Source organism: Lycorma delicatula, chromosome 10, assembly GCF_047948215.1.
Source record: "Lycorma delicatula isolate Av1 chromosome 10, ASM4794821v1, whole genome shotgun sequence".
NCBI lineage: Eukaryota > Metazoa > Arthropoda > Insecta > Hemiptera > Fulgoridae > Lycorma > Lycorma delicatula.
In genome coordinates this window covers 56964933-57253290 of record NC_134464.1, presented here as the reverse complement: position 1 = coordinate 57253290, position 288358 = coordinate 56964933, and the positions used below count along the sequence as shown (strand labels likewise).

The 288358-nt window shown below is 29.9% G+C and overlaps 1 protein-coding gene across 1 annotated transcript; it reads right to left on the bottom strand.

Annotated features, from left to right (window-relative positions):
* Window positions 1–72787: 72787 nt before the first annotated feature.
* Window positions 72788–255704, bottom strand: LOC142331334 (uncharacterized). Its single transcript, XM_075377163.1, has 6 exons — window positions 255257–255704; window positions 132486–132545; window positions 113875–113937; window positions 96343–96864; window positions 79608–80016; window positions 72788–73090 (listed from the first exon to the last, which is right to left on the bottom strand). The coding sequence occupies exons 1-6, from the start codon at window positions 255365–255367 to the stop codon at window positions 73005–73007; spliced, it is 1251 nt and encodes a 416-aa protein (XP_075233278.1). The 5' UTR covers window positions 255368–255704; the 3' UTR covers window positions 72788–73004.
* Between the last annotated feature and the right edge of the window lie 32654 nt (window positions 255705–288358).

Below are 288358 nucleotides of genomic sequence, written 5' to 3'. Positions count from 1 at the left end.
TTTATATTTAATGTTTTATCTTTAATATTATTTTACGTATTAAATGTAAAGAACTGATACGGAGTTTAATCACTGTTGTTTTTTGTCTTATAAAAAAGGCGGGCTTACGGCTCGCTGTAAAAATGTTACATGGTTTATGTTACATTATAAATGATTTTTTTAAATGATTTTCCCAAGTGTAACTAAATAACTTTCATGAATTTAGCGTACTAACCACAAAAAAAAACTTTTAGAACGAAAAGCTTCAAAATCCTGAACATTTTTAGGTGTTTCTTGAGTTGTGATTTTTTAACACAACTATAACCCCAATGTTTCCTTTTTCATCCCCAAAACACATATATAATTTTAGATAAATCGTTCGAACGAATGAATCGTTCAAGAAATATAAATCGTTCATGCGCTGCGGGGAACCGCCCATCGCACCACGTGGTCCGCTCAGCGCCAATGGTAGCTAAAATAAAAATGTGAGCCATACATAAAAAAAAAAAAAACAAATAAACCCACGCACCATCTTTTTTATTCTTTGGACAAAATAAAGGAACTATTTCTAATCGCGATTGATCGCGAAAGATTTCGGTTTTCAGATTTAAACGGGAATATCTATTTTAACTATCCCTGAATCCATTTTGACTAATTTCGGTGTGACGTCTACGTATCTCGCACAACTAAAAAATGATTCGTCGTAGGATTTTGAAATTTTGGATTTAGGACGTTGTAACATCTAGTTGTGCACCTTCTCTTTTGATTGCAATCGACTTGACCAAAAATGTCCAAAAAAGCCCAAAATTCAAAAAAATTGTATTTCCGATTTGTTTTTTAACTTCAGTAAAAAAACTCTCATTGAGAGCTTTTCAACGATATATCAAAAGTTTTACCTATTTTCTTTCATTTGTTCCAGAGTTATAGCTAAACAAAATTTTAATCAATATAATATTTGGAACTTACAAGGGGAAGGCACATCGGTTCGAATTCGACTTCATTTCCTTTTTTTTTTAATTTAAATATATGGTTTTATTAATAATTATTAACCTGTGATTATAAAAAACTTGCAATAAACAATAATTCAATAATAACAATAAAAAAAATATGAAAAATATCAGAAGTTATTAATGAAATAAAATTTTATCCTCTTTTCATTTAAAAAAATGTGCATATGTAATTTAATAAGCGTACAAGGAAGTCATGTGGTGTCCAAATCAGATATTTATGGAGAGAGATGATGATGATTATGTTTCCAAATTTACAGTTTGTCTTATAATAACGTGATCTATGTAACATATTTTTTACGAACCGATCGTAAGAAAATATTTATTTACGGCTCCATAAATGAAGCCGTAAAAATATTCGGTGATCGATAACAATGTCAATTTTACAAAAAAATTATTTTAAAAAAATGTATAATTACTCATGTATAATTACTTTTATAATTTATATATTTGAAATAACGTATCATTAAAATATATAAACAATAAATTTATCCACTGCAATAAATAGTTTTATCCCTGTAGACATTAAATACATTTGTGCACATTGAGTTATCAACAAAAAGACGTTTTATAAAACACGAAAAAGACTTTAGTTTCCACTGAAATGGTACTTTAATTTCATCGATGTAAAACTTAATTTGTTTAGTCCGTCAAATAAATAAACCAGACAGTAACAGATTGCAGAATATTAATGGAACGCTAACCTTTCAGTACTGATTTGTATAAACTGTACGATGACCTTCCAAAAATCCTACCAGTTAAGTACATTACGCATTATAATTTTATACAGAACATATGTTTGTGCACGCGTACACACGCACTTAAAATATTTTATACACTCGCTACTATCGTTAAATTTACATCCAACATTTTGAAAGTTTCAATGTGAAACAACAACTTTAAGGCAATTTCACAAACAAAGCCATTTATTTCATTCTACGTCTTTCGTTCAACTATAAAATACTGTTTTGTACTCTTTCATGGAAATATATCAACATCCGAATGTTCTACATTTCCTGTTACTGATTTATTCTTTTTATAATAAAAAAATAAAATAAAAATAGAGAAAGATTCACAAGAACTATTACGTATAATTTATGGTGCATTTCTATCTTATATAAATAACCTATATCGGTTATGTCCGAGTAACTTAATATATTAATATTGCAGAGTCTCAAAAAATATCAGTTTTCTTTTATACGCGTAGAAGATTGACTGCGGTACAATTTTACCCGGTTAAGAAACCAATCCGGCTTTAAATCTGCACTCTAATCCGTTTTTTTTCTTTTGCTGTAAATCAACATCATATTTCTTTTTAACATTTCGTTTTTTGTTGATTAGCTTCATAAAAGTATTAAGTAATCTTCACTGTTCTTTACCGTCTTCAACGATTTGCTTTTTTCCCTAATTTTAACATAAATCGGCATCAGTTATAGAAATTTTCGAGTATTTTATATAATTAAACGTAACCGATATAGATCGTAATTTTGTTAATTTAAAAGCTTACCAAAATAATGTATTAATAAAGCATTAATTTCAAAATTAAATTGTGTTATTTTATTATGAAAATTTATGAATTAAATCAACAAACATTTGAATACTTTCGTATTACGAACAGATAAAACATGTTATTAAATTAAATTAATTAAAACGACTTGAAAAAACAAAACTAAAAGTAAAAAAAGGATTTTTTTTAAATTATTCATTAGATTTGGGCGCCAAATTAAAAACAGAAAACGAATTATTAACTCGTATAAAAAATATCATTAATATTTATATGTATTACACAATGCACTCTAACAAAATTTAAAAGCATAACTATAAAATCGGTTCATTTGAAGATAAAAAATATTATTTAGGCTTGAAAATATATTTCAAAATTTACCTTCAATGAAGTAAGTAAAAATAATTTTGGTAAATTAAAAAAAAATTCAAAAGTTAGATATCCATACTTCCATACAGAAAAAATATTTCTATCCATACAGAAAAAATATTGAATATTTTGTACGGTGTATTTCCTACAACGCTTTAAAATGTTTATAAAATGTTTGCTCAAAATAGAGTCAAAAAGTTAAATATTGTTCATAACATGTGAAGATTATAATTTTTTTTACTTCTTTCCCTTCTGAGTTTATATTATAAATTTTTGTTGCGATGGACTATTAGATTATTAAAATCATATTTTAACCAAATTAATTTCTATTTAAAATATGTTTCAATACTGAGTTTCTTTTAGTTTATATTATGTTATAATTCAGCATAATATATTGAAATATTTTATTATACATAAAACACAAACAATTTATTTTTTATCAGGTTAATTGATATCAAACGTTTAAATTTTGGATATATTACCAAATCGGTTCGTTAGGTTTCTATAAACTTCTCATTTTATTTTCAAATTATAATTTTCAGCAATTTCAGAGAAATTTAATTTATTAACCTTCGTAAATATTAATTTATTTAAAAAAAATATATAAATGTAATATATTCTTTCAAAATTTCCAATAAATACCTACGGCAGAATGAATTTAGAAGTGGTGGAATTTATATATTTTTTGTAGATTTCTTTTTTCATAATTTTTAATACGTATAACAATTTTTATTGACACGGCAAACTAAACTTCTTTATTTACAAAAAAAAAGTAAATAAGTAAGACCGTAAAATAAATCTTAAAATAAAATATATTCGTGTTTCCAAACGAAAGACAAAGGTATATAAAAAAGTACATATTTTAAATTTTAAAAAAACAACATAAACTCAATACAGACATAAAATAATAATAAACCAATCGGGTTGGTCTAGTGTTGAACGCGTCTTCTCAAATCAGCTGATTTGGAAGTCGAGAGTTCCAGCGTTCAAGTCCTAGTAAAGCCAACTATTTTTACACGGATTTGAATACTAGATCGTGGATACCAGTGTTCTTTGGTGGTTGGGTTTCAATTAACCACACATCTCAGGAATAGTCGAACTGAGAATGTACAAGACTACACTTCATTCACACTCATACATATCATCCTCATTCATCCTCTGAAGTATTATCTAAACGGTAGTTACCGGAGGCTAAACAGGAAAAAAAAAGAAAAAGGTTGTAGATACTGGTGTTGTTTGGTGGTTGGATTTCAATTAATCACACGTCTCAGGAATGGTCAAACTGAACTGAGACTATACAAGACTACATTTCATTTACACTTATACATATCATTCTCTGAAGTAATACCTGAACAGTAATTCCCGGAGGCAAATCAGGAAAAAGAAAGAAAAGACATAAAATAATAAAAACCATATAAAAAATATGAATTTCAAATTGAAGGTAATTTTTTGTTAATTTTTCTGTTTCTTAGCATTCTGTAATTACACGACTGTTATTCATGAAGCATGGAAACACTTAATTAACGTTTTAGCAGTTAAACATAGAAAAACAAAATTTAACAAATGTTCCGACCGCTAAATGATCTAATTTTTAGTATGAGATTACCACACCCCAAATATCCGGAGACAAGGAGGGCAACTCAAAAATGTTAAATGGAAAGGGTAGTTTAGTGACAAATCATTTTTAAATAGCTTTTTTCCCCTAAATCCCCGAGCCGGACATCCAATTAAGTACACTCGACTCGGGGAAATGTCCTTTCCGGATCTTTTAATTGCCTGCCTCTAATCTCCAACGGAAGAACCAGGCCCGGCTATGCCGTTCCCAGCCACCCCCCCCCCCCCCCCGCCGGAGACCAGGTCTCGGTCTTTCCTTTTGCCAGCCTCAAACCGACGGCGCAGGAGCCGAAGCCGCCAATGCGTATCCGGGAACCCACACCGCCGGCCGGGTCTCGGTCTTTTCATTCATTCGCAGCTAATGGACCCCAGGAGTCCCCGCTCCATCATGGGAACCCACACACCAGGGCATGTGGGCCCTCAGGAACGGGGCTGTCCGCCCAGCCCTGCTATAAACTACACCCCTCGGTATCCCAGTCGTCTTGCCTCATCTTCTTTTATTCTGGTAACTGTTCTAGCAAATATTGCAAAATTATTCCAGTTTCCGGTCATAGCCAAGAGCCACTCCGAGAGCTGCTCCGGTCGGGTACGCATCAGTCCTACATTTATACGTTGTTCCTCCTATCGTCTGCACTCAAAAATAGTGTGTTCGGCATCGTCAACCGCATCGCATTAACATTTTAAATAGCATTGGAAAATAAAAATATATCCTAAAAGATTCTTGTTTACGACAACCCTAAACAAAAATGCATCACTTTAACATTTTTCACAGATATGGTCAAAAGCGTTTTAAAATACCTCTTGCTCAACAATGAAGGATAATTTAGCTAATACCCCTATCTCAAAGTGATATATTTCTCGCTTTGATACCATTGCTTGGGGTGTACTGTAGGCCACTTTTAAGACTAGAAGTGAAACAACATTGAATGGCCTCAAATTTGGTTAGGGTTATCGTAGCCCGAAGTAATTTTTAGGTAAAAATATATTTTTTATGTATATAAAAATTATGTGTCACGAATATATCTTTTCGTTAAATTTCTAATTTGTTAAGTTTCCTTTTTCTGTGTTTTTTAAAAGATTCTTGTTTACGACAACCCTAAACAAAAATGCATCAGTTTAACATTTTCCACAGACATGGCCAAAAGCGTTTTAAAATACCTCTTGCTCAACAATGAAGGAAAATTTAGCTAATACGCCTACCTCAAAGTGATATATTTCTCGCTTTGATACCATTGCTTGGGGTGTACTGTAGGCCACTTTTAAGACTAGAAGTGAAACAACATTGAATGGCCTCAAATTTGGTTAGGGTTATCGTAGCCCGAAGTATTTTTTAGGTAAAAATATATTTTTTAATGTATATAAAAATTATGTGTCATGAATATATCTTTTCGTTAAATTTCTAATTTGTTATGTTTCATTTTTCTGTGTTTTTTACAAGATTCTTGTTTACGACAACCCTAAACAAAAATGCATCAGTTTAACATTTTCCACAGACATGGCCAAAAGCGTTTTAAAATACCTCTTGCTCAACAATGAAGGAAAATTTAGCTAATACGCCTATCTCAAAGTGATATATTTCTCGCTTTGATACCACGGCTTGGGGTGTACTGTAGGCCACTTTTTAGACTAGAAGTGAAACAACATTGAATGGCCTCAAATTTGGTTAGGGTTATCGTAGCCCGAAGTATTTTTTACGTAAAAATATATTTTTTAATGTATATAAAAATTATGTGTCACGAATATATCTTTTCGTTAAATTTCTAATTTGTTCTTTCAATTTTTTTTTTTTTTTTACAGATTACTGCAACTCTACTTTACTTTATTTCAACACACACCATTTCTATCACTCTCGGTCTTTCCCTCTTTCCTTCTCTCTCTCTCTCTCTCTCTCTCTCTGTATATGTATATATATATATATATATATAATACTTAAAAAAGAAACATCGGCATTAACATCTGCTAATGCCTGTGAAATGCAACACCGGTCGCCAAGAGCGACTGAAATCATTTTGAAGCAAGTTTTTAGAAACGTTGCATTTATAAAATTTACTTCAGTTTAACCACACAAAAATTTATATTTTTTATTTAATTTATTTCTCGTATTTTTCACTCGTATTTATTTCTACAAAATTATTAATAATAATTTACGGCTACAACATACATACATATATTTTTACAATATAATTAACGTATAATATAAATTTTTACAGTGTGTTTGAAGAGGCTATAGTACTTAAGATTATGGATTATATCCAGGTGCAGAGTAATGTCATACAACAAGAAAATATACGACATGTACAAAGTAAAGATTATATCAAATCCGTCTATAACCGTACTGAAAAAAATAAATAAATAAAACTTACCCAACATAATGAATAAGATCACCAAGTAATTATTTTCTATTTTAAATATTTCTTTTGTATAACTTTAATGTTTTTACATTAATCCATAAAAAGCATCTGCCTCTAAAATACGTAAATATGTAAACGACATAAAGAAAATTAAGTCTCGCCTATATCATCTGCTTATAACAAAATTTACCTACCGTGCTTATATAGATAGTTTTAAATAAGGAAAAAAAGACCACACACAATATTTTAATGGTAAAATACCACTTTAGCTGTTTATTTAATGTTTTAAAGTTTTTAAAAGTACTTAGATTACCTGCATCTTGATTAAACTAAAGGTAGAAAGGAGAAAAAAGATAAATATAGAAAGAGAATCAGAAGAGGGCGTGAGAGATTATTTCAAATAAAACCACTCTGCTCGAAAACCTTTACTTTCCACCCGATGCAGTAAAAACGGCAGCCGGTTCCGTCGGTAGTAAACCCCAATTAGTATCTCTAATGACCAGTAAGTTAATAGATATTAAATAATATTAAACGTACTTATCTTTGTTTGTTTTTTGTATATAGAAAACTAATCTATAAATATGATGATTTTACTGACCTTTTCTCGGATAAATTGATTGAAGTTTACATTTAAAAATAAAATAAAAAAATCCGTTTAGATAGAAGAGCTTTTATTTTCGATTAAAAACTCGATACAAATAAATATTAAAAAAATATATTAAAATGCTTATTATCAACGACTAGTATTTTTAATGGAAATATTATATAAAAAGCTGGCAAGATTGTTGTTGGATTTTTCCGATATATATATTGAGGATGGAATTTCTTTCATCTCCTAGTAATAAATTTATAATTTATTAGAAACTTTTAAATACTACTTCTTTTATTTATTTATATATTTACGAATTTCCTTATCTAACGACAAAAAACTCCTGTAAATAATTTGTTAAACCGATTAATATTTAAAATAGTTTTTAGTAAATTGCTCCCCTCCCGATCATGGATACCAAAGATCTACGCTCCCGTTGCGATCAATACTTCTCTTTACGTGTATTTTTACTTTAAAAAAATTCAAAAATTTTCCGAAAGGGTCACCTTACTCATTTTTCGGGTTTTATTATTTTTTATCATTTATTAATTAGTTTTTTATCAGCCGTATAATTATTTTAAAATGATTTTTAGATTTTATCAAGATTGGACGATCGGAGTACCTATGAAGAAAATATTAGAAGCTTTTGAAATGTGGTGCTATAGGAGAATGTTAAAAATCAGATGGGTGGATAAAGTGACAAATGAAGAGGCATTGCGGCAAATCGATGAAGAAAGAAGCATTTGGAAAAATATAGTTAAAAGAAGAGACAGACTTATAGGCCACATATTAAGGGCATCCTGGAATAGTCGCTATGATATTGAAGAACAGGTAGATGGAAAACATTGTGCAGATAGGCAACGTTTTGAATATGTACAACAAATTGCTAAGGATGTAGGGTGTAGGGGGTATACCGAAATCAAACGACTAGCACTAGATCGGTGAGCCGGCCTCCGTGGCGCGAATGGTAGCGTCTCGGCCTTTCACCCGGAGATCGTGGGTTCAAATCCCGGTCAATCATGGCATTTTTCACACACGCTACAAAGCATTCATCTCATCCTCTCCGGAACAAATGTCTCAAATGTGGACCTGGAGGTTAAACAAAAAAAAAGGGAATCTTGGTGAGCTGCATCAAACCAGCCAAATGACCGAAGACAAAAAAATAATTAAGAAAGTATTTAAAAGTTCCTTCATGAAGTTTTTACCAAAATCAACCTATTCCGAAATACTAGTAATGAATTAAGAAGGTATTACGTTATCTGAAATCCATTTTAATAAAATTTTAATAACATCAATGACGCATACATAAAAAAATTACCGTATTGTTAAATTTCGTGATTTTTACTTTACCCTTTCTAAAGATAATAAATGAAATAACCCACAAATAAAAAGAGAGAGAGAAAAAAAGAAAATTTTGTTCTACTATTTTTTGTTGTTATATTTTTGCATTCAGGGACCTTCAAAAGTAAAGAAATAAAAAAACCGGGTTACAAAAATTTGAACTATTACATTCATTTATAAAATAACAGGTAAGAAGTCAAAAAATCTTTAAGTCAAAATAAAAAATAATAATAAGCAAAAAAAATAATGAAACGCAATAACGTAATTCCAAAATTTACCAAAAATAGATTCAATAGTAAATAGCAGAAATTAGGAAAAGTTTATTCGATGGCCTTACGTGTGTTACTAAATCAATTGTCATAAAAATATCAAAGTTAAGCACATCAATTATGATAAGGCAACCGATAGGTGAGATCGTTCATTTGCATCATTTGTTGCTGGCTTCCCTTGTACGAGTAGGTTGTAAAAATTTTATTAAATTTATTATAGTTTATGTTGTATTCAACCTTGGCGTATTCATTTACTGTGTTATGATTTATTCGTTTTATTTTGTCCTTTATGTATATTTCATATTTTATTTTGGTATATAATTTATTTATTAAGTTAGTATCATATCCATTATATAGGGCGCGATATGTTTAATGTTATTTATTTCATTATTTTAAGGTTGACTACAACATAAACTACGATAAATTTAATAAAATATTTAAATTAAAAACAACGTATACAACCAACAACAAAATAATAAAATATATGAATAACGAGGATCCTTCTATAAAATATGATAACAAATACAATTTAGAAAAACGAGTGTATAGTCTTAGTTGCAAAAACTGCGATCTTAAATATATTGGAATGACTAATCGATCATTTTAAATCTGAATTAAAGAACATATTAAATGAATTACTAAAAATAATAAAGAACAATCTAACTTCGCTAAACATATTCTAAAAAATAAACATAATTATAACCCAAACGAAATTTTTAAATATTAAAATACCCTAACAATTATCATAAAAATAGCACATTGGAGAAATTACATATATATTTGAGTAATAATAAATTAATGAACGAATAAATCAGATTTGATAATGATATTCAATAAACAAAATTATACAATAATTAATAGGTTGGTAATACTTCAATTCATATCTCATTAACAGTCGTAAACATCCTACTGACATGACGTTTTATTTTACTTAACGTATACCTATTTTAATTATAACGACCGACTGTTATGAAAATAACAATTTTAATTTTAATTATAATCATATATGTTACACTGCATACACGGATACAAATTCATAGTTTTAAATAATCGCTGATGATGAAGAAAACACTCTGAAAGCACTTGGATAATACATTAAAAAATTGTTGGTAAGTGGAAGTATATTGTTTATATAAAACAGTATATTTATCTAAATAATATATTTTGATGAATGAAAGAAATTTTCGCTATGTAATCCTTTCTAGGTTGAAATGGTAACGCTGAATTGAAGATTAAAAATATTCTGAGATGAGTTGTGTTCTCGTTTTAGATCATTTTAATATATGATGTTTTTCCAAAATCATCTGATTTAGTTGAGTTAAAGATGAATATAACTGGATAAAGTACAAAATGTATAGGGTATGTAGCTGTAGGATTGCTGACAGGGGTTGAGTGTCAACATTAGACACGTTAAATTTACAAAGTAATAAATTTTAATGTAATAAAATACATAAATAAGACGCTGCGTTAAAAGAATCTATACCATGTACCAAAGCACTTTGTAACTCCCGTATAAATATAAAATCATTATAAACATGCATCCACTTTTTCCTAATCTATAGGCACTATATTTGATGATCTACAGGCAATTAACGGACACACATGGTGAACGATCAAACTTCCTTCTTGTGTATCAACCCTGTCTTTATATTAATAACAATAATAATTTTAATAATATAAATAATAATATCTATTAAATACACACCACACGTAATGCACTACAATAAATAACACGATACCCATGGTGATTTGATCGTCTCAGAAAATTATTATTTTAATTATTAAAAAGTTAAGCTATTTTCCATGACGAAGTGGTAGCCTTTCATCCAATGATTACGGGTTAAGTCCCATCAGGCATCTTGTTTTTGTAAACCAAAAATCCATTATAAAATCCATCATAATAACTGATAATGGGCGTCAGCCTGTTGTTGCTGCATGAATGAATGAATTATTTATTGTTTTTCTTTTTTTTTTTTTAATAATATGTTATAGGGAACGCATATAGATATTCAAATAAAATCATTTTATTATTTCATTTTTTATTTCAAAATTTTAAGATTATATTGTCTTAATACAATAGATCAATTAAAATTTCAGTAATTTGATCATTTATAGGCATTTTACTTAATACAATCCTTCGCAGCAAGGAGGATCTGTGAAGTTTCAGACGTTTGGGTTTACTTACTTAACCTATCGGGTTGGTCTAGTGGTGAACGCGTCTTCCCAAATCAGCTGATTTGGAAGTCGAGAGTTCCAACGTTCAAGTTCTAGTAAAGTATTTCTAGTAAGTATTTTAGTATTTCTAGTATTATTAGTATTCTAGTATTTTTAGTAGTTCTAGTAAGTATTTTTACACGGATTTAAATACTGGATCGTGAATACCGGTGTTCTTTGGTGGTTGGGTTTCAATTAACCACACATCTCAGGATTGGTCAAACTGAGACTGTACAAGACTACACTTCATTTACACTCATACATATCACTCTGAAGTATTATTTGAAAGGCCGTTTTCCCGTTTACCGAAGGCTAAGCGGGAAAAGAAAGAAAGGGTATAGTTACTTGTTTGTGGTGATCGAGTAAAGCAAACAAAATTTTTACAATTTCTAAAAAATTGAAAAAAGGGTTGATCTGTTGTAAAATATTTTGTTCTACAATTGTAAAGTATTTTTTCATATAATTCTGGTATCTATTGTTCCCAGCAGGAACAAATTTCATTGCAGTTTCTTTTTTTTGAGATTAGATTTCATATAAAACCATTAAATTTATCCTTAATTTGGGTCCCAATAATTACATGCTGGCTTAGTTTTATCGAAACCGCAGAAATCAGTGTGAAATATTTAGCCATAAAAGTGACTGTGATGACAATCACTTTTTTAACATCGGGGACCACCGGTAGGTATTGCTTCAGAGGATGAGATGAATGATAATTTTTGTAGCGTAAAAAAATTACATGCCTGACCGGGATTCGAACCCGAGACTCCGGATAAAAGGCCAAGATGCTACCACTCGCGCCACGGAGGCCGGCGCTGACACTTGTTAACGAATATTTTGCGAAAGTATGTTTATATTAAACTTCTTCTTTATTTTATCAGTAGAACATGTCCTGAAAGTCTGGTACTCTGAAGACTGTTACTCAATCTCTCTCTCTCTCTCTCTCTCTCTCTCTCTCTCTCCCTCTCTCTTTCTCTCTCTCTCTCTCTCTCTCTCTCTCTCTCTCTCTCTCTCTCTCTCTCTCTGTGTGTGTGTGTGTGTGTGTGTGTATAATCAAAGTAAAAGATTTATAAAAAACTTTTGAAAATGCATATATATTTAACAATTCAGGAATTTATAGTATAGAATGATGGAATTGCAATTATATATATGTTTACATCAAATGTAAATTTTATTTAAAATAAAATCAAAACATAAAGCTTTGAAAAATAATAAACCAGATTTATCAAACACAACGAAACGTTTAATTAATAAAAAAAAAAAACAAATATTATATACGAGTAGATAACTAAATAAAAAGCTGTATGAATATATGTATAAATATATAAAGTAAATGACATGAATAGTTGAATAAAATTGTTTATCATACGTAAACCCGATAAAACATTAAAGAATTAATTGTTGAATTACTAAAATAATAGATTATTCAATGTTACATTTATATAATAAAATAAATTTTAACATTATATTCAATATAATTAATTTTTATAATTACAGTAAGTTGAACGTATTAAGTTAATCTTTCTCATTTAATTTTTGTAAATTTGTATCAATATATTACCACATAATCAATCAATATATTATTACATTTATAAAAATTGTTTGTTTTATTTATTTAAATTTTTCGTTTAAAACTCATGATACATGTAAACGGATATTTAACATAATAAACAAACACGCATGCATATACACACTAGCGCGCAGGGTGCACAAATTTGTTACTAGAGTACTGAAACCCTCAAATAACTTTACAACAGTAAAATACAGAAAAATAAAATTTAGTAAATGTTTCTACTTTCTTAAAAATATAAATTTTACAACGAAACCACCCACACCCTTGAACTCAGGGTGTACCTATTTAAGGACAACTCAATCATTTTAAATAAAAAGGGTAGAATTGCCGTATTTTTTTTTTAATTTGTCACAAAACTTCTGAGTACAATAAAATGGCGGCTATTTAGTGTTTAAGTTGTTCTGACCCCGGGGACTTCGTAATACCCCCCTGACGGGTCCTGAACCCCCCTGACGGGCCCCGTCAGGGGGCTTTTTCTTTTTATAATTTATTAAAACAACACAATATTTATTTTTACAACAATTAATAGTCATTTTCATTTTCAAAAACTTGAATTATTTTATTACAAATAAATAAAGTATACTAAACAACCTCATTAAACAAAAAATATATTTTAAAATACAGCAAATGTCTATAAATACTTATTCGAAAACATTGTTATAAAAACCGCGCCACGCTTTTATTTAATTAAATATTTACATTACTTTTAATTTAAAATGTAATAATTATTACATTCATTTATTTTTTATTTATTGATTATTTATTAGATATTTATAAAATTTATTTATTTGATTTAATCTTATTTTTTACTTTTTAGAGGGGTTTTCTAATTTGTTTCCTTTTTTTATTAATGTTAATATTAATATTAGTTAAATAAAAGCTTTTATAAAAAATAATTTTTTATATGTAATTGTGTACCAAATTTCAATACGTGTACCAAATTTCATTGATTTTCATACGATAGATAAAAAAATATAGCAGTTGCAAGATTCGATTATTCCTATAGCGAGTTAAATAAAATCTTTTAAAAACTGTTAAATAAATTATATATTTAAATACAATGCAATATGAATATAATATAAATAATGATTATCAATTATTAACAAAAATAATAATAATAATAATAATAAAGATCATTATGATGAAGGATAAACAAAGTAAAATTGCAGCTGAATTACGAACACCTGGTCTATGATACGGTTTTTAATTACCGGTTAGATGTAAATAATACAAATTTGATATTTAATATTAGTAAATAATAAATAATACACATATACGAAAAAAGTTTTTTTGCCGGGAAAACGTGTTTTTGGCTTTGAAGACAACGGTTCTGTTGTTGATATAGGTAGACAACGACGATCATTGCTGGGAGCGTAAGGAAATCGACAACTACAATAAAAAAGTAATTGTTATGTATTGTATTATTGATTGTTTTATTAAACTGATCTAAAAACATATTTTGGTATTTATTTTATGTCGCTTTAAATTAGCTCGCTACGGGCTGTTTTAGTTACAAAATAATAAATAGCAAAATAATGTTACTGTAAATAAATGTTGTTCTTAATAATTAAGTAGCTTGTTTGTTTTTTCCTGTCTTTTCTAAACCGCTTGTTTGTTATATTTTGAAACATCCCCGTAGCGAGTGAAGTTTTGTAATTTTTTTTCAAGTTTTTATCACGACTTAATTTCTTAAATATTTTTTCTCTGCGTTCGAAGCAAAGAATTGAGTTTTAGATAAGTTTGAGAGTAGAAAATAATATTCAGTTTCTTTGTCTTTTGGAATTTGTAAACATAATTTTTTTTATATCTTTGTGTTTTTATGATAAGGAAATTCACTAACACTTTTACACTGAGTTTTACAAGTATTTGTGACACTTTATTAACATTCTTAATATATTATCTTATATTAGTTATTATCTCACATCCGCCAACTCTCCTACCTTCTTAATAGCAAAACAACTGAAATTTGGCGTTGATTTTAAGATATCTTAAATTAAAATTATTAAAATTAATTTAACGATCACTTAAATGTTAAATGGTGAATTCCTTCCTATTTTTTTTAATTTACTTTTTTTACATGTGTAGAATGACAACTTTACAAATAAAAATAAGTGTTCGTTGCATTTTAATTAGAATAAAGAATGAAGTTTTCTTTTAGATATTTTTGAGTTTATTATAAAAATGAAGTTTATATTAATTTATTATAACGATTTATATATTTGTATATTTTTTGGCATTTATAAGAGAGAAATTAGTGAAAAAAAAAATTTCTTTAATTGTTTACCAATGAGTATTCAAAAATATATATTATCTAAAAAAGCAAAAAAGAAGAATTTCATGACAAATATTTTGAAAATTGTCTAACAGAAAAACAATATACGAAGAATTTTTCTTATCGAGGATGTAATTTTATTAAAAGATTTAAGAAAACAACAATTTCAGAAAGCGAATAAAAGCTCCAACCGATCAAGAAATTAAAATTTTAACGCTACGAGTTTCTCGCTTCTATTTTCTTGGTCATTACTTTCGTTGAAATTTGATCAAAGATACATTTTTGGCCTGATGAGTTCAGAGTAAAACATAATCTAAATGTATTCCTTCATTTTATAAAAATGTGGCACAACCAATTACAGGACCAATTAAAACTACAGCAAACGTTGTACAAAAACGTTAGATTATGTCGTACCAATTTAATTTTTATTTTTTTACATGTAATTGGGATTTTAATATAAAAATGTATATGAATTGTTAATTATGTCCTAAACCAAATTAAATAACTCATAATAAAAATGGGAATAATAAAGTACAATTAATTATACGATGAAAATAAAATATAATACACCATTTATTACTGTTATTATTACTATAAAGACTTTTTTTATATCTAATGAAATATGGGAAAAAGCATTCATAAACTTTCATAATAGCCCTCTTTTATATTACAAAACAGAACTTTAATACAAACTTCTTCTATGTAATTTAAAAGTTTCCTTTATTATAAAAGACGCTCCATTATACAATAATAAAAGGGGATTTTAAAATAAAGCACCATAACATAGGATATTATTAGTTATCAACTTTGTTAATTGGTTAGAGATTCAAGTTAGATAAAATGGATAAGCGTTCTAGTAATGTATGCTACGCAGAATTGGATATCGACCTTTATTTTATAAAATATGAAAAATATTTTAAGTAGAAAATAAAGTTACACGAATAAAAGGTTTTATTAAAATCCTCTAGGACTTCTACGGTTTCAGATGTTGGAGTTCTCCAGTTAACAGGGTTACCAATTTAGAATTTTTAATGAACTTTTTTACTCCTGCGACCACCGTTAGGTATTGCTTCAGAGGATGAGATGAATGAAAATTTTTTTAGCGTTTGAAAATGTTATGCCTGACCGGGATTCAAACCCGGGACCTCCGGATGAAAGGCCGAGACGCTACCACTCGCGCCACGGAGGCCATCTTAATGAACTAACTTAGAAAAAATTAATATTCCCGAGAAACATCAATGCTACTTACATGTTTATATCGGTATAAACATTAATCACTCGAGATATTCGGATAATGTCGAGTGATGTAGTCGATTAACGAGTGGAGGAGAAAAAAGTTACGCGCTAAGGGAGGGGTTGAGTCCAACAAATGATTTGGTATATCATCTAAAAAACGCTCATTATAATTCTATTAATGGTTTACCGCTTGCACGCTTAATCAGTTAATACATTTTTAATAAACAGACAAAAATGAATAAAAATCGCCTACTCATCCGATTTGTTCGCTATATGCGACCGGAAATTTTTATTTGTTTGATCTAGATATCATTTTAATTAATTTATTTATTTACTCATTAGTCATTCCAGACCAAAATTAAGTTCAGTTGTTGTAAATGTTAAAAATTACAGTGTATAATTTTCAATTAAATGACAAATTTATCAGAATTACAAAATAAAATACAAATAAAACGTTATTGCACGGCAAAGTAGGTACATAAATATACTATAGTACTTTATAAAAGATTTAAATAAAACGATAAAACAATTTACAAATAAATAAAGAAATAAATACCAAAAAAGAATCCGGCACTACAATATCCTCCCACGTCCAAGAAGGAAAAACATTCAAAATAAATTTACACACATAACAATATTAATCAATAAAACTTCAGTTAGCTATTTACACATATTATCTATATGAATCATTTTATTTATGATATTTTTTATGGTTATCAGGAATAAAATTATGATAAAAAACTACATTATTTGACGAATAATAAAAAAATAGTAGAAAAAAATTATTACCTTATGGATTACTACTTGAAAACCGGAATCTAAAAAGCCTGAATCTTCCTGAATTTTAGTTAAATTCCATAACTCTAACGTTTAAATAAGGAAGACTTGAAGAAATTACAAATCGTTCTCATAAACGACACAACCATTCTCGAATTATAACATACATCAATGTCATAATAAGATATGAATGGAGTGAATATTTTTCTATCGTCTTCATTACCTATCAAAAAATATTGATGCAAATCAATTCGCCAGGATTTCTGTTGATATTTAGATTTACAAGTGATACTTTCATTCAGTTTACTGGACGATCTGACAGTATAATAAATTATACCATTAATCTCAAAGAAACAACCTTGATTGTTAAAACGTGAGCCTTAGATGATTGATATATATCACATGCATAATAAAGATTCTATCAAATAACATAAAACCCTTTCTATTGTGAAAATAATTCTCTGACTATACTCATTATAGGAATCGGAATTTCTTTTATCTTTAAATATAGAATTAAGATAATAACTGAAAAAAAAAATAAAAATCGTTTCCTAAATGCAGATTTTTATCAGCTATACATTCATTCTAATCGGTAACGTGTTAAATAAAGTATAAATTACATTAAAAGAAATGTCCATTCTTATTTAAGTTAAAGCTTATTAATTTAATTAAGATGAGTTCAATAAATATCACATCGGTCAGAAGGATGAATATTTTTAAGTTTGTCGGTATCTCGTAAACTAGAAAGGCAGTGAAGAATTTTGGATGCAAAACTCTTCTTCGATTTATGAGCGTACTAAAAATATTCTATTGGCATATTTGAAATCTCCGTTATTTTTCCAATACGGGGATAAAATTTCAATTTTTTAAAATATATTTCCCCATTTTTATTTCGTTTTCAAAAACGGAACATAATTCTGAAACGTTTTTATTCTTTGACATTTTCCTGTAAATCTGTTATAATTTTTACACTTTTCTCATCGTTTTCAATGAAGTTGATTGTTTAATAATTTTGCAATATTTCATTGTTTCACTTAAAATTAACTTTTAAAAACTGTACACGGTTTTGTCTTAAGTGTTACAATGCATTTAATCATCGATTGGAATTCTGCACTAATCTCGTTATTCTAGTTAATAGTAAAAAAAAAACCACATTACAAAAAATAGTTGTGCTTATTTCAATTTATAGAAATAAATGATTAATTTAATAAAATTATTTTTAATTACAATTTATGAAAATAATTGTAATCACTGCAGACAAAATGAAAAATAATGATAAAAAAATAATTTCTGTATTATATTATAAAGAATTAATAAATAATATGGTATAAAATAATAAATATTAAAAAACACGACCAAAAAAAAAGTTGCTTTTTAATAATTAAAGAGCGCGCGGATGACAATTTTGTATATAGTATGACTTTTTTTCTAATTTTTTTAAATTTATTTAAATATATACTTATATATTCTATGACACTTACGGTAATGTAAGGATTACAACGCGGAGCCATACATCTAAATCGGTTCAGCTTCTACGATAGAACAAACATACATACACCCTAAATACATTACATTTCTTTTTTGGCAGTCGTGTAAATAAGGTCTAGTTTTGAGAATATCAGTTAATTTTTGTCGTTGTTTGATTCCATCGTGATATTTTGTATTACACTACCAAATATCCCGTCCGAATTTAGAAAATCAGAAGATTGGTTTGCGAAGATGTAACATTTCCGAATAACCGTGATCTGTTTGATCGAGTGTGTTCCTGATGCGCGCAAAAGTTAGCACTCAAACTACTAAAAAATACCCCGATTAAATTTTGAAAATCGGACGATATTTGCAGAGATAAAATAAGAGCACCCCATTGGACCTCCCAAAACAGCACCCCAGGGGCAACCCATTTGTTACCAGTTGATGATGATGATTGGTTTAGCCTCGTACGAAGTTCGCATCTCCTCACCATTCTAGTCTAACGCGCTCTCCATGGAAATTTGCGCGCACTCTTCGTTATTATTAAACAGAAATTTTTTAAATATATTTAATAATATTTTATTTTATTTAACCTAATTTTAATTCTATTATTTTTGTAATGTTATTCATTCAATCGATTCGTTTCAATCAGTTCACACAGTGATAGGCTCACAGTTCATTAAAGTTTGTGCTTCAATATAGAGTATGAGACTTCCGGTAATGTAAGGATTCCAATGCGGGAACATACATCTAAATGGGTTCAGCCGTTGAGATACTACGATGGAACAAACATACATAAACCTTAAATAAACCTATATTTAACACTTCATTTATCACTTAAGTCAGAGTCTAATGACGACATCGGAACAACATGTGATTTTACACTTTGGCATTTCTGAATAACTGCCAAATCATATTTGGCCGAAAGTAAATAATTTATAGCAGAAAGAATCATAAGAGTTAAGAATTTTATATTTAAAGAATTATCTCTGTAAACGGAACTGTACTTGAACTCGAACCGAAATTAAAAACGATGTTACTACATCGCTTGACCCTTCTCTTTATACATTACACGGCTAATATTTTCAGTAACGGAAATATCTACGTTATAAAATTTCTCGTGACATCATCTCACTTTTTCTTTTTTATCTATCTTTATTATTTCTTATTCTTTCTTTACATCTGTACACCTCTTTCTTTTCTTCCTTTCATTTGCAAGCGCGATTGCTTTTATTATTTCTATTTCTTTCTACTTTTATTCGACGTGACTTCTTGTTATGTCCCGTTTGGGAATAAAATGTGACCACGGGGCAGAGTGTCTAAGTTACTTATCACGAGAACGGTTTAATCTAACGTTACAATCATATTTATAATGCTTTTTATCAGTAGTTACCGCCTTATGTAGCTCAAAATGAAGTTATTCAATGCGCAAGAATAACTGCATTTTATATTCTTTTCTCTCTATACATAATTTCTCTTCTTTTTTTTATTTTATTTTCTTCTATTTCTTAAACGTTTTTTTTAATGTATAGATATTTTATTAAGCCTTCCGGACAAACGCTTAAGAAATGTAGTTCTTAAAATTTCAATTCTACTCTTTTATTAGCTTTTTTATTCCATTGTTTTAAGGTTAAATATATCTTCTCATTTTAACATTTATAGCCAAAATTGTCAGAACGTAAAACAGTTTGGATATTATCAGATTAATAAATTATTATTTTATGTTCCAATCATACATACTTTATTAATTCACTAACAAAGTAATAATAATACTAGAAATAATATAATAAATAAAATGAAAAAGATAATATCTTAATAGTAACATGAATAATAATCCAATTAAGATTATTTTATTAAAAATAAAATAATAAAACTAATAATAATAATTGTAACAATTATTATGTTTTTATTTTCCTAAACAATTACAGTATTTTAAAGTATAAGATACCTTAATTAATTAAGATACAACAAACTAATTTACATAGTGTTCCTCTAGTCAAAAATTCTTTTTTATCACTTAGAAAAAATCTCATGATCAAAATTCAAAATTTAGTACAAAATGTTTTACAAAGATAATTAAAAAATAAATTTTTTTTAGCTTTAAAGTTGAAATTTTTCATGGAAATATGATAATTGTTTGTTTGGAATTTCTCCCACTACCACCCAATTCGGTCGCCCTAAAGCATAAGACCGAATGTCCGTACCACAAACGGTTTCTGTTTCTCAAAACGGTTTAGCGACCAATATTAGCGGAATTAGCTCTTAGAGCTTACCTAACTGCGTGAGCGGAGTAAGCGTGGTGGTCTACACCACTCGCTTGTCATATATTACTAAAATAGGTAGGCGCACCCCGTCTGCATACTAAAATATATGACTTGTCAATAAATTAAAATTTATTCTGTCAAGGTCAGCAATTTGCTGCCACACCTAGGTCGCTGAATACCAGCAAGTACCTGTCTATAATATTATAGCGCTTGGAGCAATATTTGACCGATGGCCAGCCATTTCTCGAGGGTAGCTTTACCGGTAGGAGTTTTATATCCCTTAAACTACTGATGCCGGTTGAAAAAAGCAACGGCATCAAGGAACTCCCACACGATCTGGCAATGCGGCTCATGCCACACTGACTCGCCGCTTACGAGTGGCCAATTTTTCCCCTGAGCTCTAAGTTCCAGGGTGGCCTGAGTTCTGGCCCCCAAGAGCTGGACAATCGAACATCATGTGTTCGTTCGACTGGATCTCCCCGCAGACGCACAGCTCATCAGCTGCCAGGTAGAACCGAAATAAATATTGGTTCAAATTCGCGTGGTTGGAAAGCACTTGGGCTCCCGTTACCCTTAAAAAACGAACTAGAGGCGTGCCATTCCCCCAGTATGTAATTTTGTATCCCCCCAGTATTTTTGTGATTTATTTATTTGGTAAATAACAAAAAAACTTTTCAAAAAAGAAACTGAATAATCTGAAAAATAAATAAAACACATTCTTCAAAATCAAAACGACGCGTAAAGCAACATATATCTTCAACCATATCGGTTTCTGTGGCAGTGAAAAGGACCAAAAGGACTCAAAACTACCGTCATATTACATGAAAGTTCATCGCCACCCTTACAGCGATATCGAAAGAATGAGTAGGACACATTATTTCAAAACTAGGCCGTCATAAAATCTATTCTCAAAGGTGCAACGCAAACTCACAGAAAATATCAAACAATAACGAGTCGAATATTTTGAATAGCTTCTGAAGTGTTATCGTGGTAAGGGAACCTTTTCCGATATTTTGACGGGAGACGAAATTCGGGTGCACTATTACGATCCAGAAGAAAAAGTTTAGAGCATGAAACTCCGGCACAATGGTTCGTCACGATCAAAATATTTCAAAATACAACCCTCTGTAAAAAATAAATATTCATATATATTGTAGAATAATCGTTGTCTTAGTGTAGTGCCTTGATTAGATATAATTATTCTAAGTCATTATTAGTGCTGGTTCATGAATAAGTAAGCTTTTATAATTTATTTTTAATTAATTTATTTGAATATGTAATTTATATAATATTATTTTTTGTAAGTTTATATGTAATATCATTGAACCCTATATGTAATCACGTTGAGTAAATGAAGGCTATTGGAAGAAGACTGACTGAATCTAGTGCGGAGCCGAGTTATATAATGTGTACGGAGCCAGGAGCTGTGCGGTTTGGAGCCGAGTGAAGCCGACAGGAGCTGTGTAACTGATCAAAAGAGCTTTAAATTTTAAAGTCCTTCTTAAATAAATTTTTAATAACACGCAATGAAACTGAGTCTGAATACATATGTTTAGGATTCCAACATAAGTACTGGGCTGTCTACCTGAAACCACGACGACTTTTACCAGACTATAAATTTTTTACAATTTATATAGAAACGTTAAAACACCGTAGGAGACTGTATATCGACTATCCACACCCGATAACTCTGTAACACGATAATATTCGGTCACATATATCACCTTCACCCACCGAGGCTCTGGTGAAGTTGAAATTTGAACAACTACCTTATTTACCAGATTTGTGCCGTACGATTTAACTTACTTCCGTAAATAAAGAAGGATAATAAGGTTGTTCATTTTACCACGAATGATGAACTGAAGGACACAATTAGGTCGTGGATCAAGGAAAGACTGTCAGAATTTTTTACTGATAAAATTTGTCACCACTCCGGAAAAATGTGTAACTGTAAATGAGTTAATAACGTATAAAAATAAATGTAAATTTTTGTGGCAAATAAAAGATATTTTAATTCAATATTCGTTTAATTTAACTATCTCTTTTCATTTGCGAGTAATGAATGGTTGTGCATTACATTTTATCCACCCCTCTATATATTATTTTTATATAAATACGACATTGTTCTGATAAATTTTAATGTGTTTAAACAACTAAATGATTAAAAAAAATCATATTTTTATTTAAATAATAGAAAAAACAGTAAATTTTCTTGTAAAATTATTTTTACACCTTCGTAAATTGACGTATAATAATGAAATATTTATACCATATATATAAACACACAGAGAGAGAGAGAGAGAGAGAGAGAGAGAGAGAGTTTTCTTTTTATTCCTTTTGTCAATGAGTACGGAACTTATTTATTAACGTATGTTTGAACAGAATGGAATTGAGGTTGATTTTATAAATAGGTTTTCAAACTATTCACAGAAAAACTTTCGTACACGCAGAACTTTCCAAGCATTCTTTTTCGGATGTAACAACATTACTATGTTAGGCTATATTGAAAAGAAAAAAAAAACGTGAAGTCAATGTGAAGTAATGCATCTGGGGGTAGTCTTTATTCAGGGTCTATTTGGTCTATTTCAGATCATCATTCTTCTATCTCGGTTAGTTTCTCTCTCTCTCACTCTCTCCTTTTGTCCCTCCCTTTTATTTTTATTTTTTCTTTCCCCCTATTATTCTGTAACTCTCGTCTCATTCACCTGCGCTAATCTTGTTTGCTGCTTCTGGCTTAACTCCAGCTTTACAGAACGCGACTTCGATACATCCATCCGATATTTACAGTCTCTATCCAACGATTCACGTATTCTTTCTTTTCTTTCCCATATCTTATCGATGTAATCTCTAACCTCCATGAACCCTAAAAATCCTGTAGGATGTTTGTTATCCGTGTGCAGATGTACACATTTTACGAATTCCTCCGATTCATTCTGAACTGAACACAGTTTTACGTCTGCTGAACGATCAACTAACTCGCTTGTATCATTATAGAATTCCTTACCGAACAGAAATAAATAAACGTTTCTTAAATAGAAATAGTTCTTTAATAATTTATTGTGTTGCAGATCGCACAGAAATAATTTGTTAATTCTTGTTTGTTTCTTTTATTTTAAACTAATTATAAATTTTATTTAAATTTAATCCAAAACATGTTGTATTTAACAATAAAAAAAAAACCTATAATGAAAAAAAAATTATTTTATTTTCTCAAACCGTTTAAATAGCATAAATTAGCGATTAAAAAAAATAATAGATTTTTAGTTAATAGCCACGGTTTAAATGCTTATTTTGCATATTTTAGGTAATGGTTTGAACTGTTTAATAACCTATAATCACAAAAAAATAACACTGTAATTTAAAGTAGTCAAATTAAAAATCTGATGTAGACAACACGTGTGTAATTAAATTACATATACACATTTTTAAAAGTGGATAAATTTTTATTTCGCTAATAATTTCTGATATTTTTTTAATTATTATTGAATTACTATTAATTTTAATTTATTTATAATCACAGTTAGTAACTATTATTGATAGATAAATATATTTAAATTAAAAAAAAGTTTAAAAAAAAGGAAATTATGTCGAATTCGAACCGATGTGCCTTCCCCTTGTAAGATCAAAATATTTCATTAATTAAAATTTATTTGACTATAACTCTGGAACCAATGAAAATAAGCACCTCTAAAAAGCTCTCAATGAGGACTTATTACTGCACACAAGAAAAAGTCCAAAATCCAAATGATTATGGATTTTGAGCTTTTTTTGACATTTTTGGTCAAGTCGATTGCAATTAAAAGAAGAGATGCACAACTAGATGTTTATAATCTTTTCATCTTTGTAGTCAACTAAAACATGAGGTGCAAGAGAATAATTTTTTCCTGATAAAGAGGTCATGGAAACAGTACAAAAACAGGAATTTTCATTCTTTTTTGTTTTTTCAATAAATATTTTAAAATTTGTCAGTAATTTCTAAAAATATAGTAACGAATGTGTTATTAATGACAATCTCTTAATGACTTTAAACATAATAGATCACGAACTATTTAAAACTTATTTAAATAAAGTGGAATTTATAATTTCGACTGTACGTATTTATTTTTTACACAACTTCCCAAAAAGAATTGTAATGTATTTAGGGTGTATGTGTGTTTCTTCCACCGTAGCAGCTCAACGGCTGAACCGATTTAGATATGTGGTCCTGCAGTTACTTTTATACGGATTTGAATACTAGATCGTGGATACCGGTGTTCTTTGGTGGTTGGGTATAAATAACCACACATCTCAGTAATGGACGAACTGAGACTGTACAAGACTACACTTCATTTACACTCAAATATATCATCCTTATTTGCCCTCTAAATAATACCTGAACGGTAATTCCCGAAGGCTAAACAGGAAAAAGAAAGAAGTATTACGCTGTGTTGGAATCCTTACATCACCGGAAGTGCGTAGGCTATAAATTAGAGCTATATATATACATATATATATATATATATATATATATAAAGCAAAGTGTGTATGTATATATAAATACACACACACACACATACACAGTGCTAAACAATGGTGGAAAAATTCACTAAAATTGTCTATGTAGAAAGTACATACATGTGTGTGTGTGTGTATATATATGTATATGTATATATATATATATATATATATATATATATATATATATATATATATATATATATATATATATATACATACACATATATATACATACAAATAAAAAAAAAAAATTATATTTCATATAAATACTATACACATAATTGTTATCCGCACATTCTTTAATTATCCTATATTAGTAATTATCCAATATTAAAGAGCAATGTTTATCAGCAACGTTTTTCTCTGTATTTCCATTTTTTAGTTTTAATGTTTATTTTTGTATATGTTCTAGCCTTACACTTCGCTAAAAAGAACGATTTTGATGATCCTTTTTTATTTTATACAAGAAATTCTTGTACTGGTTCCGCTATACAAGTGAAAAATTGTTTAAGGGAAAATCGCATTATTTTCATTTATATAAGTATATTTTTCATTGTTTTGTTGATATCGTTGCTTAGATTTGTTGTTGCTAACGGTAGATTATATAATCTTACTTCATTCAGGCAGCCATATTTATGTTGTAATATTTTTGAGCCAAAATTAGTTAGAAAACCTAAGACAAAAACGATAAATTTTCTGTATTCCTGAGACTTAAGCTCACAGTTGAGAGAAATCTCTTATGTAACTTTTATACTTTTATTTCTTCCTTTTTACTTATTATCAAGATGTTTGTCTGTCAATTTTTAATTTTTTTTTTTTTTTTTGTATGAATGTGTCTTTTTATACTGACAAAATCTTTTAGACCTATTCATATATAAAATCATTAAAATGAAGTTTTTAAATAAAAAAATTATTTTTTAACAAAAGCATTGACTTAAAAAAAATAACAGTCTTCAATTCTTTAAATTTTGACATTTAGCTTTTTTAAATAGAAAAAAAAATTAACCCTTAATTAGATTCAGGCTTCAAAATGTTAGAATTTTTATAGCCCTCTTCGTGTTTTTACATCTTTTATGTTACTTTGCATACATCGAAATATTATATAAGCTATCCAGAAAATTAAAGCAACTGAACCTCTCACCTAATATCAAAAAAAAAAAATTAATTAATTTCAAAATGACGACATATCTGTTTGTTTTATATAATTTACTCACTACTTGTTATATACTACATCAACAGGAAAATATCGTAGTACAATAATGTAAAACAAAATATAATAAATTATATAGTAAAATATAAAAATAAATCGCTTCTTATAAAGCAAGAAGTAAGGAAAAAGCTTTCATTCTGTGTAAACAGAACCAAAAAAGAATTTCGTTAGAACGTGCTTAAGTTTTTAATAAATTTCAAAGTAATATATCTTATTTTACTTTCCCGTCTAGGGCTATAGCTGTAAAAGGGAAAGTATTCTAATAGGCTCATTTCGGGCATATGCGGTTTTCACTGGATCTTAACGTTTTAACTCCTAAGGAACCCAGAATAAAAAAATGAAAATTTTCCGGATGGTGGTTTGTACACGCGATTGTTCGGTGTTTCAAACCTAATATCCCTAGAACTACAGGAACGATTTTGATCAAAGTCGGTCAGATTACTTCTGAATACGGGGCTTTGATACCATTAAATTTTCAGCTTAAAAGGTCAAGGTGGTGAAGCCGTAGAGCAAGGTCACCCTTAGTATCTCGAGATTTCATCTAATTAAGGTCTCATTTTTTTTTTGACACATTTGTTAACAATTAAAAAATAATATTTGCAAAAAGGTTTTTCTCAAAATCGCACCTCACACCAAAAAATGCTCTAAACGAGTGGATAAGTGGGTATACTGAGTCAATAGTATCCCCTGTCACCACAAGGAGCGCTAGTGTAGAACTTATCTACAGCTGTACAAAAAATCATTTATTTAAATAAATTTATAAATATTTTTAATTAATTTGAAAAAAGCCGTGTGACGAGAAAGTCTTCCAACTCTGTTGTCAAATTTTATAAGCGTCTTGATTGACGTACATTACTAAAAACCTTTGGATTCGTTTTAAATTGACTTTATATCATTTTTTAACTGAATAACATATTTTCAATTTGTTTCCTATGTACGCGTATTTCTTTAAGCCTTAAGCTTCACCATAAGAACCGATTTCTGTAATTTTTTGATTACATCAAGTTTTACTGATATCGGGTTGCAATTTTTTTTCTAAATAACTAAACTAAGAAAATATTTAAATAAAAAATTAACTTTTTACGTAAGACAATCTGAATACATTTTTCCATTTTTTCACCATTGTTTAACACTGAATTTGATTACACGTAGTGATTTCACTACGTTATCTATTTTCATGCAGATTTATGGTATATTTGTTCATAAATTTAAAAAAAAATTAATAACTTATAACTAAAGTTAATAATTCACCAGAGTCTTAGCTGATGCTCATCGGCTAAGAGCCAATAGTTTTCATCGTTTTTATACGTTTGGTTTTATACTTTTATCAAGACAAAAAAAAAATCCTATTTTTACTTCTCTTGGTAAGCCGTTTTTAACAAGAATGTTTCCCTAAAAAAATTTCATAAGTGCATCGTTTAGGAAGGTTTAAAAATATGTTAATAAAAGTAAAAAAAAAAATAAACAAAAACAAATAATAAAAAATTAAAACAAAAATAATCAATTCTATATATCATATATAGAAGAGTTCGGTGCCAAATAAAGGAATAATAAATATATATTGTTAGCGGTTGTCTTTCATTTTTTTCAGACTTCAAGGTTAGAAATTTATAGTAAAATTGAAATAGTACAATATGCAGCAAGCCGAAAATGAAAGCCATTAATGCACGAGTACGATGTAAGTTATGACATGAGCCGTGGCGAGTATCGTAAACTTCGCAAGAGTGCATTAATGGTCATTATACAAAGATTCATATCGTATTTTTTCTACGGCTGAGAAAATATTGGCATTATTGATTTAAATCGATGATAAAATACACTGCTTACGGAATATTTTTTTCAAAAATTACATTAAATAATACATTTCTGTGGCATTAGTCATAAATTCTACCTTTTCTTTAATGTCGATCGGTGTTAAATAAATGTTTTCCTCAGCATCTGACGTATAAAATAGAAACTTAGTTACCTCTCGGTGTACTTTCAAATTAATCTCTGCTTACTAACTTCTAACTCGGATTAAATCAAAGTAAAAAAACAGCTGATACATTAAACATTACCCACTTCTAATCGGTTAGTGGTTGAAAAGAGTACGTTTTCGATCGGTTGAACACCTGTATCGCAATGAAAAACTGTTTCATAATGACCCTCATCATGATACAGATTCCAGCCGCGCAATTCAAACGTTATAATAAAGCCGTAAAAAAAACTTTTTTTTTCTTTTTTTTACTTTTTATAGCGGTTTTTTAATTTTGTTTTCTTATTATTTTAATAAAAAAAAACCTTTACGATACATTAATTCGTTATTCTTCAATTATTTTTTTTTAATTTACTACAGTCAATCGCAGTTTTAAATTTTGTAAAATACGTACACTATAAAATTTAGATTATTTAATAATTGTCATTACAAATCTGAAGAAAGAACAATTTAAACGATTGGCTATTACAATTTTTGTAATGTACCGTAAACTAACAGCTATAGAAACAATAAACTACTTGAAATAAATTATCAATCGATTCTATAAATGCTACATCAATTACTAAGAATACTTAGAGGTATTCTGGTAAGCTTACAAAGAGAAAAGAAGTGTTTTTAGTTGAATTGACGTGCCGTATGAGTAATATTTATTTAACAAGTGATATTTTCAACCTTCTTCCAACAGGAATTTTTAAAATAATGAACATAATTAATCTAAATAAAAGAAAAGGAAGTATCCTTTGTATCACAAATGATATTATTATAACTAGAAAAAACCTTTTGACAAAAATTAAATTTCATAACGGTATTATCTTTTATAAACCGTCTTTCTGTTATCGCCGTTAACATATGTATGAATATTAAACTAAAGTACAGATTTACATTTCATTGCAATTATATTAATTAATAACATAATTAATAAAAGACAGTAAAATTTACTAATATATTACAAAATAATAAATTACAAAAACAGAGGAAATGGAAACTCAATGGTTTGAAACATCAAACCGAGAAAGAACATTCTTATTTCTCTATTTAAATAATTATTTTTGATTCTACTTTTAAACATATTTAAAGAATAAAAATATAAATCTGAGTATAATTTCTGTAGCACAGATACATTATTTATGTATAAAAAGAAAATGTTTAAAAACGTAAAAAGAATCTTATACAGATTATAAATCCCAGTTAACATTTATTTAAAAAAACCAATTACGATGAAATTTCTGATTATTTTTCAAATTTAACCGATCAAAATAAAATCTTTCAAAGTTCCTTAGTTTTACAATAAAATTTAAATAAGTAAATTAATCATTAAATTAAAAATATTTAAGATAATAGGAAAAAAATATACGTTTTGAAAATTCTTAGTATTTATCATCGTTTAACAATCCATCCACATTTTTAAATAATTGCTATGGGATAACGACTATCCTCGTTTAATATTATTTTTATCTCGCTCCCACAGACATGTTTTCTCTCTCTTTGCGCACATATACACGAATATGTATGTACATATCTTTCGAGCAGAAAGAGTCATTCTTTACAAGACATATACATTATAAAAATTAATAACGGAGGAGGGGGGACTGCAAAACATAGAGCTTAAACGATTCATTTAGTTTTTTGTAATAAATTAATGGGAATCGTTTAAGTAACTTAACAAGGAGCAAGTCACGGCGTATGCGCGCATGACCGCTCACGGCCAGAGCAAACAAATTGGCCAATAGGATGTCGTAGGACTTGTAGTCCGGTAAAGGATAGAGAAGAGGTATATAAGAGAGAAAGAGAAAGAGAGAGATCGAGAAAAAGGGTTAAAACCTAAGAGAAGAGTAAAGAAGGGGGAGGGGGCAAACAACGTACCCCGATATTTATGTGACAGACCGACACGGGTCATTGTATCTTTTAGCCGTGACCTCTAAATCTACTTTATCCATTATTAGCTTATAATCTACTCTGCTGAACAGTAGAACATTGACTATCTGGTATCCAATTATCTGTAACAATATCTATAAAGATACATTTTTTATAATTTTCAATATGGTATCTATACAATCAAGTACACAACCCATTCCGTATTAAGTATCACATCAAATTAAAATATTGAATGTGTGTGTGTGTGTGTGTGTGTGTGTTTTAGTTGAGAGAGAGAGATAGAGAGATATCTGAGTACGTATATTTACGTCCGTATAAATATAACGTCTGTAAGAACGTGTAGGCTACCTACGTTAAATTATACAAAGTTAATGTTTGTACAAATTGCAAAAAAAAAAAAAATTAGAACTGTACCCTTTGTATACTACTTAAATCACGTAGTGTATTTATTATTCTTTTTATTGTATATATACATTCTATAAATGTATATGTTGCATTTCTTTTGTCTAGATTTTATTTCTAACAATAATTACCATTGTTTTAGTACTGGTAGCATATTCAATATTTATTAATAAATTGCAAAATAAAATTAATATCTTGCCCCAATATAATAACCATAATATATCATATGGTCTATTTATATATTTTTCTTATACTGTGTATTATTTCTAATTAATTATGTTCTTAAAACTATCTGTAATATCGCAGAACCTGCGATACTGCAAAAAATAATGTACTTTTAAAAGAATTTTACGTTTTGTTGGCAAATTTCGGTCGGTAGCGATCAAGCAACTATACTCTCTATAAAACAGAGCAGACTGAATCTAGACAAGGCTAATTGTCGAATAGTTAATAAGAATTAACTTCCATCTTTTATAAGGCAGAAACCTTTCGGGCTAAAAAAAAATTAAATAAATAAAATATTTGTTCAGTCTTCTTTATTTTCCTGTTTAGCCTCCGGGAATTACCGTTCAGATATTACTTCAAAGAATGAATGAGGATGATATGTATGAGTGTAAATGAAATGTTGTCTTGCACAGTTTCAATTCGACTATCCCTGAGATGTGTGGTTAACTGAAACCCAACCACCAAAGAACACCGGTATCCACGATCTAGTATTTGTTCAGTCTGCCGGAACAAAAGGAACTCAGTTGTGATACCAATTTTTATTCTATATTCATATCTTTCTTATTTATACTATAGTTTTTTATTTTATTTTCTTAATTGTTTTTCAAAGTACATTATAAATTAAAGTGAAAAATATACATATTTCATACGAAATAATGTTGAAATTGGCGGAAAAAAAATAAATATTGATAAAACGGCTTTATTTTCCATATTGAATAAATACTACCGTTTATTGCAGTATTTCTCAACCTACGGGGGGGCACCCCTCTAGGGAGGCGTGATAACACTAAATGGGGGGAACGAGTATATTGAAGAGAAAATATTTTTAAAAACATTTATCAATAAATAATCAAATGCACATTTACACTAATATAATTTAACACTTATAAACAGGACTGTATTAGTACTGCGCAATGTATTTAATAATTAACTTATCAGTATCAAATTAAAAACAAGTTTAATAATTATTAATGACTCCATAGAGCCTGTCTTTCACAGCAAAGTTTTTCGAAGGAAGGTTTAATATTAGAAATAGACATTTTTGAATTCTTTTTCTATATTTAGCTGACATCTATATATTGTCTTCAAAGCAGCCACCGCAAAATATCCGGTTTCGGAAAGGTAGGTTGTTGAAAACAGTAACAGTATACGAAATTCTCTTGTTTTCAGTGCAGAAAATTCATCATCCACCCCGGCCCAAAATTCAAAGAGCGATTTATTACAAAATTTCTTTAAATTATTACAAATTTAAAAAGATAAATAAATTCAGTCCCACTTACTTACCACCAGTACTTTTAAGGAATGAAATTTCGTATAAAATATTAAATATTATTCTGCACCTGAAGAAAACTTTCCCGTGTAAATGATTGTTCGAGAATCCTCTCAAAGAGTTATAGAAGTTTACATCAATAAGTAATAGTAAATAAAAAATGGTATTCGCAGTTAATCAAAGATTGATCGTGTTGTGGTCATTTTAGAGTACGGTACCTTTTATCGACACATGCTATTACGGTGATTGAAAAATTGTAATATTATTAAAATATCGTTAGTACAGAGCACAATACAGATAAACGATGAAAAAAGGCAAAAAAGTTCAGTTTAAAATTAAATAAAAGTTAAACAAAGACAAGAATATAAAAAGGAGGATAACGGGGAATTAATTATGAAGATAGGGATACACGTAAAGTTACAGACATTTGTGTGCAAGGTGCCACAGAAAGAAGATCTTTTGTAAAAATATCTTTAGTTGCTTGTATCAAATGTAGGTCTATGAAACTGAAAAAATTATTAAAACTACTTGTATGGGGTATAACAATAGTGAAACATCGAGAAAAAGGAAAAACAAAACTAATGAGGAGGAACTTTGAAACGTGATATTACATGAGGATGTTGAAAATTAGGTGGATCAATAAAATTCAAAATGAAATTATCATAAAGTGAAAACAACATGATAGACGTTTATGACAGAATTTTTAAAATAGATGAACTAAATCGGTGAGGCAAGTTATTAAGATATAAAATTTAGTTAATTTTTAGTAACGAAGGGACAAGTAGAGTGTCTGAAACTTTGAGAGGAATTAAAAGATTGGAACACGTGAAACATATAACTGATGACGTAGTAATCTTGATGAGGTTAAAAAAAGCACAAACCAAAAAAAAAGCTGGCAAAGAGTTGAATACCTTTCCTAGCTTCCCTGAAAAAATAATGGAACTGTGACTTTCGGGAACTTAACTCTCGAAAATTTAAGTGGAAATTAAAATATGCAAGTTAAAACCTATTTAAAAAAATGATTCACTCTTCAACTAAAATTTTGAGATACGGGACTCACGTCCATTTACCGACTGTAACCAAAATTAAATGGCATCAATGACCCGCGTTCAAAAGTCATCGAACAAAATTTTATAAAAAGTTGTAGGATTCTATATTATATTACTAATTCGTTATGTTTTCAGTTACACTTTTTCCCCGCTAATGTATACGTTGCAATCTCTTCAACAAGTGAACGATAAGCATCCCTTCACGGCTCAATGAGATGAGGATAATAAGCATGACATGTAAACGAGGTGTAGTCTTGTACATACACAGGCCAAAGATTCCTGAGACGTGTGGTTAATTGAATCCCAACCACCAAAGTACACCAGTATCCACTGTCTAGTATTCGAATCCTAAAAGCACCTAACGTTTTTCTAGTGTAAAAATTATTATTTTTTAGTAGGATTTGAACCTCACAACGTTTGACTTCAATAATCAAAACTAAAATAAAAAAAAATAAAACTGATTTGCGGCTGTTATATTTGCTGGTCGGCTGTTATATTTTAAGAGTATAACTTTTTATTCGTTGTTGTTTAACAATTTTTCTTTTAATCATTAATTTTTCATATCATATATTCAAAAATAGATCTAGAAAAAATGTATTTATTTTACTAAATTTTAAGTTATAATTTCTTTCTCAAACCCTGATAATCAAACGCCTGCAGTTGATAGCACTGTAACAAACACTTTTTAATTATTATAGTGATCTAAGTAATTCTTATAGTTTAATTCTTATCTGTCGACAGGAGGTCGGGTAATGTAATTACTAAATAATATATGACATCTGGGGAAAGAGTTTGCTATTATATAATGAAAAAGTCTTTAAATCAATTCAGTAGTTCGTAGGACTGCCCTGGGCATACAAATAAATAAATATTACCTCTGGTTATAAAAGTAAAGATAATAATAAAGAAAAAGCCTGTCCTTTTCCAATTTATTCAGTATAAATAAACAAATAGCCCTAAGAATAATATATTTTATAAAATCAATATAAATTGTACTATCTTTTCGTAAATATATAAGTTTTTTGATTGCATATAAAGGTATTTTTTTCTATTAAACATCAAATTACTGAAGCTAAAATTGAAGTCGGTTTAGTGTACAAAAAGATATTGCTCTTTTTACATGGAATTTTTATTCTATTTAAACGTATAAAGAGTGTTAAGAGGTATATATATATAGTGTTGCATTTTAATATCCCCAGACGAGTTTCTCGTAAACTACGCACAATAAAAAAAAAAAATGGTAACAAAAGGTACTCAGATTGGAGATAAATTTGACCTTGACCTTATTTCAAGGTTAACACGATTTTTTTTTTCAAATTGGATGCCTATTTTTGACCCCACCAATGAAAAGAGTAGAAAACATTACATTGAAATATGTGGTCACACACACGACCTTGGACTTTTTTTTAAAGGTCATACCTTGACCTTGAAATCTGATAACCCATCAGAGATAGTGTTATACGTTAGTGCAGTCAATTTTATGATCTTTCCAATAGTTTACGAGATAATTGGACTGGTATAATTCCAGGAATATTGTATGACAATAACTGTGTAACTCGTACAACACTATCACCCATATAACAAATAACAATTTTCTGCTCTTTTCATTGGTGGGGTCAAAAATAAGTCATTATATTTTTTTAAATTGTGTTAACCTTGAAGTAACATATAAGATCAAGTTCGATATCATATTCAATGTCACCATGTGGTTTCCCCTCCGATCTGAGTGATATTTGTTTTATGTATTTTTTTTTTTATTGTGCATAGTTTACGAGAAAATCGCCTGGAGTAATTAAAGTGAAACACCTATATAAGTTAAATATAACATTTATACATTTTTTACATAAAAAGAATACAGGTTTCATGGATGGGAAAGAGTAATAAAATGGACACCTTCACAAAAAAATACTGATCAAACTTTTGATTCGAGCACCATTTAACTTTATCGGCTAAAATTACGTATGACGTAATTACATTATCAAAATTTGCAAAACATAGCAAAAAAGTGATTTTTTTTTATCTAGGATTTATCTTTTTTGTTTTCATTTCTTTTTTGTTTTTTTTTAATTTTAGCATTTTTTTGCATTTTTTTTTATAACAGAAAGGTGGATACTTAATAATAAAATATAAGTAAAGTTTTAATATTGCTACACATCTGGAAGAGTTATGTGTTACTATTACTATTATTACTCGCATTATTCGCCATCTATTATTTGGATACTCTCATATTTAGGCCAAATAATATTTTTTACCTTACTAAAAAAACTACACCTATACTAACAAATTTTTATAGAATAATTTAACGTAAATTATTGATAAAATTTCCCGCAACGATTCCTTTTATAAATTCAGGTTATTGTGTTACTACAATTTTTATGAATATATAATAAAAATTTACGTCTAAACATACATAATTAATTTCCCTTATGTTACTTCAAAGCAAGCTTTCTGATGATCAATACATTTTCTGAACTGAAGATGATCGCCTTAAATCGTTTTCAATATCTAGTAGAACGTAGTCGAATGTCTTTATAACCACTGTCTAATACTCGTTATATATATTCGGAGTCTTTTTTAACTGTAAACTTGATTTGTTGCTCTTCGTTTTCTTTTGGCATTATACTTAATATTTCCGGAAGAAAGTCATCCGACACATCGGAAGATCTATACGCATTCAAACCTGAAGCGAACTAAAGTATTCGGAAATTATATCCGATAAAATGCTGTTATTGTCTGGTTTGCCGCGAGATTTGATCCATCTCCAGCAGATTATTTCAGCAGAACTTTACATCTGGGCTTGTCTACTTGTCCTTTTACAATGGAACCGTACCTAAAGATGCATTAAAAGAACATTTAAAAGCAAAAAATTACGAAGAACCGAAATTTTTAAATTTAACTATGAGAAATAATTTTAAACATTTCAAACGCGTGTAAACCTCACTTTTAGGTTAAATTATTCTCTTTTTTGTTATTTTTTCAAATTACTACCGACACTATTTCTCTATATAACGTTTCGATGACCGAGAATATTTTGGGTTAAAAAACTGTTTTTTTCTTAAGTTCGAAAACATTTTTCAAGATTTACTCGCAGTTTCTGTTTTGAGGAGTACATAAGAACAACGGACTCTGAAACGAATGTCGTGTAATTGAAGAAGTAGATTTTAAAAAATTGGATGCAGAGAACTTAAATGGAAGAATTATGAAAAGAAATGATACAACGTATAAAAGATATATTCAAATGTCAAAAATTTATTTGTTACGTCAAGCGGTTAATTATCATATAATTAATAAAATAAATCGACGCCAGTAGCAAGATAGTAAATTGCTGTTTATTTTAAACAGATTATTTGTTATTATAGTCAGAAAAAGAAAATATATATAATAAAATGGACAAGATAGTATGCAATTTGGTTATAAAATATTAGAATAATACGTCAACAAATATATAAACGGAACCCATAACTCATAATAGAATAAACTAAACATTTTGAAATCATAATTATTAAAAAGATGTTATTATACGAAACCAGTGGTAGTATAAAACACTCGATTAACTCGTTAATATATTCACATTCTACGTTTATTATTATTATTAGTATTTTTATAAACCAGCTGGCTAGTTTTATAAGAGATGTTTAAGTTATTTTCGTAAGACGTCGTTGAGTGTGCGCCTCCCACGACGCGGCGATGTCGACAATGATTTCGGATGGCGTCGCACGTCCAACTTCAGCATCTTGGTTCTGATGCCAAGTATCTGACAAGTTTTTTGTACCATAAAGTTGACATACTAAATGAGGTTTGAAGATTTAATTTTACCGCAATAAATTGTTTTCTTAAAATAATCTAATTTAACAAAAAAAAAAAAGAAGAAAACAGGAATTCTTCTTTCTTGTAAATGTATTTTTTTAATATCCTGACAAATTGTCACGATTTATTAATTAATAAAAAAATAGTCTACGTTCAAACATATTTAGCACGTTCATACTGATTATTCTCCAAGTAAGTCCGAAGTATCTATGTTCGCAAGTCTGGTTTTATTCGCGGATAAATTTTGGATTTAAGTAGTTTTTAATCTAACGTTACCAGCTGTTCTACTTCTAAAGAGACAATCAAACGTTTAAACCTCTTGTCTCATAGTTAAAAAAAAAAAATACTGGAGGTTTTGCTAAAATTCAAAAGTTATTAATTTCGTTTCTAGTAAAAAGCTGAAAAATATTATCGCTGTAACGATTTTGTTTTCTTAACCGAATAAAAATAATCCGTTATAGAAAGATTTGTGATAATGCTGAAAAAATAAGTACAATTCTACATTTTTTTAGGTGTTCTAAGATTAACAAAAATAAATAAAAATATTAAAAGTTATTTATCAAGTTAGCTTTTCTAAATATTTAAATTTATTTTTTGATAAAGGTTGAACTTCGTTATGTTTCTTTAAAAAAAAACCTCAAATAGAAGAAAATAATTATTTTAAATTTCAAGTTAAAATAATGGCGAAAAGTTCTCACCTGTTATGTAATTTTATAAAATCCATATTTTAGTGGGGAAATGTTTGTATAATTTTTTTTCTACATTAATATTCGGTTATAAAATTTCGTGGTACTTCTGATAAACTATAAATAAGCTATAAAAACGTTTAAAATAAAAACATTCATGGAGCTCAGTTACGTAACATTCCCGGTCATATTTTTACCCATCCATTCATTTAAAATTTTGTTAAAATTAATTTCCTTACACACAATTACCAATTTAATGATTGTAAATCGAAACGTTCCTTAGATGTGACCAAAAAAAAAAGCGTACGCGCCATACAAAATTTTGTAGTTTAAGGTAGAGTTTAATATTTTTGAATTCCGGTCATGTCGGCGACTATCTCAATCGTCTTGTACGTTGCACCAGCTTGGTGTGATGCGATGAGAATGGCGAGAAACGAGAAGAGGCTAGAAGCCGTACAGCGCAGGGTTGCGCTACGTATAACAACGGCGTACAGGACGGTTTCGTGGAAGGCGGTACGAGTACTGGCAGGATTACTTCCAGTGAGATTATTGATTGAAAAACGAAACCAGAGACGTTGAGGACTGGCACCAGGAGAAGCCAGGCCTGGCAAGAACAGTGGGACACGTCGGAGAAAGGGAGGTGGACCTGGAGGCTAATCGTACGGATTGAATCGTGGCAAAGCAGAAGGCATGAGGAGCTGAATTACTATCTACACAGCTCCTCACTGCCCACAGCGATTTTCTTACCTGCACAGATTCCGCTTACGTGCAGACCCTGGGTGTGTTTACTACGGGGAAGTAAAAAACCCCAGAGCACAGGTTCTTCAACTGTGGAAAGTGGATGCCGCTACGGAGAGGCCTCGGGGTCCTCCAACCGACACTAGACAATTTGCTGGAGTATATGCTCAGGGGAGATAGAAAGTGGCTTGCAATAGCAGAACTAGTTACAAAGATTCTGCGAGAGAAGGAGCAGGGTGGACACCTGAACAGATAGTGAGAAGAAACGAAGGGATGCAACTATGTCTAGGGTGCTATAGCCGACTCAACTCAAACGAGGAGGCGAGGCTCCCCGATAATAACATGCGGACCGTCCAGCAGAAAAAAACACAGAAGACCAGCGAAAACCTCAGAAGGTGAGGTCTAGAATACCTGACTGGAGAGCGAAGGGAGTACAGACAGCCCTCTGCAGAGCTGGCGTTCGTTTGTGCTTCCATGGTTGGGCGACAGTGATGATGCACAGGGACTCTGAACACACTGAGCTTGAAGGCACCTCCTGGGGTTGACTAATGCTTAAATGCAGTTTCCGGCCTCTGGAGGGGGAAGGTGAAATAGAGAACATCTATTAAATTGTATCTATACGCTATAAAATATAGTGTTGAACGGAAGCATTTAAATAATTATAATACCCCGTTTTGATTACGTAATATTTTACTAGATTACCAGATATTAAAACTGCTATAAATCCCGCTTTAAAATATAAAATTAACGTGTTCACATGCTTCTCATTATTGGAGATGTGTTAATAGGAGCAGACTAAGAGTAGCGCTGTGTACTACATAAATCCCAGACTAATTCGAGCAAAGGAAGTTTTCACGTAAAGAAAGACGAAATTATGATGTATTTGTTCATGAATAAGCAAGAAATCCTTAAAATCATTCGGTCTGATGAGACGTCAATATCTACAGACCTTTCTTTAGCTTATTATATGGTCGTTTCGTAATTGTAAGGTTGAAAAGTTGCAGTGAGGATGTTATATATAGGAGCATCGTAGTAGGAATATTTTATTTTGAATACAGATTCAGCTAGCTGTCCAACAAAATGATGTTTCCGCTTACCTGACCGAAGAGCATTTGACCGGACTTAATGTAGTAACTTTTCGATAAAATCTGTGCGAGCTTCGGACTTCAGATAGATGAAGTTGTAAGAACGATTGAATGGATGAAACCATCCGTATTTAACCGATTATTATATACGTCAACAGTCAATATTTATTGTGATATCGACGTGAATATGTTTCTCGATAATGTTAAGCAAAACCTCGATGCGTCGATTTAATACCGGCACCAAAAAATATTTTTTTGAATGGTGTTTCACATTTGATTCCTCCGAACACCCGTTAACTGAATCGTTCGTTCCCTAAAATACTTTGTTATACAAATTTTTGCGTCATCGATTTCAACTATTTGACCAGTGCTCTTCCAATTTTACATTATTTTTTACGGCTGTGGATGTATATTATGCACAGGTTTCGCCTTTAATTGTGCACTAGATTTTCTGATGCGCGAATGGTTTAAAATCAATCCAAAAAATATTCACATAGGATACAAAAGAGATAATTTAAATTGCCTAGGATTTGCCGACGACTTAGCTTTATTAGCTAATAGAATCGCAGAAGCCAGAATACAAATAACAAGTATAGAAGAACTTGCGAATAAAATTGGACTTAAAATTTCTTACGAAAATAGTAAAATGATGGCTTAGATCCTTTAGTTATTTATTCTGTGAATATTAATGGAAACAAAGTAGAACTTGTAGAAAAATTTAAATATCTTGGAGAGATCATTACTTGTAATTGTAACGAACAACAAAATTGGACTGAAAGACTTAATAAATTATTTAAAGTGCTAGAAGTAACCAAAAATAGTTACAACAAAAAATCGCTCTCGGTTAACTCTAAAATTAGACATTACAAAACTGTAGTTAAACCAGTAATTACTTACCTGAGCAAGACTTTATTTAGATTAAATCAGAAAAAATAGGTCTGAACCTTTGCTTAAAGTTGAACGCAGGATTTTTAGAATCTGCATAAAAAAAATGTAAACACGAAAATCAGTACAGATTATTACCTAATAGATTTCTGTACGAAAACTTGAATCCTTAATTGATACTATGACAAAGAAGCGAATTTCTTTCTGTGCACACTTCTTAAGATTACCGCAGGATAGGATTACTAAGAGAATTATCGATCAATTTTGGTCTTTAAAAAATCCGCCATTATGGATCAAAGAAATTAAAGAAGCCATGCAAGAATTAAATTTGACTTACGAAGAAGATTTACTTAATAAATCCGAAAAATTAAAATTTGTTATTAAAGATCTGAATACAAACTTTAAATTAAGAACCTTTAATTATACAAAAAGGGTTTATTCAGAAGAGGATCGTAAAGCAAGATCATTAAGAATAACTAAATATTGGAAGAAAGTAAAAGCTTAGAACTTAAAGGCCAAAAGATCGGCAAAAAAGACTTGCATTATTGTGACTAAAGTAGACCTTCGCGGCCTTAAAAGTAAATAAAAAAATAAAAAAAATTGATTTTTAGTATCTTATAAACTTCCTTCGCCGCTAGGTAATTAAGATTTGTTGAAACAATCAAAGAAAATTATCAAATTTTATTAATTTTTTATTTTTTGTGGGGGATAAAATGTTTTAGTTTTATTATATTTCCGATACATTTTGAAAAAACACAAAAATGCATAAATAAATATTTCATAAATTCTAATATCCTTTGAACTATAAACTGCCATTAATATTTCCCACAATTCCCCATTTAATTTTTCAAAAATATTATACAATCAATCCATTTTATACATAAGCATTATGAGCAAATCGAAACCAATTTCGGATTAAAAGGTATCAATTAATTTAACGATTAAATTAATCGATTTTTCAAATAATTTTCCCAATTAATGTATCGATTAAAAGGTACCAATTTCGGATAAAGGTATTAAAAGGTTAAGAGTATCGGATTAAAAAGCAAAACAAGGAAAACCCATGTTTTCGGGAAAACCCGAATTGCCCAGAATTACCCCCTAATTGATTCTTTTAAACAGGTTAACCCCGAGCCGTAATTCAGACAACAAATTCAACAATAATAATCAAGTAAAAATTTCAAAAATAAGTTTAAATTAGAAAATAAATACATATTAACAATAATGACTCCATATAAAAAATGGGAGTAATAATAAAATATATTTTTTTTAAAAATCACCTGTTAAAGCAGTATTCAAGAAACGGTACTTACGTATTAACGCCACCGCAGCTACAGCTTTATTTAAAATTGAGTATTTATTTTATTGAGTCTCTTCATTAATTTTAAGAAATGGTTATTTAAATTTATTTATTTTATAAATATAATTTAACCAAACATAACCTACGCTCGCTTCGCTCGCTAACCTTGACTAATTAACATCGTAATTTTTTGAGTATTTATTTAATAAATTCAGTAATTATTGCAATTATTTATTATTTAAATAACAATAATTACTGAATTTATTAAATAAATACTCAAAAAATTACGATGTTAATTAGTCAAGGTTAGCGAGCGAAGCGAGCGTAGGTCAAGTTTGGTTTAATTATATTAAAATTAATAAAGAGACTGTTTTGAATCTATGTTAAACTCTATATCGGCCCATTTTCCACCGAAATCTTTGTTTTTAAATAAAGCTGCAGCTGCGGTGGCGTTAATACGTAAGTACCCAAGAAACAAACTTATCTAATTAATTAATTAATAACTACAAAAATATTAATAATCATGAAATTCTCTTGACTTCTTTTTACCATTTTTACTTCCTTGTACAAATTAAAGGAAGTATCGCGAAAATGTTCAGTTTTCAGATTTCAACGGAAATATCCATTTTGACCATCCGTGAATCCATTTTGACTAGTTTTGGCGTACGTCTGTACGTCCGTATGTATCTCGTATAACTAAAAAACGATTAACCGTAGAATGTTGAAATTTTGGATTTAGGACTGTTGTAATATCTAGTTGTGCAGCTTCCCTTTTGATTACAATCGACTTAACCAAAAAAGCCTAAATTCCAAATTTTTTTGATTTTGGACGTTTTTGTTAACTGAAGTAATAAGCCGTCATTGAGAGATTTTCAGCGATATATCATAAGAGGTACTTAGTTTCATTTATTTCGGAGTTATAGCCAAATATAATTTTAATTAATGAAATATTTGGATCTTGCAAAAGGGAAAACACATCGGTTCGAATTCGACATTTCCTTTTTTTTAACTGTTTTGTTAATTTAAATATATTTATTTATTACTAATTATTAACCTGTGATTGTAAAAAAATTCGAATAAATTCAATATTAACAATAAAAAAAAAAACGAAGTAATTTGTGAAATAGAATTTTATGTACTTTTAAAAATGTACATATACTTTAATAGGCGTACAAAGAAGTCATATTGTGTCTTCATCAGATTTTTTTTGACAATATGATGATTTTTTTTAATTACACTGTTTTTGACGAAAATTTACGGCTTAAGTTATTGATTAAATTACAATGACTAAATTTAGTACGATTTTACTTTTCTATAAACCAGTAATGTGGTTTCTTTATTGATTTTTTTTAATTTTGTATAATTTTAATTAAGTGTTTGAATTACATTAAGACATCAATTAAGAAATATTACAATTTGTCGTGAGGAACTGTTTATTACAGAGAAAAAATGTGATGTGGGCTCGGTTTACCCGTTTACTGAAGCTCAATTCGACTGGTTTTTTTTGGGCTGGGCGCAGTTGCTCGAATCTGTACATAAACTTCTATACAAAAATTATTATAATAAATTAAAATGTTTGTGAGATATGAAGCCAATTAAAGGGCAAACATACGCACAAATTTATGTATAAATATAAAATTGTTATCTATTTTCGTGGTTTTGAATTCTGGAGTTTTCAGTGAAAATGAAATTAACTTTAAATAGATACATCTAGTAGATAATCATGAATTACTTTATAATTAATTTATAAAGATCTCGATCTGAATGTAATTTAGACGTTTTATTTATACAGAAAAATTAATATGTAACATGAGTTCATTTACCTAACAATTAAAAAAAATTAAATGCTTATCCCTATACTGTTATAAAATTTAATCATCAATTAATTTAAAAGCATTAAAATTAAGTATTTTACAGCGTATATAATTAAAAAATAGATACATAAAAAATTCCGTCTTTTACGTGTAAATTATGTTGCATAAAATATATATCCCTAAGGTTAATTAGCTAACATAAACTTGAGGTTATACAGTTAATTAAATACCCGGCAGTATGTGCAAAACCTAATGTGTACCATTAACAAATAAGAAAACAAAATCAAACACTATATCTACTTGTTTCATGTTATTTATATAAAATCATTATAAACTGATAAAAGCATTGACTTAACCGTACGAAAATGCACATACGCACATTCCGAATTAAACGGACAATTTTGTAATTTACCAGAAGATTTATATAAAAATATTCAATCACAGAATAAATTTGATTGATTAACTAATCTGTAAAAAATCATTAAATTAAATTACATAATTCAAAGTTATTTTTTAAAAAAATAATATAAATAAATAATTTCTTTAAAAGTAATTTAATATTCATACCTTTTTAAAAAGATTTAAGTAGACAATTTGAATTTTCCTTCACCGACCACGATATTAGCTCCACTCTTTTTAAACATATTTAATTCATTCGGTAAAATAAAACTATTTAAATTAAATATTAATTAACAAAAGAAAATTACACAAAACATGATAAAATTAAATCTGTTTTAAATGTCATTATTAAACTTACTACACAATTATTTTAAAACGATTCGTCCAACAGGTGAATGCGCATTCATGTTATCAACTGGACGATAACAGACAGTCCCCGTCTACATCGCTGACCACACGACTCACTCACTACGCATGCTCTGAATCTACCTATAATTCTTTGACTGTATTGTTATGATCTTGTTTACTATAAAACGATGCCATACGTTGTCGACTCGCTTTGTTATTTTCTATCCGTAAATACATGATTGTGTTTCTGATGAGGTGTAGACCAAGAGAGAATTTTAATAAAATAACATTTCTTTAAAATGTTATTTTATTAGATTAAAAATATATTTATTTTTTTATACGAATATTTGTATTTATATTTTTTACGCTATGCATATTCCATATTTATTATTATTATTTCAATTTTTTTTGTTTTTTTTTATTAACCACCGTTTGCTTCAGAGGATGAAATGAATGAACACACTGTAGCGTATGTGAAAATGCCATTGGTTGACCGGGATTCGAACCCGGGTCCTCAGGATGAAAGGCCGAGATGCTACCACTCGCGCCACGGAGGCCAGCATTTGTATGTAACCGTGTAGTAGTTTGTTTAGAATATTAAATTTTTATATACATCTTACCATAAAATTTGTATTTTTAGGCCAATTTTTTAATGAAAGAAAAGGTTCACAATTCGACGGAGTGTTTTTTGTTTAATTATGATGTATTCTTAACGTACTTATTTATATTATAAAGACATATTAATAGAGTATGCGAACACTTAAATAACTTTCAACCTTAAAACATGAAAAAACCCTGATGTGGGCACCACATAACTTCCTTGCACGCCTATTAAGTTATACATTTTTTTTAAATGAAAAATACATAAAATTTTATTTCATTAATAACTTCTGATATTTTTTCTTTTTTTTCTGATTGAATTATTATTTACTGTAATTTTTTTTTTAACCAGAGGTTAATAATTATTAATAATTCAATATATTTAAATTAAAAATAAAGTTAAAAAAAAGAAAGGAGATGAAGTCTGATTCCAACTGATGTGCCTTCTTCCCCTTGATCCAAATATTTCATTAATTAAAATTTTATTTGGCTATAACTCTGGAACCAATGAAAATAAGCACTACTTATGATACATTGTTGAAAAGCTCTCAATGAGGACTTATTACTGCAGACAAGAAAAAGTCCAAAATCCAATTTTTTTTTGGTTTTTGGGCTTTTTTCGATACTTTTGGTTTAGTCGAATGCAATCAAAAGGGGAGATGCACAATTAGATATTACAACAGTCCTAAATCCAAAATTTTAACATCCTACGGTTAACCGTTTTTGAATTATGCTAGATACATACGTACGTACAAACGTCATACTGAAACTGATCAAAATGGATTTAGGGATAGTCAAAGTGGATATTTCCGTTGAAAACTGAAATTTATCGCGATCACAATACTTTACTTTGTACAAGAAAGTAAAAATTAGAAAATCTTCCTCCATGGATCTATTTTAAGTATGAGACTACCGTATCCCTAAGCTTCTCGTGGGTGGGTGATGGCAAGTGAAAGATTGAAGGGTAAATATATGGATAACATTGTAACAAATTACTTTTAAAGACTAATAGAATATTTCTTTTAAAAAATCTTCGACAAATTAAATTTAGCAAACGATTTTACCTGAAAACGATATATTTATCAGTAAGGGACTACAACTTTGGATGTTTTGTAAGACATTTTATAAACTATCTGTGAAAAATATTAAATAGTCACCCATTTGCTTGGGTTGTGATAACTCGAGATACTTTACGTCAAAAGTTTTTTTCTATGATTTTAAAATAATTTTTTGTTATCCGATTCTTTTATTTCAGTTTTTGAATTTCCCATCCTCGTGAGGTTTTAGAGTGTGATGATTTCATTCTGAAAAAGGTAATTTCGAGGACAGAACATTAAATTTTAATATTTTGTATTCAGCGGCTGAAAAAAAAAATATATATATATACATTCAAAATCGTATATAGTCAGATTTTTTGTTAAAAACATGTAGAAATTGTAGAAGTAGATTTTTAAAAAAACAATATTAAAAACATCTCTATAATCCTTCTCAAGAAAGCTTTGCTTCTTGTCTTCCTGCTTGTACTTCTGGATCATCAGTGAAACAAATCCATTTTTACTTACCCAACTACAGCTCTGTACTTCCAGCAGTAGCCTAGTTAAAACAGGGAACGTATAGCGAGCGATCGGCCAAAATTTTGGCTATGAAGTTTTTGCAAATGTTGACGTATCAAATCTTCCTTAGTCCAAAAAAACTCCACACAAAAATTACAGAAATTTCCGGAAGAAATGTATGTACATACAGTACGTGTGTTGGCCTGAATTTTAATATCGCCAGTTTGGTACACATAAATTCTTTGACAATGGCTCAAAAGTTTCAGACACTTTTTCGGAATTTCAGACAAAAAGAATAATTATAATTCTTATTCATAACATTAATGAGGCGAGGTTAGCGAGCGAAGCGAGTTTAGGTTATGTTTGGTTAGGTCATATTTATATACGTCCGATTCGTCAGTACACGGAATCTTACAAGAATTATTCGCCTAACCAAACATAACCTACGCTCGCTAATCTCATCTAATTAACGTTGAATATACAAATTATATAAGGATAATACGGGAAGAGCAATACGGGAAGTCAGCGCGTATATACACTGTAATCCAACTTAGTTGGGATCTACTACTGTCAATTCTCATCGCTCAATGCTGGTGGAAAAGGTGGGGAGAATAAGCCTTGGTGGTGATCGCCCAGTGTGTTCATTCGTGGTGGAATGACTGTAGTCGAGTTTGTAACGATGACGGAAATGAGTCCGTTCACTGTGAAATAGTGTTTCTAGATTGTATGTGGGCCCACGGACATCCATATACTGGTAAAACATTGGAGAACACTATGAATGACTTCTTTGTGCGCTTTGGACATCGTCACCATCAGAGAAAACGTTACTGACGTGGCAGAAAAATGTTTTTGCAGCGGGATCTCTTCTTGATGTGCCCGCAATGGGAGGCCGAGCACTCGAACTGAGACGTGTGCTGCTGCATCGATTCAACACCACCGATGAAATCAACGCGCAAACGTTCTGCAGAATTAGGCATTCCAAGATCGACAATGCGAGACCACATGCCGAAGGACTTGAAAGTTAAAAGGTTTCGTCCTGCTACAGTTAATGGATCGAGTGACGATAACCTTGATCGACGGGTCCATCCACGTCAGTTGTTGCTTGAACGTTTTTCGAAAGCAAACGATAAAAAGAACGTCATGTTCTCAAACGAGAGTGCGATTTATCGAAGCTCTCGTAACCAAAATGTTTTTTCTGGGCGAAAGATATCCTCACTTTTTTGAGGAAATCGATCACCATCCGCTTCATGTTATGATTTGGTCTGGGATGACAGCTGAACATCTCTTTGGTCCTTATTTTTTCGATGGCGAAGTTAATCAACACAGTTATCTGAGAATGATCGACGACTGGTTACTTTTAGAATTAACGCAAAAGGTATCGCTGACACATTACGTTTCAGCATGACGTTGCTTCAGCGCATTTTGCTTTGAATATCCGCAGACGCCTCGATGAAATTATTCCGAATCGTTGGATCGGACGCTTAGAAGAGTTAACGGCTCCATCTAGCAAGACCCTGACCTGATCATCGCACCTGACAATGCACTCTGGGTTTTTTAAAAGAAGAAAACACATATGTCAAAAATGAGCAGCACCAAGACGCTGTTCGGTCAGCATATGAAATGATCACTCCTGATATGTTGTTGCAGATGAACAACAGGACATGGAGGCGCATACAGATGTTCTTTGAACGTGGTGAAACCCACACAGACGTTTTACATCCATATAAGGTAAGATGCACCGATCCTAATAATTTCATAATTATCGTAAAGGTACTTTCCGCCCGCCCCTACAATCAAATAACCTGTAAAGTATAATGATTTGTGAAAACGTTCAGCTGTGAAATTCCGAAAAAGTACCAAATTTTTGTATGCGAGACATTGATGTCATTACATTTTGGACAAAATTAAAAAAGGGAAGGGATAGTTTTCGTCATTTTTATTTTTTTTATTTTTGTATATTAGTCATAGAAAATTGAGCTTTAGTACGATAAAAATTAACTTATCCAATAAATCCAAATTTTTAAATCAATCGACTTTAGCGGTGGGGATATTAAAAATTATTTTTAAGCAGTTTTTGTCTCATATATGAAAACACGTTGACCAAAAAATTGAAATTTACCATAAATATTTTCTTTATATAGCTCAGTATTAACCTGATTTTCGACCCCATTGAACAAAGTGGCATCAAGGTCGATATCCATATTATTTTTTTCTAAGTATAATTTCTGTTAGTCTTGTTGAATAATAATGTCACCATTTCAGCCGACTTATTGAAGTAAATAATTTTCTAATAAATAAAATGTTAAGTCTCAAAAAACAATAAAAATGGGTCTTAAAATATCAATTTTTTTTTTTTTAATTTTCAAGACTGAAAATCCAGCTGTCTAATGTAAATGACGTTAACGTACTTTTTTTAAAAAGAGGTTTTCATAGAAGCCGAAATTAAGGATGTAAAAATTTTGTTGAATTTATTATAATTTTATACTTCAGTTTTCAAGTTACGGTTATTAAAATGATTATATGAACTGGATGAAGTAAAAGAAACCAAAATTTTTTACAAAAATTTTTACTTTTTATTTTTATAGCTATTCTCTAAAATGAAGTTTAAATTTAATGATAAAACATTCGATCAAGGAGATGAACTGGGCCCAAAATTACTGTAGATTATTTAATCATTTAATAATTTATGTCATTATATATATATATATATATATATATATATAACAATAATAATAATAATAATAATAATAATACGAGTAAACCCAGGAAAGTAAAATATCATAAGAAAATATCTTTTTTTAAATTTAAGAAAGGGGTTAAAATTGGAAACTAAGTTTCTATGTATCTTTGGGAGGGGAGTTGATGCTTAAGTGACAACCATCGACAAATAATGATGTTATCTACTACCGTAATCATATATATATATATATATATATATATATATATATATATATATATCTTACAATTATTTTCAAATTCAGTCATTTTTTTGATTAAATTTTTACTTTTCCGTCTAGCACTATAGCAGAGATATAGCTGTAGAAGAGAAAATATTGTAATCGGTCCGATTTAGGCATATGCTGTTTTCACCGAATTTTGACGTTTTGATACCTAAGGAACTCAAAAAACCGGATGGAAATTTTCCGGATGTTAATGTTCATACGTGTGTTTGTACGGTATCGCAGCCTAAATCACCTAATTACTTCTATATATTGAATCACATAGATGTCATTAAATGTTCAACTTAAAACGTCAAGAGGGTGAGGCTGTAGAGCAAGGTCACTCTCAGAATCTCAAAATTTTGCCTAATGTCTTATTTTTTTCAGACACGTTTGTTAATGATTAAAAAGAAATAATGCAAAAAAACATTTTTTACAAACTCGCACTCCCATTCCAAAAAATGCTCTAAACTAGCGGCTAAGTGGGCATACTGCGTCAATTACAACTTTTAACCACAAGGAGCGCTAATGTAGGACGACGTGCTAAATTTAGTTGTGTATGTATGCGTGTGTAAGCCGCGAGACGGGGAAGTCCTGTATTGTCAGCTTTTTTAGGTAGATTTCATATAAGCTACCTATTGTAATGGGTACCATGATTCGACTTCCGGAAAATTTCGACATCCCCTAGACTCCAAAACCATCTTCAGTTCAAAAGTTTATATATACTAAGTTTATTATATATTTCACTTTCTTGTGGACACGATAACTGCCGTAATTTTCCGCCAATCATTTTCAAATTGATACACACAATATAACGACCCAAAATCTCGGTCAACTTCTTTAATGGACAAAATCGGACCATGGAAGTGGAAATAGGGACGAGGTTTTTTCGAAAAAATAAAATATTGCTTTATCTTTCTTATCACTAAAATATTGAATTGGTTTAAAGTTCCTGCTATTCTTTGCATAAGGGCCTAAAACTTATCTAAGTAAAGTTTTTTGATATCACCAACCATTGGCTCACGAAGTGGAAAAAATGGGGTTTCGAAGACAAAAAGAATCATACATACCTTAACAGGCACAGTATCGAATCGGTTTAAGGTGTAGTCCTCTAAACATTACCTAAAACTTTTGTCTGAAACAAGTTTTGATGTGACCAACCCTTACGCCAAGGGATGAACAAATGTTTGCTGTAATTGTAAGAAAATGGGGCTTGTCGTATGCTAAACATGTGAAACTTGGTTTCATATGCAACCATTGTCGTATTGAGTAAATTTGAAGTTTTCCTTAAGGTGGAAATCTTTTTTCCCTTACTTAGACCGATGAAATCTATCTTCGCCTTCCAGCGTGCCGTAAGCGATATTTTTTTTTTTTAAAAAGATATGTAAAATATAATTCAGTCAAACCATTTTAACATGAAAAAATATTAATAATTTACAAAAATATTTCTTATTATGATTAAATGAATATTTTTCTTTCGATGTCAGAAGATTCTTCTGGGGCGGGCGATAAAAGCTTTCGCGTTTACATCGTCCGGGTCAAAACTATAACAAAGGGGCCCCTTCTCGGATATTAAAAATATTAATATAATAAGAGTTAATCTAATATGAAAACTAAGATAGTAATAAGATAAAAAGTAAAATAATAAAACAAACGTAATTATTAGTACAAAATATATAACACGAATAACAAATATCAAAATTTTTGTTTGGTCATCATTAAATTTTATGAAATGTATTGATACTTCTTAGAAGTAGCAATACCCGCTCTAGTACACTATCATAGCCTAAGATGCGGAATGTCCCACCGTAATTTAAATATGCGACGTAAGGCCGCATAACATATGCGGTCAACAGGAATGTGACACACAGTCAAAGGAAGTGTCTGAAGGCTAATTTTTTATATATTTATTAGTTTTGTTTTATAAGCTATGTACCTCGAGAATGCGCGCACCGATCTTTACAAATTGTATACCAAATGTGAAATTTGGAATTTAATAACGCACCTTATAATATTGGTAAAAATGATAGATAGTCTTCTGTCAATTTTTCTATTAATTTCAACAATTTAATTATATATTTTTTATTTAATTTTTTTTTATTTCCCGCCTTTTTAATTTATTCTAAATAGCTAGGGTTAATCAGATCAAATATTGCATGTCGTGATTTTAGAAGATTTCAACGTTTTAAGACCCTCCAACAAAAAAAAATCAATTTAACCATTGGAAAATTACGTACGTGTATCTAAATGTTTGTAGTTTTTTTTTATTTTATCATAATGGATGGAACGATTTGAATGAAATTAGGTGAATTCTGTATATCGAGTATAGATGCGATTTTATTTTGATCACAGTTTATATGAAGAAAAATTTCCCTTAAATTTTATCGATCCCCGGCTAATATATAACTAAATAAATAATAGCGAAAATAGGAAAATAATAGCGATATAATTTTTTCACATTTATCATTAGTGTTAAAGTGAGCTGCTCTGCATGTTTTTATTCATTATAATCTACGTTAAAAAATATAAGAACATTATAAACTCACATAAGTTTTTGTGGCCTAAATAACAACGTTGTACGTCGCATTACGAATCGAAATAAAGCGTAACGAACGAGATATTTTATAAACGATGTGTAACCCGTACTGTTAATTTAAGAAAATAGAATCTCTAACACAGATCGAGAGAAAAAATATAGAAAGAAAGAGATAAATAAAATGAAAAAGCATCGCATTTTAATCTGTTAATCCGGTTATTATTAATTCTGATATCTACATAACACGAGTGACGAAAACAAGTTAATTATATAAATATCAGGAGAGTTAACGAAATAACTTGAAAGAGAAGTTGTGTTGATGTAAGGGTATGGGGCGGCGAGAGAGTATGAAAAGGAAACGATGTCGAGATAGAAAGAGGAAAATGAATGGTATTAAGAAACGGATAGACCGTTTGATGTAGTCTTGGCAAGATTTTATAATTCCCGGGTGGCCCGAACTTATCTTTTGTGTAGTTTTGCGAGGAAAAATTAAATTAGTTCTGCTAAATGGGTTCTTCATCTAAATTTTTCTTTTTCTTTTTTTTTAATACTTCTTTTACGTTACTCTTGTATAAGTTATTACAACAACTTATCTCCTTCCTTTTGTAAAAGCCAAAATTATTTATCGTCTCTTTTCTTCTTTAATTCTACTGTATAAGAAATACAAAAAGCTACGGTATTTTAAACTTAAAATGAACTCAAATATTTGTTAATAAAATGTAACCGCGATGATATTTTATGTTTAATATTTATCTAACGAAGAATGATTTATTTTCATTTATTTCTTTGGGCAAAATTATATTTTAATCAAATAATTTCCTGTTTTAACCGAAGGCATTTCATCTCAACAGAAAAGATACATTTATCTGATACTTTACGCCGTATTGAAGTCTGTAATATAAAGGACCTGAGGTCCAAAAATCACCGATCGGAATATCTTTTCGGAGAGTAATGATGGGAATTCGACCGGCGGTTACGGTGAGAGTGAAGATGTCACTCCTCGAACAGAACGTCTTCCGCATTTTTGCGGGCTCAGTATGTCAATCTACAAAGTACATTTGGCTCATTGAAGAAGGCAAAGAGAAATCGATTTACTACTTTGTGATGAGACGGGCACTCGTTATTGAGCCGAACATGGAACGATTGTTATCTTGAAAATGGTTATGCTAACTTTAGGAAAATATTTGTTACATGTCAGATCAATTACAGTTTTTTTTTAGCTATGGAACCTAACACACGAACAAATAAAACTACTGAAAATTTAGTAAATAATAATAGATCCAAATTTTGTTACATTCTGGGATTAAAGTAGGCAATAACTTACATATAAATATTTCTCCGATATAAATCAACATACGGAGTGGCTGAAAAGTAATACATACAACCCTCTACTTTTTTTTATAATTCAGGTAAGTGGATGCGGTTTGCGGCATTCTTCTTTGTACCGAAGAGCTACTTCGATGAACGTATATTTCACTCTTTTTTATTTTTGGGTGGCGGGGTCGGGAGGAAACTCAAAAATCTAAAATGGGATCAATGGTCATATGGATATTTTAAAGAGAACGATGAGACGAGAAAAATGATACAATTAAAACAAAATTCTGATCGCCAAGTCCAAAATGGCGGCCAACAACCTGTTCAAATATATTATAATTTAATAACCCGTAATTTTTTTGAATAACTTAGGGTATTTATAATTTAATAACCCGAAGGCCTTTTATGGTTGCATGCTCCCTTTTAATTTTTTTGGTATTTGAAGTGTCCCTATTCTCTGCTTTAGAAATATCAGTGTTCATGCACACAAAAATTTTATCTATATCCTATTAACAAAACTTTTAACGGAAATTTTATATTTTTATTAGCTATAATAATATTAAAATATAAAAAATACTATAAATGTAAAATATATATAAAAAAATTAAAAGTTTATTTACTGCTATACGTTTTTACGACTACTTTATTTATTACAACGACAAATTTTAGTTTATGTAAAACTACGTATAAAATCACAAAAATTTTAATAAAAAACCCTTTTAAAATAATAGACTATAAAATTTTAGTAGTACAGTAATAAATACGGGAAATGGATCGAATATAAATTTTATTAACAAATTTTAACGACAAAGGAAGTTTATAATAATGAAACTTTAATTTATAAAATACATTTTATCCCATCGTTTTCAATACAATTTAAAATTTGCAACTTATGAACAATTAATTCTTTAATATTTTTAACACTGTTGTTAATATGTAAAATTATAATTGTAACCGAAAACGAGTTCGGACTATTTTTTTTATTATTATTAAAATCATAAAAATATTATGATTTACATTAACGATTCCGGATAACGCTTAATCCGTAAAATCTCGCCTATATAGATCTCAATTATCCGAATTGTATTTTTATTTTTGTAAACATTAACAAATTTTCATAAACAAAACATAACAAAGAATGATAAAGGTGTCGGATTTACTTTCGATTATCTGGACGACCGGTCGTCGCATCTTTGGACCGGGGAGCTCTAAGCGATACATCAAAATCTTAGATACTGTGACGAGTATTACGTTGTAAAATCATTCGTGATTTACTGCGACTCTTTTGAGAAAATGGAAGCGATTCGAGGTAGGTGCTTAGAAGTTCCTTTGATACGAACTACATTCATTTTTCTTTTTCTCTTTAGCCTCCGGGAATCACCGTCAGTTGTATTACTTCAAAGGAAGAATGAGGATGATATGCAAAAGTATAAGTGAAATGTAGTCTTGTACAGTCTCAGCTCGGCCTTCACCCACCGGCTTGTTCTAGTGGTGAACGCGTCTTTCCAAATCAGCTGATTTGGAAGTCGAGAGTTCCAGCGTTCAAGTCCTAGTAAAGACAGTTATTTTATACGGATTTGAATACTAGATCGTTGATGCCGGTGTCCTTTGGTGGTTGGGTTTCAATTAACCACACATCTCAGGAATGATCGAACTGAGACTGCACAAGACTTCATTTACACTCATACATATCATCCTCATTCATCCTCTGAAGTATTATCTGAATGGTAACTACCGGAGACTAAACAGGAAAAAGAAAGTCTCAGCTCGGCCATTTCTGAGATGTGTGGTTAATTGAAACCCAACCACCAAAGAATACTGGTATCCACCATCTAGTATTCAAATCCGTATAAAAGCTTATAGGATGCGTTTACTAGGATTTGAACGTTGGAACTCTCGGCTTCGGTATGAGCTGATTTACGCGTTGACCACTAGACCAACCCAGTGGGTTTATTCACATTACTATTATTTAATTAAGTAACTTGTAATTAAGGAAACCGGTTGGGTATGCCGATAACTCTTCCCGGGTACTTAGTCGTATATTTTGTTTGTATAAAGTAATTTTTTCTTTTACCTAGATGTTTTTAGAGAAACATTATTTGACGTTTTCGACGGGTTAGGTTCATTTTTTTCTGTTGTTTGTAAGTTTTTACTTTTCTCGGAAAAGACATCATTTTGAAATTTAAATTTATAATTTAATTCTTTATGATATCAAACCAAATTTAGTGCTAATTAGAGCGACTGCATTTACTGTTCTACACCTAATCCGTTTATTTTTCGATTCTATTTCATTCTAAATTCATCCTGCTCTTTTAATAATTTTGTAGACTTATCTTAAAAGTTTACTGACAAAAAATACATGTCTAGAAACGCTAGCGGTATGTAAAAGTAGCTGTTATGTGTTTCGTTCGGTGGTCATTTTCTTCAACAATTACTTCGTCCTTTATTAATTTGTTACTTTTATTAACATCGTTTTTAATTTGTTACAAGCATTATAAAAAATTATTTTATTTATTTTTTATACGTAAACTAAAATTAAAAAAATAAATAAAAATAGCGACTCATCAGTGTAATTTAACTGTACTGGTAAACGTGTAGCCTTAAACAAGCTCAGGCCGAGTATTTCTGAGACGTGTGGTTAATTGAAACCCAAGCTCCACCGGTGTTCTTTGGTGGTTGGGTTTCAATTAACCACACATCTCAGGAATGGTCGAACTGTGAATGTACAAGATTACACCTCATTTACACTCATACATGTCATCCTCTGAAGAATTATCTAAACGGTAGTTACCGGAGACTAAAAAGGAAAAAGAAAAAGGTCTGTCCCTGCGTGACTCGAGGGGGAGGTTTTTTTTGCGGGTGAGAGCGCCGCATTTGTCGTCAGAGCGGGCCTGGCAGAACCATTTCTTTCCCCTGTGGAAAAAAAACTAAAAAATGAAGTAAGGTGTTAATCTTTTTCCATCAAAATTTCAAATTCTTGGTTATTATGATGTAAACATCCTAAAAATATTATTAGTAAAAAACTGATATCCTCCAGAAATTTCAACGTTGAAAACCAGAAAGAAAAAAAAATATCTTGATTAAGAAAGTCTACATGTATGTATCAGAGTACTTTAAGCGTTATAGGGTTATTTTTTATTAGATGTCCACCTTCCTGCTTGTGTATATGTACGCAGATTCTTCAAATAATCATTTTACTGTGAATTTAAATTAAGATTTTATCTTTTTATCTTATCTTTATATATATATTTTAATATATAACAAGTCACGACGGCTGACAAATTAAATTTATATATACCGATATGTTACTTAATACAGAGTGTGTATGTGTGTGTGTGTGTATATATATATATATATATAAATCATCGTTTCATGTTTAATGGAATCTGAAAATCGGTAAAAATGTACAAAGAGAAAGAAAGAGAAATACAGAAATTTATATTTTGACGTAATCCGATCGATCGAGTGTAATTTTTAATTTATATTGTGGCAGATGGCCAGGGATGTCTTAATTCACGGAATATAATTATATACGTCGAGTAGGTTGTATGTTTAAATGTAACTGTGATGTTCCGGTATAAATTTTAAGTGGCACTGTCAAAAAGCATTGATAGTCGACCGAAAAATATAATATTTAATACCGAACTAACCGATAATTAATTCAAATTTAAAACACTATATTTTTATGCAAAAAGTTTTTTCTCGTTTTGGTATATTATTTTTGAAATATACATATACAAACAATACATTTATTCGATTCTAAAAATAATCTGACTAATTTTAACAAAATAAAGAAACCGAGCGTGACAACTGACCGGTCGAATACCGGTAATCGCAATCATTGATCGGCAATCGTTTAAATTTAACAGAACTCATACGCGCGGGATCACTTACGAATTCTGATAGGAAAATAATTTTATATGATTACTGAAAAAGCTCGTTCCAGAAATCGAACGGTAGATTAATATTATTATTACGTTGAATGCGGTCGACTAGCCAGCAAATCTCTGACATTATAGAACCGAATTCCGAGTTCAAGTAAATGTTGCTTCGATGTATAATTAGATTTAACACATTAGCGGCCACGCGTGTAATAGGCCCAGTTGTTATCGGATTTCCTGTAAATCCCAGTTTATTTAATCGATTTTTTTCATGCAAAATATACGTTTCCTGTAGTCTTGTAGGGTATGTGCATTCTGAATAACTAATCGAAAAGAGTTAGGTTTAAAGACTGTATTTTATTTAAAGGTAGAAATTATATCGGTTAAATCGATTAATCCTAGCTTCCTTAAAGGAAAATACAGGGCGCGTTGGTGAAGCGAGAAAATTTAAAAGCTTGGGCGAGGGGGTTGAACTTGATTATATATTGTCAATCATTTAGTGAACACGGAACTATGGTCAGATGCACATCGTGCTTCCTGTGTTAAATTATTTGATAAAGATTATGATTCTGCGGTAACTGTATAAAGATTATTTCCCAATCGGTTCAATATTTCGCGTCACGGACGGTTCATTCAATTATCATACGGATTAAACTTTGAAGAAACTGGGTCCGCATTAAATTTAAACTAGATTAGAAAGGATTTTAAATTAAATTAAAAAGGTTACTCCTTTTTAACTTTTTAAAGGAACATCTGACCCCCGTAGGAGAAGACAATCGCCTTGTGAAGATCACAATTGCCAAACAACCCCCTCCCACCGTTAATAGTCCTGATCGGTTTTACCGGAGCAAACGCTTCGGCAGACATTTCCATTAGTGTAAAAGAAGCAACAAAATGTGTTAGAAAGCCAGAAAACATAGACTTCAGACTACTGTAACACGTAGTCCAAAACGCTCTGTGATTAAACATGCATTACCAATGAATATCGGTTTACCGTCGAATCTTACATTAGTAAATTCAATCTTAGAAGTTCAAAAAATTATTCACCGGTTGGATTGTAACCGACTAACTTTAACCGTTGTATTGTGCTTCTGATGTAACATGCTGATCGCACGGATAAAATTCCAATTAATGATAATATCTATTGATAAAGCCAAGTTTCTTGTTTTATTAAATGAAAACTTCTCTTGGGATGATCAAATTGATTTATTTTGTAACGAAATCAAATACTGTGTTTTGAGGGGCCTTAATAAAACGTTAAGTTTATCATCATTATTTAATATCTGTTTTGCTTACATATTCTCATCTGAAATATATCATCTCTTGGAGCTTTCGATAACGTCAGAAGGAATTTTCAAGATACAAAATGGGCTGCCAGATCATTATTTGGCGTCCATAATTATGAATCATATAGACGAATATTTCTAATATGTTAACATTTCCTTCCTTAACATTTCCTGAAAATAATTTCAGAAAATTACAGCATTATTTAAAAGTACAACATTATTTCTTTTATTTACACTTTAAATAATATACACTGCAATCACATCTATTTTTAATATTATAATTAAGTCTATATTTTGCTTATGCTGCTCTGATCAAAATTTTATAGTGGTTTCCTCTGATCGATCCATGCAAATGCTGGGATGGTTCTTTTGTTTACATACATTTCTATTTATTCATGACGTAATCTACATGTATTGAAAAGAATAAAAGATTTAATTATCCATAAACCCATAACATTATTTTACAACTTTAGAATTGACACTCTTTTTTTTACCTCTGAAACCACCGTTAGGTATTACTTCAGAGAATGAGATGAATGATATTTTTTGTAGCGTATGAAAATGCCATGCCTGACCGTGATCTCCGGATGAAAGGTCGAGACGCTACCATTCGTGCCACGGCAGCCGGCAGATTTGACACCTAAACCAAGATTCAAGTACAAAATTTGTATTTCTATTCTTTCAATCCTTTGTTCTTCTATTTAGAGCGATTAGTTTCATTGACTAATGAGACTAATAGAATATTAAAAACGTTTTATTTTATTTAGTTAGGCTTGTTTTGTATTTGAAAATGTTAATAAAAAGCAAGAGGAAAGAAACTGCAGTCATAGAAACACAAAAAAATAATTTTTATAGATTAATTTAAGTCCATCTGCATTCATTTTGCTATAACTCTTGTACGAAGAAAACGTCAGTTCCTTCCAAATTATCGGAATGTGTGTAAACAGTTCTTATACTTCTTATCATGAAGTGATTAAGAGATTTTAATGGATATGTAGTACTCGAACATTTAAATTCACTAGAAATCAACGCAAGACATGATTGTTCTTAGCATGCCTTGTGGTATATCAGCGAAACTAGGGTGAAACGTATTGTTATAAAAATTGTATCATCTAATTAAAACTTTTAAAAAATTAATAAAAAATATAACTTAAGAACAGAAAGAAAATATCTCATACTTTTTCAATCATAAAATCTGAAAATTCCTGGCAATAATCAAAACGTTTAGGAAAATCAGTACGGTGTAACAGACGGACTACAGTTACTTTGTAATGTGAAGTTTTAAATGTTGTCTCTGATTTGTGAGACTTCTACTTGTGCCAATTTTCTGAAACATTTTTATGGACTTTGAGCCATGTGATCAGAAATATCCAAGATTTAAGCTGTTACCACAGATAGTCTTTCGGATTCTAGGCGCATCTTTGACAGAGAGTTTCTCGAAACTTTCGATCAAGTTTCCCACAGCAAAGCGATATTGAACATCGATATATGGAAATTTTTGACTAAATATTTCCTTCACATGTTTTATTTACTCACCGTCATTTATTCAATCAATAAATGCTTCAATATTAAAACCGTGGTCACATGCTGAAAAAAAAAATACTACTCAAAAGCTTCAACGATTATGAAAATAAAAAGTATTATCGATAATGAAACAAGGAAATCAGCTGTGAACAGGCAGCTGTTAGTTTCTCTGCTGACATAAAAAAACACGTTAAATCGTATTTTATTGTCTGATATCCAGATAACTGTTACATTTGAGACACTTCAAATATAATGGAAACTAACACCCATTAGTTTCGATTGGAAATATTAGATTTAGAAAATACTCTTACGTGTAAAGGATCTATTTTTCACAATCAGACCACACTACATACTGAAGGTCACTTTTAAAACTACCTGTGACAAATATTAAACTGTACCATTTTTGTTAGAGTGGTCAAAACCCGATGTTTTTTACGTCAAAATTTGATGTGAAAAACTGACCTTTTTTTTTAGAATTTCTGTGTTAAATTAAAGGAAAAAAAATTTACATACAAATTTTGTTAATCGACACCTAAATAAGCTTATGTCACAATAAATATTTTCACTTCTTGACATTTCTTTTCTTTTGTTCTAGGTACTTTTAACTTTTCTGGAGGGTTCTCATCTTTGCTAGGTCGATTCTGTTGTTGTTTTCTTTTGGACTCCTTAACATGTTTTTAATTTTTGTCTGCATGTGACAATATGTGATTTCATGTGCGTCTATCTTTGCTTCTTTTAGATCTTTTAGCCCTATACTTCTATACGTACTACTTTTTCTCGATATCAATTAAATCATAAGAATTAATGGATTTGAATTTACTGTTGATATCAATCAACAGTAAATTTACTGCTATCAATTAGTTTTCCTCCTTACAAGACAACAACATAATTTTTTTTAAGTTGTAACGCTAACGAGAAGTAGTTGTCTTTCTGTTTTTTCCTCGGTAAAAAGTTTCCTTAGTTAATACATTTTCGTCCATTATCAGGTGTTTGTAGAAGGCATAATTTCCTTTGCCAATCGCTTCTGATATTTAGTCTACGTCCAGCAAAGTTCATCGATTTCTTCCCAGTTAACAAACATCTACTTTTTCTAAGTCCTAGTATTTTTCTTTTTATATTTTCAAGTTTGTTTAAATCTCCGCGGTCTAAGGTGGTGTATTGGGCATTGTAAAACTCCGGAAGATTGTACGCTGCCGAGAACCATCATCGAGTGTTACCGCTGTGGTGAAACGCCTCGATTTTCCTATTCCATAGATTCGTTTCAACACTCTGTAAATGTATTTCTGTAAAAAATGAAGTAAAATAGAAGATTAAAGAAATTATACTACAAAACAGTGAATTGTATATAATTTTAAATCGTAATTTATTACAGTAAATGTTAAATTGTTATACAATAAATATTTTATAATACATAAAATTTCAACTGATAAAAATTACAAAGAAAAAAATTTAATAAGAATTACGCACAAGTAGCGATACTGACTACATATAAGCATATCTATTTTCATTGTTATTTATAAATAATTTAGCGTAAGTACAGATCGTGAAGCGAATAAAAAAAATTCGCACTCCTTTATACAAGTAGTGATATTTGAGCGTTAATACAATAATTCACCAAAGACTATACCGAGAATCAATCGAGAGAAAAAATTCTCGCATTCACTGTATGTGGCTACGGTACTATTCATATAACTACTTCATTTATCTTCACAACCGATAGCCTTTTTTTATAATATATATATTTAAATATAACTAATAACAATAATATCGAATACCAGCATTTTTTTTCCTTATACACAATACATTAAATACAGAATATAATAAACAGAAATACATGAGTATTTACAAACATTTATGTAGTTTATGAATAAATAATATACAACAGATACATATAAAACAAATTTTAAGTAGTATAATAATCTATATACATATCTAGTCATAAAATCATTTACTTATTCAAGTAAATACGCACCAGTAAAGGAAAATAGCCTAAAAATAAAAAAAAATGTATATATACAAATATATATTAAAAAAAATACAGCCATTAATTGTTTTACACAACTAAGTATATTTGTACATAAAAATATTTTTTAATTTTTTATTTACCCTATATATACATATACATTAAGATATACCCATAAAATAGGACATTTTTTATTAGGAAATTAGATTTATAGCACATTTAGTAAATGACTCTTGACTGTAACATTTTCTTTTCGGTAATTCTGTCTCTACTGCAATGAAATAATAAAATTAATACTTAAAAAAAATAAATTTTAAACTAGATTTAGATTTTGTTTGTCGGTGATCATCAAAAAAAGATACAGGGGGAAATTAAGCGAATAAAACTACTGCATTCGACTGGCCTTTCTTCTTTATTATTTTGTTTATTTCTATTCTGATTTTATTTCAATAATATTTTAATTTTTGACTAAAAGTACGAAGGTGAAGGTTATTTTATTCAATAAAAATCAAGTCAAATAATCTTTTGTTTCTATTAAAATTTTTAAACACTTTAAGTCCGGAACCGATCTTCAAAATTTTTAAAGAATTATCTCTTTCTTATAACTTTGTAGTATACACCCTTTCTGCAGTTAAATTTTTAAAAAATTGTCATTTTTTTTATTGGAGAGAAAAAAAAGATCTGAACTTCCCAATCAATAAATACGTTTCGATATACTAGTATAATTTAATATATTTTTTAATCCTTATCAAAAAAAAAATAAATCCTAATTAAAATTTTATTTTAATATTTATTAAAACTTTAATTCTAATACCTCACATTTTATCGTCTTTAGAATTTTCTGTAGATTACGTGGCGCACAAATGGAAGATTAAAATCAATCCGGCAAAATCTGCCCGCGTTACCTTTACAACTAGGAAAGGAGACTGTCCTTCTGTCTAGTAGAATCACGTTGAAATTCCTCATACAACTGATGTGAGATACCTAAGCTTGACACCTAGACTGACGTATTACTTGGAGAGGTCTTGTACTGCAGAAGAAGAAACAGATTGAACAAATATTCAACCGTTTGTATTGGCTAACGGATAGGGATTCACGGTAGTCTTTCTAATAAGGTCCTTTTGTATAAGACCTTTTTGAAGCCAAAACGGAGGAAAGGATTCAGCTCTGGAGGATGACAACGATATTAATGTGATAAGACCTTTTTGACGCTAAAATGAAGGTACGGGATTCAGCTGTAGGGGATGACTAGTAATAGTGATATTAAAGTGATCAAAAGGTCACAGAACAAGTTATTGAGGAAACCGACCTGACCGCCTCGGTTCGTCAGGAATGTTGGAGTACATGAATATCTGGGAATCCCGTACGTTCGGGATAAATTAGCAGTTTCAATTCTAAAAACATGGTTAGGGTAAATAGACATGAAAATACTCTTGTTTTTTTGAAAATCCCAGACAACGATGATGACATTAGAAACTGAATAGGGTTTATTGGCTGGACCTTAGTGATGGCCGTTGAAAATACTTTATTTTCATGTTTTTTTTTTCTGGAACTAATTCTTGTTACTATTTTTTATTATTGTTTTAATGCTATTACTGTTTTCATTCGACCGTTTATCTATCTCTGTTTATCGTCTATTTGATAAAAAACACCGCGTGCGAACTCAATTTGTTGGACTAGTACGGTCCATAGATTGGACAACCCAGTGATGATAGTGCTTTTAATGTAACGGCTGTTCATTGAATCTTAGTCGTCACTAAAATTATGCTTATCAATATGGACGATTCTTTTGTTAAAAATCTTTTCCTGGTAGTTTTCGTGAGGGGTCATCATTGAATGGCTCTCTCTTATGTGATATTTTAATATATTATTTACTTACGATTTCATCAAGAGAAACCGATTGTAAATTTATATTCTACAGAAAAAACAAATTAAATATAAATAATATTTAAGGCGTTAAGGTTAATACCAAAACCGTTGATTACAAGAGTATGTAGTCTGAATTTCTAAATCATCTATAAGAATTAAATGTTATTTATTATTATTATTATACATTATCATCGTCCTACGTCAAGGTATTAAATGATCCGAAATGAAAATTTTTTTATAAATTTATTTCTCACTTCTTCATGTTTATTCGATGTAAATTTTATTTAAAATAGGATAAATTCATTTTTAATATTTTCACTAATCCTTCAGTTTTCTGTGCCTTTGTCCAGCCAGTTTTTGACCCGGCCATCATGAATGGAAGTTAGGAAGTATATACTTCCTAACTTCTTGACAACTGAGGCTGTATAGCCTCAGTTGTCAAGAAGTCCTCCTTGCATTGTCATGCAAGGAGGTTCGTCAAGTTCGACCGTAGTTCGGCAATAACACCGTTCCAAAAGACTAAGGTCATATTAGTTAAAAATAAAGAAAAAAACTTGAAGGTTCAGATCCGAACGAGATAAATTATAAATTTTATTTTGTTGTAGATTTTATTATTCAAATCAAAATTTGTTCAAGTTTTATTTCATTGTTTTTTGGTAATCTGAATAAATTATTAAAAATTGTAATATTAATTATCAAAATTTATTTAAAAAAAAAATTAAATCGATGTTTTTTTAAATTTACCATCTAATCATCTCACAGTATCAGGAATCTTAGAGAAATACGAGCCTCACGTCATACTAAAATTTATGTAATCATTACAATATTTAAGGGTAAAAGTTGAAAAATTATGTTTTAAAAGAGAGTTAAAAGAATTAAAAACAACTTTAAAGTCAACGAGGTTTTTTTAATGGTAAAATAAACAAATAAACATGTTTTTTTTATTCCTTAATAAAAATGATGTACCGGACAGTCAAAATTAAAAATGAAAATTTAGTTTAAATATAACCTAAACCACGTAAAACTCCCGAATCAGAATCTCTCTCTAAGGTTGGGATAAGATAAAAACGTTTATCTCAAGAAATATAAATAGATTGAACTTTTAACTGCTATAGAAAAATATAAACGATTATATAATTTTTTTTATAAATCGACTAATGAAACTCTTTACTTTACGTACTTATCCCTCCATCATTAAAGAAAAATTAATTAATCAGGAAAAACTATATTAGTACTATTTATAAGGCTGATTAATATAACTTAAAGTAAATAGGACTGAGCGAACTTAATATCTATTACGGTTGATAATTATTATTTTAATAATAAATTATCTATTTAACCTAGTCATTTCAGTCTGAACTTTAAAAAAAAAATAAATATCAGGAAAACTTAGTTTTGGAAACAAAAAGTTTAACAAAACCATATTTAACATAGATAGATATGTGAATCACAATATAGTTCGACACTCTAATGTCTAACCAGAACGCTAGTCTACGTATATAATTCTGTCGCTTCTAGTATAATCACATTAAAAAAAAATCTCTTTTTACTTTATAATAAAAATTATTATTATTAAATAATTATGTTATGGCGTTTTAAATAGTATAATATTTTAGCGATCATAAGTGGTTCTGACTTCTTATTGCACAAAAAAAAAGGTACGGTAAAATAAATTTCCTTTGTGATAAGCAGCAGTCGAGAATACATAAAGTAAATGTAGTATATTATATAATGATAAAAAATTACAAACTAAGACTAGAATATTGTAATTATTATAATACAATTATAAGCGATATTAATATAATACAGTACTATAAAATAATATAATCCCAAAAATAGTTAACTTATATTCTTATTATAAATTTATACCGTACTCGTGGATATTTACCTCTATCGGTAAATTTACGTTTTAATAAAGTTAATGGATCTACTAATAGGATACTGATATTTGAAAGTATAGCAATTTCAGTTGAAATTTGTTAATTATCAACAAAAAATTCCGATACTGTAATGAAATTATATTTTTAAAAAATGAATAGATTACAACAGAATGACCTAATGAAATCGACTATAAGCAATCATACAATTCAAAGAGACTTCTAAAAACCCTATCGATGGTTATATACTGTTTTAAAAATAAATTGCAGTATTAAATCATCATATTAATAATTCTTCAGCAGAGAGGATTTGATCAAAGATATATCCTCTAGGTCGATTATCCTTTTTTTTTTCATTCCGGTTTAAAAGTATATCCTGAAGGTGACCCTATGGGTTTGACCTACATAGGTTTCATAGAGGGATTTTAATAGGGCTATGACTGCTATGTGACTTTTCCAGGGACTCGTAGATTTCCTGTGAATTAGATACAGCGACTGTGATTTTTTTATTTTTCATTAAATTAAAAAAAAATATTATCATTATATATCCTGAACCAAAGAAACATCGATACATAGATCGTAAAAATGATTTTATTATATTTTTGAAAAATTAAAAAATATTTCATTACTTAATTGTAAAACGTTGAATTTTACTACTTAAATAATAATTCTAGAGTATCATAATATATTATGTTAATTATAAAGAATAACATTTTTTGTAAATTTAAATCACCACAACAACCAATAATCTAACAATTATAGATAATTATTCTACACAGGACACAAGTTACTGTTGAAAATGGGCAAAAATGTCAAAGAATGACAAGAATATCATGCCGGGTTTAGTTTAAAATGTAAAGATGAAGAAGTTTATGCTGCTTCCTTCATTCGCTCGAATGTAGACGTGAACTATTACTACATAAAGGAATGCCACTTTTCCTCCATTCCTGTGACATAAACTTTTCTAGTTAAACCCCCAGACCGTTAGACCGGCCGTATAACGGATTATTATTACTCACAGAGAAAGCACTTCTGATCGGTATTACTTGTTCCTCACACGCTTTACATATGTTGAGTACAGATTTTAGAGAGGAAGACCAGAACAATTAAGGTATAGTAATAAATTAAGGACTCCTTTTCAGTGATAAATTTTTAAAAAATATTTTTAAATGTAACCCGTTAATCAATCGATTGTATAATCCTTTACGAGAAAATATTATAATGTACATATAACACAATCGTCATGGATTCTTCCAACAATCGTTAATTGTCACAAAACTGTTACAAATAATGCAAACCGCTTATCAGTCTAGTCAGAGCTCGACTCAATAATAAAATATTTATTTGTAAAATATCTACGTACAATCTTTTTCTTTAAACTGGAATGAAAAAAAAAAATATATATATATATATTTTTTTTGAGATGATGAATATCGACTGGTATGGTCATTTAGCCTCACTGGAAATTTGAAGCGTATGAAAAATGCCTAACCTAACCGGAATTCGAACCCGGGATTTCCGGATGAAAGGCTGAAAAGCTAACATTTCGCCACGGAGATCGGCATAAAAAATTAAAAATGTAAACTATTTAGTCTGAAATTACATAACTTAATCTGTAGAATTTATTTTTAAATTGTATGTTTAAAACCGATTCAATCTTGCAATTATTTATAATGTATCAAAAATGATTGCAAGAATTTTAAGCGTAACTTTAAATTTATGAAAAGTAAAAATAATATTTTTAAATTATTATATTATATAAAAACACAAATATTCTAAAGTAAAATAACTGCTAATCTATCCTATAAATATTATAAACATAAAATTAATAATAATAATAATAATTCATAATAAATCTTAAATTGCGGTATAATTTAAATCTATAATGCCCGTAAGAAAAACAAGCTACAAAATTAATTTTTTACGGCAAATAATGTCATTTACCTATTACCATATACCTATTACAAAAGATTCTATTAATAAATTTAAGAAACTTAATTTTAAAAAACAAACTAATCGATAGATCTAATACTCATAAATTTCTATAAATACGATTAAAATTCATTTAATAACTTTTTTATATGTTGTTTATCAAGTAAATATAATTAACTATTTTTATAACATTACCAATAAAATTATTGATTGTTTGCTTAGATGTATTTAAATGTCTTGGATAAAATTTATAAAAATATTTATTAAGAAATGTAAATGGATGGAAAAAATTAAAAATACGATTTAATTACAAACTAATTTTTTATTACTCGTCAAATTTTAGAAAGCGTAAACACATAGATGCGCAGTAATTACATGCGGGATGTATTCTACTAATAATACAACGGATGGGATAGTGTACCGCTGGAAGAAGTAGGAAACAAGAAACTAACCGTTCAACCGGCAATCTATCCTCAATACCAAGTCTTTTTGAAGACTCTATATCGAGCGATCGGAAATACGTAAGTTTAGTCAGATGTACAACTGTAAATTCCTTAATAAATTTTACAATTTTGGGAGTATATTATTATATATAAACATTATTCTTTGAATCTATAATTATCTAATACGATTAGCGTATACATACATAATCTGTAATGATATTTGCGGAAAGAGGAGGTACAGAAGGCTCGCAGTATCTACAATAACAGATGATAGCGTTCAGCTATCGGCAGATGTAATGAAACAAGCATCTCATTGTATTTCATTCTCTCTAAACTAAGCTAAATATATCCGTATATTCTACTATACCAGCTATTACCGTAATCGAGTATAGCATTATTTAATTATTATAATGTCTGACCCTACAGACTCGCTCAAAACTTTAATCCTAATAATGATCATCAGTAAGGTAACTGCAACAGATTTTGTTAATGACTCGGGATTATTTGTTCGCAACCTTGAGACATTTAATCGATGTGTTGTTGACACCATTACTCTTTCTTCCTTTTTCTGTTTAGCCTCCGGAACCACCGTAAAGTATTACTTCAGAGGAGATATGTATGAATGTAAATGAATTATATTCTGGTACACTCTCAGATCAACGATTCCTGAGAAGTGAGGCTAATTGAAACCCAACCACCAAAGAACACCGGTATCCACGATCTAATATTCAAATCCGTATAAAAGTAACTTTACTAGAATTTGACCCTTAGAACGCTCGACTTTGAAATCAACTGATTTGCGATGACGAGTTAACCAATAGAACAGTCCGGTGGGCTGACACCATTACTCAGATTTTGAGAAATTACGGTTACGTAATGAAATAGGTAACTATTCAAGAAAAACCAAAATGGTGATTATAAATTATGATTATTTCTACAGGTACGAAAAGACAGATTCAATCAGTTTTTTTTTTAGATCTTCATTACTGTACTAATATATATGTATTCAATCTTAAATCTTTTAAATCTCTATCTAATTAAATTAAAGATAGAATATTTTTAATCATAGTAACTCAGTGTATATACAAATAACATGAACATATACGAATATAAAATGTCAGGAATATAATTCAATTTCTACTAAATCAGTTATAGGGCGAACCATAGTTTTAAATTTTTCCGTATAAAAAATAATGAATCAAATTCCGTTTATCAAACCGTAGCAGTAACTTCTTTCATTTTCCTGTTTAGTCTCTGGTAATAACCTTTCAGATGAATGAGGATGATATGTAAGAGTGTAGTCTTGTACAGTCTCAGTTCGACCATTCCTGAGATGTGTGGTTAATTGAAACCCAACCACCAAAGAACACCGGTTTCTACGATCAAGTATTCAAAACCGTGTATAAATAACTGAGTTTAAGAGGACTTGAATGCTGGAACTCTCGGACTTCCAAATCAGCTGATTTGAGAAGACGCGTTCACTACTAGACCAACCACTAGGCCACTAGGCCAGTAATTACAATAACAAATGACACCGTTTATATTCAATTATAATTTAGTTTAAATCCGATACTTAAAACGGGTCGGAACGAGTTTAATAAGGCTAAAACAAAAAAAAAATATTTTTATATAATTAAGTTTTGACTCCGTGTATAAAGTTACTTTTGTTAGACAAGAAAACTCGATGGAAACAATGTCGGTTAGTTTTTCATATTATCTGTAAAACTCGGAAGAAGTATCTAGTGGTAATAATCGTAGAAATGAAGTGTAAAATAACTGTCCCGTAGTAAAAGAGCTTTAGAAATAGTTGTGAAATAAAGAGCGTCAAATGAGCTTTCTAAACTTTGACAAGTAATACTTCAATAAACAGCTTTACTCGAATATACGCCCGAGTAAAACACATAAAAAAGTCTTAATATTTTACTAATATTTTCTCATTATCCTCTCCAAATTTGGATTTTTAACGAGCAACGATTTCCTATCTATTCGTAATTTTTAAATAATATTTCATGTAAGAATGGTAATTAAAAATTAAATAAAAACACATTGGCAGGTTGGTATTAATTTTCTATTTAAGAAAATATGAATAATGAATAATTAAAAATAAAATTCCCTAATTAGGAAACCTATGATTGAAAAATGACGAAATTTAGCAAAAAAGGGGTAAAAAAGGCAATTAATAGGAACGTTATAAATTTTTTTATGGCGTTTCACACCAAAGTAAATTTATGTTAAGTTAAAAAGTAGAAAAAAAACCATTTACATTTGTTTAGTTTCTGAAAACTAATTTTAATTAAAAAATTAATTTTATAGATAACTGAAAAGCTATAGTGGAATAAAATAAAATTTAATATCTTGCCGTAATACTAAGAGGCGAGTTGCGTTATTAATTTATAAACTTATAGACAAACATACTAAATGTAATTATTGTAATGTCCACATAAATATAGTATGAATAAAAAAATGCTCAAGAAGAGAAATGTACATTGAAATTGAGAGAGAAAAATATGAATATCATAATATAACGGGTTATCCATTAAAAAGTTATCATTTAGAGTACTGCAGTATTTTTCAATAATCACGCATACAATTCTTATTTATTAACAGCTGTTAAGTAAAAACAATATAAAGTGAAAATGGAACGATTTACTCTCCCAAATATGCTAAAAAACTGTGAAAGTTCACCACTAAAAATATAGTAAAAATTTCGAGGGAACAATTCGTAAAGTTCGTTACGATTTCATCCGTAAAGATGCACCATTACGTACAGCAATTAATAAACAAATCGCTAAGTTTAAGAACAGCTGCCGAATTACAGATATGATGTTACAAATGTGACATAAGTTTATCAAAAAGGTTTCAGATCAGCTGAAAGTGTGAAAACCCAGGTAATAATTTTGAGACGATCACAACGATTAGTTGTCTCAAAGCCTACATCAGATTTTGGAAAACGATATTAAACAACACGCTTATGAGTACAGCTGATTCGACGATTACAACTTCGAGATCTCCGAGATCTGGAAGCCATGCAATCGTGGTTCGGGAATTGACCGATGCAGGATCCATTTTTTTTGTTTTTTAAAAAAATTATCCTTACTGAAATGGCTTAGTTCCAACCGAGCGAGTTTATAAATAAACAGAAATGACGCGAGTGTGGCTCCGAAAATTTTAGAATACAGTAATTGTCATTAGATGTTCTATACTCAACAAGTGATCGGCTTGGATTTTTGGCCGGCAGAATGATCGGACCAAACCTTTTTTAGAGAAATACCATCGATCAGGAAAGCTACAGCGTGATACTAGAACTAGGTGCAGGGTTCGTGTTTCCGCGAACTAAGTTAGTTAGTTCAGAGGGCAACGATGTAGGACATTCAAGATATCCGGATGACAGAAGCAACGAAGACAAAAGCTGAGTTTATAAATTACTGATGTAAATGTCTACCGAGACATTTACATCAGTGGCATCCTAACGAGGCCTGGCTTATTACTGAGATGTAAACAGTTAGAGAGCAAAAGATGACTCCCGTTAAAGTCTATCAGGGCTAAAAAAAGGGGGGGGGGGGTAGCGACCGGTTGCGTCACAAGACGGGTATCTTCCGTCTTCCGTTATGGGGTCGGGATGACTTCTTGCGGCTTACATCGGACGAAATGGATGTTTATTTTCGGCAGGCGACCCAAGATATAGTTAAACAACTGCATCGTTGCGGGACGATTCCCAGTATATCTCACCTAATCGAGAATTAATTGATCGCCAAAGTAGTGCGGTCTAACGCATATTGAATTTTTTATTTTGAGAATTGTAAAGGAAACAATTTACACAGCTAATCCAAAAACAGTTTACGGGGTTAAAATGAACATTCAAATATTGTTTACAAATATAGTGCAATTATGTGAAAACATAATGCAAAACTTTCTTTACGGGACAAACATTTGTAATAGGAACTGAAGAGGCCATTTATTAGATATTATGTTCCACATTTAATAGCAAATTTTTTTACTTCTTTAGATTGAAGTAAACATAATGCCAAATATTTACAAAAAATTGTATGATATCTCTAAATGAAAACCCTTTATAAATAAGTCGGATTTATTCTCCTCTCTCTAATTTTTATCCTAGTACACATTTACAGTCCAAATATATTTTCGTTCATGTATTATTTTTTTTTTCTTTTCTTAAAGAGCCATAAAATGAGACTAAGGAATACGGACCCTAATGAGTTCTGATGTAATTTAAGCAATTAAATTTAAACCTAACTCAACTTAATTTAATAGTTTAACAATAAATATAAAACATGAATAAAGATCCCTTTCATAATTATATATATATATATATATATATATATTTATTTAAAACAAACAAACAAACAAACACGCACACACATGCGCGAGAATACACACACACACACAAAGAGGAAAATAATAAAAGTGTATCAACGTTCAATTATTGTAACATAAAATGGAATTTGGCTATAAAACTTAATTATTATAGCAATTATGTACAACTAATAGCACTCTAGTCACACAATTACTATTATTTTATAATATTAGTTAATTGCATTTTATACTTCCAGACATCCATTTATACATAATACATATACATATATATATTTACGCAATAAAGTAATAAAACAATAATAATTAAAGTCTTACCCATTTTATTATAAAACACATCTCTTTACTTAAAATCAAATTGCTTGTTATATTCTATTATAAATAAATTTAAACAAAGATTATTCTTTCAGTCGTATTCTTTTCAATAGAATCAATGAATGATACATCTATTAAATAGCATAACAATAATTAAACAATTTTATGTTTAATTTTTTGTTACTTTTATTATTATTATTACGTATCATTTAAAAAAAAATTTTTGTTTTTGTAGTAAGTAAAATTTTATCACGTTACAGCTTCATGAGAAATACTTTGAAGATCATTTGGCGAATGATTTGATACCATTACCAATGATACAGTTGGAAACGATCCTGTAACAAATGAAAATAAAATATTACTATTATAAATTCAAAAAATCTTCCCATATGAAATTTAACAAGTACTAGTTTTTAAAAATTAAATTTAAAGTTTAAATTTTCTCTTTAATATTTATTCTTTTTATATTCTATCCATATAAAATTATATTTATTTTAAAGCAAACTGATCAAACATTTTTTTTGTACCATTTCTATGGTACATCTTTCATTGGTGAATGATTTCTATGGTGAATCTTTCATTGCATAGAAAATGCAATGAAAGATTCATTGCATTTGGCTTAATATGTTACTTTTTAACATATTAAGCCATCATATAGATAGTCTTACGTAGTAAATTCCTTTTTTTGTCTATCCGTAAGCATTTACACTCGTTACCGTAGGGGACCATAAATAAAATTGATTCTCATGATAATCACCCTGAAGAGAGATCCCCGAAGAAACCCCTACAATTAATTAACCCCCTACAATACAATTACAATTACCGTACAGTACAATTAACTACAATACAGTAAAATTAACCCTACAATTAATTAAAGCACACAAAGGTTCCAAACCTCATATACAGAACCCGCTTGAAAACTCCCAGAAAAGTTTAATACTTAAAACAGCACTAGAAATATGACAGGTGGAAAAGAATAAAAATAAAATAATAACAAAGTCATCAATACCTGTATATAAAAACGACACTATAGATAAGAACAATATTATTCGTCGGTAAATAGAAATAGCTGTAATTCGTAGATAGCGGCGTTCACTACGCAGTGAAAGTCATCCATCGTTCCCACGCTTAGGTTCATTCTCCAGGTCACTTCTCTGGTTACATCTCCCAGATCTACCACATGGAAATATTTTAGTAGCCTATTTTAGTAGCCTCATGTCATCGCCGCTATCCAATAGAATTACTGTAAGATCATTTACATGTTTATCTTATCTCTGTTTGTACCGCGAGGTAATTTTTTTTGATTTCTTCGTAAACAGAAGGTAATTCTCTAGATAGTCGTGAAATTCTCTATCCCTAACAACAAACCACGGCACTACGTAGTAAAATAAAAACCTTTCTGTCAACTGTTATAATTTAAAAACAAAAAATTTACGAAAAATTATATTACATTTTATTCTATTGTATGCTACATTATTATGTAGCATAGATTCATCCCAACAACAAGAATCTTTTTTTACTTATTATTTTTATTATCTATATAAATAAAAATGTAAATGTTCGTTTGTTCAAAATCTTAAATCTCGCAAAATTCTTCACCGATTGCTATGAAATTTTGACACAGAGTTGCACTCGAATACGTGTGTGTTTTTATATACCTAAGATGTCACACCTGTGACAGGTAAAAAATTCTTTTTTTGAAAAACAGCGCTATCTGTTGGACGTAAAAGCAACACACGTTATACTAAATATTTTACGATTCCATTTCAATGTTTCTGATATGTGATTCCGCTGTAGACTAAAAAAACTACTGGACCGATTTACGGGCGGGGGAAAAAGGGGAAAGGAAAAAAGTTCCGTAATAATCGTTTTATTAATGTTTTATCAAACTTTCAATTCTGTTCATTTAATCTATATATATATATATACGTATATGTGTGTGTATGTACTCAAATCTAGCAATAGCGAAGCATTGCCCGGTCTTCTAATATTACAATAAACAAAAAATTCTTCTATCGTGCATATATATTTATATAAAAACTTTATATTTCAACTGGTTTAAAAAAATACAACTTGGAAGAAATTATACGTAGATCTCTGCTTACATAATCTTTTTAATAACTTTATTCTATTTTTTTATTAATTTTAACTAGTTTCTTGTTAATTTTTCTGAGACTGTATTAGACAAGGACAAAACGAACAGATCGACCAGAGATCCACCACACAAAAATAACATAACACGTTGGTTCAAACGATTCGAAGAAACTGGATCAGTTAAGAAACAGAAATCAACCGGCAGACCAAGTGTACCAGACGAAACAGTTGAACTAATTAGACAATCGGCAATTAGAAGTCCTGGAAAGTCCATCCCCAGTCGAAGCGTCGAATTAGGTATTCCAAAATTAACAGTTCACAATGTTTTACATAAAAAAACTGAAATTACACGCTTATAAAATCCAGATACTGCAGGAATTGATACCCGATGATGGTGTAAAACGTTACAATTTCGCTATTGAAATGTTGGACAGAATAAGTGAAAACGAATCACTTTTAGACGATATAATTTTTACAGACGAAGCTACATTCCATGTGAATGGATGTGGTAACAGACACAATTCACGAATATGGGGCTCTGAAAACCCACACGCAATTATTGAGAAACAACGCGATTCGCCTAAAGTTAATGTTTGGTGTGGTGTGATGAAAAATCGTGTAATAGGGTCTTTCTTCTTTGCTGAAAAAACAATTAATGGAGTTGTGTATCTTGACATGTTAACCAATTATTGCTTTCCTCAGATGGATAAACTCGAAAACATTCATCAACTTCATTTCCAACAAGATGGTGCTCCCCGCACTTCAATGCATTGGTCACGGACGGTTTGAACGAAAAATTTGGAGATCGATGGATAGGCCGGCAAGGACCAACACTTTGGCCTCCAAGGAGTCCACCTTACGATTTTTTCTTGTGGGGGTACATCAAAAGCCTTGTTTATACACAAAAAATTCGCGACCTAAACCGCCTAAAAAACAGGATTAATGAAGCAATGACAACCATTAACGAAGAAATGTTAACTAATGTTTGGAGAAAAGTTGAGTATCGTTTGGACATTTGTCGAGCGACTAGGGACGCACATATTGAAATTTATTAATTATGTAAAAAAATTTTTGAGACGACAAATTTGAAAAATAAAAAACATAAATTGTAAGTAATTCTGTTTTAATTTAAACCATGTTCAAAATCGCACCATTCTTTTATGATAACCCTGTACTTTAAAATTCTCTCGTACTTCAAATCTGCTAGCGCTGTATATCTTGGGGAGTAATTTGGTCATGTTATTGTTTCGTCAAAACATTTACGCGAACGTAATCCGCCACGTAAATAGGTCCTAGGGAATTTTTTGTTACTGCTAAAAATATTCTGTGATGGTCTGTAGGAGCTTTAATATTAACGTAAACATAATTTTAATTGTAACAATAGATAATATAAATGTAACCTTATTAATTATTTCTAATTATAATTAGCAATAATTGTAATAGATCTAAAATAAATACTGTAATCATAAAAAAATTTAAGAAACTAGTGAAATTGTTTTTATTTTATCAAATGTGAGGTACTCATTTGATAAAACTTCTTTACGGATATATATTGTTCAATATAGATTAAATATGACAATAAATTTATAAATATAAATAAAATAAAACACAAAATATAGTAAATAGTAAATTCTGGAGGACCATAATGCTACATTAATGAAAGAAACAATTTTTTGCTATAAACTATCAAATAATTCAAAGTAAAAATAAATTTAAACAACGTTCAGCACTAAATTAAATTCGTTAAATATTTTTTTAGTATTCTGTTATAAAAATAAGTAAGGATTGTTTAATTAAACTGAAGTCAAAGCAGATCGATGCAAAACAATTTTCAATTCTCAATTTAAATTCAGCACACTAGATTGAAAAGGGACAAAAATTAAACGTTTCGTATGGTTTTTTTAAAAATTAGAGTATAAACAGTAATACAACCAATCGTGGATTTTATAAGACAACGTTAAAATAAAAAGTAGAATAATACTGGAAATAAAGAGAACGATAAATGAAAGGGGAAACCTTTTTTCTTTACTTTTATTATTATTATTCTTTTATTTAACAAAATACAATCAGCATTGCATACATATGGTATTGAAAGAATAATGAATATCGGTGTTATTTCTTGAATATTTTTTGTTTTAACCTATTTTTAGCTGTGCAAAAACTTAGTTATAAGAAAGAATTTTACACAAAAGGAATACGAATTTAAAAATCATTTTTACAATTATTTAATACTTTTTAATAATATTTTAAAGAGATAATGTAGGTTGTCGATTTCTTTTAGGTAAAACTTTTTTTTACTTTGAATGATGTCCAGTCTCGGTGAGTAAAACTCCAAACTGCTGCCGGTAATACGAGCTCAGTAAAATTTACTATTCCATGGTATTTCCGAACGAAATACTAGAAGTATTCACTGTATCAGTCAAAATATGATTAAAATTAGACCAGAATAAGGCGTAACTATTTATTTTAGAAGTGATAATGAGGACCTGGTTTACTCAATAAATAGTTAAGCTTAAATATTTATTAATTAATTAACAATTGAATACGTAAGCTTAGGATTACTGGTAGTTTTTGTTTTTATAATCCTTTTTTAATCACTCAAGACTAGCCGGTAACCGCCTATAAGACGTTGCCTCGACTCGCTCTAAGTGACGCGGCGGCGACTGCCACCCGCCCTGATTTGTCCGCTTTTCCTCCTTTTATTCGGACTTCCCGACGGGGTCCCTCCAGGTTCATTGAGGCAACAAGACCCTCCTCTAGGATTATTGTTACCACCCAACAAATAGGAAACAAGAATTGATTACCAATTTGATCCATAGGCAGCCCTCTTTTCACTAAATAACAAGTAAGATGAACTATATATGCAGAGGTGAATTTGATTCACCAGTATCAAATAAAAATTCATGACATCCTCCTATTTGATTTATAACGAAGGAATAAGGAACAAAGAGTTAAGGATAAGGGTGGATTAAAAAGAATGATGTATTCGGCAATGTAGGAACCGCAACAAGAGAAGAATCCGTAAAAGATGACATAAGGTTTCCAGATGTAGTAACCCATTTCACCCATATAGGATTCGGGGTATATTTATCTAAAACGGGAGAAGTAAATAACCGCTAAAAAATTTTCAATTTATCATTCTAAATATATACTGAAACAATTTAACTTTTCCTCCTATAGATAAAATATCTCCTTACTAAGATTTCCTGAAGAAAAGGTTTTGCTTATTTCGGATCCAGAAATACCGACCGTAGATTTTAGTAGGAAATTAATGATAAACAGTAAAAAAAACCAGTGAGATAAGAATACAGAATATGCTACAAATCTTTAGCATCAGATAGCATCATATCAAATTTTAACCCTCAGATAGATATTAATAAAAAATAAAAAAAAATTGAAAATCATTACATAAATTAATAAATAATAATAAAATGATGTACCTAGAAGAAATTTACTCGGAATCACTTGAAATTATTTTTAAAAAAACTCGTTATCAGTACTGGAAAGAAAAACCAGTGACTACAAATAATAAATTTAAAACTAGGGCTATTCTAGGAAAACAGTTCTAGTTATAAAAAAAATATATTGTATTTTAATACTTTAATGGATATCATGATAGCTTAGCAATTAACCCTTTTATTTTTTTATCAGGAAAATCAACATGTTAACGACTAGTTATATTTTAATTTTTCATTTCCTCCAGATTTTATTCTGAGCTCCAACGAGATATATAACGGTTCTAAACATATTTATTACATAATCTGCCACCTCTCTAACGATGAGATATTAACAATGGATTTCTATTATTGTAATATACTTCAAATATATGTGAGGGTCTGAATCGTTTTAAAACTCAAGCCAAACCATATTTTATTATAACTTTATTCGATGTAAGAATATGATCTCTTATGAACGATTAGGCTTTCGAACGGGGTGAATACGTATGGAACAGAATGATCGTATTACGAGTAGATAATAGAGTAATCGATTTAACTGTCTCGTCCGGTAAAAAACGAAAGAATTGTACCTCGACATTTACAGAATGACCGAGCGAGTTATATGTTTAGAAGAGAACGATGTATCGGTTGATCTACAAATTTAAACGGTTTGATGAACTAATAATAAACTAATAGTCAGTCAAACAAGAAGATTTCGTACTTCATACTTTCCAATTTAACTGTTACCGCATTTACAAACCGAAAGCAATTTAGTTTTTTCTGGACTATACTATTTGCTTCATTGTCAAGGTCAAGCGATCGCTACATAAAACGGTTTAGAATTATGTTATTTTATTAAACTATCATCTGATCGCGTATTATCTAGGTTTGCAAGCGAAAAAAAAAACAACAAAAAACTCTTTCGTAAAAAATAAGATAAAATTCTACACTGATAAGTATGTTTACTTTACAAATTAATGGAAAAAAACAAATTAAACAAAACTTATTATCATGATTATTGTTGATAAAAGTATACATAAGGAAAATAACAATAATTTAGAAGATCATTAATTTTTTCTTATTCATGCAAGTCGTAAGTATGCTTAAATAAAATATTTAAAGTTATAACCTACAACCGGTTGTAAAATGAAGCTAACTGTAAATAAATAACAGAAAATTTAAAGGAATTAAATTAAATTTTATGTATATCATTAAGCTTATTGATATAAACGGAACGGATTCGACGTTAAAATACAAAATATAGCTTGATACAGGAATAAATAGGTGCATAAATATACAAAATGATATAAAAATATTTTACCTTGTACGGGTGTGTTGAGTTGCAAATTTTTATCTAAGAATGAAAATCGTCTTCTAAGCCAGAATAAACATAATAATAGTAGTAAAAACAGAAAGAGAGCGCACACAGCACCGGCCATTAATTCTAAATCGACTCCGGCTTCATTCTCTCCACCACTTGTTTTTATACTAACAGCATACAAGGAGTCGCTGCTGGTGTTCACAGTTTCTTTTTCTTCTTCTTCTTCTTCTTCTACTTCTGGTTCTATTCCTCCACCTTTACCTTTTTCATCTTCTGTTACTTCTTCATCTTCATCTTTAGAATCCATCAAGACTTCCATCTCGGCCGACCGTCGCGTGTCTATAATCAGTTCTTTACTTTTCCTCTGGGTTGTTCTCAGTTCATCCAATTCTGGAGCCATTAATTCAACCTGTAAAATACCAATAAAATATAATTTTTTTTCTTTTTTTACTTCGCTGCATATATAATTATTTTACTTATATTATAACCTTTTTTTTTTTAAATCTATGTTTATAAAAATAAAAAAATAAAAAAACGATTAAGATTTCTTAACTTTTATTTTTATTTTTAAAATGTAAATTTAATAATAGACTGACTAATTTAAATTCAGAACACAATTTAGTTTATGATAAAAAATGTAATTGTATGCTAATGAAATTATTTAATAGCCGATGGATTATTCTTTATTACATATTTTTAATAAAAAGAAATGAAAAAAATGACAGCTCGAACTTAAGATGTAAACTACCAAAAGAACTTAATATATATATTAAATAAAATATTACTAAACCTTTTATCAATGGATAAAATTATTTTTATCTAATTTTTAATTAATTTCAATAAAATATTCAATTATTAATTTGATTTTAAAATAATATCGTTTACTAATTTGATGTAAATACAATTCAGACATACATTATGAGCCATATAACAGAATACAAGCTAGTTGTATTATCCGAATAGATAATAGTAATTAAAGCAAAACGTTGTTTACCTTTCTCACACTTGAGTGCAGGATAACACGTGTTATGTACATATTATAAGATATCCCCTTACTAATGTAGGTACACTGGAGGTTACCTTAGTGTACTTCGGGGAGTTAGTACATATCAGGATTGTTGAGAACACTATATTGAAATGTTTTGGTATTTTATAAATGAAAACTATTATCTATTTTAAGCTGCACAAAAAAAGCAAGTTTCAAAGATTCCTAAATATATAACTTCAAATGAAAGTAACTTTAATTTTATTTTGATTTTAAGATGTTCAAAATAGTCTGAGGCAGTTATTTTTTATTAATATTTTTTCGTTTACTCTACAAAACTTTCATTACTTGAAAAACATTAAATCGAGTAAATACTTACCGAAAGCCGAGTAAGTACTTATAATAATTGTTATACCTTTGAAAAACTTTCGAGTCACAACATTAAAAAGTAATATTTTTAATTTTTATTATCTCTGACTTTAATTCAGCATTGTTTTTCATAAAAAAACATTATTTTCTGTAATAAAAAAAAAAATTGATTTATTGAAGATGAAATAATATATAAATAACTTTTCAATTTAAAATATATTTTATAATAATTTATAATAAATAATCAAATAAATTGAGAAACCATATTTGAAACATTAAAAGAAAATCAAAAATACATAAATTTAATACAACTCGCTTTAACCAACACTGTAACTAAAGTCATGTTTCTAGGTAAAGTCGCCGAACGATTCCAAGTAAAAACAGCACTAAGAAAAGGAGATGGTCTTTCAACTTGGTTTTAGATAAAGTCATGAAAACTTTCTGAGAAAATAATGGCTCAAATACAAAAACGGGAACAAAGAACCAATTTTTTGTTGACGACTTAGCGCACTCTACAGAATCAGAACGAGAATCAATCAACCAAATTAATCGATTGAAAAATGTAGCACAAAAAACAGGCTTGCAGTTTCCTTTTCAAAAACAAAAAATAAGTTAAACTATCTGAATAAAACCATAGAAACAAACTATGACAAAATGAAGATCACGGATCATTTTAAATAACTTGGAAAAATAATTAGTAGAATTAGAACAGAAACTATTGATCAAGACCAAAAAAAACCCAGAAATTAGAGCTAGACCTTTACACAAAAAATATTAACAATAAAAAACCTTTCTATTAAGGCATTTTAGTACAGTTGTAAGACCAGTAATATTGTACGGCATGGAAACTACAGATATAATTGGAATAGAGAATCTACTTATATCATCTAAAGGGACTCTCTCAAAAAGATCAGATCATTCATTATTTGACATCCATAAGTATGAATCGTTTATATCGATTATCTATTAACTTATCTATATATCTATAATTATGAATGTGCAATTTTTTATGAAGAAAATAAAGTCGGTTATTCTTAAAAATATAACAATATTTAAATCTATCTAACCGGAAAACAAAACTGCATTTATATTACGCAATACTTCGGCTTACGAGAAAGGACCTTATATTTCCATAGCATTTCCATTTAAAATATTTTATACCATTCTATTTAAAATAAAATTGAAAGATTTTCTCTAACTGAAACAATATTACTGTCGATAAATTTTCAAATAATACTAATTAAAAAAATTATAAATATTGACTTTTGTGAATGTCTGTTCAAAGTGTATATAACTATGTTAAAATAATTTTTATTTACACCTTCTGAGTTGGATATTATTTTGTAATTACTTTTTGTACCTGACGGCTTATAAGTCACGACGGAGATGAAACAGTTATTTTTTTTCTAATATTTCCTTATTTATTTATGATTATAATAAAGAACACAACAAGGAGATTACATGTAGATAAACAGAAAATTATATCTTTTAATGTCTTCAATTTTTGACTTCGCACAGACGAGCTCTTTCAATAACAGCTGTTATTGTCTGCGGTTATAGTACCCTAAATTCTGCACTACTGTTTTCCTTTAGTCGTGGAATTGTCTGCGGTTTGCTCATAAACAACCTTTCTTTTAAGTATGCCCATAAAAAGAATACGGGGACTGTCAGATCTGGAGACTGTGATTGCCGATTCTCTGCTGATCTTCTAGAAATACTTCGTTCGCCGAAAATATTCCGCAAAATCTGTATTGTAGCTTTAGTCATGACTCCATCTAGATGAAACCAACTCCAGCTTGTTTTCCACTGGAAGTCTCATGAGATTTTGTAACGTTTCCTGACATCGTTCTACATTAACCATCACATATTACCGGTTTCATTTTCAAAGAATAAAGATCCGATGATGATCTGCGATGTTACTCCACACCAAACCGTGCACTTGAGAGGGTGCAATCCATGATGCTGTGTAACTACTGGATCACCTATGATCCGAGTTCTACAGTTCTGTCTACTTATAAGAACCGCCAAGGTGAAGTGAGCTCAACGGACGTAATCAGATGGTGAATAAACCCATTTTCTTCCCTTTACTTTTTAATTTTTGAAATCGGACTTCTTAATTCAGCCCTCGCGGAATATCTGCAGGTTTCATTTCATATCCAATTGATTTTTGTATGGAACAACGTGTAAACTGTGTAAAAATCGAATAGTCGAATAGTTCGTCTCCGAATTGACGTCTCTGGTTCTTCGACAATTTCTCGCTCACGTCCTGTATTCGCCTCTGCCCAGCTGACTTTGTTCTCCCGATATTTAAAAAGCCAGTTTACTGAAGCCTGTTGCTGGGAACGATCCATTAAGAGATGATAAATTGATTTCTACGGCGCAACTCCAACGTTAAAATTTTAACGATATTTTCCCTGCATTCCAACAATTGAATGTTTGTTTTCAAAGAAAAAGTGAACGATTTTGGTTTGTTGTAAAGTTTTGAATTTTTTCATCTTTAATTATCAGATTACTGACCGTAACTTTTAAAATAAAAGAAAAAATTATTAAACAAAAAGTAATTACCGGTCTAAAACCCTTAGTGATTTACGGGCCATTAAATATTTAATATTCTTATGTATAACTAATATTATTTCACGAAGTTTTACTTTAAATAATTAGTATATATTTTAATCGCACCATTTTTTATTTTTTAATTAATTGTATATTTTGTGATGCTGCTCTGATCAAGGTTTTATCACAGTTTTCCTTGATCCATCCAGACAAATACTGGGACAATTCAATTTTTTTTCTGCGAAATAGCATATCAATGATATGACCTATATAACATATTGTGAAGTAATCGTTAGAATAAAAAATCTATTTATTTGTTTTAAATAACGTAAAGTATTGGAGTCAGACATTTTTATTAAAAACAAATGTAAAGTAACGAATTATTTCATATATCTTGACAAAATAACGTTCCAGAAATGTTTTCATTAAACAAAAAAATAATAAATACGGAATAGTTTTTATAATAAATTACTATTTAAGTCGTAGATTATTAAAGAATACATAAGTTTAAGAAATGGGAGTACATTTGGAATACGCGAACGGAATAATTCTTTTTTAAGGATATGTACTGAAAGCTTACTGCGGGTCATATCTGAGCCAAATACGAGTAAAATAGAATAAAATAAAAAAAGAAAGGAAAGAAGACTGACTGGGGGAAAATAAAATAAAATAAACAGTATTCAGGCTTTGTCTTTTAATATCCACTGAAATTCTGGAAGAGGCTAAGACGTTATCGCACGACTTGTCGGGATTCAATTTTAAACAGGGTAGGAGGATGCCTTCTCTTTATATTTCTACATTTCAAGGAAAAACTTCTTTTTCTTCTTTATTCTATACTTTAAAAGCTATCCTTTGAAACAATGTGCTCTTTCTTTTGCTTCCATATACTATTAAGTCCACCGATGAATACTGTTCCAAATTACTCCCCGATCTACTATTAGAATACATAGTATCTATCTTTAAGCCCTTCCGGCTAAAATGTACTTCTACGTCTTACCTTCTAATATTACTGCCATTTTATAACATCAAAGAATCTTATTTAGATGGCAATGGAATAGCATTAGGCTTACGAAGAGAATTTCAATTTATTTTATAGCATATTATTTACGTAATATTCAAGTTTTTATCTTTAATTTTATTTTATTACATAATGTTATTTAATTATCAATAATACTCGTATTCTATAAAATTAATTTGTTTTCTTTTACCACAATTTTGAAAATAAATAATACAATTTTTAAAGCATTTTACTTTTATTACTGTTTCGCTGAAGTCTTGCGTTAATCCCTTCTCGATTAAGGACAATTGTTTTTAATCATTTCATACGAAAATTTATTGAAGTTTAAACAAAGGTCAGAGTGAGTAATAATACTCAAAAGTTTTTATATTACAGTAATTAGTTGTAATAGATGATTAATTCGAAGTCGACAAATATAAAAAAACATTTGTGTACAACAAACTAGTCATTAGTTAAGCTTATGTTGCCATGTACCAGCTGTTGAAGGGATTAGTAAACCATCTTAACAAACAATATTGTAGAGTTTATTCGTACAAGCTTTACGATAGCTGTAAATGTAAATATAATCTTTGCTTCTATTGTAAACAGTACAGCAAAAATACCGGTAAAATATTGTGTGAATATTTAATAATTTTTTTTGAAAACAAGATTAACATTTTATTACCAATAAATATAGTTTTTAGTAATAAATTATTGTTTCTGGAAGTTATTAAAAGCATAAATCTCTCCAAAATAATGAGAAAAAAAATCTATAAAAATATAGGTCTGAAAACATTTTGTTTTCGAGTTACGGTTAATGAAAGAGTTTTCTCAAAAAATCAAATAATATTATATTAAAACCCTACGAACAGGAATTATTGAACAAAATTACTTATATTATTGCAACGTTACAAAAAAAGGAAAAAATAAGTCTGAAGAAAATTTATCAGGTTAAATTACCAATAACAAGAAAAAAAAAATTGAGGCAAAATTTGTGAAAAATTTTATTTTATGAAAATTGACATGATAAAGTCAAGATTAGATTTTACAAATCAAATTTTAACCAATTAATTAATTATTACCGCTGTATTTTTAATTGTATAATAGTTTAGTTTTACTATAAAATTATTGTGAGAGAAGTAAGTCCTCCTTTTAATTTAACACTTGTAATACAACCTTTTAAGAATATTTACGTTTGTTATAGTGGTGTTATAATAAGAATAAATTTTGAAAATCTTGATGAATTTTTATTTGCTTTAATATCATACAAATTTAATTTTGATGTTCTGTGTGCGCGCGCGCGCATAAGTATATATATATATATTAACGCAGTGGTAATTATGATAATAAAATATTTGAATTTTCAGAATACATATATATATATTTATAATATGTTTGTACACATAAATTTTTGCTGAACAACTTTATTTTTTTATAATTTTTCAAAATAATTTTCAACACACGTTATACACTTTTCCACCTGCGAAATTAGTCTTCAAAGAAACCTGGCTATATTTCTTCGAAGATTTTTTTCTGTTTAGCCTCCGGGAATCACCGTCAGGTATTACTTCAGAAGATGAATGAGGATGATATGTATGAGTGTAAGTGTAGTCTTGTACAGTCTCCGGTCGACCATTTTTGAGATGTGTGGTTAATTGAAACCCAACCACCAAAGAACACCGGTATTCACGATCTAGTATTCAAATCCGTATAAAAGTAACTGCCTTTACTAGGATTTGAATGTTGGAACTAACGACTTCGAAATCAGCTGATTTGCAAAGACGTGTTCACCACTAGACCAACCCGGTGGTTTTTCTTCGAAGATCTGGGCACACTCATCATTTCACGGTGTCGTGAAACACGATGTACAATCTAATCGTCGGTCAAGTTATGCAGCACTAAAAAGGTACAAACCTTTCTAATATGAAGGTGATCTTACAGAATAGTACGAGCTGAATAGAAGGCCAAAATTTCCTCTTTCAAACTCTTTGTACCACCTAAATGTTGTTGTACAATGAAGACAATTCTCTCTAATCAAAGGAGTCATTTCCTTTAAACATTGATCAACACTTAACCCGCGTGCAAAATTTCCCGGTATTCAGTTTTCGATTACGATTACATCACTACCTCTTTTCACCAACACAGCAAAAAAGAAAGTGTCAATGATATAGTGATTGCAACTGCTACAGCACTGTTTGAGAACTGCCTAAATAAGGGGTATGAACTTATAACTGCATGTGAAGATCCATTCTGTCGTATTTCAGAACTTGTCTAATCTCCTTTGTATATACAGTTAAGCCCATCGCATCCTAATAGTAACAGAATAATCTTACCTAAAAGAAAATTCATTTAGTCTTTAAAAAAAACAACAAAAAATTTTAAAAAACAAATAAATGAATATTGTTTGTAAATAATTCAAGCTGTACGATACTGTTCTGAAGCGTCTTAATAAAAAACTAAGCTTGTCATCATAATTAAGCTTTATTATGTCTATTATATTCTTATTTTAAGAATTATATTATCCCTGGGGTTTCCTCATAAAGTCAGAACGAGTTTTTAAAATATAGAAATGGGCTGTCAGATCATTATCTAGCACTGATGTGTATGAATTGTGTAGAAAAATATAGTTAGAAAATTAAATGTATTAACTGATAACGTTAAGTTTATATTTATGAATGGGAATTTTTTGCTAAAAAACCGGTCACTTATGCTTAAAAATAACAATATCCAACTTTATCTAACCAGAAACGGAGCTGTTTTCGTATAACGCAATACTCCAATTTACCGAAAAATCAAGAAAACAAGATATTTTGACAGAAGCCCCGGGAGCATGACAACTCTGCTCGCCAGTTGGATCTTGCTTTTGTGCCCAGCCTCTAACCTACAGAGCGGGGTCGCCATGCCCAGCTACACCGTCTTTGGTTCTCCGAACCAAGAATACGAGACTCGGTCTTAACTGCCCGCCTCTAATCAGGCTCCGGAAGGGACCCAACCGGGTCTTCGTTTAATAGTACAGTAGGAGGGTAAGTCTCCGTGCCTCATCATCGTTAACCATCCAGGCAAGCCCGGACGAACAAATCCGCAGGAGGCTGTCCGTCACCCCCTTGCCTCCTGTTCTTTCTGTCTCAGAACTGATGTTACGAACCCCGAGACTGCACTATAGTTGTAGGTGTTCTTTGGTGGTTTGGTTTCAATTAACCACTCATCTCAGGAACGGTCGACCTGAGACTACGGTCTCAGGTCTACACTTCATTTACATTCGTACATATCATCCTCGCAAGTTAACCCCTACGGCGTTTCCGGAAGATAAACAGAAAAAAAGAGTTGGGGTCAACATTCAAATGACAGGTACGGATCAAGAAAACAATTAGGATCAAAAACTAACATAATCGATTCCAGTTTGAGTGAAAACTGACTTAATCCATTATTTAACATTAAATAACTTTTTAAAGTAACAATTTTGATGAAAAAAAAAATTAATCTAATGACCTTAGATTACAAAATCATGTATTGTAAATGAGCTTTATACAGCAGAAAATACCATAACAGTTTTTTTTGCGATTTTCCAAAAAAATAATCTTATTAATTATGTGAGTTTTGATTTTATATATATATATATAAACATAAACGTTTGTGATCCGTTCCGTGTGTGTGTGTGTGTGGGTACATATGTGCGTATGTATTCCGTTCCGTGTGTGTGTGTGGGTACATATGTGCGTATGTATAAGTATTTTATTTACCGTCTATCTGACAGAAACGTTTTACAGATGCCTAATAATATCAGAACCGTTTCTTTGTTGCATACAAAGTAAAAAGGCACTAAAAGATAAGAATCAATATTATTATTTTATTTTAAATTTTGGTTTTCTGAAGTGACAACTAACAAATAATAGTTCTAAGGTAATCAGTAATTGTTTATTTTTCATTCAGCGACTTCACAAGTCAAAATTTAAATCCTAATTGAATATTATTATTTTTAATTTTGTTTTACATTAATTCCTTTTTCGTAGTAATCGTATTTGGAATTAGCCTATAATCGATTCCGGATATAGTTTTAATCAACAGTCAAATTATATTTATATTTCTTTTCACTCAGTACTAGAACAATTAACCGCAAAATTCTTTTATTATAATTTAAAATATATGTTATTTCCTTCATTGTTTTTTACGATTTATTATTTTCAAATATTTTAACTCCAAATTCTATTCATTCTAATGCAGAATGCCCTTATTAACTACAATTTTTAACGGATTTCATTACGTAAAAAAAAGTTAATGATGGTGATTACGACACCAAGTCATATATAGTCACGCTATAAGTACCTTAACGTCTGTATGTGTGTGTTTTTATATATATATTTTTTTTATATATCTCTATTCACAATTAGTGTTTATACTTTATTTTTTATACCATAAAGATATATATACGTATTTGTACTGAAAACTCGGTATGTATTTTATCCCTTCTATAAATTTTATTTATATATTCCTTCTCTTTTTCAACACAAATAAAAATATTCTTTACGAAAATCTTTGAGAAAGGCAAAAAGAAAAAAAAAGGAAGGGAAAAGTAAAGTAAAAACAGAAGTTAAGATGCGAACCAAAATCTACGGAGCGAATAGGAAAAAGGGAATGGAAAAAAAACTGTATCGTTTGCTAGCTATATGTTGCAGGCCGATGTTTTCAGCTCACTTCTACAAAAATCTTCTTCTTGTTCTTCATTGTCGTCATAAATAAAATCCGATATCCAATCTCGGTACAGTGTTCTTCAAACATACAACGGTAGAAAATTGAAAAATTGTATTTTCTTATCCTTTTATAAAAGATCGTCCAACCCTTTCTCTATTTCTTTCTATCTTTATATTTTTCTCTTTCTACGTCATTTTTTTTCTATCTTCTTTTAGCTCGTCGCCGATCGATTGACCCCCGATTTCTTGCTTCTTTTCTTCAGCATCGTAAATTTTCATTTTATAAAAGTCATTCGTGTAAAGTGAATATATTAAAGATAGATATTCAACTTTTATTTAAAACATTTATCTTTTTCTCTCTTTATTAGAAAAGATAAATAAATAAAAAAATATTATAAATATTTTATTTACTTTCCCTAATAATAAAAATAAAAAATACAAAGTAATAAATATAATAAATTGATTGGAAAATTGATAGGATCGTAATTTTATTTCATTTATAAAATATATTGGAAAGTTTAAACGTACAAATATATAATTTTTTTCATTTTTAGTTGTATTAAAAACTTTTTATATTAATTGGAATAAACCAGTTTTTTTTTAAGATAAAGTATTCCTTTTAATATTTAAAATCAAACTATTTTCATAGTTTTTAATTAGATATAAAAAATACCCTGAATAAAAAGATCTTTTTAATCAATTTCCTAATCAGTTTTTAAGTAATTTTATTTGGAGTATATATTTTTTGAGTTAAATTATATAATTAAACAGATTTATTAAAACTGATAAGCAGTTCAAGTTTTTCCTAAAAGTCTCCACCGTTTTCGGATAAAAAAGATTCGTGTACTAGGCCTGTACCAGAAAGTTCCCTGTTACTTTTTGTGTCAAGATCCAAAGTACTGTTCTAAAATGAACATACCCCACTATCACTCCACCAACTAAAGACAGGTGATACTAAAAGTGACACTTCACTCTTTTCATTGTAATTTAAGAATGAAATCAGAAAGAAAGTATCATATATATATATATATATATTAAATCACATTACCCAAAATAGGATGAAAAGTTATCAACGAAAAATTTTCAAAAAAATTCGCTCGGAATAATGAAACAGCTAACTTTTTGAATAAAAGGATGTATGCCTATTTTTAAATTTTTTAGTCAATCGTCAGTTGGATTGTAGGTATTATTGATGTCAGTGTGGCAATATTAAAATATTTTGCTTATAGTTTGGGTATTTTTGAACATGAGAACCTTTCTTTTTCCTGTTTAGCCTCCGGTAACTACCGTTTAGATAATACTTCAGAGGATGAATGAGGATGATATGTATGAGTGTAAATGAAGTGTAGTCTTGTGCATTCTCAGTTCGACCATACCTGAGATGTGTGGTTAATTGAAACCCAACCACTAAAGAACACCGGTATCCACGATCTAGTATTCAAGTCCGTGTAAAAAATAGCTGGCTTTACTAGGACTTGAACGATGGAACTCTCGACTTCTAAATCAGCTGATTTGGGAAGACGCGTTCACCACTAGACCAACCCGGTGGGTTGAACATGAGAACCTGGAAAATGTTAGGGTGAGCAACTTAAAATCGAACCGCTGAAGACTAAACAATAGCGACATGTAACATTTTATGGATGAAATGAAAATGTATATTAAATTAATTTTTTATTTGTTTACAAAAATTTATATATTTAACAATTTATTACGAAGGAAAAAATAAAATATAAATGTAAATAGACAAATCTGGAGAACACGGAACCCACAGTTGACAGTTCGTACTTCGGTAAAAACCGCATGAACGCGAGCTAGTGAATCCTTTGATGTGTAACGACTGCTCAATTTTATTTTGTTGCAAGAACCCGTATTCTTTTTCACGATCTATTAACAAAACGTAAAATTCTTTGAAAACCGTTCGGTACACATCCGTACTGACAGTCCGGTCAAGCAGTACCGTCTCCGACCTCTGTGGCTGAGAAGGTAGCGTCTTGGCATTTCGTGCGAAGGTCCCGGGTTCGAATCCCGCCGGGCTAATGACCATAGCTGTTGATGGCCGTTCTTTCATTATAAACGATATCGGCCCCGCTATATCATTACAACAAACCGCAAACTATACATCGATTTTCTCATCGTGAAATGGATACCCAAACACTCGGTAAGAATTTTCATTCATCTGATATATGAAATTGTGTGATTTAACATGAGCAGATAAATGAAATCGTGCCTCGTCTGACATGGGACACACCTACCGCTCTATTTGTCCATCGAAAATGTGTTTGAAAAGCCGATCACAATAATTAATACTTTTGATTTGTCTGTTCTTTTAAGTTATCGGATATTTATTACCCGATATGGGTTTAAATTTAAATAATGAAAAATCATCCGGCAAGATCTGCTTTTGTGATAACTAACGCATAGAGTTTTTCGTACCTGCTAAAATTCTTCTTTGAATATCGACTGCAGTCAGTGTAATTTAACAGAAGATCACCTATTTTAGGTTTGCGTTTTTAACGAACGCGTTTTACGCCATTTTTCAACCAAATCATATTGGGATTCTGATATTCGGAAACTTTTTAACGAATATTTGACGTATTTCTTGAAAGGATCCAGAACTTACTTTAGATATCGTTAGTGAAACAGTTTCTTCGATTGAATAAGGCATTTTAGAAAAACACATAAGTAAAGAACGAAAGTGTACTGAACTTAAGAAGGAATAATTTACAAATGAAAACAATAGAGGAGAGTAGTAATAAACACAACCGATACTGGCAATACTAGCAACACTGTTTAACACAATAATCTCCATATAACTGGACAGAGGATCCCGTGTGTTGGAATTGGTAAAATTTAGCGCCACAAAATGAGTGGCTAGAACTAAATAAAATGAAACGGCGCATTCACAGAGGTAAGTCTAAGAGTAGGGATAAAAGTACGTTTTAAACTGATGCAGTAGAAGTGTTCTGATTTTGTGTTTAGAACACTGATCTCTATATAATTCTCTGGTCTCTATTTAAATCTTCTACAACTGTCTGTAAATTTGTGTTTGTGTTGCGAAAATGACAGTTTTTTCCTGTTTAGCATCTGGGAATCACTGTAAGGTATTACTTCAGAAGATGATATATGTGAGTGTAAGTGAAGTATACTCTTGTACAGTTTCAGGTTGACCATTTCTGAGATGTGTAGTTAATTGAAACCCAATCACAAAAAAAAAAACGGTATCCACGATCTAGTATTCAAATCCGTATAAAAATATCTGACTTTACTAGGACTTGGACCTCTCGACTTCCAAATCAGCTGATTTAGAAAGACGCGTTCACTACTAGACTAACCCGTTGGGTCAAACTCTTAACAATTAAAAAGTGCAGTTTTTCAGTTGTACCACTGTTGTTCTAAGTATAATATACAAGTCCTAATGATTAACGAGTCGTAAACTATGAAACATAATAATTTTTGGGTTGACACGGTAATTCGATTTCTTACTAATTTGGAAATAGAAAATTTCTATGAAGGTCTTTTTATGTTCAGTATTTAAATTTAAAAAAATATATACATATAGAACTTTTTCTTAATTTTTAATGAACTCCAAGAACGTTCTCGAAGAAGAACGTGAATAAATAGACAATGACGAAATTTTGTTGAAAAAAAGCAACAAAAATAAGTGAGAAAAAAGAAATAGATACAACAAGATTAAATTTAAAAGTAAGATGAGGCCTATATATTGCACAGAGGGACTGTTACTTCGGTTTGTAAATTGCTTTCCTTTTTTCTGACGTCACGTTAGGTATGAGCTTTATTTTGTTAAGGAGCTTGTATCACTCAAAGACTTGTAAATAAAACATTTACAAGACGAAATAGAAGTACAAATGCGTTTAGAGAAACGCGAAAAATAGAAGTAACGTAAAAGAGGACGAGAGAACAGACTCGGAATAGCAGAAATCCAACAAAATTTACAAGAAAGAAAGCGTACGCGAGAGATAGAGAAAGACAGAGTTCCTAAGTAAAGGAATCAACAGAATAACTAAGGGAATCAAGAAATGCAGTGGAAGAAACCTTTTGTCTCTTTTCGCTCGTTCACTCGCTCTCCGAAATCAAAAGAAAGGAACACCTAGAATATCCGCTTAACCGAGAGAACTCGGCTGTCAAGTTTTCTTCAACAAAATCCTGCGATTCCATCCGTAACAACTTTAAGAGGATTTCGTAAACTTTTTTTCGTTAAAATACTATGCAAGAAATTCTTTAGACGGATAAACAAGTTTCAATCGTTCCCTTTTGTCTGTCGGCCATGTAAAATATAAGAAATTGGCAGTATCAAACGAAGCAGTAAAATTTAGATAAAATTGAAATACGTTACGTTGAACGTTTTATTATTCTTTTTCCACCTTTAAATACATCAGTCAGAAAAAAAGAGACTTAATACTGACTTTATTTGAAAAGAAGAAACGGTCATATTTAAATACAAATGCACGGTTAAATATGATTAAATACCGACAGACTGAAGGAGAAAACCTTTTTACAAAATTTATTACTTTTTAAATGGAGTAAAGTTACGTAAATTCATTTAATAAGTGCACAAAATATAATATATTTTATTATTGAACGATTTCATCTCTTTTTAATTTCAATGTAAAATTACGCTTTCATACAGCGATTCATTTTTCATGAAAAAACCTTTCATCTGCTGAAAAACAAAAAGTTATTAGATGACATTTTAAAATTATTAAAAAGAAAGTTATCGAGAAATCATATGAATTCGACTTCCCGTTTTTTTTAAAGGCAATTTAAACTTTATTTTAATTTCTATCATATTTTATGAAATAAATTAAGGCTGAAAAGATTTATAATGTACACAAGTTATCAAGTAATTAATTCCTTATGTAATTCTAAATATTGAAATCAAACCGAGGGCTCGAAAATTTCTCGCATTTATCTAAAATTTAATAAGTAGTAAATTAATTATTTACCTTAATTAATTTTTGATTAAAATAACTAGTCGTTTGGTAACTGAAGAAAAAGCAGCATATTATCTCTTAAAAATAAATATTACATTATAAATTGCACGCTAATTTGATTTATACAATATCTGATTATTTAACATGGTTTGGCAATTATCTAATTTCGATGCGATATCCACTTCTTCAGCCCGATTACGTGTGATATATAATAAGTTAAATATCACTGTATATTAAAGATAAAAAAAATAACATAATATCCATAAAAAAATTAATAATTAAAGAACCCACTTACTAACAATTCTTTTATATATACGTTCAAGCGTTTTCAGAATTAAATTACATCATCAGGAACTTAAACATTTTATATTATAATTTTAATAAAACTAAAACTTCTTCGTCATGTAAATTTGTGTGTGTAACGTAATATAATATAACAGTGGTCGTCATATGTTTAAAATTATATTGACTTAACGACCTCTCATTAAGAATGTCTCCACCGTTAATAACGAAGGAGATATAATTTTAAAAAATATGACGGCTACTGTTATATTATATTATGTTACATAAACAAATTTACATGTCGAAGAAGTTTTAGTTTTATTATGATTATAACATAAACTTTTTAAGTGTCTGCTGATGTAATTTTATTCTGAAAGTGCTTGAACGTATATATAAAAAATTTATAGGTAAGTGAGTTGTTTAATTATTAATTATATAATATTACCAACGGGCTGTGTTTGATAAAATTATTATAAAAAAGATATTTGATAACAACATGAATGTAAACGTTTTTCATAGAAACAGTTCATATGTAAGGGATTATTGGTGTTTCATACAGATACAGATATTAACCTCTTCAAACCGATATATATGACGTAGTAAGTTTAATATCATTACATATGAAAAATAAATACGAATTATCTTAAAATAAGTAAAAATAGATTAGGTTTATATAAAAAGTTATTGAGTATTAATAACACGGCACAGATGAATACACGATTACCGAGGTTCGATATTGTACAATAACGAAAAATTCAGACTGAGAAGACGTAATTTAATGAACTAAATCTTATCGCATAAAAAAATGAACACGAATATTATTAAAATACTTAAAAACACATAATTTTTGTTGAATTAACAGATATAATGAAAAAATACATATTTAAATCTGTGGAGATGATTGGGGGATTACCGATGTTTAATTCATTTACCGTAGATGAGATTTTTTAATTTTAATGCCTATTAAATAAAAATTTGAATTACATTAAACTGTGTAAAAACAAATATGTTAATAAATTGAATAAAAGCTATGATTATTTTGATAATTAGCACGGCTTAGTTGGTTTAGCTATTATCAAATTCGATACCGATATGGACTTCTTCAGACCGATAACATGTAATTCACTAAATGTTATGTCATCGTCCATTAATGGGAAATACTACGTAGGATATGATACGTAAAAATGAATTAATCTGATAATAAAATGAATGAAAATTTTATAATTAACACAGCTTTGTTTGTTAAGGCATTATCGATGTTCGATAAGATATCGAACTCTTCCCACCGATGTGACCGTAGTAAGTTCAATGCCACTGGCTCTTACAGATAGATATTATATATATTGTTTCGTTTGTCCGTATAATGATGATATTTAAGCATGATGCTACGGGTATGAATTTTAGAAATCTTGTAACTCTAATCTATAAATGTTATATAAAGTGCATCATATGCGTCTAATTAATTTCGTAGAAGAAATTATTAAAAAGATTTTAAGGTAATCGTATTTTAAAAATTATAGTTATGACGTAGCTTTAGCAGGAAGTAGGAGAAAGGCTCTTAAATTAAAGGAAACTAAATATTTTTCCGTTCGTAACGCATGCACACGAAATAAGGCAGAGTAGACAATTTTAGTTTCAATGTGCTTTAGCTAACAAATAAGATCTCAAGATAATTAAATCTTCTCGTTAAAGCAGGGCGATAAAACAATAAGTAATTATAAAATATTCGTTACATAATCATAAAATTACGAATTGTTTTCATCTTTGTCGCCAAAAAGTAAAAGCGACTGCAATTTAGGCTGGAGAATCAGCTCCCGGGATTTTAATGATATGACAGTATCCTGGGGTAGTTACGAACGTTTTTTCTTAGTTTTTATAATCTAATAAAAAATAAATACATTAAATTTACCTGAACGTGAAACAATGTGTCCGGCCAAAGTGACAGTGCGACACACGTAGAAGACGTTAACAGATTTCCTCTTAATCCACCTCCAGCCACCTCCCATGTAACTAAATAAAGAGCGCGTGGACGCCTCGCTTCCCACGCGACTTCAGCGATAACGACCGCTTCCTGATGTATAACAGAAACTTCACGAAGATGCCACCCCTTATCTTCACCGAGTCCAATTTCTTCTGCCGGACCGTAAATCGTTACAAGTCCATCTTTACCCACAACGAGTACGCGTACCATACCGCCTTGTGGTATTTTAGCCGATAAATCCAAAGTCTGTGTTATTTGTCTCCAAGCGTTATTTAATCGTCTCATAACTAAATATACCCAAGGTCCTTCCAATTCTGGTGCCGGTGCGGGCCATTTTGTATTTTGCCCATCGATTTTTAATACTTCTTCACCGCGTCTGACAAGAACGGGTGCTCTTTGAGAACCCCTTCCGCTTTCCATAAATTTACAAGCCGCTTCACAACCGGGTCCCTGAAAAAGAATTACAAAAATTTAATATTTTTTAAAAATGAATACAGTCAATAAAACAAAATTATAATAAAGTATTTAAAATATAAATAAAAATGTAATAAATTCAATATGTAGGGAAAAATTAATTTTCTAAACTTTGTTTATTAACTTCTTCACCGGTATGTTCACTTATTTAATTTTTTTTTTTAAATTTACCTTTGGTGGTATACTCTTATGTTTACGGTTTTCATTTTTTCTTTGCTTAGCGTACTATTCATATTTGAATGACCGGTTTCGTAATTTTTGTAAAAAGATTTAAGTAACAGTTTAAGGTTTATAAACAGATAACAAAGGACATCGCTTCAGGGTAATCGCTACACTACGTTAGTGATATTTTATATGCACAGTTTGTTATACTTAGATCTGTCTTTTATTTTTTATGCCATTATTTCAGAAAATGACATTCAGAAATTATTTATCGATAAATTTGAACTCGGCTTATACAAGCCTAAGTTGATAGAGTAGGAAACTCTAAGACAACAGTAGAAACTCTTAGCTGAGGATACCTCTCTGATTCTCATATGATTATGCAGTAACTGTCATTGGCATTATCAGCCAATGATAGATGAAACCATCCATCAGACGGACTACAATACGCATAAACGTAATAACATTTAAAAAAAAGAGATAAACCTTGGAATCTACAGAAAACACAAAACTTGTATGTAAATAATTTAAAAGGGAATAGAGCTACACTAGTCTCGTTATTCATTTTTGGCTTTTCTTTTACATTAATAATATCAAACGTAGTCTACGTGAAATAATAATAATAAAAAAAGAAAAAAATTAACGATCGCATATCATATCATAAAAAATTGAAACTTTTCCCCACAGTAGTTTTCTGTTCAATAATAATGGATAAATCACGTCAGGAATGGATAGATATCCTACTCCATGGATCAGTATTTGGCTGGATGGATAGATCAAGAGAAATCGTGGTAAAACTTAATATTAAATAATAAACAATTAATTATAAAATAAAAAACTGATGTGGACACCACATGATTTCCTTGTACATCTATTAAATTACATGTACACATTTATTTAAAATGGCAAGTACATAAAATTTTATTTCCTTAATAACTTTTGATATTTTTTCATATTTTTTTTATTGTTATTATTGAATTACTATTTACTGTAAATTATTTTTTTACAATCAGAGGTTAATAATTATTAATAAATCAATATATTTAAATATAAAAAAAGGAGAAGTCGGATTCGAACCGATGAGCCAAATGGCCCTTATGAGCCAAATTTTCATCGATTACAATTTTTATTTGGCTATAACTCTTGAACCAATGAGAATAAGTACTACTTATGATATATCGTTGAAAAGCTCTCAATGAGGGCAGTTAAGAAAAACTCCAAAATGTTTTTGGATTTTGGGTTTTTTTTGGACACTTGGACCATTCGATTGCAATCAACAGGGGAGGTGCACAACTTGATGTTACAACAGTCCTAAATTCAAAATTTCAACAACCTACGGATAATCGTTTTTTGGTTATGCGAGATACATACGTACAGACGTCACGCCGAAACTGTTCAAAATGGATTCAGGGACGGGCAAAATGGATATTTCCGTTGAAATGAAATCCTAAATTTTTCGCAATCACAGTACTTCCTTTACTTCGTACAAAGAAGTAAAAATAGATATGGTTAAAGCCTACATTAATTATTTAAAATATAAACACATAAAATACTGTTAATATATTAAATATAATTATGTAATATGTATATTAGACGAGTATTATGTAATATATTATTATATATTAAATATAACAAATAACTAAAAAATAAATCACAGATCAGTAGTCATTAGTGAAAATGATTTGAATACATATTCATGCGCTTTCATAAATGCAGGTTTTAATTTTTGTTTTCGATAAGGTCTCTGTGGACCAACACACATAAAGTCAAACAGAATTATTCGTTTTGTTCTTCCAGTATTCTCTAATTCTAGTACTTAGTTCTAATTTTCTTTCTTCATTACATTTTATACCTGGTCTTTTGGCTTGCTCTAGGAGTCTACAATTTAAATTATTTATTACAGTTAGTATTTTTTATAAATTTATCAACAAAATAATATTATTATTTCTATAAAAAAAATCTTTTAATCGTATTTAAAATTAATTGTTTTGAATCTTTTTTAGATGGTTCAGTAATTTATTAATTTATAATGTAAACATAATACGACCCGTTTCATTAGACAAAAAATTGTGTTGTGTTATACAAAAAAAGTTATATTGTCCAGTTTGATGTCAGAAGATTTTGAAATTTTTTAAATATAATTAGTTATTTCTTTCTAACATAAATTGCAAAATGATAAATATAAAAACATGTAAAGTTAACGTTTTATATTCTCTAAACATAGGCTAATGATTAAAAATTATGACCTTCAATTTTACATTGAAAATTAGTTCTGTTTTCTGAGGGAGTCGAAAAGATGATACTGTATTTCACACGGAAATATACGTAAGCATAATAAAAAATCTTATACATATATATATATATATATATGTATAAAATGAGTGTTTGTTTGTTCCTTATGCGTTCTTATACCATTCATACGATTGCGCTGAAACTTTGGTAAGTTGTTGTGCGTACGCCCGCGAAGGTTTCTGAATTAGTCTGGACCCGCTAGGTGGCGCTGGAAACGAAATATTTCGGTAAATTGTATTTATGGTCCGATTTGGCTCATATTCGGAATATGTATTAGTTACGTGAAAATAAATATTTTTTTCGAAAAGTGGACCTGCTAGGTGGCGCTGGGTATAGAAATTTAGAAAAATTGTACTTATGGACCGATTTAGCTAATATTCAGAATACATTTTAGTTATGGGAAAAGAAAAATCTTTGCACTATACTCGCTAGACGGCGCCGGTGTCGAGTTATTTCTGAAACAAACAAATATACAAAGACTTTCTTCTTCTATAAATATAAAAGGCCATGTTCGTATGTGTGTCCGCTATTGACTAAAAAACTACTAGACTGCTTTACGCGCGGAATAAAGGGAAAAGGGAAGAAGAGTAGAAGGGAAAAAGGGAAGATGGGAAGAAGGGAAAAATGAAAATAAGGAAACGTTAAATTTTGTGAAGTTCCGTAATACTCATTTTGTTAATGTTTTATCAAACTTTCAATTGTGTTCATTTAATCTATATATATATATACTCAAATCTAGTAATGGCGAAGCAGTGCTGAGTCAGCTAATATTTAATAATTATGACAAGTTTAGTGTTTTATTAAGGCGCTTCAGTACAAAAGACTACAGTTAGATTGTTATAAACGAAATCAATTTGATTTGAACTGGAACTTGTCATCTTATAAATTAAACCTTTCTTTACAGACAACAAATATATTATGGTATCAATAATGGGAATTTCAATCACGCCATCGGTAATGTTACATCTACCTGCGAAACACAATACAATGGATTAAATTACAATAATCTCTTTACCGGATATATAACCTGGGCTATACAACAATTAAAATCGATTAAAAAAATTGTTAATATTATATTTTAATTAAAAAGTATATTGTAAAAATATTTCCAAAGACTTTTATGAAAAAGGAAATCTTGTTCTTTATAATTCACGTTTTCTTTATTCAATGTTATCCAAACTTGAAAAAACTTTTCTAAAGAATTTTGCATTAAAAACTAACAATAAAATATGTTGAAACAGATTGTAAAAAAAAATTAATACTTTCACTTTGTTCTTTGCATTATTTTATAACAAAAGAATGTAACAAAACTTAGAAGCGAAAAATTTAATTAATTTTTAGCTAACTTTACAATATTCTTGTTCGTAAAAAGTTAAAGACATGAAATTACAAAATAAAAGTTAAACTTTATTATATGTATTTCAATTTTCAAAGTTAAAAGTTTTGAGAACGTAAGTGCTTTACAATAGAAAAAGAAAATTAAGAAGAAAAGTGTAAAAAAAAAAAAACGTATAACAAGAAAGGTGTTAATTCAACAAGAAATTGCAGTTGAAATTGGATAGATTTTTACTTAAGAGTTTTTCTTTTTCATCATAATTCATTTTAACCTAAATGAAAAAGACTAAGTATAAGTATGGATACTATATATATGAAACACTCAAAAGAGTACTTCAAAACTCATTTTTTACATCATTTTAACTCTAAACTAACACTGAACTATAATCATAACTTTATTAAAAGTAAAGCTAAGCTAGTAAATGGCATTTTAAAAATGTATAAAAGATATTTAAAAAGAATAACTTTGATTTACGTTGAACAAAAATTATAAAAATGTATTTAACGTTTTAATACTTAATTTTATTCATTAAGAGAGAATTTACTGTTTTATAAATACATAATGAAACACTGAATTAATGAGAAAATCTGTAAATTGGATTTTATTTTTTTTAACCACTGAACAAATAACGTTTGTATACGACAAATATCGGAATATATATATTTTTTTAAATTCCTTCTTTTGCTTTCCCGTCCAGCGGTAGAGCAGAGCTATAGCTGTAGAAGGAAAAGTATTGCAATTGGTCCAGTTTGGGCACATTCGGTTTTCACCGGATCTTGATATTTTGACACCTAAGGAACCCAAAAAACAGGAGGGAAATTTTCCGGATCTTCCTATGTACGTGTGTGTGTTCACTGTCGCACTCTAAATCACCTTGTATTTCCATAACTACTAGACCGATTTTCACCAAACTTGTCCAGATTACTTCAGGTATATGGGGCATTGATGCCATAACATTTTCAAATTAAATTTTGAACTTTTTCTCAGTTTAATTTTTTTTAGACTTAGCAAGCTCACCCTCATTAACTGGAGATTTCGCCTAATTAATGTCTTAGAAACATTTGTTAACAATTGTGTCTATTTCCATAAACATTTTTGCAAAATCGCACTCCTGCCCGGAAAAGTTTCTAAAAAAATGGTTTTCTAAAATTTTCTTTTTTTGGGTCAATTGTACCCCCTGTCACCACAAGGAGCGCATATGTGGAAAATTAAATAGTAGTGAAAACATCTTCATAACATTCAAGGATATGTTTGTACTTAAATTTTTATATTCTTTTATTATTATTTATAAATCAATGGGTTTCATTTTTTCAAATCGTTTCATTCTTTTTTTTTTGTTACATTGTAACTTAAAGAGCCTTATACGAGAGCCTTATAAGAGCCTAGTGTGACAACACAGTTGTATTATATATTGTGCTTTTTGAAATACAAGTTGTGCATACTGGACAAGTATTTCAAGTCAGGGACAAAGAATTAAACTGTCTCAGTCTCTTTTCAATACATTGCGGTAAATAATGAAATATTTGTTTATCTGATCGCTGATTTACTCAACTAACCAGCCAAGTAATAATGAAGGGAGAGACGTCAACTGAAACAGAATTTCTTTTCCATGTTTGTTCTATCTTTGGGCCATCATGAAGAGTTAACATAAATTAAAAATTCAATCTTAAATTTATCAGCTTGATTCAGTGTTTTGGGACTAAAATGACGCAAACTATAAGAAAAGGAATAGAAAATCTGCAGTTTATTACGGACTTTTGGTAATTTTTCAAAAGACTAAATATCCAGATGCTTTATTGGTAAAAACAATTATTCTCTAAGGGTAAATTTTCGAAAACAACGGTTACAGTTATGGCATGCTGTAAAGCTCAGTCTGAACGAATGTTAATGTAATTCTCAATATGAATGGGTACATTATTTAAAATTCTACTTGACTGTCCCAGACCTTTTTTATAAATATAAAATATTCATATGAATCGTATGAGATGTAAGCGGCATGGATAAGAGTAACTCTTTTTGAATGTAATGATATCTACCATACAGTGAACGTAATTTCTTTGGTATATGTAATAGGAAAAGTATCAGGTATCTGTTTCAGTTCGGGTTAAAACGTTTGTTTACGGTTTTTAATATATAAATGAGTTACAGGATTTGTTGTATTTATTATTAGTCGGTTATGGATAGACATGGAGGCTATCTAAATTTGTTATTTTAAGGTTTTTTTCGCTAATTACTTTTTTCTTTTTATTATATCCTAATTAACTATCGGTGTGCATGAATATGTTTACGTTACGATTGAGACCATCCATGAAGAAATTTATACGGCGATGTAGACATTTATATTTATATCCTTAAGATTGTATAAATTTTATACAATATCCTTTGCAAAAGTCATAAATAATCGTAAAATTATGATTCTTTTTATGAAAGTACAGTATAGAATAACTTAAAAGATTCGCGCGAAAGACTTTAATTCATAATAAAATGCTCATTTCATGTCGTATGGTTTTCATTTTGTTTTATTTATCTTAACATATCATAAAGTTATTGTTATTTTATATTTGTTATTTTTAATAATATTCTATCGCTGGATATTGCTGAATGCTTCAGGCCCAATATCGCGTCCAACAGAATCGTTATGATTTTCATGGCGTATACATTTTATTTTATTTTTACATTTTATTACTTAATCTGGTTTTAGCTATACATATATATATATATATATATATATATATATATATATATATATATTATAAATTCCTTCTGTTTCTTTACCACTCTATCTTTTATATAATTCCAATTTCCTGTATCTCCTGTCCGTACAAAAAAATACCTTAACATTTTTACGACGGTAGATCAAATTTTCAATCTATTACTTACAGGGTGATACAATCTGGACAAAAATTCAAGCATGATGTCTTTTTCATCGGTTGCAATTTCATTTACATCGGACTATTCCCCAAAATGTTATCTTTATACTAAAATTAAAAAAAAGGAATTAAAAAAATAATTCTAGGAAAAAATAATTGTGAAACGATATGTTGCAAAGTAAAATTAAAAATAAAAATCTGATATAAAATTTAGAACATAAAAACACAAGAGTTATGTTGTAATAGTAATTTTAAGTTTGACGATCAAAAACAATGAAGTTTTTCAGTTGATATTTATTTCAATTATGCGCAATAATCATTTCTTTATATTGTTATTTTTAAAAAATCAAATATAATAACTTAGTTTTATTAAAGAAAAACCTCTTCAAAGTTTCGGTTAATTTTTTTGGCTGAAAAGTTGAATGATCACTTCACTGATTCGTACACAATTTTTTAAAGTTTAATAAAATATTTTACAAATTCGTTTCTACAGAGTGTTTCAAGAGGTTTGGCAAGAATTCAATTAGTTGCTACTGAATGCAGCAGTATTACTTCACATAAAAATTAAAAACCCGCTGTATGTTTAACTAATTAAAAAAATTTTAATTAAATTTTGCGAGTTAAAATAAAAGCTGTTTAATGATCTTAGAATAAAACTAATAAATGAGAAATCGGGTACTATTTTACCCGCTTTTCTATAGAGGGGTAATTGCTGCAGTCTGACAATTTGTATACCTGTTTTTTCTCTTCATTTTACTAATAACAAAAAAATTTTAACTTTAACAATTACAGTCATTTCGCAGCAGTTTATATAAATCGATTTGAATATATACGGTGTCATTTCGTTCACGCATTAAAACACTTAAATATTTATCTAATAAAAAGACTATTTAACAAAATTAATATTTCCTAAAATATTAACTATTAAAAAATCTAAATGGCCGCTAATTTGGAATTTTCAACGGTAAAATTTCAAATTAACTTCTTTCGTAAATATTTTTGGGTACATAATACCAAATTTCATTAAAATATCTCGATATGTACGTAACATATAAATTTTTATTGAAAAAACTAAATGGCGGAGGAAGTGAGAATATAGTAAGATGGGGCATTTATTTACATAAAACTTATTATTATAGAATTTTTTTTGAATTTTGATTACCTTTAAGTTTTTTTTAACATCTCTCGTGATATTCTTCGGGGAGGGAGGAACGTAAATGGGTTCCGTGATGCTTCCTTGTCTGATGGGGTTGAAAACCAAGCCAAAGCTGGTATAGTATAGCCAAAGCTAGTATATATATACTTAAGTATATATATCCAATTAAGTCCGGCGCGACTGTAAGAAGGCGTTATCTGTCAACGTGTAGTACTGCAGGGTGCAGGGTAGTTTTCGACGTGACGTCACAAGCATTGCAGTTAGACAGTGAAGTTGTTTGGTGAGTTACTGGTAGACTATTAACGAAAGAGATAAAATACTAAACTCATTCATAAATTGTTACAGTAGTTTTATCTATGTGCACTGAAAGAACTTTAGATTATTCTTATCTTCGTAGTAATACAATATTAGTTGTTAAAGGTGTAAATATTAGCGGTCATTATAATGTCTTTTTTCAATTGACCTGAATTCTGGTTTTTACGATTTACTACCTGAAAATAAATCCTGACTTTACTTTAAATTCTATTTTGCATGTAATCATTGATTATTATTATTGTGGTTATTATTTTTGTCGTTTTTATTACGATTATTATTATTATTATTATGGTTATTGTCGTTTTTTTATTGTTATTACTATTATTATCATTTACTTTATTTTATTTATGTTCTTGAACCAATAAATAATTATATAAAAATTTTTAAATTGTCAATCTCTCAATATCCAGATCGAGCCGCGACACGACAATATTAAGAACATACTGGTTGTTGACGAAGACCTACAATAAAATTAGCCTCAGCGAATATGCAGTCGATATTAAACTTGATCGGCGCACGGTTAACAAAATTGAGAATAAAGATGATTAGAATAAGTCGAAGTCATATCACTGCGATGAGAAGAGGTGCTGCCCTATGTCTACTTACTCGGCATTTTCATCCCATACTCTGACCGCGTTCGCTATCTTGGGCTCCACTTTGATCGCCATTTGACGTGGAAGTACCAAGTGAAAGAAAAAAGAGGAAACAATTAAACACGAGGTATAACAAGCTTTATCGGTTGTTAGGCAGGAATTCACACTTGTCATTGTCCAACAAATCTTTAATATACAAGGCGATTCTAAAACCGATCTGTACGTATGGCATAGAACTATCGGATATTACGAGCAAAAGTAACATTGAGATTATACAACGGTTCCAGAATGAGTTGGCGAGATCTAATGAAGAGGCACCGTGATTCGTACAGAACGAGGAAACACACGATTACTTAAATTTACCTTATGTTCGCGAAGAAATTAAACGGTTCGGTTCAAATTGTAGACAGCGATAATTACGTAAACTTTCCTCCAGCAATTAATCTCTTAGACAACAGCGACTTGGTAGAATCTGAGTGTCTTTTAAGATGATTCAATATCCCAAATGTGATGAGCATTTTTCTGTGTCTTGATGAGGAGCTTAATCTGTTTCCATTTACCTCCATGAGATTCTTATGTTACTATTTGCTTTTCTTTGTCATTGTTTAATGATAAATATTTTTTTGTTTCTTTTTCATTAGATCTTTGTGAACTCTTGTACCTAATTGATCTTATTCAGTTCCCATGTTTTTATGTATATAACTTTATGCATGTATTGTTGCCACATATATACCTAACTTAATATCGGCGGACGCAACGCTAGCAGCTCAGATGTCAGCGGGAGTACAGTATATGTACAAGCGTCACTCCCACCACGTAACTGACCGCGCAGCTCTCCACCACAGCGGTGCTGCGGCCCACCTCTCGCAGGCTCCTATAAAACAGCAAAACACAGAGCGAATTTTCAATCCGTCGTCGATCACCGCTTGGAAAAGAAGCAGGAAATGATGGAAGAAGACAGAAGATCCCTGGGCGGCTCAACGTGAGATATCCCGGCGGATACCAACATTCCCGCCGAAACAGTAGGCCTTGCCGGCACTGAAGGTGTTCGATGGAAATACTTCATCACGTGGTTCTTGTAATACGATTTACTTGTGGTTACTTGGAACAGATTCTAAATAAATATAGTGAAGTAAGAAAAAAAAAAAATATATATATATATATATAATAATTCGGGTAAAAGAAACCAGTTTTGGCTTTGGAATAACGTTATCCGTGAATGTTTACCCGTTATGGATCTGGAATAATAATGACAAGGTACATCGATTTTCTTTGAAGCTTAATTATTTAAATAAATGAAAAATAATCTTCTTCCGAGTATAATTGGGTTCTCATTTTTTATTTCTTATATAGCAATTTAGTTGAGATATTTTTTTCCACAAGATATTTAGCGAATGAAAACTTGAAATAGCGACCCTTTTGAAATTTTAAAAACGGTAAATAAAAAAGATATATATATTTTTTAATAAAATTTGGAATTAAATATAAACAGATTATTAAAAAATATATTTCAATACGTCTAGATGTAATAAGAAACGCATTTGAAAATATATTATAGTTTTACTTATTTTTTATTCTACGAATCACTCTAGGAATTATTCCATTTATATGTGTTGCATACTATGTAAATACATATATATCAACATAATATGTGTTTTTATTACAAGCTCGCACTTGTTTTACGGTAAAATATTCCGAGTATAACTATATTTGTTTTCTGAAGAATATAAGAGACAGCTACCGAATTAGAGCTGTCTGTCGTACAGACGATTTGTTGTTTTTAAACTAAAAGAAATAAGAAATCCTTAACCGAATGAAATATAGTTTGTTTCGTTCCGTTAAGAAAATTCTTTTCTTGAAATTTAAAGTTAGAAAAATGTTATTAAACTTTTAAGTATTTCACTATTCGTTAAGCCAACAGCTTTTTTAAATTTGTTTTTTTAATTTATAATAAAACACATTCTTTATAGGAAAGTACACTGTTATTTGTAAATTATTGCTTTTATCAATAATTATATACATATAAAAAAATAAAATTAATTATAATAATACTAATAGGTCAATTTTTTATCCATAAAATTAATTAGTTTTTAAGTATATTTATAAAATAAATTATTTACGCTATTAAATTTTTATTATTGATTTAAAAAAAAATACTTTTACATGTTTGATTTTCTTAAATCTTTGCTGATAAAAATAATCGGATGTAATTAATTATCTTTAAGATTAATATTTTATCTACGTTTTCATTATAAACAGAATTTTTTCACAGACTATTTTTCATTAATTTTTAGAGAAATAGTAATACTTTCCCAGCTACCCGTGTATTACTTCTGCAGAATCATAGCAGGAAAGAAAACGATTGGATAAAGTTTTGGATAACTGGTTTTTGATTTGCAAATTTCAATGTTTTAATAATATTTAAGTTCGCAACCTTAGTCCAAAGATAAAACTTTTTTTTTTAAATTTACGAAATACGTGTGTATGTATACATACGTGTGTTGGCCTGCATTTTGATTAATATCTCTTGCCCGGCTCAATATAGATTCTTGAAAAATTGCTTAAAAATTTCTATGATGGCATTAAATTTTGGATAAGATTAAATAAAAAGAGAGATTCTTTTTACTATTTTTTATTTCTGATTTTATATATAGTGGTCGTAGAAAATTGAGAAAAAAATTTCAACGTAAATTTTTATTTTTTTTGGTAGTAAATAAATTATTACTTCGATTAATTAATCGATATCTACTGTTGGAAAAATAAATACAATTGAACATTTAAGGTCTAATTTATGAAAAATAATAATTAAATTTATCTCTAATCTACATACGTGCAATCCAAAAAAATCTTTGTTAAATATGTAAATAAATTTTGTTTTCTTATCGTTACATAATACAGTTCATAGATCTATATAGGTTATGTCAGGGTTGAGTAGGTAAGCTATTCTTCCTTTTTACACGGATTTGAATATAGATCGTGGATACCGGAGTTCTTTGGTGGTTGGATTTCAATTAACCACACATCTCAGGAATGGTCGAACTGTGACTGTACAAGACTACACATCATTTACACTCATACATATCATACTCATTCATCCTCTGAAAGGTAATTACCGGAGGCTAAACAGGAAAAATGAAAGGTAACCTATTCCAGGCATAAAAAAACGGAACATCTCCAGTATTTTCCGATATGGGTCAAGAGAATTACGGTAAAATATATGTAAGTAAATTCCATTTCAATTATTTAAATATAAACATTTCATAGACTACTATAAAGAAATACACATGAGAATATTAAATATAAACAAGTAATTATTTAGAAAGCGTTAGTGAGAGTTATTTCAGGACATAGAATATGTTCACGTTAAACGGAAATGCAACAAAGGTTAGGTTGTCAGTATGCCTGTGCGTTTTTTTTTTGTTTTTAAAATTCTTATATATAAATATTCCACGATATAATACAATTTTCATCTGTAAAAGAATTTCTTTATTGAAAAAAATGAATTTTGTAGTAATTTTAATAACAATCTTAATTTAACTAAAATTGTATTTTAAATGGATCGGTGCGAAAAACTTCTATATAATTTGCTAATTTATTAAAAACGGCAACGGAACCTTTATGAGCCTCTTTCTCATAAGCCAAACCATTGCGTCGATTTACATAAAAATTTTTCTTTTATCTCGTTTATTTTTTACAGTTTGTTGTCTTTATTCAATAAAAAGATTTTACATTTCAATCAATTTTGCAATTTTGTTATTCTAAACTACTACTTCATGTATATTATAATATCAATACGTGTGATGTAGAAAAGATACGCTGTATAGTAGTAGAAGGTAAGGTACCACCATTTCAAACGGGATAATCTAACGAAAATTTTACTGGACCTATATTTTTCTTCTCTCATATAGAAAATAATATGATTGAATGAAACGGGGTATAACTCTTCAATAACAACTTCCTTTTAAAATGTTTGAATAATTAAACATTTAAGGGATAGATCCTGCGTAACCCTTTACAGAAGGGTATATCGGTTGCACTTATAAACAGTGCGAAATATATGATGCAAAAGTAAATCGGTCCTTTTTCTATAATGAAATTTTTAAAATTCACGAGTGTAGAACTATCACGAATAAGTTGAGATTTATGGAAATTTTAATGAATTCCTCTGGATTTATTACTCAGTTCATTCTATAAGACTAAATAAATACTAAAAATTTAACTTATAATTTGCTGGTAGAATAAGTTTATTCTTTACACGACAAAAGTTTTGTTTCATCGGGTGAGCGATAACTGACAGAAGAGAAAACCATTGAAATAATTTTTGGAGACTTTCAGTACTGTTGTAATGATAAACGTGAAGAAAAATTCCTGTGATTTATTTTTTTTATTTTTTCCTTAAACCGATCAAAGATTCAATCGTCTGCGTTAAATAAGTGGGATTGCATTTGATTTAAAATTATCATAAAGAGTTATATAGGATATAGATAAAAATTTAAATGTTTTGTATACTCTTACGTTTTAATAATTAAGCTTTTGTGTTTTTTTGAACGGTAATTATACCCATTAGTAAAGAATTATTTTTAAATTAAATGCCCAAACGGAGCACACATCCGGAAAAATAAGTAAAAGAACTAATCTTTTTTCTGTTCAAAATCTTTGATTACTATCAGGAACAAGTAGATATTAGTATATCTAATAACTATATCTACGTGGAGTAGTCTTTACCGATAAACAAAATAACTGCTCAAGCATTTGCCTGGGTGGATCAAGGGAAACCGTGGAAAATTTTGATCGCAATACCATTAAAATTTATTCATTTAATTATTTAAAAAAATAATAAATAAATTTAAAGTTAAAATTAATTAAACACAAAACATGGAATAATACTAAGTGTTAAGACTCAGGTTTCATTTGCTCCTTTTTTATTAAAAGTAGGAATTTTTAATTTTGTTAAAGGAAGACTTTTACATTTTAAAATAAAAATTTTCACATTTTTTCTTACTCATTACATATTTTCACTTTTTTATTACTCTTACTCATTGAATTGGTCTAATGCCCTATTTTTAGTCAGTTTTCTTCCATCCTTCGAAGACTCAACAGGTTTTTTATAACGAATGTATAATTAATTAATAAATACTAACTACATAAATAAAAACGTAAACGTTCGTTTGTTCAAAATCTTAAATCTCCTAAAGTTCTTCACCGATTGCTTTGAAATTTTAACCAACGTTGCATTCAGATACACGCGTGTTATTATATACCTACTATTTATGTATCTAAGATGTCACATCTGTAACAGGTAAAAACATGTTTAAAAAAAAACTGCGTTATCTGTTGAACGTAAAAGCAACACACGCTATATAATACTAAATATTTTACGATTCTATTTCAATGTTTCCGATATGTGTGTCCACTATAGACTAGAAAACTACTGGACCGATTTACGCGCGAGTAAAAAGGCTGAAAGAGAAAAATCGGAAAAGGGAAAAACGGATATTCGAAAAAGGTAAAAGAGAAGAAGGTAAAAAGGGAGGAGGGAAATGGAAGATATAAAAAAGGGAAAACGGGAAAAGGAAAGGAGAAAGGAGAGAAAAAAGAAAAAGGGGAAATAGGAAGGGAAAAAGGTAAATAAGGGAAAGAGAAATGGAGGGAGGAAAGGGAACTAGGTGGGAATTTGGGGGAAACGTGAAGGGGAAAAGAGGAATGGAATTATGGTGAAATGAAAATGGGGAAAAGGAAAGTGGGTGAGAAGGGGAAAAAGAAAGGGAAGAAAAAGGTAAAAGGGAAGGGATGAATTTTGTGACGTTGTGTAATAAATGTTAATTTTTTAAATGTTTTATCACACTTTCAATTGTGTTCATTTAATCTATACATATATATATACTCAAATCTAACAAAGCGAAGCATTGACGGTTCTGCTAGCAATGTTTTATATATATGTATATATATATATATATGAATTACAAGTTCAAAGGTATAGTAAAAAAATTCATTTTTTAAATAATAAAGACTTTTATTTATTTGAGAGAAACATCCAATAATATTTTTTTCCCTTTTTTTTAAATAATATTTAAGTAAAAAAATTACCAAAAAATAATTAAATTCAGAAGATGTAAATTAAAATTATTTGAACGCATATTATTTACTGACAAGTTGAATAGAAAATAAAATACTTTTTCAATATTTTAGTCGGTGTTATTTAAAAGTGTATGGTACATTATGTATATATGTATGTATATATATATTTTATAAAATAAAATGTATTAATTTTATTTTAAATAGATTGGTGGAAACGCTTTTTAAAAAAAATAAATCGTTAATCTAATAAAAAACATGTGAAAACAGCTGTTGTCTAGTTCCAATGAGATTGATATTGTTATTTTTTAAGAAAAATAAAACTATTCTTTAATAGCAAAGGAATGAGATGTACTTTACGTTAAAAGATAAGCTATCAGAGCAATTTATTATTTACGGAAACAAGAACGAACCGTAATGTAAGACATTTTTTAAGCCGGGTATTATGTCAATGAAACATACATTTATTAGATTATTGTAACCGAAAAGTTATATCATCTATTTTATATTTATATATAAATATATTTTCTATTCTAGTTTTTATTTATCGATGTTTATACGCTTAATATATCAAAATGTGTTTTTAAATTTATGATCTTCTTTTTCGTATTATAATCGATAGATTATCTTTGAAGTTAAGATTTCAACGATTATGTATCTTATATATTTATCATTAAAACATAAATATTTTTTTTATTTTAAATTTAACGAGATGATACAAAAATATCTGTGAATGACTGTCAGTAAATGAACATACCAGTAAAAACAATTAAACATTTATTTAATTTTTGAAAGTCGCATATTCGACCCATTAAATTATAAGGTCGCATATTCGACATTATTTTACTATCGGCCAAAGAAACATTTTGCGGGATTACAACATTGATTTCATCTGAAAAAAAGTTATATTTAGAGCTATTTTCCCAATATTTTATTAAATACAGTCATTTTAAATTTTTAAATAATTTCGTCGTAACTGTACTTTAATAAACGACTGATCAATGAACCCGTAATCCATCATCTACCGCACAATTTACTTAAAAGTAATTTTTAAAAGGTTTTGAGAATACTATTTAAGGAGATAAAAGTATCATATTGATAATTTAAAAAAAAAATATATAAATAAATTGATCGATTAATTAATAACTGAGCGATACCCGTGAAATATAGAAATAAAAATAATTAAAAATAAATAAATTTTAAGCGTAAAAGTTTTATCAAGATACGTCCACAATGAGTATTTATTAAAACAGTACGTGTCAAAATACTGAAATGTGAATTTTATAAACTGGAAAAATGTACCACTTTTGTTATCTAAAAATTAATCATTAAAGCACTCACACACCTATATACAGTTTGAGAGGGAGGGAGAGACAATATCTCTCTCTCTCTCTGACTGGATGTGTGAATGATTTTTTGTAGAGAAGTGAACGGGGAGAGTGTGTAGCTTTGTTTATTATACACACACGCACGAACGCACGCACATATTATATATAATCTACAAGCGCGTGTGTAAACCCGTTCGTTTGTAAAATTTGGAAATATCCAGCAATACTTAATTAAAATTTCATCATTATTTACTGGATAAATTGTTTTAGATATCTATGTAGTAAGTCTCTCTGCCAACTTTTTGACGTACTACCATATATCACCAAATAACTACGCTTAGAGAAAATATTTATAGGCCTACATATGATTACGAACAATTTAATTTAATTTTGTATTCGATCTACATTATTATTTACAAAGAACAATACTAATAAGAATTACATTGAAATTTTATGATGAAATATAGGTCAATGTTAGTATAAAAATTATTATAAAAAAGAAATGGAAAGATATAAAATGAAATAAAAATAAAATTGTACCATTAAATTAATAAATTAAATATAGAAATAGAAAAAAAAAACAAATTACAGACTATATATATATATATATATATATATATATATATATATATATATATCAATCACACGATGAAAATTAAACTTTTGATGTTTATAATGATGTATATGTTATCGATGCGGCATAAAAAATAAATTAATAAGTACAGTAAAAATACACCAAATTAATTAATTATAATCGACCACAATTAGATAACTTTGTAGCCAACAGAAAGGAAATTTTTATCATTAATAATAATTAAATAAATTAATATTATTTAATATATATATATGTAACACTTACACAAACCGATGATTGAGTACAATTGGAAAGAGAATTCGAATGATGTCTGCATGAAGACCAACACTGAAACATAAGTACATATAAATAATTAAGATTAAATAAAAAATAAACGTTAAAAAAATATAATAAATTACGAGATTTTCGTCTTTTTATTAAATTTGATACTCATTGGTATCTAGTACGTATGATAAACCTTTTTTAATTTTGCGATTATCTGGATTCGGCCTTGCAGAGGTCAATTCGGTGTTCGACTATAAAGATACTTCAAATAGTTTTAAAAAAATATATTTTTCAACACAGAATCTAAACGATTAAATTATATTTTATAATTTAAAAAACTCTTATATTGAACAAAAGCAGAATAGCCCTCATAAAGATGTCATAAAAAGACAAAAAAAGAGATAAAACTCGATCAAAAGTTTTTAAATACTATTTTAAATTACTTAAACACTGTTGTTATTGTTTATAATAGTTTGAAATCATATATTGATTACTGGAATATTCTCCTCGACCACTGATTTAGTTGCGCAGAAATCCATAACCGACTTCGTCAAATTTATTTTGAACTTTCTTGTCGTCTATGAAAGTAAACCGCGTTACGCTAGAAAGGGGACGATATCGATCGTACATATTATACATAGTTTGAATTGTTTTCTAACGATTTATCGATACGATCGTTTCTAACGAAACTTCGTTAGCGTGACCTGATTATTATTATTTCATTCTACAATTCTTTTCCAAACGATTTTCTTTAGCGATTTTTCCAGATCCAATATTATCGAAGTAAATGAAAGAGTACTTCAATTTTCTATTCTTGTTCCCTTAGAGTAGTAAAATAATCCAATTTTATATTTATAATATAAAAATCATTAATTTATGTAAATTAACCAATAATTATATTTTTCTCAATTGGAATCTGCAGTGGTCAATGTTAAAGTACATCGTATATATTATTTTGCAATTTATACTAAAAAAAAATTTCTATCAAACCAGAACAAAGAGCTGCTCTTTTCCTGTTTAGCCTTCGCAACCACTGTAAGGTATTACTTCAGAGGATTAATGAGGGTGATATATGAATGTAAATGAAGTGTAGTCTTGTACAGTCTCAGGTCGACCAGATGTGTGGTTAATTGTAATTCAACCATCAAAGAACACTGATATTCACGATCTGGATACCGGTTTTGTGTAACTCAAAACAATGATTTGGCATACGAGAAAAGGCTTCATTATGTATCAATCGCCATTGCAAATAAAAGAAAAATCTTCCAAGCGATTTATTTAAAATAAGATTCACAGGATGATTGTAGTAAGAAACGCTTCTGGGTGTTAAGTTATATGTGGAGCTGGGATGTGTAACCCGTTGTGATAAGAGGGCTGTCCGGAAAGTAACTTACGTTTTGAAATAAAAAACCAACCAAATAAAAAAAAAAAATGTTATCATATACATTTGAAAGGGACAATCTTAAACCTTTTTTTTCTACATAGTCGCCCTCGATAATCACTGAGGACTTGTTGAAACGCGTCGATGATTACATTGGAAAAGATCGTCGTTCAACGATTTCCGACCTGACCCTTATTTTTCCTGATGTTTCAAGGATGTTGGTGTTATTGGTCAAATTATTCGTGATCATTTAGATTTCAAAACGGTTTTTCTGCACGGTGGGTGCCGCACGTCTTAACGGAACGTCACAAAAAAAATCTGAATGGAATCGGCTTTGGAATTTTTGATGCGCTATATCAAAAAAGGGTAATGAGTTCCTTAATTCAAATGTTACCGGTGATGAAACATGAATTTCATATTACACGCCAGAGATAAAACGGCAGTAAAGTGCCTCAATCACCAACCAGACCAAGAAAGGTCAAGCCACAGTCATTTGGACGCAAACTGATGGCCACAGACTTTTCGGATCGGTTTATACTGCTGATTGATTTCATGCCATATGGAGAAATAAAAAAATCGAGTTTCGGCGCGCCATTCAAAATCGGCGACGTGGGCCGCTGACCGACGGCGTCGTCCTGCTGCACGATAATGCACGTCCAAATGTTGCGGGTCCGACATGTAATTTACTGAAAACATTTGGATAGGAAATTTACGATTACCCACCACACTGTCCGGACTTAGCTCCTGATTACCATTTGTTTGGGAAATTGAAAAAATGTTTGAATGGTAAGCAATCTGCGGGTGACGATGAACTTAAAAATGCTGTTCATTGGCTAAATGGACTGGCGGCAGAAGAATACGATGAGGGTATATTGAAGCTGGTGTATTGCTACGATAAATGTCTTAATTCAAGTGGCGATTATATAGAAAAGTAGTATAAAGTATGTTGTAAGAAGTTAAGGAGAAATAAAAAATATTTACAACGTTTTCATATGATACAACGTTTTTACAATGAAACGGTCTTTCCTTTAGAGATAACCTCTCGACTTTTTTTTGCAGTTCTTATTAAAATGTTTAATAAATCGTGAACTTTTATAGCGTTAATTCTTTTAATAATAGTAAATCTAGAAAAAAATTATTTTTTACCTTTTTTGAAGGTAAAAAAATAAATTTATTTAAAAGATTGTACTACTGTACAATTTTTTATACAATCATTCAATAACTACAAAAGAATTTCTATTAGCCGTATTCTATGATGTTTTTTTTAAAGTTGAATGAAAATTAAATAAATTAACAATACTACTCGTTCGTTCTATACATATTAAAAAAAACCTAATGTAGGTTCAAGTGTTGATAGAGCTTTACTATTTAAAAAAAACCATTTCTATGAATTTCTTCGTTACGAAAAAATTAAGATCGACCTCTGTAGGACAAATCGTAATTGTCATATTAAATTATTTAAAAATAATTTTAAAAAATCTTTCCAATAAAAAACAAACTTTGCTACAATGGACTGTATTTTAAGCAGAAATTATAGAAAAAGTGTACTGTTTTAAAATAAAACAAAAGGAAAAACATGTTTTCAATAAAAATGCTAGAAAATGAACGAAATACAGTGAATGAATAATCACCAAAATGAGAAGCATTATTACAAATTAAATTACACATCAAAGGCTATAAAATATATATTATAAAAAACAAGAAAAAACTAGCAAAATTTCCTTTTCTATTACCACATATATAATTTATTGAATCACTATAAAATAATTTATATTTATTAACATTTTATTATTATTAACATCTTACAAATAATGCTCAAAAAATAATTCCACTTACGACTGTTTCATACATTCATCCATATTTAATAAAGTTTGCTTACGTATACATTTTTTTCCAGAAACAGTTGATTCGCTCATAAGATGTAATTTGTCGCTAACATTATTGGCCGTAACAGGTTTAAAAGAGGTGGTGTACAAAAGTTACGACGAAGAATGACAAATTACTTTCTAAGAGTTATTTAAAGTTGAGGTAGCAATTTTTTTCTTACCACACGGTTGAAATTACAGCAATTTAGAAATTTCTCATCATACTTATATTAAAAAAATAAATAAAAAGATAGTAATAGAAATAATAATAGTAATAATAACAATACTTGTAAATTTCGCTGACAAATGACCAATTTCGTAGAATATCTATGTAGGTGGTTAACGTGTATACAGTCAATTATTTACTAAAATAAAAATAAAAAATATTTTTTTTTGCGGTAAAGTAATAATAATAGTATTATCAAAGCAAACCAACTTTTTTTTTTACAAATAATTTATACAATATATATGAAATTTTAGTTGGGTTCTTTTAAGTGTATACATATTTGTGAATATTTATTATGAATTAGTTAAACCATGACTATCTACTCGTATGCTACGTATGTGGGTGGGTATGTGTGTGAATCTGTTTAATCAGCACTCTCTTTCACTCTATCAACCTCTCCCGACCTCATCAATTCTCTTTCGCTATCACAATTTGAATAAACCAAATATACACCAATATTGTGTATGTCAGTTAGAAGTAACATGCAACGAAAGAAAAGCAAAATGAACTGAACAAACTATTACGAAAAACTAAGATCATTAATATTTAAGGCTATATTGGACCCCCATCGATTTGTAGACCTGGGGAAATTCCTATCTGAAAATTGTGAACTTTTATTGAAATTGAAAAGGGGATGGAAATTTGGAAAAAATACGTTTAAAAATTTGTGTTATTCAATATCTAAAAAGTTGGAAAACTATTATAATTAAACTTTTAAAGCAACAATATTAAAAAATCGTCTTTTAATAAAATACTATAAATAATTAAATTAAACAACAAAGAGTGAACTTTTACACAAAGCTAATAGATAGTAAAATAATAGCAAACTAATAGGTATTAAAAATATATATAAAAAAAGGTTTCCTCTTATTCTAATGTAATCAAGAAAAATAGAAATAATTTCCTGAATTTAGCGTAAAATTTGATTGTCATAGATTTAATAAAGCCCACCGGGCTGGTCTAATGGTTAACTCATCATCGCAAAACAGCTAATTTCGAAGTCGAGAGTTCTAAGGTTTAAATCCTAGTGAAGGCAATTACTTTCATTCGAATTTGAATAATCAGTCGTATGTACCGGTGTTCTTTGGTGGTTGGGTTTCAATTAACCACACATCTAAGGAATGGTCCATCTTAGACAGTAAAAGACTATACTTCATTTACATTCATATATATCATCCTCATTTATCCTCTGAAGTAATACAGTTAGGTAATTCTGGAGGATAAACAGAAAAAGAGGGAGATTTATTAATAAATTACTCCTTCTACCTATACACCCGTACAAAAAGTTTAGCTAGATTTAATACAAAATTATTAAAAAGTTTACGGTATATAAATATTTTCTATACAGGTCGATTAATTCGTAAATAAAAATCATTTTAAAAACTATAGAAAAGAAGCAAAAAATCAATGTTAAAACTAATAAAATTCAAATCTAAATATGTATATTTATAGTTTACGTAATAGTGTAAAAATTGCGAAATAATTAACAAAATAATTTTAAAGAAATATTCACGAACCATACAAAAATAGGAAAGCCAAAAGGAAAGGAACTGCCACGGAGAATACTGTATATATTTTGATCGATAGTTATTTCTGTTATATAAACACAAATACATATCGGAATATTTGTCAAATTTTGTAGTCTTTTGTAACTATTGTTAGGTAAATATAAAATCAATAAAATATATTGGTGGGGAGACGGTCGTCCCCCCATCCAGATGCGGATCTTCTCCGGACAGTGAAAGATACCGTATCGCCGGGAGAGGCCAACATTCTGTCGATACATAGGGATCAGGGAGAGGACCTCCACGTAAGAGTTCAGGATACTGCTAACTTAGCTGTCAAGTTGAGACAACAAATACTGGACAAGATGAAAGGTACCACTATCATGGCTGGTAGTGGCGTTCGACGGGTCCATTTGCTAATAAAGGACGTCAACTTCCTTACCTCGGAGGAGGAATTGTTATGTGACATGAGGAAGACTACTGGGAATTCGGTCACTATTGATGTCCTCTCCCTGAGGCTGTCGTATGGTGAAACTAAAGTTTCCCCACTGTGACGGTCCCGCCACTGCTGGCCGAGGAATTGCTAAAGGTTGGCCGACTTCGTGTAGGATAGGTATCGAGGAGGTCCACCGAGGAACTATGCTATCGATGTTGGGGCATACTACACCGGGCAAGGTCCTGCAGCGGCCCAGACAAAAGGGGGCGTTGCTTTAATTGTGGAGCTGAGGAGCACCTCCGGAAGGACTGCCAAACGGAGGCTAAATGTTTGCTGTGCAACACTCGCGGGCATTCACTTGGGGATCGGGGCTGCAGGGCCAGCAACAAAATATGAGTTCCGTCGCCTTTGCTTGTGGAGGGCCTAAGGTTAGGACAGCTCCGTCCAAAAGGGGTGGGTCGCTTATGTGTCCCACTCTCGTTGATTGGACGGGGACTCCCTCGTGTCTTCAACATGGGAAGGCAAAGTAAGACCGTAGTCCCGGTGGGGGATCCTTTTGGGGTTCCCCATCTGAGGCGTGTCGTGAAGACCGGAGTCAAGGTGGGGGGATCCCTTGGGATTCCCTCATTAGAGGCATGGCATATAATGAAAAGACCGGGTCCTGGCTACCTGGAGGGAATTCTTAATTGAGAATCCAGCTCTGGGGTGGAGGATAAAACAATGATGTAAATATATATATATATATATAAATACTAATATATATATATATATATATATACATACATACTAATTATTTTTTTGTTTTAAGATTTTACCACTATTCTTTATTATTTTTCCTAATCTCCCTGGGTCTACTGGTGATAGATGACTTTTTAACAGTAGTTCTGTTTCAATTAGGTTTAGATATTTAAATTTTTGTAAACGATTTTTGAGCGATTACTATCTATAAATTTATTTCAATAAAATTTACCCCGGCTGTTTCTTTATATATGTGTCTACTATAAAAACAAAAAAAAACAAAAAATGAACAAATATTAATTCAAATTACAATTATTGAAATTAAGTGAAAGATTATACAAACTTATAATTAAATTTTCCCTTTTATTCCAGTTAAAATTATATCGTTCATCTGTGACTCTCCTCTCACAGAAAAAAATCAAACGGTAATAACAAAATTAATATAAAACACTTTATTTTTTTATAAAGGTGTTCAAGTCAGATAATAAGTTTTCTTTAAGTCAAGATTTCCCGGAAGAATTATTTTAAGTAACATTAATAAAACCAAAGATAGAATTGATTAAAAAAATTTAGAAGAAATGGACACATTTTTAAAAATAATTTTCGGTTAATAAGGTAAATTATTCAAGCGTTAAGCTTCACAAACGTTTGCGCACAACATTACGTAAAGAAACTAATAGTCTGCTTATGTTTTTCGTTTTACGTACTATCAATTCGCAACCAAGAAAAATGAATTCTTTTATCTTTTTGGGTAAATTTATCTTTCACCGGTAAGATGATGTGGGTTCACATTTATCTCAACGCAAAATGAAATCCATAAAAGAAAATATATTAAGAAACCCGAAAAAAAATTAATAAAAAAAAATGTAATTATAAATAATTTTCGAAAAACAATGAAGTGTTAAATTAATTGTGGATAAATAATGTGAAAAGCAGAGTAATATTATATAATAATTTATTGAATGTATGCGATATTAAGTTAAAATTTGTTTCGAAAAGAATATATATATTTCGCTTTATAAAATGCGTTTATTAAAGTATTTTCACAGTAAAGTCTCAACCCCTCTGAAAACAGAATAACAAAAACTTGTTCTGCACAAATCGATAACACTGAAACGTTCTGGAAATCGCAATAACTGAACCCTCTTCTTTGGCGATACAGCCACTGGCTTCCGTTATAATTCTCCTCCAGATAATGCTCCATCAACCGATCCTCTTCAGCCGTTGACACACCTTCTCCAAATCTACTGTCACCTCATCCGATCACCTCAATTTAGTATTTTCTTCTTCCTCTTGTTATGCAGGCTTTCTTTTTCAATATTCTTTTTAGCAATTTTGTCTTATCCATTTCCCCCACACACCCAAGTCGATTTATTTTTTGATCTTTATATTCAATTACTGTGATTATTCTTTGAAATAAATTTATTAATATTTTCTTTACATATGAGAATTACTAACTCATCATTTCTTCGCATTCATAAATTCTGCGCTGATACTGGCTCATAAATTCCACGAAGTGTTTTCTTTTTTCAAAAATATTGAGTTTTCCATTTATTATCATCACTACAACATGTTGGAGACCTCCGTGGCGCGAGCGGTAGCGTCTCGACCTTTCACCTAGAGGTCCCGGGTTCGAATCCCAGTCAGGTATGGCATTTTCACACACGCTGCAAATCATTCATATCATCCTCTGAAGCAATAACTTAACTGTGAACCAGAAGGTAAAAAAAACACATGTTACAAAGGGACGGTCGAGAGATTCCAATAAATTTTTAATGATTATACGCAACATTTTTAAAGAATCTCATTTCGGAAAACTATGTGAAAAAATTTCCTTGTTGAATTATCTGTATCTCTGACCGAATAACTCATTTTATTTTTACAGTTCATATTTACCCCGAAATATTTAAATGGTTTTACTTCATCAAGTTTCTTATCGTTAAAGGTTTATTTGGGACTCCTGATAATATTGAATACGACCATTCTTGATGTTGAGATCTATATCCCAAACCTAATTTTCTGACTTTTTAAAAATATATTTATTTTTTTTTTTTTTACTAGTTCAGGGGTTTTTCTTTATGACTAGTTTTATACGATTCTATACCTTTCCATTGTTCTTCAATTTATCCTAAACACATTCAGTACATTCTCAATTAACTATTATTACAATGTTCTTTTTCTTTTCTTTTTTTTTTTTTTGTTTTACTCTCTCTTTTAGAATTAATTCATTAATCATGTATACAGGTTACAATTTTCCTTCAAAAATTCTTAATAAAATTTCTCTATTTTGTACCTAACCTAATTTTCATCTCAAAATCGACTATTTTTTGTTTTATTTAATTCATTATTGAGCATTTTCCGTCGTAAAGCGCTGAAATACAACAACCTTTTAGAATTAATTCATTAATAATGTATACTGGTTACAACTTTCCTTCAAAAATTCTTAATAAAATTTCTTTATTTTGTACCTAACCTAATTTTCATCTCAAAATCGACTATTTTTTGTTTTATTTAATTCATTATTAAGCATTTTCCGTCGTAAAGCGCTGAAATACAACAACCAAAAAATTATGAAGTTCTTTCCGATTCAAAAATCTATGTTTGATATCTGTAGAAATCTTATCATACATAAAATTTCAACCTTTTGTCACTTTTTCTTTTAATATCTTTTTAACTACATATTTTTAATTGTATTATCTAAATAATAAAATTCTATTAATTCCGCTATATACTGTGTTTACGATTCATAATATTTAACTCTTTATCATCCTCCTTTCTGTTAATTTTTTTTTACTCATGTTTACTTTCGAAGACTGTGGCCTATTCCTGAGCACTGTAATATTATTCCTAATCATCAGCTCTGATTTCGATGTAGTACTATTAAGCAGATTCATAGACTTGTTAAGGTTATCAGCAAGTGCCTTGAGGAGAAGAAATACTAATTGTTTCTTGGATGTCAATCAGGTCTTAGACAAGAACTGGCTGCCAGGCCTGTTACAAAAGTTAAAATGGAGCCGACCTCAACCGTATTACTTGCTTGTGCATAGTTCCCTGAACGGTTGTTTTCCCAGATGAAGTATAATAAGAAGTTATAAAAGAAAATAATAATAAAATTGAGCCTTTAGTATCTAAAAACTTTGTCATCATGATTTTTCCTACCAGGTTCGGAATTTTCGGTTCATAATAGCAAATTCAAGTCTCATAACAGGTCAGAGTCTGTGCAAAAAATCATCACCTTTCATTTGATATTGTTGTTTAAACTCTGTGCACACATGCGAAGTCTAGTTTTCTTATGGTGATCTTTCAACTGTCTTGGAATCCATCTTGCGCTTGTTTAACATTACTTGAACTTATCGGTAAATATATTATGAACTGTACCGTCACACACTTGTAATCTTTCAGCTATAATCTTAATTGCAATCCGCCTTCTTGGATAGGATGCAAGTTTCAAGCGCTGGGAGTTTTTTATCCGATTGAAACTTCAATCGGATATCAAGAACGGTGCTCGTCACTCACTTAAATTTTCTTTAAATTTTTCTACCCGTTTGTAAAAATTTCGGCGGTTCATACAACTATGTTTCGGTCGTAAAAGAGTAAATGTTAACCGGTTTTTCAACTTCGGATAACAAAAAATAGATCACTGCACGCTGTTCAACTAATTTGCAAACTGCCAGAGGACACACAAAATAATATTTTGTGGTTATAAACAAAACAATTTTACTCAAACAGCTGATCAAAAGTAAAAAAATCACAGAAATTAAAAGTATCATAACCCTCTTACCAACAGTTTTATCTCCACAGCTACAAAAGTATTGAATGATCGTCTAAAATATATTATTCTCTGCAGTCATATACGTACAATTATACAATTCAGAAACATATTTACATAATATACGTATTTTAGGTAATTATCTGATAAAAGATTAACCATGACTGTCAACGGGACTGTTCATAAACCGAATTCGTAATTTTCACTTATCCAATCTGTATAATTTTCCTGTATAAAAAAAAAAAAAACACAACCTCAGTACTGAATAATTCCGGAAGGATATATGTTGCCCTGTTTTGGGCTTAATATCCCCAGACCGGATGAACTGATTTCAACGTAATTTAGCACGATGTTTCTGTACACGGGACATTACTGCCATTTAATTTTGATGATGTGACCGAGGGAATTTTTATTATGAAATTCTCTTAGGTAGTTAAAATCCTTTATGTTGGGTACGATTTTAATCAAATTCTCATAAAAGAATTGGGTAAAAAAATCCTCTTTTTTCATTTTGTCGTTTCCGGACTCAAAAAATCATATTTTTGTACTAATTACGTGATTCTACTTTATTAGTTTGTCACTTTAGTTATGTATTCGGGCAATTTCATATTTTCAGATTTGATTCAGTGGGAGAAACTCCCACTGAATGAACTATAAACTCCTATAAATTCAATTTTTTTCATCAGTTATCGTTTCGCTTGATATTTTAAAACTAAAAAAAATTTCTTTGTTTTGATGGGAAAGTTATGCGACTCTATGGCGGAATTTTTGTAGTAGGTTCTGACCTTTTATAATATAAAAAAAAACACCGGTAAATGAGGTTCACTTTTATTAAATTAAGGTACTTCAGTTAACACTCGATATTCAACATACGATTAACTTTACGCGATCAGCTAAAAGTATATTAAAGTATAATATTCAGTATATTAAAAAAAATATACTGAAAAATTTAGTATATAAATATAAAAATCAAAAGAGTATATTTTATTCAGGGATTATTACGACCGGTCTAAAGAAACGGATTAAAACGATTTCTGAGATGAAAATAGGACGATAATGATAAAATAGAACGATAAGAGAGAAAGAGAAAGGAAGTACGTACAATAAAGTAATAAGAAGAAAATCTGAGTAAAACCGTAGGAGTCTGATTGTGTAAGAAGCGGGGATTGTGTAAGAGGGGGAAAAATATCGTTTCTGTTAGTGACATTCTAAGCTTTTAAGACCGATATTTGTCGAACGATGTCCGAAAAGAATGAAAACCGAGCTGTATATAAATCCTTCAGGCTACCGAGTAACAAAACTTCATTTCTCTCTTCTATCTTAAACACATAATTTATTTCCCCTTTACGGCATGTTTTCGTTACCTCTTTCTTACATTTTGAAAGAAAATAATATATCCTTTTACGTTTCCAAATAAATAATTTGTGGTCGGAAGCGAATGGCCGAGTAAGGAAAAAATTAAAGAGAAACAATACTACTTCGAAGCACATCGATTTAAGTTTAAACGATTAAATTAGTCATCAACTTAATATTTTACATAGCACTAATATAATTTAACGTTAAAGTAGATGTCATATAACGCTTCCAAAAGAAGGTAAAGCAAACAATTGAAGAGGTGGCACGATTCTCACGGAACGAAGAGTTTCACGAATATCTGGAGCTTCCGACGGTGTGTGAGATTGTGAAACGGAACACTGTTAAATATCAAAAACGTCTAGAAAATCACGTCAACCATTTAGCGATCCATCTGCCAGATAACAGCCGGGATGTCCGAAGGTTGAAGCGACTCCATGTACTAAACTTACGAGCTACTGAATTAAAGTTGGAATTACTATTATCAAAACTAGAGATGATATTTTCGTTTAATTTTTTTTATTTTTTCAATTAGTTAATGCCAATTTCTACATTATTATATATCGATCGACTCGCTAACGCTTGATTATTTATTTGTTTTTATTGACTATTTATTTGTTTATTGCTTGTTTTTATGGACTGTGAAGTGAAGGCGGATTTATCCTTTTATTAATGAACTTTAAGAACATTTCTTACCGATAGCTTTTTTTTATGGATCGACTTATTATGGGAGTTGTTTAAGAACCACGTTTCATGTGCTTATTACCTAAGGATTTACTTATGGTTCCACTTAAGAAGCCTATTGTAAATATATTAATTGTGAAAAAAAATTAAAACAAATTAACTTAATATTTAAATATAAATTCGGTACAAATAATTCTTTATAAATTACTTCTGATCTGAAAAATAATTAGTAAACTTATTACTTCATAAGAAAGTTTATAAAATTAAGTTTTATTAAATAGATCTAACAAAAATTATTTATGAACTTTTTCATAAATTGTAAAAACGTTTTTGTACGTGATGTTGAAGATGCTTCTACTGAAAGTGAATTTATACGCTCGTTTTTTATTTTAATTTTATTCTTTTCAGTTTTTAAATAACGAATGGAGAAAATCATTTTTATATTATAGACCATCGTAATAAAATCAAAATGCACACAACTCAAAAGAAATAAATAAAAAAAGGAATTTGGGTCTTTATAATATCAATAGCTTAAATAAATTACTCATGTAGGAGTTACGTCAAAGAAATTTAATAAACGTTGCATTAGGAAATAAACGAATAAAAAAAAGAGATAAATAATCAGAAATAAAAGGGCTTTTTTATACTTTGTCCAACATTTTGACTTAATAAATTTTGAACTAATTTGAAGAATCGATAATTCGAGTAAATTTTATTAGATGTGAATAAAGGCGATCACGATATAGGTTTTATAGCGCAAACGATGCTTTTATGAAGGAGAAGACTGTTGACTGAAGTTTATTTATGTCAGCCTGCATGGCATTTATCTAAAGAACGGGGCAATCATCGGAAAGAGAACCAGTTTTCAGATAGAACGATGGTGGTCCAGTATCGAACCCACGACCTTCAAATTGTCGGTTAATTTTTTCTTTTCTTTTTTAACCGTATTACTAACAATAATAACGAGGATAATAATTTACTAATACTCTTAATAATTACTGTTGTGTTCAGATAAAATATATTTATATAAAAATATTATCCTGGACTATTCAAATAATAATAAAAGTAGATTGGATGTAATTAAAAAAATAATAAAAAAATACAAAAAAAAACCGTATAGTTAGTTAAATAAAGAATAAGTATAAGATTAGACAACCAACATTATTTAAAAAAATAATAATAACAACCTGTCAATAGTAAAAGAAACGTTTTTAAAAGAAAGCTAAAAAAGAAAGAAAATAAAGAACGAGAATTAGTTATAGGTTTAAATTTAATTGTAACACGTCAAACGATGCAGATGTAACAATAAATATGCCAGTATCATGTCTTTTTAAAAATGTTACTAAATCTTGACGTAACTTAAATGTTTAACGTAAGTATTTATTATTAAATCGCTTTGATTTGAAGATCATTTTTATTCCAAAAAAGGCAGGTTAACTGAAAAACAACATGAAAACGAATAAAAAGAAAATACGACAAAGAAGAACAGCTGAATTTTAAATTACGCTAGCTTTACAAACCTTAACTAACTTCGCTTAGTTTAAAAACTCCGCCGCGAATGGCCATTAAAATTATGTAGCTAGCAATATAGACCTATTCATGTATTATAATTACCGTTGCTATTATTTTTAGATTTCAATACAAATTTTTAATGAATATTTATGAAATGTATTTATTTATTATTATTTCATTAATTTTTTTTTACAACAAATGGATAATTTAAGTGAAATAATAAAGATTTATCGCTATAAGTTTTTTTTTCTTAATAGTTTTATTTTTTAAAGCTCAATTAATAATTTTTCGTTCGGTATTTTTCTTTACGTAAAAAAAAGTTAATAAACATTCTGTAATGGATATCGATCAATTATATTTTATATATTACACGTATAAAAAAAACTTACGTACAAAATTTATTACTTTATTATTTTTAAAAAGCGTTATTACCGCGACGAGTAAAAAAAAAATTGTCTACCATAACTTAACAAAAACCATTTCCTTTAATCGGCTTTTTTAAGGGTAAAATTAACGTTAAAAAAATTTTTGGGCGACTTTTTTTTTCTTTTTTTTAAAAAAAATAATTTTAATTTTAATTTCTAGAAGTATACAGAGTGTTTCATGACGAAACGGAAAATTTTTTCGGAACATTTATTTAACAAGTAAGCGCGGGTCCGAAAACGCTATTTTAGTTTTAACTTGTGAAAACTTTTTGTTTAAAATTATAAACTTTTTCTGCAACATCTGGTTTTTTTTTTAACAAAAATCAAATTACTTATTCTTCTTCGCGTTCAGTTAACATCACTTACACAGATTTTCTCAGAATTAGATTCTGTACACATTTTGTAGCAAGATTTTTTTTTCTAATTATTTCAGATTAAAAGATTGTATTTTGCGACACCGCTGTTCTGTATTTTAAAATAACTTTCTCAAATATTACTACAGATATCGTTCGAGAACCTGTCTTGTTCCATTCTTTAGGTCAAAAACCACGTCTAAGTATTAAAATATTTTCCTTAGCTTAAGTTCCAAGAATTTCATTTTACCCTTAAAGCAGAAACAGGGAACATTTTTTCCCCAAGCTATATCTAGAAAACGAAGCGTTTCTATGCCCATAATTATATGAATTTTTTCATTACTTTCATTAGCAGAACGTACTCTGAAATTCTTTCCATTTCTTAGCGAGACGATCTTTATATACGCCTTGTTGCGAGCCGAACCATTTTACCAAAGAATTTTTACTGTTAAACTCAATACAATTGTGAAATTGATAAAATTACTATCGCTCTAATTCCTCTTCTAGTTTGGAAGGATAAATAGATATATAAAAAATATTACCCGTAACACATCATCTTTTCTAACTTTTGTGTTTATCATGTATCTCAAAAATAGTTGCATTAAAATATGATTTAAAACAAATATTATACAATTTTTAAATCCAGGGATCCCTGACAATAAGTAAATATTAGTTCTGTAATTCTTCTAAATATTCTAAAATTAAAAAAAAAATTAAGAATAGATTAGCTAGTTTTAGGTAGATTTCATAAGAAAGCTACCTATTGTAATGGGTACCATGATTCGACTTCCGGAAAATTTCGAATTATCTTCGCGTTTCATATCCCCCAGACCCCAAAACCACTGTCAGCTCAAAAGTTTATATATATATATATATATATATATATATATATATTTCACTTTCTTGTGAACACAATAACTGCCGTAATTTTGCACCAATCACTTTCAAATTGTTCCTTAAAAATAACTCGTCTCAAAATATCGGTCCAGTTCGTTAACGGCCAAAATCGGGCCACAAGAGTGAAAATAGGGGAGCTTTTTCGAAAAAAAAATATATCGCTGTAACTTTCTTATTAAGTAAAATATCAAATTCGTTCTTAGTATTCTTTGGATAAGGATCTAAACGTTATCTAAGTAAAGTTGTTTTGATATCACCAACCATTGGCACAAGAGTTGGAAAAAATGGGGGTTTGAAGACACAAAAAATTATACCTCCCTTAATAGGCACAATATCGAATCGGTTTAAAGTGGTCATTAGTCCTCTAAACATTACCTAAAATTTTTGTCTGTAACAATTTTTGATGCGACCAACCCTTACAGCAAGGGATGACCAAAATGCTGCTGGAATTTTAAGATGGGGCTTACCGTATGCTAAACATGTGAAACTTTGTTCACATACAACCATTGTCGGTCGTATTGAGTAAATTTTAACTTTTTCTTAACTTTAAGGTGGAAATCATTTTATCCTCTACTTGCACTGGTGAAATCTACCTTTCTTCGAAAGGTATTTTTTTTTAGCAATAATCAAATTTGAGATCCTAATCGGTGTTGAAATGTTAAAACTTCTAGAAAGCACTTCGCATCGCTTTAATGGAAACAAAAAACTGTAGGCAGTTTTCTTTGATTTAGCAAAAGATAAGGTTTCTCAAAATATAATTGTTCCCCCCCCAAAAAAAAAAAAATAAAAAAATGGAAAACTTAAATGTTCGGGTATCGCACTGGAACCCGTATAAACAGAACAGCTGTTACAACTGGTCCACATTCCGATTCCGGTATGGCGTTTCACAAGGCGCTTTATAATTTTCAATAATATTTATTTCATATGTAAATAATTTACTTAAATTAAACATAGGTACCTATAAAATTCTACCATTTGCCGACAACACTACATTAATATTTTCAAATAACTTTTGAAAACGTGTATATCAATCGGCCAAATCAGCGATCGGGAAAGTGGAAGCGTGGTTATACCGACACCTACTAACATTATACTATTAAAAAAGTAAACGAAATACATCATTCACACCGGTTCAAAAGGAAAACCAAATAGTTCATAATATTAAAATTCTCTCGCAAACCTACGATGCCTTCTTTTCATTTAATAATCGGTTAGGTTCTACAGAAAGAGTTAACGATATTAAATATTGGGGAGTTATTCTGGATAGTAGACTGAAGTGAAAAACGAGTATGCGTATATCGTTTATCTATACGCAGAATTAAAATATTCAATTTTAAAAAACAGCAAAATTAAAGATTCTGGGATTATGAAACAAATATATTTTACGCTTTATTTCTGCTCCGAACTTGACTATCTGAGGAGCTATATTGCATCTGGTACGCATAAATTATTCTTTATTCAAGAAAACCTTTTAATAGCGGCCTTTCATAAACCGTGTTTATTTCCTAGTATAATAGTTGTTTCTTCGCAAGCATAATTTATTACTTATTTAAAAATGAAAATAGATTTTAGTCTAATCACAGTAATTTTACGACTTATCCGACTACAAGTATTATTTTTTTTAAATCCGAACATTTTTATAAAGTGCTGTAAAACAAATACTCTAGTGGGAAATTAATAAATGTAATTTCTAATAATTATTTTATTTTTCGGTTAACAAAATGAAATATTAAGATTATCGAGAAAAGGGTTAAGGAAGATTTTTATTTAAAATCTGTTTACCTAGTACATTTTATTTAAGTAATATGTATTACGAGAGAAAAATCATTTTTGGATGATTTTTCTTTTTTTCTTGTTGTTTGTTTAAAAAAAAAATATATAAATATTTTTTAACTCGACTACTGATGTAAGCCGCTGGCGTACAAACCTAGTTTCTGCTAGTTGTTTTTACAAAATGTAAAGATTCATTTTTTAAAAGCGTATTATGTATTTAATTACATTAAACATTTTGTCGTTTATATTATTTAGAAGATTTTTGCTGTAGTTAATATTTTAGAAGATTTTTGCTGAGGTTTTGTTTTTATCTCATTAAAATTTGTTATTTACAATTCAAACTTATATATGATGCTGAAAACTCAAGTCCTTCAGACAATTACGAGTTTTCTCATATTATTTAAGCACTTTTCCAGATCTTTTGTTTCATTCTTTCCGTTTGCTAGTGCAGACAGTTTGTAATAATATGCTTTACCGATATATAAACCTGGCAATATTCACATATGTTTCGCTCCTTTTTTGGTAATATGAAACGTATATAGTTGAAGTTAGCGTGTCCTATTCTCAATCGAGGTATGATGACTAGTTTACTGGGAAATGAACATGCAGGACTTTCTTCGTATTTTATCAAGTTTTTGAGGTTTCATTTTTTGCCACTTTTCGTTCCAGCTATTAATTTTTTTTTAAATATTTTTTGAGCAACGTTCGATTTCACAGTGTTTGTAAGATTCAGCAGCATGTTTAACCAACGTCTACTTCTTCATTCGGTATAATGCCTAAGCGGGACGGTAGCCAGCTGTCTGATATCTGCAAGGTCTTTTGTCTTCAATTAGGTTGTACATTTCGTTTATTTTTTATATTTTTTGATTACGTCGTTTGTTGTCGTTGTTATAATTTATTTTTTATTACTGTTATTGCATTATGGGGATCTTTGAAGATTATTACTTTTTCTATCATCAGCTTCGTCGATGTGATTTAATGCTTGCAGAATGGAAAAACCTTCGCTGTTGAAGATAGAAACATCATGTGGAAGTTTGAATAAAATTTCCAGTCCTCGTATAACTACAGCAAAGCTTGAGCCTTTGGATTTCGACGTATCTATACGTTGAAATCTACATGTAGATAATCTGTGTAATTGTCAATTAGACGTCCACGCGTATGATAGTGTAATCTATTGTCTTATTTATATTTGTTAATGTATTTTTGTTATAAATAAATACAAAAAAATAAAATAAAGGGTAAAAATATATATAACAAAACGTAAAAGTCTATGTTTAGCTATTTGTATTTCAATTTCGCAGAAAAACAAGTTTTTATTATTCCAACCGTTGAAACGTTAAGATAATCTGATGAAGATGAAGGAAAGGAAATTATTGTACAAGTTATTAATTTTATTTAACATTTTCTATATTAGCTAATAATAAAATTTTATTTTTTTTAAATTTTGTTTTTTTTTTCAAAAAGTACATACTTTGCAAAAAAAACAATAAAGAAAATGTATGATTAATTACATTTCATTTTCGGTAATGAAGAAAAAAAAACAAATTATATTACTCACATACCGCAATATTTTTAATTTATTATAGGAAAAAAAATAAAGATGATAGCATCATCGTCATTTAACTGCATAATAAAGTGGATCAGCATAGTAAACGAATAAATTATTATTATTAAATAAAAATGATTTTACTCACAATTCCGCACTGAGATCCCCTCGAGCAACGTTCTTTATGTCCGAAACCGGGTGGTGAAAACTGAAACAAAAATATTTATGAATAAGTAACAAAAACATAACACAATTAATTATTTAAACCGTCGGGCTGTTAAGCGGTAATTATTAAACACAAATAATTTTTTTTAATAGGTTATTTTCGATGTCAAAGGTTCTGAAGTTCAAATCCTAGAAAAAGTTAGTTGATTTTATACGGATTTGTATAGTAGATACCGAATACCGGTGGTTGGAATTCAATTAACTACACTTTCAGGAATGGTCGGCTTGAGCCTGTACTAGAATATATTTCTTTGACACGTCATACGTATAATTTTCATTTTACTGGGCTGTGGAAGGATGTTGCTTCCTATTACTAGTTGAACAGCTTGCAACGTACAAATTAAAAAATTAATAAAGTAAAATAATAAATTATGAGATACATAATGGCTAATCTCAATAATTTGATGTTATGAAACGGTGAATGTTTTCGGTTTTCTTGTTAGTTTTATACCTTATTACATATCTGTAATATTTTCGGCAAAATATTAAACTAACTGCAAAAACAAGAACGCTTACAGTATTTTTAGATAAAACTATAATTTTAAATGATAACTGAAATTTCATAAAAAAAATTAACGTAGATAAAACATTAGCAAAATTTGTGGTACGGGTATCATGTAACGATAAAAAGCACAAAAATTTTTCAACCAAAAAAAAAATTTGTGATACAATTAACATCTTCCAAAAACAATGCTATAACTTGCAATAATGTAAAAAAAAATCGAACTATAAACTTTTCTGTATATGTGTGTGCGCGCGCGCGAGCACGTGTGCGAGAGAGAGAGAGAGAGAGCTATTAAATATAATTTCAATAGTGAAACAGAAAAAAAGAAAAAATTAAAATTAGCAAATGCTTCTGATTCGAAACGACCTACTTTGCGATGTAAGACCACAAGCAAGGGTGTTTGGCTGCGATATGGGACCACAAGCAAGCAAGGAGTCGTATTGGAGTGCAACTCAAAGATTTTAAATGAAGTGGATATGTATGTGACATCTTTATAAAGGGCGTTGAAAAATAAAATTTTGTCGGTAAAAACATCGGGTTATGAAAATTTTAACCAAAATCGCGGCCGTTTTTTTTTTCACACTTTGTTTCAAAAATGCTCAACAACGAAACACTAAAAAAAATTCTCCAAGTTTTTAAAACGATCTAAATTTTATTATGAGACTATTACACCCCAAAGCCTTCACGAATGGGCTACAAAAAATCATAAATGGAAAGGGTACGGTCTAGACAGGTCATTTTAAAGGACATCGAAAAACCAAAGTTTTGACCCAAAAAATATCTGGCTGAAGACGGTTTAGCCAAAACGGTTGCATTTAATATTTTTCATCTCTAGTTTCAAAGGTGGCTTACATAACAATTATGTTGTATTTTTTTAAAAATAGACCGTTTTCTGGAATTAGAAGCATTTGTTATAATTCATTTTTGTGTGTTTAATAATAAAAAAATTATTTAAGAGGTACTGTAGATCACTTTTGAAACTAGGTGTGAAAAAATGTTTAATGGTTTAAATTTGAATTATTAAGCTACCGTAGGTTACCCGATGATTTTTTTTTTTACATTAGAATTGTTTCTTTTTTCAATGCCTTCTGTAATGTTTGTAATGCAGTGGTCTTGTACAACAGTAAAATCTTTTGATACAGGAGCATTTTATAAATTTCAACAGTTAAAACGTCTTTTAATTGTTACCATATTTTAAGAACACTCTCTGTATGTGTATGTGTTGTGGGCGCGCGCGCCTGTACGGTAGAGAGTACCGTTCGTGTTTATTTTTCTGAATATTTTCTGGAATGGGTGAACATGTAATCACGAAATTTATTGCAATGATTAAAATGTATGTGACATTAATGAAATTAAATTTTTATTAAAATCGGATATAGGAATGAAGGAATGGAATAATTACCCTTTAATCGACGGGATGATGTTAAACATCGTGTAACATATGACAGAGAAGTTTCGTGACCTTGTTGCAAACTCTTTTTGAAAATAATTTAACATTATGCTGATAATTAACAGAATCGATTATTAATATCACCTAGATGTTTTAATTTCTAATTAGTTTTTCGTTTCATACCAGCAATAGTAACAATGATGAAATGAATAACAAATAATAATATGACGGTGTAATAAAAAAGTACAAAGAAAGCTATTTATTTACATATTCGTATAAAAATAACGACTGAAAAGTAAATATTCTTTAAAAAAAAAAACTATTTCTTTCAAATTAAACATAAAATGTTGATGTTAATAAATATAAAAGCATCGATATATTATTTTAATAATGAAACTGTAAAGTCGGTAGCATTATTTATGTTAAAAGTTTCAGATATAAATATTGTTAGTTTGTCTATTTTACAACTTGTGTGGTACGTAACTCGTGTCGAGTTTATGCAGAAAAGTAACCCGTGGGCATTTTACGAAGAGACTACGAGTATATACACATCCCTAGCAAAATCATCCGGAGTAAAATTAAACCGTATAACAATTACTACCATAAAATTTAATTACATCTTATTACGTACTAGTATCGTTATAATTAACTACATTATACATACATTTTATTACATCTAATTATTATTAATTATACTTAATTACATATGTACTATCGCAGTTTATCAATTAAATGATTTCCATTTTTAAGTCGTATGCCTATTAGGAACATTTTCAAGTTAGTGTTACTTTTGCAAAACAATTTATTATTTTTTATTTTAATGGAACAAGGAAATAATTATTTCACACTCACAAAAATATAAATAAAGAAAAAAACACAAGCTAAAATAGTATTAAATATAAATTAACTTTTTTTTTTTTTTAATAATCATTCATGTATTTTGCATAAATTTAAGTAAAACAATTAACAAAAGAGTATGTAAATTTTTTCTTAAATTATTACGTTTACAATTCACAAATAAATTTGGCTAATTATTTTTAAAGGTGAAAACTAAATAAAAATATTCTTTTTTTAATACACAAAAAAAATTACTGGATGAATTTTATCGTCCGTATTAAAATTAATCTAGAGAAGAATCTACAACGATTTTATAAATGTAGTAATATAAGTATTATTCATTCGAATAGTTATCCTTACGATCGCTATCATGATAGTATGTAAAACCCAAAATAAACTCTCATAGATTATCTTCAAATGTTATTTTTCGTATTATAATTAACTTTACAGATAGGTTTTTAAGGTAAGAGAGTAATTATACCTTGAAAAAAAAACAAAACAGAAATAACAAATGTTTGAATTTGATCGATGGACGTAAAGAAAAAACCTGAGAATCCTTTACAGGTGCTGTAAAAATAAAAGTGAAGAAAAAGCAATAAAAAATTTGTTACAGAAGAAAATAATTACCGGTATGATATATGCAAAGGCTTCCCGTATCTGCTTCTTCGTTTTGGAAATATAAAAGTGAATTTTGGGGAAATGAAACAGCTAAAATATAATAGTACCACAGATCCGGATGAAACACAGTTATTAAAAAGAGAAGAGAAAGGAATATATAGAAAACGGGGAAAAAAACGATTACTTAAGTTACGAAGGAATAGTAGTAAATTGATAAAATTAATAATCGAAATAATGAGTCGACCAATTTTTAAATCAAAATTCGATAGATCGATAATGTTCTATAATTTTTAACTTTAAATGTTTGAAAATAAAATTATTAACTTTTAGGAATTGTAAGATATATAAGGAGAATTTCCAACGCAAGTAGTCTCCCCAAAAATAATTAGATATTTTTTATAATAATAATAGACTACAAACAGAAACTGATAAATTTAAGTAGAAAGTAGATTTTTAAACTAGAAAATCTGGCAATGCTTCACTATTGCTATATTTGAGTATACATATATATAGATTAAATGAACACAATTGAAAATTTGATAAAACATTAACAAAATGAACATTACGGAAAATTTAATCTTTCCCTTTTACTCTTTCCCTTTCCTTTTTCCCATTTTCATGTTTACTCTTTATTCCCTTTCCTTTTTCGATTTTTCCCTTTTCCGATTTTCTCTTTCTACCTTTTACTCCGTGCGTAAATCGGTCCAGTAGTTTTATAGTTTATACCAAACACACATATCGGAAACACTGAAATTTAATCGTAAATTATTTAGTATAGCATTTGTTGCTATTACATCTAACAGATAGTACTGTTTTTCAAAAAAAGCATGTTTTTACCTGTCACAGGTGTGTCATCTTAGATATATAATAGTAAGTATATAAAAACGCGCGTATTCAAATGCAATGTTGTGTCAAAATTTCAAAGCAATCGGTGAAGAACTTTTGGAGATTTAAGATTTCGAACAAACGAACACATTTTTATTTATATAGTTAATAAATATCTGAAAAATTGAAAATAATAATTAGAATTATTAAGGTATAGAGTTGTATCGATTAAAGAATGAATAGTCTCGCGGATTATCCTATGAAGTATTAATATTAAATAAGCCCGGATATTAGCTTATAAGGCTTTAAGCGAAACCAATCCTAGTAGGACAGTTAAGAAAAATATCAGAAAAATAATTAGAAGGGGTTATTAATTTATACCTTAAGAATAATCTAAGAGTGTAGGGCTGAAAAAGAATAAAGCTACTTTATATGATACATTGCCGATCTCAAAAAATTATTTTATAACTAAAATTAAACAAAAAATATTAACAATTTTAAGGCAAATAGGGTTAACATTTATAAAAATAATAGTTTTCAGTATAGCAGAAAAAAGTACTAGACTAAGCAAAGCAAGTTCTAATTCTTTAAAAAATGTAAATAAGAAAATTTTAAATAACTCACCGTAGATTTTTTCAAAATTTCATTCTGTAACAATCCTAGTTTTAATTTTCGGGCTTTATTCTCAATCAAAATGAGCAGAAAAAGAAGATATGCTACTAAACAACCAGATAAATGGGGTGAAAATAAAATCAAATAATATTTTTTTACAGGTTATATTTTGTAAAAAAAAAGAAAAGTTATAAATTGAAGAACTATCTATACGGTAATAGATATTAGAATAAACACTAGATACAAAGGTAAGAATTTTCAAACTGCTCATAGAAATGAACCACGCTTAATTTCTGATAAATTTTTCTGGATTCGCCTAATGTCTATTGATTTCTAAAAACAGGTAAACCTCTTTCAGAGAAACGTTTTTAATAAAAATTATTTACGAAAGGATTTTATATTTTATATGTAAATGTGAAATTTTGTCAATTTTTTTGTTTGAAACAGCATCGCGCGAGAAAAAACCTACCGATTGTTTTCAAATTTTCGGGTTATATTCATGTTATCTCAGTAATGTTTTAAGCCATACAGCTAGGCCCTATCTCTACTGGGGGTGAATTTGTGAATTAAGATATTCATTAAAGAAACAAAAATTAATCCTTTTACTTCAATGGCAACATAAAGTTAAATGAGTAATTAATTTTTGTTTAACGAATATCCCCAAAATATTTCATATTTGCATCAGTAAAATTATTAGTATTCTGTTTGTTGTAATTTAGTTTTTTTGTCAAGTATACGTAAAGTCTGTATACTTCCTTCTCTCATTCCTCTTCTCTTTTTTTGCACATACCCTACCCTTTCATTATTAATTTCCTTTCTTCTTCTTCTTTCCAACTAGTTTGTTCAATTTTTTTATTACGTCTTCTCTAAGAAGAGATTGAATCTAGGACGATCATCAAGTGTCGCTAAGCGTAGCCGGGTTTCACGAAAACAAGAAACAAAAGAAGACAGGATCAGAGGCGGGAGGTTGAACGAGCGTATAATTGCGAAAGTTTCCCGCAACCATGAGGATAACGAATGCGTCGGGGGTTCGTCTGGCTAGACGGTTAGGCAAGCGAAACGTGCTCTGACCGTCTAGTTAATAATAAATTTCAACGGTTTTTACTTAACCATTTAATTGTTATTTTGTATTAGATTCATGTTATTAATTTTTAACAATTAAAAATCTAACAAATTATGTTTAAGATATAATGGAAAAAGATCATTCGTAATTATAAGATATCAGTATTTCAGGGTATCAGAAGGAAGAATTCACAGGCAGATTTGTGAAGAGAAAAAAATCGTAAATAAGTAGCGGAATCGCGAAAACGTTGGAATGGACAAAAAAAAGATTTCGAACGCTACTATAATCTTATATATTAATTAATCTTTATATTTGAAAATTTAGGAATGTTAAAATGAATTTAAAAAATGTTAAAAATTGCCTGTATTACAAAAAACTATCATTAAGCGATACAAAAACTAAATTATATTGCTTTTTTTCTCCATGAAGGTCAGCCATCAAATTTATAATACTAAAAATACGTCGGTCTGATTGTAACGTTGAATTCTAAGATTTTTAGTGGTTCAGAAAAAAAAAAAACGATTGTCATTAACAAATATTTATGTGTTTGATAATGATGTTTCACGTCTCGTTTTAACAGAACCTTTATATTATTAATGTCTTTTGTAATAAATTGAAATATTTAGTCTTTCGGTTTTATAAAAGAAATAATTTGGGTATCATTAACTAAATTTATTAAGTTGAATCCTTATTCATATATAGTATCGAAATACGGAGTCGTTCAAGAAATACTCGTTTTAACAAAACTTGGAAAAGCAAATTTTACTTCCGGCTTTGGGGGAACAAATATTATCGTAATAAAAATTTATTTGCGAAACTTTCAAAAGTACTAACATTCAAAAGTTTAAGAAACTCTGAATTTGTATTAGTAAACAGATTCAGAGTTTCGATTCTGTAACTAAGTCTACTTTATTTTTAAGAAAATAAAAATATAATTTACATTAAAAAAAATAATTTTGTTGCTACGACGTTTTTATAATCTGAGATCTCATGTAATTGAATAATTTGATTTATCTCTTACCGATCAGTCTGTCTGCTTCAGACAGATTCGATATTTCTGTCAAAAAATATCGCATCTGGATCTAATGGTTTAAACGAATGCCTCACTCGCTCCCCGAGTCACAAGGTGGCAGGAAAGATGGGAACAGCCGACGAAGCACAGATGGACCCGCAGGATGATCCGGACTTACAGAGATGACTGGCAAACAAGCACGGAAAATTGGGGTAAGAGTCGCGGGTCAGTTACTTACCGGTCACGGGTGCTGCAACGCAACCATCTTTGTGCGCGGACGATTGAGAACCTCTACAGAATGCGGTTACTGCGGAGAGAAAGGCACCGCAGAACATACGGTGTTCATGGACGATCGGTGGAGGGAATTCGGCTTTTTTTCCTCCAGATAATATCATGGGAACTAATACTGTGCGGACCAAACGGTCGCGGCACAAGGTGTCCGTTTGTTGATGAAGATTCTCCGTACGAATTCGGCAGCAAAAGTGCAGGGATGAATAATTCCTCCTGAGTCTATGCAGAAAAAAAATGGGACCAGCGAAGTGACAAGAGATATAGGATGCTGTCTGTGGTAATAGTATAAGGTGTACCCGGCATCCTTTTTTGTACAGCGGGAGGGACTTTAATGCGTTGGCTTGCAAGGGAGAGTCCCACACTACCACACTACTACGGGCTCGAGACCACATGGTGCAAATAAAAGGTTTTCCCTCCTCCGACGAAAAAAATGTTGTTGCCAAAAAAAAGAATTTTTCATTAACTAAAAATACATTTTGCGATTACATTTTATTTTAATTACTTTGTTATTTATGCATGCAATTACCAATAAATGAACTGAAATAATTTCATTTCTCTTTCTCTCTCTCTCTACACACACACACACACACCATTTATTACATAGAGACAGTTTTTCATCACAATTCAGCATATCAGCATATTATATCCTATTTTTTCCCCAAGTTATCCCGAGATTTCAGTATAACGCACATTTAGTTCTATCCCTTGAAGTCTCTGTCAAGAAGGAATTGCACTTACAAAAAAATAAAATACAAATAATACATAGCAATATAACTATAGTTAAAATATTAACATAAAATAAAAAGTTTGTTGAAAGAATAAAAGCAAATAATAGTACAATACTCGTACTAAGCTATATGGTAAAATGAAGGTAACATCTGCATTCAATTTAAATGAAAGTAGACGAATTAACAGAAAAGGAGTAGCTTTAAAAGAAAACGATAAAAAAGAAGAAAGGGCTAAAGAAAAAGAAAATAAGTTACCCGTATGCGGCAAGAAGCTCCAGTGTGTTTAAGTTATACACAATAGTAGAGCTTCGGTGTGTGTCGGCCTGTGTTTTTACGGACAAACGTAATTTGAATTTCTAATAGATTACAATAGAAGTACAATACAACTAAAAACATTATGTACTACCGACCACACGTTTTCTACGCTCACTGTATTGTGAAACATATACATACGTATAGTTATACATACACAAAACAAATACACATATGCACAAATATATTATGCCGTGAGCGCGAGAATACGAATTCTATTTAAATTAAAATCGACACGTGGTTACTTTGTGGTTAGCGGTAAATACAACTCGCTTTCAAGGTAGATGTAACTTACTGTACTAGAGAATAAACCGCTAGCAATGTATTACAGATGTACCCGAACAAAACACATGTAAATATTTACAACATGTAAAACATATAGTAAATATTTATTACGAACAAATACGAAAACCAATGTTACCATAAAATAAATTCTAAGGGAGAAAAGGTGAACATTGTTGTTTAAAGAAAGAGTGTACTTTCAATTCAATAAAAATATATGTTTTATTTAATAAAAAAAATCTTATTTTTTTTAAAATCAAAGAATACGGAGTGAATTGAATTTTTTTTTTTTTAATGTATTATCTAAACGCTGAATCATTTGTTACTAATCAGAAGATGAAATATAATGAAAATTATTATCTTTATGAAAGTAAATAAAACAAAATTTTAACTGTCAAAATTAAAAAAAAAAAAAAAAATCATTCAAAAATTGTTATAAATTTAATTTGTTTTAATTTTTATCTTTTGAATATTTTAAAATAAAATACATCTCAAAACAAAATGTAATTAAAAACTTTTTTCTCGCAAGGTAGAGAAAACCCAAATTAACAATGAAAAAACAGATTTCTATAATAAAAATTGTTTAAAAAACAAAATGTATAGCTAAAATTTTTCTTTAATAAAACTTCCTACCAAGTAAATCAAGATAATAATTTTGTTTGAAGGAAGGTGGAATACTAATTTCCCGTTTTAATAAAAAAAGAGCATTTTCAAGTAAAGTATTTCAAACTTGAATATCTGCTGGATTTTTTTGTTAAAATGCCCCACAGTCGTATAAAAAAAATTATATACATGTATAGTCAAAATGGGTACAGAGTTAAATTAGGAAGATTTCATAAGAAAACTACCTATTGTAATCGGTACCGTAATTCGATTTCCGAATAATTTCGACATATCTTCGCGTTTCACATCCCCCATACCCCAAAACCACCGTCTGTTCAAAAGTTTATACATATATTTTACATATATATTTCACTTTCTTATAGTCACGATAACTTCCGTAATTTTGCGCCAATCATTTTCAAATTGTTGCTGAAAAATAACTCGCCCCAAAATCTCGGTCTAGTTCGTTAACGGCCAAATGGGATGGAAATGTGGGGGGCTTTTTCGAAAAAAAAAAAACCAAAATATCGCTATAACTTTGTTATTAAGTAAAATATCGAATTCGTTTAAAGTTCCTACTATTCTTTTAATAAGGGCCTAAAACTTACCTAAGTAAAGTGTTTTGATATCACCAACCATTGGCCCAGGAGTAGGAAAAAATGGGGTTTTGAAGACACACAAAATTATATCTCCCTTAATAAGCACAATATCGAAAATCGGTTTAAAGTGGTCATTATGCCTCTAAACATTACCTAAAACTTTTGTCTGAAACAATTTTTGATATGACCAACCTATACGTCAAGAGATGACAAAAATATTGCTGAAATTTTAAAATGGGGCTTGTAGTATGCTAAACGTATAAAACTTTTTTTCACATGCAACTATTGTCGTATTCAGTAAATTTAAAGTTTTTCTTAACTTTAAAGTGAAAATCTTTTTTATCCCCTACTTAGCACCGGTGAAATCCACCTACGCCATCCGGCGTGCCGAAAGAATTTTTTTTAGTTCTATTTGTGAAGTGAAGTATATTTTAAGTCCATTGACAAGAGGGTCAATCTAAAGTTTTATAAATATTGGTGTTCTCTGTATTGATTCCCATAAATATCTCGTCAATTACTTATTTAATAATAGGGAGGTTTTTTTTTATGTTATCAATTGTATTTTAATTTCAAATACATAAGTTTTTTTTTTCGATAGTTTATTTGGCTAGAAATATTGTTTGTTTTTTCAATAATTCTTTCGCCAATTGGCTTCATAAGATTAACTAACATTATAGAGTACAGTTTATAATATAATGTAGATACGAATGTGTATACAAGTACATATACGAATGTATATGTCCATGTGCGCGCGTGCGCGTTTGTGTATGGTGTGTATATACATAGGGCTAAAAAAAATTTGTTTCTGAGTTACGGTAAGCGAAATATTTCGCTTTCACTGCTACTCAAAAATCAAATAAAGCTGTACTAAAATTCTACAGGCAAAATTATTGGTTTTGTATAGCATTTCAAATGAAAATTTGAAAAAAAAAATGAATAAAATAACGAGATAATATATAAGCTTAGTGTCTATTCCTCTGGGTTCTTTTGTGAGGCCTACGCAATTTACTCTGCCTTGAGAGTTACTGAGGCCCTCAATGACAAAAACAGACTCTATGAGTGCACTTGAATGTTTGAGCTGCAGACGACCTGAACCCATCATTTAAAAAACTATGACCTCTGAAGAGAAAAAAATAAACAGTGATTTGTATGAGCCCCGGGCCGTTGCTGCATCGTGGGGAACTTACGCACCGATGAGGCTGCCAGGAGGGCGGCAACAAAGGCCTCGATTAGAATTAACATCTGAGAGCGAGTTCACGAAGACAGTCCGTGTCAAATTACGTACTCGGTAGTATAAGTTCTGGCCGCTGAGTCCTCCCACCGTCTTAAATGGTATCCGGGAGAACGTCTTAGAGAAAACTTCAATCCCAAACAACAGAAGAGACAAAGTCATCCTAACTTGGCTGAGGATCGGGCACACCACGACGATCTATTTGGCTCTCAGCGGAACTGTGAAGTGAGCGATGTAAAACGGTCCGTAAACCAATTATTCATAGATTGCCCGATGTTCAGGCCTATTTGACGAAATTTAAACTTGGGTTCAGATATGAATGGTTTACTTGACCGGAAGAAGTACATCAAAACACTGTTGCGTTTTCTCTGTGACAGTGGGATGAAGAACTTAATATAGCATCTTGCTTACGTGAGATCCGTTACGGAATATTGTGTGCGCAGTGAAAATAGTATAATTATTATGTTACAATATTTGTTATTCACTTGCCAGTTTCCCTGTTGTTTATTATTTAATTATCTATGATCATTCAGTTTTAATTAAGTCGCTCATAACTGTAATGGTTGATGCGACTATAAACAAATGGTGGAAAAAATGTATAAAAAAATTATTTCTAAATCATTAAGTTTGGAATAAATTTAATTTATTTATTATTATGTTTACAAAATTATTATTTTATTTTTAGAACGCCTGTTATAATTCTACAAACATATAGCAACAATTAAATATAGTCAAACAAGTTTTCAAAAATGTGCATTCTGTTAAATTTAAAATTTAAAATCTTACTAAAAAAAATTCCTAGCGTAATTTACAACTTTTTTTCTCAACTTAAACAGTGTAAAATAAAATTTTGGCAATGCTTTCATGATGGTATCAATATAAAGCTTGTATGCGCTTATCATTAGCAAATCTTCTCTTCCTTTTTTTTTTAGTACAGAATACAAGTTAAGAAATCTAATATAAAATAATAATAATACTAATAATAATCTTAATAAAGATAATAATAATTATAAAATGTTCTTATAACATACACTAGACATTCTCAATGTCGTATAGAACTGATAATTTGGAAGAATTAAGCTGGAGGCCGAAAAATAGGACCATAAAATGTGATATGTTTACAACATTTGGACGGGCACCAGGTGCCAATAAAGCGGTAGGATGGGAAATTTCATTTTCTCTGGCGTAGTTTCAAGTGTTATGGTCCAATAAAAAATGTACACGCACTGCTTGAAGCGTTATCTATAGTAGTAGAGAGGTTTCTCCGTATAAAAAGAATGACGACCGTATTTATACACACATAGGCTAGTTCTCTTTTACCCATAATAACGCCTACACTAATTCATCTGTATATTACTATGAAAAAAATCATTTTTTTCATGTATAACATTAAAATAATACAATTTTTTTTTAGTAAAACTTAAATTATGTAATTTACAATTTTATAAGGGTAAATAAATATTTAAATAAATCATACTATAAAAAAAAACATGTTGTAATATTAAACTGTAAACAATTATCTTTATTATTAGTATTCAAATGAAATAAAATATAAACATTTACTCAATTAAGAATTGAATTCCTCCACCACTTCTCTCAGCAGTCGTTATTCAGGTACCTTTTCAAGTTTTAATGAACTCTTAATGACCGCATCCTTTTGTTCATTTTACCTATTTAACGGGTTGTAGTGTTGGGCCACAAATCAGTTTTATTTATTAATTCTTTTTTATACTATAAAGGTCATCTGCTTTTTTTTACAATTTAAATATTTTTACATAAAAAAATATAAAATTAAAAACCCTATATTAAAACGAATCTTGTTTCATTAATTAATTTTATAATTCAAAAAATCCAAAGCAATATTTTTTCTAAGTTTTGAATTATTATTGTCATAGTGTTTTTAATGAATCTCGTGCGTGAAATCTTTGTTAAAAATAACATTCGCTTATTTATATTTATTTTTCACAAAAACAATACCTACTTCCATCAAACCAGACAACAGTACTTTCTTTGTTTTACCTGTTTAGCCTCCGGTAATTACCGTTCACATAATAGTTCAGAGGATGAATGAGGATTATATTTATGAGTGCAAATGAAGTGGTCTTGTACAGTCTCAGTTCGACCATCCCTGAGATGTATAGTTAATTGAAACCCAACCACCAAAGAATACCGGTTTCCCGATCTACTATTCAAATCCGACTAAAAATAACTGACTTCACTAAGACTTGAAGGCTGGAACTCTTGACTTCCAAATCAGTTGGTTTACGAAGACGCGTTCACCACTAGACCAACCCGGTGGGTTAAGTTCCTATTATTTTGTAGGAGCATTTTTATCGTTGGTTGCTGGTAAGTATAGTTATGGTAACGCAGTCATTTTGAACGTTTAATAGTTTATTTTTAAAAAAAAACACCTGGGAATCATGTATCCAAATCTTTCTTTAATAAAATATAATTCTTGCACCATTTGCTCTTTGATTGCCTAATCTTTGGAATTATCCGACAAAACTTACACTTGGGTTTAGATATGACATTTCTACTAAACCAGAAAGAACGTCAACAAAATATAATTCTTGCACCATTTGCTCTTTGATTGCCCAATCTTTGGAATTATCCGACAAAACATACACTTGGGTTTAGATATGAAATTTCTACTAAACCAGAAAGAACGTCTGTTACGGTTCCTCTCCTATAGTGGAATGAAGAATACAATTTAATGGTTTTTGTCTGATTTATGTATTTTAGTTTGTATTTGTTATTGTTACTTGTTTATGTTTATTTTTTATTGTTCCTGTTTCTTTAATGTCTATTTTTGGTGGTTATGATTTTTTATTTATTTATGAACACTACGTAACAGTGTTACTTTAGTCGCTAATGACTGTAATTGTTGATGCGAATGTAAATAAAAGAATAAAAAATTATTCTTTTAAGAATTTATTCTTTCTTAAAAAAAAAAAGAATTAATTCAATTCTATAAATCTATAAAAATTATGAAGGACTTCTTATCAGTGTCATCATATAAAATCTTGGGATAAACCTAAATATGATTCATGGTAAAAAAGTAAATTTAATTAAATATACTAACAATCGATAAAAATATTTTAGTATGATAATCAAGTGACATACATTTAATTAGGATAAAATCTTACGTAATATTGAAATATATATAAAAAGGAATTAATGAAAATAACTGTTGAAAAATCATTTTCTGCATAATAAAATTTACTGCTGCAATTGAAACATAAAGGTAAGATTTATTTAATATATACATATATATATCACCAAAAATATTTCCATTGTTTTTAATCACCTATCCTCATTTTTATTCTTTTTATAATAACAATAGAGACGGAAAGTATAAAGGATAAACTTCCAACTTACTAAACTTTTTGTTCATATTTTACCCCCAAACCTTTTGTCAGAAAATTCCGGAATACAACAAAGTAAAGAATTTATTAAAAAAAGAAGACCTTATCTGCTTTTGGCAGTTCTATTGTAGGCTTTTTAAAGGGTTGTAACCTACTATAACCGAAAGAATTTATAGGAAAGAAGCGAAAGAACAATTACTTTTTTTAAGTTGTTTGATCTGGGGTTTATATAATGGGTTTAACGTATATATTTTCATTTCTTTTTATTATATATATATCATATTACAAAACGTTGAACGGTTTATTTTGTTTAAGTATGAAAAACTATTTTCTTTTCGCAGTATACGATTTATTGTAACTAAAGTTATGTTTTCTTAACCTTAAATAAAACAGAATTATCCTACCGATTATTATTAACAAATAACATTAAAGCGATCGTAAAATGATATCGTCTTAAATAAAATTTATAAAACCGATAAATGTTACGTTAAAGTACATGTTAAATACAGTTTAAATTTTATAATTTACTAACGTATTATGTTTTAAGTATTGTTGTTTTAAGATAGTTCAGCTTATAAAGTCACTAAACTTCAGGAGCAGTATTTTAAACAACGTTTCAATTATACGAACGAAATTTATATAATAACGTATACAAAAGATAACCTATAACCGTTTTTAAAAAACAACATTTTTTTTTACCGCAGTAATTAATTTACAATCGATTTCAATTTACCGGAACCATAAGTAAATTTGAATTAAAAAAAATTACATGAAGAGAGATACTTTTTCCCGTTTAGCCTCCGGGAATTACCGTTCAGATATTACTTCAGTGGGTGATATGTAAGAGTGTAAATAAAGTGTAGTCTTGTACAGTCACAGTTCGACCATTTCTGAGATGTGTGATTAATTGAAACCCAACCACCAAAGAACACCTGTATCCACGATCTAGTTTCAACGTATGTTAAATAAATAAAACTTATGTTCGATAAATTTGTGTTGGTGTATGCTGGCGAGTGCGTGCGTGCGAGCGAGCGATTGAAGTAAAATAACAACAATCAATGAAAACTTCGCTGAAGAAATATCCCCCTAATAAATTTTACTTAAATAATAATTATTTTTAAAATCAATTAAAAACTTAATTGAAAAAATAATTTTTTAAAAAAAGAAGCTAATAATTAAGAATAATTGAACAAAAAGAATAATAAATATATTGTGAGTTAATTTGAAAGGATAAAATATAAAACGAAAGAAGGTCAGGGAGAGAAAAGTAAAACAAAGCAAATTGAAAGGCTATAATTATACAAAGATAAAAGGAAATAATTTATGTTAAAGATAAAGTGAATCGGAGTACTTAAAAGAGATAAAAACTGTTACAGTAAAAATGTTACAAACATCTTATAATGAGTGACGGACTAAAAAAACCTTATTAATCAATTCTTGAAATCCATTCTTCTCTTAGGTATAATCAAAATTAATTTCTCAAATATGGTACCGCTGATATGTTAAATAAATAAATTAAAATTAATATAATCCACCTTACCAGCACGTTGATAGTTCTCTTTCGGCTGGCTTACTTGGAAGCCATCATCAGGAGTTAAAATTAATGAATTAAAGTCAAAGTTTGAAATCATAGTTAAAATTTTAAAATAGTCATGACTGTTCTACTCCTACTAGTGTGATTTTCTGTACTTCGCTAGTATAATTTGAATATACTAGTACGACCAGGACAGTCATGACTGTTTTTAAATTTTAAGTATGATATTTAAACTATGACTTTAATGCATTAATTTTAACTCATGATGATGGCTTCCATGCAAGCCGAAAGATCTAGAGAACGTAACAACGTTCTGGTAAGGTGGATTATATCAATTGTTAATTTATTTAATTAAAATTAAACCTCTTAGATAATTACTAATAATAAAATACTCAGTTTTCTAGAGTTGTAACAGACGAAAACTTACTGGAAGCTAAAAATTTAAAAAAAAAAAAAAAAAAAAAAAAAAAACAGTTTTCTGCTGCTTATTTCCAATTTTTTCAGAGTTAAAACAAGAAGGAGGAAAGGAATTTTCCTGCCTGCCGGAGGAAAACATACATTTCAAGAAATGTATTTGCAGAACCTTCATACACTAAATATCTTTCTTACGCTATGAGACAAAAATATGAATCATTCATTAACATGAACATTATGCAAGTAATAATTGCGTATGTGCAAAAATTTGGTAATGTTACTTCCGATTAAACGGCAGAAATTTGTTATTACGACTACAGTCGATGCTCACAAGGAAACTTAGTCCTCCGTGCAAAATTTTAATTCTAGACAAAATACTAGAGCAATATTGGTTATTGGTTTCCTGGCGATTTTCTACTAATTGTTATCACAAAAATCACCTTATTTGGTTAATCTGGTCCTAGGAACTCGTACTGGTATAAAAGTAATGTAGCGGTCGAAGAACAAATTTGGAATTATCGAAAAATCCAAACGGAACTATTTCTATATAATTATTTTCCTTTGGGTTACACAGAAATTAGTTTTTTCTTCTTTTATATATATATATATATATATATATATATATATATTTGGACAGAGAAAGGGAGCGCGTGAGTGTGGGTTAAATAAATACATACATCCTTTGAATGGTACAGCTAGAAAACGGACAGGGATATAAATGACAAAACTTTACCAGCTATTTCAAGTCCAGAACATCTTTCTTCATGTCGTATCTTTTTCTGTTTAGCCTCCGGTAATTACCGTTCAGATAATACTTCAGAGGATGAATGAAGATGATATGTATGAGTGTAAATGAAGCGTAGTCTTGTACAGTCTCAGTTCGACCATTCCTGAAATTTGTGGTTAATTGAAACCCAACCACCAACCACCATCGGTTTCCACGATCTAATAATCAAATCCGTGTAAAATAACTGACTTTACTAGGATTTGATCGCTAGAACTCTAGACATCCAAATCAGCTGCTTTGGGAAAACGCGTTCACCACTTGACCAACCTGGTGGGTTAAGTTCCTGTTATTTTATAGGTGTACTTATACCGTAGGTTGCTGGTAGGTATAGTTATGGTACGCAGTCATTTTGAACGTTTATAAGTTTATTAAATAAAAAAAAACCACGAAAATCATGTATCCAAATCTTTCTTTAATAAAATATATCTCCAAACAACGTATATATTTTTTTGAGACCTTCTGTACAAAAAATCTGCCCTAGATTTCATGAGTTTTACCCTCGTTAGATCCATATATTGTTTCTTTTTACAACGTCATGGATAATTTTTTCTTTAATATGTATCTTTGTTAAGATTAAATATTAATTTAACATGTTTTTCAATTATACTCGTATAAATTATTATTGCAAAAATTTTCAGTATTTATATACGTTTCGAGATATTTATTAATAATCTAAAAAACAAATATTATAACATTATTTTTCTCGTATTATTAAACAATGTGCATTTTAAGAATTAATTTGTGCTTGAATAATACAAAACATTACGTAATTTGACTGTATTGTATTTTTACTAAACTAAACATTTATTCATTGTTTAATTAAATTGTAAAATTATGTATAATTTTAGGTTTTCTTAGGAAAATTTATATTAAGAGATAAATTAATAACGAAAGAAAATAGAAATGAAAACTGTTTTTTTTTTTTCTATCTAACGAAATATTAGAAATATGAACATAATTAGTCAATTGTTTTTGTTTTGTTATTATTTTTTAATACAGACAAAATAATACTTGCGTACATGTGATGCTGGCCATTTTAATACCCTCTGTTAATCTACTCTTGAAACTGAATGTTATTTTAGCTCTGTTTGTGTTATAGGACAACAAACATTAATGTTGTTTGTATTTGGCAATTATTATGTTTATGTTATTGTAAGACCAACAGTTAACTAATTAATTCTATTTTTGAAATTACGATCAGAATTTAATCAATTAATGATGTAATACGGGTAAAATGTCTTAAAACTAAGTGAATTATCAGTCGTATCTACAGAGTGGAGCACGAAATGATCAAACATTTGGTTTTATTAAAAAATATTTTATTGAATAGCAGTACAGAAAAATAAAATAGTACGGGTTTACTTTACACATGTAAATTATGTTCTGCTTATCACATGTTCAATATGACCACCATTACGTCCAGAAACTTTTTCAACACGAACTCCTATGTTGTTAATAACTCGACGACACATATCCACGGTTATCTTGTTGCATGCCTCAGATCAACATTCGCAGTTCCAACACTGAACGAGGATGTTTAGGGAAAATCTTTTCCTTTAGAAATCCCGAAAGAAAATAATCATACGGATTCAAATCGGGACTGTACGAGGGCCAGTTCTTTCCATATGCAAAACGATTAGGAAATCGGATAAAAATACATTTGCGTTAAAAGTTTCATGTAGAAAGTATAAAACAACATTAGTTGTGCGTGGTCTGTCTTCGTCCTGGATGAACCACTCGTTTTCTAATTGACACAGGAATAAAATTTTACGCAGCATGTTCAGAAATACTATACTAAAGGGCAATGTTTCTTTTGGCTGTTGTGTTTTTTAATTTTTAAAACTTGCATTAGGGCAAACTATCAAAAACTAACAATAAAATTTTGAGGAAAATATATAAAGGATTTATAAATAAAACAGTAAAAAAAAAATAAGCATCAAAATACAATAAAATATAAAAAAACATTCAGGTACGTTAAGCGTAATACATATTATTTCGTGAAAGATTCATGTCCCGGGTTCGAATCCCGGTCAATAATGGCAATATCTAATGGTGGTCCCAGAGGTTAAAAAAAGTTCTTTCAAAACAGAATTCCTATTTTATATTACAAAATATATATACATATGTACAGGAATCACTATATACAGGTGATTCAAAGAAACGGGAAATTTAAAAAATTAAATAACGTTAATGAAAATTTTTTTTTAAAAATGATTTTTATTTCATCTAATTGTACAAATGATGCCATTTTAGGATACATACATTTTAGTTTATTTTTTAAAGATGACATCTTGCAGGTGACCTCCTCTTCTATGTAAACACTCACGAAGTCTCTTCGTTAAATTGTTCGTGGTTTGACGTAACATCTCAACTGGAATTTCCGCAATTGCTTCTCGGATCTTTGCCTTCAGTTCTTCCGTTGTAGCAGGTCTACTGTGGAACACTTTACTTTTAAGGCGACTCTACAAAAAGTAATCGCAAGCTAAGAGATCAGGCGATCTGAGAGGTCATCTAATGTCACCATTTCGTGAAACGACACGTTGTCCAAACAATCGGCGTACAGTTGCCATCGATATTCGTGCAGTATGTGACGTTGAAACCAGTCTTGTGTCTTGTTGAAACCAGGCTGTGTTAAGAATCGGTGGAAATCTCTTTTGTTGTTCAACAACAAAGGTTTCAACACCGTAAGATGACAGCACCCCACGTGTGCTATGTTATCATACGGTGTTATATCTTGCATCTGACGGTGCATAGCACGTAGGATTTTCTTGTGCCCAGTATCTGAAATTTTGCTTGTTAACAAATCCACTGAGGTGGAAATGCGCTTCGTCTGACATCCACAGTTCGTGAACAAACTCTTCGTTATCATTTATCTTCTGAAGCATTACATTACAGAATTGTGCTCGCACAACTGCATCGTTCGGTTTTAGTTCCTGGACGATCTGTAACTTGCATGGATGGTATTGCAAGTCCTTCACTAATATTCTTCGAACACTTGAACTATGCAATTGTAAAGATGCTGAGAGACGATAGATTGACCGATGTGGACTTCGTGTGACAGCATCTTGTAAAGCTTGAACATTCTGTGGTGTACGGACGGTTCGCTCACGGCCTGGAGGTTTTTTTTTTCATTGCCGAACCAGTTTCCTCAAAATTAGATATCTATGTTTTAATTGCATGTGTTGATGGAACACGGTCGTGCCGTCCCAGATTAAAATGACGGCGAAATTCTCTAAGCGTTCACACTATCATTGTTTTTGTAAAACTCTTTGATAGCAAATGCATATTGCGCAACACTCCAAGGATCCATGACAACTAAATAGCAGGTTAGGTTAGAGAGGCTGGCGCCACGTGCCAAGTGGTACCAATCGCCCACGGCTACCAACACAACTTTCAAAATTTCCCGTTTCTTTGAATCATCCTGTATAAGAAGATTATACAACCAGCACACCAAAAACGTATATGAAAAATAATAAAAAATGAATTAAAACTTCTATAGAACACAAAAATGTAACTGTTTCCAGGTTTGAAAACCTGGAAAACAGTTACATTTTTTGAAATTTTCTATTTCGGCATCGTCAACTGAAATAACGCCGAGTCCGTGAACTAGTTTAAATCTACGATGAGATACAGCATAATGTTCACGTAGCAACTAAAATACATACGACTAAATTCATTACAAAAGTTTAACCGAGATAAATTCAACGAAATCTTAGCTGTTGAATAAAAATCGAAATAATTTGGTATAATTTTTACAAAAATTAGATATGAAAATACGGGTTTCAAAGTACGTTAGTTATCATGTCCTAATCGTTTTAGACGATACATTTTCTCACGAAAATGTCAACGTCAAAAAAATAAGAAGAATCCCGTTTTGGGCTTATTCGGAAAATAAGATTTGAAGAGCGTTTCCCGTTATTTTCTGTACTGATGTCTAATAATTCTCATTTATTACGTGTTATCATACTACGCCCTTAAAAATTCAAAATAATACTCGGCACCGTAAAACAAAACCTTTCTCCGGTTTCTTACAGGAACTGGCGGTGTAATTAACAACAATAATTTCGGAAAGAGTGATCACTGTACTTGTAATTTAGGGTATATAAAGGATTTTCAACCGGTAGAAATACCCGGTCGTATCGTTTAAAGTAACAAATTAACTTACCTTTTTCAGCTGAAAAACAATACGTTATAGTATATTGTCTCCGGTTATCGGAAAATAATCTTTATAATTTACTATCCATTTTATGTTTTTTATTGCTTTTTAAAATCTAATGAAGATAAACGACTATTAAATTCTATAGGTAAATATTTTTCAATTTTATTTTTAAATAATCTGAAAAAAAAGCCAGTTAAATAATGTTTTCAAATGTCTCTAAATGAATTTTTTAATATGATCATATTTCATTATGAAAAAAAATGGTACGATAAATATAAATTCAAGTAAATAAATGTCTAACAATACATTCCGAGTTGATTTCTTTTCTTCTCTATTTGATAAGATTAATCCAGATTTTTTAACAGAAATTTTTAAAATATTTTATGAACCGTAGTAATAATAAATGCTTTAACTTATTATATAGTATAATCTACGATAAAATCAAAAATATTTTATGGTCTTCTCTGATAGGGGCCGACACTAAATATGGAATGCCACGAAAGTTAGGACTACTATTTGTAATCATTATTGTCGTTGTACGACATTTTTCAATCCTGCGTATACAAAATTCTTTATGCTATTAATATTATTTCTTTTAATTTAAATAGTAAATACATATTAATATAAATCACATTATTTATGGGTGGTAGCCGTCCATTTAAGAATATCTACTATTCCTTTCAAACGGATACACACACGCACGCGCGCGCGCAGGAACATAATATAGGATATATTTTAAATATAAAAAAGAAAGTTATTCTTTGTTATTTATTTGTTTTTACTGTATTAAACCATACTATAAAGAAATATATAACCGCAAAATATTTATTGAAATAAATTTGAAAACAAAATTATATTACATCTAAAATTAGATGGCCATTTTGATTACTTATCAATCATCAACGGTATATAAATAAATAAATAAATAAATATATATATATATGAATAATTAGTAGATAAATAAATTAAAAATATCTGATATGGACATCACATGATTTCATTGTAAGCCTATTAAATTACATATACACATTTTTGCTGCATTTCATTTAAACTTATTTCATTTGAAAGTGATATACGATCCTCCAATTATTTAATAAAAATGGACAGATACACAATTGTTAAAATATTAGTTTTTATTAACAGCAAATATTCATACTATTATAAATTCAACAATCTTAACTGAAATATTAAGTTAAAGTCTCTTGATTACTCTTAAAATAAATTGTTTACCAAATATTCCATTAATAAAAACTGATTATTCTATACCGTAAGGTCAAAATTAATATTTGTAATCTGTATACATAAACGGAATAGTTTAATTATTATTAACTTTTATTTACGACACACCAGAAAACTTGTGTATATTACCCACAAGTGAAAAAAATTTTCAACATCACTTTAAATTGAATACAATTCAAAAATGTATTTTTTTTTCAAATAATTATATAAAATGATTTATTTTTTTTTTTTTTTAATACATATACAATTTTTAGAAGAATTTGCTAAGAAAATCCAAAAATAATACGATTTTAAATTATAATTTTCAATTAATAATAATTCATTATTAATCAGATGTTCACAAAATCTATAATTTTACTTCTAATTTTATTTCACTAATAATTTTTGTAGTTTTTTTTTATCAATGAATTATTATTTATTGTAAAAATGTTTTTACAATCACGGCTTAATAATTATTAAATCTATGTATTTAAATTTAAAAAAAAGAAAAGTTAAAAAAATAAATTAAAAAAAAGTTAAAAAAATGTAGATGAAGTCTGATTAAAACCGATGTGACTTCCGTGTAAGATCCAAATATTTCATTAATTAAAATTTTAATTTCAATTTCGATTCCAATGAAAAAGGGAGGTCTACAACTAGATGTTGCAACAATGCTAAATCCAAAATTTCAACGGCTAATCGTTTTTGAGTTAAGCGAGATACATATGCACATAGGTCACGCCGAAACTAGTCAAAATGGATTCAGGGATGATCAAAATTGATATTTACGTTGAAATATGAAAACAGAAATGTTTCGCGATCAAAATACTTCCTTTACTTCGTACAAGGAAGTAAAATGAATTAACTTAATATTACTTTTTTTTTTAATCAAATTATATCTACGAATAACTATATTTGATACATATATAATATTACGTACACTGATATATATATATAATCGAAGGTTCTTTTCATCCCATGCGTCATAAGATGATAACAATTAATCCGATGGATTGTAGATAAAATTGGGTACGGTTGATCTGGAGATTTATCGAAGAAAAAAATGAATTGTAAAAAATTTAATAAATTCATTAAAAAAAACTTAATTCAGAATGAGATGGAAAAAATTGTTTGTCACTTTCCACATACTGACAAAGTAAAAAGAGATTTTCAGAAATTACAACGTTAACGTTGCTGCGACTAACTAGAAAATTGGCCGCATACTTAGAAGCGCTAAACAAATCGATTTTTCCGTGTTTTACACGAGCATAAAATGATGTAGGTTGGAAATTAATAAAAACTGCAAACTATACCTTTCTTCTTGTTTTTCTATATTTTTTTTAAGTAAAATTTTTAAAATACAATAAAATGACGTTGATGAACAGAAAGTGATGGGATAACAAAATGAGACCATTCTAGTTGATTTTTATTATTATTTTTTTAATAATTATTGCTGAAAAGATTTACTGAATTTCAAAATCACGGAATAAGATTTAAGTCAACTAATATGGCTGTGTTAAAGGATCGCCCGATACTATAAAAACCATAATTCGGAATTAATTTCAGATTTGTTGGGAGTTCATAATTCTTAATCGTTCCTTTATGATGAAATCTCAATTTTCACATTCAAACAAAGTAGTTATTTAACTTTAGTTCACTATTTTTGTCATTAGGATATAAGAAGATGAGGTGATATAAATGAATACCAAGCTATCGAAAGAAATACTGTAGACCAAACGGAAAATAATTCTCATGTAAGGAGAAATGAACTAGAAAATATTAACAAGTATTTTGATAAAAGCATACTGCAGTAGTCGATGTAATATTCCTTCAGTAGGTGGTATTATACGAACCTACCGACTTGGTCTAGTGGTGAACGCGTCTTCAGCTGATTTAGAAGTCTTGAGTTCCAGCGTTGAAGTCCTAGAAAAAGCCAGTTATTTTTATACGGATTTAAATACTAGATCGTGATTACCGGTGTTGTTTGGTGGTAGGATATCAATTAACTACACATCTCAGGAGTGGTCGAACTGAGACTGTACAAGATTACACTTCATTTACACTCATGCATATCATCCTCATTCATCCTCTGAAGTAATAACTGAATCGGTAATTCTCGGTGGCTAAGCAAGAAAAAGGAAGGTGGTATATTATACGGGTATCCGAAAAAGAATTCCGCGGTTTATTAAATTTACTTATTACATTTACAATTACAAACATATGTGCTTTATTACATAGAAATACAAAGTCTAAGATTGTTCATTAACATAACTCAAGATGAGCACCATTTACAGCCTTACAAACGGCGAACCTATAATCCACTTCATTCCACACTATGGTGTGCGTGTGATCAAGAATTGCTTCCACGGTTGCTGTTATTCTTAGACGCAGGTAGTCGAGTGACTTGATATTTTATTTGTATACAATTTATTTTACGTAGACCAAAAAGAAGAAAACCGTAGGTGTCAAATCGAGACTTCGCGTTGGCGAGCGATGGAAGCTTCTCTGCCTATGCGACCTTCTGGGAGCCTATTACTGTGGAGCACAGTTCCCATAATTTCTGCACGATATGGAAGAGCTCCATCCTGTTGGTAAACTAGGCGCTCCATATTTTCAATACGCGGAAACACAAAGTTCTCAATCATTTACTTGTATACGACGTCCGTAATAAACTATTGGTGGAAAAAATTACCCAAAAATTCGATTATGCACAAAAATATTTTGACCATACAAGACGAACATCTGAATAGTCCGATATTGAATACTTTCGGAAGAATTCCTCCGATTCGTGTGGATTTTCCAAGCCCCGATTATCGCGATTCACAATTTCATGAAAACGAAACGTTGCTTCGTCAAAATATAAATTCCAATGCAGGTAGTTTTTGTCGGCAGAAATCATACATATATAGTAGTTACGAATTAAACTTTTTGTGGCTTATCCTAAGGTTTAATTTCAAGGAGTAACTGCAGTTTATAGGAACGAAGTTTCAATCGCTTGCGAACAATATCATGAACAGTGCTTTTAAGAATGTTTAATCTACGATTAGATGTTTAGACTTCGATGGAAAGACAGTCAAATTCTTTCTGTGTTTTCGGCAAAGTTGTTTAGACCTGTCCGGTGAGTGTCCTTTCAAAATATTTCCGGATTCCAAAAATTGTCCTCAACACTTACGTATGTTTTTGCCACTTGAAGAATTTCTACAATAAACTCGTGTATAATTTCTTATACGATAGTTATCGAATTTTTTTGTGCAAACCGCTACATGCAATGTAATTACGCTTATTACGACGCCATAGTTCTGAAACCTTTTTTGGATCTTAACAGCTTGGCCTACACAACAATCTAACGTAGCTGCTATCTGTTGGAGAATGAGTAATATAAAACTAAGCTGTCGCTTCAAAATTACGCGTGTAATACTATTGCATGTGGTGAAATAAATTCTTTCATTTGTTCTTGAAATCCCGGAATTCTTTTTCGTACAGTTAGATTTACTTCGTCGATTCAAAATTTATTATACAGTACGTTCGAGAAGTTCCCGTACCCTCTTTACAATTAATATATTGCTATTGTTTTGAAAGTAGTGCGGGATTCTGTTCCTATGAATAATTTCCACACTGCGATTCGTATTCCAGCTCTCATGGTCGCACAGGATAGTCGTTAAGTCTCTTTTTTTAGTTGCAAAATCACGACGTAATGATTGCTTAACAGTATGCTGTAGCCTGTCGTACTTTATAAGTAGGATTATCAAATGCGATGTACCTCACAAGAGTAGTTTTCTGATAAATGCAATTTTTCGTAAGTTCATCAGTCAGGAATACGGTTTTCTGGGCTAAAAATAACCCTTGTATTGTGCGTCAGACAGAAAGGACTCACCACTCTTATAAGATGGCGAGATGATATCGCGATATTTAATTGGAATATAATTTTTTTTAAGAGTACGAATGAATGATGAGTCTTATCTGAAAGTATTGAAAAGAAGATTAATACCGCGAGTTCAAGAAAAGGGTATCGTGGAGCGTATCTGGACGTAGTGTGAAAAGGCTATTTTGCACTTCGAGTGGGCGATTTCCTAAATGAACAATTTTCAGGTAGCTGGATCGGCTTAGATTCACAAGCATCATCGCCCTTTGTTACAATTGCCACCACGAAGCCCCGACCTTTCAATTTCCTTTATTATTCCCAACTCACTGCTGGGAATAATCAACCCCTACATATCTCAACGTCGACATGTAACGAACGTAGAATTGCGTAACAGGGTTTCCAGGAAGCGTTTTGAGTCCGAACACGAAAGATTCTTCAAAATATGATAAAGAGGAGAATGGGGAGATCTATAGCTCTCTGCGTTAAACACGAACGTGCGCATACAAATTCACTGAATAAATAATTCGTAAATACAAGTATATATATAAATATTCAAAATATATATATAACAATGTTCACAATGTATTTTTGTTTCCGAATACGGGAACTTTTCGAACATATTTATATTTAAAATTAATTAGATAACAAAGTGAAGAACTGGAAGTAAAATTAATATGAAATAATGTAAGAATAAGATTCGTAGATAACTGAAAATGTACTAGTAAATTTGATTTGAAGACTACTAAATCGAGATGAAAAGATTAGTTTAGAATAGCATAAGATTAAAAAGTAATATTAAATCATTCAAGTAACATTATATATATATATATATATATATATATATATATATATATATATATATGAATTAAACCATATATTTTTTTTATTGTAGCACTCATTTGAATATCAATATAATTTGAATAATGTATAACAACACGACAGCAATTAGATATAAGTAAGCGATATTATTCATGTATAAAGCTGATATAATTTATTTTCTATTCTTAAACGAATTCAAAAGACTTATTAGGATTATGAAGAAGTGAACAAAGTGAAGCGAATATATTGTAGATGTACCCTTATTATGAGCAATGACCAAATGTGTAAGTGCGATAGAGAAACCATAAACGCAGGATGTACGGAATGCTACGGCAACTGCTGCACGATTTATCGATGATCTTTTTTGATAATCAAAATAAAAAATAAATATATATATATTTATAAAAAAAAATAAGACAATACGGGAGCAGCAAAAATAAAAAAATAGTTAGAAAGGTCGGTAAAAGATGCCACCGACTTATTCCTCCTCTGCTATAGGCCTAACCTCTTTTTCTCTTCCCCTTTTACCATAACTCATTCACTCTCTCGCTTTTTATCTTTCTCCCACCTCTCTTTTCTCCTTTAAACGACACAAGGGCTTTTTTTGACAAGACAAAGAAGATACGATGGCCTATTTGCATAGAATATACAGGCCAGACGCTGTCTCCATGTTCTTTGCCGCTATTCAACTTGACAAATTCAGAGTACCTTTTAAAAGATCGCTCTAGTTTTTTCTTTTGTTTTTTAATTTTTTTTTCAGTTTCTTTTTCGTACTTTAATCGACTCACCGGTACGTTTTTTATTTCTGATCAATAATTATTATTTTTATTTCACCTTTTTTCTTTTTATATTTCATACAGATTTTTTTAAAGAAATATTGATATTCCGAAAGAAGAATTCGATACGGTAAAGAAAAATTTAACCTGCATAAGTAAAATATTGAGTAGTCTTTTTTTTTTTTTAAGACAGAAAATTGAATTAATTTTCAATAAATTAAACAAATATTTTAATTTTTTCTCTAGTAACGGTAATCGGTTAAAATATAAAGAATCTTTTGAATCGATTTGAGTAAAAGTTTAAAGTATTTAAATTCGACGTAAAATTAATTAGTAGTTTATCGATGAGAAGTAAAGCTGAACTATCCGTGAAATTAACGCGATACAAATTATTCCGTACCATGGAATATATAAACGTTTTTTGGAAGGTAATATATAAATAAATTTAATTTACAAACCGGTATATAAACCTTTAATATACATCAGGATGTACTTTAATTTGACGGACTATCTAACAACCGAAAAATAAAATAATTAAATCTTTTGTTTGATATACGTTGCACCCTAGCGGTAAATTATTTAACTACAACGTATTTTTTTTAGAACCTAAATCTTCAGTTATTTATTTCATGAATTTAAATGTTTGTCCCTCCTAAAAGGTTTTATCACATACGTTTATTCTTTTTAAATACTGTTTAACATTCTATACTTTTCACCTGCTGTTATGTTTAGAAATATCATAATAAATCTTTAAACTTATCACCGATACTTAATATTTATTACGCCTATCTACTTTTCCGTCTGAAGTATAATATCATTTCTCGGAGCTCCTCAAAACGTTTTGAGTTTTCAAGACTCAAAAGCGGGGTGTCAAATTATTGTTTGCACCTATAAGGGTGAATCATTTAACTTGATATTCAGAAAATTGAAAATTCTAATTATCCTTATGTGTATATTTATGAATTCCCGATGTTTTCTAAAACGAAGTCACTTATTCTTAAAAAAAAAGAAGAATATACATACTTGTCAAACCAGATAACAATACTGGTTTTGTAAAACTGATTTAAGTGAAAGAAGTTATTTATTTTTTTGTTGTTTCCGAAAAATTTAAAAACTCATACTAATTTAATTAAAATACAAATTGAAAGACTTTCTTTTACAGAAATAATATCTTTCAATGAATTTTCAAACAATATTTATCAAAAATTTAAATAAAAACTGTATTTCCTACATCCCGTTAAACTTATATATATATGCACACATACATAAAATATATACACATGCTCAAATAATTTTAATTAACACGTGAGTTATGAATTATTTTTTTAGAATTTTTTTATTTATTTTGTATCTGCCTCATAACTGTAATCCTGTTTAAATTTTTAACCTCAAACATTCATCTTCATCCCTAAAATTTTATTTTTTTTCAAATAATCTTTAATTATCATATCCCTTTTCTAAAACTTTAGCTTCTTTTCAAAATTATTTTTATCAATGCGGACAGCGTCTTCTGTATTGGTCGCGTACCAAGCTGTCGGTTATTCTTTGTAATTCAGCTTAACCATAACAGTAAATCTTTTTTTAGTCGTTCGCAACTACTTTTTTTTTAAATTTCACAAACTACTTCTAGTTTTAAAGTTTATTCATAGGATAATTTCCGATAGCAGAATAAAGCAATAAACATTATTTTACTGAAAAAAAAAATGAAATAAGAAATTTCGCGAGTTTCTGTTGTTTTACCCTCCAGAAAAAAATAATTATCTAAATCATAAAATAGATTTTCCAACACCATATAATTTATTTTATAATAAAATACTATAATTTTTGTACTTATTTTATATTATATATATAATATAATGAGATGAACAAAAGAAGACGTCTTGCCCATCTATAAATTGCAGTATAATAACCATTAATGAAAATAAAATTAAGTTAAAGAAAAAAAAATGTTGTAGTATAAAAATTCGATTATATCGGTATTTAAAATATATAACTTTAATAAGAAAGTAAAGGTAAGACGATTTGATTTTAAGGATTAAAATAAAAATATATATTTAAATATTGTTTTACTCTTTTTGATAATTTTTTATCAGAAGAACAACAAACATGAATTTCGATTTCAGCCCTACATCGCTTCTACAATGAAACACAGATGTCATCCTACTTCTATACTTTACCGTAATTATTTTAAGATAGTAGTAATTATTACAGGTTAATGAACTAAAAAAAAAAAAAAAAAAAAAAAAAAACATATTACAATGAGTTTTAGCCTACGATATGTAGGCTATATTTATTTTTGCATAAAAATAATTTATTAGAAAATTTATTCAAAATATAGCGAGCGAAAATACAATGTAAAATAATAATATTGAAAAGGACGGTTCAAAAACCGATGACCACGCCTGTCTATTCTTCAGCGATATAGCCTACCACTAAAGTACAACACATCGTCTGCCAAGTAAACAATCGACAAGAGATGATGCTTTTCTATAGAAATATTACGGCACGCCCATTAAAATAACATTCGAAGTAAGTTTGTCTTTGAATATTTATTTTCATAAATTCATTTTTTTTTTTAATTCGAAAATGAATATATATATCTATATTACTTACGGACTCTTAACACGATGCAAATCACGCGCTTAAAAAAATATACATATACGTATGAGTACGATTAAATTAGTATAAAATAAAAGCGACTTGCGAATCCTATGAAAATTTTATATTATATTAAACTCGAACGTTTTCGTTAACGTCGAGCGTAGTCGTTCATATGAAAAACAAATTATAATTCGGGACCGGAATAACGATAAATATAATAATCTTAAATAACTATAAACTTAATAGTAGTAGCGATGAATAAATTTATACGTAAACTTTCTACTCAATAATTCAAAACACGAGTAGTAACAAAAGTTTTAAAATAAAGACATTCATATGCTGCTTCTTGTGTATACTTCTAAGAATTATTATAAAATCCAACAACGTACCCTTATCGTAAAAATTACCCGTATTTATTCTAAAATAAATAAAAAACAATCATAAATACAAATGAGTATGCGCAATACATAACAAATAAACACGATGAAGTTATATATCCTGTCTATGAAATTAATTTATTTTCAAGTTGTTGTAAACACAATAAAAAAAACCCGATTAAAATGTGGACATGTAAAACTATTAAATTATATCATTTTAAAAACGACTTACCGTATTAGAAGAATATAAAATGATAAATAGTTAAATTTATATTCTGAATTGTAATAACATAAATTGTTAATTTTATTATAGTTCGTTTTAAATTGACGGTGTAATTTTTTATATCCACTTTCGGATATTTTCGGAAGTTGAAAATTTTCATTATTAGTACTTCAAACGGAAATATAATTTGTAAAAAAATCCAAAAAAATAACAATGAGATTGTAAACCGAACGGTAAGTGTATCGCAGATATCATTTCTTAACCCACCGGGTTTGTCTAGTGGTGAACGCGTCTTCCCAAATTAGCTGATTAGGAAGTCGAGAGTTTCAGCGTTCAAGTCCTAGTAAAGCCAGTTATTTTATACGTATTTGAAACTAGATCGTGGATACCGGTGTTATTTGGTGGTTGGGTTTCAATTAACCACCCATCTCAGGAATGGTCGAACTGAGATTGTACAAGACTACAATTCATTTACACTCTATACATGTCATCCTCTGAAGTAATACCTGAACGGTAATTCCCGGAGGTTAAACAGGAGAAAGAGAGAGATATAATTCATGCCTTCGTGGCAACGTCTCGGCCTTTCATTCGGAGGTCCCGGGTTCGAATCCAGGTTAGGCATGACATTTTCACACGCTACATTGTCATTCATCTCATCCTGTGAAGCAATACGTAACAGTGGTCCCGGAGGTTAAATAAGAAAAAAAGAAAATGAAATCAGCAAGACTCTTACCGTACGGTTTACAATTTCATTGTAATTTTTTTTGGATACTAGTGCGTTTTGTTAAATTATTCTTTTATTTATGACTGATTATTTTCTTAAGGATTTACTATTTAAATATATTGCCGTTCAAGAACAAACAAATAAACATTTTTTTAATTTCTCGGCCAATTTTTTTGTGGACAGTCATTCACTTCATACTATATTTTTACTTTTTTAATAAAAGTAGCATAAAGACCTTCACAAATCGAAGTGAAGATTCGTGATGTAATATTGCACTTATTATTTTGTAAGTGATTTTTATCGTTAAATTCGACTTTACCAATCGAATTTATTTCTGTTTTAATTATTTTCTTTTTTAATAAAACTAGTATAATCTCTTGTAAAATAATACTTTTATTTTTTTTAAAGAAGGGATGGGAATTAAAAAAGTTATTTAAACTTCAATTACATTTACATAACAGCATTTACTATTAAAACAAGATGTAGTATTTTTTCATTTAAATTTTATTATTTCAAGCACGTTATCAAGTTTTTGTACGCTTCCTAGTATTATGAAGTGCTGCTATCTAGCGGTGGGATTCGTAAAAGTACATTAAAAAAATTAATCAAATGACATATCGAGTACCGCGGTTCATCAAATGGGGAAAAAAACGTTGCTTAAAAAAATTCGAAGTATTTTTTGAAAGTATTCTTTATTAGTAATCTAATTCGACTGAAATATAATGTTTTCACGCTTATTTTTTTTAAAATTTTTATTTCACTGTTAGATTAGGTTATGTTTAGAAATGTAAACGTAGTTCGTTGATTTCGTTGCCTCTCACCGACGAAGTTCTAACGAACCCCTTTTAAAAATTTGTCATTCAACCGCAACAAATCTTGTATAGTCCTTTCCAAATCAATCGTTAATAAACAGTTATAACCCTTTGTCATCTCACCGACGTGGATCGTCACAGCGACATCGATTATTCCCATCGTCGAGTTGCTGTTTACCAATAATTATGAAAAAAATTCGAGTTCAATTGTTTTTTTTTTTTTCATTAAAAAAGTATGATTAATCCATAGTAATAAATACGAAATAAATAGAATATGATCTTAAAATAAATAAAAAATTTAAAATATGAAATACTTTAAGACCCTTTAAAATCCTATGTATTTTTAAGTTATTTTACGATATTTGTTGAAACGTTTCAAAAGTACCAAATGTATTTTTTAATGCAATAAAAAAGTGTTATTAAACTATTTACTTCGTTAAGAAGTAGAATAAGATTAATAATGTTGTTTTTGTTCGTACTATTCTATTTGACGTGTAGACATTACTATTACAAATAAAAATAATAATAATAATTTAAACGGATATTCTGAAACGGTTTGCAGTAGTAAAATAGATAGGTTATACAGAATGTTGCGGGACGTATTCCTCGAACCTTAGCTACTGATTTAGACACCAAAATGAGCAAAAATATTCATATTGACATATGTCCTATTTTGCTTTGTTTTTCTTCTGGACGCCATTTTGTGGTTTTCAAAAACAATTTCATTTCTCAGGAACGGGTTATCCTACTTTCATTAAATTTTCCAAATATTAGACTAGTCTTATTCTACAAAATAAAACATTTTGAAAACTTCACCTCAAAAAATGTAATAATGTCGGCCATATTAATTTTTTAATCTTCAATATCATTGTAATTATTTGTTTTATCAAATTTTTAGTTATTACAGAATTTATTAAGGATTTTATTTTGAACAAACTGACCTCTTTTGTAAAAATCCATTGACAAATAATCGAGCTATTGCAGACAATTAACCCGGCAATACGCTTGTGCACCGTACTGCTGATAATTTTTTGCCTGTTTTTATAACCTCCACTAAATGTAATAAAAACTATTAATAATAAAAATTAAAAAAAAAATAAATAAATAAAAGACTTAAGGAACCCAAAAAAACCCGGATGGAAATTTTCTGGATGTTAATGTTCATATATAGATGTGTGTTCAGTGTTGGCCTCTAAATCACGGACACCTCCAGAATTACTGGACCGATTTTGACAAAAATTGGTCATTTATAGGGTACTGATACCGTTAAATTTCAATTTAAAGTCAAGGGTGTGAGCCAAGGTTACTCTCAGTATCTCGAGATTTCGCCTAATTAAGGTCATATATTTTTTTTAAGAACATTGTTAACAATTAAAAAATTATATTTGCACAAAACGTTTTACAAAATCGTACCCCTACACCAAAAATTGCTCTAAACTACTGCTATGTTGTGACGTCACAGGTGAGCGACAGAAATAAATAAATGAATACTATTTAAAGTGCAAAAACTTAACTCGGTCTGGCCGGATCTCGAACTAGATCGCCCGGTTAAATCGGTACCTGATGCGTTACGCCTCACGGCTACACGAGTCTGCCGACCAAACAAGCGAAATTCGTTCTATGTAAGCTGTGAAATTACATCAGTTTAGGTAGTGCAGACCGTCGCCGCTACTATCGCTACACCCGTGCGAATTAAATACCGATGCGCGCGCGCTTTAGTTAGAATCATTGAATTAAATAAACGAAAAAATATTTAAATAAAATGATAAATATTTTAAATAAGTTGTTTGTGTAAGCTTTGCATCAGAACCAATTGTGTTGTCATTCTTTTAATCGAATAATTTATAGATGTTAATCAAGTAAAAAGAGAGTTAAGGACAATTACTTAACCAAGTAATGAAGGAATAAAGATCCAAATAATTATAACATTTTTGACTGTGTCAAAAATATTGAGAATAAGCAGGCGTAGTAATAAATGTAAAAATAAACATACATTGAAATTTACAAACAGCGGTAGTGATGAAATAAATAAATTGAGATGAGGTTTCCGTTGTACGATTTTCCGGTCTGATATCAATTACCGAAAAATATAAATAATTTCCGATAAAATCAGGCATGTTTAAAAGGCTCGATAAACAATTTTATATAATGTATTTAATTTCAAGATAGACCTTTTACATCGCTTCGGTCGGGAATAAACAATAACATAGCCGGTGCAATTTTTTTTTTAAATCGAGTCGCGAAACCGACTGCATTACAATTTTCCGTTTTATCCGTTCAGGGCAAAAATAAAAATAAAGATTAAGAGTAATGCATTTAGAAAAAAAAAGACGAGGCGATTATTCTATTAAATATAATATTAATATCAGAAAATGTTGAGTATTTAAGAGAAAAGTGTCCTTCAAACACACATCGCATTATAAGCTTGTGTAAGCACATGAGCATCAACCGTTATAATCAAATTAACTATGGTTCATACATACATTTCTGTAATAAATGCATCAAACTGCACTCGCTCTTGTTGCATACAGTTGGTTCTCTGAATAATATTCTATCCATTTTCATTAATATATACACATGAACACACCATTTACATATATATATGTTATACATCCGAGCATGCTTACATGTAAGCCATACGTATGTAGAACGCTAATATGCATGTACTTGCGTTAATACGTTGTGCATATGCAACAATTCTCAAGTAAACATAATCGGGTGGTAGCTAATGTGTAATAAACGATATATTAAAACAGAATGCATTCACTGTATAAAATTTGAGCAAATATAATTGTGAAAATTTATTATTATTAATATTATAAAAATAATTAAAATTTATACCGCAATCATTTTCAAATTTCTGACAAAGCATAGCATTACTTACTAATTTTTTTGCATCTGCTTTCTTTTAATGTACGAGTAAATGGAGGACTGACATATTTTGTATTTATTATTGTTATTTTTTTTTAAAAACCCCTTCAAGGAAATTTTATTAGTAATTTTTAATTTCAACTTTTAACATTATTATTTTTGTGGTTTTTACTGTTTGTTATATGTAAATATATACTTAAGGGTTGTCCTTAAAAAACTTTCCAACAGCTAAATTATGAAAGTGAAATCAAGCAATTGCTGTTACTTCAAAATGATATGTTCTTCGATATCAGATCACAATTTGAGCTGTACTTTAAGCCATTTTTATAACTATCAGGTGTTTCAAAATGAATCCAACTACGATTAAGAAGGTAAAATCACGCGTTTCATGCATTTTAGAGAAAAGTTTTACAAACAAAAAATGTAGAGGACATTCTCCTCTACAATTAATGTCTTTGAAGTTATGCCGTATAATTTGAAATTGAAATACTAGGTGGCGCTGAAGTTGTAAAAAACGTGTTTTTTCACCGGAAAAAATTGTTTTTCATCTGCATTGCATTTGGAAAAGTTGTTAATCTCAAAAAAACAGACAACTTTTATTATACAATTTTCTTGTACGACTTACCGTTTTGGAGCTGTAGCTTGTGAAAATGTTGTGAATTGGGCACGTATTCGAAACCGGTCTAGTCGTTTACAACGTTTTTACAACTTCAGCGCCACCTAGTATTTCAATTTCAAATTATACGGCATAACTTCAAAGACATTAATTGTAGAGGAGAATGTCCTCTACATTTTTTGTTTGAAAAACTTTTTTCTAAAATGCATAGATTCAGAGAAAAATGCATTTCAAAAACTTTTTGAGTTTTTTCGAGTTTTTCAAAAATCTATGGGAGGGGTATGTTAAAAATCTGGAGTTAAGCTTCTCTCATCACCCCTAACGCATGGACAAAAGATCAATCGGTAGGTAAGGATTTTTAAATACAGCCTATTTTGATGACGAATTGCCTGTACTATAAACATAATTTGAATTGTATAAGTATTTTATAATTTTATAAAATAAAATTTTATATATTATTAAATGTATAATGTTTTAAAAATGCATACTCAGACGTAAAGTAAAGAAGAATTTGTTGTAATCAACAAAAACCACACATGGATAAGTTATGTATAGTGGCATTACGTAATTAATTTTAATAAAAATTGTGAGTCGAGACATGGAATGATGAGAGTTTAAGTTATGATTCACAGGGTAGTAGGCATAAAGGCTAGTTAACTGTAAGTAGTCAAAACAATGATGATTATGTGCTGTCGCCTGTACAAGTTTTAACACTGTCTGTCTGTCGTCACCTATTATGATTACCGACTAGTAACAGAAAATTTAAACATTTATGTAGTGTTAAATGCGAATTAATCAGTTACAACTCTGACTTGACTAATTTTTATATTTGTTTCTGCATCGTAATTAATAACATGGTGTAGTATAGTGTTCTGTATACAATATGTATAGTAGTGTACAGTATACGTACTCTATCTTATATCGTGGGACAATTTAGTACAGTACTTTATGCATATCATTAAATGGTATACGTATTTTTTTTGTATAAATTACAGTAGTCAACACGATTCTCAAAAAACGTTTCTGTTAACTCGTGAGATTTTTCCCAGCCAGTTTTCCGTTATTTCAAAGAAAAATTATATCTTTAGTAAAATTCACGGGACCAAGGAAATTTTCTGTTGTATACAGGATTCCGTTAACCCAGGTTTTACTGTATTTCATTCTCATAGTTAGACGTTTTAAAAACTATAATTTTTCCTCTTAACAAAATTTAAGTCGGCGGTCCAGATTCTCGTTATTCTAGTAAATAAGTGCAAAAATACAACATCGACGATGTAGTTAATAGGAGATACGATTTTAAGTATTTATCATAATACTCAAGGTGATAAATTCATTTATCACCTGATAAATGAATTTCTTAATAATATGAAACTATATGGATTTAAATCATATATAAACAAACCTTCGCGATTACAAAACAGTCTCATGGTGTTATGCAGGCGATCCGGTGCATCGATCGTATTTTCATTAAGAGTGGTTCCGTAGGGCAGAGTGATGTGATGGGGGCGATACTGATGACTGCTATCACTGACCACTGTACTTCATTTTATACTAAACTTAGAAACTTTGCAAAAGTAAGACAACAACCGGATAATATTATCAATAAAATAAATTATGATGAACTAGTTTAGACCCAGAAAACTGGAACGACGTATGCAATAATAACACTGATTCCATAGATACATTAGTAATGAATTTTATTAATAAACTTACTGACTACTTAAGTAAACAAACAGATTATTAAAATATCATGTAAAAATAAACTACGAAAATAATGATCACTCAGTGCATGGTAGCTGCTATGTAACAAAGAAATAAAATGCAGCATAAATTATTCTTTCTTTTCTTGTTTAGCCTCCGGTAACTACCGTTTAGATAATACTTCAGAGGATGAATGAGGATGATATGTATGAGTGCGAATGAAGTGTAGTAGTCTTGTACATTCTCAGTTCGACCATACCTGAGATGTGTGGTTAATTGAAACCCAACCACCAAAGAACACCGGTATCCACGATCTAGTATTCAAGTCCGTGTAAAAATATCTGGCTTTACTAGGACTTGAACGCTGGAACTCTCGACTTCCAAATCAGCTGATTTGGGAAGACGCGTTCACCACTAGACCAACCCGGTGGGTAGCATAAATTATTAAAACAAACTTTTAATACAAAATTAAAAGATTATTTTAAGATAGGAACACGTTAAACAATATAATAAAAGAAAGCAAAAATTGATTATTTTAATAATAAGTTCCAACTAAATAAAAACAATATTAAGAAAACGTGGGGCTGTATTAATGAAATATTAGATATGAAAAAAAATTACACGACCAAAAATTGAACCAAATAAATACTTTATAAATGTACCAGAAAATTATGCAAATTCGATACTAAAAATTACAAATAACTTAAATACCTCTTTGTTAACCCTACCCACTATTAATTGTGTTTACCCACTATTGCCTATTTCTTAATCCGACAAATATTACTGAAATATTAAACGTAATAAAAAATTAATAAAAACGTAATAAAAACACTCGTCATCTAGAATCGATAGCTTTAATGTTTCTCGCTTAAATTAAATAACTGCATAGTAAAACCACTTTAACACATAATAAATAGATGTTTTATTGAAGGTTATTTCCGTACTAAATTTAAAATAGCAAAAATAATCGTAATACATAAATCGGGAGATAAAACAACCTGGAAAATTACAGACCAATAAGTTTGTTAAGTAAATTTTCCAAAATAATTGCAAAATATTTAAAAAACTAATAATAAAGTTTCTTGATAAAAGTAATTTTATTCATAAAAATCAGTACGTTTTTCAATGTGGAAAATCAACAAAAGATGCTTTTTTTCATTTAAAGTAATTAACGACAAGTTTAATAAAAATAATACGAATATAAGCAATATTCCTCGATTTAGCTAAGGCATTCTACACATTATTTTAATACATAAACTAAATAACTGCGGTATACGAGGACCAATAAAAGAACTGTTTGAAAACTACCTTAAGGGTAGATCTCAAGTTCTGACAATAAATAATGTCAGTGATAACAAAAAATCCTCAAACTTCGGACTACCACAAGGTACTGTTCTCTCGCCAATACTTTTTCTAATATAGGTCAGCGATCTTTTAAAATTGAACCTTCCTAATGGTGCCATAGTATCTTTCTCTGATGATACTGCTTTTTTTTCCAGGCGAGACATGGGATAAAGTATATAAGAGTATGATGAAGTATATCCACGCTACCCGTGGATTATATTAATCGTAAAGGCTTGGTTTCAAAGTCGTATTCTTATGTTCAACCTAAATTTGACAAAATATATGCCATTCTTGGCTACTGAAACCAGCAAACCCCCTCGTGAATTTCAAATGGAACTACATACATGTTCAGTAAATAACAGCGAATCTATAAACAGTAACTGCCATTGTCAGTCAATAGATGAAGTCAAGTCAATAAAATATCTCGGGATAATAATTGACGATCATATGAACTGAAATGTCTGTGTATAGTATTTAACTTTCTTTTTTTTTGTCTTCAGTCATTTGACTGGTTTGATGCAGCTCTCCAAGATTCCCTATCTAGTGGTAGTCGTTTCATTTCAGTATACCCCCTACATCCTACATCCCTAACAATTTGTTTTACATACTCCAAACGTGGCCTGCCTACACAATTTTTCCCTTCTACCTGTCCTTCCAATATTAAAGCGATTATTCCAGGATGCCTTAGTATGTGGCCTATAAGTCTGTCTCTTCTTTTAACTATATTTTTCCAAATGCTTCTTTCTTCATCTATTTGCCGCAATACCTCTTCATTTGTCACTTTATCCACCCATCTGATTTTTAACATTCTCCTATAGCACCACATTTCAAAAGCTTCTAATCTTTTCTTCTCAGATACTCCGATTGTCCAAGTTTCACTTCCATATAAAGCGACACTCCAAACATACACTTTCAAAAATCTTTTTCTGAGATTTAAATTAATTTTTGATGTAAACAAATTATATTTCTTACTGAAGGCTCGTTTAGCTTGTGCTATTCGGCATTTTATATCGCTCCTGCTTCGTCCATTTTTAGTAATTTTACTTCCCAAATAACAAAATTCTTCTACCTCCATAATCTTTTCTCCTCCTATTTTCACATTCAGCGGTCCATCTTTGTTATTTCTACTACATTTCATTACTTTTGTTTTGTTCTTGTTTATTTTCATGCGATAGTTCTTGCGTAGGACTTCATCTATGCCGTTCATTGTTTCTTCTAAATCCTTTTTACTCTCGGCTAGAATTACTATATCATCAGCAAATCGTAGCATCTTTATCTTTTCACCTTGTACTGTTACTCCGAATCTAAATTGTTCTTTAACATCATTAACTGCTAGTTCCATGTAAAGATTAAGTATTTAACATCAAGATTAAAATACCTTGTTCATACGTTTTACAAAATAAAACAAAACTAAAGATCTTGAAATAATAAGAATTATATATTTTGCATATGTTGATTCACTTTTTCAATATGGAATCGAGGAACGTGGAAGAACATATGACACCCATATTAATACTATATTTATGATCCAGAAATATTTAGTTAGAGCAGCTCTTGGTAAACCAAGGTTATATCCCAGTACACGCTTTTTGAAGAATTTAAAGTACCTATTTTGAGATAAATATATGTCAAGAAAGTAATACTACACATAAATATATATATGATTCTGAATTTAAAAATTCACTGTATAATACTCGTTGAGCAGTAACAAATACTTATACCACATTCTTTTCAAAATTAATTACTTACAAACGTCAATATCCGTATTACTCCAATATATTTTCTAGCAAAGTCCCTAATCATTCTAACGACCAAATAATAAATAGTAATCTAAATCAAAGAAATAGATGAATGGGTGAAACACAATATATATTTTAAATTACCAAATTGAGATACAAAAATAATCCACACTAATAACAATAAATTTAACGTATTGTTATAATGATTAGCATAAAACAAATTAAATTAATATACTACTTAACATTAAAAAATCTACATACATAAAACTGAGAATGTCTTAAGTGAACGCTAAGGATGTATAAATTCATAATAGTATTCAGCTGTCTTTTATCAGTATTTCTTATTGTCTTAACATATTGTTTTATTTCTCCACTATGAAATTATTTTTTTTCTCATTTTTTAGATTATAAATTTATTTTATTTTATTTGATTTCAATGTAAATTTAAATAATCATTCATTTTGGTTGTATATATTTTTTTTTAGTCTAGTTTATTTAATTAAATTTTTCAGTTTAAATTTTTTTATTTTTTTTATTTTATGTATCATTTCCTTTTTTATTATTTTTCTTGTTTTAGCCTCCGGGTATTACCGTTCAGATATTACTTATTATGTATCATTTATTTTTATTTAGTTAAATATTGTATTTTTAATTAGTTCTTTTATTAATCATCCTGTTATAATGATATGAACTCGCGGTTAGCGCTCAAGGCTTCTTTTGATAGCTGCGTCAAGGATAAATATGTTGAATAAAATTGTATTTGTAATTTTCAATTGACAATAAATAAACAAAATGAAAGAGTATATTTTATACTTTTTCCTTGAAGGTGTTCATGCGAGCAACTTTCGTCATGTGGCACATATCCAATCGATAGGAGAGATTGTTTCATATTTTAACCAGGACAAGGGAGTTTTCTAGAGCAATGGAAGGGACAGCTAGTTCAATAGTGTATCTCAAATCGGGTAGATCAGTATGTAGAAACCCAGCGGGTTGGTCTAGTGGTGAACGCGTCTTCCCAAATCAGTTGATTTGGAAATCGAGTGTTCCAGCGTTCAAGTCCTAGTAAAATCAGTTATTTTTACACGGATTTGAATACTAGATCATAGATACCGGTGTTCTTTGGTGGTTGTTTTTCAATTAACCACACATCTCAGGAATGGTCGAACTGAGACTATACAAGAATATACGTCATTTACACTCATACATATCATCCTCTGAAGTATTATCTGAACGGTAATTACCGGAGGCTAAGCAGGAAAAAGAAAGAAAAGATCAGCATGTAGAGGCGTATACATAAAATTCAGTATAAAACCCCAATGGAAAAAAATCACATGGAATCGAATCGAGTGACCTTGGAGGGCGCCGTAAACAAGCTGTATCATCGGGTTCACGCCAGGTGTCGGGGTAAACGTCATTTTACCGACCTTGTACAAAGTTATGGCGGTGAAGGGGCGTACCATTTTGTCACCCAGTGAAATTTTACGGTCCGTCTTCCAGTTGAAAAAAGTCATGTAAGCGGCATATCCAAATATGCAACTCCTATTTCACTAACTTCAGCGAAAAGAACGGGCTTTAAACTTGCTGTTGAAATACCGTTTCACATTTTATTCTGGGGAGACCCTTTCGCATTGTAAGAGTTCACGGGGATTTTCTACCTCCAGGTAAGAACATTACGTACATTAACTTTTCACTAAGGTGAAATGTTGTTTTATCATTGTTCATAATACGTCAAAGAACTCATCTTCATGGGGCCACATTTCGATCGTGAAGTCGGCACGCACAGCGTATTCGGTATGATTCAAAGTCTGAAATAACTGTAATCGCTATGGACGCATATCATTTCCTTAAAGCATTCCACGCTGCCAACACCGGCATTGCTAGTTTGAAACCGCCCTCACAAAGAGACTTTTTGGGAATTAACAGTAAAAACTTCCAGAGACGTTCAAAAATTTTCTTCAGATACAATCGTCGTTTAAACCGATTATGTCCACAACAGATATTATTTTCACTCACAGAATCACAATTAAACTTTCTACGGAAGGGATGCATGTTGAACTAAAACTACAGATTCCAATTTAGCAAATATGCAAAATACAGAAGGTTTTCTGTTTAGGAGTTCCCATCGTTGCTAACCAGGCGGAAAGATAGGGATCCAATCTGTGGCCATGAGCGCGACTAAAACTGCTCTTTTTGCAATTTAATTCTAGCCCTAAATCAGGGCTGTACACGTCATCCAAGAGATATTAAAAATGTAATCCCTGATATTCTTTTTGTACATTATGTATTGCAGACTGGCGCAATTGGAAATAGGTGTAGCTCCCGAATGGTAACATACAGGAATTTTTTTAGAATCATGAGTAGATATACAAAATGCTTTAAAAATTTGGGTTTCTATTAAAAATAAAATAATGTGATCACCGTATTGGATTAACTGTGGAGATTACAAAATGCCAACAGAATATTTTTTAATGTACTCAAAAATCGAGGAAATGTTTCCTAGTTAAATTTATTTTCTTATTTACAAGATCCTGATTGTAGACACACTTAATTAACACTGTGTATCTTTTGGCTATTAAACATACTACAGGATATTATTTTTTTCGTTATTGAGATTTTCTCCTATTGAAAATATTGATTTTTTTTATTTATAAACATCAAATTATTATATGTAAAAGTATAGAGTTGAGAATCTCCAAAGAAGATCTAATCACAAAATCTGGAAAATACGACAAATTAATTAAAACTAATATGATAAAATTTGAACCTAAAATCAAAAAGAATTCCAACAAGGTGTATTCAGACGAGGACAGGCACCAAAGATCAGAACGCCTAAAAAGGATGTGGGCAAAAAGAAAAGAAGCAAGAATAAAACAACTCACACGATTCGGAAATAAGAAGAACCGATTACAAAATGGACTGGCCAAGAAATTGAACTAAACTGATCCTATGAGGTCTAAAAAAAAGGTATTCATATCTATAAGCAAACCCGAAATTCTATTTTGTAGCTATTTGTAATAGTGGTAACATGAAATTCAAAAATTATTTATAACTAACTGAAATCACAAAAAATAAATAAATAAAAAGAGGTAAAAGTTTTAAAAATGAATTGTTCTAAAATTAATTTTGCTGCTAGGATTCAATAAGTTATATATACGTACGTAATTTATAACCCTTTAATTTACTTTTACTTTAGAATAGAGTTCATATTCAATATTGTTGAAAATTCACTAATTCTTTTTTCAGTCAATTCATTTCTACGACGAATTTTGTTTGTCGTTTTACAACTAATTTTTTTCCTTAAAAAACACAATAATGCAAAAAAGACTGCTGCTGGCACAGTCGTGAGAGATAGTCTCAAGTGTATTGGGCTAAAGTCCAACACATATTATCCACCACGTTTTGTTTATTCAGGGTCAAAAATCTCAAACCCTCTATACTACATAAATATATAGAACTATATCCCAATAGGAAGGAAAAAAATGGAATATATTTTTTCCCAGATTTCCATTATATATATATATATATATATATATATATATACATACGACCCTACTGGTTGGTTCTTGAATGCAAATACGTTGAGGGAATTATTCAAATATTGGTATTAACATGCAGGTTTCCCTCTTTGTTTTCACTTGCTCTACGGGTTGCCGAGCAAAAGAATGAAATACTAGTTTATTTTCATGCACAAAAAATATTTGTAAAAACGTAGTAAGTCTGTAATTTTGTACTTTAGATACGCTTTTTACTGAAGAATCTGAATTCAAATACGTCTTCTGCAAATGTGTGATTATATAAAGAGACCACAAATGTATTTGTAAATCATTTTTTATATTCAAATTATACAGTGTACTTTTATTTTCTTTCTGAATTTATTAACAAAATAAAACAACATAAATTTAAAAAAAATCTCAGTCGAGATACATGTGTTTAATTTAATTTACGATATACTCGTACTTTAAAGTGAATTAATAATACAAGATAAACGACATCAGGCAAATATATATATCCCGAAAATTGTATGTAAAATATATATATATATATATATTTTTAATATAATTTTACGACACTACATTACGTAAAATAATTTTATTTATTATAACATTCAATAATTGAAAAAAAACTTTCTCTCCGATTAAAAATATTTAATCATAAATTAATTCGATATATTACTTAATAATTAAATTTACAGTTATGACAAAGAAAAAAACACAAGTTCTAATTAAAACAGACTAAATTTATTCTTTCTAGATGATCTTGAATCTAGATCATCTCAATTCTAGAAGAACCAATAAATTATAATTTTGAGAAAAGATATATTCAATTGAAAAGAATAATAAAATACGCAAGACCATAAAATAACTGATAAAACACAGCATCCGGGAATATTCGAATTAAACGGAAGTGTTTGAACTGAAGACTGTATAACACAAACAGGATGTAAATTCATCAACAGACATTTATATAAAAATCTGATTTCCACAGATTTCCTTAACGATTATAAAATTACATACATTTTTTATATATTTTTATTTTTATTACATTTTTTCATATTTTTTTTCTTATTATTGAATTATTATTTATTGTAAATATTTTACAATCAAGAGGTTAAAAATTATTAATAAATAAATATATTTAATTTAAAAAAAAAACGGAAATGAAGTCGGATTCGAGCCGATGTGCCTTCCCCTTGTAAGATCCAAATATTTCATTAATTAAAATTTATTAAGCTATAACCAATGAAAATAAGTACCACTATATCGTTGAAAAGCTCTCAAAGAGGGAATATTAATGCAGTTAAGAGAAAGTCGAAAATCCAAATTATTGGACAATTTTATCGATAAAAATAATTCATTAAATCGATTAAATTTATTTCAAGAGAATAAAATTCAAAAAATATTTAGTAAGATTTATTATGCCAAATGAGTACATAATATTAACGAATATTTAGCAGGACCGAGTTCATTCAACTAATTTAACTTCTTCCCCTCCTCCTCATAGATATGTTTCTCCAACCCTCTGATAAACAACGCCAGCTGTAGCCAGCTGGTAGTGAGATAGTATGAAGGGTGAGACGATGAACAATGGTTGAAGGACAGTTGCGCAAAGATCAGCGTCATGTGGAGATGAACGAAAAGGAATATTGTGAATCTCATTTAAGAGATGAGAAAGCAAATGCATAAAATTAGTGAACTTAAGTGATATTATGTTCTCTCGTCGTTAAAAAAAAGTTGGCATTTACTAAAAGTTGGAATTTTTAGAATTATTTCCTAAGTTTAATTTACAAAAAAAAATCATTTAAAAAATATGTACACTTTCTCTAATCAGAACTTTTAAATTTATTTTTCAATTTAAATTTATTTAATTTACAACGGCATGATCTGTCGACTTCATCGAATAAAAATGTTTATCTTTTTTTTTAAAAAATCATTAAAATAGATCATCTTGTTTGTGTGTTGCCATTGTCCAAGATTTTATTCACCTTATCTCTTGACGTAGATACAACTCATAAATATGACGAATACTCAAATAGGATTACTATTATGGTATCCATAGTGGAGCGGTAATTTTTATACATTTAATTTTGAGATTCCGAGTTCAAATTCCGGTGAGGCATTTTTTCACTGTACAATCCATTAACATTCATAACAGCAACTGTATTGAATGTTAGCCTACGCTGCATAAATAAACGATATATCTGACATCTATATATATTCGCAATCTTTATAATGATATAAAAATTCCAAAATCAACGTTTAATTCTGGCAAGGGGCCTTTTCTGTATAAAATACCGACTGCTTTGCACAAGTTTGGCTTTAGATATTTTCTTTATTTCGATTTATTTATTTTTTTTTAATTTACGACGTTCATTCAGTTTAACTAAAGACGTAAATAGCTGCAAGGCTTCTGCTTTACAGCTATTTTCAGTTGCTAAAAAGGGTTATGATACTTTCAGAACAGTAAGCAAATGACCCTGTGATGACTTCTGATCAAATTTTTGAGCAAAATTGTTCTGTTTACAACAAAAAAATCTCATATTACGATGGCGAGTTCTTTTGAAGTTTGTAAATAAGTTTAACAGTGTGCAATGATCCGTTTTTTGCTTTCCGAATGGGAAAACCGATTAATATGTATTCTCGTTTAACCAAACAATACGGACCAAGTTGTACGAACCGCAGAAATGTTTACAAGCGGATAGAAAGATTTAAAAAAGTTGGAATTTCAGTTACTGACGAGTACGGTTCCAGATGTCCAACTTAAGATTCAATTCCAGCGCTTGAAACTCATAAAGACTCATTCATCCAAGAAGACTGATAGATTACGGTTGAGATTATAATTGAAAGATTTCAAGTTTGTGTCGGTACAGTTCCATAAAATGATCATCGAGAAGAACCGAAAACAAGCCCAAAGTGGGTTCCAAGAAAGTCGACCATAAGAAGATAAGACTTTGCATGTGCACAGAGCTTAAACAACAGTATCAGCACGAAAGCATTTTAATTTGTGATGAGATTTTTTACCCCCAGACCGGATACCACAATGATGCATAAGTCACTCCGGGGTAGTGTCCTTTCACTCCAACAAGCCTCTCCGTCTACCAGCAGTACGTCCGGCATGACAGGTCGACTCGCCCGTCGAATCCACATTACAACCTACCTTTAACTCCCGGAGTGGGGTTACCAGGTCTGACGTCGTTCCTGTTCCCCCACTCCAGGAGCTGGACTCTGTCTTTATAACACCCTGCCTCTAACGAAAACACCGGAAAGAGTATTTCCGCCGGGACTACGGTCTTTTCTTTCCCCACAAGAGGACAAGAGAGTCCCTGTACCTCTTCACTGCCACCCAACTTACATGCACAAATGAATGGCACCTCAGCAGAGCTATCTCTCATCCCCTCGCTCCTCCATCAGCTCTACCTTTCTGCTGAAAAATACATGTAACGTAATCGTATATTACCCGAAATTGCGTCTCATCCGTCAACATATGATCAACGACATTCTCTACTGACAACGGTTCAGTAATCAATTCACATTGCTGACGTTCCCTGTTCCATGCCCGACAGTCGAACACGACATGCCCCTGGGTATTAAGCTCCCCGCAAGACAGGCAGAAGGAGTCTCCAACCCTCTGTCGCGCATGCAATTACACTCGGAACACACCGTTACCAGTCTAAAACTGGATCAGCCAGTAGAAGATTTCAACAATTGTGATGAGACTTGGATTCACCACTAGGAACCGAAAATTCCGAACCCAACCATCAAAAAGAAATATCGTGATGACAATCTTTTGGATGCAAAAGACACGATTTTTGTTGATTTTCTAGGACAGCGTACAGTAAACAGCGCATACTACTCTGATATGCTTACCCACAATAAAAAGCCAAAGTTCCGGAAAATTATCCTCGATCTCAGCACAAAGACATCACTCTGGTACACAGTAACGCCCAGCCTCACAAGGCTGAGGTAACTTGAGAAAACGTTAAAAAATGCATCGGGAAGTACTATCCCACTCTTATACATTTGTTACTTGGTCTCGTCGTATTTTCACTTGTTCGGTCCAGTTAAGGAGGCGCTGCGTAGTAAGAAGTTTAATGACAATGACGACGTCAAAGAAAATGTGCTAAATTGACTTGGACATGAATATAAATATTTCTTTGCGGCAGACATGAAAAAGCCGATTTAGAGATGGGACATGTGTATTGTGCTGCTAGAGGTTATGTTGATAAGCGGAAAAATGTCACATCGATTAAATAAACTGTTTTAGCTTCAAAGCAATTTGTGTCTTTAATTATTATCTAATCAATTTATAAGCAACTGATATTTATAATTATAATTTTTTAAGCAACTTATCTAAGCAAGTTCTGGGAGTTCTAGTAAATTATGTTCTCTAAAATGTTAACTTTTTAATTATTTTGTGTAGTTATCATTACCTTTTTAAAATTATTTTTAAATCGGATGTTTTCCTCGCCAATGAATCCATACTCATTTATCACTAGTTTTAATGAAAATAAAAACATTTTTTAGAATTTTTACTTTTAATTCCTCGACATTTACATCGGGCAAAATTTATCATTTTCTTCTTTTATTTTTTCTTTCGTAACGAAATTATAAGTGATGATAAAAACAAGCTGTATCCAAGCATCTTCCGCCTTTCTGTGCTGTTCTTTGACTTTAATCATTTTGGTCTAACACATTGCATAGTTACTAAGAAGAAATTTTAAATGATACGTATAATTCTACCCTATTTTATCCATCTAAGTTATTTTAAATATTTTATAATGAGATAATATTAAAAATTAATTTTAAAAATATTACGCAAAGAATATGTGTTTTTTAATCCTCTATTCAATAGACCGGCGATAAACAAAACTGTCTGACGATCTTAGAATGAATTATTGGTACGTACACCGTATTTACTCGTGTAATTTGCACACTTTATTGAGAAACATATTTTGTATTTAAAGAAGGTGCGATTTATTAGAAGAAACTATTTTAGGTTTATAATGAAAGTAAAATGAGATAATCGGTGGGGAAATAGCTATTTGATTGAATATTTTATTTTTTAATATTTGAAAAAAATTATGTTAAAAAATTCAGGTGCATGAATTAAGCAAGTAAATGCAATACTGTCATTTTGCAAACAATTCCGTACGTGAACGAGTACACAAAAACCATTTTAATCTACATTTTTAAAAATATACCTTTAACTCCTCACTTTAAAACTGAATATCGATATTCGATGAAATTCTAATAACTAAGAACCACCCAGTCGTTTATTAAAAAAACTACTGAAACACTAATGTATATTGTGCATTTTATTATACAAAACAACTTTTTCTCGTAGTAAATTTTCTACCGGTTTTTTTAAAAAAAAAAAAGTTAAAATCCTCTTATACAGAAAGACGCTACTACATGAGTACACATAGCAAAGGCTTAGGTCTACATCTTAACTTTCTAAACACACAATATCAGATTATAAAATCAATGAGTCATAAAATCAGTAGCTTTACAGTATAAAAAAAGGTAAAGAATGAAAAGTTTGTATGTACGTTGAACTAATAAAATTCAGGCTGTAAAACAAAAATGTTAAATGATTCAAAAACTAAAAAGTGTTTTTATTCTCTATTTAATGTCAAATCAAGGTAAAATGTTATAAAAAATAATAAACACACATGCATCTAGTAAATTAACTACATTAGGTTTTATTATTATTATTATTTGAAAACTTATGCGTGTTATTCATAGTTATTTATTTAAGTCGATTTTACGATAAAACCTACTTTTAACTAAAAAAAAAAATATATATATATATATATATATATATATATATATATATAAAATGTAAAACACAAAATAATAAATTAACATTTAAATGAAATTTAAGATGTCATTTAAATGTGGAAAACATATTCTAAAACTGTCTACGACAATAAAATAAAAACTGATGCCTAATTAAATTGCTAATAAAAAAAAAATTAAAAATCTAAAACAATCAAACTATAAACTATATTACTATGTGATACATTCAAGGTCTAGTAATCGATGCAAATTTCTCGATGACATAAATAACAATATTTCATCGAACATCCAAAACATAATTGTTTCTTTGATAATCATTAAAATATAAAATAACACGAATCCTTAAATTTATAAAAGTTTAAATGAAATAGATTATTAAAATTATTTTTTTACTATTTATGACTATATATTTATAACTATTTATGAGAATAATTATAATCCTTGCCGAAAAAAGCTACCTGTATATTCGAAGGTATAACTTAACTAAATATTTACTTTCTTTCTTTTTCCTGTTTAGCCTCTGGTTATTACCGTTCAAATAATACTTCAGAGGAGGATGATATGTATGAGTGTAAATGAAGTGTAGTCTTGTACAGTCACAGGTCGACCATTCCTGAGATGTGTGGTTAATTGAAACCCAACCACCAAAGAACAACGGTATCCATGATCTAGTATTCAAATCCGTACAAAATAACTGTCTTTACTAGGACTTGAACGCTGGAACTCTCGACTTCCAAATCAGCTGATTTGGGAAGACGGGTGTCCACCAAGACCAACCCGGTGGATAATTAAATATTTACTGAGACTTATAAATATTACTATTATTATTATTATTATTATTATTAGTAGTAGTAGTAGTAGTAGTAGTAATGTAAAATAAATACCGGGTGATCATATGAAAAGTTACCACATTTGTTATTCAACAGCTATCAGGCCCATCAAATTTCTTTTTTGCAGGCATGTACACCACTCAGAAGAAAAATTTTTTAAATTATTTTCAAAGGGGTGGAACCCACCATCTTTGCTACACCTACTCCAATTCAAAAATCTTAAATAGCAATGGCAACATTTAATTACATTTGACAATCCAAAGAAAATAATGAATTTTGGTAAAAGAAAATTAAAATCTGCCCCTCCCCCTACACTCGTGAGGTGCGAAAAACCATTTGGATTAGTTTTTTTTTTAATTTCTGTTCAACAAATATAATTAGAAAATTACGTGATATTACTTCTTAAACCACTTGAAATAATCATAATCTGCGAATTAAGACTGAACATTATATCATAATTGAACATTATTCAATTCAAACACGTATAAAGATTGATAAACGGGTCACAAAGTCCCTATTTTGTCCATAGGAAGAAGGAGGAGGTAATTATGTGTTTATTATTTTTTTTTTATTTTCCTTTTAATTAAAAAGTAGATTATATTGTCTTATCTTATCGCATATGTTTAGAACACCAAATGTTTACGTTGTAATCGGTACACATGTGAACAGTAAGCATCCCTATGACCCGATGAGATTAGGAAAATATTTATGACATGTAGTCTTGTACACGGATGTATGGTTAAGTTAATACCAACCACTAAAAGTACAAAAGTATTCAATCTCTAAATTCAATTAAACATAATTTTAAGAAAACTTAAAACACAGCAATAATTAAAAATCTGTAAATTTAAAAAAATCAAGTTTTTTTACATTTATACGAACAAGGGTCCGTTGATTTTAATTTATTTTATTTTTTGTATAATTGTGTTGATATCATTTTTTAAAAAAATAGAAGATTTATTATTAAGAAAAGATTAATTAATTTACGAAAATTCGCATATTTATTTATTTTACTCATGGTTTTTTATCATTATTTTATGATATTAATTGGTTGGAACCTAGAGAATTTTAGGTAGACTTCAAAAGAAAGCTAGCTAGCTATTGTAACAGGTGCCATGATTCGACTACCGGAAAATTTCGACATATCTTCGCATTTCACATTCCCCAGACCCCAAAAACACCGTCAGTTCAAAAGTTTGTATATATATATATATATATATTTCACTTTTTGTGGACACAATAATTGCCGTAATTTTGTGACAACCACTTTCAAATTGATACATAAAATATAACGACCCAAAATCTCGGACAAGTCTGTTAATGTGCAAAATTGGTCACTGGTGGTGGAAATGGAGGGGAGGCTTTTTCGAAAAAAAAATATCGGTATAACTTTCTTATTCAGTAAAATATCGAATTAAAGTTCCTACTATTCTTTGGATAAGCTTATGTCAATAAAGTTTTTTTGTTACCAACCATTGGCCAGAGGGTGGAAAAAATAGGGTTCCGAAGATAAAAAAAAAATCACACCTCTCTTAATAGGCACATTATCGAATCGGTTTAAAGTGGTCGTTAATCCTGTAAACATTACCTAAAACGTTTGTCTGAAAGACTTTTAGATACGACCATCCCTTACGGCAAGGTATGATCAAAATGTTGCTGTGATTATAAGAAAATGAGGTTTGTCGTATGCTAAACACGTGAAACTTTTTTTTTATACATCCAACCATTGTGTATTGAGTAAATTTGAAGTTTTTTTTAACTTTATGGTGGAAATCTTTTTTATCCCCTTCTTAGCACGGTGAAATCTGCCTCCGCTTTCCGGCGTGCCGAAAAGAATTATTTTACAGTTAGTTATGTTTTCTGTCAGCCGATTAGAATGTACGGAAACTTAAAAGCGATCCAAATCTGGAATGTACGGATGAAAAACTGTGTTACATGTTATCAATCTAACACGATTGCGAAAGAATAAATCTTCAGTAAAATAAAATTAATTATTTTTAATATAAGTTGAAAGTTAATCGTGTTATAAAAAATAAACGAGATAAAAATAAAAAAAAACTATTAATTTATAGGTAATACCATCATTAAACATTTTATATAAATACAATTACAATAAAAGTAATTAAAAAACGCTGTATTGCGATACTATTGAAATAACTTAGATGACATTAATAAGATGTTCTTGTCATTACTGACCGCTGTTACTGTTAACGATATCGACATCGTTATTACGGGAATAGAGAGGCAAGAAACAATGAACCTAAGAGTAACAAGTCTCTACACAACATAACGTAACGACACCTTAGTGATCTGGGAGTAGTCATCGGTTTAAGAGGAGAGATTTGGCGAAATAGAAGGGGTAGATCGGAAACGTTGATGGAGGGGAAAGTCTACTAAGGCGTGTTATGGGTTTTATTAGCGAGGTTGCTCGTTAGCGAAGTTCCTTCTTCTATATGTACTTCCTCGGGCATACCTGACGTACACGTACAGATACACACTCTCACACAAAGTCACCGAGAACATACAAAACATTTTCTACATAACATAGCCGGCTGGCTAGGTATTACGGTATATAAATGTACAAGGCTTGTGGCAGTATACACCACTCCCTTATTATTATAATATTTTAGTTTTAAACATAGTACAGGTACGATTTATGACAAAATTATTTGACATTAAATTTAATTTCAGTCATTCCGATTAGTTACTGAACCAAACCGCAATATGTATTTTGAGCAAAATTAAATTAATCGTTTTTTATTATTATTAAATTAATTAGTTCTCAATATAATTAGCTACCTTTTCTACACATATTTATTTAGATAGCTTAAAACTAAATGTTTTAATTGTAATCGGCTTAATAAATAACCGGATATAAAACCGATTCGAAGAAGACTAAATGCAAACATTTTGATTAAACAAATAAAATTTCTTCAAGTTTTAATGAACACATGTAACGAGATCAAATTTATCTCATCGTAGAGGAATTTGATAATGAATAAAATAATATATCGATAACACCGGACTGCTCCACAAGCTATCAAGTGTGGAACTTGAAGACGTGATATCTAAGATTTATGTAACATTCATCCAGCAGTACCACAAACGGTATTTACAATACCGCTTCCTATTTAAAAAAAAAAAAAAACAAAAAAAAACAGAAATAAGTAATAGATGATTAATATCCATTAGTAAATATAATCAAATAATTATCGGTAAATAAAAACTAATAAGTAAATTTATCTGTGTACTAGTGCGCAACTGACTAGAAAACACATAGAAATGTCCTTTCTTTTCTTTTCTGTTCTCCGGAACCACCTTAAGGTATTATTTCAGAGAATGAATGAGGATGATGTGTATGAATGTAAATGAAGTATAGTCTCGTACAGTCTCAGGTCGACCATTCCTAAGATGTGTGTTTCATTGAAACCGACCATCAAAGAATACCGGTATCCACGATCTAGTAAACAAATCCGTATAAACGTTACCTTTACTCAGATAAGACGTACAAATGTCCTGATAAGGGATTTCATAACCTGCCTAATTTTGTCAGGTAATCTGATATGAGATTCAAAAATAGCATGGCCTTTCCCGAGGTGACAAGCGTTCCATTAAAGGTTGATTAGAAAACCAGAGGAATGAAGCGTTTTTTCGTAGCTTACTTTTACTCACCGTACCGAATGTAGTCTAAGCGAGCGGTACTCATTCGCAAATGAAATATTTTTACGCCGTTAACCGCAAGAATCGGCTGTATAATTAATATCAATATTCTCAGAGAAAGCGAGTCAAATGCAATTTGAACCTCGGCTGGTTTATACCAGTTACAGCAGTAAGAAACAACAGTAAAGCAGATATAAAAAGCAAACCTACCGGGTTGGTCTAGGGGTGAACGCAACTTCGCAAATTAGCTGATTTCGAAGTCGAGAGTTCCAACGTTCAAATCCTAGTAAAGACCGTAGCAGTTACTTTATACGAATTTGAATACTAGATCATAGATACCAGTGTTTTTTATTGCTTCGTTTCAACTAAGAACTGTGACTGTACAAGAAAGACTACACTTCACTTACACTCATACAAATCATCCTCTGAAACCTGACGGTAATTCCTGGAGTCTAAACAGGAAAAAAAGAAGATATTACAAAGCAAAAAAAAAAAAAAGAAAAAAGAATAATAATGCACCTCATTCTGTGGGAAATAACACAGAAATAAGCAAATTTAATTGATATAATACAAAAAATTAGATTAAAATCTGTAATAGATATCAAACAATTATTAAGTTTCGTCAGATACTAAAAAAGGAACATTACTTATAATAAATATCGTGTAAATCGATGCAATTCTTAAATCGATCCAAAGCTGTAAACAAGGTAAGAAAAGACTTATTTTGAAAATAACATCACTTACTAAGAGAAATTTTAAAGTTAAATATTAGAAAAAGAAGAAGTGATTAAACGTTAGGAATAAAACAAAAAAATACCGTCGTTTCAAAGAATATCTAAGTCAGTTCGCAATTAAATTCAGAGCACCTGTCATGAAACAATGCAGTAGAGATAAACGGAAGGTACGGTGAAAGAAGGGGGGTTTATATTCGAAGAGCAGGGGCTAAAGAAAGAAAATAAAGGTAAAAGCGAACGAAGAATTAAACGGTTCGATTCGAATGCCGTACATGATTTTCTCCGACGTTAAAAAACGATATGTTTTACCGAGAGCGACAGAGATATCTGAAGAATTTGAATTAATTTCATCAAATTCTTATTCTCAATAACTTACCCCGTAAAGAAGAGATTTTATGACCCCCCCTCGACTAGTCGTATAAGATGATACTACATTCAAACACACATATGTATATATTTTATTTTATTTAACAAAATAATAACGATAGTACATACAACCGTCTCTCTTGAATTTTATTTCGATTCTACTTTGTTAACTTAAAACTCGAGACACCGGACGATTCAATAAACCTTTCTTTCTAACGTCTGTTAGAAAATAAATAAACAAATGATACTATTATACAACGATGAAGAAACAATACGGTAAATAAATTGTGTTTTAATACGCATATACAACAAATTCTTTTTTTTACCTATTCGTACTAAACGGAGAATAATTTTCAATAAAACATTTATGTTTATTATGTTAAGGGGAAAATTTAACGAAATGAAAACAGACAGCGGTTTAAGTTTACGGTTAATGAATTACATACCTATTTTATTGACAGATAGTTATTCTACAACAAACTTTTAACAAAAGTCATTTTTGAAATTTAATCACACGAAGTTCCATTTATTTATTTATTACCAAACTAAATATATTTACAGCGTAATAAAATATATATAATATATTATAGGTTATAATTAAATAGAAGAGTTTAACTTTCAAACGTGAAAAATTTATAACGGGCTATAAAATGTAGTACATTATTTTAATATTCATGTATTTTATACTTTTAATTTTAATACTGAAATTTAAATTAAAACTTATTAATAAATACAGAAAAAAGTTAAAAATATAAAGGATTTAAAATAACTAATTAATTATAACTAACTACATATTAAACAACGCGTGAAGTATGAAGGCAAAAAGTCAGGTATACAGTGTGCCTGAAAGAGAACTCCAGGATTTCAAGAACAAAAACAATAGTACAATTTTAAAAATATATATTAATTGGGTCTAAGAATCAATAGTATTTTAATGTGCAATTGTGAAGCGACAACTAAGTTTTAGTTTGCATATCCTCCGTCATATAGCAGCTGCGTTAGACTGTTGCACAGGCCAAGCTGTTATGAGTCCGGGCTTCAATACCGCGGCGATCTCATATTTGAAAGTACGTGTACCGGTTCGTACAAACAAAATCTGTACTTGTAAAAATAAATTATATGCGAGTCTATCGTAGAAATTCTCCGAGTAACAAAAGCATATGTAAGTGGTACGAACAATTTTTGGAAACCGCAAGCGTTTCAAAGAACACTTAGCGGGTTTTCGCCGGCAATCCACCGAGCTGGTTTGGTGGGAACGCGTCTTCCCAAATCAGCTGATTTGGAAATCGAGAGTTTCAGCTTTCAAGTTCTAGTAAAGACAGTTACTTTTATATGGATTTGAATACTCGATCGCGGATATCGGAGTTCTTTGATGTGTGGGTTAACCACACATCTCAAGAATGGTCGAACTGAAACTGTACAGGATTACACTTCATTTACATTCATATGAACTCTCCAAAGAATTATAACAGAAGGGAAATCAAATGAAACTGAGAAGCCAACCGTGTTCTTTTCGCCGAGAAAACGGTGTAAATCGACTCAGTACTGTGTGCAATTTAGATTCGTTTGACACAGATGCTTTGAGGCGTTTAATAAATAAATTACATGTAACCGAAAAATGCTTTCCTTCCCTGAAGATAATTATAGATAAAGCCCGCGAAAGAGAAATTAATTTCAAAGGGAGTGAAAGAACTTTACGGAGAATATTATGTAAAATGGGATTTAGATGAGAAAAACAGAAGACAGCCAGAAAATACTGATAGAACGACACGACATCAAAATACAAAGAATGAAATATCTACGACAATTTTCCCTGTTTCGCAAAGAAGGATGACCGATTGTATACATAGATGAAACCTACACTCACAGAAGTCATGCGATACCAAATTCGTGGGTAGACAAAACAAACCTTCATGAGGGACTGAAAACACCAGTACCCTACGGCTCACTATTAATAATTGTTCATGCCGGCTGTAATAAAGGATTTATAATAATGCTTTACTTATGTATGAGTCAAATAAGAAAGTAGATTATCACAAATCGATGGATTCCGAAAAGTAGGAAACGATTACGGGAGAAGTGTATTTCCAACTTGCCACCTCCGTCGGTCACTATAGTAGATAACGCATTGTACCACTACTTTCGGCTACAATAGCAGCCAAATTAGGACTCGTTAAAAAGCAATATGATAAAATGGTTAGCCGAAAAACGAATTAACAGTTCTCCTGCTATGACGAAGACTGAATTATATGATATTATAAAACTACACAAAGAAAATCAAAAGAAATTTCTAGTATGGCATTTTCAATAGTTATGATCACACAGTTCTACAGTTGCTAGCTTATCACCCTGACTTAAATGCTACTGAAGTGATTTGGAGTCAAGTGAAAGGGCAAGTAGCTAAAAGAAATACAACTTTTAACATGTACGTTATTAAGTTAGCTGAAGAGGAATTTCATACAGTATCTGAAGTTGAGTGGAGAAATGTGTGCGAGCATGTTGTCAACGTTGAAAAAAATACATTGAAGATGAACATTTATATGATGTGCACATCGACAATTTTGTGATAAATGTGAATTCAGAATCGGACACGATCTCTTTAGAATCTACTGACAACAGTGACTTCGAAATTCTCGAGCTACATCAATAAAGTGAGTAGAAAAGATAATTATTTAAAGTACTCTTAAATAATAATATTAATTGGGATACTAAACTAGTTTTAATTAAATGCATCGTATGTACTTTTAGTTATAAATATCATCTATATTAAACTGACAATGTTTTTAGTCGGCCTAGTACCGTGCCAAATGTTTGCTGAATGCTAGTAGTTTTTTGTGCCAACTTACGTGCCGATAGTTATAAGATTAATAAAAGTCTCCAAAATACCGAAAGAATATCTTTCCAACCGAGTCCAAACGTTCAGTTCGTAGTGTTAGTCATCGATTAAACATTTCAAAAGCACCATCTACGATGTTGGTAAGCGACTGAAATTTCGTGCTTATACATTAAAGCTACTTCATGAAATTAAACCTTACGATAAGCCATAAAAAATTCAATTCGTAACGACCATTTTAAACTTCATTTCTGCTGAAAAAAAATAGCTTCAGCGCATTTTATTTTCTGAAAAAACAACGTTTCATGTTAACAGAGTTATATTAATAGTCATTTCTGTCGATTATAGGGCTGAGAAAATCCACACGAATCGATGGAATTCGTCCGCAACATTCCGAAAATGAATGTCTGGTGAGGTAACATGCGTAATCGAACTTTTGAGTGATTTTTGAAGACAATTACGGGTATAATGTACTCGAATAAAAGAACTTTGTGTTTTCCAAGATTGAAAATATGGATGGCCTTATTTTCAAAGTCGCGCAAACTGTGCAAACGCCAGGTTCCCAGAAGGTCAGAGAGGCAGAGAAACTACCACCGTATTTGGTCATCATGAAATCTCGATTTGACACAAGTGGATTTTTTCATTTGGAGCTACGTAAAGACGTCGTATACTAAAACAAAATCCAGTTAGTTGACGATCTGCGCCGAATAATAACAGCGGCCGTCGAAACAAATCCTATAGAAATGCTCTCAAAAATAAGGTGGATTTTCGGTTCGACGGAAGTCATAATGAGTTACATTAAGATACGAAAAACTTTAGATTATGTACCTTCATATTATAAACAAAACACATGTATTTTAATCCTAATGTAATAAAGTGGATTCTATTTAAAACTGGAGAGTTCTTTTTCGGACACCCGATACGCCCCCTCATAAATGTTGTTCCTCACTCAAGTATCTATTATCTTGTATAATCGAGATAATTTTAAAAACTAAAAAATAACTACAAAAAAGGTCGTATCGGAATAATATTATAATATATCAAACCGATTAAAATATTTTGTTATTTAGATAACTAAACTTACAGTTATATTAAATTATTTTCACGCACAGGGTAAATACACACATAGATTTTAATTTTTACTTTTATTGTAAGCACGCAATAATTGCTAGATGGTAGAGAGGAAATTTAATTTATAAAATTGGCACTTGGCACGCACAAATTACTGTATTATTTTTAACAGTAAACCTAGCTCGTTCTGTATTAAAGTTTAAAACTTAAGCTCTACTATGAAATTTAATTATATAAATTGCCATATAATTTGGCGAATGACTGCCATATTAATATTATTGTACCGTCAAATAAAATGTAAAAATAGTTTTAATGATTCGATTACAATCATCAATAATACCTAAAAAAGTCTATTAAATAAAGTATGAAAATACACATTTTTCACGAGACTTTAGGAAAGATAAAATTTCGATAGCTGTAAAAAAATAACTGATGGCGATTAAAATTAATATTTCCATAACGGTGTTTTTCATCTAATCCTTATTTATTACACGATTTTTAAAATTCCAATGACTGCTTTTTTTTGCAAAAGAAGCACACTACTGAATCGTTTTACGAAAACGTTTGCAAAAATATATGCAAAATATATTTATCATATCTATCTCAATATGATATTGAGATAAAAAGTACAATATCAATTAACTTATTGTGTTTTAATTACTAACTCACTGATTATTTTTTGTTTAAAAAATGAAATTCCGTTAAAATAGAAATCGATTAAAAGAGATGTTCACTTTTTCATTTTCATGAAAAACCAAACTTTTTTGATAATAATCTTTCCGTTGACTGGGGTATGTTTCTCCACGATTCAATCAATAATTCTGTCAAAATTATTTGAAATTTTTTACAAGTGAATGTCAAAAATGTGTAGCGAAATTTTTACTTTCCTCTCCATAACATATTTCGGAACATTGACCGTTCTGCAATAAATCATAACTTTATTATCATCTGTTCATTGGAAGTACGTTTCACTATTACTGTTTGCGGTCGATTTAAAATGAGTATTTCTTTGTCCAATTGCACTAAGGAAAAAAATTTTAGTAGCGATTTGTTTTATTAGACTGAGAAAGTATTGATTATAAAAGGTTCATAAATTGATTATGAAAGTCTAGGTTATGAAAAGTTCGGTTTTTATTCACATCATACCTAAAAGTGAAAAGGTGATACGAAATACTAACTTGAGCAACTGTGATCTCTGAAAGATTAATTCAAAATTAATTTTAGATTAAAAATAGATTACTCCAAAAGGGGTGGTAATTTTCAAAAAGCGTGATTTGCCTTAGGGTAACGGTCGACCTCGTTAAAAAGAAAAATGTGAGGGAGACATTTTCGTTCTGATGAAGAGACTATCAAGAAGCGTGGCCCTAATTGGCTATGCATAAAACGGAAAAGTTCCTACTATTGGTGGAGGGGATTAATTTTTTTTTTTGTTTGTTTCAGATTTTTATTTACAAACGGTTACATATTTCTGTTGGAACCTTAAGTAAATTATATCATATAACTTCACATTTAAAAGGAATGCCCATTGAGATTCCTAAAAAATTATATACTACTGTTATGAACTTCTGAGGGTAGAACGTAGAATTATAATTAAAAAAAACAAATAAGAATCACAAAAATGGTAGATTGATGAACACTTGAAAAGAAAAATGATAAAAATTTGTTTTTTTTTTTTTTGTTTTTTGTCTTCAGTCATTTGACTGGTTTGATGCAGCTCTCCAAGATTCCCTATCTAGTGCTAGTCGTTTCATTTCAGTATACCCTCTACATCCTACATCCCCAACAATTTGTTTTACATACTCCAAACGTGGCCTGCCTACACAATTTTTCCCTTCTACCTGTCCTTCCAATATTAAAGCGATTATTCCAGGATGCCTTAGTATGTGGCCTATAAGTCTGTCTCTTCTTTTAACTATATTTTTCCAAATGCTTCTTTCTTCATCTATTTGCCGCAATACCTCTTCATTTGTCACTTTATCCACCCATCTGATTTTTAACATTCTCCTATAGCACCACATTTCAAAAGCTTCTAATCTTTTCTTCTCAGATACTCCGATTGTCCAAGTTTCACTTCCATATAAAGCGACACTCCAAACATACACTTTCAAAAATCTTTTCCTGACATTTAAATTCATTTTTGATGTAAACAAATTATATTTCTTACTGAAGGCTCGTTTAGCTTGTGCTATTCGGCATTTTATATCGCTCCTGCTTCGTCCATCTTTAGTAATTTTACTTCCCAAATAACAAAATTCTTCTACCTCCATAATCTTTTCTCCTCCTATTTTCACATTCAGCGGTCCATCTTTGTTATTTCTACTACATTTCATTACTTTTGTTTTGTTCTTGTTTATTTTCATGCGATAGTTCTTGCGTAGGACTTCATCTATGCCGTTCATTGTTTCTTCTAAATCCTTTTTACTCTCGGCTAGAATTACTATATCATCAGCAAATCGTAGCATCTTTATCTTTTCACCTTGTACTGTTACTCCGAATCTAAATTGTTCTTTAACATCATTAACTGCTAGTTCCATGTAAAGATTAAAAAGTAACGGAGATAGGGAACATCCTTGTCGGACTCCCTTTCTAATTAGGGCTTCTTTCTTACGTTCTTCAATTGTTATTGTTGCTGTTTGGTTCCTGTACATGTTAGCAATTGTTCTTCTATCTCTGTATTTGAACCCTAATTTTTTTAAAATGCTGAACATTTTATTCCAGTCTACGTTATCGAAAGCCTTTTCTAGGTCTATAAACGCCAAGTATGTTGGTTTGTTTTTCTTTAATCTTCTTCTACTATTAATCTGAGGCCTAAAATTGCTTCCCTTGTCCCTATACTTTTCCTGAAACCAAATTGGTCTTCTCCTAACACTTCTTCCACTCTCCTCTCAATTCTTCTGTATAAAATTCTAGTTAAGATTTTTGATGCATGACTAGTTAAACTAATTGTTCTGTATTCTTCACATTTATCATTTATAACATTTATATGATAAAAACTACTGTGAAAAAAGAAAAACAAATAGAAAGGGAGTTTAATTACAGTATAGAGTTATTTAGGCTCAGAACATGTAGCCGCTTAAGTCTTATAACAACCTCTCTGTTGTCTAAAAAATTTACGGCTGTGGTTAACGTGGTCATTAGCAGAAGTTCATATTTCAAACTGAAACGCTGTATTTCTTTCTTGATATACCGTAGACCCAAATATTCGTGAATTTCACATTAAAATACGAACAAATTTAATTTATGTAAATCCAAATTAAAAATATATATATATTTTTTTAATTTTTCGTAACATTTCTAACTTGCTTTCATAAAATAAATCAAAAACTTCGTTAGAACTTCGCCGGTAAGAGTCTGTAGAACTGGACAGCACGGCTAGTCAATGAACTATGCTTACAGTTCTAAACATACATAACCTAAAATTGAAATGAATATGGGAAAAAATAAAGAATAAGCAAGAAAACATTATACTTCAGTTCAATTAGATTTGTATTAAAGATTACTGTCTAACAAGATTATACCTCGAATTTTGTTAGACAACGGTTTTTTCTTCCATTTGATGAACCGTGGAACTCGAATGTCATTTTTTCTTTAAAAAGGTGGGTTTACGAATTGCGCCGCTAGGTAGCAGTCCTTGATAGTAATTGGTAGCGAAAAAAAAATTGATAATATACTTGAAATAATAAAATTTAAAAAAATATATAGTACAGTTTGTTTTAATAGTAAATGCTCTTATGTAAATGAAATACTGAAGATGAATCATATTTTTAATTCCATCACATCATTAAAAAAATAAAAGTATTAGTTTACAAGAAATTATAGCTGCTAATAAAACACAAAAAAACATGAACAATAGCAAAGTGTTGCAAATATGGGAACAAAGATTTGTTACATAAAATAAAAATAAATTCTAACGGTAACATTTTTATTTTACAATTAGAACTATTTGAACTAATTGATGGAGAAATAAAAAAAAAATCATTTAATAATAATAAAAAATAGAGGATTACACTTACAAAATAATAAGTGCAATATTATATCACGGATCTTCGATTCAAATCGTGATGGTCATTATACTATTTATATTAAAAAAAAAGAAAAATATGGTATGATATGATTATAAACAAAAAAAAAAAAAAATTGGCCGAGAAATTCAGAAAATTTATATTTGTTTGTTCTAGAAAGGCAATAAATCCATAACAATCAATCATTCGAAAAAAATAAAAGAATAATCTAACAGTTATATCAGTGTAAGGCAGTGATATCCAAAAAAAAAAATTACAATGAAATTGTAAACCGTACGGTAAGAGTCTCTCACAGATATCATTTCTTCCGTCCAAAAAACAAAAATTTCTGTAATATAAATAAGATTGTTTTTAACAAAATGATACTGATATCAAAAAAGGTGACACTACACTTTAGAATTTTCTTTAAAAAAAAATACATGTTAAATATATATAATAGACAATAGATATACAATAATAGATAATAAGCAATGTTTAAGCGTTCCATATAATAAAAAAAAAGAAAATTTGTTGCAAAACTCTTACCGGCCCGGTTTCATTTGTATGTAATAAATATCACATTTACAGAAGTAATACAATTCTTATGATTATTCATTGTTTAATAAATTAAATAAATTTAATAGAAAATTCTAAATTAATAATAAGTTTTGATAATAGAAATGTAGTATCTTACTTTTTTTATATTAGTATAATTTTGTTAAAAAAAGTTTTATTTATATTACAGAAATTTTTGTATTTTGGGCAGAAGAAATAATAACTACGAGAGAGACTCTTACCGTACGGTTTACAATTTCATTGTAATTTTTTTTTATATTAATCACACAAATAGACAGTTCATAGAAAACAAGCAATTAATTGAAGTACTTATAAGAAGATGCATTTTTATTCACTTAAGTACATACTAAAGCTAGTAATAATAGAACTCTTACAACAGTGATGGTAACTTTGTGCAAAGACATTGGTTTTTATTGATAAGTAGTCTTCAAAAGTCAATTTTAACTTACACTAAAAATCCAGACCCTTGCCCAGAATGCAATCGAGAACTTTCAGTTTATCGGTCAGTTAACTTACCAGTATGTCAATATTTTCAAGAAAAGATAGTATATTTAGAAGTATGAGATTTATATACAGCATTTAATAAGCATATTAAAAAAGAACCAGCCCAAATTTAAAAAATATAATTCTCTTTTAAGTTATAAATTCCCAAGCGATGTTATTTAAAGACGGTTTATAATTTTGACAACCTTTGGCCAATTTTTAACCATATATTGGACAATAATTTTACAATATATATACCTCATATATATTACACGCGTATCCACAGTCTAGTATTCAAATTCGTATAAAAGTGCCTTTACAAGGATTTGAACCTTAAAATTCTCGACTTCGAAATCAGATGATTTGCGATGACGAGTTAACCACTAGACCAGCCCACCGGGCCAGTCTAAGCTGGGCTGGAAAGCGGAAGACCTGAGAAGAATTGATGGATTCGAAATGTGGACCTACAGAGGAATGCTCCACGTCGCCTAGACAGAAAAGAGGACGAACTCGATTATAAATGAGCTGGGAATACAGAGGTAATATGCTTCCATCATGTCCTCTGCTTTTTGGGCATTAAGATTGTAGGCCAAGCAAAAATCTTGAGAAGCTAGTCACACAGGGAAAAATCGAGGGCCACAGATCACGCGGAAAATATGCTGGACCAAATTGAAAAGACGACTGGAAAAACATTCGGGGAATTGATTCGAATAGCAGAGGACCGTGAACTACGGCAGGAAATTTTCAGCGGCATATGAATCGGGTCACCAGGTCTCAGAAATGAGAGAAATGATCACTTATGATCTTGATGTAGTTAACACTATTTCATAAGTTTTCATTTTAAGTTATAAATATGGACTTTTTTAAATTTTTTTATTAACTGAGTATTTTTCGATGGTGCCCGATCAAATTTTTATCATATTTTCCCTTGATTCATCCAGGCAAATATTGAGGCAATACCTTTTTTTATCCAAGAGAAACATATTTACCCAACCTGATGTGATCCGTATCTGTATTAATATATAAAATACTGGAAAAATAATGATAGAAAGATAACATGGTAAAATAAGATGGACAGATTAAATATTGCAAAAAGGAATATATAGGTAGGTAAGTTAATAAAAGTTATAATGCAATTGGCACTAAAATATAAAAACCGACAGAGCGAAAGATCTCATAAAATATAAAAAGAGATAAAATCCATTAGTAATAAGGCTTGGATGAGATTTTATCAAAATAGGAAATAACGGAAAAAAAGTGTAGAAAACATCAGGAAAGTGCAAATAAATATTCGATAAGGCTTCCGACCAGTAGTGGACTTTAACGATGTTCATTATTAAATAAATATTTAAACTGAAGTTTGTTGTTAGGAAATGAAAAAGAAAATATTTTTCTACTACACAAGTGATAATAAAGCACATAAAGAATAAAAAATGTAACTAAATTTTTTATTCTTCTCACCCGGCCGTATTTTTATAAAAAGAAGATTTAAGTTTAAATTTTCATGAAAGTTAAAAAACTAGATAAAAAGTCAATCAACAAAAGGAAAAAAAGGTTATCGATTTCTCTGGAGAATTATACAAGATTTATTCTGGTTTTACGATTTGTACGACCCTTTATTCGCATTTTTCATCCTTTCCAATCACATATCTTCCCTTTCACTCTTTTTTCTATAAGATTTTATTTTTGTAAATTAAATAGTTTTTTTTTTTTTTTTTTTTTACTTATGATATAATCAATCAATTACAAAATGATAAAATGAAAACAATAATAAATAAAATAACAATTAATACAATTAAAAAACAATTAATGCATATTATAAATCATAAGAAAAAGTGTTAGTTCTAACCAATTTCAAAAAAGGTGGAGGTTATAAATTCGACAGCATCTCTTTTTAATGTATGTAACGCAATATCTCCGACGTTAATAAAGAGATTTTGATAATTTTTGTTTTAATCGTAAGCGTATACTTTCGGAATGGTCCCGTCTAAATTTTAACCAAATCCGATGAAAATCTTAGGAAAAATACCAAAAAACCGATTATGCAAAAAATAAATAAAATGTGAAATAAAATAATTTATAAAAAATAAAAATCGACTATAACAAATAACAGTACTAAAAAGATAGAAATAATTATATTTTTATTTATTAACTAAGGTAAAAGTAATTACAACAAACATTTATTTTTGAAGTCGGTGCCAGCCAACACAAATCAAACATAAAGTAACGTACTGTTAGTACCTCAACCGATCGCTAGGGGGCTAAACGGGATTCCCACATGTAAAATGGGATCTCAAGAGCATATAAGAAAGCTTCTTACGATCATACCTCATGTTGAGTACGCTAAGGCATATAAACTTAGTCATAATATATGTAACTAAGAATCTATAAAGTATTTTTATATCGTATTTTTGAATATGATATTGTTGTATTATATTTTTGTAAATCTCATTTTATTGTAGTAAAACTTCTATTACCAAATTTTTTATCGTTTGAAGTAGGATTTGTATTATGTAGATCATAAGTTTTTTTTTTTTTGTTTAACTTTTGTTGGCTGGCACCAAATTCAAAAATAATTATTTGTTGTAAATACTTTTACTTTAGTTAATAAATAAAAATATAATTATTTGTAACTTTTAAGTATTATTATTTGTTGACGATTTTTATTTTATTCTTTTATAAATTATTTTAATAATAATTCTTACCAAAAACTGAAAACTAAAAAAAAAGAAATTGAAGCAATTATTGCCGTGAATTATGGTAAAAAAATGTGGTATCATACACCACGCAAGCGAGTGGTGTATGATACCACATTTATTCCGCTCACGCTTTTAGGTTAGCTCTAGGATCTAGTTAGGATACTGGTCATTAAACTGTTTCGAGTAGCCGTTTGTGGCACAGACATTCGGTCTTATGCTTAACGGCGACCGAATGGGATGGTGGCGGGAGAAATTACAAACAAACCAATTGGTACCACTGCAAAAGTATACCCTTTCGATTAAAACAAAAATGATAAAAATAAGTTTGTCGGAGATATTGCGTAACATACATTTTAAAAAAAACAGTCGAATTTATAACCTTCTCCTTTTTTGAAGTCGGTTGAAATTAAATTATTAACTAACAAGATTTCCTGTCTTAGTGTACTTATCGATCTTACACAGAATTTTACATAACTTTTTCGCCTTTTTTTATATCCCAATTGATAGGTTTTTCTCTTTATAAAGATAATAATAACCGTTATTTTTCATACATTTTCGTTTACTTTGATATCGGATATAGAGTATTTGTTTCCCGAATACCGCTGTAACCTATCTGATGTTAATATAGGATTAATAAGTAGGTCAAGTATATTAACCTCATATCAAAATAACGTAATTAAAAACATTTTAGATAATATTCCTTGTAATAATGTATAAAAACAGTAGCCTATAATAAGAAAAATAACAAAAAAATTATAATAATAACACTCTAGTAAGATTTCATAATTTTTTTTTTTTTTTTTAATTAATAGCCAATTATCACCAAAGCTAGCATAATGTTAAAAACTTTAGTATTAACTGAACAATTAGGTTACATCTGCTGCTCTTAATGAAATACAATTAACTGTTTTAAACGAGTAGAATGCTTTTCTTATTATTATTATTTTATTATAATGGGAAATTCAGTACAAAGATATTATAAGAGTAATTAAGAAATACTGTAATTAGTTGAAAAATAATAAATACAAGATAAAGTTTTGCAATTAACTTGAATTTCAACTAGAAATACAAGATAATAAAAAAAAATCCTTACAGTTTTATAAATAAAATATATTTTATTTAATAATATAATTAAATAATTAATTAAGACAAATTAATGACACTCCTTTTAGGAACAATGGATCTACGGTCGTTCGCTGACCCATGACCCATAGAAAACTTCGTGAAGATAATTCCAATTTAAAAAGAATCTAAAAATATTCTGGTTGTAAAATAACATTTGTATATATACTCGTATATAACCGGGTGGCTGAAAAACATCTTACACCCTCTCTATCCTTTTTTAATAATTGAGATAACTGAATACAGTTTGCGGCATTCTTCCTTATGGGACTATTTCAATGAAAGTTCATTTCAATCTTTTTTATTTTTGGTCAGCGGTGATGGTGAAGGGAGGATTAAAAATTTAAAATAGAACCAATCGTGATTTGATTATCATTTTAAAGAGCCCAATGGGACGATAAAAATTATACAATTAAAACTAAATACCAATCGCCCAATCGATATACACATATCATGAATATAAATATATATTTGGGTATATCAAAAATAATTTTCACTATTTGGAATATACAAAATAATGTATATTTAATTTTTTAAACAAACTCATTTGGCTAAGGCACTCTGATTCTTGTTCTTGCTAAGAAAAGTACAGAAGTATTCTATATTTACAGGATATTTGTGAAAGTTGATAACTCCAAATAACTTTTAACCGTTAAAATAAATAAACAAAGAAAAATAAATTTTAGCAAATGCTGCTACCTCAAAACGATTTATTTTTCGGTTAGCGACCCCCACACCCAAAGCATCGAAAATTCAAAAACATTTCAATGGAAAGGATAGAATTGAGACAGATCATCTTAATGGAAGTTGAAAAAAAAAATATTTTAAAAACTCTTTGGGCTATAACAATCCTAACCAAAACGATGGCCATTTTATATGTTTCATAACTGGTATCTAAAGAAGCTTACAGTACACCCTACGTAATGGTCTCATGCTGAAAAGTAAATCATTTTAAGGCAAGAGGAGAATTTGTTAAATTCCATATCTTTGTTAGCGACTCTCTATAGAGCAGTTATTTCAGAGGTACTGCAGACTACTTTTGAAAATATCTGGGAAAAATAATAAATAGCCGCAGGTTATAGTAACCGAAATTTTTAAACCAAAATTTTTTTTTTTAAACGCCCTTTAAAATATGTTGTAACACTACCCTTTCTGTTTAAAATCTTTCATTTGTTCTTCTACGGGGCTTAAAGGTATAGTTAACTCATATCGAAGAGTATATTTCGTGTAGGAGCATTTGTTACAATTCAGTTTTCTATATTTAACAGTGGAAAATTTATTTAACGGTTCCCATACAAGACTAACCCACTGGGATGGTCTAGTGGTTAACTCGTCATCACAAATCAGCTGATTTCGAAGTCGAGAGTTCTAAGGTTCAAATCCTAGTAAAGGTAGTTACTTTTATTCGGATTTGAATGCTAGATCGTGGATACCGGTGTTCTTTGGTGGGTTTTTATCCAGCCTCCCAGGACTGGATCTTTAATCATGCATCACGCGGTCCTGGAAAGTGCCTCGCCTCTAACCCTCAGGAACCCCCGGCGCGCCTGGCTATGCCGTCCATGCCAGAGTTACTCTAGCGGCCGGAACTCGGTCTTCTACGCCTCGCCTCAAATGAGGAAATGTTAAAAGGGGCCCCCCCATCGGGACTATGTTCTGCCGTTGCCGTGCCTCTAACGGTGACCCCAGGTGATCTCCATCGAGACTATGGTATTTATGCCTTGCTTCAAGTGGTGGATCCCCAAAAAGACACACTACCGCGGAAACGGTCTTAACTTCCCCCTCTTAGACAGCCCGCCTAAGCCACAGGGTCCACTCCCAAGACCCTCGGGATTCCCAATCACTCATCGGGTGAGGTCCAACTCAGCGAGTCGCCACCTCCTGATTACGGCTGCCCGCCCTTTCGCTACCAATCTGCTTCACATACTTTTTTTGGTAGTTGGGTTTCAATTAACCACAAATCTCGGGAACGGTCGACCTGAGACTGTACAAGACTACACTTCATTTATATTGATATATATCATTCTCATTCATCCTCTGAAGTAATATCTTACGGTGGTTCCGGAGGCTAAATTGAAAAAGAAAAGAAAAGGTTCCCATACGTTCTAATCTATATATTAGTATTTTTTGAGTAAAGAGCATCTTCAAACGTGGGGAAATAAAATTCTCGTAGTTTAAAATTCTTTAATTTAAATACCACTAATATTATATTTCTTTGATAATCAGTAATGTTTTAAAATCGTAATACGATTTTGTCACTGTTTTTTGGACACGATTTCCAAATTTTTTTTTAGTTTTTTAGTTCGCGTATTTTTTTTTAAGCATGTCGATAAAAAAGTTTAATAGATTAATGTTTTCATTACGTTTTTATAAACTTATAAAGATTAAAAAGAAATTTTTATTTTAAACTGTAAGAAATGAAAAATATATACATATTTATAGTCGTATATATAAAACAACACGTCGTGACCAATACATCATCATCGCCCAGTATCGCTTTTCAAAATAACCATTCAACTAGGAGGGATGAAATTTTCTTAGGATCTATGTGATGTATTAGTACAGCTACTGACAGTTTTTTTGGACATATAATCCTATTAAGTCTTAAGATAATGAGGCTAACAATTCAAAAACATTGATTATATTAAAAAGGTTTGAGAAAATTTAAAGGGCTAAAATGGAGTAACATTTAGATTTACTATATTTTTCATTTCTCGGTAACAAATAACAATATCAACTTGATTTTTGAAGCGTGTAATCTACACGTGAATATCTAAAAACCGAAAGATTTTTTGAAATTTGTCTTTGAAAGGGGTGAAGAAAAGTAACAAAAAAAAACTTTAACAATGACTGCAAATTTTCCCCCATTTCCCGCTGTACTAAACGTGGTATTCGTTAGATTTAAGCCTGCAAACACACTTCAGATAAATATTTAAAAACCATTTACTGATTGTTTTTTTAATTTCATGTGTGCAACGCGACTGGCTGCACTTACCTCCGGTTACTTAATTAAAAAAACATAAAATAAAAGAAAATGAGAAACGAAGTACGGACACCCTAGTGGTATTTATATGGTAACGCTAAGAATTGGAGAAAAAATATTTTTACCTGTCCTTTGTAGGATAACCGACTATAATTAAGATTTTGAAAATGGAGGCCGACTATTTTGAAACACGCGTTCTTCAGATCACTCAAGGTTTCCCGCTGTACAGAGCCGTTGCTCTGAAGAAATGACAATACACTGATATTTTTTTATAAATTGAACAGACTTTAATTTTTATTTATAATTGTTATTCTTACAATCATGAGTTTAATGATCACAGTGAGGGGCGACGGGAAGGACGAACGAAATGAGCTCTGACCGGCTAAATATTCCCTGCCAGTCTCGGGTAACGTAACTAACCATACAGCGTGGACGAATCCGCGAGGAGCTAATATATATATATATATATTAGCATTGCCGTATGAATGTATATTTATTTACACCCTTATAAAAAAAAATTATATCAAACTTAAAAGTACATACATTTTTAATTTATTCTCATACTAACAAAACAGCAAATAAATAGAATATAACACTTAAGGAATTAAAAACTCCAAATTCTACTAAAATGTAATAAAAAGGAAATGAAAAACAAAAGTTAAGCGGAACTAATTAATTTCAACATTCATTGAAGCAATAATAGAAATAAAATTGAAAAGAATAAAACGTACCCGTGTACCGTTCGTTATTTGTTAATAATACGTGGTATAGAATTGTACGGAAAAATAGATAATGCAAAAATGCACCGACGAACGTCGAATGCACCGCATTGTACGTTAGACATCATAGAAAATAAGCTCCCACAACAAACTTCAGGGAAGCATATAATGGTACTACATACATGTGATATTACGGATATTGCATGCCTTTCCAAGCCAGTAAAAGATTCCACCCTCATTTTTACATTATGTGTTTAACTCAAGAACTTTTGTATTTGTATTCTCTATTCTAATTCAAATACATGTACGAGAATATTTACTTCTCTCTTTTATTAGACCGGAATGAATATGGTTTTTTTTAAGTTATTATAATAATAAGCAATAAAATAAAAAAGCATTATTATGATTATAATAGTAATAACAACAAAAATAATACCACCGATATAACTACGCTGATCTCCGTGGCAGGGTACTAGCGTCTCAGCTTCTCCTCCGTAGGTCCCCGGTTCGAATCCCGGAAAAACATGGTCTTTTATTTACACACTATAAAGTTCATTTATCAACTAGTAATTGTAAGAGATCGTAAGCCTGTTGCTAATATGTAATTAAATAAATAGTTATTATTATTTTACCATTTTAAATAGACCAGTATGAAATTACGATATCAAAAATAAAATAAAAAAATATTATATTCCATCGGTCTGTATAATTTTAGCCACGTTATGAAACCGCAACAACAAAAATTTTATCAAGAAAAAAAATTAAAGAAAAAATGTTTCTTTTTAAAAGATTTTTAAAAACTTAATAAAATTTTATTTTGGACCATTTTTTTAAACAAGGTATCATCACATATTAATTTCTTAATGGATGTAACTTTAGAAACTATTTTTTCTAAATAAAATTATTTTTAACCCGAAGTCATATCAAATTTATGTTTTTGAAAATTTCATAAGATTTTTATTAAATGACAATTGAATTATGTAAATGTATTAATAATAATTTTTATATATATATATATATATATATATATATATATATATATATATATATATATATATGTGTGTGTGTGTGTGTGTGTGTGTGTGTGTGTGTGTGTATAATTTTTTTTGTTTATAGTCGCAGATTCGGGCCGACCATTCCTGAGACGTGTAGTTAATTGAAACCCGACCACCAACTAACACCGGTAACCACGATGATCTAGTATCCAAATCCTAATGAAAACGACTGCCTTTATTATGATTTGAATTTTAGAACTGTTAATAGTAATTAATTCATCTAAATCACTCGAAAAGCGACTGATAACATGACCATTTGTAAAAATCAAAAATGTCATGGAAGTGAAATCTAATACCTGATGATAAACAAACCAAAATCATTTCAAACGAAAAAACCAGAAATAAAAGTGTTCAAAAAGGGGAAAAATATTATATAATTTAATAAACACGACAAAACAACTTTAAAAATAAAAAAAGAAGGAAATTTTGCCTTTCTGGGTACCGAGGGCTTAATCATCGACAAACTACTGCTTATACGGAAAATTAAGTGAAACATTAAAGAATGTATGTATGGAAGTACAGAATTATCTAAAAAAAAAAGAAAAAATATTCTACTCTTTGATCAAAAGTTTGAGATCTTACATCTCATATAGGTGAACCTAACCTATATCTGACTGTATCAAACAAAAACGATAACCGACGAAAAATAAACAGAAAAATTAAGCTTAATATCCCCTACCCCTCAAATCGAATAAATACGTAACGGAAGACAAAATATTCCTAGTTACTGTATGGAGTCGTGTAATTACTACAAAAATGTGACTTTTATTCCAGAAGCTCAAAAACGGGAAAAAAATTCTTTGCTTATGAGTTCGAGTAAGATTAAACACCGTTAAAAAAAAACTATTTTGTTACCTAAGAGATACTAAATTACGTGAAAAAATTTACCTACACTTTGAGTAAAGGTTGTAGATACTGGACCTGCAGATTTCCGTATATTTCTTTCCCTGTACCTGTTTGTTATCAAAATAAGACGGCATCGATTCGATACACAAATCATCGAACTTCTTTGAAATTAACAAAAATAATCTTAATTTACAATATCTTCGAATCTTTGTAAATCTTAGCAAAATCGGTTCATCAAGTCTACAGATCAAGCAAAAAACAACAAACAAGTTTAACCCAGAATTTCTCAGTACTTAAATCACATTTTATTATTAGAGGGGAAGTTTATGAAATATCATGATCTCAAAAAAATCATCATGCAAAATGCGTCCCGATTAGAACCCTAATATTAAATTTGGTCCGATTTTGTTTTCACTTTACAAATAATTGACGGAAATTTAAAAATGTGATAAAAATTTTTGTTCTTGGATTTTCGGTTTACCGAAGTCGGAGCCTAATTTATTGAAAACAAACAATTTTAAATCCATTATTTTGTTGCCTAATTTTTAAAAAGTTGAAATTTAGAAAGAGAACTAAAACAAATCCTTATCCAGTGTATTTTATCTCATTTTATAGACTATATTCATTTTTTTTTTTTTTTTAATTAAAAACAATTTAAATTAAGTACTACTCCTACAAAAACCATTAGCTACAGAAAAAATTGTTGATAAAAGATGAACACGAGACAAAAATACATATCGATGAAAATAAGAAATGAAATTGAAGATAGCAACACAAGAGGATTATTAACAGGATCTATGAATACTCGGTACGTTTGAATACGGATAATTTTTTTTACAAAATTTCATAAATTTCTTTATAAAAGCACAATAAATATCAAAATTACTTCGGGTTATATACTATTGCACTGTAAAAATGTAATGCTAAACGATTATAACAACGATAAAATAAAAACATAAACAGTGTCAAGAAATCGTCTACTGTAACAAAAAGAAAATATTCTTTAAAGAATTTTCCTCAGGTGATTCCTTGGATGAAACTTTCTAAAAGAAAATCAGAAGACCAATAAGAGATATTAATTAGAAAATTACTATTTGGAGTAAGAGATTATTGGAATAATAAAAAAACAACTGGAGACAGAATCCATCGGCGTAGAAGAGAAGTCATTTTCCTTCCGTTGTTAATTTTAATAAAACATTATCAAACTATCTAAAAATGTTTCCATTAATTTTTAAAAAAATATAATATTAAAAAAAATTCTTTTACAGATACAATATTATGCGGTCGATTAAGTTTTAATAACACTATTAATTTTTTTTTTAATCCTTTTTTTTTTGTATCCGTACAACTTTTAATTTGTATTATCTCCTTCTGAATTGTGCTTCGGTTTATATCTATTTTTTATAATTAGAATCTTCATGTATCTACCTTAACATAGTATTTATATTTCATAGGTATGTATTCTAATTAATTAATATGGATTTTAATCATATCTATTTTTAGTTTTTTAATTAATAGTTTTTTTGTGATTCCACTCTGACCAACGAATCCAGGAAAATCGCTTGATCTAGCCAAAGGAAAATGCCGGGGAAGATCCTTTTTTTTACTGTACGTGTAATAGTATATTTACTTATTTCTGATACGATCTATACAATAGTATTATTACGTACCTATCAGAATAAATTATGTATTTTTTTAATCGAACGGAGCAAACTAGATGGTTTGGAATTTACAAAGAATGTCCTAAACGGAAGAATAGAAATAAAAATTTTTATCTAAATATAATCAGAAGAAAATCTCAAAGAATACCAAGAATAGAACGGTTAGATCTGTAAAAATAAATCTTTAAAAGAGAATAGAGTCGAAAGAGATTTTCCAGGAAGTAAACAGAAACAATCGAGTGGAAATTCGTGATTTAATGCACGACCCCGTAACGATTTGTTAAATAAAATAAACTTGATTTTAAACAAATTTGTTTGTTTTTAAAAATCAATCAATATTTATGAAGCACTAACAAAGATTCTACCAGAATTTATAGAACAAAACTGAAAATTAAGAAAATAATATGATTAATCTGTGAAAGGATAAAAACGATTCATATTACAGGATTTTATAATAATATTATGCTGAACAGCAGGTTATTAAAATTAAAAATAATAAATATCATTTAGTAGAAATAAACATGACGGACGATATTAACATAAAATAATTAAAATAAATTTGAATATCATTTATAATAAATCAATAAATACAAAAATTATAATTACCAGACGCTAATTCAGTTATAAATCTAAATTCAATCATCGTAGAATTATTCGAATGTCGTACTGGCAAGAAAAAAAGAGAGAGGAAAAATAAGCAAATCTGTATTGATAAAATCAATACTACGGTTTGAATATTGATTTTAAATAAATTTGAATTTTTATGAATAACAAATCTAATTCTTTATCTACATCCTATCTGTGACACTGGATAGATGCCAATTTTTGATACCAATTTCCGGTGGAGGTAATCCCATCATTAAAGAACATACGTTGTCTTTTTAACTTAATTTTAACTTATTATTATATAAAATTTATTTAATATTTTAAATATTTCTCAATTTTAAACATTTTTATTTTAAAAATTTAATATTTCTCAGCTGTAGACGCATTTAATATTACCAAATAATAACTAAGAATCGTATAGAATATCGTCAAAGTTCAAATATCGATAATTAATAGTTTTAAACTGATCAAAATATTGACGATATACTTCACTAGAACTTTCTCAAATTAGCGTGTGTAGGATTACGTAACAGATCGAAACTTCCATATCCCTTATATGGAGGCTTCCGTTGGGATAATACAGAATTCAATGGGGAATTTATAAGTTATCTACATTAAACATCTCTTTTTTTTAAATTTATTTACTAATAATTTCCTCTAATTTAATCACAATAACGTTACGTAAAAAAAAAGAAATCTAAATATCTTATCTTGATTATCGGAAATTTTCAGTATCAATAGTCGTAGGTTTCTATAGCAACCGATGATTAACCTTTAAATATATTCGTAAAATAAAACAAAATTATACTGTGTTATCATATTACAATCATAAAGTCACACAACCCAAAACGGACGCCGGTTCTACACTTGTTACAGAGTTGCTGTAACAGATTGTAAGATTTTTTAATTTGTGATTTCGCTACAAGCTTGGAGTTTGTGTTTGGGAAATGGAATTTTTTAGCGTATGAAACATGTCAAGTCTGTCTGGGGGATTAGAACCCGGGACTTCCAGATGAAAGGCTGAAACACTATCATTCCGCCACGATTTTTTTGAGAATATACTAGAAAAGGTAAAAACGCATAGCTCATGTGACTAATCATCCCTCCGTCTGCGTCAGTAATTTTTCACTAGTACAAGCGTTCCATTTTTACAAAACCAACCATGTATTTATTGCGGAACATTATTCTGACGGTCTCAATCTGAATGCTAAAATTTTTCAGATAGTGCAATTTATATATATAAAAATCAATGTTTGTTTGTCTGTCTGTTCCAACTTAACTCGAGATCTACCGGACATATTTGTCTAAAGTTTTGCACACCTACACTTTGAGGCTTCAAAGTGTAGGAAAAAAAAAAAAAAAAATTAGTCTATGTTCTCCGCAGGACTCTGCGGAGAACAAAGACTAATTTTTTTGGACCTCTGACATAACGAAATTTTACACTTTATTTCTTCCTTAAAGCTTATTTAATTTTCAAAATGACTTTGATTTTCAAGAAAAATTTAATTTTTAGCTAACATTTTTTTGAATTGATTAATTTTGAAAAGGGCTGAGGTTTTAACGTACAGTTATTCCTAAGTTTGAATTGAATCTTAATTTTTACGATTCATTCATTTACAATTTTTTACAGCTGTTTAAGAACATAAATAAATAGCTGCTTTTGTTTATCATGTGTGTGTTACTAATTTAAAGTGTGTAAAGTATTTAACTGCAATCTTTTAAATTCTGTGATCTTTTTTCAAAACATCATACCATGCCTAAAAGACATTCTTCAATTGGGAGAAATACAAAAAAAGCACGTGTGATGAAAACTGTTCGTGCGGACAGTCAAGATTGGAAAGAGACCGAATACACACAGCCCAGTTCCGTTCGACTGAAACAACTGAGCAACGGGAAATGCGATATGCCACCGTTACTGTATGTGTGACTGACTGCACCTGCCTCCGGTTACTTGACTAATAAATATAAAATAAAAAGACTGACCACCACGGGAAACGCAAGAAACCATATAGCGCGAGCGAAGCTGCGGCTGGGAGCTAGTACTACATAAAGCGATCGACTATTTTTCGTTTGGAGATTAGATTTTGTGAAGTAGGAAATATAGTCGATCATGAAAGCAGTGACCGTCTGTCAGTGCATGATATTCATCAGTCGCCTTTACCTTTCCAGAATAGTCATTCGGAAAACTTTCTCAAAAAACTGAACTTTCCATCAAGGCTCCAAAAAAAGAACTAAATTCCTTACGCTCGTTTTGAATTCGAGTAGAATAAAAACTCGGAGAACCTTGCTTTAACAGGCGACTTCGTACGATGGTTTCAAGGGGTGGGAGTATTTTGTTTTTTTATTACGGATGAAGCGCAATATCTTGTTGAAACATTTGAAAAACGTTATTTTCTTGTTCAATTGGCGTCCCCACACTTTAGCCTATGCGTTTGAAGCGCTCTCAATCAAAGATTCCCTTATCGCTGGATCGGAAGGACCAGTGCTTTGGCCTCTGAGAAGCCTAGGCTTTGATACCCCTAGACTTTTTTCTATAGGGATACGTTAAAAACATTGTCTACAGTGAAAAAATCAGGGATGTACATTCAAGACAACAGATCACCGCTGCTATCGCCACAATTACGCCTGCGATGATCCAGAGGACTTGGGCAGACGTCAATTACCGGTTGGATGTTTGCAGATCGACCAACGGAATGTTTAATTTCCATTGAAATATTCTAAGGTATTTAAAAACCTTTTTGAATTGGTGAATTTTTAAAAAAAATACTCGTTTGATTATCTGTAATAGTTTCTTGAGATACAATTATTTCATAAATTGCTTCTTTTTTTCTTTTTCCTGTTTATCCTCCGGTAACTACCATTCAGATAATACTTCGGAGGATGAATGAGGATGATATGTATGAGTGTAAATGAAGTGTAGTCTTGTAGATCCTCAGTTCGACCATTTCTGAGATGTGTGGTTAATTGAAACCCAACCACCAAAGAACACCGATATCCACGATCTAGTATTCAAGTCCGCGTAAAATAACTGGCTTTACTAGGACTTGAACGCTGGAACTCTCGACTTCCAAATCAGCTGATTTGGGAAGACGCGTTCACCACTAGACCAACCCGTTGGGTTTCTTAAATTGCTGCAATCTTTTTCGATAACTCTGTATAGTAGGTTTTCACACGCAGTTTGTTATATTATTTACGGCTACGGCAAACAAGGTAGCATTTAGGATACTTCGCTGTGGTATTCCGATTTCTAGCGTAAAATTTTCAGATACCGTCATTCCAACTCAAACTTGAAAAGACTGACTACTGAGGAATACTCTAAAAAATTTAAGGAGATTTAGCATATCGAAAAATATTTTGCTTTTCATAAAGTTTAGAATGATATGTAGAATTAATAGATTAATATAATGTACTTGACGAATGGCTAAGCCCGAAACCGGTTGAACAAAAAATCGTACCTCCTAATAAGTAGTAATAAAAAATGCAGGAAATAGGGCGCTGCAATTATTTTTATAATAGTAAAGATTATTATTTGATAAATAAATATAAACGATAAACATTTTTACTTCAGTATATTATTACCTAAAAGAAAAAAACAATAAAAATAAAGATAGAAAAAATGAATGGGTGATACAGAATATTTCTTTTAGATAATATTTGCAATTCAAAATTGAGCTGTCATTGAAGAGTTATGCATAAAATATTCAACGCCCACTTAAATGAAAAAAAATAAAAAATAAAATAAATAAGAAAAAAATCAAGAAAAATAAAAATGAATTATAAAAAGAATATCCATTAATTCATTCATTCATTAATTACAAAATGGAATTAAAATATTTATGAAACATATAAATTACAGAAGTTAACAAAGTAAACTCTATCAAAATAGATTATAAAGTATAATGAATAAATCATTATTAAAAATTTATATTCAATAATAACTGTTATTTTATAATCGCTAACGACTATATAAATTTAACGAGAAAATTAAAAAAAGAGACGATAATAATAACAAAAAACATATAATTATAATCTATTTAAGATGTTATCTTTGTATAGTTAATAAAATTTTAAGATATGTTTATTCAATAACACAAAAAATAATACACGTAACCGGAATTATATCTTATATCTTTACCGGAATTTCTTAATCAGCAAATTAGATTTATACGCCAGCAAAAGGTTCAAAATCTTTCTCGACTTTAAACGTAAATTCTTGGTAAAATGTTTTTGGTAATAGTTGACCCCGTTCATCAATTAATGATTTTATCACCAAATTTATACTAAATTTAGAGTATAATTGATAAAAAATAAATAAATTTTTAATACAATAAAATGAGTCATCTTGCTCGACAGTTAACTCACACATTGTTAAAATTGCCACAATTTTAAAAACTATAAAACGTCTGTAATTCTTGAGTCGGCTCCTTACTTAAAAAGAACGTTCCCATAATAGTAGATAGAATGAAAAAATTAAAAATATATTAAGTACGGGTCCCATCTCGCTCCTTGATTTTTGGGACTTGAAAGTTTATTTATTATTATTTACTACAATAAATCGGCCCAAAAAAGAATTTAGAAAAATTAACCAAAAAGAAAGAAAAAAAATCATTATTTTTTAAAAAATTGAACGGACGTAAAAATTCGCTAAAAAGTAAGAAATAATTTATTCCAAATACTTAATTCCTTAGACACTTTTTTGAATCGGCATCTGTTTCTAGAAAATAATTTCTAAATATAATACAATTTGTTTTATAATAATCTACTTCCTAAAAACCAAAACCGATATTACATTAGTGGAATTCATATTTACGTGCTTTGATTGCTTTTTCGTTTGCGATTTTTATATACGCGATCTTTTTATATACGCCATCTACATGTCCATTAAAGTACCACGTAAGTATGATCATGTATTTTGACGCCGATTCATAAAAGTGTATAAGGTATTAATTAAGAATTTGGAGGAAATTATTTCATATTTTTTAGAACATTTTGAAGTCGGTTCCAGTTTTCTTTAAAATAACTATTCCATGACTAGCAAATAAACACAATTGAAAGTTTGAAAAACATTAACAAAATGAACATTACGGAACTGCACAAAATTTAACCTTTCCCTTTTCTTAGTTTTCCTTTCCTTTTTCCCACTTTCATTTTACCGTATTTCCTTTCCCGTATTCCCCTTTCTCTTTCCCCCCTCTTACCATTTCCTTCCGCGATTACTATTTTCCGTCTTTCCCTTTCCCTTCCTCTTTTCCACTTCTTCCGTTTTACCTTTTTCGATTTTTCCCTTTCTTCCCACGCGTAAATCGGTCCAGTAGTTTTTTAGTCTATAGCGGATACACATATCGGAAACATTGAAATGGAATCGTAAAATATTTAGTATAGCGTGTGTTGTTTTTATGTCCAACAGGTAACGCTGTTTATTAAAAAAAGAATGTTTTTAACTGTCACAGGTGTGACATCTAAGATATATAAATAGTAGGTATATGAAAACACGCACGTATTTGAATGCAACTTTGTGTAAAAATTTAAAAGCAATCGGTGAAGAACTTTCGAAAATTTAAGATTTTGAACAAACGAACATTCACATTTTTATTTATATAGATTTTATGTGTCTGATTAATAACGATAAATTATTCGACGTTATTAATGTCCTCCTTTCTGGTGATATAACGTAGCTGACTCCAGTCAAAGGCTTTTTTGTTCGACCTCCTTGGAATGAAGCAGAAACAAATTTGTGGCATCAGTTTTCGTTTTTTGAGCTAACTATAAAAATGAGACAAAGAAATAACACGGAGTTAATTTATTATTAAATAACTTGCGGTTATTACGATTAATTTAGTAACGGTTTAGTTAACCGTTACTATGCCGGTTTATAGCCGTTACTATGTTACTGTAACGGTTTAGTTAACCGTTAACCGCACTATGGGAATTACAAAGAAATTCAAACGGCATGTCCTACAAAGGGACCGCCTGGAAATGGGTGAATTACCAAAAGCTATGTTAATAAAATCCAGTAACGAAACAATAGGTAAAAAATGAAAGATGAAGTTGGTTGTGTACCTATTGCACCAGCAAGTACTGCGTTACTAGCTACTAAAGGATATGGAAAAACGTTTAATTTTAAGTTGGGCTGTAACAGTAAACAAACTGCAAGGTACAGCATTACATAGAGCTGTGATTTGAAGAAAAAAGTATTTGCAAAAGGTCAAGTTTATGTTGCTCTAAATCGAGTCAGAAGTTTAGATGGTTTAGCTTTGAGTGATTTAGATCCAAGTAAAGTACTGAATAATCCACTCGATAAAAAAGCACTCGCTGAGACGGAAACATTGAGAAACCTTGCACAGGACTCAATGCGCTACTCTTCGCTCAAGACGTCAATACGTTGATTACTAATGACATATCAACAGTTTTAAAGGTATTATGAAGAAATTTAATTATCCGACCTTGGGAGCCACTCCAAAAGACCATGTAATGTGATGCACGTGTATAGAATTATAAGATTCTCACTCCCCCTACGGATGCTGTATATTACATACGAATAAAATGTATACTAGGTGTGAAAGGTTTAAAAAGAGATATCTCGATTTTTTATGATTTTATTAACGAAATATTTTGTGCAGACACTCACATACCTACTCTTCAGATGATAACATCATCTAACATGATGCATAGAAATTGAATATCAGGATGCCTACTGTCCCCAAGACGGCAAGAAAATGTTTTTGTCAATTTTCAGACCAATTTTTTGTGTTTAAAACTTTATTCAACAAGATTTATTTGAAGCCCGCCAAGCTCCGATTTTGCTCATTAACGTACTCGACCAAGATTTTGGGTCGTTATATTTCATGTTCAATTTGGAAGCAAAATTATGGCAGTTATCGTGTTCACAAGAAAGTAAAATATATATATATAAACTTTTGAACTGACGGTAGTTTTGTAGTCTGGGAGATGTGAAACGCGAAGTTATGTCGAAATTTTCCGGAAGTCGAATAATGGTACCCAATAATCAGCTTTCTTATGAAATCTACCTAATAAAAATAGCGAAGTATCTTATATCAAAACGATTACTTTTCGAAAAGAGACCACCAAAATTCCAAGTGTTATACTGAAGTAATTCAAATATTAAACGTAAAAGGATACGATTTTAACAAATCATTTTAAAGAATATTGAAAAAGACAAATATTTGAAACAAAAATTTTCAGGTTACAATAAATCTAACAAAAATGGGGTAATTTAATATTTTTCACAGTTAATTACAAAAGTTCTTGGTGTTTTTTTTTTTTTTTTTACTGAAATACCGATCGTTTCGAAGTAGTAGCTTTTGCATATTTATTATTTTTCGTGTTTCATTGTTCAGCAGTAATTTAAGAGGTAATGCTCTGAAAAAGTAGTCGTGAAAAATATTAAACAACCGCCATTGTCGTTATATTTTGGCTTAGCCCGAAGTGTTTTAATCAAAATGTTTGTTTTTCAATGCTCTTCAAAGTGACATGCTACAACTTTCCATTTAGATTAAAGTCTTACACCAAAAAATAGATCGTTCCGACCCCAGATATAAACATTTACTTAATTGATTTGTTATACGTTGAAAACTTGAAAATTTATGAAGGGTTTCAAACTTTGTTAACAGTCTGTGTGTCTGTGTGTCTCTCTCTCTCTCTCTCTCTCTCTCTCTCTCTCTCTCTCTCTCTCTCTCTCTCTCTCTGTCTGTGTGTGTGTGTGTGTGTGTGTGTGTGTGTGTGTGTGTGTGTGTGTGTGTGTGTGTGTGTGTGTGTGTGTGTGTGTGTGTGTGTGTGTGTGTGAGCGCATGTTAACTTAATATATATCAATACACAACATATAAAACGACGAATATTATCCCTTATACTCTCAACCAGTATAAAAGAAACAAAGTGTACTATTAAATAGAAAGCAATTAACCGACAGTAAATCAATGTAGAATACTATAAATTTTATCGTATAGTCGTAAACATGAAATTTTAAATAAAAATAAAATTGTTGCAAAATCAATGTAACAATTATTTTAATCAGTAGGAAGCGTACAAAACATATATAAGAAAGACTATTCGGTTGTAATGAACGCTTTAATAGCGGCAACACTTATTACAAAATAAAATAGTAAAATAATAAAACATAATCAAGTTGAATTATAAAAAACAAATAATAAAAAAAAACTAATAAACTTAGCATCGTTTTAAAGAGTACATAAAAGTTTTATAGATCAGCAACAGAACAAAAAATAAGATCAATGCAGTTCAGAGGCGGGAAAAGGATTCAGAAAGAAACATACGTACGAGCTTAGTATGTTTAGTTTTTAAACGCAACTGTTATGTAGTAATTTACGGTACTGAATTATTACTTGATCTACCGCATACATAATAAAAATACGTACATGCAACTGTTGTTGTACATTCCCTTAGAGAATTACTGATCGTATCGGGTAAAGAAAAACTAATTCACTACAGTTTTTCAACTCTAAAAACTCTTTTACCCATTTTACTGTGGTTATTTATTTGTTAAAAAACTATTTATAATAAATCAAGTATACAAACTTATTTTCATACAAACAAACATCTAATATAATTTAAAACAATTTACTTCGTTCTGCACAATAACACAACATAATTGATCACAACATTGTTAAATATGATTGGTAATCAAATCGACTATCACCGATGAAAACAGCTAGTTTCTACAATTTCAATGGTTTCAAACAAAAGACCTAATTTTATTTCGTTTGTAAAAGTTATCGTATTATTTCATTATTGATCGTTAAAGTAATCATATCTGAAATTTCGCAGCGAAAACTAAAAACATTAACTAATAAAAATAGAGGATAATAATACTCAAGAAATACTTAAGCATTATGGAAGATAAAAGAAATTTTCTTTTTGTATAACGGATTTCTGAACGAAGGAGTTTTAATTCGACACGATAAGTACACAGATCACACGATTATGTAGATTGATCTTTTAGGTCTGTCACCATTTAGGAACGTTAAACTTGGGTAGTACTTAAGTTTTTAGAAGGATTTAAATTTTTATTATAACATAATTGGTCAAAGGAAAATCGAAGTATATTCACGATCATATTCTGCATAGAAATTTCTCCAGGACCTGCTTTACGGTAACGATCCTTGAGTTATTTTTTATTTTAGTATTGATATAATATTTAGATTTTTCAGTAGATAGATAGATTTTATTACTATCTTACTTTTTGTCTTATTATGATCTTTTCTTTTTATTTTGAGTCAGTTAGTTGTAGGTTAGACTATGACAAATCCATTTGAAGAAGTAGAAAGGTATACTTATCGGAATCTTTGTATCAACATTATGCGGGAGTAACTACCTACGGAATTACTTATCTAGTCTCCCACTTTATCTAAAATAAAGATAATGGTCAAAATGATTATCGGATAATGCCGGATCTCACTCTGATCCCTCATAATATATAACATACTTAATTGACCGTAATAAGAATTTAATTCATATTAAAATATGGTATCGAAAATGGTTTTCACGAAAATAAAATTACCGAATTTCTTTTCCCATTGATTACATGTGATTTGACCGTTTTGAGGAAACAGACGGTAAAAAAGAGAAAAATTTAAGATATACGCGAAGAAATATTCCTCAATTCACAAGTAAATTTAGGTTCAAAATTTACACTACCTCAATTCTATTTTAATTTCACCAAATCCCTCAGTAACTTAAAAGAAAAATAAATTTGTAACCGATTATGTCTCAAATACTTTTTTAAACTAATAATTTATAAAATATACAAGTTGTTGAACAAGATTATCTTTCTGGAAATGTCACGGAAATTGTTTTTCTATTTTTGGCGGGAAAAACAAATTAATTCTATATATTTTCATTTTTCCTTATTCATCAACAAATTTCTAATTTACAGCTGACTGTAAATGTCTTAGTATTTTTAATATTAAAAAAAGATCTAATGAATTGTAATAAATCATTAACGATTACGATAAGAAAATTAACATTTTTGAATTTTTAGATACCCTGTTTAAATATTTTTGGTATTAATTAATAATTTTAGGAAATAAAAAATAACTTATAGTCACACTCTAACATATTCTGGGTTTACTAAGCTAAAACTACTGGCTATTCTTCAGTCTAGTTTTTTCAAGTTTCCTCTTTGGACTAGAGTAGACGAAAAAATTTAAGATAACGAAAACCGAATCGATGAACTGTTTACGATTATTTTATTAAATGAAACCTGGAATTTCACGTTCGTTCCAATCTGTTCAAGTATGGATCGCACCTAGATAAATTATAAAAAAATTGTCGTATCAGCCGTGTACGCAGATAGATAAGTTTTCATGTTTTAATTTATTTAACTTTCTCTATAAAAGACTAATTATTTCAAAAGCGACAATCACTCCTTTATTGGCGCAAAATCAATATATTTTTTGGGCGAGGAAAAAAATTTTTTTAGCAAAAGGAGATGGATGAATCGATGTGAAATGACCGTTGCATCAGATTACAACGCATCGCCACCCAGTTAGACATAACCAGTAAAGATCCAGCAGGACACGTTGGACAAACCCACTGGATTGTTCTAGTAGTGAACGCGTCTTCACAAATCAGCTGATTTCGAAGTCGAGAGTTCCAACCTTCAAATCCTAGTAAAGGCTTTTATATGGTTACTTTTATATGGATTTGAATAATAAATCGTGGATACCTGTGTTCTTTGGTGGTTGAGATTCAATTAACCACTCATCTCAAAAATGATCGACCTGAGACTGTACAATACTACACTTCACTTACACTCATATAAATCATCCTCATTCATCCTCTGAAGTAATACTTACGGTGATTCCGGGAGGCTAAAACAGGAAAAAAGGACACGTTGCACAACCGGGTTACTGTAAAATCTGTTCATGGTAGGTGTCACGCTAACTCATAAAAAAAAAAGCAAACAACAACAAAAGGATCGCTGTGAACAGCTTCTGAAATGTTATCGTGACAAGTTTACCTTGTCACGATACTTCGTTTATTTCTTTTTAATACTCTGACAGGGGAAAATATTTGAATGTATTACTATGACCCAGAAGAAAGTCGGCAGAACATGGCACTATAGTTCACCGCAATAAAAATAAATTCAAAATACGATATATAAAAAAAATTCTTTTTACAGGGTTCTGAAATTCCAAACAGGTGTACGTAACCGACTATCTGGAAGCCGATCGATTTTAAATTCTGTGAGATACAAAGAAAATTAAAACATCTAAGAAGTGTGTAACAGCCGATAATTCTGCAACACGATAATTCTCGTCCTCTTACACAGCTGCACGTCATGTACCGACAGTTCCTCGACTCCAGCATATGTTTAATTTTTCTTTTTCCTGTTTAGCCTCCGGTAACTACCGTTTAGATAATTCTTCAGAGGATGATATGTATGAGTGTAAATGAAATGTAGTCTTGTACATTCTCAGTTCGACCACTCCTGAGATGTGTAGTTAATTGAAACCCAACCACCAAAGAACACCGGTATCCACGATCTAGTATTCAAATTCGTGTAAAAATAACTGGCTTTACTACGACTTGAACGCTGTAACTCTCGACTTCCAAATCAGCTGATTTGGGAAGACGCGTTAACCACTAGACCAACCCGGTGGGTTAGCATATGTTTACTATTAAGGTTAAACTATACGGTCCTAGATAATCGCATGAAATAAACAATACAACTTTAAAAAAAAAATTAAAACGACTGAAACCCTAATCTCCAGAGGGTGCCTGTACTATATCTTTAAGCCTGAAATTGGTTATGATTTATCTACTAAAATCTTTTTATATAGAACTGCACAATATTTAACAAGGGATATCGATACTTGTTTCTTTCTTTTTTTTCTTTTTCTTTAACAAGACGATGACGATGTACTTTGAGAGGTACATAGGTTATTTGTTCATTAAAATTGCAATAACTATCGCGGAAAGTAATAACACGGTAGGTACACTAACTTACTGCTCTAAGCCGTACGAAGTATAATGATTATAACCGTCGTCAGCAATAAGATGAGTCTTAGGGTTTATATTCTATTCAGTTTTAACAGTCATCAAGTCCTTAAATCAAACACAAAATTACGATGTCATTCATTTCCCTATTGAATTCAAAAAGAAAAAGAAATCCCCCCTCTCTTTAAAGGGAAGAGTTTTCTTTACATTTTCTGCGGTTAGAATATCGCCACCCGTTTTAGTCGTAGACGATCATTAAAGACTTTTATAAAGAGTTTTTTTTTTTATTCATTCAAAAGATTGAATGAAGCGGAGGGAAACCCGCACAAACAAACATACTACAGAAGAGTGAAACAAACTGTCGACCGGAATATTATACTACTTTTACAAAAGATACACCGATCAGCAATTAAAAAAAAGTAACTTACCGAGATTAATATTAAAAACAGGAATTTATTTTTAAATATATTTACTGAAATGTATGTAAAGGTTTATTATACTTTTAATGAAGTAAGAGGTTACATCACATCGACGATAGAAAGATAAATCTGACTCGAAATTTGTTGAAATTTATATTCTACGGAATATTTCCCCCTTCATAATCACCCACATTTCGGTATTTTATAAACTCCTATGTACTGCTGGCGGCTGAAATACGCCTACTTGTTTCGACATCATATGAACGTGTTCAGGGGATATCGCTATATTTACCGACTAACTTTTAACGTAAAACAACTTTATAATACATTTGTAACGTACAAAAATTGAAATTGAGTGAAAAAAATTATTTTATAAAGAACAAAAAATATATAACGAAAATAGTAGCGTTAACATATTTTCGTTTGATTCGCCTTAATAAAACTTTTAAGATTTATAGTTATTAAATAAATATTTATCACGCTTACGTTACGTCAAATGTAAACTATCACCACCTGGCTCCTTCAAAAAATCAGAACGAATTTTCAAGATACAAAAACAAACTATCAGATCATTGATAGTTGTCTTTAAGTTTAAATCATACCAGTCCAATAATTAAAAAAAAAAAATACTGACTTTTCCAAGTTTTCTTCGGCTTACAAGAAAGGGGTTTAATATACATCCGTTGTGTTTTATTTATAATAAATTGCCGTATTATTTTAAGGTCTTCCTGACAATTTATTTTAAATAAAAAAATCTGATGGACAACACATGAATTCCTTGTACGCCTATTAAATTACATTTACATATTTTTTTCAAAATGAAGTACATTAAATTTTATTTAATTAATAACTCCTGACATTTTTTTAAGTTATTATTGAATTATTCATCGAAAAGATTTTTTTACAATGAGACGTTAATTACTAACAAATCAATATATGTAAGTTAAAAAAAAGTTAAAAACAAAAGAAGATGAAACCTGATTCGAACCGATGTGCCTTCCCGAAGATCCAAATATTTAATTAATTAAAATTTTATTTGGCTATAACTCTGGAACCAATGAAAATAAGTGCCACTAATATATTGTTGAAAAGCTCTCAATGAGGGCTTATTATTGTAGTTAAGAAAAAGTCCAACATCCAATTCTTTTTTTGATTTTGGGCTTTTTAGGACACTTTTGGTTCAGTCGATTGCAATCAAAAAGTGAGGTGCACAACTAGATTTTAAAACAGTTCTAAATCCAAAATTTCAACATCCTACAGAATCGTTTTTGAGTTATCCGAGCGAGATACATACCTACATATAAAACGTCATGCCAAAACTAATCAAAATGGATTCAGGGATGGTCAAATAGATATTTCCGTTGAAATATGAAAACTGAAAGTTTTAGCTATCACAATACTTCGTTTACTTCGTACAACGAAGTAATTAAAAAATGTTCTTTTAAAGAAATTTTCTGTCGAAACATTTTTAAATAAAATTAAAAAATGTAAAAAAAAAAATAAATTTTTTACATCCTATTAACTGGGTATGCTCAAATAATTTTCATTAAATCTTCTGAATTGTCATTTATTTTGATTCTATTTTTATGTTAATTTCTTCACGTATCTACATTAATATTATTTCATTTATTTATATATTATATAATTAATATGGGCTTAGTAAAATCCATTTTTATTTTATATTTAATAGTTTATTTTGTGATGCTTATCTGGTCAAGGTTTTATCATGATTTCACTGCAACCATTTGTGAAAATCCTAGGACCGTTCCTTTCTTATTGTGGAGTAATAAGTATATGCGATCTACGTAATATATTATTATATAACAATTAAAATAAAAGAATTACTTATTTACTGGTGAGCTTAAAGGATAACTTGCTTAAAATCTGAAGGTCATAATGGTAAAAAATCTGTAAGAAATAAAAAAAGTGCAAAAACGAAACAATAGAAGAATTTTGTTTTACGTATTTAACTGTAGAATAACATTTTTTATACCTACGTAATTTCATTACACTAATAAAATCTTTCTTCATAAATCTGATTGAAAAATAAAAAAACTGCCCTTTTCGTGATTCTTTCTTCAACCCAAATCAAATCTACATCCCTCCGAAACGGAGAAAAAAATTGTTAATAAAATTCCTAATATTAGATAATTTATCTCTTCCCTCATAACGATATTCCAATAAACGACCAATTTTCATGTAACAGTATTTCGGTCAGGAATAGATATTAATAAAACTTTTTAAAAGAATTATAATTATGAATAATAATAATTATATTTAAATTTGTAAATTGAATAACAAAAATGTATATAGTAATTAAAAATGATGATTACGTTATGAATGAAATAATATTTGAAGAAAAAATATATGATTAAATTTCTCGTGTCAGTATGGGCATCGCAAATAAAATTTATTAAAAAAATCTAGAAAATAACACATTATTTAATGAGCAGTATACCATAACACTTACAAAGTGTATAATATACATTTTTATCTTTCAGTATTTATTTATCTGCAATAGTCAAATGTGGTAATCAATTTAAAAGAATTACTACTTTGTTAGAAAAAAGTTCAATTTTAATTAAAAAGAAAATTATTGCGAAGTTCTCCGCAAGAAGACCGTTTTTCGTTGATGTCCTCACTATTTCGCAGTTCGAAACAGACTGATTTTCAGAATACAACGCACTACTTACGTTCGATTAACCGGGAGATCTTATTCACAAGCATCACGTTTCAACTTACACACCACTATGACTCACTGCATAAGCGCGTATGAAAAATACATCCCTACACAGTAAACGTAACCACAAATCTTTTTTCGGCCTTAAATTGAGCTTAATTCAAGAACGAATCAACCAATCTTCATCAAATTTTCATATGCACAACTTCAGGTGTACTATTACAGTATATATAAATTTCAATGAAATTAATCTGGTAGTTTTGTAAATATTCGAACCAAAAAATTAAAAAAAATATACCACTACAAAGTAAACATAATCTCAGATTTTTTCGATCTTAAATTAAGCGTAACTCAAGAACGACTCAATCAATCTTCATAAAATATTTACATGTACAACTTCAAATATACTACTACAGCATAACTTTTTTTTTTGTTTTCAGTCATTTGACTGGATTGATGCAGTTCTCCAAGATTCCCTATTTAGTGCTAGTCGTTTCATTTCGGTATACCCCCTACATCCTACATCCCTAAAAATTTGTTTTACATATTCCAAACGTTGCCTGCCTACACAATTATTTCCTTGTCTTTCCAATATTAAAGCGACTATTCCAGGATGCCGTAATATGTAGCCTACAAGTCTGTCTCTTCTTTTAGCTAATTTTTCCAAATGCTTCTTTCTCATCTATTTGCCGCAACACCTCTTCATTTGTCACTTTATCCATCCATCTGATTTTTTAACATTCTCCTATAGCACCACATTTCAAAAGCTTCTAATCTTTTCTTCTCAGATACTCCGACCGTCCAAGTTTCACTTCCATATAAAGCGACACTCCAAACATATACTTTGAAAATTCTTTTCCTGACATTTAAATTAATTTTTGAAGTCAACAAATTATATTTCTGACTGAAGGCTCGTTTCGCCTGTGCTATTCGGCATTTTATGTCTCTCCAGCTTCGTCCATCTTTAGTAATTCTACTTCCCAAATAACAAAATTCTTCTACCTCCATAATCTTTTCTCCTCCTATCACATTCAGTGGTCCATCTTTGTTATTTCTACTACATTTCATTACTTTCGTTTTGTTCTTGTTTATTTTCATACAGTAGTTCTTGCGTACGACTTCATCCTTGCGTAGGACAGCATAACTAAATTTAATAAAATTGATCTTATAGATTTGGAGATTTTCGAGTCACAAAGCTTTATACATGGCTCTATATATACCGGAACCCCAGTTTAAATGAATGGTATTTTCGGTACTCCTCATAGAAAAACTTAATTTAATATGAAAATTAATTTTTACCCCTCCCCACCAACTCGTACAATGCGACCGAAAGTAATACCGTACTTTTATTCGAAAAGTCGGTAAAGAAAAAGATGAATAAAAGGAAATATGTTGATCCGAAACGTTCAAAAAATTTCAAGGAAAATTCGAAATAGTTATTTATTGGGCGGTAAACAAGACTTTCTAAAAGAAAAAAAATTCAGTTTAATAAAGAAATTACATCGAATTAAATAAACAGTGTTTAGTTTTTGTAAAGAAAATTTCTGGAACGTAAATTTTTTTTATTTGCTTGTTGAATATGAAAATTAAATTTAGCAAGGCATTTAGAAATACCATGCCTGACCGGTATTCGAAAACTGGACCCCCGAATGAAAAACCGTTACCGTTCCTTCATAGATCGACAAATTTAATTTTAATTTTTGTAGGTTAGGAGAAAGATTAGGGAATAAAATAAGACTATTCTTGATTTTTATCGATATTATGATGGGAATTATTAAACGTCAAACTCATCGGTAAAAATATAAATTAACTGATGTAAACGTAAAAGTAAATAATCTCTATTTGAAAAACTGTATCGACTTAATATTAATAAATAAGTCGCACGCGTAAAGTAACATAAATCTGATACTTTAAATCAAAAAGACGGTTGTTATTAAATACATCAGTACCAGTTCAACACATACATACTACAGTACGTAAACGCTTTTTCGTTCACCATCTAAATAAGTAATTTTTTCTAACATAACCTAAGTAAGATATTCTGATACGTACCAGTCGGAACCATTCAGGTATCGTGTACGATATTCTATTCACCCCTAGTGAAGTAAATCGTGGAAGAAAATAAACAGCATTATTTCAATTCCCGTATTTTATCCAACAGTTAATCGTTAACACAAAATCACCGAAGAAATTAAAAATCAATAAAATCATTTGAACTGATTTATTATTAATTCATAAGTCAATAACGCTACTAAATTAAAAGTTTATTTCAGAAATGTAGAAGGTAATAAACGAAAAAAACAAAAAAAATTCTGAATAACAATTGTGATAAAATTTATAAATTGAAAAGGACAAACAAGAACACCAGTAAATTAATTGTTATTAATTAAACAAACATTTTTTAACAACATGACTGTATTCTTCAGAAATATTAATTTTATCATATTGTTTTCATCATATTATTACTATTAATATCTAGTATTTCTGCAAACAGTAGTTCTCTCTTATTTTATGCATAATTTAATAAATTGAATCCACGAGCGAAACTGAATTAATAAAGTGAAAATTAAATTAAAATACTTACAAAACGGAATTGTCGATCGTAATTTATTATGGAAATATCTTGCTGCCTAGGATCAATTAATACGGCTGAGGAAAGTTCTTTTTCAATTTACAGAGTAGGCTAGGAAACCAGACCTTACCAGGGCTCAGTCCTGAGACCGGTTCTATACTCGGTCTTCACAGAGGACCTCCAGACTTCAGAGGACATCACAGATGATAAAGCAATCATGGTAGTGGATGCTGACCCTTTCGTAGCTTCTGCTAAAGTAAAAAAATGTATTTGATTAAATTAACAAATGGCTACCAAAATCGAATATGAATGTTAATCCGGCTTAATCTACGCATGTTACATTTGCTATGAAGAGGGGTGGCTTCCTGCGATTTCAACTTAATGGTGTTTTCATCCCGCATGCTAACAGCGTGGCGATAGCAAACCCACCGGGTTAGTCTAGTGGTGAACCCGTCTTCCCGATCAGCTGATTCGGAAATTGAGAGTTCCAGCGTTCAAGTCCTAGTAAAGTCAGTTATTTTTATACGGATTTGAATACTAGATCGTGGATACCGGTGTTCTTTGGTGGTTGGGTTTCAATTAACCACACATCTCAGGAATGGTCGAACTGAGACTGTACAAGACTACACTTCATTTATATTCATATATATGATCCTCATTCATCCTTTGATGTAATACCTGACGGTGATTCCCGGAGACTAAACAGGATAAAAAAAGAAAAGGCATTGTATAATACATGATGCGTTGTAGTTAACGCATTCATTAATTTCCCGACGTAAAATTAAAAAAGGATTACAAAAAACCTACGGTAAGTACAAAGAAAACATAAGTACCATTAAAATAATAAATCAAAGAAGAATTAAAACAAACGTATTTCTGATTTTCGAAGATTTACTCGTCGTAGAAAAATAACTAGCACTTGTCTATTACATTCGAACAGTAATAATAAAGAATTTACAGAAAAAAGTGAGTAATCATTAACACCCGTCGATTAGATTAAAAAATGTACAAGTTAAACTCGAATACTAACGTATAACCTTATACGAATAAATAAACATTAATTAATTAAGATACTTGTTTCGACTATAGTTAATTACAAATATGTCTAAAAATAATAATATTAAAAAAATTTTAAAACGAAAAACATTTCGGTCTGTATTATACTTATATTTAAGAAAGTGATAAATCGTGGACTTATACCCGTAGTAATAGCTGTAAGTATATAATATACTCTACTATGAATTTAGTGTAAAGAACACCCACTTTGGATTTTTTACTCAGGCCAATCCAATCATTATCTGATATCTGATAAGATACAAACGAGTAGTTGGAGAACGGCTGGTTACTCCTACAAATCCGCCTTTCTCAATAAGGAGTTACAAGCATCCGTCCGTTACTTTAACTACCTGTGGTAAATTATCATTACCATGTAAAAAAAGATTATAACATATATATATATATATATAAAATACAATAATAATAATAATATTTTATACCTTTTTTATCCTTAATCCTACATATAAGCCTATCTGTACAATTTTATCCTTAAATTTTAAATTTTAGGTTGTATAAGTTCGTAAAACACAATCATTATTCTATATTGAACATCAACCGACAAAAATATGATTTTAAGTAAAGTTTTAATCGTTCTTCAACACATTTTATATTTTAATGCAAATATATTTATAATTTTAAAAAGATTACACTTCGAAAACAATCTGAGACTGTTTTATATAAATTTATTAATATTTCCCAAATATGTGGAGAAATCTTTTTTCTTTTATTTCAATGAAATTACGGTATTAATTGAAGTAAATACATCAATCTCGACTGTGCCCTGTTATTAAAAACAATACAGTGGATTCAGTATTCTTAAGAGGATGCTGCTTCTGGGTATCATAAATTTGAGTATTATACTATTTACATTATTTATCAATACTTTTATTTTAACTTAATTTAATTATTAAAAATAAATCTCTTGAAAACATATACAAACTTTTAAAGATGATGCTATTTTTACTTCTTTGTACGAAGTAAAGGAAGTACTGAGATCACAAAAAATTTCGGTTTTCATATTTCAACGGAAATATCCATTTTGACCATCTCTGAATCCATTTTGACTAGTTTCGGCGTGACGTCTGAACGTACGTATGTATCTCGCATAATTATTTTTTTTTGTCTGTTTGTTCTCCTGCTCTCCTGGGCCGGCTCAACAATCAAGTTACTCAGCCCAGGGGAGTGTCCTTACGACTGTAATGAGTCTCCCCACCTACCGGTAGTACGTTCGGTATGGCAGGTCGGCTCACCGGTTCCGAATCTTTTCCTTATTATCATCTTGCCACTACCTTTAACAGCTAAGGCCAGGGACACCGTGCCCGGCTCTGCTATTCCCGGGTTCTGCCCAAGAAGCCGGGTGTCGGTCTTTTTACTTATTTATTTCTTAAAGTAACTCCTCCCACTTCTTGTAATCAACTTCCTTTGCTCGTATAATTTCGCATAACTCAAAACGATTAGCCGAAAGTTGAAATTTTGTATTTAGAAATGTCGTAACATCTAATTGTGCACTTCCCCTTTTGATTGAAATTGACTGGGCCAAAAGTGTCCAAATTCCAGATTTTTTTTGGATTTTGGACTTTTTCTTAACTGCAGTAATAAAACCTCATTCAGAGCTTTTCAACGATATATCATAAGTGTACTTATTGTCATTGGTTCCAGAGTGACAGCCAAATAAAATTTTAATTAATGAACTATTAGGATTCAACAAGGGGAAGGGTTCAAATCCGACTTCATCACCTTTTTTCTTTAACTTTTTTTCATTTTTTAATTTAAATATATTGATTTATTAATAATATTAATCTCCGATTGTAAAAAAGTTTTACAATAAATTATAATTAAAAAAATAGGAGTTATTAATGAAATACAATTTTATGTAATTTTCATTTTAAAAAAATGTGTAATGTAATTTAATAGGCGTACAAGGAAGTCATATGATGTCCAAATCAGATTTTTTTATAGATTAAAGTTGAAATAAATTAAAAAGAATATCGTTTTCCGTATTCCATTGCAAATTGGTAAATATTTTCTATTGAAATACATCATTGGAAGGTGATTACTCTAATATAAATCAGGTACATCTACTTATAACATTTTTATTATTAAATCTTCTGTTTGGATGAGATTTTACGTAACTCGTTGTTAGGTTTGCTCGCTACAGAAATTATAGCTAACCAAAATCCAATTTGATAGTATAACTCCGCCGATCTCCGTGGCGGAGTGGTAGCGTCTCGGCTTTTCATTCGGAGGTACCGGGTACGAATCCCGGTGAAGCACAACATTTTCCATACGCAATAAAATTTCTATTTCATATTCCCAAGCCCAAGGTTCGAGGCTTATATGGTGAATTAATGATAAAAAAAAAATAAATAAATTCGGACTGGCTCAGAGCTAAGTAGATAAATAAAGGAAATAGTGTTATTTAAAATTGGGTAATATATGAATGAGATAATGGAAAACGGTTTAAAATTTATTAAATGTTAAATTTCAGTTTTAAATAATTTTCGATCTTAGTAAATCATTCGACTTGCTTCCAAAAATTCTACTAAGGAAATATGTAACAGCTATAATGTCAAAAAGATAGTTGAAAGCTGGTAATTTTATAAAAATTCACATATAAAAAGAAGGTCCAAACCTCACGATGTTAAACGCGAAGTGCTAGACAGAATTTCTTGGGTCTAGTATTTTTCGTATTGTATTAATGATCCGCTCAAAAATCTTAACATTTTCTGTTGCTCTAATCACATGAGATACAGCTATTGATAATATATATATATATATATATATATATATATATATATATATATCTGAAGATATTTATTTAAAATCACATGAAAATTTTACACGTATTACCGTATGTTGAATACAGTAACTACAAACCTGAAATTTAAAGTAAAATAAAATTAAAAGTATTGTTTAAATTAAAGTGAGAAGAAAAAAACCAAACATCACCCGCATTCTTAGGAGGAGATGAGGAGTGAAGCAGTTTCCTGTCGTTTTCTTCTCTTATCCAATATATTATTGTATATTAACGTGCTAAGTTCATTAGGTTCACCGAAATATTGATAATATTCATCATATAAGTGAGATCCTCGCTCTATTCATTACAGGGCTCGGATACACAATTAATTTACATCATTACTCTCAAAGAAATCGACTACGATCTGGTGCCTCTTATACCTTAGTCGCTTTACAAGCGACAGAGCCATAACAAAGATCGGCCCAGATAGGTTAAGTAACATTTAATGGGGTTTTACTTCTGAAAATAATCCACACTGCATTCGGTAGATATTTCATGATATAGAATACGACGATATCGTTTAAGGAGATAAGAAATACATTCGAGCGACTGAAAAAGACTGTCGCGATTCATTTACAAAAAAATGCAAAACGTAAAATTATCAACTAGACAACCAGACGACTCAACAGTAATTAAAAAAATAAAATTAATAACTAATTTTTTATTTTTTTTATCGGAACAGAATAATACATTTTATAGATTACGTTTGAAACGGATAGATAAACTTTTCCACGGATACAAAAGCCACCGTTTGCCATCCGTGGTTGTTGGTTGGATCAATTGAAGTCCTGATAAAACCTCGAACAGAGGAATATTCCAAAGTATACAATTAGTTATAAAATAAAAAATAGGTGGGATTTAAATCCATAATAAATATTTAAAATATTATAATTTATATAGTTATAATAATATAAAATATAATTAAAATTAATATAAAATATATTAAATATACAAAAATACACAACGATATAAATTTTAAAAAAACGTATTTGAGCAGATATTTATGAGCATAAAATTAACGGCTGTTTTTTTTTTTTTTTTTAATCTTTAACTAATATCATTGTATATAATAAGTTTTTTTATAAATTATAATTTCCCCTTACCAAAAATTATTAATTGATTATGTTCAAGTGCTTTCGGAAAATATTATTTCCGTCTTCAGGAACATATGTCAATTAAATATATATTATAAATTCACTTCACATATTAAACTGAATTAGATTAAAATAAAATAAAAGTTAAATAAAACATAACAACTGATTGTCAAATAAGAAAAATGCGTATACGCTTCTTGTGTCATTAACGAAGTCTCAACTGTTATGTTTGTTGGAATGAAATCAGTTGGGCCAACATAAGAATCAACAATTAATGTTTAAAATCTGTTTTAATAAAACATCATTATCAAAATTCGTTTGTTCGTTTATCAGATAAGTATATACGAAATTTTTCTAAATTATTTTAATTTTATAAATATTATTACAGTATTCAAGAATATTTTATAAAATTATTTGGGTTAAAATTATGATTCTGTTCCAAAATATGTCTGGCAAAATTAGATCGTTCTTTGTGTCCTTTATTTATACAGTTTGATGCGTTCTTTAATCCTAGTCGAAAAGGATCGATTAGTCACGCCGTTGTATTCCAAATTGCAGTCACTCTGTTTATCTAAATTAAATTTATTGTTATTTTTAATTGTTTTTGAAGGATCTCTATTATTTATATAATTTATTATTTTATTGTTTTTTATGTAATCTGTTTTTAATTCGAATGATTTAAAGATTTTACTGAATTTTCTGTAATTTATATTATATTCAATTTTAACATATTCATTTCCGTTATTATTTGTTAATTTTAGTTTATCTTTCATGTGTATGTTATTTTTTATTTTAGTATATAATTTATTTATATCGTTGTATCCATTAATTATAGCGATATATTTAATATTATTTAATTTTATTCTATTATGTTTTATTGCACGTTTATTGCATGTTTTATCTATTATTTTATTGTTGTATAAATTAATGTGCTAATGGTTGTTATTTTATGATTTAAAATAATGTAAGACTTGATTTTACTTACTTGAAGATGAATTGTTATGATTTATAAAAAAGTTATTTTATTTTAATCTAACTTACTTTAAAATGTGAGTGAATTTATAATACATATTTATTTAACATATGTTCCTGAAGACGGAAAAATAGTTTCCGAAAGCGCTAGGACATAATTACTATTAATTGTTGTGAAGCAGCGGAAATTATAATTTATAAAAAAAACTTTTTTATATTATATATACCAACGGGCTATGCTAAATAAAATTAATATCATTGTAGTATCTTTTAATTATATTTTAAATAAGTTGATAGGAAAATTTTTAAATGGTTCCATAATCTATTAAAAATGACAACGAAGTATAGTAAAGACGTACGACCACTTCTCTTAAGACAAAGTATGCGTCGAGTTTAAAATGAAAACAATTCTGTTATCTGGTTTAATAAAGGTGGATACTGGTTTTTTTCGTATTTTTTAAGAATAAGTGGCTATTTATTGTAGTAAAAGCTCTTTAAATATTTTTTTACAATACTTTAGAGTTCAATCAAAGTACAGGTATACAGTATAGAGGCTTTCTCGCTTCATTTAAGTACCTACAATTCGCCAGTATTTTTTAAATTTATACATATTACAATAAAAATGTTACGTTCAGTTTATTAAAAAAAAAAAGAATTAGGTTTGAAAGGATGTAAAACATACGATAAGTATTTTTATACGAAATGTTGGTGGATTGAGATGTAGCTTTTAAAGTTTAATGTAACAATCCACCGACCAGTTTGGTGTACAACCATTAATAGTTAGTTCTAATTAACAACTTACTCTTGTCTGTAGAACTTCCGATGTAATACTTCGACATGAACATCGTCTGTTTGTAACGAACAACGCAGATACCTCTTGGTTCTCGAATAATTAATATTGTACCAGATATCCGACAATATACCGGATACGAGCAACTGAATCATTAACAAATCGACTTCATTTATTTGTAAATTCTATTGCAAAAGGTTAACTATGTTAGGAAAATATTATTAAAACCTTAACCGTTAAAAAGTACCGAACATTTTATTAAACATTTATTATTTTTTTTAAATAATAAAGTTAAAATATATAATTTCTATTATCAAATAAAAACAATTTTCCGTATTTCAGTAAAAAATTAAAATGTTGATTATTACTATTAAATTCAGAAGCTTCAACGGCCTATTTATATTTCTAGAGATTTCAAGGAAAACCGGTTGATGACCGAGAAATAATGCTATTTCTATTACGTTACGTAGATACTCACGAATAAAAATAAGCAAACTAAGGGAAAGAAACGAAGAACTACCAGGCATTACTGCAACTTTATTTAACAACTGGTTTCTAGTAACACTGTTGTTTAATAACTCTTATTCTGGCTTTATACACACGAAATTTAAATTGCTTTATGAAATAATACGCGGTATTAAAATAATTAAAGAAAAATATAAAAAAAAGGTACTTTAACAGACACAAAATAATGAGACTGAAGCCTAAATACTGGTTTATAACTGTGTCCTAAATTTTTTGCTTGTTTTATATATATGTATATGTACATACTGAAAATATTAAAATAAATAATAATAATAATAAGAATTAAATTGTTTAAAAAAAAAACACTTTTTTTATATATTTTTTTTTCAAATACAGGAAGTAAAGTACAGATTAAGACACCGTTACGTGGGGTAATTTCTCCTGAATAAAACATTTTCTCTTAAAAAAAGCGATATTTTAATGAAGAAAAAAACGTGTAAGAATGTCCGTTTACTAAAATAAATAAAACAAATTACCGAGTTTATTGAAGTAGACCTCCGCCAATCATGTTTTTAAATTTCATCATTAAAAATTATGTATTTTTTTTTGGAAAACTGATCAGATACATATTAAAATATACTTTTAAACTTTATAATATTATTTTTATAATGTATATATATATATATATATATATATATATATTATAAATTACATATTATAAAGGCCCTGAAGCAAGTCAAATTGGGATATACGGAGGAGAATCTGAACATTGATTGTCTGGTCTTTGCAGATGATCTGGCTCTCTTGGCAGAAGATATAAAAACGGTAGAACAACAACTAAATGTTCAACACGGAATGACCAAAAAGGCAGAGTTATAAATTTTGAAAGAAAAAACAGAGTGTATGACGAATATTAATAACGCACGAAAATTGTAATAGAAAGAACTCGGAAAATTGAAGAAAACTAGCAAATTTAGGTGCTTTTTATTTTGTTTAACCTCCGGGACCACTATTAGATATTGCTTTAGAAGATGAGATGAATGATTTTTAGGGTGTGTGAAAATGCCATGCCTCACCGGAATTCGAACCCGGGACCTCCGGGTTTTTAGGTGGTTGGGTGAAGTTTAAGGTGCTTGGGTGAAGTTAACCGATCGAATGGAATGGACAAGGAAGCAAACACCGTCGGGATCAATAAGATTCTAAAATTCTACGGCCAAACGAAGAACGTGAACAATAAGAAATAGATATCAAGGACGGGCAAGAACAGGCATTATACAACGACAATCCGACCAGGAATTTTATACGTGGTAGAACGCGTAGCTTTGAACCAAGGAGAAAAAATAAAGTGGAACTTGCTGAAAGACGGATACCAAGGCAAGTCCTTTTTTTTCCTATTTAGCCTCCGGAAACTACCGTTTAGATAATTCTTCAGAGGATGAATGATGAGAGGATGATTTATTATTTTAATGGTACTTATGTTTTCTTTGTACTTACCGTAGGTTTTTTGTAATCCTTTTTTAATTTTACGTCGGGAAATTAATGAATGCGATAACTACAACGCATCATGTATTATACAATGCCTTTTCTTTTTTTATCCTGTTTAGTCTCCGGGAATCACCGTCAGGTATTACATCAAAGGATGAATGAGGATCATATATGTGAATATAAATGAAGTGTAGTCTTGTACAGTCTCAGTTCGACCATTCCTGAGATGTGTGGTTAATTGAAACCCAACCACCAAAGACAAAGAACACCGGTATCCACGATCTAGTATTCAAGTCCGTGTAAAAATAGCTTGCTTTAGTAGGACTTGAACGCTGGAACTCTCGACTTCCAAATCAGCTGATTTGTGAAGACGCGGTCACCACTAAACCAACCCGGTGGGTCAAGGTAGGTAATCTGACACAGATATAAGTCACTCGAGGAAATCGTATATTAATATAAAATGTCCCTCACAACAGACGTGAATTAGTTTTTCGTTTCTTTTTTAAATCGATACGTTGCTGAATATCAACATGCTATGCTCTTTAAAACGTATATAATATTCGACCAATACGCGTTACCTTCGTTCAATTGGCAGAAGGGATTTGGTGTATAATTAACAATATTGCTTTAAAAAATTGTAACTAGATCGGATTATATTTCAAATTCTTTATGCACATGATAGGAATAAGGAAATCAAGCGTAGATATATCAGAAAGTAACAAATTAATTCAAAACCCTTTCTGTGAAAATTATTGGATTGTATATGATGATTCACTCGTTTTGAAATTTCGGGAAAATAACAGATAATATTACACTTCGGACGGGAGTATACGTAAGCACAATAAGAATTTAATAATGATGACAAGCGAATGGTTTTATTAAAACGTTTCATAGCTAAAAAGTACGATTCGATTGTTGGAAACGAAATCTATTTCATCATTTAAAAGAATTTTATATCTACTAAAATACCACCAAAAAATCGTTTTATGGGGAATAGAAATTCTATCGTTATCATTAATGCAGTTTTTATCCATGCTATTAACAATTTTAAGTCTACCTGAGAAACTTAATGCTTTATCCGCACTTAAAGTTACATACAACTTAATAACCTATCGTTGTTCAATAACGTCTTTATGAAACTTTCACGGGTTAAATGATGGTGGGAAGCTTCATAAAACGTTTAAATGGTTTAGGCGTTTTTATTTCTAATTTTTATCCCAAAAATGTGTAACGAATATTCATTTTATAGTTTTTCGTAACTAATGGGTATTCATTAATACATATGTATTAATTTTTTCTTTATTTTTCGAAATCAAGAAATTCAAACAAAGAAATTCATAACAATCTGGAATTGCCTTATGCCCGAAAGGAAATCAAGCGATTTCATTTACATTACAAACTGCGGCTAACGTATTCATGTAAACAACCATAATCTACTTCCGAAACTTCTAGACATCCGTGAGGATGTGCGGCGGCTCAAACGCCTTCACTTGCTGGATTTTGGGGAGTCTGATTGGGTTCGGGCTGGGACGAAATCTCTTAAGTAAAGGGATCTTCTCTATGCCTGATGAAGGGCCTAAATTTCTTTCATAAACAAATTATGTTACCGTTTTGTTTTTCTTTTCCTTTGTCCTTTAATTCTGTTTGATTTTTTTGTTTGGGTTTTACTTTTTATACTTTTGTACTTTTTATAATGCGAATCTTCTTTCTTTTTCCTGTTTAGACTCCGGTTATTACCTTTCAGATAATACTTCAGAGGATGAATGAGAATGATATGTATGAGTGTAAATGAAGTGTAGTCTTGTACAGTCTCAGTTCGACCATTCCTGAGGTGTGTGGTTAACTGAAACCCAACCACCAAAGAACACCGGTATCCACGATTTAGTATTCAAATCCGTGTAAAAATAATTGACTTTACAAGGACTTCAACGCTGGAACTCTAGACTTCACAAATCGAACGCGTCTTCCCAAATCAGCTGATTTGGGAAGACGCGTTCACTACTAGGCCAACCCGGCGGGTCTTATGGTGGGAGTCTGTTCAAACGCATTTATTCAAATAAACTATTGTTTTATATTCATATCATACTTGAAGTATTGTTTTATATATTTGTTTTACTGAGGGAATTAACTGGAAACCTCTCATCAAGTGCTTATTGTAGTAATTCTATTTACTTAAGGTTCTTTCTTGGAATCGATTGTAAATAAAGGAACTGCGATAGAAAAAAAGCAATAATAATAATAATAAAAAAAATTCAAAATTTATGGAGGCTTAAATTTTTTATTTGAAATATGTATTTTACAAGTGTATTTTTTTTGTGTGCAGGAGTGTTTGTGAAGAATATTCTAGTAGATTTTTAAAATAATTAATACACAAATAAAAAAATAAAAAAACTATAATATTTAACAAAAAAATAAAGTAATATTTAACCGAACATTAAAAATGTAACATAAAATAAATAGAGAAAAGAAAACTAAAAAGGTAATAAAATTATTAAATTTATAGTAAAACAAGAGAGAAAATAAAAACACAACTAGAGATAAGCAGGTTTCTCTTTAATACAGGTTTTTCGCCTATGTGCTTGTGTATTTATGTACATATATATAAACATGCATTTATACATGCACATGTTTTTTTTTCATAGTATTTTGAATATTAGACCCCAACTGTGCTTTTGTGACCTAAACAAGTAAAGCTATTCAACTTTTTATAATGACAAAAACAACAACGGCAAAAACACGCAACCTCTGTTTATAATAATAATAATAGTAATAAAATAAAATTATTATGTTATGCTACTTTAAAATAACTGTTCATTGATGTTTTGATACCTTGACAATATTTTTATAAATTGTATTTAAACCAAAAATCCCCATAAATTAATAGTTTTAATCGTAAAGCTTTTCAAGGAATTTTATCAAAGTAATTAGTCACTAGCACTTTTACCTCAGGAAATAAACATACAAAAAGATAAATTTGTAACTGAACTCTTTTCTAACGATTCTTGTTTCACCGATAAAAAAAAAGTGAGGCGTAAACTTTGGTTTTCTCTCAATAACAGATGTGCAACAAACTGAAACGTCCTCAGAGCTAAGAATTTCTAGCTCCTGTTGTTCCAGCACGTCTCGGCATTTTTTTTTCAACCATTAATCATCAGACGGTTTCATGCACCTTTCTATTCCTCTTTATTGTTCAGAAATCATTTACCATTAACATATCACCTACGTCCAACATCCACAATTGTCCGTTTGTAAATTATAATGGTTTATTTAAATAATAATTGTCTATCTTTATGTGTATCCACCTCCGAGTCTTTCAAATTGAAATATCTATTATAATTCCGTAAAGAATTAATTTTATTTAACATTGAAAAGATATAATTTAATCTTTTCCGATATAAGTATGCACGTGTGTAATCTGGTAGCCAATTTTAATCTGTTCTACTATTGAAATTTTGATTCGAATCACGGCTTCGTATATTCCTTCTTTTTGCTTGTGATAACTGCAAGTTTACATTAAACGTGTAATAATAACTTTGCAAGACGAACCGAAACTAAAACTAATTTTACATCAGGTTACAGTACTCACAAGGAACTATGCGTAATATCGCAACCGAATTACACGAATAAACGGCATATCTGCTGTTGGGAAACAATAATGAAAAAGATTATTAAATTCTGATTTTCAAGTTTATAATCTAAAATTACGTGGTTGAAAATCGATGACGCGAAAAATATGTCGGGTTGGATCCTATTTGAGCACTTCGATAGGATTTTCAACAAGTGGTTTTTACAGGCGCTTGTACATTGAAGCTCTACATCCAAAATCTATGTGTTAATTGAAGTTTGCATCCCCAGTGTCATGTAAAATAACGTAAAACCAAGAAATCCCGGTCAGATAGTTCACACCAAGAAGCAAAACTTGACAGAAGAAAATATAATCGGTGACCATTAATACAAGATGAATGGATGGGTGTTTGGAGAGAATAATTTGGATTCGGAATAGACTTTCTTTTCTTTTGTGACGATACCAAATCGAATTTCCAAGGTATTATTTAAATTATCATGGAACATATCAACGTTGGTACCACAATAAATAGCGACCGTGCCGGGGTTCATATACGCGTAATTACCTACATACGGAGAGGGTTTAGTTTATCCGATGGTCAATCCAACACTTTTAACTTCGTCAATCCAGTTAATAATCAAAAGTAGCTCGACCAGATAATCGGAAACATTTTTTGGGACAACCTCGCTGAATTTATATTCAAAATAAGACATTTAGACCGCGATGTTTGTTTAAGTAACATTTTTAATGGAATTTCTCGATTATCGAATACAAAATTGTGATTTGTACCACATTGCAGGCCATGTAAGAGGATTAATTATAAAACACTAACGTCTCGGCAGATTATTTTTTTTCTTTTACCTTCTCCCCCGGACCGGATCCTGCAGTTAAACATTACACAGCACATGGGTTACTCTAACGGTCCTCCTCGTCTAGGGCCGCCGGTGTTCCCACTCCGGAATCCGGGACACGGTCTTTATACCAATGCCTCTAAAGGGGACATCTCGAATGGGACATCCCCGCCGGAACTCGGTCTTCTTTGCGCCTTTATGAACAGGTAGAGGAAATGTGGTCAAGGATAAAAATCATCTATGAGGGAAGCTGCAGAGAAAGTGATCGGTTTACAAGAAGGCACCTGAGCAAAGAAACCTTGAGTAACACAAGAAATGATACCAAAAAATTAAAGAAAGAAGAAAATGTAAAAATAAAGAAGTAACCTATGAAGATTGAACAACGAATTAAAGATAAAAACACATAAAGCTAGGGAAAAGTGGCTAAATTAAGAATGTAAAGACATAGAAGATTTAGAAAAGTAAATGAAGTATGACGTGTTGTATAAGAAGGTAGAAAAGACCACATAAGATAGAAGAAGACCTATGTATACAATAAAAATTGAGAAGATGAGAAAAGCGTTTATAAAGAAGAAGAGATAAAGAAGCGATGGAAAGAATATATAACGAATGGATATAAAGGAAAAATAAAACATAAAGAAACATCATATAAATATAAAAAGGACCTGTGCATAGGAAGAAGGAAACGTAAAATTGGAGAAGCCGAGGTGGAAGAAGAAGTTGTGGAAGAGGGGAAAGCACCATCAATCTTGAGATTTGAAATTAAACAAACTATTAAAGACATGAAGAACGGGAAAGCAGCAACAGGAGTAGATGACCTTCCAATAGAACTCTTTAAATGTTCAGAAGATGAAATTCTCTCAATAAGCAATATAATTTATGATATTGCAGTATGGCCAGAAGATTTTGTTCAGACAATAATGATACCGATACCTAAAATGGTTGGAACCAAAAAATGTGAAGAACATAGAATTATCAACTTAATATTACATGCAAAAAAAACAATGCTGAGAGATATGAATAAGTTGATTACAAAAATGGAGGAGAATGTTGAGGAAAACCCGTTTGGATTCAGAAAAGGAAAAAGGAACGAGAAAAGCTTTAGGACTGATCAGAACGATTGGAGAGAGATGAATGGGAACGAGGATTGAACTTGTGTTTTATACTCATATATATGGAAAAAGCATTCGACAAAATTTAGTGGAAAAAGTTACTTGAGATTCTGATAAAAAAGAGGTGATTGGAAAGATAGGAGACCGATCAGAGAATTAATATATGAATCAAAAAGCTGATATGAAAATAAATGAGAATCTCACAAATCGGTTAGAATTAGGGAGAGCAAGGCTGCTGCTGTTTATCATCAAAACTGTTCACTCTTTATGTCGAAGAAACGTTGAAAGAAATACTGCTTAGTCAAAAAGTAGTAAGCATAGGTGGAACAAATATAAATTTTGTCAGATTTGCTGACGATCAGCTGATTGTAATTAAGGACACTCAGACGTTGCTAGGAATGATGAAAAATTTGGAGGAAAAGGATGAAGGAATACGGAATGAAAACAAATGAAACAATATTCACCCTCTAGATCAAAGAACCGTTTTCTTGTAAGACTCAACACATTACTTTGCCTTAAGAAATAAGGACCTTATTATAGTTCAATTGTCATTTTTAATAAATTACCAAACCGTTTAAAAAATCAATTCATTAAAAAAAAAAATACAATTAAAAAGCTTCCTTTAACAAAAAAGAATATTATTACTACCCTTTCCATGAATTTTTAAATATTTTTTTTTTTTTTTTTAATTTTCTACATATCCGATTAAATAATACATGATGTGGTCAAATAATTTACACTGGCGCCTTCGTTTTATTTTAATTACTTAGAATGTTTAATTATATGAATCTCCATTTATTTACCTTATTGTTTCATATAACTTTAAACAATTAAAATGAACATAACGGACATTTTAATTTTATAATAATTGTGTTCTTTGAAATGGTGTCTCATCAATATTTTATTGGTTTCCCTTGATTCATCCAGGCAAATTTTCGGGTAGTTTCTTTTTCTTATATGTGTAGGGTATATCTATCCCTCTCTGATACTATGAATATAAGGCGTTATTACATACCAATCAGAATTAAGATTTATTTATTTAAGATATTTATCACAACTAATTGGAAAAAAAATTCAAATGAAGATAAATTACCTATCTGTAAGAGTTTTTTACAGACTTGTGTAGCAGTTTTTTTTTTAAGATTCATCTTCATATAATAAATTGAAATCGTGAAGGTATTTACGACATAACAATTTTTATTAGTTGCGTATGTCAAGATTACGCCTTTCTTTCCTTCAACTATATAATAAATTGTCAATATATTATGAAAAAAATGATTTGTAGAAAAATGTATACGTAATGAAAATTGCCTATAGCCATATAGTAACATTATACGAAATAATAACGTGAGTTGTTCCGTATTTATTACAATTGTTAACTTACATATTGATTTACAAAAAATAATAACAAATAACCCACAAGTAAGCATATAGCTCAAATAGTATCCCGGTTAACGCTTATTTTCGTTTATATTAGCTATGTTCTACTTTTTTCCCGAAGGGTTGGTTATAAGCTTTAATAATAACTAACTTCATAATAAAAGTAAAAATTAAAGTTGTTAGTAATTTATTATCCACCATTTTTTCTGTAAACTTTTCATTACGTTAATGCAATTTACCTGAAATAAAAAAAATGATAAAAGCTAAACAAAAATACCCTTTCGACTTGGTTTTATCGACCCCAATTTACGTTCGTACGAATTCAGTAAACTAAAAAATTCTATAAATATATTTAATAACTGCTCAATTTCTCATTTTTCTCGCCCGATTTATAAGATATAGGATAAATTTTTTCCAGTATTTGGTTATTTTTTTCAATAAATAAACATTTCAATCAGGAATGTTTTTTTGTTAATTAAACCACCGGTATATTACCTTTGTATAAATCTAGTATAAAATGTAAAAAAAATAATATAAATGGATCACTGAATATAAAAATAGCAAGAAAAAAGATTACGAAGGAAGGAAAATATTGTTATTTGGGAAGTGGAATTACTAAAGATGGACGAAGGAGGAACGATATAAAATGCCGAATAGCACAAGCGAAAGAGCTTTCAGTCAAAAATATAATTTGCTTACATCAAAAATTATTTTAAATATCAGGAAAACATATTTGAAAGTATATGATTGGAGTGTAGCTTTATATGTAAGTGAAACTTGGACGATCGGAGTACCTGAGATGAAAAGATTAGAAACTTTTGAAATGTGATGCTGTAGGAGAATGTTAAAAATCAAGTGAGTGAATAAAGTGAGAAACAAAGAAGTGGAAAATTGATGGCGAAAGAAGCATTTGAAAAAATATAGTTAAAAGAAGAGACATCCTGGAATAGTCGCTTTAATATTGGAGGGACATGTAGATAGAAAAAATTGTGCATGTAGGCAACGTTTGGAATATGTAAAACAAATTGTTAGGGATGTAGGTTCTAGAGGGTATATCGAAATGAAACGAGTGGCACTAGATAGGGAATCTTGGAGAGCTGCATTAGACCGATCAGGCGATTGAAGACAAAAAAAAATTATTAGCTTTGATATACCGAACAAGAAATTGCGAATAAATCGACCGTTATGACATGGAGGGAATTTGTAGATAAAAGTTTAGTTAAATATTTTATTAAGTACAGGATAACCACTTTAGCGACATACGTCGTATTATAAAACTGAAATTGACCGCAGCTAGTTTATTAAAAGACTGCCTAAACGATAAATAATTATAGTTAACAACGAAGCAATTTCGGACTTAAATATATCGAGAAAAGAATTATTTAGAATTAATACAAGAGTCGAGCAGCCGTTATAAGAGTATGTTATTATTTTTGTTTTCTAACCTCCGGGATCATCACCTTCAGGTATTTCTTCAGAAGTTGAGATAAATGTTTTGCAGCGTGTGAAAATGCCATGCCTGACCGGGATTCGAACTCGGGACTTCCGGATGAAAGGGCGAGACACTACCACTCGGGCCACGGAATTTAAGAGTAGGAGATTAAGAAAGGTAAGCTTCAGTTCAGAAAGCAACGAAACAAGGATGTAGCCGACCCGTTGAAGTTTTTTTTATACGTAAGTTAAGAAAGATAATATGGAATGAGAAAAAAAGTGGAGTTACAATCTAAGGAGAAAAATAAAAATGTCATGATCTAATCATCTTCATGGAAGAAACTGAAGATGTATTAGTATAAATATTTAACGGCAGAGATATATTTTTAGGAAAGAACTTCTACCTGAAAGTAATAACCAACGGCAGTAAACAAAAGATAATGAAATGTGACGGAAAGGAAAATAATAAAAATTAAATATGGAGGTAGAACACAATACAACAGGAACGGGAGAGTTTTATTTTGACATTTCAAAGGTTGGACAAGTAAAACAGACAAAAAAAAATCTGCTAGTAATAAAATCAGATCATCTAAATTATTTATTTAAAAATAAATTCTTGAAAAATATCTGTCAAGTACAGCGCTTTAGAGTAATAAAACATAAGCAAGAGGAAATGACTAGTGGTCTTTTGAAATGCGGTTACACAGAGGTCGAAAATTAGGACAATAAAACTGGAAGTGATGATGTCTTAAGTCGAAAGGAAAGAAGAGAATTTTGGATAGAATCTTGTAAAAAGACGCACTGTTTCGGTGAAATTAACTGGACTTAATAGTCCTGTTAATTTGGTGATAAACAAACAAATTGGAAAGCATTAATCAGATAACTCAGGATATAGGAAGTAATAAGTATTTTGTAGCTAAAAAAAACTCTAAATATAAAAGAATGAAGAATAGGATCAAATTTTCAGCTGATGAATACTTTACAGTGAATTGATACAGCATCAAAGTCCTTTATTGCAGCTAAACCGCAAAACAATTCTATCTATGACGTCCTCGTCACTTAAACTTTCTGTTTGTAAAATTCTCAAATTCATTTCACGACATCGACCGACGAATACGAATTTGCTGAATGCCTGGAACGAATCCCATTCGTCACCGACAGAAAACTTTTCCCATCAATCCTTTTCCCATCTCCATATCACGAAAATTATTTCTTCATAAAAGAGATTACGCTGTAATACTGGGAATTGCTTTTGTTCATTCAACACGATCACAAAGTGTAACTTTCCCAACTTTGCCGTTGACAGATTTTTTATTTCAAATGCGTCACAGGAGGCTTTTAATAGTAATGAATTAATTATGCGATAATTCGAGCGTATTTGCACAAAATACATAAGTTTTCAGTAAAAAAATATCTGTCCAATTTGACCAACAAACTTATAAAACAATTATAAAAACATGTTAAAATTCTTCAATACGGTCATGGGATCCTCTTTCTTTAAATCTTCAATTCTTTTACATCAATAATATATACACTTAGATTTTCAATCTAAGTGTATAAGTAAAGTAAAAATATATAAATAAATAACAAGTAAAGTATAAATATAAGTAAAATTTTAATCTAAGTGAAAATTAAAGTTAAAAAAAAATTGAATTTTTATATATAATTCACTAGTCGAACAGATTTCAATGTAAACATTAGGAATATACATACAAATAATTGTGTAAAATTTCATTTTCATTTCAAAAATTTCATTTTTTTTGAATTGGCTTTCAAGATACGAAAAAAGTTCAGTTTAGAAATAACATTTAACATTCCCCCACCCGTGAATCAGCTCGATTTAAATCTTTACAACTTAAAATAACTTAATAATTTCTTTCATCGTATTAAAGCTCAATCTTCTACGACTGCTACACAAAAGTCAAAATTTTAAAATGACGAAAACTATCCTTCCCTCTATTTTAACTTTGTCCAAATTTAATGCCATCAATCCCCAAAATGTAGAATTTCTTTTTGGCCAGTCCGGCGATATTGACAAAAATATAGACCGATACACGTACATACGTAGATAAATCTTCTGTAAATCTCTATAACCTTTTTGTTTTTCAGGAATAAAAGTTCTTGAAAAAATTGAAATTCAGAAAAATCCCAATACCTGAAATTTTGGTCGTCTGCTATACTTTCCCTATAAAGAGAAATCATAAATCATAAAGGGGGCATCATACTTACTATAAAGTAAGTATGATGCTGTAGCATCAATAGAACTATAGTCGGAATAGTAAAAGTAGTCAAAAGATACTTTTAAAGAAAAAAATTTATAGAATTAAAATAAAATTATAGTAAAAATAAAATAAGACCGCGTGGTTATTTATATATATCAGGAAATGAGTTAATATGAAAAAATTATTAATAATGCACCATAATGAACGTACAAAAAAAAAATTCTCATTTTGTAATTTTAAGAAAGTAAAAATTATTCAATTTTTATTCCGTATTTTTATGTAGGCTACCTTGTAACTAGTTCTTCTTCAGACGTGTTATTCACCCGTTTAAATTCGGACAAATTATCAGAGCATGTGTGAAAAAATATTTCACCCTTCAAGTTCATAAAATTTAAACGGGTGCATTGAGATTTAAAAAAAAAAAAAATAGTTTCCGTTTATGAAAGACAAATCAAACTATTCATCCACGACTGTCCACAATAATTCGCACGAAATGTAGTTTTATACCTTTGCTTTATCTAAATTGTAGAAAGTATAATTTATAAATCAAAACCGGATCGACTTCTATCCATTAAGTTTAATTTGATCTCGGTAACATAAAGTGGTTTTTAAAAGAAATAATCTTCACTGGTTTTATAAATACATCGATATAAAATCTCTTACTAACAATAAATAGTGCAATAGAATAAAACAAATAATATTTGAATTATAATAATTTCTACCTCAACAAAGGTAACAGTATTATTTTCAAGCAAAAAATTACAGTTTTTAAAAAAATTGAAATGTTTCACGATTAAGAAGATGATACGGTCAAGGTTAACGAGTTTAAGTTTAAGCGATAATCTAATTTAAATAATTATTCTAAATAACCACGCTTCATGGCGATGGAAATATTTCCGTTGTATTCATATTAAATTACCGACACACTAAACACCTGTTTCATAAAATTAAAAAAAAAAAAAATGTTTCGTTTAAATTATAAAAATCCCATAAAAATTTACGGGTGAAATAATAATTATCATGATACATTATTTTAATCTTACTTAACAATAAATTATTAAATTCCAAACACGCAAGAAAATAAAAATGAACAAATAATAAAATAATGTCTCTTTTTAACTTTCTACTCAAGATTAATTTTTTTAAATATAAGCAGATGCTCAGAAGATAAAAATCAACTTCAAGTGACCGGAATGAGACACGATTTATACCTGAAATCGGTGTAAATATCCCATGGAAGTCTTATAACAGGGACACCCACCTTGTGGGCGGTGGGAGTAAAATTTTCACGTTCTCCGCCATTATTTATGTTACCGGTAAAAAGAAATTTGTGCAACAAATCGTATAAATATTATTAAAATGAAAAAGACTTATTGAATACTAACGAAAACTATTTTGTACCCGTCAAAAATCGGATAAAGAACCCGAAATGTATTTTGATGAAATGATTTTATATCAGAATGCAAACTCCACCAATGTACAATCTTTTATTAAATTCTTCACAAGTTTTGTTAGTAAATCTTTGGCATTTATTACCCATTTAACTAAGCTAAAGTAATACAACCTTGTTTTTCGACACTGAATTTTGTGTTTTACGTCGGATATCTTAAAAACTACTAGCGTTATAATTTTGGAACCTACTTTATCCTATTTCCTGGCTTAAATTACATAAGAAACCACCAACTTTACTCCTTAATTTAGGTCCCAAAAGTTACAGTAGGACTTCTTTTTATTAGAAGAGCTGAAATCCGGGCGAAATCTTTCGCTAGCCGTAACTCGAAAACAAATCGTTTCCAGACCTAAGTATGAACGTTTTTCATTAATTTCACCAGTAGAACATGTCCTGAAAGTTTCTTCATGAGACACCCTGTATGATGGTTAAATATTCATTTTTATAGTTTATAGAATTAGGGTATAAACTAACAGACGGTATTTTAATTTATCTTTTTTCAGAAATTATTTTTATGTAAAAGATGTATAAACATATACATGAACTTAGATTTATGTAGGTTTTTATTGATGGCTGTGCGCAAATTTTTCCCTCCCATTATCAAATGCAAAATGCAAAACCGAAGAGTTGTACCGTATATGTAATAGATTGTAAATTAAATCTACACAAGCGGAATTATCGAAAATATTTGTAAAATTTTATTTTCAAACCTACTTGATCTTAGTTATATTATTAATTATTGTATAATACCCTGACTATTTTCTAATTAAATTCGCCTGATAAATTTACTTATTAGGTTTTCTAATTTAAAAAAATAAGTATTCTTGGAGGAAACAGCTATTTTTCAGGAAATCGAAAACAACCGGAAAAACTTTGATTAAAAGCAATACATTATTTAAAAGTAAATAATACAGAATCTTTTTGAATATTTTTCTTTTACTATAAGTTTTTATAAGGACGTAAAAATTCGAATTTGGTTAAGCGTAATAAAAAGGGATTTTTACATTGGTATTTCTTCAGTATTCTAACAGAGAAAGAAAAATTAAATACAATAACGTGCAGTAGTGTAAAATCAAAGAGAAATTACAACAAAAAGTCAGAAAGACATTTCAAAGTACACACATAACTTGTCAAATCAATGTCTGGCGCTTGTAATTAAAAACCATGAATGTACCGATATTTAGAAAATTAAAATAGTTTCATTTGTCGTTACGTTTATATTTTTAAATGGGGAATCTTTCCTAAAAAGATATTATTAAAAAAAATAATAATGCCCACCTCAATTTAATCAAATGGAACCGTTTTAAGTCTAACACGACTTCGGCTTACGAGTAAGAGCTTTATATAGCTCCCGTTACCATTTTTAATAAATTATCAAATCACTTAAAAAGAAAATTTCCAATTTATTTAAAATGGAATTAGAAGATGTTCTCCACAACAATATTATTTTTTCGATGAATTTTTAAATAATATTAATTAAAAATATTTTAAAAATTCTTCTCGTTCAACGAGTACTCGATAGTTTTTATTAGCGATTTCTGAATCCTGAAATATGTTGTAATTATTTTAATATTTATTATCTGAACGTAATATTATTTAAAGTGTTAATATTTTAAGTAATAAATATGGACTTTAATCACTTCTATTCTTAATTCCTTGTACGAAGTAAAATAAAGTATTGTGATCGCAAAAATGTCGATTTTAAGATTTCAACGGAAGTATCCATTTTGACCATCCCTTAATCCATTTTGACTAGTTTCGGCGTGACGTCTGTATGTACATACGTATATATCTCACATAACTCAAAAACGATTTAAGCCGTAGTATGTTTAAATTTGGATTTAGGACTGTTGTAACTTCTAGTTGTGCACCTCCCTTTTTGATTGCAATCAACTGAACCAAAGTGTCCAGAATAAATCAAAATTAAAAAAAAAAAAAATAATGGATTTTGAACTTTTCTTAACTGTAGTAATAATCCCCCATTGAGAGCTTTTCGACGATATATCATAAGTTGCACTTATTTTCACTGGTTCCAGAGTTATAGCCAAATGAAATTTTAATTAATGAAATATTTGGATCTATAAGCGAAAGTCACATCCGGTTCAAATCAGACTTCATCTCCTTTTTTATTTTTTTAACTTTTTTAAATTTATTATTTTAACTTTTTTTTAAATGAAATACATTGATTTATTAATAATTATTAACCCGTGATTCTAAAAAATGTCTTACAATAAAAAAACTTTGCAATAATAACAATAAAAAAAAACATGAAAGAAAATCAGAAGTTATTAGTGAAATAAAATTTTACGTACTTTAAAAATGTGTACGTGTAATTACAAAATATACCTACAAATAAAAATGTATAGGCAAAATGGTAAAATAATAAAATGTATAGGCATATACAAATAATACCTATTAACATTATTACACATGTGTTTATTATTACATCTGATTATTCAATATTACCTGAAAATTATAATTTAGAATCGTATTATTTTTGTGTTTTATAGTTTTTTTTTTTTTTTTAATTATTCGGGAATTCCTGTTTAACTGTATCTATATTAAAGCTAACTACAGACTGACTGAAAAATAGACCCTCACAAGAGAACAACATACAGTATACACTGAGGCATATATGTCCGATCTTTAATAAATTGCAAAAATAAAAATTTTATGAAATAAAATTTTATATACTTTTGATTTTTTAAAAAAATGTGTATATGTAATTTAATAGTTGTACAAGGAAGTAATGTAGTGTCCATATTAGATTTTTTCATTCTATATAATCGCGTATTCTGTGGTGCTGCTCTTCTGATCAAGGTTCTAGTAGATTTCCCTTGATCCACCCGGGCAATTACCGGGAGAGTTTCTTTTTTTAACAGTGCAGTCGCTTATCTACCCGTCATAATTTTGAATTTAGGACTCTTGTAATATCTAGTTGTGCCCCTCTCCTTTCGACTGCAATCGACGGGATGAAAAGTGTCCAAAATCCCAAAATTATGGATATTGGAGTTTATCTTAACTGCAGTAATAAGCCTTCATTGAGAGCTTTTCAACAATATATCACAAGTGGAACTTATTTTGATTGGTTCCAGAGTTTTAACCAAATAAAAGTTTAATTAATGAAATATTTTCATCTTAGGTGAAGGCATATCGGTTCGAATCAGACTTCATTTTCTTTTTTTAACTTTTTTTCTTTTTAATTTAAATATATTGATTTATTAATAATAATTATTAACCTCTCATTGTAAAATCGTTTACGATTCATAGTAATTTAATAACAATAAAAAAAATTTTCAGAAGCTATTAATGAAATAGAATTTTATTTAGTTTTCGTTTTAAAAAAAAATGTGTATATGTAATTTAATAGTTGTACAAGGAAGTAATGTAGTGTCCATATTAGATTTTTTCATTCTATATAATCGCGTATTCTGTGGTGCTGCTCTTCTGATTAAGGTGCTAGTAGATTTCCCTTGATCCACCCGGGCATTTACCGGGAGAGTTCTTTTTTTAACAGTGCAGTCGCTTATCTACCCGTCATGATGCGATTTACATTACGTATTACTATTCAGCGATACGAATAAAAAATGTATTTAAATACTGATATACTTTGAGCATCCCGCCCATATGCAGAGCAAGGCAACACGTTTTGAGAAAGCGGAAGTAAAATTACTTCCGATTACTCTCTGTGTAGTTTAGACGATGTTGTGATGATGTTGATGTTGTCAAGGTGACGTCGGGAGACGAACGACGCGAATTGCTTCTTTAAATGCGACCGAACGCTTCTATTTGAACATACTTACTTATAAAGGATTATTTATTATTGTGGATTATTTGACCGTGGAGTACCATATCTACAAATATGGTACTATGGTATAAAATATGGTAATATGGTGCAAATATGGTCCGCGAGTGGTAGCGTCGCGGTCTTTCGTCCGGAGATCCCGGGTTCGAATCCCAGTCAGGAATGGCATTATCACACACCCTACAAATCGATCAGCTCATCCTCTGAAGCAATACCTAATGGAATTCCCGGAGGTTAAACTGAAAAAAAATTCCTTATGCGATCTATATAATGTATTATTACCGATCGCAAAATATTAGTTTGTACATTTAGTGGGAGAATAAAGTAACTCCGTTCTTAATTTATTTACTGTTATTTTAAAACGGGTCATTAAACTTCAAACAACACGATAACTAAATTATTAGTTTAATGTGAAAAGCATAAAATAACATAAATTACAGCCGATGTTGAATTCAGTTTTATTCACACCGACTGGGTAAAGATTAAATAATCTAACTGCAAAATACGACATAAAATGTTTTAGACAACCTTGGGTTGTTTATCGAATATACGTTTATTATCCGTGAAGTGTTATACTTACTTTTATTCAGTTATTTTTAAAATTCTCAGTTGGTATGTTCTATTAAATATTACAGAGAATATTTGTTACATGCGGTCATATTAAAAATATGACTGAACCACTTAAAATCTTTATGTTAACGATGAATTTTGTGTATTACGCTGCTCAGCTTTATTCAATTTTACTATAATAACTTCTTAAACCAGTAGTTCCCAAACTTTTCCGAGTCGCGGCGTCCTTTTTCAATTAAAATTTTTCCATGGCGCCCTACCCTATGTAAAAGTATGACTACTAAGAGATAAAAAAATAAAACTCGTGTATGTTCAGTATTTTTACTTTATTAACTTTAAATTAATAATTATAAATATCTTGGTTCAATTAATTATGAAGCTTTTACAATATTTTATTAATTTAAATGTCAGGAAAAGATTTTTGAAAGTATATGTTTGGAGTGTCGCTTTATATAGAAGTGAAACTTGGACAATCGGAGTATCTGAGAAGAAAAGATTAGAAGCTTTTGAAATGTGGTGCTATAGGAGAATGTTAAGAATCAGATGGGTGGATAAAGTGACAAATGAAGAGGTATTGCGACAAATAGATGAAGAAAGAAGCATTTGGAAAAATATAGTTAAAAGAAGAGACAGACTTATAGGCCACATACTAAGGCATTCTGGAATAGTCGCTTTAATATTGGAAGGACAGGTGGAAGGAAAAAATTGTGCAGGCAAACCACGTTTGGAATATGTAAAACAAATTGTTAGGGATGTAGGATGTAGAGGGTATACTGAAATGAAACGACTAGCACTAGATAGGGAATCTTGGAGAGCTGCATCAAACCAGTCAAATGAATGAAGACAAAAAGAAAGCAATATTTCGCGGTGCCCCTGTGAAGAAGCCGCGGCTCTCCGGGGCGCCGCGGTGCACAGTTTGGGAATCACTGCTTAAACTCTAAACTCGTTAGAATTTTTGTTAACTCCAGACATTTAGCGACGTATTTTATCCTTATTGATTTACTTCCAAACCGGGTACTACAAAGAATAATCTTTACCTAAAATTTCCCAGAATAATTGAAACCTTCTACGTAAAATATTGGTCGTCGTTTACATACTTTTTTAAATTTTAAAAATATTAAAAAATAGCTAAACTTTTTAAAAATTATATTTAAATCTGTAGTTACTTACAAGAATAAGTAAGATTAACTTTTTATTTTTTTGAAAGCAAGGAATTTTTTTTAATAAAAATATTGTTGTTGTGTAATCATTAAAAATAATAATTATCATCTAAGTAAAGTTTCTAATTCCTAGAATGAACCATTCTATTGCAATCTTGGTCGATGTCGGTATAAAAGGGGTATGACTCCATAAAGACGTAACGAAATTCAACACTGCGTAAAAATATGATAATATGATAAATCGATGTGGACACCACATGTCTTCCTTGTACGCCAAGACCCATCATTTTACAATCAGAGGTTAATAATTATTAATAAATCAATGTATTTAAATTTAAAAAAAAAAGAAAGGATTCGAACCGATGTCCCTTCCCCTGGTACGATCCAAATATTTCAATAATTACAATTTTGTTTGGTAATAACTTTGGAACTAATGAAAATAAGTACCACTTATGATATACCATTGAAAACCTCTCAATGTGGGCTGATTATTGCAGTTAAGAAAAAGTCTAAAATCCAAATGTTTTTCGATTTTAAGCTTTTTTGGACACTTTTGGTACAGTCGATTGTAATCGAAAGGGAAGGTACATAACTAGGTGTTACAACAGTCCGAAATCCAAAATTTTTACGGCTAATCGTTTTTGATTTATGCGAGATACGTGCAGACGTCACGCCGGAACTAGTCAAAATCGAAAAGTTATTTCAAAATAAAGGGTTGGTGAAACGGATATTTCCGTTGAAATCTGAAAACAGACATTTTTCGCGGTACAATAATTCCTTTACATCGTACAAGGAAGTAATAACAAGGCATTCATTCAATATAACGTCGTTACAATAAATAGAAAGCGGCTAATTTTTTTATTCTATAATTTATGAAATAATTTGTATATTTACGCGAAACAAAAAAGTTATGCTTTCAAGACCTAAACGGAAAATACTTAATCGTTACACTTTCAAGACGCAGAATAACAGTATGTTATTTTAAGATATCACAAAATAACATAAAAATACATATAATAATGGGATTAATGCGAAAGACAAATTTTTTCCATTAACAATAAATAGTTACATTCTTTGGATAAGTCTTTTTATTTAAAATTTTTAAATATATATTAACTGTTACAATTTTAAATGTCTCAGCTTTCTGTTCTAGGTACATCGCAATTTTGCAAAAGTTGTCATTCGCTTTCCTTATTTCAATAAAAATTGTTTTTGAATTTCTAAACTTTTCTTATCTAATTTGAAAAAGTACTACTACCCTTAATTATTTCAAAATTCGCTTAAAATGACATTAAAACTAAAACGTTATAGCAAAAACCACATTTCTTTCATTATCTAACCGTTATGAAAATGTAGGCCCATATGCTGTATTACTACACAACGAATAAGATCCCCGAAAATTCTTAGTTTAATGATCATATCAGCAAACTAAAATCCGAAGTAATAGTATATAATATTAATTCATTAATAAAAATATCATAAAACTTTAAAAGTTACATAAATATCTTATATATCTTCAGATTTGAGATAAAAAAATCTAACATTTTTAATTACCTTCTGTATCTTACTACGCAGGTCAAATAACACGAATTTTTGAAATCATAGTCAATACAATAAAATCGTCTCATGATATTATTGAGGTAAATGTAACAAAAATATAAACAACTGTGTAAAAAAACCATAACAAATAACAGCAATTTTACGTAAAAAATAAAAATGTAATCGACCAAGCAGTACAATATTATTTTTATGTAGTTTACTTTTTTTATCATAATTATTTTTGAAAACATTGCTTTCGTATATATATGATTAAAAAAAACATCCCACCTCGGTAGACAAGATTAGTTGTGTAAAAGTGTTCAAAAACGATTTTTACGCAAAAATAAAGAAAAATACACAAAATATCAATTATTTTAATATTATCGTAAATTACTTTCTATTTTTTTTTCGAATTATTTTTCCATCTATCCACTGATTTAATGCTAATCTTCATTCCTTTCGTTCTGATAATCGTTTAACCTCAAAATATTTACTACACTCTAAATTATTTACTTATTTTTCGGTATCTCACTGTAAAGTTTTTATTTTTTATATATCGCTCCTTATCACCAAATTTACTAAATCCGGATATTTTAATAAACATTCCAACAAAAAGGGTAATTATTTTACAAATATCTCCTATTAATGAATAGTTTTCATTTTGAATTTAATCGATTCAAATAAAAACAAAACTAGTAGTAAATATTTTAGGCAAATAATAACGTATCTATTCGCATTACGAGCAACTGTTTTTTTTAAACTCTACCCGATATGAAAATAAATGTTAAAACGTTCACGTCGAAATTTTATACGTAAAAAATACTAGTTTCGTTCCTGAAGATAAAAATAATCGATATTAATTAATAAATGTATTCGGTAATATGATTATAAAAATATAGATAAAATACGGCTTACCTTATGTACACAAGTAGCTCTGCATTGTGCCATTCTAAGAGGAGATCCAATTTCTTCTAAATATGCATATTTAACCAAAAACACAACGAAAAGTCCTAAAATGGCCTGCATATTTAATAAGAAATAATTAAAACTATTAGCGCAAAATCGATATAAAAATAAAATAAATATCTATTATAATAATAACAATATCTATATAACTATGTCCGAAAGTACGCTGTCATGTTTAAACGTAAATAAAAATAACGTATCACAAACAAAATTTCTTTACTGGTTTAGGATATTATTTACGTATTGTTTGTAGGTTATCATCGTTATAACTTAACATAAGTGACACTTCGATTAAAATAAAAAAAATTTTACGACGAATACGAGCTGACAAACAGACCAGTACGCGCGAATTATAACACGAAATCAATAACGATTAATTTCGACCGCATAACCTCATCGAAAGCCGGCACACAACTGAGTTAAAAAGTCTATAGCCGTATGTAGTTCCAGTTTCTACCGTAGGGTGCTACACTAATCTGTAGAGTGGGGATACGAAACTGGAAGATGGAGACGAGTGCAAGGAGTATCGTATGAAGGCTTATCGCCTATAAAACTAAATAAGCGGGGGGGGGAAAAATCAAATGGACACGGGCCAATTCTTGTTGGCAAACGCTTTATTGCTGCGTAGAAATAAATAAGTAAATAAACATATAAAAACCGATATTGTAAACTTACTTTTTTTATTTATTTATTCTGAAAATTTATTGAATTATTCTAATTTTTTTATTTTTTATCCGTATCGCTACAAAAATTTTTTGTCTTAACGATTTAAAGCAAAATTAAAACTTTAAGACATCTGTTTATTTAATCAAAATTTAAATATTAAATAACGCCGGACAGTCCTTATAATGGTCTACATATTTACTATACAATCTAATCGAATGGACTTATATTCGATTACCGTAATGAAAATTAGGTTTTAAAAATTCTCTTTTTTCTAAGACTTCTTTTTTTATTTTACAATCGCTTTATACTAATAATACACTTTACTTTTTCATAGTCTCCTTTTAATTTAAAACTTTTATTTAAATACGTAAGAAGATATAAAAGCAAAAACATTGTAGCCGAACTTATACGACAAGAAAGCGAGCCGTTCTCAAAACTGACATAATCAGGATGAATAATAAAAAATCCCAAGCCAGTTTAAAAAATTAATAATTTGAAGTAAAAACCAGAATTTTCTTAAACAGACATTATATTAACATAAACTTAAAAAAAAAAAAACTCACGTTAAAAATTAATAAAAGTTCTTTTAAATTTTTCAGTGGAAAAATTTACTTTATTAAAAATTGTTCGCACGGTTTTAATCAAATTTTAACATAATCTTTATTTATATTATAAATATTAAATATCTGAATGTTAATTTTTAATACTTTCAGATAACACAAGTTTCACAAAATTGTTGGAAAAACAAACATATAATTTTTTTTATTTATTTAACCTCCAGGTCCACCGTCAGGTATTGCTTCAGAGGATGAGATGAATGATTTGTAGCGTGTGTGAAAATGCCATGCCTGACCGGGATTCTAACCCGGGACTTACGGATGAAAGGCCGAGACGCTACTACTCGTGCCACGGAGGCCGGCAAACATATTAGTTTAAAATGAGTTAGCAACGAACAAGATTTTCGTAATTTTGTGCACTTGCATATTATATCTACCTTTTATTACAAAAACCAATCGATGAATATATTTACATAAGCGCCACTCATGCACGCACACACGAACAGTAGTAATATATTCGAGAAAACATTCATGTTATCCAACACGAAATTTACTTTTTAAATAGAGTGTTAAAGAATATTAAGTTTTTTGAGGTTTCGTATCACATGCAATATTTTTTTATTTACAAATAGTATGTAACGGTGATGCTGAACGTTTTTTGAAATTTAAAAGTTTTAAAAAGGAAAACGCTTTAAGTTTTTATCCTTTCGCTAGTGATAAATTTAAAATTACTTATACATTATACTATAGTTTTTATTATTTTTAAAAAAACGTTTTAGAATGATTTTTACAAAGTAGTAAAATATTTTAAAGAATGATAAAAATCTTGTAAGCTAGTAAATCAAACCCACCGATTGGTCTAGTGGTGAACGCGTCTTCGCAAATCAGCTGATTTCGAAGTCGAAAGTTCCAATCCTAGTAATGGCAGATTTGGATACTAGATCGTGGATACCAGTGTTCATTGATGGTTGGGTTTCAATTAACCACACATCTCAGGAATGGTCGAACTGTACAAGACTATACTTCACTTACACTCATACATATTATCCTCATTCATCTTCTGAAGTAACACCTGACGGTGATTCCCGGAGGTGAAACAGGAAAAAATGCTAGTAAATAAAACTCTTCCGGAAGTAATTTCAAAATATTCAGATTTTACAAAAATTCTTTAAAATACTTCTAATGAAAATATATCTAAATAGTATTTTTAAATTTTTTCTTCTTCATGGTATAGGATGAAAATCACTTCTACCTTGATGACGCCCGATTTAAAAAAGAGACTATGTCAAGTCGATAAGATGAAACGTAACCCACCGGGTTGGTCTAGTGGTGAACTCGTCTTCCCAAATCAGCTGATTTAGAAGTTGACAGTTCCAGCGTATAAGACCTAATTTTATATGGATCTGAATACTAAATCATGGATACCGGTGTTCTTTGGTAGTTGGGTTTCAACTAACCATACATCTCAGGAATGGTCGAACTGAGACTGTACAAGACTATACTTCATTTACACTCATACATATTGTCCTCATTCATCCTCTGCAGTAATACCTGAACGGTAATTCCCGGAGGCTAAAAAACGGTAATTCCCGGAGGGTAATTCCCGCAGGAAAAAGAGAAAGAGAGAAGACGAAACGTAAAATTTTTATTGAACTCTTGTGTTTAGAAGAGGACATTTCATAGATCTGATAATTTTTTTAAAATCTTATATCTACCATTACTCAAAAGATATCTTACCGTGAGACAACAATACTACACGAGTAAAAAATCAATCTATTATTTGTATCCTACTATCTTTCTGCATTTTACGAGAATATCAAGTATTTATAATGAGTTTTAAGTTTAGGCGTTTCCTTTAAGGTATAAGACTGTTTTCAGCATTTTTATGAACAGAATCCCAATATCTGTGTTCAAATACAAAAACTATATTATCAGCGTAGAAAATTGTTTTACAATTTTCAATTTTGATTTTAAATAGGTCGTTTACATACAAAAAAATAAATATAAATAAAACAAGAGAAAGCACCGTTCCTCGAGGCAAATCGAAGGATGTTAATTTCATTTCGTATGATATCGAACCGGTAGTAATTATATCTGAGAGCGGCCCTCGTAATAGCTTTTGAATAAATCGTATGCTGTTCTTCTGATCCCGTATCATTTAATTCTCCTTAACACAGTCCGATTCCGGCTAGTATCAAAAGCTGTAGCCGATTCGATAAAAATCACTAAAATATTATTTTTATTCATAATTTTTACATTAGTTTTAACGAAAAATATTATTGTAGTCTTTACAGTCTTTTTTGCAAGAAACCAAATAGGTCTACATAATTTATGTAATGATTATTAAGAACCTATCAATTTTTATCAACTTTCAAATAGTTTGAAAAAAGTTACAGAAAAAAATCTGTCTAAAAATTTCAGGTTTGTTGGAATTATCATCAGTTTTATAATCAAACGGAAATCGATCTTAAAGATATGATGGAAACGTTTTCTTTTCAAAACCTTTTTTTAATATATGGTAAAAGTACCAAATATCTATATTCTTATTACTTCTTTATACAAAGTAAATGAAGTATTGTGATCGCGAAATATTTTAGTTTTCAGATTTCAACGGAAATATCCATTTTGACCATCCCTGAATCCATTTTTACTAGTTTCGGCGTGACGTCTGTACGTACGTGTGTATGTATATATATGTACGAACGTGCGAATGTATCTCGCATAACTCAAAAACTATTAGCCGTAGGATGTTGAAATTTTGGATTTAGGACTATTGTAACATCTAGTTGTGCACATCCCTTTTTGATTGCAATTGACTGAACCAAAAGTGTCCAAAAAATCCCAAAATAAAAAAAAAATTGTTTACTGGACTTTTTTTTACTGCAATAACAAGCTCTCAATGACAGGTTTTCAACGATATATCATAAGTGGTACTTATTTACATTAGTTACAGAGTTATAGGCAAATGAAATTTTAATTAATGAAAAGTTGCATCTTAGAAGGGGAACGCACATCGGTTCGAATCAGAGTTCATCTTCTTTTTTTACCTTTTTTTTTTTTTTTTTTTTTTTTTTTTTTTTTTTTAATTTAAATATTTGTTATTATTATTAATAATTCAATAATAGCAATAAAAAAAGAAGTATATGAAAAAATAACAGAAGTTAATAATGAAATAACGTTTTATGTAGTTGTCATTTAAAAAAAAAAAAATGCGTATATGTAATTTAATAGATGTACAAGGAAGTCGTGTCTTGTCCACATCAGATTTTTATATATGTAGTTTTATAATTTTTTTTAACTTTTTTATTTCTATAATTATATATTTTTAAAAAAAGATTTTAATTTATGATTTTTAAAATAATTTTTATATTTTAATTCTAGAATTTCAATTTTAATTACAAAAAAATCCTTTTATATATTATAAAAAAATATGAAATTTATGTAATTATGTAAATTATATAATTTATGTAAATTATGTAATTTAATAGGTGTACAAGAATGTCATGTGGTGTCCACATCAGGTTTTTTTTTAATCGTTTCTGTTTCGCGTGATATAGTAGGCCATTTTTTTTCTTTTTTTTCCTATTTAGCCTCCGGTAACTACCGTTTAGATAATACTTCAGAGGATGAATGAGGATGATATGTATGAGTGTGAATGAAGTGTGTAGTCTTGTACATTCTCAGTTCTACCATACCTGAGATGTGTGGTTAATTGAAACCCAACCACCAAAGAACACCGGTATCCATGATCTAGTATTCAAGTCCGTGTAAAAATAGCTGGCTTTACTAGGACTTGAACGCTGGAACTCTCGACTTCCAAATCAGCTGATTTGGGAAGACGCGTTCACCACTAGACTAACCCGGTGTTATATTGTGTTATATTATCCGGTATTATACCGGTATATTATCCGGTTATATATCCGGTATATTACCCGGTATTATGTTATATTGTAGGCCTGGTTTTATTTGTTCATACTGTTGCATATTATAGGTTAATATTTTGAAATAAACTAAATAGTTTATATTAAGTCAGATTCATTATGTCAAGCTTAACAGATTCATTGCTACAGACTAAATATAGAGTTCATTTTATTTATTTTTTAACGTTTGATAAATAATAATAATAATAAGGACGCGAGTGTGGTAGCGTCTCGGCTTTTCATCCAGAGATTTTGGGTTCGAATCCCGCACTTAGATTTTAGTAAGATTTTAGGCACTTTCGCACGCTCTCAAAATTGTCAACATCTCATTCTCTGAAGTAATACATAACGGTGGTCGGGGCGTAAAAAAAAAATCATACTATATCTTACTAACATTATTAAGTACGTTTAATTTCGAATTTAATTTTAGTAACTCTTGATAAAATTGTTAATGAACTCGAGAATCTTTATTTAACCCGAAATAATTAAAAAACAAAACAATTTTATAATTTCTTTCTTTCTAGCCTACTGAAACCAAATCCTTTCCCCCACACGAAAGATTAAAGGAGGAAGAAAAAAGAAATTCCCTTCCAAAAAAATATTTTTTTTTTCCAAAAAGAATACGGTAATTCTTACGTATTTTGGTCCATAAGTCGCTACTGTACAGAAAAAATAGACATTTGAAAAATTTCAGCAAATTTTAATAACAAAAATACAAGTAAATTAAATCTAATATATTAAACATGTAATCTAATATATAAACAACTAGTTAAAGATGTTTTGTATAATTAAAGATAATTATCGACAAAAATAAAAACTAATTTATAGTGAAAGCACTTCTAACATCAATCAAATTTAGATTAATTTTTTTTCATAATTAATTAATGAAAATTTTATTGGTTATTCTGTGTAATTATTCTTACGTGTTTTATTTTTTTTTTGTGTTTAAAACAAGATATTTTTACCAAAGTGTGTAAACCAAATCATAATTTGATTTGTATCATATCAGGCTTACCATTATTTAGAAAATTGTTACTCTATGAACCCAAACATCTACATTATTCGTTTAAAAGTAACCAAAATTAAGTCGTCGACTTTAATTTATATAAGATGCGATTTCCTTCTATCATTAAAATCAGTCCAAAATTATTTCGTGACGTAGAAAGAGTTTTGTTTCTATGTTCTGATCACTATTTTTAACGTATTAATTAACTGTAATTCTTTGTCTAGGATAAACGCATTTCCAAATCTAAAATGCAGTAAAAATTCATATTATATCGCTTAACACAGAAGACAGCTAGGAACGGTTTTTAGTTATATAAGTCATACGAATAACTAGGAAATATTTAAATTGGGATAACACTTACTTTTATAATTTGTCTAGAAGCTGGTATCTTCATGCGTTTACCTATATTGCACACATGTATTGTACGTTGTATGTTGATCGTTACGCTTACAAGGAACTCTAAGGTTAATGAAAATTACTGCTTCCATTATATAAGAATCTAATTTTAATTTTTTTGGTCTTTTTTTAAAAAATATTTATAATTAAAATTAGTACAGAAAAAACTAAAATAACGGAAATAGATAATAAAGATGATTTAGCGATAAGGACGAATGAATGAATAATAGGAAAAGTAGAATTGTACAGATATTTGGGGACATTGGTGAAAGAGAACTGGAAGAGCCCAATGTAAATAAAAGGAAGAATATCGTGGCAAAGGAAGCCGTCGGTAAAGGAAAAGTATAGTAGGAAAAGTACTATGTAGTTAAAGCCTGGATTTTAAAGTTAGAAAAGAGTTTACCCGAATGTTACGTATGGAGTATCCTGTTGTACGGAAGAGAACCAAGGACGATGAGGAAGAGGAAAATGGATTAAAAATTTTGAGATGTTGATATGGAGAAATAAAAGTGGACGGATAAAGTGAGGTATGAGGAAGCAGTGAATAGGATTAGAGAAAAAAGAGCACTTATGCAGGAATTACACAAAAGAAAAGGAAACCGATTAGGACGTGCTGTTAGAGAGGAAGTGGAATCTTGACAATCGCATCGGAAAAGTTAGCACAAGAAAGTATGAAGAAGAAGAAGAAGATTGGAAACTACAAGAAGAAGAAGGGTTGGGACAGAAATAGATGCAGGCAGCGATGGAGTAAAGGACCTGTGGCCAGGCAGATCTTCAGATGATAAAGGCTGCACAAATGAGCTACACAATAAGATGTTAAGAAGTACACAATACCACCATCAGGAATATCTTTTCCTTCTATTTGTGTAATAAAAACAATTCACTTTGATGGATTTATTGATATAATTTACTTAGAATTGACTTAAATTGCGCAGTTTTATCGTACCATTTTTTTTTTTTTTTTTATATTTGATATTATCTAATTTGTTTCTACATTACCATCATCAGTTTTAATGTTTTCAAGTTGGTTAATACAAATTATATTTATTTTAAAATTCTATCACAATGTGACTCCATCGTTAAGAAATAAAATAATAACAGAAATAAAACTCAATAAAAAGATAATGGAAAGAAATTATATGAACCGTTAATTTAGCATTAGTACACTTGTATTACTCTTGAATAAATTGTGGAATGATCTTTAACTTTATTTTATATAAATAAGAATAAACCCTAAATAAAAATAAAATTTGTTTAACATACTCGTATTATAGTAGTTATTTGTAGTATTTGTAAAGCATTTTTTATTTAAATTGACGCAGATATTACCGCAACTTATCTTTTTTATTTTTTCCTTTCCAGTTAAAAAATGGAAGCTTAATTGTATATTTCCTACGATAACCTATCACACTGGTAGTCAAACCGCATTCATTTGTTAATTGGCTAGTAAAAACCTTTTTTATTTTAAACCTTTTAATGTTACATTAAAAAAACAAAATTTTAATAGATGTATGATCAGATTTTTTAATAAATAAAAACCGTACTTTTGTAAATTATAATTTATCATTATTTTATTTTAAGTAAATATTATATAAGATTTTATCGCTTTTACAAGCTCTCGTTATCTCATTATTATTTAATTATATCAAAGTAAAATATAGTAAGAATATATTGAATGTAGTCGAATCATGTTTAAAAATATTTTATAAAAGTTATAAAAAGTTGTGAAGCTGTAATATCGATGTACTTGTTTACTTATAGAAGCGATATAAAAGTCTTATTGAAAAAAGACGTTGTAAATATCATCCGTAGCATATAGTCATTAAACGGACAAAACTTTAATACTAAGGTGTTAAAACGTTTCGTAGATAAATTGATTTTCAACTAAAATGTATAAAATTTTAGTGTTCGGTGGATATAATAAAAGAAAATGAGAAATTTATATAAAAATTGAGTATCCACTTACCAATAATGTGAGTATTGAGTATTCAAGCGCTTTTAGATTATTCCTTCATCATCAGGGATTACTGATTAATTATGAATTTTATAGTTGTGCATATAAATTTTATAAATGGGAATTAAAATGAAAACAAAATTTAAAATTATTATGTCCATAACAGTTGATCAATACTTAAAATAAGTATTGACATTTGAGTCAATAATTAAAATAAGTCAACGTTAGAAGAAAAACGTCTTGTCAGTAAGATGTTTACAACTGTTATCTTTTCAACAAACAACAGTTTGATAAACAACTGATAACATTTGTTTGATAAAAAAAAATATAAAAAACTGTTTATTTTTTGTTAAGAAAATTAAATTGAGAGATGTGTGATAAGTCCTTAAGTAATAAATTTCTTTTTGGGAAAAATCTTTTTCATTTCTCTCATCATCTCACTTTAAGTTCTGCACAGTAAATTCGACACGATCAAGCTTTTCTATCCCACTCTTAAAGTACAGAGTGATTTTTTAGTCATGTTACCCAATTTTAAATGTAATTTAAGAAAGGGAAATTTAGGTGGAGTAAAAAGCAACAATACATAAACAAATGTATTTGTTACTTACAAAAGAGATTTAATAAAAAGCTATTACTTACATAATTTTTAAAGTATATGCTCAAAATGCCCACCCCTTGCGGTTATACACGCACGGACTCTTTTCAGCGTATTAGTAGAAACATTTTTAAGAGTTGCATTGGAAATATTCGTGATTAAGTCTGTAATATTGTCATTAAGTTCATCAATTTGTGAGGATTGTTTTTGAAGGCCTCGGACTTAATATAGCCCCACAAAAAGTAGTCAGGAGATGTGAGGTCTGGAGACCTTGGAGGCCATAAGCCCTTGCTTATTATTCGATCATCAAAGAACTCTTGCAGAAATCCATGGTTTTTCGAGACGTGTGGCATGCAGCGCCGTCTTGCTGAAACCAGCAATAGCGTTCTTGAGGTTCCAGGAGGGACCCAAACTGGCGCACAATATTCCTGTATTCTTCACCATTTACTGTCTGTTCGAAGAATATGGGTCCGACTATACGATGACGAGATATCGCACACCAGACACCAATTTTTTCAGGATGCAAAGATTTCTTGTAAAGCGTTAGGATCTTCAACCGCCCAAATTCGACAGTTTTGACTGTTTACATAACTATCGAGATGGATCCAAGCTTCATCACTAAAGAACACGGTGTTTAAAAATTCGATTCCGTTATCATTTACGAGAGACCTAAACCAACGGCAAAATTGCAATCGCTTGTTTAAATCTGGAGGCTGAAGCTCTTGGACTAATCGTACGCGATACGGTTACAATTTCAAATTTTTAGCATCTTTCTGAACACTCGAATATGACAAACAACTTGCGTGGAAAGTTTTCGTAAACTTTTCAGTGGAGAATTGAGCAATCATGTTTTCACATTCTCTAAAACGTCATCTGTCAAGCGAGTTGGTCGACCACTACGTTTTCTGTCGCAAATACTACCTATCTCTCGAAATCGGTTTGCTAGCCTAGAAATTGACATTTTTTCTGGCGGAGGAACACCAAAAAATTTAATTTGAAATGATTCTTTTACACTCGCGTACGATTTCGTAGCAAAATATTGTTCAAGATTGAAAACTCGTTCTATGGTAAAAGACATTCTGTTCGTAACACGACCGGAAACAGCACAAAAGTTTACACAGATCAAGGATAATCAACTCATACTGCCGTATCTATGCCAGTTGAGTTGCGCTACCAACTTCGGGTCACAAAACAAAATTTCCCTTTCTTAGAAAAAAATTACCAGATATTAACAATTGGGTAACAGGACTAAAAAATCACGCTGTATTATTTGCATAAGTATTCAAATGGATAGATACAGATGTTTCTTCAATAATTTCATTATTTCGCATAAATCTGTTTTCAGCAAGCCGCTTCTTCGTATTTGCAAACGTATTATAGTCAGAACTTATTAAATACGGTGAATAGAGGAATACGGAAGAATTTCGTGGAATAATTTGAACGATTTTGCTGTCGCAATTGCATCAAAAGAGCAAGCTGGTACACTGTCTCGATGAAAATAACTTTTTTTTGGGCAAATTGGTCATTTTTTTCTTTTTTTTCATCATCTAGACGATCTAGCCAAGATACATAAGCCCTTGATCGTCTGAACCGGTTATCGTTTTTATCCTTCTCCAAAAAGTCGATAAAGATTATGCCATGATTTCAATTATCCCAAGATTGTCATCTTTCCTACTGATGGAACAATTTTCGCTTTGTTTGGACTAAGATCCCCGACTGTAACCCGATGGATTCAATACTCCTTGATTTAAAATAGGGCGTGATGTATCCATGCTTCATCAATTGCTATAAAACGAAGCAAAAAATTCCTTTCGATTACGTTGAAACAAGCTACGAACCGCGGTTAGAAATAATTACTCGTTCAAGATTTGATCGATTGAGAACAATTGTCGCGTCAATCCTGCATGAAATTTTCGTATACGTAAATATACGTGTAAGAAATATGATGCACCGGTTAATTTGAAACACCTGTCTTCTTAAAGATCTCTTACGCTTTCAATCTTCTACTTTCCATCATCATGTCGTGAATTTTTCAATATTTGAAAAGTTGCTATCTTAAAAATCCGACCGGATCATTCTGTTAAAATGATTGAACCAAAAATAACCAAACCATTTCTAAAATATTCTAATCGTTTTAGTCTACTCGCCACGATATTTATCCATTTATGTTTTAGTTACATCCATTGTTTTAATTTTCCTTTCCAAAATGTACCGTTTGATCGCATCATATGATTCTTCTTCGTCCATGTTTATAAATCACAGTATTTAATCGACTCAAATGACTATCAACAACAAAAATTATGGATGTATTTGATTGAGACTTGGCGTATGCTTCTAGCAAAAATACAAAAAACTAACAATGATTTTAACAATATAACAATCATACTTCCATTTCAAAATTGATTATCCTTGGATGTTAAAATGTATTGCATCGTCTTTCATTTCGTAATTAGTCGACTTAATTACTTCAAAAGCCTGACTCACTCTGTTTCTAGATTCTTATATATATATTTCATTATTATAAACTGCGAAACTCCGTTTAGCATATGTGTTTTAAAAACTTTTCTCTTATTACAGAGTCTACATTAGATATTATTTTTTATATTAGATATTAGGTTGTCTATATTAGTATGTTACCTACATTAGATATTAGCAGATTTATTTTCTGCATGAAATCTTTCTTGTCTTTCGATACTTTCTTAATTAGTACATATTTTGCAATATTATTATCTAAATAACAAAATTCAAGTACTTTTTGTACATTATGTACCCCTACATTAATATTTAATTCTTTTTTATCCTTCTTTCTCTCTCTTTTCATAATTCTTTTTTTATTCTTGATTATTTAAAATAATTTTTTTCTTTGGCAATCAGAATCAGAATCTCAATTAAAATTATCGTTCAGTTCTGTCAAGATTTTTATTTGGTAATCAGGATAGAAATTGTGAAAAATGTTTTTTCTGAGTTACTCGAAGTAGCATAACGTAATCTACCTACAACGCAAACTGGAAATCTATTCTTTGATTTCAAGTATATAATTTTCAAGGACACTTACTAAAAGTAACTCATTAGTGAGGAAAAAACTTCAATTTACAATCATATTAAATAAAATGAAAATAATAAAATTGAAGAATTTATTCAATTAAAAATACTCTTCATTTTTCGTGAAAACGTTTTACTTTCGTTGATTTCTTACATAACTTGCCTAGATAATCCTGAATTCGTAGGAGAAGACATCCACCATCGGACAGTTGCGATCGCCACGCAACCCCCTCCGTACGTAGCCCTTACGGGAGGTCATCTTCAAAACCTCGGCAAAAAACATTTCTCAGCTTTGTTCTCCTCAGTCAGGATGCCATCAATGCGAATGCCATATGCGACATTACCACCAGTGTACTAGTATCTCTAAAAATAAAAACAACTAAACTAAAGGCAAAACACATGTCACGTTAGTCTCAAATAAGACTGAGTAAAAAAAAATATGGAAAAGAACTGAAGTGCACTACCTACCCTAAGGCAAAAGAGTGAGTTCAACACGCAATTACAACAAAACAAAAACTTACCAGTTACAAAATAAACAAAACACGAACGTGGAAAGGCCCAGGCGGCGCCCTAAATGCCCTTGGAAATCCTTTCTTCTACCAAATAGTGTATAAAATTTTCAACTATTATCCATTCGGCCTGGTTTCGCCAATTGACACAGAAATCCTGCGCTGACCCGATATTATCGAGCCGACATATAGTCTTCGTGCTTACTCATACTTTGAACAGACATACAGAACATGATGTACATCGTCCAATTGTCCGCATTGCGGACACATTCCTGATCCTCTGCCGATCCTCTGCAGCCTGTCCCGGAAAGTGCCATTCCCAGAAGTCTATTGTTTCACGTACTTATTCCGGCGTAACCAATGATTCCTGTTTACGAATAATACCATGAAAGTGATGAACAAATTGTCAACCTGTAGTTTTGTAAATAATTTTAATTTATTTTAAGCCAGTTTACTTAATACTGCGGAGTTACATAGATGGGCGCTTTTCCGATTAAGTCAGTCAGGAAATATTCGGATTCTTCGATGCAAAGTCGAGAGTTTCTCAGGGCTCTGCTCTGGGGCTTATTTTGTATTTGATTTTCTCATCAGATCTTCCTGTCCCGGATTACGTTACTGTCGCATCGTTTGCAGACGACACGGTAATCCTAGCTGACAATGAAGATCTGAATCAAGCCTCTGTTAAACTACAATCAGAGGTCGACAAGATCGGTGTGTGATTGGCGAAATGGAAAATGAGGAATCAGACAGAATCGAGCCTAGTGACATTTACGATGAGAAGGGTTGATTGTTCACGGGTCCATCTGAATGGCGTATACATCCGTCACACGGATCAGGAACGGTACCTTGGCCTACGCTTAGATCGTCTCCTGACTGGAAGGACCACGCGGTAGAAAAGAGGAAGAATTTAACATCAAAAGGAGTCAAGTATAGGAAACTATACTTGATGTGAATAGAAACTCACAGTTATTGTTGTCTAATAAAACATTGATCTATAAAGTTATCCTTAAACCTCTCTGGACATATGGGATCCAACTACGGGGTACGACAAGCAAACAATAATGAGACAATTCAAAGATTCCAAAATAAATTGGTAAGGAAAATTACAGAAGCGCCTTGGTTTGTTAAGGGTAGAGAAATTCATGAGTATCTAGGATTATCTTCTGTTGACGAAGAAATCCAAAAAATTAGTTCGTGAAACAAACAGAAAATAGACAAACACGTAAATTATCTGGAAATAAATTTATTGGACAGCGATGACATCCGGTGACTAAAATGTTTCCATGTGCTGGACCTGGGAAATGTAACTGGAGGAGTGACCTGGAGGAGAAAACTAGGAATGGGAATACAGGATGACTGTGACACTGCGTAGTGAACGTCGCTTTGATCATCTACGAACTGTAGCGATTTCTATTTATCGACGAATATTTGTTTTATATATAGTGTTGTTTTCATATATTGGTACTATTGACTTTTTTTTATTTTTTTATTTCTCTGATTTGTGATTTATATCTAGTGCTATGTTTAGTATTTCACTTTACTTGGACCACCCGTACAAGCTCTTTTCTTATATATGAGGTGTTGATCTTTTGTATGCTTTAATAGGGGTCGCGCCAGGGACCTCTCTCCACGTGATTACCATAACTCAGATTTACTGATGTCCCCTATAAGGTAACGATTGTAAACGTTAACAGGTAGGCAAAAAAAAGTTATGTTCTCTTTGTATTAAAACCACTGGAGGTGACTAGAAACGACCCCTAAAAATTGATGAATTTCAAATCAGTAAGTATATTTTCATTAATTATGAAAGCAACTTTTTTTTTACAAAAATCTTTTGTTTTCTTATGGTGATTATGGATGCTGGTCTGTATAAACGTCTTATATGAGAGGGTCATTTACTAATTAAACGGACAAGTGATTGGAGAAAAATGATTATTTATTCAATGACTATGAACTAACGCTCCTTTACAACATAATTCCCAACTAAAATACGTGTCCTATCTTTTTATGAGGATCTCATTTCAGTAATAAAGCATTGTTAATCTTGGTATCTGAGCCATTCTTTAATCACAGTCTAACCTGCTCACTGTTGCTGATCTTGATGAGACGTAAAAACTCTTTGACAGGACCCAAAGGATAAAATTTGGTGATATGACCGGGACTGGGAGGTGATTGCGACAAAAGCTCCCAAGCCAGTTTTTGAATAGCCTCCAATCAGTTTTTGAGCGACACGGTGGCGGTCTTAATATAGAAATGGAACATATTTATCATGCAAAATATTACACCTTTTGAAAAAGATCCGGGACGCTTTCACTTATTAGCGTCTTTCAGTTTATATTCTAGTATGTTACAATAGTACTTATTGTTGATTATTAATTTTTCTTAAAAATAACTGCAATAAATTGGGCTTTTATATTCTCAAAACACCTTTAGCATTACTTTACTAGCTGACGCGTAGATTTTTAATTTCTTTTTTGCTCCTGAACATGGATGTTTTCATTCCATACACTTTTCTTTCTATTTCCTGTTTAGCCTCCGGGAATTACCGTTCAGGTATTACTTCGGAGGATGATATGTATAAAGTGTAGTTTTGTACAGTCTCAGTTCGACCATTTCTGAGATGTGTGGTTAATTGAAACTCAACCACCAAAGAACACCGGTATCCACGATCTGTATAAACATCAGTGTATGGAATATTCATTCCATACACTGATGTTTCGATTCCGGCTCAATATGATAACCTTTTGTTACCATACTGTTGTACCATCCACAAATGAATTTCAGCTTTTTACACCTTCAGAGAATAGAAATCTTATCATGCTGTTCCATGGTACAAGTTTCAAGCGAATTCGAGATTTTGAAATAAACAAAAGAGGTTATAACAGTGGAAATTCTTCTCGATCAGCTAATATTTTCTATAGCAGAGGTGTCGATTTGAACGTCAAACGGCTTCAGTTTATTCCATTAAGTGGGGTTTCCGCTATTACCATTTGTCTCTTGAATTACTAAACGACAGTTGTAAGTTTTTTAACGTGTCCGGTAATCAATATTTGCAAAATACCACATAACAAAATATTTAGTGATATGCTCTAGGTCTTTCTTCAATAATCTCATAAAATACTTTAAGCCTGTTTAATTGTCCGATTTACTTATATGGAAACTAAACCTGTATAATTGGAAACTATTTGAGAATTTAGATATAATACAGAAAGTAGAAATACGATACTTTGAATCAAAAATAAATATAATTATACAGGCTGTATTTAAAAAAAAAGAGAATATACTGGAATAAAGGGAATAAAAGGGGGAAAAATAAATTCAAACAACTGTTTCTTTCCCGTAATTCGGAAATAGTTCTTTATCAATTATTTTCGGGGAAATATCAATAATAACAATTTAAAAAATTAATTCTTTTAAATTTTTGATACATTTTGGAATTTTTACTGAGGTTTTATTTTCGGATAATAGGTAATAAATCTGAGAATAATTCAGTTGTAATATATCCAGAGTGTTACGGAAAGTGTTACCTAAACTCGAAGTACTGATTCATAACATCAAAATAAACGAAAAACTTCACGTGGTAAATGTGTCATTTTTATTTTTCCCGGAATTATATACTTTTTTAATAAAAATTTATAGAATTAGGTACGTTCAAATTTACCCAATATCTGTTACAAAACGAATAGGTTTGAAAATTCTACTTTCGAAAATAGTAGCTAATTACATTTTTTATTGTTAATACAGAACATTCGAAAAGTGACTATTCACCTGTATAAACTCAATTATATGTTGAGGGATGGTATCCGATGAGCTGCGAATAATATTTTCTAAAAGCGTTGGTATTTCTGCGTTGTGTACACTTTGCCTCTGCGTGCTGATCAGGCAGGTGACTTCGAGACGAGAAGATATATATGTTTCTTTGTTGTTCATTGGTTTCATCGCCTTTGAAGATGGAGATCGTGATATTCCTTCTGCGCTCAGGAAGGTTTTAATTTTAGAATACTTCTCATTGAATACGTCTTCCTTGAGACCAGCAAGTACATATAGACAGTAAAAGACCAGTTTTCCGTTAGATTTTCAAGTGCATCGGTTCTTAATCGACATACTACAATCGAGAAATTTAAGGAAACTGTATCAGCAAAGAACTATGAGTAAAGTGGAGCCCATCGGTTTTCGATGAAGAAAAACCGATGGGACATAGCTGTTATGCAACTTAGTTCCGACAAGCCCATGCAAAAGTCGGCCGATAGAAAAGAGTCGATATTGCAACCACACACAAGGATATTCTTAAGAAATTCACCCCATATAAAGTGGAACCAGTTCAAACGTTATTGACATTAAGTTCAAAAGCAAATTCAATACTGTAAATGGTTTCACCGTTTTCTAGCGGATAATTCTGTCGATATTTTGGAATATGTTTTCCACGTAGATGAAGAATATTTCTATTCTTCAGGGTATGTTCACTGACAGAATTCACGTTTCTGGTTTGTTAACAACCTACTGCCGAAAGTAAAATTCCTTTAAATGACCAGAAGATGTGTGATATCAAGGAGAAGAAAATTGGACACGATATTTTTCTCCGAAACAATAAATTCAGCTCTACAATGTGAAATTATTCATCGGTTCACGGGAGAGCTAAGCTTGGGCGAAATTAATAATGCTTGCATTCAAGACGGCGTGACCGGGCATACAGCCTAAAAGGCCATAAAAATATGCAAGAGATTTAGGTTTTTGGAAACCGAATCATTTCTAAAAGTTGTGGATGAATCGAGCTTTTTGGTTTAAGCCTGATTTTTACTTCTGAGGTTATAAAAACAGTAATGTTTATCGCGAAGGAAACCCCCAGGGACACCCGCCAGGAACTTCGAACTACTATTCGTGATTTCATCGAGAATCTTCCACATAAACAACTTGTATGAGTCTTTGAGAACAAGAAAAAACGGGTGTAGATATGAATGGATATTCATAGGGACCGTTTCGTTCACATACTATAAGGTAGTCGATGTTCCATATTGTTGTACTAGTTTGTGGAATGTGTATGGTACTTTTCGAATGCATGTTGTAAATGAACTAAAAGTCTTTTTATTACTAAAAAAAAAATTGCAAATTATTTCTTTATATCGCTCAAGATATGGCAAAAATTGATAAAGGAAATCAACCGTATGAATATGGAAAAATACTTGAGTTTGAAAATATACCTGTGGCTAAATCATGTTAATATTATTTCACCTAATTATTTTTGAAAGTATATTTAACAATTTCATGAAATAAAATAATGTCTATTGTTAATAAATAAGAAAATTGTATTCTAGCTGAACATTAATTAAAAAAATGAATTCTCATTTGTTAATTTCTTAGCATTTTCATTTTCTCTGGTTTTCTACATTAAGCTCTGTTATAATATATGAATTATAATATTTTATAATGTATGCTTTGTTATAATATATTTACTAGCTCATTAAAAAATAGAAAAGGTGATTGAGGTGATATCAGTCCTTTTGACGGTAAACCTCTTTATATATTTTTAATACCGCTTATGTTATTTACATTTTTATATATTTTGACGAAGCAAAAATATCTGCCAAAGAGTAACTAAAATAAGAATTTATTTTTATAAATAAAAATATTATAAAATAATATAACCTGTTTTGTAATTTTTATACGTAGTCGTAATTATTATTAAAAACAAAAATTAAATAGCAATTGCTATAAAATACACTACAATCGCTTTATTATTAGACCTATTATTATTTTAAATACATTTATAACGTTCAATAAATTAAAACTATTTAGTTTCTCTTTTACGTTTAAATGTTCTTTATAGTATTTTTATAAAAATACCAACAACAATATAGTTAACTACCGACCAATATGTACCTGGTTTTTTCACTACGAACACTTTATGGGGATTTACTGCGAACGAATTATCCTTAGGGTAAAAATAAAAGAGAATAAGAAGAGAGAGAGAATGAAGAAGAGGAATAAAAATGTAGAAGGGTAAGAAAGGAGAAAAAGGGGGAACAGTAATAATTATATATAAGTATAAGCTATTCTACAATTATCTCAGTTTAGAATTGTTATATATATATATCGTCTTTGGCAGGTTGTTTTTAACTATAACGTAAAATATTCTGTAGTTTTTTTTATTTTTTTTTTATTACTAGTTTACTTCTTCGTCTGCACTTTTTCCTCTTCTTCGTCTATTTCTTCTATACTAAATGCAGGTATATACACTATGAGGAGGGGGGAAGGTTTATAAATAGCCCGTGTGAACGTAGGTTAGTAATAAAGATTAAAATATTATAAATTGAATACTATCCTAGAAGTTCCATTAATTGAAATAAATCGACGTGTTTCATAATACAGTATACGATTCGTGTATGTTAAACCCACGAATAAAGATAATTCATTTTCGGTTGGGGATGTAGTGGTGTTAATTAGGTAACATATATTTGACATCGATATTGTATTACAATATATTGTTATTATTATATCTAAATGTACTACGATATATATTCACGCGCAAACACACACAAAATTTATATATATATATATATATATATAATTACGATTTTGAATGATTTGTACTGAAATTAAAATTGCTAGACTGCAGCGTCATACTGTAAAACGGTGAGAAACGTTTTTTACAATTCTTGAACTGAGCGATCGGGTAACGTTCAAAGTTTTTTATATTTTTTTTATTTTTTCGTTTTTGTTTTTTCATTCATTCGAGATAAAATAAGCTTTCTCATAAGTCCTGATATAAAGGTTAGAACTATACATTCATTAACTCGCATACCAAAAATAAATTCGCAATTTTTCAACTGATTAATAAATTAGTAAAATATTTTATATAATTACTGTTTAATTATCTTTAAAATTGTTAATACCAATAAGAACGTAAAATAGTTTTTAATAAAATAAATTCTTTTAAGATGATTGTAGAATAGGAAAGGATTTAATTTAACTTCTTTTACAATGTTTTTAAATGCCATATTAAATTCAAACTCCTGTAATCATGTATTTTTTATTTTTAGTTTTAAATTAAGAAAAAACTGGCAAAATGTCGGATAACTTTTCCTGATTTTCCTTTGACAGATTATTGTTACACATAAGCCTTAGTGTTTTTAATAATCAGTCTTTTAAATAATCAGTTTTAATAATAATTAGTCTTTTTTAATAATTATGTAATTTTTAGAGTCCAGTTCTGTAAAAGTAAAATATTTCTAAAAAAAATGGAGCCAACTTATCCCTCTAACAGAATAACATTTTTACTTTAAAAATTATGCAGTATTAAAAGTAAAATTGAGAAAAAAATTTTAGTAAAGTTTTTTTCTTTGAGACGGAGTGTTTTTCAATAGGGTTCCGAAATATAAGGCAAAAACTGTTTATGAATAATGCTGAAAAATAAAAAATTCCTGAATTCGATTGAACTTAACTTTCTAAATTTTAAATAACTTAACAAAGAATTTCATCGTATTAAAGCTCAATTATCTACCACCATTACACAAATATTAAAAATTTCAACACAGCAAAAACTGGCCTTTCATCATTTTCAATTTTCTTTAAAATGTAACAATCAATTTTCTTTTAATATAATTTTTTTGAGTTGCTTTGAAGAATTAATATTTAGCTTATCCAGAGATCTTTATTAAATTACAAGCCAAGAGATGTACTTTAATACATCTTCTGAAAATTTCTACAATTTTGTTTTGTTTTACGGGCTGAGATGGACCATAAAAGTCGACATATTCAAAAAACACCTATACCCAACATTTTGTTCGATCGCTATACTTACCTTTTATAGCTGTACTGCCGTAGCAATAGAACTTAAGACGGCAATGTAAACATAGTCCATAACACTATACAAAGAATATATTTTTTAGAAGAATTCAAAATAGAAAAGAAAACCGGTTGGGGTATATTATATAGACGAGAAGGATAATAATTTCGGAAGGATCAGTAGAAAGTGGAACGAAGAGAAAGATCGGAAAAGATTACTGGTGATCTTAATAAAAAAGTAAGATACCAAGAATTTAAACGTCAACTGGAAATGAAGAAGAACGCAGACGTGCAATGGACCGATCCCAGATTAGATAGTTATATAGTTATAACGCAACCTTTTTTATCGGTTCCAAAAAAAATTCTGAATGACACAAATTTTCAAATAATATTTATCATTCTATGATAAATTTTCCACAAATAAATTTAAATAAAACCCAAAATATATTAAATTTTTTACAAAAGTATTTCAATTATCTTTTGACCAAAAAGTAACCAGATTTCAGAAAATGGTAACTGCTTGGATTTTATTTACTTAGTAATTTTATTTACATAGTAACAACAGGCTTACGCCCTTTTACAGTTCTAGATCATAAATAAATTTTGTAATGTGTGAAAACTTGCCATGTCTGATCGGGAATAATAATAGTTTTATTCTCATCTTTTACAAAGTAGCTATTTCTGAAAAAAATACATTGTAACTTAGTAACAATTCTTCGAAGCGAAATAAATACACAAATATTGACATAAATATAACATACACAGCTCTGTGGAAATATACGTACATGTATAATAATATATGAAGTACTTTATAATAATAACAATAAAAGAAAATTACCTAAGATATTCTTGATATATTACGATTTTAAATCGTAATATATTTCTTTACGGTCGTAAAAGAATGAAAAGTATGTACTCCCGAGGAAATCCTATACGGAAGTTACCATCTTTATAACTTAAAACTGCGATAATTGGAAATATTAAACAGTTGAATTGTTTACGCTGAGTGCTATTAATATTAATGTGCAACTTTTCGATAGGTAGAAAGATTAGAAATAATACTATAGTAAAATGATTCCATGGTATGTAATATGATGATTTGAACTTCTGAATATGTATCTAATTATATTAATTTTAATGTACGTGGCTTTATTATACTCGTACATACCGATATTCAAAATATAATCTGTTTCAAACCGTTAAAGTGCTTTCGTGTATTTTATTTGATGATTTTTTTTTAATTTGATTAAGAAAGAAAAGTATAAGTACCTCCGTCCTTGTATGAACTTTTTTCACTTCTTGACCCTAGAGGGAAGACACCCACCAAGTGATGGATCCGGCCGTCACGCCACCCCCTTCTACCTAGCCCTTAGGGGCTTTACCCTAGGTCATCTTTAAAAGCCACAAGACATACTCCAGTTTGGCCACTGTCAAGATGCCAACAATGCGAATACCACTAGTATTCGCATACTAGTGGTATTGGGTATAACATACCCATCGGCATTCGACGCCTAATATGGACCCTATAACCAATTTCCTTAACAAGTCTCGAACGAGACTATACCGATTAAGCTGAATAACCCACCCAAAGGGAGAACGAGCCCTTCACCACCAGGCAAGAAAAACAGAAAAAATAATAAACAAAAACCAAAACCCCAACACGTACAAGTCAACTAAATACTAAAATAAAACAATCCAATCAAAAGTAAACAGAACTTTTTTTTTGTGTTAGAGGTGGAGGAACCCCATTTACGGTCTCCTAATCAGTGTCAGGCTCGCTAACAGGTTCCGCCAGTTATAACCAAGGGCGTATGTATACCTACGCAAAACCGACTAAACCTCCACCCCCGGCTTCCCCCTTTCCCGGTACTGCTTATAAAGCATTTCATCAGAAAGAGGGAATTGCCCGCACACATTGTCATAATAAACCAACAAGATGTCACACACCACACAAATAACACTACTGGAATCAACAAATACAACACATCGGTATATTACATATACCGACAACAACATCGCACAAGAACCATGCAGAAAACAGGATAAAGCTTTTCACATCCACAATACCCACGCGATACACACCCACACAGCAGTCAAGACAGAAATCTCAAACAGTAACACTAGCACTCCAAACAAAATTAAACAGAATTACAAAAATATACTAATGACAAAAACAACAAAAACCACAAAATAACAACAAAGATGAACATAAAACGTAAAAACTCAGAACAGAAAAACATAAGAACACAAAACGGTAACCCTAGAAAACTATAACAACACAAAACAAAAACACCAACACTATAACAAAACTAACAAACAAATTGTAAATCATAACTAAACACTAAAAAAAATCAAACCAAACAAACATAAACAAAATATAACCATAACAGATAAAGTAAAGGAACACAAAACAAGAAATCAAGAAAACTATAAGACATAAAACTCGAATACTATAACAAAACCGACTAAAGAGTCATGAGAAAACAAAATTACAAAAATGAAAGCCAGCAAGATCATGAAAACAGGAAGCAAGAATTACAACAGGAACAGCATAAACAACAAGATAGCACGAGCTAAATTTTCTGCTAGAACTCAGCTATTTACCGATTTAAAAAAATAAAATTTCATTTTGTTCAAAATAAAAAGCCTTAATATTTTAGTAAATAACATAAATTTTGTTAAAACATATATTTATGAAGATATAACGGATTTAAAAATAAACATGGCCGCCATTTTATAATTTGTAAAGATATATAAGTCCTGATTTTTTGTTAATTTTGCAAATTTATTACCAAGACGCTCGCCAAATATTAATGTGATTCGTCTATCCGAACATGAGATATAAATTATTATATAAAAATAACAAAATGGCAGACAGGAGAAGAACTAAGGAGAAATTGCCATTTTTCCTAATAACAATTACAACAAAATCCTACCAAATCATAAATATATACAAAAACATGAATATAACAAAAGAAAAAATCAAGACTGCACGTAAAACTGCCTAAATCTAAATATCCGGAGCATTCCTCAAACCTGCAATTATGCGACGCTGGCTTCCCAACGCGGGTACAATTTACAAAGACGGGGAGGATCCCTTCTTTCCTTATAGGAGAGTCCTTTGCGTGGTGGTTCTCCATATTGAAATATGACCAGGGTTCCTTGTCCTTGCATATTTTAGCCACATGTCCTAATCCTGAGCATCGGAAACCACGACTCACTCTAAAATAGTTCCTACTAATCTTACAGGATTGAAAATCGACAAACAACCTATCCTTCTCAAGGAAAAGTAGCTTGCTACTCGTTATCACATTAAATTACATAATTCACTCTACTTCTGTCTCTGCTGCTGCACGAAATATACCTGAAACAGCTTCTTGAAATCATCTACCGAGAATTTCTTATTCTGGGCACGAACCGCACTCACAAATCCTTGTTCCTCAACTCACGCGAAACATCGTAGATTATCACATCGGGCTCAAGATCTTAGTAGCCACCGTCTTCATAGGATATATATTTATTTTCTCATTGCTCCTAATACTATGCTCCGTCTCGCAGATATTCGATAGGTTTACAAATAAAACAATCCCCACAAAATCACGTATCTACCGAAGCTGAAGTAAGATGAGTATAAATAGGATCTCCACATCTTTAACGTACAAATAAGGACCGTTGGTAAGGTAAGACATGAATTGTATAAAGCGAACGGTCTACCCTTAAAGGGACCGCTAAAGAAGGGAAGTACCTTACTCGAAACAGTGAATAAAGTTCCGTTCGGAGTGGCTTAAGAAGAAACATTTTTCTTTGTAATGTTCGCATTTATTCATAGGATATCCAAATCGCTAAATATTTATCATAAGTTCAAGACATCTTTACTTATCGAAATATCTCTGATCAATAATTCTGTGATAACCGGTCCAAATATATTCTTACCCAAATTATTTTTCCTTTTTACTTTAAACGGTCTTTGGAGGAAAAATTAATGTAATAGTTTACTTAAGGCTTGTAATACATAAAACAAATATTTTTTTTATTTCATTTTCCTAACCATTACATTTAAATAAGGAACTGTTCATATTTTACTCGCGATAAGAGAATTTTTTGTTTTTTTTTGTTTTCAGTTAATTGACTGGTTTGATACAGCTTTCCAAGATTCCCTATTTAGTGCTAATTGTTTCATTTCAGTATACCCCTACATCCTACATCACTAACAATTTTTGTACGTATTCCAAACGTTGCCTGCCTGCACAATTTTTTTCCTTTTACCTGTCCCTCCAATCTTAACGCCACTATTCCAGGATGCCTTAATATGTGGTTTATAAGTCTGTCTCTTCTTGTAACTATTTTTCCTAATGCTTCTTTCTTCATCAATTTGCCCCAACATTTCTTCATTTGTTTCTTTATCTCCCCATCTGATTTTTAACATTCTTCTGTAGCACCACATTTCAAAAGCTTCTAATCTTTTCTTCTCACGTACTCCGATCTTCCAAGTTTCACTTCCATATAAAGCTAAGCTCCAAACATATACTTTCAAAAATGTTTTCCTGACGTTTAAATTAATTTTTGATGTAAACAAATTATATCTCTGATTGAAGACTCGTTTCGCCTGTGCTATTCGGCATTTTTATCGCTCCTGCTTCGCACATCCTTAGTAATTTTACTTCCCAAATAACAAAATTCTTCTACCTCCATAATCTCTTCTCTTTCCATCTTTATATTCAGTGGTCCATCTTCGTTATAGGTACTGCATTTCATTACTTTCGTTTTGTTCTTGTTTATTTTCATGCGGTAGTTCTCGCGTAGGACTTCATTCACGCAGTTCATTGTTTCTTCTAAATTTTTTTACTGAGTTAAGAGAATATGTTTAATATATTTATCAGTATAAAATAAACAGTTTAACGCTTAATTATTTTATTTATTTATTTTTATTCTGTGCCATTCTTTCATCTTTTAATTCATCTTAAATTTCTCTTCATCTTTAAAACTTCATTTATTTTTGGATAAAGAAAATTATTGGATTAAATTCTTTTTAAAAATTTGAGTTGAAACATTCTTTGAAATTAAGCCCCTTGCCTATTTTTTAACAGTTCAGATTAGGGAATTGAAATTATTTTTTCTTTAATTGAAGAATATGTAAATAAAACTTATAAAATAAATAGGTATGACGAAAAATCCGTAAAATGATGATGATTAGATCTATAAAGAAAATGCTTGAATAATTTTTTCAAGATTTAAATTTACATACTTTGAAATTTAAATATTTTTATAAGAAAATAATAATAATAGTATAATAATAATAATAATATTATTATTAGTATTAACCTGTACAATGTTTCTAATAATAAATTATACTACTATAGTATTACTTATAAAATAATAATGTCTACATCAATATTATTTATTTATTTTTTGTATTAAGTTCACTAAATCGTTAAAAAGTTTGATAACGCAAAGTGAAATGACAGCTAACTAGACAAGTTTCACTCTAGCCCGTACTGTGCTAGCCTAAAACGCGATCGGCGTTGTAATAAAGTTTTCAATGTTCCATGTTGACAGTTATTTAATTCCACCCTTGTATTCAGTTATATTGAATATGCGGTGGTTCTGTCAATTAAGTATAATATATTTTAGATAGACAGTAATTAACTAAACACGATTCAACATGTTCTCAATTATACTACAATGTTCATTTGAACATTATTAATTTTAACTAATTAACACATAAATTTAAGTTGGGTATATGACCTCCCTCTGTCTTTCTTACATCCCCTGAGTATTTTATACAATTAGCATTTGAAAAAGTAAACTAATGAATGTAATGTAGATATAATAAAGATTTATTTCGCGTTTCATCAACCGTTTCATTTTTCCTATAAACTTCGAATTAAGTCCTGTAAAAGAAAATAACGACTGAAACACCATTACGTTATGAAATGAATTGCTTGTAGAGGATTTCATGATAATATTACGTTTATTTATCTTCATTTTAAGATGGCCTGTTACAGGCCTGTAACATTAATTACGAATGGCGTAGGATTTTGTTTCGTTTCGGGCCAAACACATTTTAGACATTGTCTGTAATTAAACTGAAATGATACAAGAGACATATAAAAAATAATTAAAATGAAATTACAGATATTAAATATACAAACTTAATTAACAGTTTAAAACAAATTTAAACTTAGATAAAAAATTAACAAATTTTTTTTCTCATTCCGTAGGGGGAGAAAAAAGCTCTGCCAGCCGCCGTCAGGCCCGCACTGAAGGCATTGCGAGGCTCTCACCCGCTAAAAAACTTCCCCCCCATCATGCAGGGGCCGGATACAGTCCCTGCATGATCACCCAGGCACACTACTCTCCAAATCCGTATGACCGGAAGGCGTCCCCAGGGGGTAATCGACGAGCGACGACTCCGAGGGGCCCCCGCCGCCCAACACCAGAAGCTGGCCTCCCTTGATCATCCGTCATCGAACTCCACGTCTCTATAGATCCGCATCTGTCCAGTCTGTCGTCGCCTCTCTTCATTAGCCTTCCCTCATATCATTGATGTAATCGTAGTCAAGATACATCCCCATTTGTTGCTGTTGCTGAGCATCATTTCGATTATATTGTTGGCCCCCTCCACACTCTGAACCTCGAGCAATAATCTTAAGTTGCGCCATCTAATATACAAATTAGCTATAAAATCATTATTATATCCAACAGATAATACGCTTTACAAAAAACAAAACTGATAAAACTAAAAAAAAATCTTAATTTACAATATACTTTTATGAATAACAAATCCACGTAAAAAAAACAACATCCTTCAATTTTATCTTTAAATAAATTGGAGCAAGTTACAGAAAACATTCAAAATTTAAAGCAAAATTAAAAAAGTCTTATTTTCTTGTTATTAAATATGGGAACACTATTTTTTTTATGTTCTTTGATTTCAATTTTAAGTTTTGTTTTGATTTCAAATATTCTTCAAAAAAATCTTCTTTCAGCACGCCGGAAAAATATTATAACAGGATACAAAAAATATTTTTATTTATAAAGTAAAAACACAATAATCGAATTATAATTTATTTACATTTGACAGAATTTACATTTTTTTTAAATAATAAAATAAATTTCATTTTTTTGAAAAGCTTTTATTTAACTCGCTTTAGGAATAATCAATTCTTGCAACTGCTGCATTTTTTTATCTATCGTATGAAAATCAATGAAATTTGGTACATGTATGTACCTTCTTCGATGACAATACAGCACTACGGTGTCGGAATTTGATATGACCCACCCACACGCCACAATTTTACCCCTACGCTAAATTCATGCATTTTGTTGAAAATTTTCATTTCTCATGAACTATCGTATGAAAATGATTGAAATTTGGTACATGTATGTAACTTCGATGTGTATAAATAAATATTTTTACTTTTTTAAAAGCTTTTATTTTTAGTCTTAAAAAAAATACAAAAAAAAAACTAAAATATTACAAAAATATATTTAATTACATATAAAAAAATATTTTTTAAAAAAAGCTTTTATTTAACTATTATTAATATTAACATTAATAAAAAAAGGAAACAAATTAGAAAACCCCTCTACATATATACATATACTAAACAACCACATTAAACAAAAAATATATTTTAAAATACAGCAAACGTCTATAAATACGTATTAAAAACTGCGCCATGCTTTTATTTAACTAAATATTTTCATTACTTTTAATTTTAAAATTGAATAATTATTATTTTTATTCATTGGTTATATATTAGATATTTATATAATTTATTTTTTACTTTTCAGTGCATTTTTATATTTGTTAGTATATAATATTTTTTTGTTTAAAATTCTCAATTTGATTTAATTCTTATTTTTTACTTTTTAGTGGGGGTTTTCTAATTTGTTCCCTTTTTTTATTAATGTTAATATTAATATTAGTTAAATAAAAGCTTTTTTAAAAAATAATTTTTTATATGCAATCAAATATATTTTTGTAATTTTTTTGAAACAGTTTGTTAAAATATTTATAATATTACAATAAATTATCAATAAAAATATTTACTTATTTTATTTTAATTGTATTTCTGTTTGAATTTTTAGTACGGATCACTGACTAAACTTATTTCAGATTTGAATTACATCGACGTAATATTTCAGATAAACATAAACTCTTGATCCATGCTCATAATTAAGAAATGTGATTGCGTATGACGATGAAAAGTCAAAACAATAGTATTACATTGAAATTTAATGTAATGTAACGAAGGTTATTTGGTATAGGAAGGTAATACAGTAGGAAGATTTTTATATTTTCTTATTTTTAACAGATTAAAATTTCATCAGCTAAAAATACGACGACTGTACAATAACTGTTTGATTGTCAAGACAAAATATTTACTTTAAACAAATCTAATCTAAAACTGACCTACTGTATTACAACAAAACTTTTAAACAAAAAGAAGTCTATCTTTGCCGAACTAGTATGGCGCCTGTAGTTTTAATGAGGACAAAAGCTATTATATTACGTCGCCGCTATAAATTTAAAAAGGTAGAAATAAGAATTACCGTAGTTAAGGTAGGCAGTAGCTTACATGTAGGATGTGTATGCTACCTGAATGTCGAACTGGCGACTTGTAACCAGAAATTTTCATCAGACAGATGTCTGACAAAGGTTCTTTTTACGTTGACAAATGGACTGCCTGTCCAATTAGAATGACCGACCGGACAAAGTTCCTACTTCACTATAATTCTTGACAACTATAATATATTAAAAAAAAAAATGTATAAACATCCGTTAACGATGATATTTCGCTTAATGATCTTTAACTAATAGCTTCCTAGTAATAATGTTTACCGGTAGAAAAACCTTAGAAACTGACAAAGAATCGGCTTCGGACAGGTAAGCGTGCTTTGTTAAGAAACAAACAAATACCGAATTTGTTTTGTGTAGTCTTCCAAGAAATTTATGTGACACATAATATTTCAAAAATGTCATATTTTACAAAATTACGAATTATAAATATTTCTTTAATTATCAAAAGATTAATAAATATTTGTAGAACTCGTCAAGATTATAAAATTTCGTTCGACTACGATTAAAATAAAAAAAAAAAAAAAAAGCTGTTGGCTGTAAATAAAAAAAGGTAACATCTTAATCCACAATAACATGTTAAAAAAATTCAAATTTTAGGAACTTAATCTGGAATAATTAAAAAAAAACCCCTTTTATAACGATTCATACTTTAAAATACCTCTTTTTTTTTTGTTTAGCCTCCAGAACTACCGTAAGGTATTACTTCATAGAGTGAATGAGGATATGCATGAATGTATATGAAGTGTACAGCCTTGTACAGTCTCAGGTCGACCGTTCCTGAAATATGTGGAAAAATTGAAACACGACCATCAAAGAACACCGGTATCCAAGAACCAGTATCAAAATCCGTATAAAACTGCCTTTACTAAGATTTGAACCTTAGAACTCTCGACTTCGATATCAGCTGATTTGCTACGACGGGTTCACCACTAGACAAACCCGATGGGTTACTTTAAAAAACTTTTTCTTTCTTTTTTTTTTACTTTCCTTGTTAAACAGTGGTTTCCGCTGTTAGGCTATGTACAGTGATGTCGGTGTGTCGTGGCAGTTGACTGCCCCCCTGTGTGCCCGATCCTGTGGGCGTCCCGTCGGGGTCTCTCCAGCTTCATTGAGGACGCTGACCTCCCTTCTGGACAGTCAACGTATCCCTCTGCTGGAGACCTGTCTTTCCCGTCCCTACACTACTCAGTGCCAGATGTGCGTTTCGCACATTCCCGGTGGGCCCTCAATGCTCTCCCGGTGGCCCTTTCACACATTGAGTGTTAAAAATATCTGAGTGTGGCTTAAATTCATCGGGAAATTTAACACTACCTATTCAACTTCTCGAGGTCTCTCTTAAAATTGCGAGTACATGGTGTAAAAAATTGGATTTTTTTAAAAAGTTTTTTCAGTAAATTTTGAAAATTTAAGCCGATGGCATAGAATAAGCTTTTGCCTCATAATTTGTTTATTTGCAATCCGTTCCGAGTAAAAATACCGCAAGTAAATTCTATTATAAGTAGAACATGTTTCCAGATACGAAACTGAGCGTATCAAAGTAGCTAGACAGCTTGCGAAGATCAAATCTGTCTTTTATCTGCAAGGTAATTGGAAAACCGAAAGGGAATGGAATATAAGAAAGTCGTTATCTACGGATAACGAATTCTTATATTCATAGCCCTGTGAAGATGGCTGAGGTGATCGATGCTGTTACAGATGTATATATAGAATAGTAACCCGGGTGGTCAGGGGCCCGTCTGAATGCTGACTTCGCTAAGAGAGGCGTTTTGGCATCGAGCCTCGGTTAGCTGAGATATTAGCTGTTAGGGTGAGACAGATGTGTGAAGAACTCTGTGATGGTGCTGCGGTAGAGGTACGTTTTCATTAGAGTCAAATTAAATTAGTGAATCTGCTTCTTGATTTTTACATAAATCAAGAGGACTTTAATTAAGATGAATTGTAGGACAAAATTGTCGTTGTTATGATCAGCACTTATTTTATTGGTATGAGGATAGCAATTTTGGTTTTAAAGATTCAATCACGTAATGATCAGAGTGGACAGTCTAATTAAAGTTAGATGTAGGAAGAGTTTTTGTGTGAAACTTTCGGTGTTACAAAAAGGCGCAGAGATTGTGCTTAGTTGAGTAATTAAAAAATTGAAAATAAGTAAAAATCAATTAATTGAAAATCAGTTAATTTGATAGTTGATTATTTGGTAGATTATAAGTTATGGTAGATTGTCTTTGTTGGAAGAGGCCAGATGAAGACGATAGAAGGTTGATTAAATACCCTGATCGAAATGTCTGTCGATGCATTTGCATCGGTGGTATCCTGCCAGAGGCCAAAACGATGACTGAGTTATGTTATCAAGTTTAGAGGGTCTAAAAGACGATCTCCGGTAAAGCCCATCAGGGCTAGGAACGGAGGAAATAGTGTGGCGACCGTGATCGTCACAAGGCGGGAATCTTCCCCTAAGAGGTCAGGATGTATGGGTGTAGCACATGTTTCCAACGAACACCCTCAATAAAACATACATTTCATAAAGATATAAATAAATGACATACATACATACATAAATTTCATATGTATATAACCACACACTCACCGAATATGACTACATAGGTGAAAGAATTCACAAAGGTCTAATGACAAACAAACAAACAGAATTTATAATATCATTATACAGTAGGCTAAGGCAAATAAATAGTAACATAGCAGACTAATGGAAATAAAGGTAAAAAGGTATATACTCATCAAGGCATAGATAGATGCTCATCACGTATATGATATTGAACCAACTGAGTCATTCAGATTTCCCAAGTCCAGTAGGAGGTTTGACGTTTCAGTCGCCAGACCTCCTCGCTGTTGTCTCTCCTTAAGATTAAAAAAAAATATTTTTATAAAAAAAAAAAAAAAAAAAAAAAAAATAGTTTTAAATAAACTGTAGATTAACTGCGAAAATAAATTTAAAAAAAATATTTTTTTTCTACGGCTCTATTATAACTTTTGAATTACTCGGCTGGAATCTGTCGTAGTGAGAGAGTCATTATGAAACAGATAGAAAGTTATAAAACTCATTACCGGTTTTATAAAAATAAGCATAATTAATTTAAAAAATACTAGTATTATATTTTTATCGGCTAATGTGAAACTCAATAATTAAGTTTTATTATTAACATTAAAATAAAAAAAAATCTTTACTAGATTATAATATAAACTATCAAATTATTTTAAGTCCATTATGAAAATAAGATAATTTTTTACAAAAAAAATAAATAAAGATACATTAGTAAACATTACGTCTTAAATTCAATTTGAAATAAGAACTTTATCGATCTTAAGAGTTGTTGTTTATGGATAAGACTTTACTTAAGTACGGAATTTATTACAGTTTCTACAATAATTTACTCTCTTCAGAAATAGTGTATTAAGAAAAAAATAAATTACAGTAATAATTTATCCAACCAACACTTACTTTCTTGAAAACTATAAGAGAAACAACACGACGCCCATCCCGAAAAGAAGGCAATTTTATTATAAGGCAAGGAATGATTTTTTTTTAATTTTACTCTCTCATTTTTTAACTAAAAGCGTTAAGTACGTTAAATTACTAATGAAAATTACAAATTCATTTGATTTTTTTTGTCGGAAAATTTCATTACTTTATAAGAATGTGCGAGTGTAATGTTTACGTCAAGTGGTATTTTAAAAAAAAAATGTCACTTCTTAAAAGTCTTTCAATTTGTTTTGTTTTTTGTTCTTCTTTAGTTAGCTAATGCACTTCTTAAATATATTTTGGGTCTGTAAGAATATATGTTTAAATATAGATGTGTGTGTGTGTGTGTGTGCTCGCGCGCTATTTTTTATATTCTACTTTTTATCTTGCTAATGCGTCTAGACGTAATTTCATTTAAAATTTCAAACACACTTAAATACAATTAAAGTTGAAAGAACATCAGTTAATGAATGCCTTGACAGAGACAGTAATATATGAGATAAAACACAAATCTTTTTTTTACGTTATAAAACTATTCATTAATCTGTTGCTTAATGAAATA

Coding starts and splice junctions, on each gene's coding strand:
- LOC142331334 (XM_075377163.1), bottom strand. CDS start 255,367: ATGCAGGCCATTTTAGGACTTTTCGTTGTGTTTTTGGTTAAATATGCA. Junction 113,938..132,485: donor GGGGATCTCAGTGCGGAATT/GTGAGTAAAATC, acceptor CTTATGTTTCAG/TGTTGGTCTTCATGCAGACA. Junction 73,091..79,607: donor ACTCAACACACCCGTACAAG/GTAAAATATTTT, acceptor CATTTGTTACAG/GATCGTTTCCAACTGTATCA.